General features: G+C 47.9%; 2 protein-coding genes, 2 long non-coding RNA genes and 2 pseudogenes across 18 annotated transcripts; 3 read left to right on the forward strand and 3 right to left on the reverse strand.

Annotated features, from left to right (window-relative positions):
* Positions 1-3,127: 3,127 nt before the first annotated feature.
* On the reverse strand, positions 3,128-68,849 carry DYNC1H1 (dynein cytoplasmic 1 heavy chain 1). The gene is made up of 78 exons (XM_033850603.2): positions 68,461-68,849; positions 60,971-61,058; positions 58,815-58,988; positions 58,322-58,577; positions 57,599-57,785; positions 55,603-55,874; positions 55,284-55,511; positions 51,194-52,270; positions 50,316-50,495; positions 48,764-48,913; positions 46,974-47,120; positions 44,360-44,500; positions 43,833-44,009; positions 43,589-43,699; positions 43,386-43,505; positions 42,734-42,973; positions 40,977-41,132; positions 40,733-40,846; positions 40,387-40,497; positions 40,099-40,308; positions 39,786-39,932; positions 39,269-39,435; positions 38,993-39,166; positions 38,119-38,284; positions 37,848-38,036; positions 37,560-37,754; positions 36,596-36,878; positions 35,986-36,086; positions 35,234-35,393; positions 33,973-34,216; positions 33,614-33,797; positions 33,131-33,343; positions 32,137-32,375; positions 31,797-31,953; positions 29,927-30,154; positions 29,199-29,429; positions 28,910-29,050; positions 28,493-28,726; positions 28,200-28,406; positions 27,989-28,110; positions 27,355-27,520; positions 26,114-26,277; positions 23,661-23,790; positions 22,096-22,229; positions 21,320-21,434; positions 21,073-21,234; positions 20,777-20,991; positions 20,488-20,692; positions 19,000-19,173; positions 18,769-18,888; positions 18,358-18,478; positions 16,980-17,175; positions 16,381-16,498; positions 16,083-16,298; positions 15,136-15,348; positions 14,877-15,004; positions 12,569-12,722; positions 11,777-11,923; positions 11,530-11,680; positions 11,124-11,377; positions 10,913-11,047; positions 10,716-10,810; positions 10,367-10,541; positions 10,140-10,215; positions 9,277-9,437; positions 9,035-9,146; positions 8,872-8,932; positions 8,654-8,777; positions 8,401-8,514; positions 7,789-7,959; positions 7,484-7,701; positions 7,292-7,395; positions 5,571-5,782; positions 4,991-5,144; positions 4,290-4,432; positions 3,990-4,158; positions 3,655-3,782; positions 3,128-3,486 (listed from the first exon to the last, which is right to left on the reverse strand). Exons 1-78 carry the CDS (start codon positions 68,711-68,713, stop codon positions 3,358-3,360), a joined length of 13,938 nt encoding a protein of 4,645 aa, XP_033706494.1. The 5' UTR covers positions 68,714-68,849; the 3' UTR covers positions 3,128-3,357.
* A 10,065-nt stretch (positions 68,850-78,914) lies between these two features.
* LOC117311298 (U6 spliceosomal RNA) lies at positions 78,915-79,011 on the forward strand (annotated as a pseudogene).
* A 4,121-nt stretch (positions 79,012-83,132) lies between these two features.
* On the reverse strand, positions 83,133-86,088 carry LOC109552940 (uncharacterized). Its single transcript, XR_002179861.3, has 2 exons — positions 84,711-86,088; positions 83,133-84,380 (listed from the first exon to the last, which is right to left on the reverse strand). It is a non-coding gene; the product is annotated as an uncharacterized lncRNA (long non-coding RNA).
* A 9,734-nt stretch (positions 86,089-95,822) lies between these two features.
* PPP2R5C (protein phosphatase 2 regulatory subunit B'gamma) lies at positions 95,823-227,618 on the reverse strand. Of its 12 annotated transcripts, none has more exons than XM_073800037.1 (17): positions 227,362-227,618; positions 226,860-226,947; positions 226,354-226,419; positions 213,363-213,525; positions 148,443-148,642; positions 128,536-128,646; positions 127,446-127,538; positions 127,227-127,357; positions 122,701-122,760; positions 120,801-120,909; positions 119,349-119,402; positions 113,339-113,509; positions 111,810-111,937; positions 111,031-111,132; positions 108,976-109,048; positions 103,578-103,694; positions 95,823-98,285 (listed from the first exon to the last, which is right to left on the reverse strand). In XM_073800037.1, the coding sequence occupies exons 2-17, from the start codon at positions 226,863-226,865 to the stop codon at positions 98,154-98,156; spliced, it is 1,716 nt and encodes a 571-aa protein (XP_073656138.1). In that variant the 5' UTR covers positions 226,866-226,947; positions 227,362-227,618; the 3' UTR covers positions 95,823-98,153. The 12 variants fall into 12 exon arrangements, with proteins under 12 accessions (XP_073656138.1, XP_033706495.1, XP_073656137.1 ...); XM_073800038.1 differs by lacking the exon at positions 226,860-226,947 and adding an exon at positions 100,571-100,656 and having other exon boundaries at positions 98,053-98,285; positions 227,353-227,618; XM_033850604.2 differs by lacking the exon at positions 226,860-226,947.
* Positions 189,551-222,017, forward strand: LOC109552952 (uncharacterized). 4 transcript variants are annotated; one of them, XR_012329828.1, is made up of 6 exons: positions 189,551-189,646; positions 212,462-212,608; positions 214,735-214,983; positions 215,663-215,861; positions 220,035-221,005; positions 221,223-222,017. It is a non-coding gene; the product is annotated as an uncharacterized lncRNA (long non-coding RNA). The 4 variants fall into 4 exon arrangements; XR_012329827.1 differs by having other exon boundaries at positions 220,035-220,450; XR_012329825.1 differs by having other exon boundaries at positions 220,035-222,017.
* LOC101327294 (ATP synthase F(0) complex subunit g, mitochondrial pseudogene) lies at positions 216,614-218,893 on the forward strand (annotated as a pseudogene).
* Positions 227,619-288,358: the final 60,740 nt, after the last annotated feature.

A 288,358-nucleotide genomic window follows, 5' to 3' on the forward strand; every position in this document is an offset into this window, starting at 1 on the left:
TGCGGGGAGAGCGTTTGGTTTGGGACGTACAGAGCGAGAGGTCTCTGGAGCCCACGTGCATGATTCATCCAGGAAAATTCACTGAGTGCCGCTGCGTGCTCCTTGCCGGGCCAGGCTTGGGGGACACAGCTGTGGACACAGCAGCAAAAAGCCCAGGTGATGGAGCGCGAGCGGGTTGAAGGGGCTGCAGATCCCGGAGACAGAGGAGGAGGATACAGAGGATGTTAGAGAGAGATGAGCGCCAGGGAGAAAAGCGCAGCCTGTGTGTGTGAGAGAGAGAGAATGGCAGCTGAGGGCGGGGAAGGTTAGCACACGGGAGACACGGGGCCTCTAGGATGGCCTCACGCACACTCTGGTGTGTGTACCGGCCAGACGCTGGGCGGGCAGGGGGCACTCAGGGGTAGAGCTTAACGGACACGACTGGCAGGTAGCAATTTGGTGGCTCTCGGGACAGAGTGGTGACTTCTAAACTCTTCCATAGGAAACGTGCAAACAATACGACTTCTAACATCTCCAGCTTCTGAGCAGAAGCCTTTGTAGTCACACGTGCGGCCCACCTGGAGTTGTCACCTGGGTTAGGCTGTGGCCTCGGCAGAGGGCCCCGAACTGCGAAGGGTGGTGGAAACTGCGGAGGGTGGTGGACGGGGAGAGAGCAGCGCAGCACCGTGGGGTAAACGAGCGGGGACGGGGCGCTGCAAAGAGCCAGAGGAGAGAAGGTACAAGGTCACCCGGCTGAGACGGGCTGGGAGATCCTGGGGCTGAGAGCCACCTTCCGGGGGTGGAGGGGAGGGCGTGGTGTAGGGTGAGGAAGGGGCTGGGGGCCTCCCAAAGGCCCACTTTGACCTTGGCTAGGAAGTGTCCAGGAGAGGCCAGGAAGAATTACTGTGTTTGTGTAACCTGGTGGCTTCGAGCTTGGTTTCAGAGAATTCTCCAGTAAATCTGCATGATAAGGGATTTTTTTTTTTGCCGTATGCGGGCCTCTCACCGTTGTGGCCTCTGCCGTTGCAGGCTCAGCGGCCATGGCTTATGGGCTCAGCTGCTCCGCGGCATGTGGGATCTTCTCGGACCGGGGCACGAACCCGTGTCCCCTGCATCGGCAGGCGGACTCTCAACCACTGCGCCACCAGGGAAGCCCCTTTATGTCTTTTTTTAAGATTTAAACAATAGAAATGTATTGTCACAGTTTCGGGATCTAATAGTCCGAGACGAAGGTGTTTGTTAGTAGTTTACGTCCTAAATAATGTCTCTGGGCCCCACTACTTCGCCTACAACTAGGTTTCCAGTTCAGGAAAGGCCCCGCCTCCCTTGAATCCCAGAGAATTTCCTTACTTTTGCTAAACATTTATGTATTTTTTAAACCTTGACCTGGGGAGGAAGGGGCCCACTGCTCTCTGGCTGACGTGTCTCCCGTTGGGCCCTTACGCCCCCAGAGCTCTTCACACGCAGCCGCCCTCGGGGAGCTCGGGCTCTCGGGATATTGGGATTGATGACAGAGTTTCGTCAGGATAGTGAAAGCAGATGGGCCCCTGCCCCTGGCCTGAGAAGACTCCCTCTGCCCCGTCCCCTCTCCCGAGCAGGGTGTCCTGATGGGGTAACATCTGAAAGAACAGGTGGCGGAGGCTCGTTCCTTTTTCTCACTGAGCCTCTGTTTTTTTGTTTTTTTTGTTTTTATTATTTCTTTGGCTGCGTCGGGTCTTTGTTGCTGTGCGCGGGCTTTCTCTAGTTGCAGCAAGTGGGGGCTACACTTCGTTGCGGTGCGCGGCCTTCTCATTGTGGTGGCTTCTCTTGTTGCAGAGCACAGGCTCTAGGCGCACGGGCTTCAGTAGTTGTGACACGTGGGCTCAGTAGTTGTGGCTCGCAGGCTCTAGAGCGCAGGCTCAGTAGTTGTGGAACACGGGCTTAGTTGCTCCGTGGCATGTGGGATCTTCCCGGAGCAGGGAGGACTCTGTGTCCCCTGCATTGGCACGTGGATTCTTAACCAATGTGTCACCAGGGAAGCCCCTGGTCCCCCTTTCTGCCGGCTCTGCCCACGGTCTAGCCTGAACCCCTGATGGCAGGTGAGGGGTAGTCTGATGTGGGGTCCCTCCTCGGGCCCCACGGACAGAACTTCCACGGGGGTGAGGCTGGGGGGCAGGAAGTAGGGGCTCAGGGTACTCCTTGTGGGGTCCACGGGGAACCCTGACGGGGAGCCTCAGTCCTGGGCCTGCAGTGCCCTGTCCCCAGCCCCAGGACACATGGGGACGAGGGTCTGGCAGTGGGAGTGGCTCCTGCCCTGCATTCCCCACCCCCGCCAGGCCTTCAGGGCTTCTAGGATGGCATTCCTTCCCCTGTGCCCTGGAATCCCTGCCCGGCACCACCCAGCACCTGTGCTCAAGACCCTTCCCCGTAAATGGGGTGGAGGGGGGCGAAGAAGGCTCAGGCGGGGCCAGGCACCCACGGTGGGCCTCCCGGGGCTCTCCCGGCCATTAGCAGCGCTTGGGCGAGAGCCTGCGGCACCGTTAAATACTCCCGGTGACTGAAGAAAAGCTAAAAGGCCTTATTGGTTCAGAGAAAACCATGTAAAATGGGCCCCAACCTTCAGTCCGATACCGCTCTGGACTTCCTCAGGCCCCCCAGGGACCCCAGAGGGCCCGTCCGGAGCTGGGTGGGAGGCGGCTCCGGCTCTGAGGCCCCCGGCCGCTCCGCGGAGGCCGCTGGGGCTGGGAGGGTGTGGGCAGGGCCAGGGCGTCCAGTCAGGCCTCAGGCCGTCACCGCGCTGGGCCGAGCTTGGCTCACAGGCAGCCCGTGGCAGGACGGCCGGGGTCATGGCGGGGCCCGCGCTGATGCCTGGGCCGGCGCCCCGGCGCCCCAGGAGCTCTCGCGAGGCCCCGCACAGGCCAGAAACCTGCTTCGCAGGACAGCATGCCCGTCACTTCCAGCCACCACCCTAGGGTCGTGGGAACGAAGGCGCCAGAGAGGAGGCGGGACGAGGGCGTCCACCTGGGCCACGGGTTCCCGGTGACGGACACGGCGCCAGCCCCACGCCCCGGGAGCGCCAGCGCTCTCCTAGGAACGGGGCTGCCTCTGTGTTGTGAAGGGTCCAGGGTGTCCACAGGAGCCAGAGCTGAGACAAGAGGCCGGAGCCGGCTCATGCTTAGTGTTTTATTTCATAAAACAAGCCATGCTTCGGCCCTCAAAACCACGTCCCTGTATCCCTCCCGTTTCCACCTCCCAGCCGTCTGGCTTCTTTCGGCTTCTTCTAGCCTCACACCAACAACTTTCCTTTGACAAGTCCGTACCTTCCACACATCCTAATAACGAATAAACGTTAAATATTAATTTTACTGTTACAGAAAGGGGCGCTAGAAAAGGCGAGTCTCACTCGGTGCAGAGAACGGCAACGCCGCGCTCGTAGAAGCTGCGCGGGTCCTCCTTGGTCGCGATTTCAAAGTCCACGGTGAAGATGAGGTCTGCTCGGGTGAAGTTCAGGTAGACGGGAAGGGTCACCTGCGAGGAAAGGGGGCTCTGGGGCAGGGGCTTCACGCGAGAGGGAACGGACGGTTCCTCCTGTGACGCAGGGACTCGCGGCCGGGAGAGGGCGGGGACGTCGCCCTGGCGCCCGGTGGGCGTCCTCAGAGCCTCCCTGACCACAGAGGACGGGAAGGAGCCACTCACCACGTTGGCCTTTTTCTCTGCGCTTGTCTGCTTGACCCAGCGCAGCTGCGTCAGGGGGAGGACGGTGGAGATGGCGTTGGAGAGCGAGAGCTTGTTGTTGCTGCACGTGGCCCCCTGGAGCTTCAACCCTGTGGGGGGGGGGCGGGCGGTCAGGACCCTCCGAGGGGAGCACGAGCTGTGCGGCCACGGGCCTGGGCTCTAACTTAACGCGTTCGCGTGGGAACCACCAGCAGGCGGCCCGCGAGGGGGCGATGGCTGAGCTGCAGGCCCGGGGACAGGGGAGGGGAACCTGAGAGAGAAGAGAAGCCCGGCCGGCCGGAGTGGCCCCCACTCACCCGTGACCCCAAAGCTGCAGGCGTCCAGCGTGGTGCTCTGCGAGGTGGTGACGTTCACCTCCAGGCAGAGCTCCTCCAGGGACCAGCTGTTGGCCTGGGCCACGTACTGCCTGGTGGCAGTGATGTACGCCTCGGGCACAAACAGGCCGCCCAGGCACACGTGGATGTTCTGTGGGAAGAAGCAGCCCCAGCTGAGAGCCGGCCCCACCGGGCCCGAGAGCCAGCACCCGGGCCAGCTGCCGACCCTCCCCGGGGACCCTCCCGGGGACCCTCCCCCAGCTCCTCAGGAGTGGCCACCACCTTTAGCTCCTTGGCGCCACCAGAGGCAGCCGCCAGTGAGATGTTCTGCAGCTGTTTGATCCTCTCACTGAAGTCGGAGACCCACTGGATGACAGTCATGCCGGCGGGCACCGTGTAGTGGGACCAGCTCCGGGGCAGAATTCCTGCAAGCGAGGAGCCCCGGCCTGGCATCAGTGCCGACAGTTCCCCCGGCGCAGGTGGGCGCACAGCTGAGCGCTGGCAGGTCTGCCCCCGCTTGCAGGCTCTGCTGCTTCCCCTCCCTGGTGCACCTCACGCCCTGCATGGGCCACCATCCCCACCGCACGTGCTCCACGCCCAGTCCGGGTGACCCACGGGACGCGTCTGGAGGAGCACAACCGCTCCGAGGAACCACAGCTACAAACCCCCGCCACGGGCGGCTCGGCGGTACTGCCAATGGAGGCTCTCAGAGCCGATGGAAACCCCGGGGGTCCCTGTGCCTTTGGACTCCAGCACCCTACCCTAGTCCTCCCTAAAGACTGCAGAAGTGAGTAAAGATTCTGTTCAGTGCTCAGTGAACCAGCATAAAACAGATACAAATTCTCGGGCGTTTCTAAGTCTGCTCCCAGGTGCGGGCATCGAGCTGCCCTGAGGGAAGTCTGGGCGAGGCCCGGCTGGGACCTGCCGCCACTCTGAGGGGCTCCCGGGAGAACCCCTGCACCCCAGCGGCACCACGGGCGCACCTTTCACCAGCTCGTTGATTAGTGTGCGCAGGTAGTTGGTCTGCTTCTTCTTGCCCTCGCACACCTGCACAACGTCAGCAAGATCCTGGCGGACGTCCTGGAGTAACTTGGCGCCCATCTTCACCTCTCTCTCGAAGAATCTGAACAGAGGATCCTACAGGTGTTGGGAAAGAAGGCCAGAGTGAAGGAGGGGAGGGAGTCTGGGAAGAGGTCTTTTCTCCAGCAGAAAAGACAACCAGAAGTAACTCAGCCTCAGGGAGCCCCGGTTTCATAGCCCTCCCCGTATTATTCACAGTGTCACCCCAGCTCGACCCTGCACTAGACCTCGCACGAAGCTGCGGGCCTGCCTGACCGATGGCAGCTCTGGGCAATTCTGTAGAGGAGAACGGCTGCCGCCGCTTCCTTGGGAGTCATTCACCTCCTTGTGGAAGACGCACCACCTTCATCCTAGGGACTTCCCTCCAGCCCGGCCCAGGCACGCGTGCGCTCCGAGACAACACTGAGGTCGGCTCGACCCGCCCGGTCCCACTTGCTAGGACCCCCCCAAGCCCCAGGACTCGGCGGGGGAAGGGCCAGCCACCTTGATGTTCTCCACCGTGCGTTTGAGGTGGCTCAGCGTCTGAGGAATGAGGTGCAGCCAGTTGGACGCGGTGGTGTGCAGCGTCCGCATCCAGGCGGGGCGCCCGTCGGACGTGGCATCCGGCCTCGTCTTCTTCTCCGTCTCTGCGTAGGCCAGGTCGTCCTCGTCCTCCAGCATCTGCATCTTCAGCATTTTACTGATCATGTCCACGCCTGGGCCGCAGGGAGAGAGTGCACAGCAGGAGAGCAGAGAGAAAGGGACTTGAAGGTAAAGGCCGCACACTGCGTTTGTTTCACAGGTGTAACTGTGTGCCCTGCAAGGTACCACGTGGGTACCTGTCCTAAAGCACGGAGGACGGCCTGACCAGAAAGGTAAGGCGGCAACGACAGAAGAAACAGCGCCACCAGGTCAAGTCCTGACTGCTGGGCTGCTCCAGTGGCCGAGTGCAAACCCCAGAGGCCTCTGCTAGGCTCGCGCATCCACTGTCGTCAGGGGGTGGGCTCTGGGGCGCGCCAGCGCCAGGCAGGGAGGCCACCTGGGCTGCTAACGCGTGACCACTTCCGGCTAAGACTGCGCGGAGCCGTGTGGCGGCCTCCCGCGGGCTCTGGACTCTGCCTCTGCCTGCGGGTCCCTGACCCGAGTGGGGTGCTCCAAGTCCAGTTCCTGAGCGGCACTCTCACCTGGAGGCTGGGCTGGAGGACAGGGCTCAGCCTCCCCAAGCCAGGCCCCTGTGGCTCATACCTCACGGCCTCCACGTGGGCCACACCACCTGGGGCACCATCAGCTCTGGCGTGACATGGGGCTCAGATAACACTCACTACAGTGTTGAGCGGGACCCAGCGCCGGTCCCAGCAGGCAGCACGGTATTAACTCGCTAAGTGATCTCAGTACACGCTGCTGTATGAAACAAGGCCCAGCGCCCCCCCCACCCCCACCCCCGGCCGAGACCTGCCCAGCACCCAGGCCTCAAGCCTTCCTCTGCTTCCCTGCTGGCCAGCCCGGCCTCCCATTTGGTCACCTGTGGGGCCTGCCACCCCCCACCTCCCCCAGCGAGAGGCACGCGTTCAAGGTCGTCGTCAGTCAGAAAGCAGGCCCCATGGCTAGGGGTTCTTCTCATTACAGAGCTGAATCGCGGGCCTGAGGTGAACTGTTGGGGTCTGTCCTATCAACCAGGGTATGAGTTTGGGCAAATCACCCGTCTTCTGGGCCTGTTTCCCATAAAGAGAAGCCTGGCTCAGATGAGCAGTTCTCAAACCTGAGTGTCTCAGCGACCGGGGGGTTTATCAAAACAGACGCCAGGCCCCAGCAAGTCCAGTTCTGATTCCCCGGCGTGGGGCCCGAGGACCTGCCTGTCTAAATTTGCAGGGGAGGCTGAAGCTGTGGTCTGGGGACCACACTTCGAGAACCACTGGGTTAGATGATTTCTTGAATAGTCCTGAAGTTCCAAAAAAGCGTATTCCAAAAAGAGACTAAAAGATTTAAAACGTCACTTAACCCAAGAGTTTAAGAAAACTGAACAAGAGAAAAAGTGAAATTTCTTCTGAATCTAAGACAAAAAACCTAAATGCAATTTCCCGACTCCATGTAAGCAGCTATCGAGCCTTTTCCCCAGGACGGAGCCTGTACCGCAGGAAAGACACCAGCGGGAGCAGATCGTTTTCCCTGCCCCCCGGAGTGGAGGGAGGAAGGTGCGGTCTGGGGGAGGACAGCTGGGTACCCACCCTGCGTGGTGAGCAGGACCTTCTCAGCGTTGTTGGGCAAGCCCAGCCAGGAGGGGGTCTGCGTGTCCGGGAGCAGCTCCACCCACTGCACGAACTCCTCTCGCCTGGAAAGGCGGCACGCTGTTAGTGCCGTTACACGCGGGCCGGAAGCGCGCGGTGCCTCCCCTGTGGGTCCCGGGGGCGGACGCATACCTGATGCCGTCTGGCATTTGGATGTCTTTGTGCCCGTCGACCTTGCAGGCCAGCTTAAATTCACTGTCGAAACTCCTGGTGGTGAAGAGACGCTCCAGGAAAGTGTTGAGCAGGCGCTGGTCGAACTCATTGTCCACCCGGCCGCCGTAGATGGACTGGGCCATCAAGGTCTTGAGCGCCGCCCAGGGGATCTTGTCTGGAGAGATGTTCTGCCTTCCCTGGGGGGTGGGGGAGGCTGGTCACGCCCACGGCAGGCGGCCACCTGTACGCGAGTCCCCCCCGCCACAGGCACAGCCCACGCTTGCCTTGGCCGTGTCGTCCAGCCACGTGTCCACTGTGTCGCAGGCCGACCGCAGGTCAGACTCCCCGAATTCATACTTCTTCGACCACCCCAGGGGTGCGTATCGTAAGCGCTCTTGGATGATGGCGTGGAACCAGGCCAGCAGGAAGTACAAGCGAGCACGCTCGTTGGGAGACTAGGTGGGGAAGTTAGCAAGGAGAGAATCACCAGAACGCAGCCCCCTTTCTAGCTAAGAAAATAGTGCAGATCCTGTCGGAATCAAAGTCTTAAAAAGAGCTTTCCAGGTACTAACGTTGGAACCACTGTGATCTTAGTAATTAACACGAATATTGTTGTTAGGAGAAAACTATGCCAATTTTCATATTAATAAAGGTGTACTCCCAACTACGCTGTGTAACCAGAAAGTTACATAGAAGAGAACAAGTTTCTAAAAATGGTAGAAAAGGTGGATTAAGGCACAAAAGGAAACAGCACTTAAGAAACACAGAACCGACACACCGATGCACCACTCCTGCCACAACGCTCCCCTGCCCGCGAGCCGGGCCCCGGCCTCCTCTCGGCGCCCGGACGTCCGCGTGGCCGCCGCACCCAGCTCGACTCTGAGCCCCGTGCTCACCTTGCATATCCGAGACACGGGGATGCTGCTGAAGGTCCTCAGCATGTTGGCCTTCACGCCCGGCGGCGGCTCGAACACGAAGATGCGGCCCGCTCGGAGCAGATTCACGGGCACCTGAGCAAGACACGGCACCCGTGACCGCGGTTTCCACGTGTGTTTCAGCTCACACACACGTGCACACGGACACACAGGTGCCAAACCAGCGCCTCGCGCACCGCCTCGCGCACCGCCTCGCGCCCTCCGTGCCGCCCACCTTGGGGTTGATCTCCATGGTGAGGAAGAGCCTGAAGCAGGCGTGCGGCTGCAGCGAGTGCAGCTTCTTCTCCAGCTGCATCAGCCAGCCCGGGGCCAGGTGCACGTTCTTCAGCATTACCCACCTGCAGGGCAGGGACAAGGCCGCAGCCACACCTCACTTTCCGGCCTGAGTTCTTGGGCACTCGGGCCTGGTAAAGCAAAACCCAACAAGCCTACCTGCCCGACTTCACGGCTGTATTTATTGCCTTATCTGCTTGGTTAAAGCCTTCTGCCGAGCCTGGTACCAGAAAGCTTAGTGTCAGCACATGGACTTGGACTTCAACGCCCACCCACACTGAAGTCTGGGGTGCCCCCCGTGGAACTGACCAAGCACCCTTACCAATGGCAATGGACGTGATCTGTGTGTTCTGCTCAGCTGCGAGGTCCTCCACGTGCCCGCTGGCATCGTAACCAGGCACAGAGCACATTAGGACAGGGGTGTTTGGCTTTACCTGCAGATCAGGAAGTCGGAATTGGGTGAGAGAGCATCCCACCCGACAGCGCACCTGTCGAGGGAGGAGAGCCCTGCGGAGGGGCTCGTGAAAACGGGCTGGGTTCAGAGTCTGCGAGGCCAGAGCGTACCTCTGTGTCCACGATGTGGGTCAGGTCGAGCGGCTGCTCCATGATGGACATGAAGGAATCCCCGAGGTTTGTGGAGACAAACATGTGAGCCATGGCCAGCAGGCGGTCGGGGCGGAAGGCCTGAATCAAGAGCAGCCGGTGGATGGCTTGCCCGATGGGAGCTGAAACGAGGCCGTGAGAAGGGCTGGGGGTTGGTGACAGCACAGACTTTGAGATGTTCTCCCGCCTGGACTGCTCTTGCCACCAGCTCTCGCTCTGCAAACACTCATTGTCCGAGACTCAGCTCAAACACCCCAGACACCACGACGCCCGCTCTGTCCTCTCTGCCTGAGAACTCCACCACCTCCACGCTGTCACTGAGCCCTCTGGGAAGAGCTGTGACAAGACCTACGCCTGGGTCTGTGGGTGATGAGCGGTGACTGATTCTAAATGGCTAACTACATCGTACCCATTTGTGGAGAACGCTGAAGATTCTCAGGAACGTCTAAGATCACAGATACCCTACAGCCCACGACTGAGCTGCAGCTATGCTGGACATCACCCTTTTCTTCCTCCCCATCGTGGGGCCTGTCTGGTCCAGAACCTCGCGTAACACGCTCGAAACCAGCCGGTTTCCCCCCGATGTCGGGCAAGGACCTTCCGATCTATTTCTCTTTTGGTCTTTAAGCATGAGTTGCAACAGGAATTGGGAGTTTTTCGCTTTCTTACGCCTAAGCTGTCTCCTAAGTTTTAACACCGAAATACTTATCTCAGGAATCAATGGCTTTTTATCTTTGGGGAGCGTCCCTGCATTCAAGCAGCAAAGCCCAACTGTACACTCTGGTCCAGAATGAAAACAACGGGGGAGGCCTCGTGGGGCTTACTTGCAGGGCTTTCCTCGCTCCAGAGGTACGGCACCGTCTGCTCTGGGGAGCTGCTGTCCAGCCAGATGCCAAATTGCTGTGGGGGCAACAGCGGAAGTGAGGTTGGGACCAACGTGTCGATGTTTGACGTGAGAAAACACCGCACAACGTCCTGGGTGTTACACGACACGCGCGACTCCCTGGGAGTAAGGCCAGCTTCCCCCCGGGAGCGTTCACAAGACACTTACCTCGTCTGCTTGAACCTTCGCAATCAGATCCCTAAACGCGGGCAGGCAGCTCAGCCGCACCGCCGCCTCGGCCTGCTCCACCGTCAGACCCTGGATCTTGGGCGTCGAGCCAGCGTTCAGGACGATCTCCTTCCCCCTCAGGAAGTGCTGGAACTCGGCATCGTAGGTGGGCTCCCTGGGAAGGGGGCAACAGTCAGCTGGGGTCTCCCAGATTCACTTCTACTGTCACTAAAAGAGCAATAATGGCTTTAAGAAGAAAAAAAAGCTCATCCCATCAGAAAATGCTAGCAGGCAGGCTGCAAAATGACGATGTTCTCTGGTGGAAAGTGAGGCGGGGCAGCCGACTTACCCGATGGTGCCCTTCAGTTTGATTCTCGCCAGCAGCATGGCGAAGGTGATGTGGTCCTGGTGCAGCATGCCTCGAGCTACCCGGTTAAACGCCACCTGGAGCCAAATGCAGGAAGCACTGCCGACCCTGAAGCACTACTCCCGAGCCCCCCACTGCACACACGCGTGCACCCCGGGACAGCCGGGCGTGCGCCGTACCTGGAAGAGGTCCTTGGTGATGATGGAGAGGCGCTGCGTGTGGTCGGTGACGCCCTTCAGGTTCGGGTTCTCGTACAGGACGTTGTGGTAGATGTCCAGGAAGAACTGCAGGGAGTACTGGTACAGGAAGTGTATCTGGAAGTGGCGAAGGCGGCTGTTAGCGCCTGTGCAGGCGGGGCGGGAGCCCCCGGCTGGGCGCGGCCCCGCTCACCTGCTTCAGGGACTCCATGGTGAAGTAGATGCTGCTGCAGGCGGTGGACAGCGGCAGGTACTGCTGGGACACAGTCTCCACCTCCTGCATCACAATGTCCGTCTCCTCGACTTTCCTCGTCACCTCGGCGGCCTCTTTCTTGAGGTTCTCCAGGGTCGTTATGATTGTGTCATCATCCAAAATGCGCCCTTTCACCTCATTCAGAGCTTGTAGCAGAGACTTTTCCAGCTGACGCAAGCGCAGCTGAAATTCCCCTTAAATGATGAGAACACCCAGAGCTCGCTACAGGACTTAGTTCTTTCCACGGAGTGCTCCGTGATGCGTCCGACACAAGCCCGGCGCACCCTCGTCCTGTGAAAGTTCAGGCCCCCGACCTGCACCGAGAACTACGGATCCAGAGACATACCTTGGAGTTTAAGAAGATCGGAACGTTTTTCATCCACGTCAGGTCTTTCTGCCTTGAGAACTTCATTGAGACACTGGCTCTGCAAACTGCTACGGGTGACGGTGAAGTTGACGAAAGTAACCCGGGAACAGAGATCAGGTGGGAACTCGACCTGCCAAAAGGGGCGACAGACCAGGCAGCTTTGCTACACATCCGCGGCCTCACCTAACGCCGCCCCGTCTTCACGGAGGAGGGCCCCGTCCCTTACCGTGGGATCCCGGGTGGACAGGAAGATGACAAAGGATGGCGACAGGTCTATGTCCTGGTCACCGAGGGTGATCAGCACTCTCCCCCCTGTTCGCCGGACTTCACGGTTCAAAACTGGATTCAGAACTGGATCATAGCTCTCCACGTCCTACGTGTGTATATGTGAGGTGTCATTGACAGGGAGAGTTTTACAGTGTTTATTTTCACCCATATAACTGACTTCCTACTCCAGATAAACACATCTCCCCAGAAGCCACCCAGCTATTTAGACCTGCGCTGCCCAATACGTGGCCATTAGGCACACGTGGCTACTTAGACAAAATTGAAAGTTCAGTTCCTTGTCACGCTGGCCCGTGAAGTGCTCAACAGTGGGGCCGCCATGCAGTTCAGCACAAGCTAAAGAACGTTTCCGTCGCTGTCCCGGTGGATGGTGACGATCTAGACCAACTAGAATTTTAAGTGCAAACACTGCTTCTGTTGGATTTTTTATAGATCTCAGAGCTTTAGCTTTGCCTTTTTAAAACTTTTTTGGCCACGCCGCTCGGCTTGTGAGATCTTAGTTCCCCGACCAGATGTTGAACCCGGACCCTCAGCAGTGAAAGTGCGGAGTCCTAACCACTGGACCATCGGGTAATCCCCTAACCTTGCTTTCATATCAGATGACGTCTTGCAAAGTTCAAAAAGTAGCACGTATTATGTGATTCACATCAACTGCATTTGCAAAAACCTAAATGCAGCCCTAAAGGCCATCCCTGTGGGAAGCAGAGTCTGCAGAGCTGAGATGCACACGAACCTGGACCAGAAGGGGGTTGCCGAACCTCAGCGCACTCTCCAGGTTCTTCCTGAAGGCGTCGTCCAGGAAGCTGGTCCGTGTGATCTTGCGGTCCTTGTACTCATTCATGATGAACTCTGTGGCCTGTCCTGAGGGGTCGATGATCAGTGGATACCTGAGGACGGGCCCCAGAGAAGGAGGTTAGAGGTCCACAGGAAGCACAAGGACGTGGCAGGCAGAGCCCGACAAGATGACAGGAAGGCTGTCCCACGCTCAGCTGTGGGTTCCAGGTGTATCAGCAGAGACCAACGTGACCTAAGGCTTAATACTAAAATCATCTTTTTGAAGAACTTCTATGACGGGGAGGTAACTAAACCACAGACTCTGCTAAGAAGGGCTGTAGTCAAAGCTTTTCTTTCTGGGACACACAGTGCTTCTCTAAGAAGTCCGAGCATACTGCACTAGGATGACTGTTCTCTGTAGAATCTACTGCTGCCCCTCTCAGGGCCAACTCCTGCAGGGCAGGTATCAACACCACTGCTGCTGCAGCCCCGCGAGCTGACGGCTGGGAAGGGTTTACGCTGCCCAGGACCCTCCTTCACTCAATGCTCACGACAACCCTACAAGATAGGTGTTATCCTCACGTCCATTTCACAAAGGAGGAAAAAGGGGCACAGAAAGGCGAACATCATTTGTCCAGGGTCACACAGCTGCTTAACAAAAAAATGTTAAAAACATAGTACACACACGTGATTGTACAAAATTCAAGAGCTACGAAAGGGCAAGTGGTGAGAACCGCCCCTCCCCCTCCTCCCTGGTCACCGGTTTCTGGTCCATGTACACAAAGGAGGTTTATGTGTTCACAGACACACGTGTGTCCCCGGGGGAGCACACCACCCCACACTGTGGCCTGCCGGAAGCACCCTCACACGCAGGCTCTGGACGAAGGGCCAGGTCTGCAAGGGCCCCCGGCCTCCCACTGGGGGGACGCACGGTGACCTGTTCACTAGCCCCAACGAGGGGCGTCAGAGGCATTTCCGGGCCTCTGGTAGGACACACTCTGTCCTGTGAATGTTCTGAGATGCATCATTCTTCACGAGTGCCGGGCTTTGGGACACCCGGAAGCATGCATTTCCACGTAAGACAAATGCAGCCCCCCACACAGACCCCTCATAGACGCCACAATGGATGGACATTCCCGCCAGCGGCCCCTGGCGAGACCCCGCGCCACTTGTGAGACCTGAGGGTTGGCTCCTCTTTGTGCCCTGGGGACAGTGGCATATACAGCAAGGGCTCAAAGGTTCCAAGATGTGCAGATATGGTTAAATAGGACTCTGGGAATCAGTTTTTTGAAAGAGAAAGAAAACCCAGGGTGGCTGGGTTTGGGAGCTGCCACAGAGGAGGGGGTCAGTCCTTGAACTGCTCTGTGAGCCCCCCTCAGCTGCAGGCCCGTTCCTCCTCTTACTCTGGCCCCCTCCTTAAACCAAAATCAGGGAGCCGCTTCCCTTAACTCTCTCTCTAGCTAAACACTTCCAATTCTTGTAATATTTTAAGAGACAGTCTGTTTTTTGTTTTTGTTTTTTGGCCGCACTGCATGGCTTGGGGGATCTTAGTTCCCCAACCAGGGATCGAACCCACACCCCTGGCAGTGAAAGCACCGAGTCCCAACCACTGGACCGCCGGGGAATTCCCGAGAGGGTCTGTTTTGATCTTCGCCCAATACACAGCCATGCTCATCAATTTCAGAAGGTTACATGAGGCTTCCCTGGTGGCGCAGTGGTTAAGAATCCACCTGCCAATGCAGGGGACACAGGTTTGAGCCCTGGTCCGGGAAGATCCCACATGCCACGGAGCAACTAAGCCCGTGCGCCACAACTACTGAGCCTGCACTCTAAAGCCCGTGTGCCACAACTACTGAGCCAGCATGCCACAACTACTGAGGCCCGTGCGCCTAGAGCCTGTGCTCCGCAACAAGAGAAGCCACTGCAATGAGAAGCCCACGTGCCGCAACAAGGAGTGGCCCCCGCTCGCCGCAACTAGAGGAAGCCTGCGGGCAGCAACGCAGACCCCATGCAGCCGAAAATAAATAAATAAATAATTTTTTTTTTTTAAAAAAAGGTTACATGAGATCCACTCATTGTAGGACAGTTTGGACAGTCACAACGAAAGAAAAAGGGAACCGTGCCCAGCCCACCATCAGAGGTGAGCACGCGGACCCTCCCAATGTCCTATTCCCCTCTTCTAAAGGTGTGTTTTGAAAAAAAATGAAAAGGGGAGCACTGCACACGAAGACTTCTAACCCGTGCCCTTGCTGCGCACAAGCACTTACCTATTGAAGCGTTTCAGCATGATGGCGTTCTCCGTGCACAGGTCGTCTGCAGGTAGGGAGCTGGCTTGCCAGCGGAGACGCTCGTCAGCGTTGGACAGATACTCCGTCCTCGCGATATCTGTGCGGAACTGAGAGGGACAGCAGTTACGGATCCTTTTCTTCAGGACGCAGACAGGCACAGCTTCCCAGTGGAGATGGTGACAGCTTACTGACCCTCATTTTGGCTCCCACCTTTTTGAAATTCCCTGCGGACGGTTACCTGGATGTTGGCTTGCTGTAAGTGATGGGACCAGGTGGTAAACAAGTTCTGGCGCATCTGCTGGTCAAAGTAACCCGCATAAGCAATAAATGCAGCTGACAGGAGACAGTCCCCGGCGATGGTGGACATCTGGTTCTTGAAAGTTTCACTTGTTTTTTCCCATCGTTCCCGTTCAGCAGACAAGCTCTTCAGAAGAGCGGTGCTCCGGTTTACCTAAAAAGAAAACCAAACAGGCTTTATGCTGAAAAGTGCACATCCGTTCCTGCCCACGGTGGGCAGGGTCTGGGAGGGCTGCAGAGACAAGCACACTCATGGTTCAGATCCCGAAGGAGGTTGGGACCCAGATCACCCACAACTGAGGACGACACAAGCCTCAGAATCTGAGGGCATAAGATGAGTGTAGAGAATTAAGTGTCAGCCTTGAGACTTGTGTGTGAGCAGGTATGCGGGCAGGAAGCAGGTGGAAGGAGCCTCCAGGGGAAGGTTGACCTGGAGGGAAGAGGCGCCAGAGGCGGGAGGCCAAAGCGCCCATTTTGAGGACACAGGAATGGGGGCAAGAGCGACAGGGACCACAGCAGAAGGGACAAGCAGAGGGACGGGAAAGCCTGACAAGGAGGCCCTCGGTGATGCCACTTCTGAAGCCCAAGGCGGGAGAACAAATGGGTTTGGAGCTGGCCGCGGGGGAGAGGGATTCCCCGGCTTCAGAGTGCCCGGCTGCCATCCACCTAACACCACTCAGTAAACGCACAGGAAACAGTCACCAGGACCCCCGTGGACGTGAAAGAGCTAATCCCCCGGGATGACCGCGGTCCGTGCGGCCCGTGTTGTCGTCTGTTACTCTCAGCGCTTCCCCCGGCGAGGCGAGCGAGCACGGCACGGTGAAGGACACCGAAAGGCAGCGTTTCAGGGGAGCGGCAGAAAGAGTGCGCGCGTGACGACCACCTTACTTTGGCTTCGACGGCAGCCAGGTCCGCTTTGATGGCCTGGGCCTCCGAGATGAGGACCGCGTACTCCTCCTTGTAGCGGGCGATGCTGGCCTCCAGCTCGCGGATCATCCGCTCCACCTCGTTGGCTTTCTGCTGGTTGTCCTTGGCGTCGTCCTCCAGCTTCTGCAGCTCGTTGCGTAGGGGCTCCACTCGCTTTAACATGTCGGCGTAGTTAAGCTGCGGAGGGCAGATCGACTGTTTGCAAAAGGGACGGGACACTAGGCCCCCTCGCATGGGGATTCCCAGCCAGGCTGATTACCTGTGCGATGGCCCACTTAACCATAGGCCCGCAGGCCAGGGAGGCCCGATTGACGATTTCGTAATTGTAACTAGGATTGGACATGTAGTTCTTCTTCATCTTCTCCCTTATGGCATCACTGCAAAAGAGGAATTGTATTTCTAAGCATGTGCAGGGCAAAAAGTAAAGAAGAATTTTCAGGGAATCAAAATGCAAAGACTAGAGCCAGCTCCCATCTGTTGCTCCAGTGAGCACCAAGGATGAGCCAGCCCGACCCTAGTTCTCAGGTGGCGAGGCCACTGCTGCTGAGAAGGACTCTCACCTTCCCGCCCCTCCCCTGTTCCCCGACAGGAGACAAGCTCAGGGCCAGCGCTGTGCTCGTAGCCACTCGTGGGGACGGAGCAGCATGCGGCTCACAGAGGTAAAGGGGTCAGGGAACTACTGTCAGGAGTGGGGAGAGGAAATCTGACTAGTTTGCGTGGAAATGGCCTGGAAAGGTGTTTGTGCAACTGCTGAGCTGACATTACCTTCTGTGTGCGCTAAGCCAGAGACACGAGGCCACAAGCAAACACGAGAACCTCAGGCCACCAGATCAGTTTCCCCCACCGGGTGCCACCCACCTGATCTCCTCGGCAGAGAAGTTCACGATGGTGGGGATGAAGTTCTCCCTCATGATGATGGAGCGAATCTGCTTCCAGTCCGTCGTGCTCTCCCCGAGCAACAGGCAGATGGACTCGAGCGCCAGCTTCACGGCGGCAGGGGGGTTGGCCATGGACCGCACCTCCACCAGGTGCTGCTTCTTTATGGACTTCACAGCTGGGCGTGGCGGGAGCACAAGAGGGTGGGGTGGAAAGGACGTGGTGAGAAGGGGACCAGAGCACAGCCAGACGCTTTGACTCTCACCAGAAAAGGGACAAGTGCGCAGAAGATCCAAGTGAACGTGGGATGTTCTGTCTTAAAACCCTCTGGAATAGCTGAAGTGGCCAAAATAATGACAGAGATCTTGCTGTACTAAGTGTAAATCGCAACATTCTGTAAGAAGGACAGCATCTTTAAAAATGTCTCACAAATCCTCATCAATTCCTTTACCTCTGTGAAGATTTAAGTATTAAAAAAAAAAAAGCAAAATTGTTCATTTGTTTTACACCAATTGAACAAAGACCTTTTCAGTCTGCCACAATTTAGAAGTTGTCTTTACCGGCTGGGGTGAAGATGTGGAATTAACAGTTCTAAAAAAAAATGGCCAACACTTTCCATAAACTGAAATGCACATTTTCCTAACCTGAACTTTTATTAAAGCACTTTTTTAAAGTAATTCTTTGGCAGGTGAGAGCTAAATTAAATCCTCATCAAAGCACAACTCTCAGTGAAAATCTATGGTGAATTTTAATTCCTCTTGTGGTGTAATGTGAAAACTACAAGCAATTGGGTTATTTGAAGTAAGTTAAAGGCTGATGGGCAGGAAGGGGCCCAGGGTTAAGGCCACGCCTAGGTACCGGGCAGACTGCAGACTAAGACGGGACGCCGGGTCACTGCGCTCCCTCCTGCAGCATTTCCCAGGTACATGGGGTGGAAAAGGAAGGATGGGGGACTGCTACCAATAATTAAATTAGTCATCGCTGGCCACGATCAGGACACTCTAATAATTATAAATAAGATAGCAACACTGCCTACTTTATGACATTTCTGGATGAAATTCAAGCCAGAGATTTGCAAATAGCATATTTATATCACCAAATTTTAAAAAACGTACCGACAAAAAACTGATTTTGTCCATTTTCTCTTATGAAAAGGGCTTCACTATGGTGAAACAGACTAGCTTTACGGAAACTTTGCTTTAAGAGGTGAAGACAGTCTTTAAGTATTTAGAAAAGGCTTCAGAGACTTGAGACTTATCAATGACGCTGTGGAAACGTACATAACCGGGACCTCTGGGGGAAGGCCCCCTAATCTGTCCACCCTCCCCAGAGAGCCAGACCTCTGACAGTGTGCACACACCATTCTGGGCCTCGATGACGGCCGGCTCCACCTTGTCAAGATCTTCCTTGACGCTCATCTGTTTGTCTGCGATGACCTCCTGCTGCTTGTGCAGCTGTTCCTGAATTTCTTGGCTCATGACCTAGAAAGGAAGGACGGCTCGGCTCTGGGGTAAGCAGTGGTTAATTCGCTGAGTCCTAAAGTGGCACTCCTCATGCCGCCCGGGACAGACACACACAGACACAGACACACACACAGACACACACACACACACAGACACACACACACACACACAGACACACACACACACCCTGCCCCCACTACAGACCTGTTCAACCCTAAAACCCATCTCGGACTAAACTCCCTACTCCCTCATGAGACACAGAGATCGCCCGGCCCACACAGGCCACGGTTCCCAAAACACAGAAGCACCTTTTTCTTCTCCGCCTCCTGCTGGTCCTTCACCATCTTCTTCAGCTTGTCGTTGGCCGCCGCGTTCTTCACCTCCAGCTCTTGGCTCTTTATCCTGAGGTCCCGACGCAGCTCTTCCACCTGAGGAACAAAACCACGTCAGGGAAATGGAAAACACGCGGCAATTACCTTCAAATTAAGAGGCCCTCCCCTAGCGCAGCCCCAGAAAACGCTGCTCAGGCCGCGACCTACCTGGTCAACCGTCTCTTTGATCTTCCTCAGCCCGACGTTCAGGTGCATCTGCTGCTCCTCCAGCTCGCTCCGCTTCTCGTGGAACAGGTCGGCGTAGTGATTGATGAAGTCGAGGTAGTGGCGGGGCGTGATGGCCATGGTTCTGCCTCCCCGCTTCGCTAGCCGAGCATTAGCCTTTTGGAAAAAAGTCAAATCTCTTCACTCTTCGGGACGGTCGTCCTCCGCGGCTTAGCCTCAGAAGATAACTGTTGCGCTGGTGGGGCGCGACGGCACAGCCCCAGCCCACGGGAATTGCATCGCTCGAGACGGAGTCTAGCTCAGGCGCCCACGGGACCGCAAGGAGCCCTCACACCTCTGAGCTTCTCCTCCGACTTCTAGGGGTAGGGAAGGGCCAACAGGACACCCACAGGCTCAGAGTGGTCTTCACAGAGCCTTCCAGAGGGGAGCAGACTGGACTCTTCTAACAAAAAGAGTCTAAAGGAGGGGCAGCAAACCACAGCCAGCCCGTCAAACCCTGCAGCGCAGACTCTGCATGCGGAGTGTCAGCCCCACGGCCATGCTTGCTCATGGCAACGCTGTTCTCACGCCACAGTGGCAGAGCTGGGTAGCCGTGCAGGAGCCCAGCTGGCACCTGGCCCTTTGCAGAGAGAGTGCGTGACCCCTGCTCTGGGGGAAGAACACAGGCCTGGCCAGAGGGGCAGCGAGAGAAGCAAATGGAATCAGTGTGGGCAGGGAAGGGGCCAGACGGCTCCGGAACACACAGCCGGGCGACAGGCGGGGTGAGACGTCATTGACAGAGGTAGGAAAACAGGTGAGAAACGGGCATCTCTTTTGTGGGTGATGGTACAGCGTCAAATCCAAAGCACCTGGGGGTCTGCCTTTACATCGGTTTAGCTTTACGTTAGTACAGCAGTTAGTTTTGCTTTTGCCATGATCTCAAAACTGAACCCACACTCAGCCATAAAAAGAAACGAAATTGACTTATTTGTAGTGAGGTGGATGGACCTAGAGACTGTCATACAGAGTGAGGTAAAGTCAGAAACAGAAAAACAAATACCATATCCTAACACATATATACAGAATCTAAAAAAATACGGTTCTGATGAACCTAGGGGCTGGACAGGAATAAAGACACAGACGTAGAGAATGGACTTGAGGACACGGGGAGGGGGAGGGGGAAGGGTAAGCTGGGATGAAGTGAGAGAGTGGCATGGACATATATACACTACCAAATGTAAGACAGACAGCTAGTGGGAAGCAGCCGCATAGCGCAGGGAGATCAGCTCGATGCTTTGTGACCACCTAGAGGGGTGGGATAGGGAGGGTGGGAGGGAGACGCAAGAGGCAGGGGATATGGGGACATACGTATATGTATAGCTGATCCACTTTGTTGTACAGCGGAAACTAACACACCATTGTAAAGCAATTATACTCCAATCAAGATGTTAAAAAAACAAAAAACAAACTCCCCCAAAAAACTGAACCCACCTGGTGGAGAGTCTGATGAACGAACACACAGCTGTTCACGATGGCTTCCCGGTGTGACGGCGGCTGCGGCAGCTTGTCATACACGACTGGCATGTAATCAGGCACGATGTAATTCGGCTTCTCCAGGTCCATCTTACTAGTGAATTCTTTGCCGACCTGATACAGAGCTTCAGTGGACCAGTCCCCAAACCAGTTCAACACACACCTGAAAGAGATGCCCACATCTCAAAACAGCTCCCGAGAGCAGGGTCTGCCCCGCGGAAAGCAGAGCTGAGTGGGATCGGCGTACCTGTTGAACAGAGCGGGGGAGGTGGCCGCGCGGTCCTTGAGCCCCTCTGAGGATGGGTTCATGGTGAAGACGACGTGGAGGTTGCGGATGACCTGGCTGGTGAACCACTTGTACAGCTCCTCGTGCGAGTCCAGCATCAAGCCCTCCTTCTGGGCCCCCTCCTTACACTGGGTCATCAGGGTGGCATACTCATCTCCTTCGAAGAGGCCGGGAACCTAGGAAATAAGACGGCACCGTGGCTGGCCGGTCCTCGGAAGCTGGCGCCACGTAACACGATGAGGCGTGTCATTGATTACCTCTCCGTTGGCCAGAAGGGTATTCATCCGCTCCAGGAATCCAGAATCTAACACGTTGGACTCGTCCATTATAAAAGCTATCTTTTCGTTTTTACAGCCAGAACGTCTCAACACCGTGCGGAGATCCTCATCGAAGTCCTCCCCCGTGTACTTCCTGTGGACCTACAGAGGCGGGGCAGGTCAGCTCCTCTCTTGCTCAAGGAGCTGCGTGCATGAATAGGGGTTGACAGGCTGTGGCCAGACCCACCTTAATCTGGTACACGCTCAAACCGTTCATCCAGGCCACGAAACGGGACAAGGTGGTTTTGCCCGCTCCACTGACCCCGATCAAAAGCAGGTGGCCTTGAGGCTGACGGAATATTCTGAAACATTATCAGAAAGAAGAAAGAGTCAGGCTTTTATGCTCCATTCCCCTTTTGACACTCAAGTCCTAAACCTTCTCAAGATTAGTCTGCAACATTTGGAACGCCTTTTTTTTTTTTGCAGTATGCGGGCCCCTCACTGTTGTGGCCTCTCCCGTTGCGGAGCACAGGCTCCGGACGGGCAGGCTCAGCGGCCATGGCTCACGGGCCCAGCCGCTCCGCGGCATGTGGGATCTTCCTGGACTGGGGCACAAACCCGCGTCCCCTGCATCGGCAGGTGGACTCTCAACCACCGCGCCACCAGGGAAGCCCTGGAACGTGTTTTAACTTGAATTTGTACACTAAACATTCGTACAGCAATTGTTATTTGCCAGGTCTGGTGAGGCGGCAAAGATCAAAAAGACATGGCGCCGCCCCCGGACACCCTGATGACTCGAGGGAGACAGGCCGATTCTAGCAGGAGGGTGAAGGGCTGTAGTCGCAGCCGGTGGTAAGCTCCGCTCAGCAGAGCTGGACTAAGAAGCGGGAGTCGCTTGGCAGACGAAGGTAGGGGCGTGGGAGGCCCGTCAAGGGGACAGCACGAGGCCTGGCCTGACCCCCGCCCCCATCAGATCGAGAGCAGCTCGGGTGAGTGGTGAGGCTGCAGCAACAAAAAGCCCACCGGTCAATCCTGAGCACGTGGTCCAACACCTCATTAAACAGGACCAGAGGAACATCGAGCTCTTCTTCATAGAAGACTTTCAGCCTGGCTTTGACATAATCTCTTAACTCTTCTTGGTCTACTGGGATGTAATCCTGTAGGAAAAAAGGTAGATCCAATCACGAAGAAGAAATCATCTTAGTTCTTATAGCAAAGTGGATTATGTTTCCATATACCAAGAAACTGTCAAAAAATGAGACGAGAGCAGGTAGTTATAACATAGGAACAAAAGTATAAGTAAACTAGGATGAGACATGGAAAGACATGGAAAATTTTTACAGAGAAAACTGAACTTCACTGAAAGGCATCACAGAACATCTAAGTAAATGAAGAGATACACCATGATCATGGAGAGAAGAACACACAACTAAAATGTCAGTTCCACCCAGCTGACACACAGATTCAATGTAATCCAGTCCGAATCTCAGTGGTGGGTGGTGCAACTTGGCAAGCCAATTCTGAATTTCGTTTGGAAGGGGAAGAGCCCAAGACTGGAAAGACGACCCACCCCTTTAAGAACCAGGTGCTCTGGACAGGGACTGTCCTATCTGGTGGACTTAGAACTGTGATCAGGACCACGTGGTTTCAGCACAGGAAGCAGCAAATGGACCAGTGGACAGGACAGAGCTCTGTAGCAGACTCACGCGCACAGGGAAACCCATGTGACAGTGCGACACTGCAGAGTCCCAGTGCTGGGACCGTGGACATGCACAAAAGAAAAACTGAAAATGAACCCACAGCTCACCCCATACACTAACTCAATTCAGATGGATTAAGGGTTTAAACGATATTCCGTTACGAATGTTTGTTCTTCAAAAGACGCTATAAAGAGAGTGAAAAGACAAGCCACTGGGAGAAGATGGTGCCCATAAATGAAACAGGATTAGTATCTAGAGTCTAGAAATAAATAGGAAATTCTAGAAACACTGAGCAAATCTCTCTTGTTCGTCTTGCTTCTGTGCCTTTGCTCCTATCAGGCCCTGTGCCTGCCATGCCCTTGCCGACACTCAGATGAAGGCCTATGGACACTTGCCTAAGCCCCTATGTCAGGGTCAGCCCTCCCAAGGTGGGGCCATCCACCCTATGAGACGGAGCTCCTAAAGGAAGGCTGTCCTCATTCCTACATCAGCATCGCCTACCAAAGGACATGCACATCAAGACTGTCCTTTCCTACGATGTCGGATGTCGGCTCTCTTTTTCAGAGAAAATGGCAGCTCACAGCTATTCTGGAAATGTCACTCTGTTCAGCATCCTAGTATACGAAACATTTTCACACAAGTTATCCCTCACTGCCCTGATTTCACTGAAGTCCCGTCTCCTGCTGGTTGGATCCACAGCTCTTGGAGTGGTCCTGGGATTCTCTGCCCTGAATTATCAACGGCTGCAAATACATGGCCCATCATGCCTATAGCTGCGGCTTCCTTTATAGTGCCCTTCAAGGAAAAGACGTTTCTGACGAGAAGGGAATTCTAACTAGAAGGACAGGAGCAAAGAAAAGTATTCCTAACGTGATGTAGATGCGTTACCTTTGACAACCAGTTGCTGTACAGGATGGGCCGGCTCATCGCCTTCTCCTTGTCTATGTTGGGGAAGTGCTTCAGAGCAACCATGTCAATATTTTCGTCGGTCCAACGCCTCTCCTCATCTTCTACAAGTCTGTTGGAAGAGAAGACAGAGGCCATGATGAGAAAACACCTGGTTTTGTGGGTGCTGTGGGCTACTCCAAGGGCTGGCATTAGTCTTCTACCAGAAATTTTCATTTTCTACAAATGGAAGAACCTAAGACTCTGAACTCGAGATGACTTAAGTAGTCCGAAACATAGATATTAAACACGAAAATCTTAAAAAAAAAACTCCTCTAAAAATGTTTAATTACATTGATTTACAAAATGAAAACTTCATTTTAGTTTCTAAGCTTGCTTAATATAAATGTTTCAAGTATCAAGGAGCATTATGGGAACAGAAATAGAGAACTACAAGGTGTACAGTTTTGGAAACACAAGGTTTACAGAGGAAACCACAGAGCAAGCAGGTGAGACTCTAACTGTCCCTATAGGTGTGGGAGGTCCTTCTGAGCAGCTGAATACATGATAACTTAGGCTACGAGGTGAAGGTCCAATGAGCATGTCACGTACTTACCGTAGCCAACCAGAATTTAGAAGCACAACTGCTATTGCGATATTTCAATCTAAACAAAATTATATCTCTGGTATGTTAAGAAATATAAAAATGATACTGTAGCCCAATTATTTTTTTTAATTAAAGAAGGGAGAATGAAGGTAGCGCACGTAACATAAAAAGGACCGCCTTTTAAAGTGGCAGAGCCGCAATACGAGAGCTCAAAGCTGGGCTGCCAGGGCTCGTGTGCCCCCGCTCTGCCTCGGTTAGCTCATCTCTCTCCCTGGCTCTCTGCAGGGCAGCTCTGTGGGAAATGAGAACTCCAAGGAGGCTGGCGTGGAGCCCAGTCATCTACAACAACGCAATATTCCAAGACTCCTCGAAAGCATGGGTGAGAAAAGCTGCCTGAAGGCAAGAATAACTGGTCCAGACGTGTGGCTGCCAAAGGCTTAAGTATTTCTTAGCCTGGAGGGAACCATCTGCCTTGCGTTCTGCCAGGGGAGTAACCACTAACCGACTCCTACGACTACCCACACCTGAGGCCATGAGTGGTCAGAGGAGCTTGTCCTGCTGGGACCGTGTCCTCTACGGATGGGCCACCTCGGGCGACCTCACACGTAGCCCGGGCCCGAGGGGTCCTGCCCTCCTGCTCCTACTCTGCAGCCCCTCTTGCTCTGTTCCGAGTAACCTGTTCACGGGCAGAACATTTCCCCAAATAGTTTGCAACAGGAAATCGTGGTGCTGCACTAAATAGTAAATCAGTTAAGATTTGTTGTTTGTTAGAAGTTTAGAGTTAAAGCAACACAAGTCTAACTTTTTCTCACTAATCAAAAATGAGCCTAAAAGGCTATGAAGGACTGCAGTGCTGAGATACATAAAATTAACAATATAAGAAAAATCAATAAAAACGACAGAGCAGGAACTAGGAAAACTAAGAACCTACTATAAGACAAAGATCGTACACAACTATAAACAAAGAATACAAGAAAAAGATTCTGATTTAAAAAGGTCAATAGGGACTTCCCTGGTGGCGCAGTGGTTAAGAATCCGCCTGCCAATGTAGGGGACGTGGGTTCAAGCCCTGGTCCAGGAAGATCCCACATGCCACGGAGCAACTAAGCCCGTGCGCCACAACTACTGAGCCCTCGTGCCTAGAGTCCTTGCTCCGCAACAAGAGAAGCCACCACAGTGAGAAGCCCGCTCACCGCAACGAAGAGCAGCCCCCTGCTCGCCCAGACTAGAGAAAGCCTGTGCACAGCAACGAAGACCCAACACAGCCAAAAATAAAAAAAGGTCAATAACTTTCAAGATGCCTTAAGAGAGAAAACGACTCGACTTTTTACTGAGACTTACAATGTTCAAACCACAAAACCTTCCACAATCCAAGCTGACCACTACAGCCGCTAGCAAGTCTCTCCCTTCAGTACTGGTCACTTAACTAGAAAAAGTCAAAACTTGCAAGACTTGAAATAAGTGGCCAACAGGTAAAAAGAGAAAACTAAAGTCCCAGAGATACAGCTGCAAATCCTCTGATGAGAGCAAAGACTGAGGGTGAGGAAGGGGTGGTGGTTACGGAACTGCACCCCAGGCTGCTGTTAGAAGGAACTGAAATTCACCTGTGACCTCTGTGCCCTGACCTTGTGTGGGGCCCACCCGACAGTGAAAGAGGTGAGTTAAAGTGCCTTGCCCGAGGTTACCGGTAACCAGCAGGGCCGTCGGGGTCTCGTACATAGGGGTGGCCGTGATCAACTCCCAGATGCAAGGCTGCCCTCGCCACCTCACTCCTGTCCATCACCAGCTCAGCCTGCCTCATGCAGACCCTAACTCGGGGGGTCGGAAGGGTCAACATCCTTGGTTTTACCTGTCCTGGAAGAGACGGAGGGCTTCATGTGCCCAAATCCGAATGAGGCCTTCCACAGGCAGAGTCTCCAGGGGTCTCAGTGCCTCGAAGATACCTCGCACCCACCGGGTCATTTCACGGGGCGAGTAGATATAGTGGGGCTGTGTGTCCTGAGTGAACCTCTCCTGCAGGAATCGAAAAGATGCAAGTTACATGTAAATGTCCTAAGACACGGAAAGTAGTTAAAAAGTCAAATGCAGTATAACATTTTTATATTGAGAATAAAGACTCTAGACCCTGGAATATTTGAGAATGAATTGGTAAATAATGTTGGGACTACTGTTCAGTAGATCCAAGTTGCTCGCTTTATGTTGCAATTAATTATATTTAAAGATTTATACGTAAAAAAAAAAAATAGGGCTTCCCTGGTGGCACAGTGGTTGAGAGTCCGCCTGCTGATGCAGGGGTCGTGGGCTCGTGCCCCGGTCCGGGAGGGTCCCATGTGCCGCGGAGCGGCTGGGCCCGTGGGCCATGGCCGCTGGGGCTGCGCGTCCAGAACCGGTGCTCCACAGCGGGAGAGGTCGTGGCAGTGAGAGGCCCACGTACCGCAAAAAAAAAAAAAAAATGTTTGTCTCAGGGGAAAGTCGGCAGTTCTCTTGCAAGGGCCCTTGTCAGAGGCTGACAAAGAAACGCAAGCCAAAACCGTGAGAGCCACTTCTCATCTGGTGGGCAAAGATCTTTTTTTTTTTTGGCAGTACCCCGCAGCACGTGGGATCTTAGCTCCCCAACCAGGGATCGAACCCGCGCCCCCTGCATTGGAGGGATGGAGTCTTAACCACCGGACTGCCTGGGAAGTCCCAGTGGGCAAAGACCTTTTCAATAAATATTTTTTCAAGGCTGAAAGAGGCATTGTGGTGGAACTGTAACCGGTCCAGCCCCGACAGGTTTGGCCACATGCAGTCACCACAAACACTGCAGAAGAACAAGTACAAACAGGCACATGTTGGTGCTGTTAAAACAGAAGTGGCCACGTCCTTTTAGAAACGGCACAGCACGGTCTCGGTTTCGTAAGGGGAATGAATACATGTACATGTGCCAGACGAGGACGGCAAGAACAAGAGGATATTCGCGGTTGCAGAACCTGCCGGAAGCATCACCTGTTGAGACCCTGGAGCAAGTCTCCCGGCTCAGCCGGAGCTCCAGGTGAAGCTCAGTCTCTCAACAGAGCCTTTCGGTCACGACGGGGCAAAGACGCCACACACCTGGGACATGGTGTAGAATTCCACCATCGCCGCGGTGAGAGGCTCTGCGTATGTGCGCAGGGACGGGATGAGGCGCAGCATGGCCCGGTTGAAGGTACCGTAGATCTGCGTCAGGGAGGCGGGTCCCGGGTAATCCACATACACCACAGGCACGTGACGCAGGAACCTACACAAAGACAGCCCGGCTCAGCCTCGTATGGGGTGAGGGGCAGCATGCCTGGGAGGGCTGCCTCCCTGTCCCAGGCCTACCCGGGGCTTCCTGACCCGCCCCCACGGCTTCGCGCCACAGCTGACTGAGGTCTCACTCAAACTACTTGGGCCTGGGTCTGACACGTAACTGTAGATGCAAAAAACCGAAAAAGAACCGAGCAAAGGTGGGAAAACGATTCAGGCTTATTTCAGCCTCATCCTGGCCCTACAGGCAGGTCTGGGGCAGCTCACTACTGCCCAGCAAGTCGTCGCTTTCATTTTGAGTGTGTTCCCAGCACAGTGACATAACCCCAGAGGAACCCCACGACGAGCAGTATTTTGTTACCTTTTTATAATGACAACTACAGTTTCGTCATGCTACATTTAAAGCAAACCCGGAACCGGTGTGTGTGAGATCAGGGAAGTCTACGGGGCTGTGTGTTACCTGTGAGAGAGGGGCTTCCTTCCAGGATCAGTGGGCGGGTTACAAGCCCCGACAAACTGGATCCTCTCCAGCTTCACCCAAGTTTGATCTGAGGTTCGGTAAAAGCCTCCGTGCTCCACCATCTGAGGGCAAGGGGGAGTGAGACACGTTAGGGGCACATGTGAACAGGACACGTTGTGGAGGAGAGGGCACCTCGTGGACGTAAACACACCTGTCTGATGAAGGATATGACCCTCTGCGTCCCGTATTTATCCATGTCTGGCAGGTTGATTTCATCACAGAACAACACCAGCCACTTCCCAAGCTGAACAGGGGCCAGGACGACCCCGTTTGGCGTGCGTCTGTACTCGCAGTAGTGGTCAAAAGTCTTTAGCAGGAGCTCTGGAGTAGTAGCGCTGGAGAAGTTAAGACCCACGACCTGGAGAAGGGAAGAAACAAGTGAGGTGCTGGAAGGCTGACCCCGTGCTGGAGCCCCAGGCCCACTGCCCACTCCAGCCTCCTTACCTCCATGTCGGGCAGGGCCCGGAGGGCGCTGAAGAGCGTCATGGTCTTGCCAGACCCAGGAGGGCCGCACAAGACCAGCGGCTTGTGCTCGGCCAGCCAGGTGTACAAGAGGGCCTCGTGGCGGACGGTGTCCAGCGTTGGCACGACGACATCAGGGGCGGCCACCTTGTGCGTCTCCACTTCAATCTGAGGCACCTTGGCCTGCCACGGCGACCATTCTCCGCTGATGGACACCTGCACACACGGGCGGGCGCCGGTCACCCTGGGACCCACGTACCTGCTCACCTACAAGACTTGCTCGCTTTCATGCAAGTCAGAACCTCCAAGTCAACCTGCATCCCTTGTGCCACAGAAAACTAAAAGGACAAAACCCTCCTACGAAAGAAAAGACGACATCCAGTCGAGGCGCGCACTCACTTCGTAGTCGATGATGGGGATGTTGGGAGCAGCGGGCAGTGGCACCGTCGTGATCCTTCTGATGTATTCACCCAGCTCTGCTCTCATTTTCAGCCGACTGTCTCCAGACAAGGACCAAAGGATGGCGTAAACCAGATACCGCTATTGGAATAGGAAGTGGGTCCCGTTTTGAATGGAATTTCAACAATAAAGGAAAGACATTTACAACGATGTTACCCTGAAACAGTGGTGCCCAGAGATGCTGCCGGCACCTCCCCCAGCACCTGGCCACAGCTGGACCCCTCCTGACCTGGATATAGCGCTCCAGCTGCTCGATCTGCATGGGGAAGTCGGGGTGGTTGGCGTTGTACTGGGCCACGTTGCGGCAGGCCTGGTGCAGCATGGAGAAGAGCGAGCCCAGGCAGCGCAGGCGTGTCAGGTCCATGATGTGCTCCAGCTTGAAGGCGTGCTCCAGGGCCTTGGTGACCAGGCCGTTGGACGTGAAGTACGGCTGCATGATCGTTGCTGCGTCCCTCTGGATCTACAGGAGGGAGTGAGTGATGCTTAGCTACCATCTCAAAAAGCAGGGAGGTTTTCATCTCCTCTAACCTAGGCCCAGGAGAGGATCACGCAACTGTGAAAAGTAGTTTTATGGGTTGAAAAAATGAGGAATGAAGCTTCAACGACCAACCCTTTATTCCTTCATCTTGGTGGTTCTCAAAAAAAAAAAATCACGCTTCCTAGGAACATTGGTCTTCACCAACGAAATGCAAAAGGTCCACCTTTCATCAATTGGCAAAGAAAACTGAAAGAATTCTTTAAATTTTCCGTGCACGGCTACGCTTTTGCAGCAGCGACTGCACTGATTATGCAAACCTCCAGCGAGTGGCCGGCTTCAGCAGCGGAGCAGTGACCATCGTGAAAAGCACGCCGCCTTCCAGATGCTCAGGGTGGGACACCCGGCTCGCTCTGCGCCGCGGCCCAGCACCCTCAGGTGCCAGCTGGCTGCACTCGGCGGAGCGGCGCTGGCCCGCGTACCTGCAGCATCGGGGAGGCGGCCTCCTCGCCCTCGTCCTCCTTGCCCTTGCGCCGGCGCTGGGCCTCGTCCTCCCCCTCGTCCAGAGGGATGCTGCGCAGCCTGGCCAGGAAGTTGTTGAATATCATGTCCGTGCTGAGCACGTCCTCGCTGAACCAGACCATGCCGCAGCGAGACACCGTGGCCAGGGTGGCGTACTTCAGGTCCTGCACTTCAAACATTATGCGCACCTTGAAAGAAGAGAACACCGAGCACGGTTAATGACATGGGTTTGGTACAGACCCGAGTACTAATACTTTACCTATATGCCCACTGAAAGAGCAATTTAAATCCAATCTCACTGCACTTGGTTTAGAAGTAAAAATGTCTACGGTTTGCCTCATCGCAACATCCACCAACGCTCTCTCCCTGAGAATCTGGGCGGGAAAAAACCTGTGTGTGGTGGGGAGGAGAGGAGAGGAGAGGAGCTCTGGTGGGACGGAGCCAACAGCTCCCTGGGTGGCAGGGTCAGCAGTGAGGTGCTGTGGCCAGGTTCCTGGCCTCGAACCCGCCGGCAGGCTGGCCAGCAGGGTCCCCTTTCGCACGTGGGGTTGGCAGCCTCGCCGAGTCCCACTGCTAGTCGCCAGTGGGGCTGAGATTCAAACTGGACCATCTGATCCCAGAGCCTTAACATCACTGCTAACACGCCTCACAAGGAGATCAATCTTTCTGACAACAGTTAGAATCTACTGGGTAGTGAGCTGTAAGAAAAGAACCCAACAAGTCAAATCAAGACACGAGTCTGCATACGTGCATGTTCCCAGACCCGCGGCTTGGTTTCTGAAGCGGCGATAACCACCGATGCTGACCCTGCGTCGCAGGAAAGGCTCCTGCTCCCCAGCGGCTCAGGAGTGCGGCCGGACTCCTCCCTTCCCTTCCACCCACCTCCAGCCCGTCAGGCGACCCCACTGGCACAAGCTTGAACTCACACCCACAGCCCAGCTACTTCTCAGCACCTCCACGGTTGTGCCTGGGGTGCCGTGGCCTCCCAGCTCACCTAGCGCGCAAGCTCCAGTCCTCAGTGACCCCGGGCCTGACCTCATCTCGCCTGTTCCCCCTTGGGTCCCGCCCCAACTTCTCTCCACATCAGCCAACTGCCCCGCTCTCCTCGCACACGCCGGGCACAGCCAGACGCTCCTCCCCCGCCATCCGCCCCTCCACCTGGAACGCCCGGAAGCCACAGGAGCCGCCCCCTCGTGCCCTCAGCTTCCCCGGGGAGCCTCGGCGCCGCCCCTTCTGCCAGTGCAAGCTCCACCCCTGGGCACCGGCGGCTGCTCTCCTCCAGTTTACTTTCTCCGTAGCCCCATCACCACTTATCCTGTCTGTCTCCCACCTCAGGCTGTGAGCCCTGGGAGAGCAGGGGTTTTGTCTGTGTTGCTTACAGCTACATTTTCAGCATCTAGAACAAGGCCCGGCACACGACGGAACTCCAGAAAAGTGGGGTCAAAGTATGAACGCACGCCCAGGCCAGGCCTGCCCATGTTTACCGCTGTCAGGGGGCGTGGTCAGGACCTGGATCAAGGGCTCATTTCCAAGGGACGACCCTGAAAGTGTCCATGTGTAAATCCCTTGTTCTGCCATTTCCCAGGAACCCTAACTACAGCCCCAGCTCACGGAGTCGTAGGAAAGGCTACCCAGGAATTACTGAGTAGGCTTAATACTCAGCAAGTAGTGGAAAGTCATGAATGAACGCTTTGAAAACATTTCTCACCAGCCACAGGAATGGAAAGAATGTAGCACAGAGAGGCCCCGACACTGACTGCTGCCACAGAGGCTGGAGCCGCTCCCCCGGCTGCGCGCCAGGCAGTCAGGGTGGGATACTTAGCCTCGTACGTTGGGCGGAAGGCTGAGGCGCTCTCCGTTGGGCAGGGTCAGCAGCTTGTTGTCATCCAGCACCGAGTTCAAGTTCTCCACCCACTCGGGATCCACGTCGCCATCGAAGACGATCCACTGGCGCTTCTGCAGCTCGCCCCTCACGTTGTCTATGATCCTGGTGGGAGGATTTTACAGCAGCGCGTGACTGAGGCTGAAAACGCTCAGCCTGTAACGGTTTCTAAAGTGACTTTGATTTGTCCAGAGCGTGGTAAGAAGAATAACGTACGCTGTTACCACGAGGACAGAGTGCCTAGGTCCCAGTTCTCCGGAGTGCGGACACCCACCCAAGTGCACTTACTTTCTCAGAACATGTGTGAACAGCCCATCTGTCCATTCCCTGGTGTTGGGGTCCAGGGTTCCGTACAGGTGGTCTTTGCTGATGGCTTTAGGGTCGATGATATGGGCCACGCCCTCCACACCCTCGAGCCTCTCCAGAGCCTTCAGAAGAACGCGCCAGGCCATGCTCTTCCCGCTGCCCGAGGGCCCCACCATCATCAGGCCGTGGTTGATCTGGGTGATCTGATAGAGCTGGAGAACCTGAGGGCCAGACCGACCAGCACCATAAGCACTCCAGAGAAAGAAGGTGGAAGGTTCCTCACCACTTCTCCCGCCGCCAAGCAAGAGACGTGTGCTGTGACTCTTCCAAGGCAAGTACTGGGACTTTCTAACCAGAGAGACCTTCAACTGGCCACAGCACAGCAAACACAGAGGGTTTTTACTGAACTGTGGAGCTGTCTGACTGAGTCAGGAGATGCTCACCGAGCTGCTTCAGGAGAGACCCCTGAGGTGCCCTGCCGGGAGGACAGAGACCGGATGAACGAGCCGCCTTGTCTAACCCAGGACCGCAGCGGAGGGTCAGCACGCACAGCTTGTGCACGTGACACGCTTTTTCTTAAGTGAATCTCACAGAGGAGATAAAGGAAAGAAGTCGATACAGAATGTAAACTCTACTGATTACACATTTATGTTGTTAATCGTGGTACTGGGAAGTCTTGTAAGCAGATCATTTACTGCCATAGACGGTTTTCATCGTGATCCCCTTTTAGCCAGCATTTTCAGAGAACAAACTGTACCACATAATTGAAAATTTCAGGTAAGTTTCCCTATCACTACTCTCAAGTTAAGAAAAAATCCTAACAGGACTTGGGGCAAATCTCCACAAACCAGACGACGCCCCTGGTGGACAAAGCCCGGTAAGACGCGGCTTCTCCACCAAGTCCACGGCCATCGTTACCGCTCGTGGCCACCTGCGGGGTCTGTGAGGCGCCAGCCAACACCACGATCCCAGCTACCTTTTCAACCCACATCCCGCCGACTTCTTCTCCGTCTCCGTATGTCAGGTACATCTCCTGGCACACTTTCTTGAGCTCCTCCCTCAGCGCTGTCATCTCGCCCCGGTGATACTGGACCCCAGGGAACACGTCCGACAAGAGGCTGAAAAGCAGCGGGATGTCTTCTGCCACCAGCTTTGGCACCATCGTCTCACAGACGCTCTGGATCAGGATCTGCGTGGGGTGAAGGGGATGAGCTCTGCGGGGGGGCGGCTCCACGTCTACTGCCCTGTCCCCGGAGGACCCACGGCACAGCTGTCCCGTGAGCAAGCAGTGAGGCCCAGCGCCCCGCCCCCACCCCCAGGCCTCCCGTCAAATGCGGGTCCCCTCCGTTCACCCCGGGGCACGCGAGCCACAGTGAGAGCCCTCCAGGCACGACTTCAGGGTGGCAAAGGGTAATACAAGCAGAGCCTGGGCCTGAGCGGTTAGGGGCGCCCCGCCCACCTCTTGCTCGGGAAGATTCTCCGCGATTTCTCCTTCGTCCACCGCCTCCCCGCGCTCCGCCTTCTCCCTCTTGATCTTCTGGATCCGCTCCCGCTTCACGTTTCCGGCGCTCACCAGCACGCTCTTCAAGGCTCGGAGACCAAAGTCGTAGTGGCTTTGAGAAGAGAGCTGCTCGTCGCATAGTCTAAAAGAGAAAGGGTTTTCTTAAGAAACAGTACACTTTGAGCACCAAGAGCATCGAACATCAAGAAATCAGAGACGGATACGTGGAAGGTAGTGTTGCAACTACACAGGTAAACTTTAAACGGCACACTTGACACATGCCAGAAACACGATCCGGAATAACTCAAGTGACTCACTTGAAGAACGGGACGATCTTGTTGGCAAGGACCTCGGCGGTGCGGAAGCCCTGTGAGTACAGCATGACCTGGGCGATGAGCTGCCGGTCGGGCTTGGTCATGGCCAAGCTCCGGAACAGCTTCTTCAAGTTGTCTGGAAGGTTCGACCGGCCCGCGTAGCCGGGGTTCATGGTGATGAAGATGGCCATGTCTGGGCTCACCTTGACTTGTTTGTTCAGCAGCTCACAAGTAATGGGGGCAGAGGCTGAAAATCGGAGGATGGTGTTAAGACTCATGATAGTCAAAAATCTACTCCAAAATCTCTCTAAAACTGCAGAGCAAGCGCCCGTCTCCCTGCCGGCCCAGGACTGCAGGGGAGCTGGAGGCGCTCACCAGACACGATGCCCACCGGCCCAGGCAGGCCCATCTTCACCCACTTCACCCACACAAAAGCCGTCCGAACGTGTAACGGATCAAGTCCCAGAGGCAGGAAGCCCACTATTTGTGCATTACTGAGCGTCACAAGGTCAATGCAAGAATAGAAACACAGCCCAACCACAGTTGCAGAAATAAAAAACAATCCATGTTGTGACAAAACTGACCGGCTGAAGTCACGAGAATGACCCTCTCGTAGGGTCATCAAAGGAAAACACAAAATAAACAGCCCCCCTGCCCCCCATCCCTGGACTACTTAGGGATCAGACTTCCTCCATAGGAGAACACGGAACATGGAGTACACAGGTACTGATTTGACACTCCTTTTGTTTTATTTAGGAGGTCTGGTAAGATGAGTTACCGTTATTATGGGAAAAAAGGGAACTTTAAAAGGTAAACTCTCCAACGTGGATGTATTTATTTACGTCCTCCAGCTCACGAGCCCAGGCTGTGTGCGCAACAAGCTCCCGGGGCCCTCCGAGCAGGCACTCCCACCGTGACGAGGGCTCGTTCCCAACACTCTGGCCAGGAGGCTTGGCTCTGTGGGATGCAGGGAGGGGGAGGGGAATGCGGGGGGCCCAGAGCGGCTCAAACCTGTGTTGTGTGCAGACGCCGGGGGAGGGAGCACAGGGACTCTGCTACAGGGGAAGGACTGATGGCTCCGCGGGGCTGCTCTGGGACGAGGGTGCAGCGTTACCCTGGGCCCTACCGCCTGTCTTCCCTCAGGATGCACTGCCCCGCCTGCAGCAGCGAGTCCTGGAGCTATGTTAAAGTCTCGCTTATTTCTGATCAAAGAGGCGACCCCCTCTGCGCCCTCCAGGCAACTGTAAGGAGAAGCCGGTCTCACTCTTATCGTAGCTGGGGCTGGAGTGCTCGCGCAGCGCCTCCTGGATGCACTGCACCTGCTGGGACACGGCCGACAGCATCCGTTCCTCCAGGCGGTTGAACTCGTCAAAGCAGCCCCACGCGCCCACCTGGCAAAGCCCCACAAAGATCCGTCCCATCGCCTGAAACGAGAAGAAGGGAAGGGAGCTGAAACCACGGCCATGGTGCTGGCTGTATGGGGCTCCGATTCTGGCTTGGGTGACTGGTCCCACCCTGGGCAAATCACATCTTGAAACCCTTGTCTGCTCATCTTTGAAATGGGAACAATATCGTCTTCCTCCCAGGGTGGGGGGTGGTGGGAGGGGCTGTGAAGGTGGCATCAGCTTCACACGTGAGGCAAGGAGCCCAGCCCCACAGGTCAAGTGCCTCATGAACAGTGGTACAGGTGTAACGTATCATTCTCCTCCCGTGCCAATAAAGTTCCAATGACAAGGTTAACACGTTGTTTAAAAAACCTTCCCCATAGTATTTGTTTATTCCCAGGCATAGACACCAGGAAGACATGTTGCACTGACGAGTTTGAAGAATTTGAAGACGTGAAGCTCAAGTCGGTGTCAAGCACGTGCTGGGAACCTCCAACAGCTCAAGTAACCCTGTCCCCAGAGGACCACGCTGTGCTGTAAGGCCAACACAGCTCGAAGAGGTGCCGCCTGCTACTCCCCACCCAGCCCTCTCAGGCCCTTAACTCTAGGTGGTTCCCACAGAGCTTCTCACCTGGAAGTCAAAGGTTTCATCACAGTTGAAAACTAAAACAAAGCGTCCAAGCTGATGGCCGAGAGCTTTGACAGACTCGGTCTTCCCAGTCCCAGCAGGCCCTATTGTTTGAAGAAAAGGAATTGAGAACTCAAGTGAGAACACACCTTTAGTTTTAAGAACTGTAAAAAGCAATTCATTTTAAAAAACCGAAGTACAATCATCCCTCGGTCTCCATGTGGACTGGTCCAGGACCCCTGCGTCTACCCAAATCCATGGACCCTCGGGTCCAATAGTTGGCCCTCCGTAGCCACAGGTTCTGCACCCCTGGATTCAACCAACCTCGGACGGAAACTTTAATCCACGGTTGGGTCAATCTGAGGCTGTGAAACCGGTGAGCAGGAAGGGCCGACTGCCTATCTATTAAAACAACTCTGCGTCTAAGTGGACTCACACAGTTCAAATCAGCGTCCTTCAAGGGTCAAGTATAAATGCGATAGCCGCCAACGGATTTAAAGTTTTAGAAGGTACCAGCCACGCAGTTAAGAAGTACGTTTAGATCATTTGCTTAATCTTGGAAAAGTACGTTTCCTATCTGACTCCACCTGTCCAGGTGTGGGGAGGGACTCACCGAAGGGGGACCCGCCCAACCTGGCCTCCAAGGCCTGTGTCATCGTCAGGTAGCAGCGGTCGGTGAGGGGGGTCTGGACCAGCTTGTCCTGGACACCCAGGTACTCAAAGCCATAGTTAAACTTGGCATTTGCCATTTGAATCGACAACTGCTGCAACACATCGGTTTGCTTAGGGTCAAAGTAAAACCGCATCTGGCTGAGCCACTCGAAAGACTTGGCGTTGTCAATCTTGCTCTTCATCAGGGACCTGGTGACGTCTCTCTGGTGAACCAACTCTGTGATCTGAAGAAAGAGTCACTTTAAAGAGCTTATCAGAAAGTACATTTCATGAGCTGAAGCATGTAAACTAAAGTACGTAAGCGTATCCTCGGGGTGCAGGGGTTATTCAGTAGACTTTTAAATTGAGATTCTAGGTCCAGTTACAGTGTAAACATTCACTTTTAAAAACAACAGAACTGTTGTTCACTTTTAAAAACAATAAAACTGTTATTCACACAATGGAATTACACAGAATCAAGAGCTGCAGCAAAAACAAAGAAACAACAAACAAAAACTCTGCTAGTTGCAACTAGCATAAAACGTGATGGGAGAAGAGCTGTCTCTATCCTAACAGTCCATCTGCTGCACACGGCAGTGCAAAGGCCAGCAGCAAGCACTCGGGCTCAGAGACACGCTGGCTGGTCCGCCACGGGGCGTGTTCTCTGCGAAGGACAGGACGAGAGTGTGAAAGACCCAGAGGCACGAGTGTCACCCCTTTGTGTCGGGAGGTCGTGTGTGTTAACTCCTGTCCCCCAAGATTGCCTTTCAACAGTACCAGAGAGTCAAGTACACACCCCAGCATTTGTCAACAGGCCATCCACTTGTTTTTCTCCCTGACACCAATTAGGATGTTTTTCAAGCGTGAGTTCTTTCAACTGTCCGAGGCGAAGCCCCAGGAGCCTGGCTGGGAGGAATGGGACTAACCAAGTGCTCCAGCTTGCGTCTCCGGAGCGGTGGCTGCTCCATGAGGACCGAGTCGGCCAGCACGTTGAGGGTGACCTCCACGTTGCTGAGCACGGAGTGCAGGGGGGCCGTGTCGCCGCTCCCGCCGACGCTGCTCAGCGCCGTCTCCACGTTCTCAGACCAGGCAATCTGGGCTGACAGGACCACGAGCTGGGCCTGCGAGACACGGCACACAAGACCCAAAAGGATGGTTTTAAAGATCAGCCAGTGCCCTCACCTTCAGACTGTCCCCCTTCTACTGGACAGTACCTGGTATTTGTCAATCCAGGTGATGTAGGTATTTGGGTCAATTGAAGTTGCTTTACCAAAAATCTCAACTTCTGTAACAGACTCAGCAAGGAGTTTGGCCAGCGTGACTCTCATCTCCTTCTCTACTAGGGTGAGCCACTCGTTGATTTTGGGATGTTCAGTAATTGACACGGGAGTTTTAAACATAACCTGAAATAAAGAAACTCTAAGAATTAAAGTGCGCAAAGATGGGAGTGAAGTGTTCTAAGTTACAATCAATGAATGTAACTACCTCCTCTCCTTCACGGGATGAGATGCCCAGGACGACAGAGTTGTCTTCATTTAGGATGATGCTCGAAACACCAGCAAACATTTTCTTGAAATGTTTCTGTAACTTAGCTACATTCTTACTGTTTCCAATGATTTCAAGCAAATCTTCATCACCCACAAAATAAAACCTAAAATTAAAATAGCATGTAAGTTGCTAAAACGTTACATATACACAAATAAGGGGAATCAAGGCAAAACTTCAAACTGTATAGGAAAGGAAGGTGGGTATGGAATGTGACGGACCACCTCCAGCCTGAATTCAGATCACATCCAGATTTCTTCCAGCCCTCAGCAAAAGATACACACTCACCTAACAGATCCTGAAGAGAAGTTCAATGGGTTTCATGTAATTCACTGCACCTTAGGAATTTTTTAAAAACCTGCTCTATTTATATTAAGCAAACTATTCAGAAAGAAAAGAATGCCACTTAGAAAATAAAATACAACTTCCCTGGTGGTCCAGTGGTTAAGACTCCGTGCTTCCACCACAGGGGACATGGGTTCGATCCCTGGTCAGGGAAGTTCCGCATGCCACACAGTGTGGCCAAAAAAAAAAAAGAATCACAGCTAAATTTTTAAGAGATGCTAGCTGCCTGGGAGGGTGAATAATAGTTTAAATGAAGCTTAGTAAATGAACCCACGGTAGAAAATTAAGGATTATTTGTTATAATTAGGAAGCAATGGATGAAGGAGAAACGGTATTCACTGAATCGGTTACTGGTAACAAAACCCTTGACGCCAGAGTGACCAACACACAGGCCAGGAGGGAGGGAGGGGCGGGAAGGAGGCGCCGGAGCGGACCTTCCCTTCAGTCCCCGTAAAAACCACCCTCTCACCTGGGGAAAGATGAGCGCTCTCTTTCCAGGTACTCTCCCAGGGCTTTCTGGATCTTTCCTAGCAGGTCTGCTAATCTCTCCAGCGACCTCTGTACCCCCTGGATGTTCAGAACATCCATGACCAGGGGAGACTTGGATACTTTTTTCATGAGAGCCAAGAATTCCGTGCTGATACTACAAATCAAATTAAAAGCGAGGTTAACGTCAACCTTCGTGCAAAGGGTGGTCACCAGCCAAGCCTACCCTTCAGCCCTCCGTCCCGGCTCGAGGCTGTACCTCTGGAACCGCTGGGTTTCGACTGGCAGCAGGTGTTTGATGTCTGCGCTGCCCGTGAAGATGCCCTCCAGGTAGACCCAGCGCCTCTGCACGTCGATCCACACGTCGAAGAGAGCCATGATCCGGTTCAGTTTGTCTTCCCAGCTCAGGGCATCCTCTTCAAACACCTAGCGGGTGGATGGAAGGCAGAGCTCAACTGCTGAACTCTCCACTCTCAGATACACCAGGACTCATGCCAATATGCAGATAAAGATCCTGTCAACTTACGTGACTCACATTTTCTACCAGAGGCACCTGGGAACTGTGAGTCTGGCCATTTTTATTTTTTAATTATTTAAAAAGAATCTATTTTGGCCACACAGCATGCTGGATCTTAGTTCCCCTACAGGGATCGAACCCGTGCCCCCTGCAGTGGAAGCGCGGAGTCTTAATCGCTGGACCACCTGGGAAGGCCCTGACTGTAAGTCTGAAGGTACAACGGTGGATGTGCGGGAGGGACACCTCCCCACAGCGGTACCTTATAATACGGAGAGAGCTTCATGGCGGACACGCTGTTGATGTGCTCTTTGACCTTGTTGAAGAGGTCGTCCCAGCCTCGGATCAGGCGACACTTGTTCTGATAGTTAACCAAGTCTAACTCGTAAGTATTCCACACTTCTCTTATCTGAATGAAACCGAAAGAGGCACGTCATCAGTATGTGGGCGTTCGCCAGCCACACAAGTGACCGAGTGTAATGGAGACAAAAGGGACCACATGTTAGGCTCAGTCTACGTCAGTCTATGTCACAGCCTGAAACAAGATCTGGAATGCCCATCAGCCTATTACCTACCTGCTTCAAAAATTCCTCCAAAGCCATCTCCCCCTGCGCTACAAGCAGCACATCCTTGACAACCGCCTCGTTTTTCTGCAAGTCAACGTCCCAGATCTGGCCGAGGGTCAGCTCAGAAACAACCCAGTTTACGTGAAGCCGTTTCATCAGCTGTTTCCAGTGGCGATCTTTAAGTGCTTCAGATTTCAGTTCAATCACCAGCATGTTTATCTGTGGAGAGAGGGAGCCGTGTTACCTGTGTGGCGTGTTTCTAGCGGACATCTGTGACCGCAGCTCTGAGTCACCGACCTTGAGGTAACCTTTCAGAAGCCTCTGGACAAACTCGTAGGACGCGTACTGCCGTAATCGTGCGGGGAAGTTTTTCAGCTGGTTCAAGAGGCCATCTAAATTTTGCCGAAGCTGTCAAGAGAAACACAAGATGGTATTTAGTTTGCCAACATTCCTTTAAACGATGGAATATTTTTAAAATGGTTTCAGGAGAAATTTTACATTAATCTGGATGAGTAATGTAAACGACCATCAAGTGACGTTTTGTGAACTCTAACAGTTCCTTGCTTGCCGAGTTTCTAGGTGACGCCTACAACTTTCAGTGCGTGAAGGCGCGTACATAACAGCTACCGGTAGCTCCACGTACCTTCCGAGGCTGCACTGAAACCCACGGCTGCTCCTTCATCTGATCGATCTGCTCCCAGACCTTAGAGAGTTCTGACCAAACGCCTTTGAGGTCCTGTAGCTCCTCTAAGGCCACCTGCGATGAAGCAGAGTAAAGCAGCTGAACTTGGAAGCAGAACCACCCCACGGCTCTCGAGACACTGTGGGCCAGAGGCAGCGTGAGCACGAGGGGCCCGGCCCCAGCTGCCCGCTGGAGCGGTTCGTACCTGGACGCGCTCTTCGCTGCCACCGAGAAGTCCCGTATCTGTCAGTTCCAGCGCCTCCTTGGCCTTCGCACACTTCTCCCTGTCGTCCTTCAGCCTGCCGAACTTTCCTTCATATATGGTGAGCGCCTGAAGCGCCTCCTCCGGGCGAAGGTTGCCCTGAAGCAGAGTCAAGGCCAGAGGATCAGAGCCGGGGCTCAGGACACACGAGCTCCGGCTCCGAAACGGTGGAGGGGGCCTGCTGGGCTTCTAGAATATGTGACTCCTTGAACACGTCTACGTGCGTAAACATCCAAAAGCTGTACACTGATGACGCACGTCCATTACTGGATGAACTTTTACCTCCAGGGTTGACACGGGGAAGGCGGAGCACCTCTCGACTCAGCCATCCCCTCACTAAGTGCCGAGGGAGACGGAAGAGAAGAGTCAGGACAGACCTGGGCCTGGAGCAGGACGCTCCTGACCGAGGGGACAGGGTGCTTGGGGCTGCCAGCCACGCCCTCCCTGAGGTGCGGAGTCGTTTATCAGTTACCGAGAGAAGAACGAAAAGGAAAGCACTGTTCTCACTGGAGGAGACCCTGCTTCAGCCTTAACACTGTTTACACACTTCCTTTCCATTCTGATAACCTTTGAGGATGACTACACAAAATATCGAAGTTTTCACTCTAACACATTACTAGCAAGGTGAGGCAACAAAAGATATTCGAATTCAGGTGATCACACTCTTTGCCTAGTGATCAGTACTCACTCCCTGCAGAGCCTGGAAGCTCTGGCGTTAGCAAAAGCACGAGCCTGCTGAACAGCGGGGCCCCTCGGCCAAAATGAAACACAAGGCAGGACCTTGGGCCCAGCAGCACAGAGGCCAACCCAGTAGACGTGGGGCGGCCAAATCAGCCCCCAGCACTGGTGCGGAGAACCTCCATCCACACTGCAAAGCCAGACTGACGTTCAGAGCATTTCGAAACCCTTCCGCTTCTATGCGTACGTGTATGTCTAAGTTTGAATTCCACCCAGTGAGCCAGACAGACCGTGACCTACGTGCCTGAGCCCCACACTGGCCGTCCCCCTGCCTGGACGCCCCCTCGGCCACGGCACGCTTGCCAGCCCCTCCCTCAGCCTCCACATGTCAACCCCCTGCAGAGCAGGAAAGCACCAACACTCCTTTCCCGCGGCACGTATCACCATCTGACTTAAAATACCTGTTCTTCCCGTTCACTCTTTACCCTCCGTGCCCCAGTGGAGCGTTAACTCCATGCAGGTAGGGCTCCTTTCTGGTCACCACTGTATCTCTGCTGCCCAGAATATAGTCGGTGCTCAATAAATACTTGAATGAACCCAGAGACCAGGGTGTGGCAGGTCCTGGTACAGAAAGCCTAACGACCGCGACAATGACGTCAGAGTTCAGGGCTGCCCCCCACTGCACAGACCTAGCAGCGGCGGCAGCGGGATGCTTGGCCTGTGTCCACGAGAGAGGAAATTCTAACTTCTGACTATGCCTAAGTAAGAGGATAACTTACAAACAGAAAAACGTTAGTCTTTAAAACAATTCCCTGACTTAAGTGACTGTCACGAGGAGGTCTACGTCGGCTTTTGTGTTTCCAAATCCACTACCTGCAAGTACTGCTCCTTTTAATTACAGGGAAAAGTCTTCATTCTGGAAATCTAAGCCATGGCAGGGCCTTTTAAGTCTCCGAAAGCAGAGACGCCAGGTCACCTGCTGCCGGCTTGGGAGAAGCTGCGGCGCCGGGGGCGAGACTCACCGTGACAGGCTTGGTCTTCTCCCAGTCGGTCAGCAGGTCGGAGGTGCGGCTCTCCACAGCGCGGTCCTCCTGGACGATCTTCATCTGCAGGTTTGCCACCTGCTGCTGGATGGCAGAGTCCTTCCGCCGCATGATGTCGTTGAAGGCCCCCCACTCTCCCTCGATGTTGTCAATGTAAAGCCAGGAAGGCGGGAACTGGAACCTTTGCTTTTCCAGCAAGCGCTGGCCGTTGCGGTAGAGCTTTGAGGGTTACAGAATAAACTTAGCACTTTCCTTCAAAAGGGCAGCAGAGACTGCCGTCAGGTTCCCACGGACGGGAAGGCACCCCGCGGCTACGGAGCACACGTGCTCCCCTCCCGACGGCGCCGTGGCCAGTCCCGCGACTGCTCCTGGCTGCACCGGGCGGCCCCGAGCAGGGTCTAAGCGTGCTAGAGCTGGGCGTCACACCCTCCTTCCAAACTATGAGAAGGTAATACAAGTTTGAGGACCTGAAGGTCCACAACTACAGCAAAAGATTTTAAAAGACAGGAGCCTGTGGTTCTCAAACGCTGAAGTGCCTAAGAATCACCTGCCCACCCTTACAAGCACGGCAGGGGCACGACAGAGACGCGCCGTAGACCCCATCTGAGACACAGTGAGGGACAGAGCTCACCTCCACTTGCTTTTCAAACTGCTTGATCTTCCGTTTCAGAGACTGCACGTAGGTGATGAAGGTCACAGCGTCGGAGGTGCTGGCCGTGTCCACGGAGTGCTGCTCCAGCTCCTGGCGAGACTGTCCGGAGAGAGCAGAGCGTTTAACGGAGAGCCGAGGGGCACCAGGGGGTTCATCACACCGGCAGGACCCTGCCTCCTCACCTTGGAGATCTGGGAGTGGAACTCTGTCATGTTTGAGCCAAGCATCTGCCCAAATTTGCTGAGGACCTCCTTGTGCCAAGAGTCGTACTTCAGGTTCACCTTAGACTGGACCTGCAGGTGAAGGAGCACACGACAGCGGATGAGCAAGTCTTTCACGCTGGAGTGTTTATGCCTCAACTTCATTTTAGTCAGATGTTGCCGTCCCAGCTCCCTGGACACCTTTCAGTGAGACAGCAGAGCTCACCTTGCCGTAATCTATGACTATTGGTCCGAACTCCTTCTTGGTCTCTGCATTGTCAAAGGTTCCTCGGGCCTTCCTTATCTGCACCAAGAGCGCCTGCCACTTGTTGAGATCCTCCCCGAGTCTGTTATAGATGTTCTCAGCTTGCATGTCCCACAAACACTGATACTGAAGCCAGACCTGCAAGTGAAGAAGAACAGAGTTAAACACTACAGTTTGACTTTTCATTTTGTAAAATATTAACATATATTTTCATATTCTGTTAAAAGTCTCATGTTCTTTCATCGCCGTTAGGAAAACTCTCACTTCCAATCCTCAGAATTTTCCTATCAAAAGAGAATAGTTTCCTGTTCTCCAAAATGATTAATATCCCACAAGGTTTGCCCTATTGTTCACTCCTTGTTTTAAGACAGCAAATATCACCTCATCGTTTACATTACACATAGTCAAGGCCTTTTAGCTCCATATTCATTAAACCTCATACTCCTAAGTGTGTAAGACAACATACTTGAATGTAATTAGCTTCTCACCTTGACATACTGCTCGACTTCAGTTACGATGCCCATGACTGCAGAATAGGATTCCTCCAGGGCAACGGGGCCATCTGGCATCCGTGTTAGAGCATTCCGGTAGAATTTCTCTTCTTCGGTCAGTTCATAGTGGACACCCACCTAACCAAACAAAGCCAGAAATGAACACAGGTAGTGCGCACAAAAATGTGAATCTCAGAGTCACTTTCACTTAATTAAAATAAACCGAAAGAAACTGTATTTAAGGGATAACATTCACTTATCCCAGTCACAGGTAACCAGAAGCCTACTTATAATAGAACTCCTCAAACCAACGAAAGGAACATCAACCACAAGCCAAAAGATGTGGCGTCACTACTGGCACAAGGCAAAAACGGTTAGAGAGCAGGCGCCCCAGAGCAGGGCCCTGCAAGACCTGAGCCTCTCATCCAAGGAGGCAGGACCGAAGGTGGCGCCTACGAGAGCGTGAGGTGACCACGACCAAGTGTTAACACCAACGTGGATGCTGGAACCCGCGACACAGTCATTCCTTTGTTTCAACCACTTGTGGGCTGTCACGTGCCAGGCACTATTGTAGGTACAACAAACAGACAAAAACCTCTGCTCACATAGATTTACATTCTGTGGGAGGAGAGAGACAACTAAGGGAAAAGCAAAATACGCAGTATGTCACAGGGTGAGCAGTGCCATGGAGGAAGGAGGGAAGAGGGGGCGAGGGGACGTGGGAGCAGGGAGGATGTATTTTGAGCAGGGGAGCCAGGGAAGGCCTCACTGAGGAGGTAACGCATGGGCAGGGACCAGGAGGTGGAGGGAGGGAGCCTGGTGAGTACTTGCTCCCAGGGCTTCCGAGCAAGTGCAAAGGCTCAGGGGCAAGAGTGCACCTGGCACGTGTGAGGATGAGCAAGAGCCCAGCGCTGGCTGCAGCAGAGCCGTGAGGGGAGGAGCAGATCAGGGAGGCGGCGTGTCACGTGGGGCCCAGCAAGGTGCCGTGGTGGGTGAGACAGGAAGCCGTTAACGGGCTCCGAAAAGAGAAACGTCAGGGCAAACACACAGTTTTAAGACGCACTCTGGCTGCTGTGTTGACGACAGATTGTAGGGGGCAAAAGCAGACACAGAGAGACCAGTCAAGAGGGGGCTTAAATAATCCGACTGAGGGATTATGGTACCTTGGACGGTGGTAGCGCTGGATGTGGTAAGAAACAGATAAGGGTTATTTTTTTTTTCAATTTTTAAATTAATTAATTAACTTATTTATTTTTGGCTGCGTCAGGTCTTTGTTGCTGCCCGCGGGCTTTCTCTAGTTGCGGCAAGCAGGGGCTACTCTTTGTTGCGGTGCGCGGGCTTCTCATTGTGGTGGCTTCTCTTGCTGTGGAGCACGGGCTCTAGGCGCATGCAGGCTTCAGTAGTTGTAGTGTGTGGGCTCAGTAGTTGTGGCTCGCGGGCTCTAGGGCGCAGGCTCAGTAGTTGTGTGGCACGGGCTTAGTTGCTCCGTGGCATGTAGGATCTTCCCCGACCAGGGATCGAACCCGTGTCCCCTGCATTGGCAGGCAGATTCTTAACCACTGCACCACCAGGGAAGTCCCGATTAGGGTTAATTTTGAAGATAACGACAGTGGGTGTCCAGAAGCAGGTTGGAGGATGGGAAAGAAAAGACTGGGGGAGGAGCAAATCTGAGGGAGGGGTCTGAGAGACAAGTCCAGTTTGACACGTCCATCAGGTGGTCACATGGAGACGCCAAGGAGGCAAAGGGACAGGCAGTCTGGAGTTCAGGAAAAGGCCTGGCTGGAGACAGGAACACGGAGTTGTGGCACTGGTATTTAAAGCCAACCCGCTGGATGAGACAGAGAGAGTGGGGTGGAGACGGCGCTGCACACGTAGAGCCAGTGAAGCAGACAGGCCAGCAAGGTGGAGGAAAGCCAGGAGAGCCGGCAAAAAGAGTGTGGCAAGGAGGGGGCAGGACAAAGAGAACTGAGCTTACGTCCACAGTCAAGGAAAGAGACACGCCTCCGGATAGGATCACTGTCTTCCAGAAAAGTCGGTTACAGCAGAGATCGTGGAATATGTTTATTTGAAAACCACTGGTCCTGTTTAGAAGTACTATTGCCTAGAGACCAGGGACTGAATGCAACGGTCTCTTGAGTTTTCCTTTTGCTCTAGGAGTGTCCTACTAAGAGCATACTATATCTGGGATTTGCTTTAAAATAATCTGCTGCTGGGGGGTGGGGAAGGGAATATAATGAAACAAAATTGGCCACATGTTGATAAATAAAGCGGAGCTTTACTTATGAGCTCACATGATTCCCTCTGCTTTTGGGTATGTTTGCAAATTCCCATAATAAAAATGCAAGTGGGAGGGTGGGCAGGGAAAAGCAGGAATTAAAATTCCCACAGAAGTTCACGGAGGGAATTTCTAAGAGACCACTGACACCAGACCTCCGAACCCGACTGTGTGGAAAAGTAACTACTGGGAAGAACGTCAGGTCACACAAAGCTTCCTCCAGCTTTCCCTCAGAGTGCCGAGCTGAGGTCTGGAGTTTGAAAAGACGCGTCAGGAGCTCTTTAAAGAGGCGCGTGGAGGTGGAGTCCCAGAGCGAGAGGGAGACGCGGAGCTCACCTGGTACCTCTGACTCTGGATCCTGGGGAGAGACAGTACCACCATCTTCCAGGCGAACATCTCCTGGTACAGCTTGTACCTGCACTCCTCGATTGGCGGGTTCAAATAGATGACCTGGTTGGTTATTCTCAGCTCATGGACGACATTCTATGAAGCAAAGATTTCATTTTTACTCAGCAATCTATTTCAGTAAAATGGCTTTGATGAAGAACACTTTCTCTCTCTAATTATTAAACTACTTCCGTCTGAACCACAAAGTCTGTTACTTTATCAACAGACTCGGTCTTCCCTGACTTCATGTTTGTGGTCTGTGCCCCCGCCAAGGAAGAGGAGGTCAAGGGCAGGCCCCACTTGGGTCCTTCCTGGGTCCCCCAGTGCCTGGGTGTCATACACACAACAGGTGCTCCGTGAAGCACCATCGGATATGACGTGTGTGATGATATCTGGACACGAGGACCTTGCGACCTGAGAAACCAGTGACACGAGGCTGATTTTACTGATGTATGTTTACAAGTCGGGGTCAGTCTGTGCCACCTGCCAGTGCTTTAAGCTAATGGAGAATTCCAGCTCAGTCTCCACTAGATACTGTATCCACTCAGACACACTCACTGGCTTTTCTGCATCTCAGTATTTTAAAAAGTACACTCTGGGGATGAATATCTGTAATATTCCAAAGTGAAAACATTTTTCAAGCATAAAAGCGGAAAAAAAAAGAAAAGGTATAAAGTCTGCGTAGAAAAAAAACGCCAATTGTTTCTCCCAGATCAAAGTTTTTACTTGCCCAGCTCTTCCAGGCTTCTGTTTTGTGAGACCTTTTTATTGGTAAATATAACACACATACTGTAAACTACATAAAACTAACACATGGCTTAATGAATCAGTGTGAGGTGGACAGCTTTATAGCCACCACCCACGACAGGAGACAGGGACCTACTTGCAGAGTCTGAACAGAACTTTCTGGAAAGCTTGCTAGGCCCCAGTTGACCACTCCGTCACACGAATGGGCAACAGCTGGCTTGGAGACAGACTGCTGTCCTGTGCGCTACTGCATTCTCTCACAAGAATTCGACTCAGATTTTTGTGAAAACAGTGACATTTTAGGGTCATAGTCTGAACACCTGCTTGTAGCAGATTATCATGTTCAGTTCTGGAAATGATTTCTTACACATCATACATGCTTAGAAAGCAGAGATTTTTTTTCCCCAGTGTAAATTTATTTCTAAATATTATTTTCTATTAAAAAAAACTTCTATTTTTGAAACTATTTTAGACTTACAGGAGAGTTCTAAGGCAAGTATGAAGAGCTTCCATACACCCTCACCAGCTTCCTCTAACGTGGTGTAATTACCAAAACAAAGACGTCAGCACTGATATAATACTATGAACTGAAACACTGACTTCAGTCAGATTCCCAGGATCTAACAAGGACACACATCACAGTTAGTTGTCACAGCTCCTCACTCCCTTCCAGTCTGTGACATTTTCTCAGCTTTTCCTGTCTCTCTCTCTCATGACCGTGGCATTCTGGTGTCCTGTGAGATGGCCCTCCACCTGGGTTCGCCTGACGTTTTCCTCATAGTTACTGGGGGGAAGACCATAGGGGTGAAGAGCCCTTCTCATCTCACCACAGGTGACAGCATACATCTCCCCTGGGATGCTGACTTGGGTCAGCTGAGCGTGGTGGCACCTGTCAGGTTTCTCCACTGTAAAGTGACCTTTTCCCTGGTAGTTTTTAAGGGGAGAACCTTGTTTAATTTACTATCGAATCGGCTGCCCTGGGAAATACTGACCTTGATCTTTGGCTCTCCTCCAGGTTTGTGACTAACTTGAGGTGCGTCCGTATCCATGTCAACCTCTGCTTTATCCTCAGCTTGTCCAAGAAGCACCTGGGTCCAAGCTCTCAGGCCAGCTTGCAGGCGGACGCCCAGTATTCTTTCAATCTGCAGAGAAAACACGTCCAAGAACACTGTTTCTTCCAAACGTTAGCTCAGAGCACGTTAACGGAAAGCTGATGCTTTAGGTCCAGGATGGACTGCTTCTGACTGCAAGCCTTCGCCCCTGCTTCTCAGCCTCATTTCCTCCCCTTCCAGCCTCAGATCACCGTCTGCTAGGCTGACTGTGCTTTCCACTTGCAGGATCCCCACTTATAAGGGATAAAGATACCAACACAAACGCAGCAGATGTAGCGAAGGTCTGGATATTTGTTCGGTATGATAGACAATTTACAGAACAAAAGCATTTTCCTGGTAGCCTCAGAGATAAAACTAGAAAACTATAATTTGGAGATTAAACAATTTTCTTTTTCTTTTCAAAACGGAGGCATAAGTGACATGTAACATTATTATTAGTTCTGGACATACGACATAATGATTCAATATTGGTATATACTGCAAAAGGATCACCACAGTAAGTCTAGTTAACAGCCGCCACCAAACAGTGACCATTTTCTTTCAACAAGTAAAGAAGAAAGCCAGAATTCTCTTCTGATCTGTAACGAGACAAACAGATTGACAAATACATTTCCTATGACTAGGATGTCTGTATGTCTTGTTTAGCGTCTGGCCACACAACCATCCTGGGAATGCTGCGAGGGCGGCTTGAGATAAACTGGGACTTGCAGTCGATTCAGAAGAGGGGGGCCTGTGAACTTTCACTGTTTGGGTCCCACTGGTGGATACACTGCAACTTCTGTATCCATTTTAAAGGAGAAAACCTGTGACCCACACACAACAACTTCAGAACTGACCAACTACCATCTGTCCACTGAGTGACCTCCGCCATAAAACATCCTCCTTCTAGAGACTTCACAGCTGCACTCTGACATACACTGACAAGAAAGCAACATGGGGTGGCAAGTATGCTTCAAACACACACACACACACACACACACACACACACACACACACACACCCCTATACGCATGAGCCAAGATCCTCTCCACCAGGAATAAGAGGTTCTTGGATGCTGGGTGGGATGGTGGAGGGGGACAAGGTGGTCAGAGAAGGGTGCCAGGAGAAGAGGGCCAGGAAGAACCACCTAAATTATCAGCAGAGCAGGGAAGGGCAAGTAGGAGGTTGTCAAATATCCAGAAAACAGAGAGAACTCTTTCTCCTCCCCCACAGCTCCCTGCTTCCAACTTACAAAGAAGGTTACTACGGCCAATACCACAGTTCAGCTCTATCATTAGCTACACGGGATTTCTCGAGAGAACTGGACTGTCACTGTTAACTTCTATGGAAACGTGCTTCTCAGTGACAAACTAATCAGCTATGGAACAGGGCCCACCGCTACGCAGACAGCAGACAAGTGGGCAGCACTGTGTGGAACAGGCCCCATACCCACCTCCATGTCCAGCTTGTTGACCCAGATGGGCAGGTTGGAGTAGGAGTGCAGGTTGAGGTCGTCCACAGCCTTCTGCACTCTGTTCAGGATCTCGGAGAAAGTCTTATGATCATACATGCAAGTCTCCAGGGACCGGACTTCCAGGTCTATTTTTTCCTCAATAATCAGCAGATCATCCACCTAAAGGAAGGTATACTTAGTATTTAAAACAGCCACTCACTCTATTTCTTTATCTTACGTATATTCTTCTCAATTAATAAATGTCCGAGGCAGAGAAGTTCTTCCACAAATCGCTAACCCTACGTGTTGGCGTGAGAACACACCTGTGTCTCTGTGGAGGAAGGGAAATGTATGGAAACGAGCAGCTTCCCCCCTTGCCTGCCCCTGCTCCCGGGAAGGGAGACCTCCGACTGTCAGTTTGGGAGGAGGATACCAACGCGCTCCGCTCAGCACTTTCCCTCGCTGGGAGCCGGCCGCGCACCAGACCAGTGGACTCTGTCCTGCCCGCAGTGGCAGCTGGGCAGCTGGGCGAGGGTCTGGGGTGGAAGTCCAGGTCTGGGGCAGACTGACCGCAAGCACCACGACTGCAGATCGAGAGCCCATTCTCCACGCAGCTTTACCAGTAATAAAGCTCTCGTGCCCTTCACCTCTCTACTGGTTTCCGACCTGAACTCGGGCTGTCACTTAACGGCTTCCCTAAAGCCGCAACACCATCCAGCAGCCCGGTGAGTGAAAGGCTGCTTTCTCCCTCTCAGCGGACTCGGCCCTAAGCTGTAGGGATCACGCGTGCCCTCTGCGGGGGAGCTAATGTATTAACGGATTAGCCATCGCTGGGTTTAGCTCATTCCCCGGATGTGGAGGATGAAAGCAGAACACACCTTTTCTTGGAAGTTGAAGACAGTCTCCGCTAAGCGCTGCACGTAGGGGTCGAGCTTGTAGGACTCCCACACCAAGGCGATGCCCTCCGCGATCAGAGCCTGCACCTCCTTTTTCAAGCCCGCGACCAGCAGGGAGATGGTGTTGCGCTCCTCCACCTTCTCACACGTGCGTTCGTAAGTCCGAACGCTCTCGATCAGCGAGATGGCAAACGGGTAGAGCTGGTTTGCTTGGTGAGCCTTGTTTACAATCGCCAGTGGGACTCGGAAGCCGAGCCACTTGAGGTTTCGAACTTCTTTGGAGAGCGTGATAATCTCGGGGAGAAAGTTAACCTTCAGCTTGAGGACGTTTCCGGACCGGCCCCGGACGCGCGTGCTCTCGATGGTGAAGATGCGGCCTGAGACGCCCAGGTTGCGCTGCTGCACCTTGCGGGCCCAGTCGTCAAAGATCTCCTGCGTGTTGAGCTTCATGCGGAAGCTGTCTCCGTCCTGCTTCAGCTTCTGCCCCTCCACGTGGTTCTCCCAGCCCTTGCCCAGCACGTCCTCCACACGCTTCATGTAGGCCGTCAGCTGTCGGTCGATCTGCTTCGCCCAAATGATGGACCCCGACACCGGTGGCAGGTCGCGCACGTGGCTCATCTTACACGCCTGGCTCTGCGGGTACTGGACCTTGAACTTGTCGTGCAGAGACTCGATGTCGTCCTTCACGCGCTGGATCAGCTGGGTCTGGTACTCGCGGATGGCCCCACGGATGTGAGGCCTGACAAACAGCGCGTTGAACCTGGAGAAAATCCTGAACATCTCATTGGCGTTCTTGGCCGTGCCGAGCTGATCTCGAAGGCGAGCGGTGATCCGGGTCTCCACCCTGTCGATCCTCTCGTCGTATCTCTTCATCGCAGCCTCCCAGGCCTCCGTGCCCTCTTTGGAGACGTCGAGCCCGTCCACCTCCTTGACATTCTCGTAAGCGAGGTTGACCTCCTCTATGGCGTTTGCGTCAGCAGCATCAAAGAGAACCTCGGCTACTTTCATGTCTTGGGGTTCGGGCACCTCTCCTTGGTTCTGCTGTGCCACTGCTGTGACCTGGAAGGAGAGGATTCGTAACGAAAACGTCTGCCAAGTGAAGACTCATCCCGTCGCGCACAAGCAGCACACGCCACACAAGACGACCCGTCCACCACGCAGGTTCAACGTTTAGTCAAACGTTTTATAACTACAACTCAACGAGACCATGTAAGACATTACATGGTATGTTTTAACTCTGTGCTGGAAAGATCTTCTGACAATGTAGTTTTGTTGCTTAAGCTAAAAGAACATGTCTTAAAACCTGGGTTTGGGGTTCTTCCCTCTTCAGTGTTTAGACTATGATTAAAATTGCATTGGAAAGCTCAGGAATTCACAGGAGTGCTACGTACAAACTTAGTATCCAACATGCTTTTCCTTTTTCTTTTCTTTTTTTTAAACTTTAAATTATAATCCATCGGTCCATACCACAGTAGAGGGACAGATAAAGTGCTACGGTAACTGAGAAGAGTCCATTCAGTTCCCTTCATGCTACTGGAGAGACAGCAGAGTACACACAGGATCTTTGCCTCAGGAAATGTTAAGACTTCCAGGCATATCTCAGGCCCACACTCTCACAGAATTATAACACTAGGCAGGGGTCTTGATCTGGGGTCCACAGATGCCTCGAATGAAACTCAGACAGTCTGTGAATTTGTTTGGGGAAAATCATTATTTTCACTAACTCCCTAATTAAATTTAGCATTTCCTTCAATTACGAATGTGGGCTACAGCCACCGCTGTTCACAGTTCTGACTCTGTCATCAATAACTCCTTCCTCATCACATCACAGCTGTACACATCCTACGATCATGTTTATGCTCACTACTTCAAACTTATGGTATTAGGCCTGTCACTAGGTCTTGCTCATTTACGTGTTCATGGAGAAGCACACAGATGACTAGATCACAATTTCAAAACTGCTGACAACTGTTTATTTGTAAACCTGTGCGTTTTAGTTTATGTATTTAAAAACATTCTGAGGACTCTGGGTGATGACAGTGTAGGAGCAAAAACTGGGCACGGTGATTAAGCAGCCATTTCAAGACAGCGGAAAACAAGCAATGGCGGTCAGCACCTTGAGCTATGTTTGTATCAGGTAAGAGCAGTGAGCTGATGGCCGTCCTGCCTGGAGGGGCTCCCATCCGCCAGCTCAGGCAGGAAAACCCGCAGCTTTGCAGGTGGGAGGACAACAGCAATAAGCATAAAGGGGAGATTCTGGAAAAGACAGCCTGACGAGGGCCGAGGTACTAAATTACACGGACACACAGGAGACCCTGGGGAGTCCTGCAAGAATGAAAAGTCTGGGCAGATTTACAACTTGCTGTCAACCAAGAATTCTATAACTGGTCAAACTATCCTTCAAATATGAGAGTGAAATATTTTTCCCAATAAACGAGAAATGAGGGAAACTGTTGCCAGCAAACCTATGGAACAAGAAATACTAAAGCAAGTCCTTTAGGCTAAAGAGATAAGACAGCAGAGAGTAACTGAGGCCATAGGAAGGAATGAAGAGAACTGGAAACTATAAATCGGGGACAAACGTAAAAGACTGTATTATTATTTTTCTTTTCTTCTCCTGATTTTTCTAAGATATATATGACTGTTTAAAACAAAACTTGTAACACTGTATTGCTGGGTTTACAATACATGTAATAGGTATGTAATATACATGTATGGAAAGAACAGTGTTATTTCCACTGTTATAAGTACGACAAGCAGGAGGAGACAGGGCTACACCGGTTATGAGGTTCAGTCAGTACTGAGCACATCACGATAAATTAAAGATCTAGAGTAATCCCTAAAAAAGAAAATTCAAAGAAATACAGTACAAGTCTATAGAGGAATTAAAATGATATACTAAAAATAACACAAAAGAAGGCAGTACAGGAACAGAGAAACAACAAAAATGAGACAAATGGAAAACAAATAGCAAATGGCAGGTCTAAATCCAACCATATCAATAATTATCTTACGTGTGAACAGACTAAGTAGTCCAAAAGACCGTTCTGAGAATGTATGTCTGCACACCTGAGTTTATTATACATCTTACAAATGTAAAGGACGTACATATTCCATATGGTTTACAAACAAAAAGAAAGCAGACAATGATCTTTTGAAACAATGATATCTGGGAAGAGGGACGTGGCAAAAAAGGGTCCAGACACCCTAGGCCAGAACGCATCAGCCCCAGTCTCAAGTCTCTCATGGACACAATGAAGGGTTAACATTTAAACCAACACACGCACACGTGTACATATAAATTAGTGCCGCACTAAGTAAGAAGATGCCGAGGATGCGTTACTAACAATCTGCTCCACCCCGAATAGCAGGCACTCCCATCGGAGAATGAACCCTTCTAGATGGCATAAGTTCTAGACTGGATCCCCCCAACCCAACTAACAGCTTATTACAAAATTTTCAAACTACAGGAGGGTAGAAAGAATTCTAGACTGAATACCCATATACCGCCACCTAGAGCCTATAATTAACATTGGCTCTGTACTGGCTTTATCCTATATCTATCCACTTACCAACGCTTCTACCTATAAGTATTTCTGGACTGGGTTTTTTAAAGGGAGAAAGGCATTGGTGAAGAAGAGTGGTGGACTGAGAAGAGATAAAAAAAGCACGAACAAAGAAAAGGAGTCATTTAATTCTTTTAAAAAATCTGAGGCAAATGCAATTATTATCCACATTTTAGAGATAAGGGGTCTGGGGAAAAGGTTAAATAACATGCCCCAGGCACATGGCTAGTTCAACGGTGGGATTAGGATTTAAACCCACGAAGTCTGGCTCTGGGGTCCATGCAATTTGGAGATGGGGATGTGAATCGATGGAGAATGTGAAAGATTTGAACTGAAACACCAGGATTCAGAATCACTAGATCTTAAAAGATTACAGTGACAGGTAAAAACGGAGCTAAGGAAGTACTTCACAGTATAAAACAGAAACAAGTAGTTAAATCTAAACAAAAAAAGAGAGAGGGTCATTCAAACAATGCACATACGGATTTCTAGAATGTGAATCACACCTGTGGCCTCAGGACCCTGACAATGACAGCTCTCAGCTGCTCGTGCTGGCGTCTAAACTTCCTCATCTGGTCCAGGCGAGCCTGAAGCTTCCTGTGGGCAGGGTTGATGCGCCACACCATCTTCAGGTTTTCCTCCCTTTTCCTTTTGACAATGTCTCTCAACAACACCTGGAGTTTCTCATATTCATCATCCCAAGTCTGAAAGACTTCAAAGCACGCGACCATAACCTGGTATATAATTTAAGAAAGGAAGTTTATTATTAAAGCGGATTTTCATCTCAGTGCCCCCAGGTTGGTTTTCTGATATATTACAACTCACTTTTTCAAATTCTTCATAAGCAACATGCATCAGTTTTCTAGTGCCCAGCACTTTGAGTAACTGAGAACTCAAGTCTCTTGAGATCGCCTCCACCAAACGCAGTGCCCTCTGAATGGGGTATTTTGTGTTTCGGATCTTTCTCAGATGGGTGAAAATTGCAACAAGTGCCTGCCTTATCTTGTCCAGCTCAGTGGCAGACAGCAAGTCATTCAGAGGAAAATCTTTCATCAGAGGATTGTAGTCATTCACAGTTTCCAAAGCCTGTTTCAGACCTAGATTAACATAGAAACAGTTAATGGTTTTCACATGAAGTGAGACAGCTATAATGTTGTTATGTGTCAGTTATACCACAATGAAAAAAAAAAGCAAAAAGATATTTCTTTTAGGTTTAAATACTGGTTAAGTAAATGAAAGTATATCCTCACAACAGAGCATTTTGATGTTGCAAAAGATTTAGCGACACAGAAATTGTGCTATTTGAAAGAAAAGAGTGTTATTAACAAGATAATCCCAGTGTGGTCTCATTATTGCTTTTTTAAGAATATCAGTCAATTCAGACAACTCATATGCACTCCAAAGGCCATGAGTGGTAGCCCCAAAGGTTTCATCTTTTTTTTTGCTTTCTATATTATCTAAACATTCTAGTAATACCACCTTAGTATTTTTTTTTAACATCCTTATTGAAGTATAATTGCTTTACAATGGTGTGTCAGTTTCTGCTTTATAACAAAGTGAATCAGCTATACATATACATATATGCTCATATCTCTTCCCTCTTGCATCTCCCACTACTTTAGTTGTTTTGTTTTGTTTTGTTTTTTTGCGGTACGTGGGCCTCTCACTGTTGTGGCCTCTCCCGTTGTGGAGCATAGGCTCCGGATGCGCAGGCCCAGCAGCCATGGCTCACGGGCCCAGCCACTCCACGGTATGTGGGAATCTTCCTGGACCGGGGCACGAACCCATGTCCCCTGCATCGGCAGGCGGACTCTCAACCACTGTGCCACCAGGGAAGCCCTACTTAATTTTAAAAAACTAGAATTTTATCATCCTTAAGAACAGTAAAATTTAAATTTTATACCCATGGCTCAAGTTAGGGGAATGTATTATGGACATGGAATCACAGAAAAGCCTGGCTCCTGGTCTGTTTTTTTTTTTTTTTTTACTTCCTCTGGCATAAGATTTACAAAAGAAATGTATTAGGAAAGAAATAAAGGTTTCAGAGGTATTAAAAAATTCAAGGTATACACTTCAGTACTAGTGAGTGCCCATATCCCAGTGAACGTATGCAGTATGACCAAAATAACTGGAAGGTTTCCACCCGGAATTCCCTCTAACATGTAACATGTGGGCACCACAACCTTTTTTGGAGGCGAAGAAAAGAACATGACAACTGCTGCAGTCCTGATGACTTGTTCTAACACGTCTCTGGTGGGCACAGAGTGGTAGAGCAATGTCCACCCATGGCCAGTCATTCCACATTTGTGTGCCTGGTACATGCTCATTCAACATCACTCCCCCTGCTGCCTGTTCAGAAAATAACTTTATCTTGACTACTTTTCAGAACAGGGAGGAGGGCAGAGAACAGAGTAAAGGGGCAGGTAAATAGCGGAAGAGAAAGTACTGACCAGCTCTCCTTCCACAGCCCTGTGGGCAAAGAACTTCTGCTTAACATAAACTGTGTTTCTGCTTGGATTGTCAAAAGCACACTTGACTTTACACTCAAAAAGTACAGCCTACTCAAGGAAACAAGTAACTGAGAAAACAGGAGGGAAGCTCCCAGCGTCCCCTGTACTCATGCCTAGAAACTGGCTTATGTTCTTAAAACCCTGGAAGGGAAAGGGAGGTATGTGAGAGAATCATTTTCATTACCTAGAGCTGGGGGAAAGATGAGATAAGTTGCCAAGTAAACAGTCAGAAAAGATGGTGCATCTATTCATTTTCATCACAAAACCCAGGTCAACAGCTTATTGATCAGACTATCAGCTCTAGTTCTTACCTGTGTCAGTGTCGAAGCTGACGGTGGCATGGAAACGCTTGCCGTGTTTCAAGATATCCAGCGTCAGGAGAACTTCTGGGCTCTCTCGTTTCTCCTGGATGCGGTATAACGCACGTTCCAAGTTTAGCCAAAAACTGATTTCCTGTAAGGCAGTTCCTGAGGCAGGATCTCGATCAAGTTTGGTCACCTTAAATATAAAATAACATTCAAGAGTATTCAGCATTTAAACAAAGGTAAAAAACGTACCGTTAACTAAGAACATGCATTATAATTTAGTTTTTACATTTCAAGCAGATTTCCTTCCTTGTATTATAAGCGGTTTAGTTTGAAATCAAAGGTCTGGACTTCCCCGGAGGTCCAGTGGTTAAGACTCCACGTTCCCACTGCAGGGGGTGCGGGTTCGATCCCTGGTTGGGGAACTAAAATGCTACATGCCACAAAGCACAAGCAAAAAAAAAAAAAAAAAGAAATCAAAGGTCTGAGACAGCTGAGATTAGCGCTCTCTCAGGGATGGTATTGAACCCATGTCACATGGTACCCTTGACCACTCCACTCCACCCCTGGGCCGACATTAATCCTCCACTGAGCATTCCCAGGACCAGTGGGAGGTACTGCTAACAGTCATCACAGAATTCACCTCGTTGACAAGAACTCGGACCAGTTTTCTCACAGATATTAAAGAGTACAGCGTTTTACATGACATTTTCAATACTGTGCTCTTACTTTTTGAATTTCTCGGATCCAGCGGTTAACTCCAGATTGCAACTGATTGAGAAAAGTTGGGTCTTCAACCTTATCTCCAAAGTCTGTAACTTTCGGCTTTTCTCCACGCTCATAACACTGTTTTGCAACATTTGTAATAATTGGATGAATGGGCAGGCTGATCTCCGGAATTTCAATATTCTGCTGCAGGTGAAGGAGTCCCATTTCAAGTTCTGCAATCTTTTTTTCAACTGAAGGAGCCATTTTATCACCATCCCTAAAAAGACAGGAAATGCCTCAAACTTTAGTGCGCTATTGGTCTCCAAAGAGATTCTATTATCTCAGGTCTGTCAAATGTTAATAATACACATTTTCTTAATGCAACAGATTTACACCCTCTTGGTTTACTAGCTTTTCCCTCCCGATTTCTGAATTTTACATCATCTTCCACAGCGTGTTGTGAACGTTAAGTAAAACACGGCATTCAAACTAACAAAGGAAAAATGGTTTTTACCTGTCTGCCTTGCCAGACTCTCTGATATAGGACTTAAAAAAAGGAGCCACCGCATTGCTAATGAAAGAGTGCAAGGTTTCATACGGCGAGTCTTCACTGAGTGTGAGGACGCGGAGCTGGGACGACACTGGCTTGTCTGCATCAATCACTGGAGTCCGTTTAATGAATGCCAGGCTGAAAGAACGGAAAAGAAGAAATTAGAACAAAGAGTCTCATTCTTCATCAGTTTTAGTAACTGCAGCCTTCTTTGTGTTGCATGCAAACTAAAAATTCATTTGAATGTTTTAATTTTTAAATCATATTAGGAATAGACTAAATTGTTGCTTTTCTAATAGTGAAATACATTGCTTCTCTTTCTTTACTCACCTATGTGAGAACTAGCGAATCAAGGTTAAGGTTATAACATGTGACCATGAAAGCAGACCAAGTTAGTTTATCTCACATGGGGGTTGAGTTCATAACCTTGCCCTCAGGAAAACTAACCTCCCTAGCAATTGCAAGTTACTAAGCCCCGATTAACTTAAATCCGATCTCATAATAATTTGTCCCATTCATTTACGGCATTGAATCACATGTCAACTTGACTAAACAAAAGGCACCTGCAGGTTGAAGTGACGAGAGGACACTCCAGGCCCCTGCAGCCTGGCCTAAACCAACCCTTCCAGTTTCATCTCCTGCTACGCACCCCCTACCCCACCTGAGACACCCTTTAAACTACATGGCCCATTCTCTAAACTTCATGTGCTTTTGTGTAGTTGCTTAAGAAACCTATATTCATCTGCTGAAATTCCAAGTAACCCCCAAAACCCAACTCCAGCATCACCTCTCCCGTGGGGCCATCCCTAAGCAGGAGCAGTTCCCCAGCCTTCATGTTTCATGGTACTCTACACCTCTGAGACTTGGCCCAGTATTACAGCTAGTTGTGTACCTGCCATCCTTTCTCCCAAAAGACCATAAACTTCTTGGGAAAAGGAGCTATGTTTTATTCCTTTGCACACCTACTGCTGTATCTTACACATAACAGGTGCTCAAAGGTGGTTGAATTAACAGCTTCAACAGAAGCAATATTTGAATTTTCCAGTTCTCATATTACGTATATGTACTTTATACATAATACTTCACATTATTCTAAAAAGTCAGTGAAGCTTCCTGATGTGACACGCTGAGAAGGAACACAGTCACAGTAGTATTCCTGCTGAAAATGTGCAACTTGACTGTAACCATGGAGAAACATCAGACAGATCCAACGGAGGGGCAGTCCGTCAAACTACTGGCCTGCACTTATCAACAATGGCAATGTCATCAAAGACGCAGAAAGAAAGACACAGAATTGGATTCTGGATCATGGGAGAAATATTGTAGGGGACATTATTGAGAAAATATGAATATGTACTATACCTAGAGTAATACTGTACCAAAATTTGTGGAATTTGAAAATTGTACTGAGGCTGTGAACAAGAATGTTTTTGTTCTTAGGAAATGCTGCGAAGTATTTAGGGATAAAGGGGCAGGTTGTCTATAACTCTCAAATGGTTCAGGAAAAAAAATGATGATGCAAACGTGGCAAATGTTAACTGACATCTGGGAGTTCTACATGCTACCCATGCAACACTTGTAAGCTTGAAATTATTCAAAGTAAAAAGTTTTAAAAAGCCAAGGCAAGATAAACATTTACGCGCTTGAATTTGAATATGTCTACTGGAGTATAAACTGGCACAACCTTTTTAAAAGGTGGGAGATCTGGTAACACACATTAAAGATTTCAATGATGCATCACATCTGAACCAGTAATGCTATCTTTAGGGATTTATCCTAAAAAGAATCAGACCGGTGTACCTATGAATGTTTACTACTTACTTGTAATAATGAAAACCCAGGTGTACTCTGAGAGCATTATTAGATATGCTAAGTACATTATGGCTCAAACCTAGAATGGATGATGCCATGATATGGCAATTAAAATAAAAATACTTTAGATTTTATACTGACTTGGAAATCCTCTTAATTTGAATAAATAAAATCAAAGATAAGAAACTGAATTAAAGAGCAGAAATCTTTTGAGTGTTTTCTTAGCATCTTTGTCTGAGTCGATCAGGATTTACATTTAATCCTCACAAGTTTATAGTCCAAAATAATGGTATATTCATACTACTCACCTATTGGACTTAACTCCATAATGAATGTCTATGTTGATGTTATAGGAAATAAATTCTTTTTCTTCTTCTCCTTCATCACCAACATCCTCTACAAATCATAATAAATATTCTATCAAATTCATGTCAGTATTCCAATTTTTAATTTATCAACTGTTCAGAGCACGACTAGCCTCACCCCAACCCCAGCCTGACGTTTAAACCCCTACGTGACTCGGCTCTACCGAATTCTCCCTTCTACCCATTTTTTCTGACTGCTGACCCAGGCACTTATTTGCTGTGGGATCTTGGGCAAGGTTCTTAACTTCTTGGCATCTCCGTTTCCTTGTTTGTAAACTGGGGACGCACTGGCATGCCTGGGTCGTTGAATGACTGACTGAGCCGCTGCCTAGAGTGGGCCCCGGCCCCAGGGCGGTGCTAGGTGGTGTCCGATAAGGCCAAGTTCTCCCCACCGCATCCCAGCAGTCAGTCTCATCCCCTGTGCTCCAGTCACAGAGGTCGCTTCCCACCCCCAGCCCCAGGGTATTCTGCTCAGGTGTCTACTCAGCACTTGCTATGCGACAGGCATTACTTTAGGCGCATCGCACATCTACCCCTCAACGACACTATGGGGCTTGGCATGACTATTATTATTATTATTTTCCAAGCAAGGAATGTAAGTAAATTGCCCTCAGACATGTGACTGGAAAGGGACAGAGTGAAAATTCAGAAGTCTGATTCCAAACCCAGGCTCCTCAACAGCCTGCCCTCTTCCCTCTTTAAGGCCCCTCCAGGGAAGCCCCCAGCAAGAAGCATCCCCAGGTCACCAAGGGGGCATTCACCTGGCTGTCCCCTCTGCTCTTACGGCGCTTTCACAGCCTGCTCTGGGGTCAATTTAGGAATACAGCAGTGATTTGAAAAAGCTTACTGGAATTTAATGCTAAGATAACTCAAGACACATGCGAATAAAATTTCTAGATAAAAATGAAAATTGAAAAATTAATATAAAAATCATAAAAATGGGAAGTAATACAAACCTCTGGATCTAGTACTGATCAGCTAGATGGGTACACCCTCTAGCTGAATCATCTTTGGGACGACATACTGTATGGAATAACTGCATTAGCAAAAATTAATATCGAAGGATTAATCTAACTTGATATGTACGATTCACCTTCACTTCTACGTCATGGTGTAATAACAAAGGCAGTAGACTTAACTAAGTGATCTCTGGAAAGTCATTTTTCTTCCTGTCAGCTTCAAATTCGTAAAACGTAAAAGGGGCAACAGAGGAGGGGGTGGGATATGAAATTAGGTGGTCTAAAAGGTTTCTATAAATGCTAAAAACTACGCACAAAAGCTATTTGCTTCTTTCGTTTTAAGATGAGACAAATACAAAATTCACACTAAAAGAATATAAAGTATTAGTATATTTATTTACATATATATATATATATATATATATATATATTCATCAAGACAATTACTCTTCCAAAATGTTGTTTTTAGTATAATTTTAGGAAGGAGAGGAGGAGTGAGTGGCGGAACATTTTCGTATGCCAGTGACTTCCTAGCTGTTTTTTGTTTTTTTTTTTTGCCGTACGCGGGCCTCTCACTGTTGTGGCCTCTCCCGTTGCGGAGCACAGGCTCCAGACGCGCAGGCTCAGCGGCCATGGCTCATGGGCCCAGCCGCTCCGCGGCATGTGGGATCCCCCCGGACCGGGGCACGAACCCGTGTCCCCTGCGTCGGCAGGCGGACTCTCAACCACTGCGCCACCAGGGAAGCCCCCTAGCTGTTTTTTAAAATTACTAACTACCTGAAAAAAACCCCAAACCAACCAACTGAGTTTTTCTAACTACTGAAATGTGGACATACCACAAGATAAGATAAATCATACTGCTTGAAACCAATCAAACATATAATTGCAATCTGTAAAACACAAAGACAAAGAGTATAAGGAAATACCCCCAACCTAAAATAGTTGTCAGGGTGGTGGGATTATGAAATATTGTTTCCCTTGATTTTTGGGACTTTCAATAATGCTCTTCTATGACTTATATAAAATATGTCATTAAGATAACACCCAAACAATAAACAGACAATAAAAGTAACATTCTACAATCACCAAAGGAAATTACTAAGTAAAAAATATGCTGTAACCTTGAATCATATCTTCCCCCCGGACAGAGCGGCATCCTCTATACAAATAAAATCATACAGAAAACATGCCAACTGGACACAACATCTAACCACATCCCCAGCACATCCTAATGCGAACAGGGTTACAGGAACTGGCAGCAGGCCAAGTGATGAGTCACGGCTGTCTGGGGACCACTGTGAACGCCCAGCCCAGCCCAGCCCGCGCTAGGAATAACACTGCAATGCAGCAGGAGACGGCTGGGCTCGGGAATGCACACAGGATGACATAATCCTCAGACACGGGTATGCAAAATACGTGTCCTCTACTGCTCTGTAAAAGTCTAACTTCCTTTGATGACAGTAATTTATGCAAGTCATTATTAATATCAGCCACAAACTACATTTTGGATTAGTTATTTAATGCTCTTCCCCATAAATACGAAGATCCTATGAAGTCTGAGGATGTCTGATTCCCGTTATAAAGAACACATGACACTGTTTTATAAACTGCCGAACAATTTAAACTTTCCTGCCTCTTTATAAATTATTGTATTTTCCAAATAACAATAATTCTATTTCTGCAGAAACTTTAAAAAAAATTGTTTAAAGGAGGAGAGAAAGACACTTATTAGTTGATTCCCAACAAAGAGGGTATTAATCCTGCTATATACGAACACCATCTGCACGTTTATCAGGTAATACCACTTTCGGTAAAGTCTGAACCAGTTTCCTAATGATGCTAAAGTTACTGGTTAATACACAACAGACTAATACTGTGCTGCCTACTGACACATTCAGGGAACTAAAATACCAGCGCAGACAGGCTGCGCCCGACCCTCGAGTTCCTGTGCTGCAAGGCATACTGATACATCTTACAGCGCCCTGCGGACATTTCTTTGGTTAACTTCTGAGAGTTCATCAAATTCCTAGAGATGTTCAAAATGTCATTTAGCACTATTCTGCATATGCTTCTACTGAAAGATGAATGTATTTCAAAGTACAAGTGATTTGTATCATTACCTTGTGAATTAGGTAAGCAATGTGCCTCATTTAACGAAATACAAACAGATGCACATTCAATTACCTTAAGACTCATACCACCTCTCCTAGGTAGATGGGTATGTGTCCGCAGACTGGTGAACAGGCAACTGGAAAGGGGTGAGGGGAGGCTGCGGGCTCCCCTGCCCTCGGTCATCCCCTCCCTCCCTCTCCCCTCCCAACGTTCTCCAGCCACAGGGCAAGCCTCCTCTCAAGCTACCAAACGAAGCCAGTCATTTTCTTTGGCCAGATGACGTGTTACGTGTTCCTGGCTCTCTTTATCTTTCCTTTTCTTTTCCCTTTAAAATCCAAACAGACTCCTAATACCACATTACTTTGGGCGATTCGCTGTCGTACACTCCCTCCTGGTACGCGCCCTCCTGGTAGCTCTCCGCTTTCCCATCCCTGGTACTTCCTCCAGCCACCTTGACGTCCACCCGCCCTTCTGTCCTCCTTCTGAGGCCGTGACTTCTTTGCATCCACTCCCTGCCCCGCACAAGGCTAAGAGTGTGGTGAGCGTCTTGAGTCTTCTCCTCCATCAAAACATTGTTGGGAATTTGAAAGGAGGGTTGAACCCCATGTAATCCTTGTACACAAGGTAAAACTGGGGCTCCTCTTGACATTTCCAGAAAAAAAGAGAAGGAAGTGAAAAAAACTAAGTCAGTGATGCCTAAAGGATTTAAGACTTCATGCTTTTTAAGGCTAACACTAATTCAAAAGAAATAATTGCTATGAAGTAAATGAAAACAAACACTCCTATTTAATGGATACCAAGGAATTCAACAGAGAAATTAGTTCTTAGGTTTCAGAATCCTTCTTAAAACATCCTTTTCCTAACTGGGTCTTAAAATCCTGCGGTTTTGGTTTCCTCACTCATGACAGAGGCGCTGGACTAAATCTCTCCCTCCGTTCCCAGCCATGATGCTGAGAGTCGAAATTTCCATCTGTCTTTACTTTTTAAAAAGAAGTAATGACTGCTTTCCCTTTCCTGTACATGAATTCCACTCACTACGAAACACCTCACTTTAAAAAGCATCTCGCTGCAGACTGCTTTGTCCTACAGAGGGTGGGGGCCCACCTACGGCGTGACAGCGCAGGACAGCAAGAACTCAGGCGGACGGACTCCTGGCCCAGCGCTCCAAGACAGTGCCACGTCACAGCAAGTGTTTCCTACTGATTTATTAATCATTTTATTAACCATTTTGGGGTCTAAGCCAGAAATGAGTACTTTTTACTCATCCATCTACTACATTTCTTCTCTTTTTAGGGAAATTAAGTCCTCAGAAAAATAATGTTTAAAACTCCACAAAAACATACCTCTCCGTACGCCACCGCGTCTCTAGGAAGCTGAGTCCTGCAAGGAGCAACGGCTTTCTTCCAGACTCCAGTCATCTCTGCACTAATGAAGAGCGTAAAACCCCCTGCCTGGTCCCAGACAAGCCCTGGAACCACCACTCCAGCAGCTGCAAACCGCAGCATCCTTACCAGTCCCTACCTTCACCACCCAACCTTTCACGGGACAGAACACACCCCAAAATGCACTTCAGGTAAAAAGCGCTACAAAAGTGTCCTTAACATCGTCATATGCCTATCACGTAGGGATCACCCACCTGGTCATACTTTTAGAAGTACGCTATGAGGAGAACAATTTTCTATAGGCCAGGAATTACAGGAAGGAGATTTCTCTTTTTAAAACGGGGAGCTACAATTTGACATTCCCTTTCACCAACTCTTCACTATCAAAATTAACTGTTAGGGGGCCTTCCCCGGTGGTCCAGTGGTTAAGACTCCGCGCTTCCCCTGCAGGGGGCACGGGTTAGATTCGATCACTGGATGGGGGACTACGAGCTCGCACGCCTCGCGGTGTGGCCAAAAAAAAAAAAAAGATCAAGTGTTACAGTCACTACCTTTATTCTACACTTTAAAGGCGGCTTTACTTTAACAAAAAAACTTTAAAGCTAGCTGGAGTACTTAAAAAAACATATAGAGATATACCTTCATATAAAAAAAAGCTTCTATATACAATTACATGTGTTTGGAAAATTCTTTCCATAAAAAAGGGGGGAAGTGGGGGGAAGATAAAGTAAAAGTAACTTCTCCTGTTCATTAAATAAGTTATATGACTTCATTGTTGGTGGCGGTCTTTATTCAGTTCAAACCATTCAGATTTATTCTCCACATCATAATGCAAGCCTGCCTTTTCACTGTAAGTAACTACTGGATGTTCGTATTTGATTAAATGTGCAACTGGCAACGCTACTCATAAAAACCAGCCGTCCTTCTAAGTGACCTGGGTTAACACTTATGTCTAAATTATGCTAGTGTAGCCAGGATGCTAATAAGACTGATGGGACGACATAGTTTTTCCTCAGATTTTTGCAAGCGAAAAATAAGTTAAGACAGGTTGAATTACTAGAAATACTTCCAGGACTTTTATAAATCCAGGAATGAGATAGGATTTCAACTGCAGACAGTCTCATTACCTAGTCAACATTCAAAAGTGCAAGTCATTATGGAGCCAAGATTTGGATCCCTGGATACTCGCTCTGCTGAAAGGAGAAAATGGACCCATCAAGAAAACAGAGGTGATTTGCACCAGAAAGCATTCAACAGAAATAGGGTCCCCCTCCAATAATTTTAGCAAAGTTCAATTCTAAGTTGTTTGAGAAAAGTGAATCACTGAGGAGCACTCTAGAAGCAAAGAACAAAACCTACCATTTTTTTCTGTAAAAAAGAAACGGAGACCTAAGGTAGAAATCACTGATTTCAAAACAAAAACTGTGCAATGAAAATATGATCAAGAATCAGCCAAGGTAAAGCTACTCAAAATACAATAACAATGCAGATTAAAATGTATTTTAATAAAATAATGTATATTCATTAAAAAACGACCAGAAAGACAGATATCAAAATGCTGACAGTGGTCATATCCAGGTCGAAGGATTTCAGGTGGCTTTAATTTTATCTGTATACTTTAATTTTCTATTGTGACTATATACTTTTTTTGAAAGAAAACAGATGAGTCAAAAAAAAAATTTTTTTTAAACAGTAGCAGTTTCCATGCAGGAAAACAACCCCAAACACTCGCTGGGTCACACTCGCTGACCCTCCTGCAGAGGTCAATGCTACAATGAAGCATCTCCTGAGTAGGAAAAACCTTTGAAAGAAACAAACTATCTGCAAGGAACTAAGTGTGTGTAGGGGAGCGGTGAGGCAGAGAGTTGAGATTCTCTTACTGACAGAACCATACAGCCTTTGAGATTATAAGAAGCTTGTCTCCGAACACTTTCAGACAATGCCCAATCCTTGGTGCTAAGCTAGCATTTACCTGGACATCATCCTCGGCTTCCCGGATGGACGGTGCCACACCCAGACATGTGCTGTCAAATAAGCTCGCCATTGGCTACAAAATGGTCTGAAAGCATCAAGGGGAAACCCTCCCTGAAGGCAAGCTCCACTCTCAAGAGGAACCTAGGCTTGCTTTTGGGAGGTCACTATTTGAGGAGACTGCTGGAATATGCAAACCTTTTGTCCCGTCCCTCCACTAGGTGCCTAACCTAAGTCTCTCTCCTTTTAAGATCTGTAAAATAGATTCAAAGACCACGGGGCCATCATTAGGATCATCTAAGCATCACACAAATACAAGGCATGATGAAGGAAAACAAGCAGTGGGCTGGACACTGAGATGCTGAGTCTAGCCTAGGGAGTAGGATTAGCTGGTGTGACCTTGGGGCAGTCACTTCGACTGAGCCTCAGTTTTCTCGCGTCTGAAGTGGGCAGATGCACCCACTCAACAGGGACAGCATTAAGTCCAAGAGGGAGACCTGCGTGCGCTATCCACCTAGAACAGTGATGCCCCGCTCGCAGCCGGGGCCGTCACTGTCACTCCTCGGGCCTCGGCATCTGGGTCCGCACAAGGCAGAGGCTGGGATGCCCGCCGGTCAGGGCTCCCCCAGCTCCGGCTCGCCAGTATCTCCCCCTACACCCGGACGATCGAAGGACCACAATCCAGGCTGCCCCCGGCGCCACCCCTGACACATCCCTCCCGAGGCCGGCCTTGGCCTGGACGCAAATCGAAACCGAAAAGCCCATGTGACATTGGAGGCCGGGATGCGGCCTCCGCCCGCGCTCAGCCCGGGAGACGCTGTCTCCACCCAACTCGGCCATCTTGAGGCCGAGCTGACAAAGCGATCCCATTGTTGCGGGTGACGGCGAGGCTGGGCGACCTCCTCCGTCCTCGCGACCCGGAAGGGGGCACCCTGAGGCCCCGGCGTTAAGGGGTGTGGCGGGAGCGAGGCGGGGCGCCGGGGGACCCACCGCAGCCCCGGCCCCGCACCTTTGAGCGTGGAGCGCTCCACCAGGACCGTGTGCACCTGCGGGTCCGAGAGGAACTTGCGCATCTGCTCCAGGGCGCTCTTCTCCTCCAGCGCCGCCTCGAGCGCGGCCGGGGCCTCGCCGCCATCCTCCAGCAGCAGCGGCACCAGCTTGCGCAGGTGCTTCTGCAGCACCGACACGTCGGCCACGTTCTGCACTGCCGACACCTCCAGGCCGGCCGAGCCGTCCTCGCCACCGCCCCCGGGCTCCGACATGGCGCCGCGCTCGGGACCCGCAGGCAGCGCTGAGAAGGCGGCCGCGACTCGGCGCGAGAGCGAGCGGGCGGACGCACGAGAGAAACGAGCAGCACAAGCCGACCGCCCGCTAGCCCACTGCCGACTGAGGAGAAGGAGCGCCGGCTCCTCCCTAAAGGCCGCCGCCCGCCGGCCCCGCCCCGCCGCCGCCGCCGCCCGCCTCCCGTCGCCCGCGGCCGGCGCCCGCCGCAGCCACTGGGCCCCCTCACGGTACCGACGTCACGACGTCGCGCTCAGGCGGCCCGGGTGACTCCGCCGCGCAGCCTTCTGGGACTCGTAGTTACAGTGTTGGGCGGGGCTCCGCAGTACCGACACCTCAAGCCCTAACGGTGGGAACTTGCGGGGGGCGGTGAGAGGTGGTCAGGGACTACGTCTGTCCTGTTCACTGCTGTGGACTCAGCGAACAGCACAGAGCCTGAGACACTGCACTAATACTGAATGAATGAATGGTGTTAACGAGCTAACGTGTTTTGAGCATTTAGCCTGTGCCTGACATTGTTCTAAGCACTTAACCTGTGTAGTTTCTTTGAACGAATGAATGACTACGATGTGTTGAGCTAGAATATAGTCATCTGTGTTATTAAATATACATAGGGAGACTGAGGATCTTTTTCAGAGGGAGAGGAGATGAGGGAAGTGTCACATTGCTAGGCTGGAAAGAGGGAGGTTGGGAGGGGACGTTCCCAGAGCAGGAAGCAGCTTCTGCAAAAGCAGAGAGGCCTGACTGTAGGAGCGATGTACGGGAAAGGCAGGAGGTGACACTTGAACGGTGGGGTGAAGCCTGGCTGTTGTAGGTTCTGCTTGCTAATGGCAAAATAATTCCCCCCGGAATGCCGTGAGGACCACGGGGGAGACCTACAAGCATCCACCTAGAACAGCAGCCGGGGCTGACGCTGTCATTCCGATGGCCTCAGCATCTGGGTCCACACAAGGCAGGGACTGCCGTGCCTGCCCAATAAGTTTCCCCCCAGCTCCCATTTGCCTGGACCTCCTCCAGTACACCGAGATGACATAAGGGCCAGAATGGAGGCTGCCCACATTCTTGGTTTAGAAATGACAGTTATTATAAGGAGCAGTAATTGGCTTTTGAAAGTTCAAACTCATCACTCGCTTCTTAAGTTGGGTGGAGGAAGGGAAGCCAAAGGTGCTATTTTTATATCAAAGTGCACAGTCAGAGAGCTGAATTCTGATTGGTAGAATGATGATGGGATGATTTGATTTCCCCAAATCATCTTTGGAAAACTGCAAAACACGCAGTATGCCTATTCTTGTTCAGTTACCCAGTGCCAAGCCCCAGGAACTGCTGGAACATGAAGACTAATGAGACGATTCTTGTCTTTAAGAAGCTCATGGCAGAGGGGACAGATTAATATCCCATCCTCCTCCTGCCTTCCATCAGTCCACTCTTCTTTTTCTGTGGAATTTTTAAAATTGAAGTATAGTTAATGTACAATGTTGTGTTAGTTTCAAGTGTACAGCAAAGTGATATATATATATATATCTGTTTCAGATTCTTTTCCGTTATAGGTTAAGATTTTTTAAAATTAATTAATTAATTTATTTTTGGTTGCGTTGGGTCTTCGTTGCGGTGTGCAGGCTTCTCATTGCAGTGGCTTCTCTTGCTGCGGAGCATGGGCTCTAGGCGCGTAGGCTCAGTAGTTGTGGCACATGGACTCAGTAGTTGTGGTTTGCAGGCTCTAGAGTGCAGGCTCAGCAGTTGTGGTGCACGGGCTTAGTTGCTCCGCGGCATGTGGGATCTTCCCCGACCAGGGCTCAAACCTGTGTCCCCTGCATTGGCAGGCGGATTCTTAACCACTGCACCACCAGGGAAATCCCTATTATAAGATATTGAGTGTAGTTCCCTGTGCTATACAATAGGTCCTTGTTGCTTACCATTAGTTTGTTTTCTGTCTGTGAGTCTATTTCTGTTTTGTAAATAAGTTCATTTGTATCATTTTTGAAGATTCCACATATAAGTGATATCATATGATATTTGTCTTTCTCTGTCTGACTTATTTCACACTAGTCCAGTCTTATATCATATGCCCGAGCAGATCTAAATAAACTTCCTGGAAAAATACAAAGCACTGCAATGAGTTTGTGCTATGACCATAATGGTAATGAATAATAGTAACTCCACCAACAACTAACACTGAGAGCTCACTCAATACCAGGCACTCTGCTAAGGGCTGCCCCCTGCCCCATGTCCTTTGGGGTAGGAACAGGGATGGAAGAAAATCTGTTAGGTGCAGGTTAGTGAACTCTGAATTGACCACACACCATTGGAGCCCCAGAAACCCAGCAGCAAACTAGCAGATGGAGAGAGGCTGCTTGCAGCCTGCACCGTGAGTCAGCACCACCCAGGAGACGCAGCCGTTTGGGCATCCAAGGGACTCAAACATCTGCAATCTGGCTCCGAGCCAGGGCAACAGGGCAGCAGGCTCCGGAGGTGCAGCCCTATATGTGAGATAGGCTCAAAATCAGAAGTGTTTGTTGTTTCTAAGAGAATGGAAATCAGAGGAACCTGAACCATCGGTCTACAAGGATCCGTACATTGATCAAATGTGCCTGCATTTCTGTTTTCTAAAGATGTTTGCTGTGTGGAATAAATACATCGTGAGAAGAATGGTCTATGTTGACTGACGGCTTACAGAGGGTGCCCAGTACTCTAAATTCCTTATCCTGGGGGCTGGCTAGACTGCCCCCAGCTGACAGGGAAGGGGATATTTTTGTGAGATGCTCCCCTGGCCTCCTGGGGCAGGACTCTGCCCCGAGCTGACTCTGTGTGTGTTGGGGGGGGGGACCCTCCACCCAAACCTGGCCTCTCCCACCGCAAACTCTGTTTGGCATCTCCGCTTTCTCTTGTTCATAGTAGAGGCTGCTTTCAGTTGGCAGTAGGCAGTGGGTGCTGGCGAGAGAGAATTCTTTCTAAGTTGATGGGGGATGGTAGTGGCTGCTGGGCCACATGTATTTTATCAGAAGTTGGTGATGAACTGTCCACATGTCCATTCCCCGCCCTTCTCCTTCAAGTACTGCACTGGATGGCCCCTCAAATCCAAGCTGAGGGCTCCTTCTCATCCCCATCTTCCCTCTCCCTCTCCCTCTCCCAGCCCTGGGCCACACTGAGCCCTCAGCGGAAGTCCGGCTGGCCCAGCACGTTCAGGCTCTGCGTCTGGCATTCCCCTCTCCCCCCTCGAAATTCCACATTGGGTTCGCCCATTCACTCACTCATTCATTCATTCATTCATTCCATGGGCTCATTCCCAGCACCAGCAGGGCCTGGCGCAACGTGGGTGCTTGGTTAATGGCTGTGAAAGCAACGCCTCACGTCCCGGGAACGCGGTGCCGGGTGGCAGCGGCGGCCGGTCCACAGAGCATATTTTGGATTTTGACCTTCCCAGCTGCTCGAAACCAGGCAGCGTCATTCCGTCGCCAGCGCGGGACTCCACCCACCTATCGCTCACCGGGCTACAGGACACTTTTTGATGAAGCTCGTCCTGGCATCCCCCCCTTTTCTGTCTCGGTTCCTTGTCTGATGAGCCTCTGGGTGAGTCTGGAATCACCCCGGGCTCCTGGCGACTTTGAGCCGGGCTGGACGCGGCTGGGGGGCGGGCGGGTGGGGGTGGGAAGCGCCGCTAAGGAACAGAGCGGTCGCTTGGCGCCCTCTAGTGGCGCCGCGGAGGACGCGCACCCCGGAATCTTTTCCTGCCGCTCCTAGGCCTCCTCCCAGCCTGCTGCCCCATCCGTCCCGGGGACGCCTCCAGGCTCACCTTCCCAAGGTCACCCGGGTGACTCGTCCAGGGTCGCAGAGCGAGCAATGGCGGTGACCAGAGGGAAATGCCAGCCCGTGGTCCAGCCTGCATCCCACCGCCCAATGATAAAGTTAGAGGAGATTGCCTCTACTGCAGACAGTTCAGTCTCTCTCCTGCGCGCAAGCCCCCCGGGACGCCTGCCGCTGCCCTGGCCGCTCCTCTGGAGGTACCCAGCCTCTTCTCTTACCTGAGAACTGTCTATGTCCCCAGCCACGGCCACCGCTCCCTGGGGACGCTGGGCCCCACCACCTCTCATGGACATCGTCTCTGAAATCCTGCCCTCGCCCTCAAACGTTCCCTCTCTCCCTCCTGGGTTCTTCCCGGCCACGTCCAAGCTGCTCCAATGCATCCCTTCTTTCGAGAAACCCCTGCCACACCTTCCTGCCAGCACTTCTCATGCTTTGCTGACTTCTTCAGGAAAACTCCTTGAAAATGAGCATAGGTGGGGACTGCCTCTCACCCAGCCCAACCCCCCCCCCCCGCAAGTGCTGTTGTCAAGGTCACCAATGGCCTCCACGTGGCCAAATCCAGTGACCAGTTCTGGGCCCTTCTCTTGCTCGACCCTTGGACGCCATTGACACTGCGCGGCTTGTGTGTACTGTCAGCACTCCCTCCCAGCCCTGTGACACTCAGTACGTCTGCACACCGATGAGTCCCAACCTTATAAGTCACATCTGCTGTTGTTGGGTGGAGTGTTCTAGAAAATGCCAATCAGGCCAACTTGGCTGAAAGTGTTAAGACCTATATCCGTGCTACTTGTTCTACCTATTGAAAGAGGCGTTGAACTTTTGGCTTATAACTGTGCAATTGTCTCTCTCCACGCAGTTCAGTCTGTTTTTGCTTCCTGTATTTTGAAGCTCTATTATTAGATACATAAAGCATTGTCGTGTCCTTTTCATGAATCGACCCCTGGATCACAGTGAAACGCCCCACTTTATTCCTGGTAGCATTATTTGCTCTGAAATTTACTTCATCTGATATGAGCACGGTCTCTCTGGCTTTCTCTGGATCAGTGTTAGTGTGATGTCTTTTCCATCCTTCGCTTTTACCCCATCTGTGCCTTTATACTGGGTTGCCCAAAATGTTCGTTCGGTTTTTTCCGTAAGCTGGCTCTAGTAGCACTTAGTTGTCTTTAACTTCATTCGAAACAATTTTGTTAGATTGTACGTGACAGCTGTCACATCAGCGTGCATTTAAAAAAAAGTATCAAAATTGGTGAATTTCTGTGCAGCCATTTTAATATGGAAGAAAAAAAAGCAACATTTTCAGCATATTATGCTTTATTATTTCAGGAAAGGTAAAAATGCAACTGAAATGCAAAAAAAAGATTTGTGCAGTGTATGGAGAAGGTGCTATGACTGATCCAACGTGTCAAAAGTGGTTTTCGAAGGTTTGTGCTGGAGATTTCTCGCTGGACGATGCTCCACGGTCAGGTAGACCAGTTGAAGTTGATAGCGATCAAATGAAGACATTAATTGAGAACAACCAACGTTATACGTGGCTGACATACTCAAAATATCCAAGTCAAGCACTGAAAATCATTTGCACCAGCTTGGTTATGTTCATCGCTTTGACGTTTGGGTTCCACATAAGTTAAGCGAAAAAAACCTTCTTGACCATATTTCCCCATGCGATTCTCTACTGAAACGTAAGGAAAATGTTCCGTTTTTAAAACAAATTGTGACGGGTGGTGAAAAGTGGATACGGTACAATAATGTGGAACAGAAGAGATCGTGGGGCAAGCGAAATGAACCACCACCAACCACACCAAAGGCCGGTCTTCATCCAAAGAAGGTGATGTTGTGTACATGGTGGGATTGGAAGGGAGTCCTCTATTGTGAGCTTCTTCCAGAAAACCAAACGATTAATTCCAACAAGCAGTGCTCCCAGTTAGACCAACTGAAAGCGGCACTTGACGAGAAACGTCCAGAATTAGTCAACAGAGAACGCATAATCTTCCATCAGGATAACACAAGACCGCATGTTTCTTTGATGACCAGGCAAAAACTGTTACAGCTTGGCTGGGAAGTTCTGATTCATCCGCCGTATTCACCAGACATTGCACCTTCAGATTTCCATTTATTTCGGTCTTTACAAAATTCTCTTAATGGAAAAAAATTTCAATTCCCTGGAAGACTGTAAAAGGTACTCGGAACAGTACCTTTTATCAAGAAGATAAAAAGTTTGGGGAAGATGGAATTATGAAGTTGCCTGAAAAATGGCAGAAGGCAGTGGAACAAAAGTGTGACTACTTTGTTCAATAAAGTTCTTGGTGAAAATGAAAGACGTGTCTTCTATTTTTACTTAAAAACCGAAGGCACTTTTTGGCCAACCCAATATTTTAAGTGGGTTTCTTATAGTTGGCTCTTGCTTTAAAAAAATCCTATCTGACAATCTCTGCCCTTTATTTGCGGGGTGGTGTGGGGTTAGAGATATGGCTGGGTGAAGTCACCATCTTGCTATTTGTTTTCTATTTGTCCCACCTGTTCTTTGCCCAGAAGTGAACCCTTGATTCCCCTCCCCGACACCCCCAGAGCTCCCCATCTCAGGAAACACTGCCTGCCTCAGCCAGGTGCTCAGGGTGTTCCTTGGTGTCTCTGAAAAAACTCCCAGCCCCTCACATCTCCGTCTGGTCCAGCAGCAAACCCTGCCACTCTCCCCGGACGCCTCCCAAATCGGGCATCTCTTCTCCACCTGCACTGCCAGTCCCAGCCTAAGGGTCTTCCCCTCTTTCTAAAATGCTCTTCCTAACAGAAAGACTCACAGACATAGAAAACAAACTTATGGTTACCAGTAGGGAAAGGGGGGTGGGGGGAGGGATAAGATAGGAGTTTGGGATTAACCGATACACGCTACTTTATATAAAATAGATAAACAACAAGGTCTTACTGTATAACACGAGAAACTATATTCAATATCTTGTAATAACCTATAATGGAAAAGAATCTGAAAAAAAAATGAATCACTTTGCTGTACACCTGAAACTAACACAACACTGTAAATCAGCTATATTTCAATAAATTTTTTTTTTTTTTTTTTTTGCGGTACGCAGGCCTCTCACTGTTGTGGCCTCTCCTGTTGCGGAGCACAGGCTCCGGACGCGCAGGCTCAGCGGCCGTGGCTCACGGGCCCAGCCGCTCCGCGGCACGTGGGATCTTCCCGGACCAGGGCACGAACCCGTGTCCCCTGCGTCGGCAGGCGGACTCTCAACCAGTGCGCCACCGGGGAAGCCCAATAAAAATTTAAAAAAAATAAAAAGAATGCTCTCCCTCCAGGGTCCTAAGGAGCTTGCTCCTTCTCTGCGCCAGACCTCTGCTCAAGCGTGACCCTTCAGAGGGGCCTTCAAAATAACACCACCACTGCTTACCCCTTTGTTTATTGCTTCATTTTCCTCCAGAGCACGTTTCCCTGCATGACACATATTTGTGCTTCTTGCTTAGGGTCTGAGTCCCCACCTAGAATGTGATTCCATGAGGTCCAGGCCTTGCTCTGGTTAACACTGAACCTTAGAGTGGGCCAGTGGCTGGAACTGCGTCTTTGCTCACTGTGGGTGAGGAGGGAATCTTTGAGGCCTGAGGAAATAAACAGAGTAATTCTGTTCCCTTCAGGTGAATTACAGGCTGATTCTAAAAGAACAGAAGTTAAAAAAAGAAAAAAAAGTGGGACTTCTCTGGCAGTCCAGCGGTTAAGACTCTGCGCTTCCAATGCAGGGGGCATGGGTTTGATCCCTGGTCGGGGAACTAAGATCCTTCATGCCACACAGCACAGCCAAAAAAAAAAAAAAAAAAAAAAAAACAACCAGTATTACTCAGCAGGTGTTAGCTACAAACACATCAAAGCCGATTTGTAAAGACACGGTCACAGCTTATTTCTATGATGTCCCTCACGTCACACGCACGTGTTGATCGCCGCTCTAAGTCATCCCAGGTGTTTGGAGCTCATCTCCTTCCAAACCCACAATGCATTCCTTCATTTCCTCAAGACTTTGGGAAGAGGCGACACAAATATAAAGTTCTCAATGCGTCTTCATGAAGAGTTACTTGATGGGATATCTGGGGATTTGAGAGGTTGGATTATGTTCCCCAGAAGACACGTTGAAGTCCTGACCCCTGGAACCTGTGAATGTGACCTTACGTGGAAATAGGGTCTTTGCAGATGCAATTAAGATGAGGTCATTTTGGATTAGCATGGGCCCTAAATCCAATGACTGGTGTCCTTATAAGAAAAAGGGAAATTTGGACCCAGACACACAGACACACACAGGACGAACAATGTGTGACAACAGAGGCAGAGATTGGAGCGATTCGTCCACAAGCCAAGGGTTGTCAGCCGCCACCAGGAGCCGGTAGAGAGGCCTGGAGCAGATCTTCCCTCAGAGTCTCCAGAAGGAGCCAGCCCTACCAACACCTGGATTGTGGATGTCCAGCCTTCAGAACTGCGTGAGAGCAAATTTCTACTGTTCTAACCACCCAGCGTGTGGTAATTTATTACAGCAGCCCTAGGGAATGAATGCACCACTGTTCCAGAGACAGCTTAATAATTTGACCGGCACACCGAATCCTGCCTCATGGAAGCTTTAAGACTATGGGACGGAAGGCAGCTAGGTCTCCTTCTGCAGAAAACGAAGTTGTCTGAGACTTCTTGTGGCTGTGGGATAGATCACCCCACCGCAAGTCTGTCACTGTGTCCTCCGCAAAATAGAATGGGCGAAAGACCTGTGTGTCTGATGGGGCACAAAGATATGAGCTTTGGGCAAACCTTTTATGAGTGCCATTGCGACATGCTGCTTTCAGTGTCCTCATGCAGCATTCCAGGATTCACTCTGATATTGACATGGAATACCGTCTGGTCATTAAATGTGAGGGACCGGCAGAGCGAGCTTCATCTTCTGGGACCTCTGACACCTACAGCAGAAATTGCAGGTGCAGGTGGTAAGATTTCGCTTTCTGCCCCTCACGAAGAATCTGCTGGACCGCAAGCTGAGGGACGTCTAGCGCAAGGCTAGCTCTTTTGTTGGTTTCCTGGGACTTCCTGAATGGTGATTTGTGCTCCCTCAAACATAAGTTTCTGCTCCGTGCCCTCTCTTTCTGTTCCATCTGTTTGTATCAGCAAGAAACATTATGACCAGGTGGAGGCTTTGGGGGTTTTTTGTTTTTAAAGAATTTTATATTATATTGGCATATAGTTGATTTACAATGTTGTGTTAGTTTCAGGTGTACAGCAAAGTGATTCACTTATATATATACATATACATATATCCATTGTTTTTCAGATTCTTTTCCCATATAGGTTATTACAGAATACTGAGTAGAGTTCCCTGTGCCTTACAGTAGGTCTTTGTTGATTATCTATTTTATATATAGTAGTGTGTATGTGTTAATCCCAAACTCCTAATTTATCCCTCCCGCTACCCCCCTTTCCCTCTGGTAACCATAAGTTTGTTTTCTATGTCTGTGAGTCTGTTTCCATTTTGTAAATAAGTTCATTCGTATCAATTTTTAAGATTCCACATATAAGTGATATCATATGATATTTCCCTTTCCCTGTCTGACTTACTTCACTTAATATGATAATCTCTAGGTCCATCCATGTTGCTGCAAATGGCATTATTTCATTCTTTTTATGGCTGAGTAGTATCCCATTGTATATATGTACCACGTCTTCTTTATCCATTCACCTGTCGATGGACATTTAGGTTGCTTCCATGTTTTGGCTATTGTGAATAGTGCTGCTATGAACATAGGGGTGCATGTATCTTTTCAAAGTATGTTTTTCTCTGGATATATGCCCAGGAGTGGGATTGCTGGATCATATGGTAGCTCTATTTTTAGTTTTTTTTTAGAGAACCCGGGGGAAGGTTTTTGAAGTGATCTCTGCACTTGTAGTCACAGAACCCAGTAGAGCAAACTCCAACATACAACCTCAGGGAAAGTAAGGGTAACTGTATCAATCATGAGAGGCTGGGTTATACTGCAGGGACAAATGACAGTCAAACCTCAGTGGCTAGAACATTTCTTGCCCCAGCTCCATGTCTATCCGGGGTTGGCTGTGACTTTGCTGCATGTGCTCTTATTCTGAGACCCGGGCAGATGGGACAGCTTCTATCTGGAGCACTGTCTGTTGGGCACTCTAGAGCCCAAGAGCCACAACTACTGAGCCCACGTGCTACAACTACTGAGCCTGCGCTCTAGAGCCTGTGAGCCACAAGTACTGAAGCCCGCGTACCTAGAGCCCGTGTTCTGCAACAAGAGAAGCCACCGCAACGAGAAGCCTGCGCACAACGAAGAGTAGCCCCCACTTGGCGCAACTAGAGAAAGCCTGTGCGCAGCAACGAAGACCCAATGCAGCCAAAAATAAATTTATTTTTTAAAAATTGGAAGGATACAGAGAAGGTGAGCACGATCCTGCACAAGGGGGACACAAATTCATGAAGCGCTCTGAATTTTTACAACAGTGTGAGTGTGCTCAATACCACAGAACTGTACACTTGGAAGTGGACGGGGTGGCAGATTTTATAGTACGTGTATTTAACCACAATTTTAAGAAAAAAACTGATCAGGAGTAGTTTGGGCAGTGCTTGCCTTCTTCTCATTGTATAACTTAGGATATGGAATGAGCATCTTTCCTCTGCCATGGTGAACCGTCATCGTCTTTTCTAGGTCTGGACCAGCCTCCAACGTGACCTTTGCAGGTTGAGTGATTTGACACGTCTCTGAGTTCCTTTACCGCGAAGGTTTTTGCCAGCACCACTTCCTCGGCATCTTCCTCCTTCTTGTCCCTCCCCAGGTCCCTCAGCCACACACCTCCAGCCCTGGAGCAGCGGCAGAGCCTGCACCCCAACCCTCCCCTGTCCTCCTTTCCTTCTAGGACCGTCACCCTTCACTCCAGTTGCACTGCCAGCTTTATTAGTGTTTTTGGCACCCTTCCCGCACTTCCACCTTTTGGCCAATTCCCTGTGTCAATGATGCATTTTTGTAAGACATTAAGTGGGTTTATCACAGAAGGCAACACAACTACACACTTTGCTGGCTGTGTAGGAACTGAGTAGCAGGTGTGTGGTGACCAACAACTTTTATTTTTTAAATTTTTATTTATTTATTTTTTAATTTTTTGGCCGTGTTGGGTCTTCGTTGTTGTGTGCAGGCTTTCTGTAGTTGCGAGTAGGCAAATAGAGTAGGCAAGTGGGGGCCTACTCTTTACTGTGGTGCATGGGCTTCTCATTGCAGTGGCTTCTCTTGTTGCAGAGCACGGGCTCTAGGCTCGTGGGCTTCAGTAGTTGTGGCACGTGGGCTCAGTAGTTGTGGCTCACGGGCTCTAGAGCGCAGACTCAGGAGCTGTGGCGCACAGGCTTAGTTGCTCTGCGGCATGTGGGATCTTTCTGGACCAGGGCTTGAACCCATGCCCCTACATTGGCAAGCGGATTCTTAACCACTGCGCCACCAGGGAAGCCCTGACCGACTTTGAAAGTAGCGCCATGATGGGTTGTGGGTCTGAGGCGCACCTGCTGGTGATTTGCAGACGGAATAGCTTGCAGCACAGTTAGTACTTGACGCAGTTACTCACGTTAACGCATCGAGGTAACTGATATTTGACTATATTATTAACTATATTATATTAGTTTTATTATATATTATTATAATATATTATATATAATTATTATATAAATAATATATAAAATAAATAATATATTATATATTAATATTTATAATATTATATAGTTATATTATAACTATATAATATATTAGTTTTATTATATTATATTATAATTATTATATATAATTATAATATAATATAATACTTATATTATAATTATAATATATATATTAGTTTTATTATAATTATAATATATACTATATATATTAGTTTTATTATATATTATTATATTATATATATCATTATATAATATATAATTATTATATAAATAATATATATAATAAATAATTATATATATTATTAATATTTACAATATTATATAGTTATAACTATATAATATTATCTATATTAACTATAACTGATATTTGGCGTTATTTAACTAGACCACAGTAATTAAAATCTGTGCACATCGGAACTGTGCAAAGTAGGGACCACCTACACTGCCACTTTCCCTCTGTCTTCCTGCGCCTTCTCCCCCTGCAAGCAGGAGCTGGCCTGGGTCCCTTGCCGTAGGATTAAAAGCAGAAGGTGTCTGTGGGTCTTTCAGACTTTGATTTTTCCCAGAAGTCCTAGCCCCTAGGAAAACAAGGATGTAAGGAAAAGGAAAGAACTGGAGTCTCCCTTGTGGGCAAAGTGTCCTGGAGAAGTAGGGGGCGATGAGGTATCCTGGGCCGTGGGAAGATTCCCTGGGCTGCAGTGGGAAGGCAGGTGACAAGGTCCCGGGCCTGCTGCCCACCAGCCCCCAGAGAGCAATGCAGGCTGTGCACCCAGGTGGTAGGACCCCAGGCAGGCTGGCCAAAGTGGTCCTCGAGGCTGGGGACAGCATTGCGGCATGGGACCCGGAGCCTGCAGTACCGGTGTGGATAAATGATGAGTGGCCAACAGGTCCCCACTCGCCCCTCCCCAGGCCCTGTCCCTGTGGGAGTCCTGACTTAGGAAGGGGCAGAACTCTGGAACTGACTTCTGTGATGCGCCAGCCCGTGGAATCGTGGAATGGGAACTGGGGTCAGAAATTAGGCTGTTATAGAAAACGGAGCCAGTGGAACTTCCTGCACACACGTTTGTGGCCGGAGGGTCATGCTTGCGATAATCACGGCTGTGCTACCACCACGAGCTGGCCCGATCTAACGGCTTTATCCGACACCCACAATGTTAACAAGGTAGCTTATTATCACCGCAGTTTGAAGACGGGGTAATAGAGCCGAAGGCAGAAGTAACCTGCTTAAGGTCTCACAGGTAGCAAGAGGCAGAGGAGGAGTTCAGACTCAGAGACTGCTTGTGTCTAGAGGCTTCTAACCACCAGGAGCGCGTGGACTGTCTTTTTTCCAGTCTCCACTGTGGCACCAAGCACAGGGGGGCTGCCGATGCTCCCTCCCTCTCCCAAGTGTCCCCTGGCGCCCACCTCCACTTTCCATCTGTAAAACAGTGATCACTGGCCTAGAGCAACTGCATAGCCATCCAAAACTCTGCTCACAGGGTTAAGCATCTGAGTGTTCACTTTGAAGAAAGAATCTCCTTCTTTACTCCAAAGGATGGAAACGTTTGATGGGGTGCTCCCACATTTTCAGTGGAATTCCCTATCTGGTGAGGTGTAAAGCACAGGGCAGTGTCCTGCTAGGTTGGGACTTTGCTGAACCTCAGTGCAATGATCCCTTTTCACCATGGGGGCAGAGGGGGGACACTTCCATGATTTTATTGACAAGACAAAACCCCCATTTTGCCCTGAAAGTGGTAGGATCTAAAGGGTTTCATCAGAAAACATGTACTATTTCCCTGATCCCAGTAGATGCTGGAATCCCCCTGCACTGCCAGTCAGCCTTCTTGTGAGTTTGACAACTGCTGTTTCTGTAACCTAAACAATTTCATATTTACTTTCTAAGTTGAGCAAGGAGGGGCCGTGGTTAAGCCATTTAACCTCCTTGCACGTCTGCTCCTCTTCCACGAAGTGAAGATGTGAGACCCCTTGCTTAGAAGCAGCACATTTCCCAGTATCGCCCGGGCAGCTGTGCACGGCAACCTGGAGGCTGGGGGCTTGTCGTGCATTGAAAATGGGCCTCTGGGGTCAAATAAGGTTGGGAATCACTACGTTAGACAAAGCTTAACGAGTTTCTTCTGGACAGGACTTTTCAGAGCCTCTAGAAGGCCTTGTGAGTCTCTGCGGGGCAGGGGAGGTGTAGTTTCTTAAATTCCTTGGCTATGGAATTCTTTTGGTGCAACGTCAAAACCCAGCCAGTGTGGGGCTGGAGATTTACAGGTGATACCTGGAGAACACTGCTGCAGAACACAGACCCATGTGTTTAATAACCAAGGGTCACCACTGCAGCTTTTTGAAAAAGCAGGCAACCAGCGCTTCCCACCAATAGTTAATTAGTCCTCACTTTGACCAGACAGAGGATTCCGCAGTCACCCACCAGCCTCACTTGGAGGCCTGTTGAGGGACACCTTTCTCCTGTTACTAAGCTGGCTTTGGAGGGGTTTGGAATGCTTGGCTGGCACGGCAGTGGGTGGTGAGAAAGTCCTGGTTCTGGTAGGATCCTGGCGCTGCCACTACCAGCTGTGTGACCTTGGGTGAGTCTCTTAACCTCTCTGTGCCAAGTTCTCCTTATTTAAATGAGGCTAATGAGTGCAACTGCCCCTGGAGCTATGAGAGGAATACATGAGACAAAGTGGCCAGCACAGCTAGCCACTCACAGGAAGCTCTTTTTTTTTTTGCGGTACGCGGGCCTCTCACTGTTGTGGTCTCTCCCACTGCGGAGCACAGGCTTCGGACGCAAAGGCTCAGCGGCCATGGCTCACGGGCCCAGACGCTCCGCGGCATGTGGGATCCTCCCGGACCGGGGCATGAGCCCGCGTCCCCCGCATCGGCAGGCGGGCTCCCAACCACTGCGCCACCAGGGAAGCCCAAAACTTAAGCATTGTAAAGTGTACAATCAGTGGTATTAAGCAAATTTGTGTAACCGTCACCACTATCCATGTCTAGAATGTTTTCATCACCCCAAACAGAAATTTTCAATCCTCTAAACATAACTTCCCATCACCCCAACCCGAGGGGCCGCTCTGAGAAGGGTCGCTCTGGAGGGAAGCCCCTCCTCAGGGCCCCGCCCTCCCCCAAGACCCAGTGCCCCACTTGGCTGGCACCCGCCAGACACAACACCAAAACGCAGCCCCCAGCAGCAGCCTCTTCCCTAGCATTTTCTCAGACTTAAAGCCAAGAACAAGTTAAGCAATTACGTGCTTCTTTAACCTCTCTCAATACTGCACCTTCAGAATGAGAAAGTGAGGTGGACAATTACATGTGACACAGTATCCTTGATGGGATTCTGACACAGAAGAAACACACTGGGGAAAAACTAAGAAACTCTGAACAAACTATGGACTCTAGTTAATAATAATGTATCAATATCATCTCATCAATTGTAGCAAATGTACAACTAATGCAAGATGTTAACAATAAAGGAAATGGTGTGTGTGCCCGTCTATGTGTGTATGTGGGAGGCTGTAATAAGGGCACTCCCTACTCTTAACTTTTCAGTAAATCTAAAACTGATTGATTGATTGACACGTTGCGGGGCATGCGGGATCTTCGTTCCCCGACCAGGGATCGAACCTGTGCCCCTGCAGTGGAAGCTCGGAGTCTTAATCACTGGACTGTCAGGAAGTCCCTTTTCTTTTTCTTAATATAGTCTAATAACTGAAAGTGAAGCAGGGTCCGTTGTGATGATCTCATGTGTCAGAAAGCCCCTCCTCTTGAGGGCTAGACATCCTAAAGGGCGGTGGGTGCCTTTGGTTCTGGGGAAAAGGATCCCGATGTGGCCATGCCTAGACTGCTCAGGGGCAGGCCCCATCCTGCACAGTGAAACTTGCAACTCTGGGCCGTGGCTCCAGCATCCTAATTATGCTCCCAGAACACCGCAGGCCTGTAAAGGTTTTCCAGACACTGAGGCTGATGATGGAAGCAGAGGGGACACGAGTGACAGGTGGGTCTCACGGACGAGGGCCGAGTCCCTTCTGGAGGCGCTGCACAGGCCCCCTCGGGGTGCAGGAGCCACTGCTGGAAGGCCTGCGGGTTGAGCAGTTGATGCCTGGGTCCAACCCTGGCTCCTTCACTCCAGGCTGTGCGGCCTCGGCAAAGTCTCCCCATCTACGACACTGACCCCGCACCGCTGTTGGAAAGATCTAGTTAAGACAACAAAGTCAAGTGGTTCGCACCTAGAGGGTGCAGGCCCGCCACATACCCACTGTCTACGACTGGTCCCTGAAGCCATTCGAGGACATGGGGCGCTGCTCGGCTCAACACGTGATCCACGGCCAGCTTTCTGGGCAGATGAACAGGGTGCCCGTTTCCCCGGGCCGCTGCGTCCAGCCAGGACTTCGCCCCGCTTCTTACTTGGCAGGCATTCCACTCACCCCGCCTCACCTAGACCTGAGGCAACCCTGTTCTCCCGGCAACACTGTACCCATGTCACAGGCGAGGGAACTGAGGGCCAGATCACCTTTAAGGCGGGTTCTTTATTCAGCAAGTGTTCGAACTCGACTTGCCCACGGCCGCGTGCGGAGGCCGAGACCGGCCGGTAGCCCGCGAGCTTCTGACTCTAGGTCTCTCCGGCCCTTCACCCCTGTACAAAGACACCGTCGCCGCCTCGGTCAAGTGCCCGGGACTCGGCTCGGTCCAGCGCCCCATGGCCCACTTAACCATGTGAGCCCTCGGACCAATCCGCAGGGCCAGGAGCGGGAGGCCTTGGGATTGGCCCATCCCAGCCGGGGGGCGGGACTCTTGTTCGGAGAGTAGAAGCCTCGCCTTTCCTCCCCACCCAATCTCTGTCATCCGCGTGAATCTCGCTCGCTCGCGAGACCTGTATCCGGTTGGTGCCTTTAACCCCACCACAATGCACCGGCGGGGGCGGGGCAGTCGTATTTTGGCAGGTACTCGCGCGCTGCTTGCGTCATCTTTCCGAGCCGGAGATTAGGACCCTTCTGGGCGCGGGAAGTTTGCCCGGATCCCAGTTTCTGGATAATAGGATAAGTTTCTTAAAATGGGTCCAAGGGCCTTCCATCGCTGTTCCTTCCCTGGCCCTAAGGCCTTGTCCCCGCAACCGTCTCCGAAGCGCTGGGTTCCGTCCTCACTGCTGTCTTGGCGTGGCTCGCGCTCCAAGCACTCATTTGATTTTTCTCGTTCCCCCTAGAGTAGGGATACTTAAGCTGTGGTCCTTGACTGGGGTTCCGGAGGCTGTGATCCGCTTCCAGGTACATGCAGAATAGGCTGTGTAGGAGCCCCTGGGGATTGGTGGGGGCGGAGGGGCTTTCATCAGACTTAGGTGCTGAGAACCCTCACAGGACTAACAGGGCCCCACTTAGTTCGTCTGTGGGCTCTTTGTCAGCACGGGGCCTGGCACAGATGTCCTCAGATGCTTATTAGAGGGAAGAGAATATTCTAACTTTATTTCTCCCAATTACCCTCCGCACACTCCTCAGTCTACTTCACAGGAACGCTTGGTATCACCGCGCACAGCTCTTGCTTGCACACCTCCCTGGTGGGATCAGGCTCTTCCCTCTGCCGGATCGTTCATTCATTCATCCTTCCATCAAACCATGACGGAGCCTGTGAACTAGCGAGTGGAGGGGTGGAGCACAGCGCCAGACACTGGAGACACAGTGGTGAACAAGACAGGCCCAGGCACTGTTCCCGCTGAGCTCATGGTCTCCGGGAGACACAGGGAGGTTGGGGCTGAGGGAAAAGCCGTGAGCGCCTCCGGATTGGTCACCAGGGAGAGCTGAGACTGAAGGATAAATAGCTAATAACCGAGTCAGGGTGAGGGGGGAACGGCACGGGTAAGATTCCAGCCTGTCACAGGAGAAGAGGAGAGAAGAGAAGGCGTAGGGCCAGCGTTTTGACCCTTGGAGGGTTGCTAGGAAGGTGTGGACTGATGAGATGCGTGTTTTTGGAAGATGCAAAACCAGGGGTGCTCTCACATGAAGAGCTGGCTGGCTGTTTATGTGAGGGATGCAAGAGCAGGAGGGAGTTGGGCAGATGGAGGCGGGAAAGGGAACGGCTGAGCAAGGGCTGGATGTAGAATCCGACATGTGCAGGAGCCTTCCTGGGCCTCAGTTTGCCCATCTGTAAAGTGTGAGGGCTGGACTCCACCTTTAAGGTCCTCCCACCTGTGATTCGAATTTAGCAACACTTCAGGGAGGTGAGGGTTTGTAAGTGATTACAGCAGGGAGAGAGAAGGAAGGGAGGCGGGAGAGAGTGACACAAACACAAAAGGGAAACTGGGAAGAGCAGGACCCAGGGGCCTGCCCAGGTCAGAGCCATCCTTAGATTCAGACCCTCAGTTGTCCTGCTGTGGGACCTTGGGCAGTTCACTCCAGCTCCCAAGGGCTCAGGTTTTGTCTTTGTGATATGGGGATAGTTAGTAATATAGGTGACACTGTCTCTGGGTTTTCGGGGATACCGTAGCCAGGGAACTGCAATTCAGAAAAAACCAACTACAACATTGATTTGCATACATATAAAATAATCTCTGGAAAAACAAGCAAGTTTGCCTCCAGGGAGTGGAACTGGGTGAGTGGATGGTGTAGGGCAGAGAGGGCAGAGAGGAGAGGAAGGAAAGTTGTTTTTTTTTTTTTTTTACTGTTTTTCTTTTTGAATTTTGAACCACATGGCAAGTCAGAGAGCAATGCCAGGCCTTCGTGTTTCTGCACTGGTCACAGCCGGGCGCATACCAAACTTGAAGGCAGAGGGCACATTAGCAAGGGCACGTTCTGGGTATCTGGACACCTGAGTTCTGATTGAGGTCTCCCACCAACACACCCTGGATTTATTTTCTTCACTCATAAATTTGGAGACAAGTGGGGGCTTTATAGGGGGTAAAGCAAAATCTTAGGACCCTGCTGGCTTGCAGGGATTCAGATTCTACCAGTGACTAGCTGGTGAGCTTGGGTAAATCACTTAATCCCTCAGAATCTCAGGGTTCTCATCTGAAAAATGGGGATTAATGCCACCAACCTAATCGTTGTGAGAATTTGATAAGATGCTGTGTGCAGCAGCGGGACAGTCCAGCGTATGGTAGGTGCTCAGCAAGAATTACTTCCGGGTGGGGGAGGGACGGACCGGGAGTTTGGGATTCGCAAATGCAAACTATTACATACAGAATGGAGAAACAACAAGGGCCTACTGTATAGCACAGGGAACTGTATTCAATATCCTGAGATAAACCATAATGGAAAAGAATATAAAAAAGAAGGTATGTATATGTATAACCGAATCACTTTGCTGTAGAGCAGAAACGAGCACAACATTGTAAATCAACTGCACTTCAATCAAAACAAAAATTACTTTCATTCTTTCTCCTATTCTAGCTTTGAAGAACCCATGACTGTTAGGCTGGAGAAACATAACCGAGTTAATGTTTGTTTTTCCCATTTAAAGGCTTTCAGAATGTGTGATGCAGGGAGAACGCGTCAAGAAGCACAGAGTGTCCAGTTTACAGTACAATCTGACCAGCGATTATGTAAAAATACCTGAGCGTGAGGAGGCTCAAGGCAGGCCTCTCATATGCTGGGAGGCGGCGGTGCGATCCGGCGGGTGCTCCTGGCGGCCCTCTGGTGGTGAGGAGGGAGACTGCGTGTCAGTGTAACGGCCTGAGCGTCTCGCATCAGGACCTGGCTGATTCCAAGTGTTGCAACCTGGAACAGGAATGTACACTTGTAAAATGTACACTTGTAAAATTAGTGCACATATTCCAGAAATATATAAGCTCTTGAAATATTTATTTTTTGCACATACTGACATTATATATAGTATATGATATATTCTGTTTGGGGATATTATATATGTGTATGCATAGAATATGATTCTGTTAAGCAAACTGTTTTGGAACTTGCTTGTTTCATCTAAACATATATTTTGAATAACTTTCCATGTAAGAACATATAGTTTTAATACAGTCTCCATTTTTAAAAAAAATTTATTTATTTTTGGCTGTGCTGGGTCTTCCTTGCTGTGCACAGGTTTTCTCTAGTTGTGGCAAGCGGGGGCTACTCTTCGTTGCAGTGCGCCGGCTTCTCATTGCGGTGGTTTCTCTTGTTGCGGAGCACGGGCTCTAGGCACACGGGCTTCAGTAGTTGTGGCTCACAGGCTCTAGAGCGCAGGCTCAGTAGTTGTGGCACGCGGGTTTAGTTGCTCCGTGGCATGTGGGATCTTCCTGGACCAGGGCTGGAACCCGTGTCCCCTGCATTGGCAGGCAGATTCCTAACCACTGCGCCACCAGGGAAGCCCCACAGTCTCCATTTTTTAAAACTTTTATGGAACAGTTGAAAGCATAAAATATACTAATCTTAAGTCTGTGGCTCAATACATTTTTATATATGTATACACCCATAATGCATTCTTTTTCCCAACAGATAAAAAATGTTAATCTCCATAATAATAGTTAATACATTTAATGTGTTCCAGGCACTACTCTTAAGTGCTTCTCCACATAGAACCTTCTTTTTTTTTTTTAAATATTTATTTATTTGGCTGCCCTGGGTCTTAGTTGCAGCACTTGGGATCCTCACTGACGCATGCAGGATCTTTAGTTGCGGCATGCAGGATCTAGTTCCTGGGTCCTCTGCATTGAGAGCGCAGAGTCTTAACCACTGGACCACCAGGGAAGTCCCCACGTAAAACCTTCTTTAAAGTTTACGTACTATTCCATTCTATGGATGGTCGAAGATAAATATAGACAACATTAGTTAAAGTGGTGAAAATAGATATTATTCAGTCATTACAGGCAGCAGGGGAAAGAGCTGAGTTCTGTTCTGATTTGTGCAGAGGTGACCAGTGTTTAATAGAGTATAGTTGATTTATGCCCATTTTTATTAAAAAAAATTTTTTATTGCATATATTTTTTTTGGCCATGCTGCGTGGCTTACAGGATCTTAGTTCCCCGACCATGGATCTAACCCGGGCCCCTGGCAGTGAGACCGCTGCGTCCTAACGACTGGACCGCCGGGGAAGTCCCTCAGAGGTGACTGGTGTTTTAAAGGGAGGATGAGGGAGTAGGGAGGGGTGTGGGCAGTGGCGCTCAAGTGAAAAATCACCAATGGTGGGTCAATGTAGATGAGACTGGGCTGGCTGTGTCTGCTAGCCGATAATTACCTGTCAGAATTCTACCCTCCATAAAAGCCCTATGCTTCCTGATGAGTCCATTTCAAGGGAGTGGCTTTCAGGTCGTTGAGAAAGACACCCCTGAGCTGTGGAAGGTACACATACACCTCAAAAGGGACCGAGCAAGGTTCATAACTGTAAGCCCTTCTTCGTAAATGCTCTGAGGAAGGCAGGTCCGGGCCTGTGGTCAGGGGTTGGCTGGAACAAATGGGAAATTCTCCTGGCAGCCTTGGGCTTTCTCAGGCAGGCATTTTAATGGGGGGCTGGGGTCATCCTAGGGACACAGCCTCCTGCTGCTAGAACCAGGCTAGAGTTTGATCGTCTCAGTGCCGGGGTTTGGATGGAGCCATTATGTGCCAGGAGCTCTAAGTTCTCAGGATGCACCTGTATTTATTTAATACATTCTCTGGCTTCTACCACTTTTCACTATGGAGAATAAGGCTACCATGAACAGTCTCAGTGGCTAAATTCCTAGAAGCAGATTTGCAGTGTCAAAGGCATGACATTTAAAATAGTTTTAATATTTAATATTTTAAACATTACCCAACTGCCCTTCTAAAGAGTTGTACAAGTTTGCATAGCCATCACAATAAACATAAATGCTATTTCCTCCCAGCCTCCCCACTGCGGTGTGAATTTCCTTCTTGGTCCATGGTGACCAGCTCCTCCCACCAGGGTGGCTGACTTTTCTGTGGATGAGCCCCCCCCCCCGCCCATTCCCTCGGGAGCCCTTGTTTTCTCACTGTGAAACGGGGTGAGGACACATAACAATAACAATTACAGCAGGTGCCGTCTGCTGAGCTTCCTCTGCCCACTTTATTTTTTGTTTATTTATTTTTTTGCAGTACGTGGGCCTCTCACTGTTGTGGCCTCTCCCGTTGCGGAGCACAGGCTCCGGATGCGCAGGCCCAGCGGCCATGGCTCACAGGCCCAGCTGCTCTGCGGCATGCGGGATCCTCCCGGACCGGGGCACGAACCTGTGTCCCCTGCATTGGCAGGCAGACTCTCAACCACTGCGCCACCAGGGAAGCCCCCTCTGCCCACTTTAAATGATCATTTCTTTAATCCTCCCAAACACCTACAAGGACTGAATCGTTATCTGCATTTCACAGATGAGAGCACAGAGGGGGATGGAGCTGGAATCGCAGCCCAGTGTGAAGGCTACAAGTCGCCTTCCTCCCTGGAGCCCAGCTTTGGAGGGTGAGCTAGAAAGCTGCCATGAGTGGATGGGGCCCTCTGGCATCTGTCCCAGCTGCCCTCGGGGGGCATTACGGGGTAATCACCTGTTTGATGTCTCTTCAAAGCTTAGGGGGATGCAACCCCAGGGAGGCACCGTCAGAGGAAACAGATTCTTTTTCCTCCTTTATAGTGAGAGAAAGGCCAGCTACCTCTTGTGAATTCTGGGTCATCACCTGTAGCGTCCTCGCAAGAGCCGGTTTCAGGGAGAATTAATGGTAAATCGCAAAACCTCATCCTGGAGGAGGGGCGAGCAGGTGGTGGGAGGTGGAACGTCTGCCGCCCTACCCCGGGCCTCCCATGTGGCCAGAGAGAATCACACCACCGGTTTCACTTTCAGTACAGCCTCATTTGGACATTCAGAATTCACTGAACATTGAGGGGATCAGAGGGCAACTCGCTCATCTACCCGCCGCAAATCTATGCATCTACATGAATTCCTCCCTCCCTGCCTTCCTTCTGTTACAATGGATAATCTGTCCTTGTTCCTGTTGAAGACCAACCCCTGCACTTGTGCTCTGGGTTCCAGGCCCCTGTCGCCTTCACAGACCCCACGATGGGCTTATTCCCTTTGATGCACAAACACACTTGAGCAGCCCCCCTGCAGCAGGTCCTGTTTTCTGGTTTCCTAAACCCCGAAGTGTCTCCACCAAGATGCTGAGACGTCCCCTGTCCACGTCCTCACCTTCCGTCCTGCTTCCCACCACGCCCAGCGGTTCTCTCTCCGAGGTCAGCAGCCTCCCCCGATGGCCAGGCCCTCCGGAGACCCTTCCCGACCCCACCTGCCTCCGCGCCCCAGGCAGCTGGGCTAGTTAGTTACGTCTTCAATTCATTCTCTTCTGCCCAAGGGGAGGTGCTCGAGGATAGCGCCATCCTGCTCAGAATACAACAAAGAACGTGTGTGGAGGGAATGGACCAAATGCGTGAGGTCGAATGGCATCACCATTCAGCGCCACCCAACTGAGCTCGGGGTCACCTTGCTGCTTCTCTTTCCTGTGTGCCTCCTGCGTCTGGTCAAGGGTGTGGGCGGGCAGAGGTGGGTGAAGGATGAGAGCAGTGTTTGGATCCCCGCCACCCGGGTGAGGCACGAGCTTTGCTCCTGCTAAGAACAGGGCAGGCCACGCATCCTCTGAGTCTCTGTCCCCGTGCTGCCCCCTAGCTTGGCGCTGGGAGAGCACGTGGACACCCCGTCCACCCTCTGTGCAGAGGGACCCTGCACAGCCTTCTCCGGCCACCAGCCTTCCTTCCCTTGCCATCGCGGCCCGACTCCTTGACACGCGGGCGTTGGGAACGCAGGGGCTTTACGCCTGGTCCCCACGGCCAGACGCCCCGAGTCCCAGCGGTAGCAGAAACTTCGCACCCTGAGGCGGCTCTGGCTCCTCCCGACCGGTCCTCGCTCTTCTGCACGGGACCCCCACTCTCCCCAGCTCATTCAATTTGAGGGGCTTACGTGCCCCCCCACCTTCCCACCCCCCACCTATCGGCTAAGGTCCACATTCCGCAGCGAGCTGGCCCTTGCCGACGTCTGCAGCCTCATTCCTCGGCCGCTTTCCCTGGTCCCTCTGGTGACGGTGTAGAGCCAGCAAAACTTCAGGCCTCCCCCATCGCTGGGTCTCTGTACACATCCCTTTGCTTGGAACATTCTCCACCCTCACTGAGCGGAGCCCAATGAGACGTCCCCTGCAGCGCCCCGCCCTCTGCCTGTCGTGATCCTGACTTGTTGGGCATCTCTCCGTAGAAGCAGGATGTCTGTGAAGCTCATCACCACCATTACTGTCCGGCACATCCCGTAAACCCCGTGACGGGATGAGCAGTGAGCGAGACTCCGCAACGGCCTGCCTCTTTCAGGGGTCCAGTCCCTCCCCGGCGGGCATCCCAGCATTTTGCACCTTCATTCACCTGACAAAGTGAGCAAAGTCTGCACCCGGGGCAGAGCTGGGCACTGGGGACACACGATGCAAAAGCAGATGAGGTCCCTGTCTGACGGTGGAGGCACCTAAGAAACAAATAGAATTACAAATTGTATCGGGGCTCTGCAGGAGAGGGGTGGGCTGAGGGTAATGGGGGTGTCCAACTTGATAGGGTGGTCAGAGAAGGACTCTTTCAGAGAAAACATTGCCGTTTAGACTGGTGGGATAAAAAGAAGCCAGCCAGGCCACTTTGGGGGATGGGATGGGCATGACAGCCTGTGCAAAGGCCCTGCAGTGGGAAAGAGGTCATCGGGTGAGACATGGAGGCCACTGATGGAACACATTGAACACGGGTTGCAGAGGTCAGCAGGAGTCAGATCAGAGATTCTTACCTCCATGGCGAGGAGTTCAGGCTTTATTTAGTGTCATGTGAAGGCACTCAAGTGTTTTAAGCAAGAGGGTGACATGATCACCGTTTAAGATGCTCTGGAGAGAAAGCCGTCACACTGTCTGGGGGATGCTGGAAGCCGGGGCAAGGCAGATGGACAGAGATGTACCTGGGAGGCGCGGTCTCTGGGATTTAAGAATCCCGATTTAAGAATCCCTAGTGGAGGGAGAATCCAGGCTGTGTTCCGGGTTTGACCAGCAGGGGTGACAGCACCAATCCCTGGGATGAAGAAGAGTGCAGGGTCGTGGCTGGGAGGTGGCAGGCAGGTGTGGCCCGTCCTGCCAGCACCGGCCCCTCTATGTGTGGGTGTCAAGACCGTCCCAGGCACCCTGAGGGCCCAGCGCCCACATGCGCACAGACATCTGTTGATTGGAATTCTCTCCACTATCTTCACCTGGGTCAAGTCTTCACTCTAGGGGGCCTGTGTTTGATTTTAATTTATTATACTCAAGTTTTGCAAGAGCAACAGGTGAAAAATAAAGGTACTTTTTTTTTTCAAATAGAAAATGTGTGGTTATAAATGACTGAGCATTTCTGGTACATCCTGTACAATGCACGGATGACTCCAAAAAGCTTTCCTCAAATGTTCTGAGAAACTTGGATTTTAATATGGCATTTTTTTCTATTCAGGAAATACCTAAATTTTTACTTGTTAAAGTAAAAACATTTCCATATGAAGCTTGTTGCCTATCTCAAGTAAATCTTTCATTTTCCTAGAGATATTTAAAAAATTCACAACCTAGAAAGAATGCAAGTGGCAGGCAACATAAAGGACGACCCACAAGCACCCAACTCTGAGATTCCATTAAATATGTACGATGGACCGGGTGCCAACGCCCACTAGTTCCGGGCTTTCCTGTCTCTGGGTCTATTTCATTTTCTGTAAAACAAGGGTTTTGAACTAGACCAGGGGTTCCCAGAATTCCAGATTCCACAGGTCAGGAGGCTGATATGCACTGTTGCCATATTATTTTTTCCGGGGGGTGGAGGGTGGCCCACGGTACTGCCAACTGTTTTCAAGTAGGGAATTACTAAGAAACTGCTATTTATGTTTGCCATTTAAAATTTTTTTTAATTTTAAAATTAATTAATTTTATTTAGTTTTGGCCGCGCTGGGTCTTTGTTACTGCGGCTGCGTTTTCTCTAGTTGCAGCGAGCGGGGGCTGCTCTTCGTTGTGGTGCGCAGGCTTCTCACTGCGGTGGCTTCTCTTGTTGCGGAGCACAGGCTCTAGGCGCGCGGGCTTCAGTAGTTGTGGCTCACGGGCTCTAGAGCCCAGGCTCAGTAGTCGTGGCACACGGGTTTAGTTGCTCCGCGGCATGTGGGACCTTCCCGGACCAGGGATCGAACCCGTGTCCCGTGTTGGCAGGCGGATTCTTTACCACGGCGCCAGCAGGGAAATCCTGTGTTTGCCACTTCCTGAAGGTTTAATGCCAAGAGTGGAGGAAAAGCATGTCAGTGAAAGGATAGATAGTGCTTTAATGGAAGGGAACCGGCTCGTTGCCCTTTCGTCTTGAGTACGGGGGAGCCCTTTATCATGGCCGGCACTGGTGTGTGCAGACTGGCGGCGGGAACCCGTGCACAGCCATCAGAGATCCGACACGGTCCCAGCATCACCTTAGGTGGAGAAGATCTGGGGTCTCAAATCATGTCGGCATACGCTCGCTGAGCCTCCAGGGACCTGGGTCTCATCACCCATGAAGCAACTTGCTATGGTATGAAGTCATGCCGGTCTCCAGGCTGGAGAAGAAAGCTCGTGAGGGACGTAGATTAAGTTACGGTTACTGGATTGCTTCTTGGTTTGGGCAGGGGGCCTGTTCATCGTGTTATGAACGAGTGAGTGAAGTCAGGAAGTCTCTTTTGCCAGAGAATCCCACCCTGGAGACTTTGCCTGGGCCCTTACCTTGCCAGACTGATAACTGAGACGACTGGTTACCTAGACACCTCCCCTTCCTAGACACCCCAGCTCCAAGGGCGACTTCTGCACTTCTGTCCTGGGGTGGGGGGAGTCACAGGGACCGTTTGGCAGATAAAGGAACTGAGGGGCTTGGGTCACAGCCCACCTGCTGGGAGGCCGAGGTCATTGCAGTGACGGGACTGGGCCTACCCCCAGCGACCTTTCGGTAACAGCACCGGTGAGGACAGCAAGGCCCCCAGTAAGAAGCGGGTGGATCAGCTAGGATCCCAAACTCATATTCTTAGCCACACGACTCTGTTCTCCAGACTTCAGTGTCTCTTCAAGAATAATTTTAAACATCATGGTTAGGGCTCAAATAATTCCATTTCTATAAACAGCATTCTGATTCACATTTGCCTACTCACAAAACAAGAGGTGGTCGTTAAAAGGTCATCTCTACCTTTTCCCATTAGAAAAGTAGAAAAATGACCTTACAGAAGGCTCAGCAAAGACGTGGCTGTGATGGACGGCAGCGTGGGCGCCCAGCCAGTGTTGAGCGAGGGACTCCAGCTGGTATCCCTGGCGGGGCTGCCCTGCCCCTAACTGTCGCCGGACAGAGATCGGAACCGGCTTGCCCAACACCATGGCTAAATTTAGCGTCATGATGAGCAGTAAAATTCACATGTTCTTTATTTAGTCCATATAATACACCATTTGTAGAGTTTTTTTTAAAATTAGATAAAAGAGCATATTAAATGGCAAGTGTATGAAGTTTCTCTTCATAAACAATGTCAAAACAAAAAGTTTTGAATTACAAAATGTTAAAAAATATGTAGGTACTTAACATTTCACTAAAGCATAAAGTTACAGATATTTTCTAAAGAAAAATAATTGTGCCACTTACCTATTTTTGCTGTTTCTATGAACTTTTTTTATTCTGTACATAGGACATTTTGTACAAAATATGAAGTCTACATTTTTATTACTCATTACCATAAAACAAAGGTACAATGTATGTACAATATTAAAAGGAAGCCATACTAAAGCTGCACTAAAAAGACACTCGGAATAGTGACATTTCTGATGTACAGATACATTTCAGAAAGAGTGAAGATGCCAAACGCAGAACTTTATGAAGAAAAACAGTCACCAGTTTATTTTCAATGTAGTACTTCTGAAATCAGTTTGGTACAGAATAAACAGTGTATCTATGTAATAATATGTCAGTTGAACAATTAGCACAGGGAATCTGAGTACTAACTAGGAAAACTTTCATAGGCCAAAATATTAAATAATACTCTTGTCAAAGAAAATTAGTTTCTCTCAAAACTTTTTTTTTTTCTCCCTTTTTGGTGAATGTTTGTCTTCAATAAAGAGCAGAAGTAAAACCTAGACAAAAAGATGTTCTTATCCGTTGAGCTTTCCACATCACCCAAACACTGGTATTCTGCTTTTTCCCTAGGGCAAGAGGAGAGGCTTCCCAGAAACCTCTGTCACAAACATAACTGAGAACATCCAAACCAAGTATATCTGAGAATCTATCAGCTAAAGACGGAAGTTCAAACAATGGTTTATCAAAATACATAAGACGCTGCTTTATACAATAAAAAGCACCCTTTTTCCCTCAAAAGGAGAAGGCATCTAAACTTTTTTTAAAGGATAAATTTCATCATGGTGAAGTGGATGGATACTTCCTGCTCACAAAGAGGGCTTCTCCCCTTTCAGCCGGGGCAGCTTCTAATTTAGCACTTGCTTGGAACACCAGAAATCCCCTCCCTCCAAATGATTTTCCTACAGGAAACAAGGAAATAAACATCATCAAAGGGTTTAAGTGAAACCAACGGGCAGCAGGTACCACAGCTGCACAGGGAACCACGTCTGCTTCTCACAACGTCTGAGTGGATTCCCAAGACCTCAACTGAAAAACAGATCCTGAAAGAAGCCACGTTTTACCTTTGATGTATCAAGACATTTAACATCAAGTTATAGAATCTTATGCCAGAGACAGAAGAAACTAGAATCACTGGTTTAGAGCAGCAGTACGCATCTCAGATAGCTTTCAAGCAGGATAAGTAAGTCAAAATACTGGCCACCCGGAAAGAAATAAAGAACAAAGCGTTAAGTTTAAAGATTTTTCTCCTCGTGCTGTTCCATGACAAACAAAAAGCTGAATCCATGCAAGGAAGCCTGAAATATTCAGCAGCACTGAAGACCGAGGAAAACTCAAGACGCTGTATTTTCCTTATGAGGCGTCTATTACGTGCGCTCTTTTCAACAGAAAGAGACTCCTTGGAAGCCATCGCTGCTGCCGCCTCCACGAAGCCCTCAGGGCCACACTGCGGGGAGGGGGGTGCCTGCCCACGGCGCTGTTCCTGCTACTTTTGCCCAAAGGCAGCGGTGGCCTGCATCAGGCCCGAGAGCTGGCCTCACTCAAAATGATCTCGTCCTAATTTTCTACAAAATGTGGAATTCTCAGAGAATATAATTTTATTAATTGAAGAGCCTTGTTCAAAGGCAACAACGTGTAAGCAGAGAGAAATCATTCTGCAAAGAGTAAAACACGAACACATCACTTTAAAATTCCAATTCCAGTCAAGAGAAAGCTCTTTTTAAAGCAAATTTCTCCTACGTGCTCACTCCCGGATCCTGGTCCTGGACCGCAGACTTGGAAATATGGCTTTAGCGATATGCAGCAGCCGCAGGACGTGGCACGCGTGGCATTGGTCAAAGTAAAGCAGGACCTTAGGAAAAGACAGCGGCCGGGGACTGTCGTGTCACTTTCCCAGTTGAGCGGTGTTGGAACGATGACAGCAAGGAACCACTTCAATGAGATTAAAAGACAAAAACAACCCAAAAAACCCCAGAAAGAAACTGCTGGCATTAACAATCACGTGGAAACACTCTCAAGGGTTGTAAAGTCTTAAAAAGTAGGTAATACTTTTTTAAAGTGCTCCTTTGATTTGAAAAACACTGATATTATCATTGGACCACCTATCTTAAATGATCGCAAATTCCATTTGGGGAGAACGTGAAGATGATGACTAGGGTGCTTTCCTTAGCTCTGATTTTGGAAAACCGGCTTACTTGGGACCGTGCAGGGGACACCATGGGCGGCATGTGGCCCTGGGTGGTCACCATTGTTTGAACTCCTAGTCTCGAGCTGAGGCGGAAGGATGTTATTGCCTACGGAACGGGGTTGGAGAAAGCTTTGACTTGAGTGTAACTGATTTGCATGGCACACAGAGCGTGTACTTTCTACAGACCGGAGCGGGGCTGGCGCGCGCACGGCGTCGGGGCTAGCGCCCGTCCTGGGGGACCAGCTCGTCAGCACGGCCGTGGGCCTCCAGGGCGCTCTTGGTGTGCAGGTCCTGGGGCAGCTCGGACTTGCGGCGCACCAGGGGCCGGTCCTTCTTCAGGTCCTTCTGTGCCTGGAATAAAAACGCACGGCGTTGGCTACAGACCCAGCGACCCGGAAGTGTGCTCGCTCTGCACTGAGCCAGCGGTGTCCACACTCAGAGCCTCCCCGGGGATTTGGAGCACACAAAGGGCGGGATGTCTCTTATCACCCTCATTAACCAAGAACGCCTCATTTATTAAAAGTAACCCAAGGACGGCGTGCATAATATTGGCATTGTGGTCTTCTAAAATGAGTAGTTTTGTACAGAGCATCGAGTACCGCTATTTTGCAAATTCACCAGTTTTAGTAAATCCCGTAAATGGTAAAATCTTCCTATTTCACAAAATGTTACCGAAGTCAGTTTATGGCTATGTCCCTTCCAGAAGCATTTCAGGAAGTTGAAATTTCCCTTGGAGGTAAATAAAAAGAAAGAATGAATAACATACTTAAACTGGACTCGAAGCCAATAAATAACAGGTCTAAAACTTCTATCAAATTTGAAAAAAAGATACTTAAAATGAGAGGTATTAAACGGGTCATGTAGGGGGAAAAACCCTCTAGAATTCAGAAAAACTGTATTTAATGATTTGTATAAAATTTCCTAATAAGGGTAAGATATAAGACTCCCACTCCATTCCATTTTTTTCCTAAAGTTAGGACATTTTGGTTTTACTCAACAAAACAAAACAAAAACAAACACCCCAAAACAAAAAGCCCTACATGAATCCCTTTTTGCATGGGGATTTAGAGATCTGTGTCTGCAAAGAAAGGCGGGGGGGGGGCCCTGATATGGGGCGTTTATACACCGAAAGTGTCCATTTCCAGGCATAATAGTTAAACAAGTTATTCGGTTTTGGAGTAGGGCCATTGCAGCAATAGCAGTATCTTTGAAACAAAACAACGAGCCACCTATATCACCTAGACACAGCGTCCAGGAAGCTGCCAGCACATGAGGAACTTTAACCAGAACCCCGTCTTCCTTTCTGTTTAGTGTCTCCAGCAAAGGGGAGATTATATTTAATGAGAAGAAGTTACGTTTGTGGTGGTGGTCAAACTCCTACCAGAAGAAAACCTGTATTAAGTCAATCACTTGACAACAGAAAGAACGTATCCCTAACCACTCCTCACAGCACCCAGCTTGCCAACGTCGGTGGTACGACATGCAGAGTGTAATTCTCTTTGCGTTAATGAAATAGCCAAGGCCTTGCAGACGCCATGTATGAAAAGTGCACACTTTTGCAGAGCTAATGTTTCTTAGGGTTCTTTGCAAACTTGTATCTGACAACCTCAATAATATCAAGGTTTGTAAGGAATTTTCCATGACATCATTTTAGGATTATTTCTAGAACTGTTATTTGAATATTAACGTTCATTTATGGCAAAGGCAGGAATTCTGGTATTTTTCTCCTGGGAACTAATGTAAGATGCCTTCAGGACAACCCCGCATGTCAGGAGACTGTGGAGGCCCCTCCGTCCCTGAGGGGCTGCCTGTCACGGTCACAGTCCTTGTAAGAGTGGTCTCATCTGTGGAGCGTGTTTGCCTTCGACCAATGCAAAACTCAGAGGGAAATTCTATCCTGAATTTTATGTCCATTCCAGGTGGAGCTGTAAAACAAAGCGAAGCGAAGCAAAACAAAATCAGGCCTTTCCCATACTTGAAATATTTAATAAATGCTGCAACAGGCATTCCAAAGAGAAGAAACATTTTGACAGAAAATGCCTGGAACCAATAAATGCAAGTTGAGAAGGCAAACATGACCCCGGAAGCTTCTGGAAGGACAGAGTGTGATGGACCCATCTGAGCCTTTCTGCATAGCCATTTAAAACCAGTGTGTAAAGCAGAGAGCAATTTCACAAGCGACAAGGCGGGAAAAAAAAAATCAGAAAAAGGGGAGGCAGGAGAGTGGGACATCATGCAGACGGTCCCTCTAGACGAGTGACACTGGTGGAGGGATGTGTGGGCCGAGCATGCTGTTGACGGTGGGCAGACAAGACAGACGGACACGCTGCCCCAGACGCCCCTACGGAGGTGCGAGCCGGAGAGAAACGGCCTCTGTCTGCAGCAAAATGGCAACGCTGAAAGGCTAAATCTATACAGTAAATGGGAAAACGACATCGGGGTGGGTCATACAGAAGAGCGCACGTTTTACTACTGAATTTAGGACAGAACTCATCAAAAATCTCTCGAGGGACCAGATTTCTTTGTCTTCACCATCACAAGCTGGAATGACAGGGAAAAAAGGGAAAATACTTCATGTACATAACATTGTCAGTGATTTTCCTAAATATAAAAGCCTTAAATACACTTCTACGTACTGAGTAAGGAATACCTTCACTTCCCACCTTCCGTCTTTCTACACCTTCCTTAACTGCATGGTTGACACTGCTTTCCTCCCGACCGACTGTTAAAAATGAGAATTGTAAAACATTTTAAATGTCTCTGATATAAATGTCATTCACATGAACGTTACTAGTTTATTTTGGAGGTTCTATATAGGGTTACACAATCTTCTCAAAAGAAACCCAAATCATGGTTCCGACAGGTAAATAGGTAATTGAATTCCTCCACAAGATTCCAACCAAGTACATTCCATTAGCATTAGGGTCTCCTCTCCCGGTTCTCCGGCAACACTGTCGTTTCCCTCACATGCATCCCGAGCCCACATTCGAATCATTTCAAAGAAATGCGGGATTATTTTGATATTTGGGGGAAATTCAATTGACCAATAGAAATCTACAGTAAGTCTTGAAATTGGGTCGTGTTAGTCTTCCAACTTTATTATTTTTTCAGAGTTATTTCGGCTATTCTAGGTCCTTTGCATTTCCATGTGAATTTCAGAATTAACTGGTCTATGTCTTTCAAAAAAAGAAAAGTGCCTGTTGGGATTCTGACTGGATTGCGTTAATTTTGGGGGAGAACTGACGTCTTAATAGCATGGAGTCTTCCAACCCAGGAATGTGATCTGTAGAGATCTAAAGGTTATGGGTAGGGGGATGATTTTTGTAAGAATGTCAATTACACAGAAAACTCAGTCATACAGTCTAATTTCAAAAGTCATGAAAACAAACCAGCAAACTGAAAGAGCTCTCCAAGCAATGTCCTGTCTACACGTGGTGTCTCACAACTAATGAGGAGATGACTACAGAGGCTGCTTCCTTCATAACTCCTGCAGGGAAGGAGGGAGACACGCCCTCCTCCAAGGGCCGCTGGAAGATCGGCCACCACGGAGATACTAGAGCTGACTTTCAAAGGCAGTCTTACTCAAGATGAGAAAGCTATTTTAATTTGCGTTCCTTCATCTCCTAGAGTAGGCCCTAAATCAGAAACCACAGGTCCATAGATTACGTAATTATGTAATACGTTCATTACATTTTGGGCATAGTTTATTCTTTTCCTAGCTTTAATTATCAAGTCCAAGGATGCACCTACCAAAAAGAAAAATCCTCCAACCCTAAAAATATTTAATGTTTAAAGACTGGCTTGCTAGACATCAGTTTCCTTTTCTACGTTGTACGGCCCGAGTGACCTAAAGACTAGTATGTGGTCACAAACCCACAGGCAGGCTTGCTGGTAGCAGGGACCCTGATTTTGATTTCCTCTGACCGCCTTCAGTAACGAGGCCAGTGTTCACGTCTTTTAACCCACCTGAAGCCAAAACATCAAAATGGTAATCAAAGAGGTGGCCTCAAATTCCTTTCCAAGTTTAAAAAAAAATTAAGAAGTAGGAAAACTAACACCCCAGAGAGAGAGGGAAAGATAAGGATTTTCACGTTTTTTATTCAATCTGTTCACTGCTAAGAATATTGCGAGGAAATTATGGAATCCAACTGGATGAAGTAAAAAACGAGTTACTGCTGTTCTTGCACTGTATGTTTCGTGTTTGCGTCCACCTGCTTTTATCTTAACCTAAGGCCAAGAACTAGCCGGGCAGGAAGGGGCAAGGACGGGCCAGTGCAGGTGCTTTACTCTGGAAGCACCAAGGGAAAGGCATCTGGCCTGGCGCTGCCTGGTCGGAAGACGATGCCGGCCACATATGGAATCCCAGATTTCCTAGTAGCCACATCGAAAACGTGAAAAGCAACTGATGAAATTTATTTTAATAATATTTTAAAAATTTAACCCAGTAGATCCAAAATACTATCATTTCAACATGTTGTCAGTAACAGAAAATTATGAAGGGGATGTTTCAAGGTCCTTCCCTCACACTAAGCCTGGGAGCTCCCGGGTGTGTTTTGGGCTGCAGCATGGCTCAGTGCAGACGGCCACATGTCACGTGTGCCTCAGGGCTGCCGTGTTGGGCAGTGCAGTCTGCATGGTCTAGAGCCTGTGCTCTTGGTGATGCCTGATCCTGTCTGATCAGGTGGGGAATACGATTTACTTGAGTTAAAAACAAGTAGGTTAAAAAAAAAACCCCTCTCTGTCTGAGCTCAGAATGACACTATCATCTAGAAACCATCTGCATTCAGTATGCAGTATAATTTTAGCCTAACTTGTTACTTTTCAGAATTGTAGTGCTGGATGTCTTTAGGAATTCTTAGCTCAAAGGGGATTAAAGTTTCAGAGTCAGAAAGGGCCATATCCCCATATCCCCATATCCCCAAATCCAGTTAGCACTTTATCAACTGCAAGGATTGAGAACAGGAGGTACAATCAGAGACCTACAGCAACTGCGAGGCTCCTTATACGTGGGAACTCCACCCACTACCCTCTTTAAAGCCTAGATCGCAAAGGTTCCCCATTTAGCGATAGGGGCCTTTCTTTGGATCGGTGGTGATCTAAATATGCGTCTCCACAAAGTGGAAACAAAACCACTTGAGTGTGGGTATTGCATGAGGGTCCTGACAGAGCCCTGACCCTGGCACAGGCCTGCGAGGCAGCGTGACCCTGCTGTTGAGAGGATGAGGGCTCTGCCTGATGTCCTGGGGCCCGGGGGCCGGCAGTAACTGTGGAGAAGTAAGAGGGGCGCCTCTGGGCCAGAGCAGAAGTCGCACGGGGGCAGAGGGCGCAGAGGGGGAAGACATCACCGCAAACCTTTGAGTCTTTGCTCTCGTTAACATCTGACTGCAGTGAAGAATTGGGATTATTACTGTTAAAGTAAATGAAGAAAGACATTTCAGGCACACACTTAATCCTTAAAAACTGTTTCTACTAATTTGATCTCAGATATATGGATGAAAGGTTTCCTGTAAGATTACCACCATGGCATTTTTCACTTTAGCTTATACACAGGAGGCAGTGCTGTCTATCACATCACTAAGATCACAGGCACGTCTTAAGCAAGTCTCTAAGGAGCGCACGCAGCTCAGCTCTGTGCACTTTTACCTGGCGAGCCTCTTCGTTCACTGTCTTTCTCAGCATCTGCACATCTTCAAATAAAGGCCCATCTGTCTCCACTGCCACCGGAAGGCTCATGGTGCTCGCTTGACTACACACTGCGTACTGCAATGCAAAGCGCGGAGTCACTCTCGGTCAGGTCAGCGCTCAGGGCTCAGCTCCAGGGCTCCTGGCCCAGGCCACCCCCCGCGGCCCCTCCTGAAGGGAGCCCACGTGCAGGGAAGTGCTCCCTGCCCGGCCTACACCTGCAGCGCCTGGGCCCCGGGCGTCGCCTCACTCCAGACTGTCCCAGCCCCTTGCTGGGCAACGCCCCACCCTGGAGCCTCCAGCCTGCTGACTCCCCGTGAGCCTGGATCTGGTCACGGGAAGCTTCCCGTGGAAACCTCCACCTCCAGCCCCCAACCTCTGGGCACAGCCTTGCCCTCCTCTATCTGCCCATCTCGGCATTTTCCAGACTCGCCTAAACCCCATTACCGATCACACCCTTTTACTCACAGCCTCTCTGCTCTCCTCCCAAACAACACAACCCCAATCGGTCCCACAGCTTGCACCTCACTCTGCAACTCCGTGGCCGGCCCTGCGGGAGGCCTGGTACGCCCACGTGTCAGTGGGGTCCCCTTGGCTCCGCTCCTGTTCCCCACGGGGCGCCCTGGGACTCCACTCTCTTCGGGGTCTGGGCCAAGTCAGGCCCTGCTGTGAGCAGGACGGGTTTCTGACTTTGTTTCTGTGAGTGGGACGTGGGTATGAGATCACTTTGGAGGTGGCTGTGACGGCGCGGGTGAGCTAAGGCACACGGAAGGCCCTGACTGTCCTCAGCATTTGGCGGCCACTCTCTGTGCGTCTGCCGCGAGCTGGGCGCTATTCCAAGCACAGCCTGTAAAGTGTCTGCTATGATCCCACTTGGCTGACGGGAACGCTGAGGTACCTACGCTAACCGCGGGGCCCCAGGCCAGTGAAGGGGGAGCTGGGGTTCCGAGCCACAGCCTCGCACCCCTTCCCCCACGCCCTGTGCCCAGCTCGTGCCCTCCTGGCCACAGCGAGCCCCTCTGCCTGGGCTGGGGACCCGGCACCCACCCCTACGACCCGCCTGGCCCACCACCTCCCTCCTGCCAGGCGTGTGAGCGACCAAGAGGGCCGCTCATCTCTCAGCAGCCCCTCCTGCCCCCGACCCCTCGGCTCACCCTCGCGGCTCTGGGCCTCGCCTCTCCGACGGGACGCCGCGCACCAGGCTGTGGGTGACCGCTCTGCGGCCACGCGGGGGCCACAGTCATCCCTGAAGCTGCCCCTCCCTGCCTGTGGTGCCGGCCGCCCCCCGCTCCTCTGTCACTGCTGGGAAGACAGTCTGTACCCCTCCTCACGCCCCGAGGGTCTCGCTGACCCTTGCCCGCGCCCCCCCGACCCCCCCACCGGCCCCCGTGGCTGCCTGGCCCAGCCTCTCCACCACCCTGGGAAATGCGCCGCTTCCTCGCGGGAGCCACACCCTTGGCTCTGTTTCCTCCACCCGATGGGCACCCAGGCCCCCGCGGCGCGCTATGCCTGCCGCCCCCCCGTCAGCCCCGTCCAGCAGCGGCATCTCCACATGTTTCCCCAGGAGCCCCCGAGTGTCCGGAAGAGCTTCCTGAGCGCAAGCGTGCCGAGGCCACTAGCTCTGGATGACGCTGTGACACCTGCACACTGTTTTGGGCATAAAACCCACGGGTCCTGCCCCCTCTCCAGCTCTGTCCCTGACACAGATCACACCCACCCTCCCCCATGAGTGACGCTCCGTCTATGAGCAGCTCGGTTTCCCAGTCGCCCCTTCCCCTGCCTTGAGTCCCCGGCTGGTTAAGCCCCTTAGGTGAGCCTCTAAGAGGCTGGCTCCGCCTCCAGGGCGCCCAGCACTCTTGGGGGCTAAGGTCCTGGTGCCGCGGGGACGCCTCGCCGTGGCCACCCTACCCTCCAGCCTTCCTTTACGTGTCTCTAAAGGCGCGACCAGGCCTCTCGCCAGCATTGCCGGCACAACCCCCAGCGTGTGCTATCATCCGACCGCCCGGACTGGATTCTCTTTGCTTCCATCCTGGCTCCCCTCCTTAACACCTGGGGCCGTGTCTCATTCTCAGTTTTGTTTCCTGGGAAAGCGCATTTGGGACACGCAGCTGGCACCCATCTGCCCAGAGAGGTGGTGACCTGCTGGGCGCAGGGAGCTGGGGTCTGCATGGCGCCTTGCCCCCTGGGGCTCAGCTGGGCGGGGCAGACAGAGCAGAGACACTGCAGTGCTCGGGCGGTGGTGCGGGATCTTCAGCTTCGGCCGCACCAAGAGGACACCAGCGCTCTACACGGACCCTGCCAGCGGCCGTGCCTAGAGCAGTGCGGGCTCCGAGGCCCTGCTGGGGCTCAGGGCAAGGAAGAGTACGCACAAGGATGCTACAAAATCGGTGTCACTAGCAGGCTCGGGGGCAGAGGATTCTCACTAGGAATAAAAACCTTCCCGAGGCTGAAGGTCTTGACAGGTGAAATAAGGAAGGCCCGTTTCCCCAGAGAGGCTCATCTCCCAAAGGAAAGGCAGGCAGCCAGACTCTGTGCCCTGGGCCTCCTATGGCGTCGTCTTGTCATTGCAAAGGGGCAGAAACACTGAGCCAGAGCCACACTTAAAATTCACAGAAGTGCCTTGTCTTCATTTCACATGATCCCCACAAAAGGGAGACAGGAGCGAAACTGTGACATGGCCTCTTTTGGTGGACTAGGAAAAGCATATTTATGTTAGAAATCTTCACTACGTTAGAAATCTTCACTATTAAAATCTTCACTTTAAAAACATTAAATCACATTAAACATTAAATAAAAAAATTAAATCCCATTTTTTAATCCCATGAAAAAATTAAACCGCCACAACTGCTAAAACAGACACAACTCAAATCCTGAAGGACCACAGCTTTCCAAATCCCAACCGGCCTAAACAGGGACCTGCTTTCACATCTCCAAGCAGACGAAAGACTTAGCCTGTGAAAACACAAGGGTCAGCATCAGGAAGACTTCTAGGTACACGCCAGTGAACAGAGTGAGGGATTGGGAACCCACCTAAAATAAGGAAGCTATTAAATCATTTCTCAAAACGGCAGATTTGAGATGGGGAATCGGGCTTCAAAAACCCACCTACGTGTTTTCGTTACGGAAGTGGCACGCAAGCTCTATTACCCACAACACGATTTACTTTTTGCTGCTGTTGTAAATGGCAAGCAACGACTACCATTTAGAAAGGACTCGAGAGAGGGTGAACAGCGGGTACCAAGGCCCTCGTTTCCACTTGGAGACATTAGTCCACGAAGTACTTTCCGTTTCAGACACTGCTCGGTGGACTGGAGCATGCGGACAGGACCTGCTGGGGTGTGGTCACAGACGGTTTTCACAAGCAGACGCGAGCAGGACGGCGCTCAGGTCAGAGCGCCACAGCACAATGCAGGGGTGAGCGCAGGCAAAGCCCACCGCACTCAGGCTGTGGCCCGAGACATTTTAAAACAGAGCAGCCAAAGGAATAAAAATGTGATGTAAGAACACTTAGGAAAAGTTCAGAAAAAGAGAAATGAGGACAATATATATTTTGGAAGGAACATCTGTTACAGCACAGCAGTGAAACCAGGCCACCTTTGCTAATACAACCACAGCCAGCTCTTCGCTTGTAATGCAAGGCTTTATGCGACTTTCTATGAGATTATTCCTATTTTCCAGGTAAAATAAATAACATCAGACCCTCTGATCTGTATATAGTTTACATGTTTTTCAAGGGTGTTGATTTCAAGGGTGTGTGTGACGGGGTCCTTGACGACCCTGATTGGGACCCGTCTGCCCTTGGCACGGGGCCGTCTGGACAAAGCAAGACGGCCTGGGCCCCGTCGGGCAGGGTCCATCCACCCACACTGCCCCAGACGTATGCTTTTACTGTGTCTTACAACAAACGTCAGTCAGTATTTTAACCTCACGTTCAACATAAATTCTATTCTTAAAAGTACATACCCAGGGGCTTCCCTGGTGGCGCAGTGGTTGAGAGTCCGCCTGCCGATGCAAGGGGACACGGGTTCATGCCCCGTTCCGGGAAGATCCCACATGCCGCGGAGCGGCTGGGCCCGTGAGCCAGGGCCGCTGAGCCTGCACGTCTGGAGCCTGTGCTCCGCAACCGGAGAGGCCACAACAGTGAGAGGCCCGCGTACCGCAAAAAAAAAAAAAAAAAAAAAAGAAGTACATACCCATAGCTATCTACCTAAATTAGCTACTACACAGTTTCACATGCTATTTTCACATAAAATAGCATTTCTGTGTAAGAGCATGGAATAAAAATGGTTAGAAAAACGCCAGTTACTTGTTTCAGGTGGCATCAAGGACATACACTTAAGGATGTCATTCAATTTTCCTGTGGTTTGTGTCTTGGTTATAGTTTTATCAGAGGGAATACAAGTCAGTATGTTGTCATATAGGTATTAACTCTGTATTCATGTATCACTTTTTATTAAACATCAGAGAGATTGAAAACCCACATAGCAACTGAGATAATAATGATTTATGCATACCTCTCACCAAATAAAATAAATAGCCTGTAATCTGGTTCACTGTATTGAACCTTTCAGGATTTTAGGGGTAGCCGAGTAGCTTTCCTCAGGAAGTAAAGTCTTTTCTGGGGAGCTAAGGACAGCCTGAGAATTCTTAGTGTGGCAAATGATTTTCAGTGATAATCGGACAGGCACATAGCATCAGAAAGAACGTCTGTCGGGACAGGGCTCCAACGCCCAGCCCCCGGGGGTCAGCCCGAGGTAATGCATCAGGGGACACTGCTTCAGTGCTGGCAGTTCCAGAAGACACGTCATTGGCGCCCACCTGCCAGGCAGGGCGTGCTGGGATGGGAGAAAGGATTAGCGGCTGAGATGACGGAAGTCGGTCACCTTTTAACAAGAAAGGCTCAGCCTGCAGAAACCTCATTTTAGGAAAGAGGACATTGACTTCATACTTAATCTATTTCAAATCTAATTTCTTTTCCTTTAGAATTAATTTGATATTAAAAAGAAAGGAAAATATTGTTTGAACTACAGCATCTATGACATTTGAGAAAGCAAATTACAATCTTGGCCCAAAACAGAGCTTGTATCCTGACTTTCTTTTTACCACAGTGTATTCATAAGGTTCATATCTTATTTTAAAAGCATAATAATAAAAAAAATGTCAATTCTGTGGTAAAAACCTTTGTGGGGCAAAATAAGTACTTGTACAAAGTTGAAAAGTATTTTTATTGCAGATATTTTCATATACAGTGTTAGTGAAATTGATTTCCCTCCCCTCTCACCATGAATCCACACTCCTATCTCACAAAAACATTCAAGTTACACCCTAGACGTTTTCAGGTTACTCTCTTTTTTAGTACCTGGGGGTTTGCTTTGGCTAGGTTTTCTATTTTAACCCACGCTTCTTCTCGTTCTTTCATTTTTAGCTTCTCTCTGAAAAATAGTAAAATGTCATTGGTGTTAGAGAAAAGAATCAAATTCAAGAGAGAAAACGTTAAGGGGGAACGTGGCCAGCAACACAACACCTATTCCCCTTTGTCACTGTCTGGTATTATTCCACATACGTCACAGTGGTGACCACAAGGTACATAACGGGAAAAAAAAAGAAACTGGGCTTAGAGGAAAAGAGTTAAAAATATAAATACACCAAAATTTTAACATGTCTAAGAATTTAAGCTCTTAGAAACACTTGCACAAGCACATCTATGTCTCCTTCCTTCCCCTTGTTTTGTCGCTTCATCACAGGACATGTATGATTTTGGTGAGAAGCTTACATACCCATGAAAAGTGAGACCACACCTTAGTGTGAAGGAACCAGGTGAAGACGTCCTTACAGAGGCGCAGCCTGTACATCCGTACCAACAAGGCACATGACCTTCAGCACATGACTTATCATGGGACCAACTCTTTTTTTTTTTAATCTAGTAAATGTGCTACATGATCTTTAAGGTCCCTTTCAGAAATGGGATGTTCCACGAAAGAGGATGCGCCGTTAGAAAAGCCCCGACGTTCACGTATTTCACACCTGAACACTGCGTTCAGCTGAGGCAGGAAATGGGCCGGGCAGCCTGAAGGCTTAAAGAGCCCACAGCCGGTTCCCTGTGCCCCTTCCTGCTTCATTTGTCACTGTCCCTCACACACTATGTCTTACTCATTTGTATTCTGCTGTCTTTCTCTTTCCACACCACCCAGAATGTAAACTCCGTAAGGGCAGAGGTTTTTGTTTGTCTTATTCGCTGCTGTGTTGCCAGAACCCGTAACAGGGCCTTGCACACAGGTAAACGCATACTGTCTAAGGAAAGAACGTGGCACTTTGTTATATGTGTACTGTAATTTGAATTACATCCATTCAAAGTCTATCTACCTCGGCTCCAAGTGACAAAGAATCAGATCTGCTCACAGTCCACACCTGACTCTGAAGATGTGATTTTGATAATTAATGAATCATACTGTTCCGAGCATAGCCTAGGGACAGAGTCATCTAGCACAGCGGTCCCCAACATTTTCGGCACCAGGGACCGGATTCGTGGAAGACAATTTTCCCATGGACTTGGGGGTGGGGGAGGGGATCGTTCAGCTGGGAATGTGAGCGATTGGGAGCAGTGGGGAGCGATCGGGAGCGGTGGGGAGCCGTGGGGAGAGATGGGGAGCGGCTGGGAGCGGCAGGGAGTGGCAGAGGAAGCTCCTCTCGCCCTCTGCTCACCTCCTGCTGTGCGGCCTGGTTCCTAACCGGGGTTGGGGACCCCTGTTCTAGCCTGTCCCCGGACAGATGTGGGTTCTGAAGTCCTCACAGCATGAGAGCAGGGCCCTGATTTTGTGACTCTGGCACTAGATTCCAGAGAACACCCGAATTTATGGAGATCAACAAATTAGAATAAAGCTATGCTGGATGAAGATTCCTGCTCTTTCATATAAACCTTACAGGATACAGTTCAAATTCCTGCCTGACAAACATGAAAAATGACTACACGTTATTGCCTTTAAGTGTCCCCTGAGAAAAGCAAAGACCCTGAAAGTTAAATTCGTGACTATACATGCACTTTCTGCAATGATTAAACTAGTAGTGTAACGGAGAGAGCCGCTAACATTTTTTTTTTTTTTTTCCTGGCTGCACTGTGTGGCTTGCAGGGTCTTAGTTCTCCGACCAGAGATTGAACCTGGGGCCACTGCAGTGAAAGTGCTGAGTCCTAACCACTGGACTGCCACGGAATTCCCAGAGAGTAGCTAACTTTAAACATGTTTTCTTTGAAAATAAGTTATCATAACAAAGTTTTAATTTGCTTTTCAAGTACAAAAGGGCTGATTTTGCTTTAAAGTGAAGAATACCTTTGTAGGACAAACTAATGGGAGAGGTTTTTTAGGATTAAGGAAAAAAAAAATCCTTGAAAGAATAACTTCTGAAAGGAGCAACTTACTTCAGTTTCTCTGCTTTAAACTGCTGGGTGCAGTCATCAAATAGTTTTTGGTTCATCTCCATGAAGAGTTTCAGCGCGTTGTATATCAAGCCATGTATCGTCCTGTAACGAAAGCTTCGTGTTGAAACTCAGAATGCTTCATCTCTTTTGATCTGTCTCCCTTCCGTCCTCCACCACAGACCATTTCCTCTCCCGACTTATCAGCCCATTTCAGTGGCCCACATTTCACAAGTACCAGTTCAGCAGAGACAATGACATGGCGTCCATACTGACTGCTAAGGTCTCGGGAGATGACCACTGAGTAAATCAGTCTGTTCATCCTCAGCAGGCGAGAGAACAAAGGAGAGAAGCAGGGGCAGATGTCAAGATTCCTAGTGGTGTTTAGGTTACCTGCTCTTCTCTCTGGCTCCCCAGGGTGAGTGCCAGCAGGGCTCTGGGGCCCCCGCGTGTGGGGTGGCCACGGTGCCCCTGCAGGGACTGAGCCCTGAGGTTGTGACAATCTTTAACTGTTCCGGAGGGAACTTAAGAGGCGGCCCGGAAGATGCTGCTCCCGACCCCACCCGGGATGAGATGGGGGGTGGGGACTGAGGCAATACGCCCTACGTGGGCTCGGCACGGGGATAAGGACGTGAACGGAAGGCCAAGACACAGCCCACAAAGAAGTCAGCATCTTTGTTTTTAACTGATAGTCAGACTTGGATTCAATCACGATTGAAGTATCAGCAAAATATGCAAACTTTAAAAATGGCCCGATCTGACGGCAGCCAGCTCTCTCTTACTTGTTCCAGTGGGTCTTTGAGTTGCGGTACAAGGATGGAAACATGATGGGCAGAATCTTGGCTGCATTGTCACTGATGAGACTCATGATGTACTCGTTATTCCAGTAATACAGCGCTCGCTCTGCCACCTGAAACACGGAGGGCATGACTGCTGTTTTTGATGATCAAAGTGCTCTATTATATATGTAAAGAGCAGAATGAATTATACTGGATTGGAAAATTATTATTTCTACAAATTAAAATACTCCACAGACTGTAATCCTGAAGAGCCTTCAACAGAGAGGCAGACGATTTCCTGGCTGTCAAGATCACTGTCACTCATTTTTTCATGAGTCCAATGAACATTTCTGCTAGACATGGGCTAGGTGCCGAGGAGACAAGTCAAACGAGTTCATTTTACCTATCCGTCAGCCATCCACCGCCCATCTATTACGCGTCTACACCACGGGCAGTGCCGTCTGGCACTGAGGATTCTGCAGTGAACCAGGTGAGGCAGAAATCCTTGCTTTCTTGGAGCTTACGTTCTATGGGGGTAAACAAACGATGGGCGAACTGTCTGACTTGCTAGAAGTGTTAAGTCGTGTGGTGAACAGCAGCAGGGGACGGGAGGGAGTGCTGGCGTGTGTGCGGAAACATGGCTTCCGCTTAAAATGGGTGGTGGCGGAGCCTGTCCCTGCAGAGGCACTTGAGGGAGGGGATGTGAGATGACAGCAGGGAGGGCAGCGAGGGAACACGGGAGGGGCGGAGGCCACCAAGGCGGCCAGTTCTGAAACCGCCGGCAATGCAGACATGGATGTCAGCTGTGCGGACACATCTCCCCTCTCCCGCTGGGCAGCCGACTCCCTGGTGACTGTGAGGTTTTGCTCCTTTTGCGCCTAGATTTCTACCCTGTTCACGATGAGTTCACAACAAATACCGTCTCAACGATACAAAAGGATGGGGTCCCCAATATGTTAAAAGAAGGCAGACAGGCTGGAAAAGCCACTGGGGATGATGACCTTTGAAAGGGGCTTGGAAGGTGTGAGGAGGAAATCAGGAAAAGTGGGAAGTGGCATGACCGAGGCACCTCTCACACAGGAATGTGGAAGGTACAAAAATCAGAACCATTACTGTTTTTTAAAGCGTAAAGGGACACAAACTCGTATATGTCAGAAATGAAGAGCTCATGGAGGGAGGGAACGCAAAGCTAAACAGTTTTATCTTCTCCATGAGCATCGACCACTCAAGTTGTGGAGAATAATGTTGTGTGCGTTTGGGAACCCAGTGAACAGAGAGCCAGAGGTCGTTTACAGAGAAGCTGTCTTTAATTACTCTTATGGAGAAACACGTTTTCAGTGACAAGGGGGGACGAGGTGCTAGAGTGTATGTTGTAGAGCTGAAGTCTCAGGATCTTACTCTGAAATTCATTGAAGCAAAAGCTTGAATATTACCTTCAAATTACCCGAGAAGCAAAACATGACCAGCTCCACACCGCGACCTACCAGCTCCAAAGGGAAGTGACACGAGCCCACCGTCTCCGGGCCGCATACCTGAAAGTGGGGACTGGAGACACACTTGGCTAACTGCCGGAAGAGAGGCTCCATGATCTTCACAAACTCTGACGGTTCAATGACATCTAGAATCTCCTCTAGTTCATTTAGGAACATGACTTCTTTTGGGCTGTGAGTCTTTGGCCAGTACTTGAGGAGTGCCATCACCACCTAAGGAAGAGACACACACAGTGTGACGCCCTGTTTCCTCAGTAAGGCGCCCCCTCTGCAAAGCCACAAGACGAGGTGGCGCTTTTTTCCTTGTAGAAGGAACAGTGATTCAGTAAATCAGAATGTCGGTTTTTTATAATTAGAGAGGTAGGTCTAATTTTATATACTTCAGAATCACAGTTTTAATTTATGTGAACCACTCTGATTAACTACCATCTCAGTAAGACTCAGATCCTTAAAAAAAAAAAAAAGAGGCAGGTAGGAGAGTTCAGAGAGAACAAGACCAGCAGAGAAACACAGAGCATGTGAATTCATATATATATCTTAGTGTGGAGACATATACACAGAGGCACAGTCGGCTTCTCTCTCAAATTAACTGACTGTTCATATATATTTGTACACAGACATACATACACAGTGTGCGTACACAGTGTTTTCAGTCATGCTAAAACGCATCGGAAAGAGAGATGTCAAGCACTGATGCTAGCAAGCCCTCTGTGTGTGGCCACGGGCGGGTGCCCACCCCTCGGTGCCCCACAGCCCTCATCAAAGTCTGGGGGCACGAGAACCCTCGCCCTGGGGCTGCTGAGAAGACTTTATTACTAGACCCACGCACGTGCCTGAGAAGTTGCTGCCGCAGTGAATGGGCGGCAGCCTGGCCTTGGCTGGGGCCCCACCCAGAGCAGGCCCGTGAAGCCGCTCCCTGCGAGGCACGTCCCGTCGGGCGGCAGCAGCCTCCCGGTTGGTGAGTGCTGGGCACTGTGTTCCGTGCCCATCAGACAGGCAGCTTCTGCCGGGCAACCTTTCTGTTATCGTGTTCCTGCAGTTCCCAAATTTCCTACCAGGAAAGGTTCTTCACCCAAAATATCAGACTTGGAATGCAGATTAACAATACCCCTGAGAGTTTAGCTACCTAAAATAGCACAGTGATCCAAGACACTTTGTTCGTATATGTAAAGCACACACACATACTTGCACACCTAACTGCACAACTGCAACCGGTTACTTCAAGCAGCCGTTTAGCCTTATCACAGCGATCTCTGGACGCGTCATCCCGGCCCCCCGGCCTCAGGACTGCTGTGAACATCACTGCAAATGCTCATGCTCCCAGATTGGTGGTGGTTTCCATGCACTAGTCATTTCTGGCTCTGCAGATCATGCCAGCTGTGCTCACAGGCCAGCCTGAGTCCTCACCGCGGTTAAAAACAAGGGGCTTTTCAACAACATTCATTTAGGACGATTCTATCTTATGCTTTTGACCTTCAGGCTCCTGGATAATCTTTTACATTTTTACACTTTATAAAACTCCAAAATTTACTCTAAAAGTGCTCCTAGTTTTGAAGTCTGACGTAAAAATTTATGACACAACTGTCTTTAAAGAGAGATTATTGGACTTCCCTGGTGGCGCAGTGGTTAAGAATCCGCCTGCCAAAGCAGGGGACACGGGTTCGAGCCCTGGTCCGGGAAGATCCCACATGCCGCGGAGCAACTAAGCCCGTGTGCCACAGCTACTGAGCCTGCGCTCTAAAGCCCGCGAGCCACAACTACTGAGCCCGCGTGCTGCAACTACTGAAGTCCACGTGCTTAGAGCCTGTGCTCTGCAACAAGAGAAGCCACCGCCATGAGAAGCCTGCGCACCGCAACGCAGAGTAGCCTCCGCTCAGCGTGACTAGAGAAAGCCCACGAGCAGCAACGAAGACCCAACACAGCCAAAAAATAAATTAATTAATTAAAAAAAATAGAGATTATTTTTAAAAATGCATCATTTAATGATTTTCCTACTTTTTGTTCAAAACCATTTAACAGGTGTTTGGGTACCTACTAGACTCTGTGTATTGGCATCACTTTTAAGAACACAGCAGATGCAAATCACGTCACAAATCCACCATTCCTCGTCATTTGGCAAATGGAATTTTATTAGGAGAAATACATTAAGCTGTGAACTACAGGACACAATTGATTTAGCTGTTTGATGTCTCTGGAAAAGGTATTATTTCTGGAATCAGAGGTATATGCTGGGCTTACTTTTCACACTATTCGGAATGACCTATGACCAATACCCAACGTTTCAGCTGCTTCCGAGGGTGCCTGCATTTTGCAGAGCGGGAGTCCGCTCGAGGAATGCTACTCTGAGCCAACAATGGCTGCTTGGGGCTGGGCGCACTTCAGGATTGAGCTTTCCTGGGGAAACCCAATGGGCGGCCTGCTCCCGGGGCGGGGGGGAGGGGGTGGCTAGGGAAGGCAGGCGAGCCTGGCGTCCCAAGGAGCCCCTCTCCTGTCCTGCAACACCAGGGAAAAAGGCCACAGAGTAAAACTCAATCAGCCTCAAGAGACAGGTGGGTGGAAAAGTGTTCGACGTGCCCAGAAAGCTCTTGGGCACTGTACAACGTTTACAAATAAAAATAGTAGTTACAGGTTACAGACAGGAGCAACAAACGTCTTTTAAACGGATCAGACTTTAAAAATTCCTGAGCCTGGACACACACAGACTTCGGGGTGCCACAGGTGCAGGACCACGAGACGCACACGTATGCCGACTGCCCTTCCCAGCACCTTCGCAAGAGTTTACACCTTCATCTAATTACCTACATGCTTTCGATGCTGAAGTAAGACAAAACGGGCTTTGTGTTGTCATAATACATGAAGTTTCAAAGGAAGGAATTTACCGAGGCGAGGCTCTGAACATTTTTAACGTGCAGAAAATTCATCTGCCTTCTGTAATCCAGAGAGCAATTATGTTACCTCTGCTGCAGGAGATCAAGAGATGAAGTGGTTCTGGGTGGAAATATTGGGGACTGGGCGTAGGGGGCTTGAGGTGGCTTTGTGCTCGTGCCGAGTCAGGGTTTTCTATCTACCATTGAAGATGGAAGGACCCCACCGAAGCCAGCACATCGTCTCCTGCCTTGTAGCCAAGCGCAGTTAAAAGCCCTCACTCCTGCGAAGCTGTATTAGCGTTATTCGTGGGAATTTATAAACGTTATCGGCTTTCACATTACTTTCGGGTGGAAGACAGAAGAGGGTGGGATGCGCACACTGAGTCTTGCTGGAGCAGGATTAGGACCAGGCTCTGAGAGACGGGGCCAGGGGACCGGGACCTGCAGGGAGTGGGCTCGGGGGGGGGGACCCTGAGGCCGTGAGAAATGTGGGGTAACACTCGGTGAATTCTTTCGCCACTAGAGAGTATGAGAAACATGCACCAAGAGAAATCATCGCAGAAAACCGCACACTCTTTCTCTCCTTATTTTTGAAATCGGAAAAGGGCACAGTATGTGTTAGGGTTTCTTCACATGGTACTTTAGTTTGGAGAAGACCATCGAACACAGATAGGAATAAGGATGTGTCACCACTGAAGAAAAATATTAAAGAGGGCTTTTTAAATTATCAGGGCCATCTCATTTTTCTTTCCCTATCTGCACATGTCTTCAGTTTAGTAGGAGCATAAAATAACACATCCTCACCCTAAGTTGGAGTAAATACTTTGTGTGATACTGAAGTCTGATAAGATTTGGTACATTTTCTTGGGGGCTTCCAGAATGTTGGACAGAGTTGAGGCAGAGGCGCGAGGAGACCCCAGGGATGGGGTACGGGGATGGGTCACTCTGAGAGGGGCTGCAGAGCAGGGCAGCCTCCATCACCTCCACAGGCAGCAGCTGAGGGATATGACCAGGGGCTTTTCCTGAATTTTGGGGTGCGATGGGGGAGGCTACACAGAATTTAAAAGCTTAAAAAGAGAGGAGAGATCAGAAGCAGTTTAATTCAAGAATACAGTATTAAGAATTTCTATTTTTTTTAACTATAAAAATTAAAATTTCACAAGAAACCTGTGCAAGACCACTAAAGGGACAGGAAAGACTCAGGAATTACAATATTTACCTTTTCTGGTCCAATAGTGACTTTTAAAAGAATGTTCAAATGTTTAAACTAGCATCTAATACTTCTTGCTTTGTTACTCAATAGTAAAAACAACCCAATTAAAAAATGGGCAATGAATTTAAAGATATTTCTCCAAAGAAGAAACACAAATGGCCAACACACATGTGTAAAGATGCCCAAGGTCACTAGTCATTGGGGAAATGCAAATCAAAAAATGCTCACTAGGATGGTTATAATAAAAAAGAATGGAAAATAACAAGTGTTGGCGAGGATGTGGATTAACTGGAAGCCTTGTGTACCGCGGATGGGAATGCAAAATGGTGCAGCTGCTGTGGAAAGTGGTATGCCATTTCCTCAAAAAGCTAACCACACAGAATTACCATATGATTCAGCAATCCCACTACTGGGTATATACCCAAAGTGACTGAAAGCAGGGATTTGCACACACATGTTCATAGTAGTATTATTCACAACAGCCAAAATGTGGAAACAACTCAAATTTCCATTGACAGATAAATGAATAAACAAAATGTGGTCTAGCCATACAGTGGAATACTATTCAGCCACAACAAGGAGTGAATTTCTGGCACACGCAACCATATAGGTGAACCTTGAGCAAATTACGCTGAGTGAAATAAGCCAGTTACAGAAGGACAAATCCTGTATGACTCCACTTACGTAAGGTATCTAGAGCAGTCAAATGCACAGAAAGTAGACTCGAGGTCATCAGGGGGAGGGTGGAGGGTAAGTGGGGAGTTACTATTTAATGAAGACAGAGTTTCTGTTTGGGGCAATGATAAAGTTTTAGAGACAGTGGTGACAGGTGCACAACAGCGTGAATGTCATTAATGCCACTGAACGGCACGCTTACAACAGAAAGTTTTGTTATATAGAATATTTTACCACAATTGAAAAAATTAATCACCTAGTATATCAAAAACCATTGAATCGTACATTTTTTTTTTAAGTACAGCAAGTTATTAAACAAATACCTTTGATTTTTCTGATTTTTGTCCTGGAACAGGAAGAAACACCAAAAACATTTTAATGCTGAGGACTAAAACTCCAAATTGCAAGGTGCAAGATGGTTGGTGAGAAGTAAACAAAAGCAATTGTACACCATCATATGAAAAGCAGGTCACATACAGAACAAAATTTGTTCCTGTACTATATCTACTAATTTAAATCATGATGCTAATAATTATCAAATTACTACTAAGTATTTTCTAAGGATATATTATGTGTATAGGACTATATTCTAGGCTATATCCTAATTCCTGATTGGGTCCACAAGAAATATAAAACGTAGGTCTACCATATGAATCATACATTTTAAGTGGGTGAGCTGTATGGCATGTGAATTACATCTCAGTAAAGCTGATAAAAAAGTGTATTCATATGCTTCAACTGGCACCTGACACACCGGACTTTGTGAATCTTGGCTACAATAGCCTTTTTATTTTTAATAAAGATAAAATGCCAAGAAACTTAGAAATCTAAACACTGACCAGTAGCAATCTAATGTTCATTTATGATCCAATGACCATAAAATAGTGACACCATAACTTGGAAAGAATTTTCAAGACAGTAAAATCTCTTTAGTATAAATAAGCATGTTGAACCCTTGCTACAATGCCTCTGGCTGAAGTCAGTGACCTATGCTGTTCAACCAAGCGACGTGGGAGTATTAAACCGCACATGACTTAGCAGGACGCCGTTCAGAGTAAAACGCAATGAGGGAGAAGACGGCCATCTTCTTACAGGAACAATCACTTCGACAAGGGAACTTGTAATTAAAATCACTACAGTTTGAAAACTTGTAACACAGGAATGAAATCAGTTTGTGTTCACTAGTGTTATAACTTAAGATGAAGAAGCTGTCTTGGGGAAGCAGCCAGACTGCGATACTGACACTTAAGACACACACACTATATCACAAGGCCCTGAGCAGAGAGGGTGTACTTACCGGTTCAGTGAGGGTGCTGTCCTTTTCTAAAAACTGCACTACACAGTATGCCAGCTACAGTAAGAGGAGAAAAAGTATTAATATTCCATTTTAACATGGAAATGCTGTACCACCGTTAGACATCTTCCTGTGGGGAGACAGGGCTGGATGTGATCAGTGCTGTCCCCTGCCCGCAATGTCCCCCACAGCCCTTCTCCTGGGTGGACACAGGCTCCGTCCAGTGGCCCCGCTGGAGGCTCTGGGAGGGGCTCTGAGGGAGGGACCCCAGGATCAGTGTGCAACACAGATCAACTGCAAAAGGAACATCAGAAAACTAAAATAAACCAGGAGACAGTCTTTTAAACCAACACCGACAAGCCAGGCCAGGTTTGGTGGGAGTTTTCTGGTGCCCTTTTTGGAGACTGTAATGGACAAGTAATCTAACTGCTGGGAAAAAGCAAATTAAAATCTGTTTCCATCTTAAATTCCTAAACTATTAATTTCTAATACAGGACAACTAACACGGTAACAAACTGGCTGGATGTAAAGATATTACCAGGCAATAGGAATCAGAGGAAAAAACTCTAAGTGAAAGATTTCCCAGGAAGCCAGTGTCATTAGAACCGTCTAAGGATACATCTTCTGATGCCATGAGGCAAACTCCCCGAGGGAGGTCCCGCAGAATGGGGGTTCTTGGTCCTTGGACCCAGACGTGGGGACCACCCACCCTGCACCCACAGTGACGGCGGGCGTCTCCCCAGAACCTTCTGCGCTGCAGTCAGTGTAGCTTACATTCTGTCTGCACGGAACTTAGAATAGGAAGAGTGAAGGAAAACATAGACTTCCTGGGGAAATGCAGCTGACCAACCAGATAGAAACCACTCATGGATCAGGTTTTCAGTTTTCAAAGTTATAAAAACCCCACAGTTTTTTAAAAAAACCCTTTTCTTTCTTTCTTTTTAGAAATATATACTTTTTTTTGGCCACGCTGCACAGGATGCAGGATCTCAGCTCCCTGACCAGGGATCGAACCCATGCCCCCTGCAGTGGAAGCACGGAGCCCTAACCACTGGACCGCCAGGAAGTCCCCAAACCACTTTTTCTTAAGCCATTTTACTGGCCGTGGACAGAGAGGCGTTGTCTTTGAGGTGCTAGGTTTCAATCCCACCACAGGAAGCCTTCCGGAGAGGTCTTCCTTGACCCCTTCCTCGCGTGAGCCACTCCCTTCTCAGTGCTTACAACCAATTTTGAAATTCTCCTTTCCTGAGGTTTTTCTGATTTTCTCAAAAGCAATCTCTCTTTACTCCCTTATCCTTTCGCTCATCACCAGCACCCTGACACCCAAGTCAACGCTGTGATATACGAGACAAAACACTCCCAGTTAGAGGCTGGGGCTCAGTATCCCGAGTTCACTGATGTCCAAGCAGAGACGGACGAGCTCCGGGCCCACCAACGTCACGGAGGAGCCCTTACCTGAGGATGGTAGACGCTCAGAGACTTCACTTTGTGCAAAGGTAATAACACCTTCAATAAGAAAATCTTGTGCTCTTCTTTCAGTGGTAAGGCAAATCCATTAATTATACTGTGAAAACAGAATTTATCCAAAGTTTGAATATTTACAAGTTCCAGATTGAAAAACATAATCTTTCTGTTTTTCTTTCAGTTTTTGTTTTCAGCATGAAAACCAGCAAGCCAACCATGTGTGCCGGAAAAAAGGAGGGAGGAGAGTAGCAGAAATTAAAAGATCATTAAACACCTTCAGGGAAGCACAGTCACTTTTATCTTGTAACTACAGGACAATTTAAAAATTCTGAGTGTACAGGGAGCTACCCAGAAGAGCAGGGGTCTCTGGGGGCAAAACCTCCTTCCTTAGGCAGGGCATGAAGACCGGGTAGTAGCTCAGGTGGAACACCGGCACCTTCCTCCGGCCTTCACCATCTTCAGGAATTCACACTTTCCCAGAGAGACCCTGCCTCACGCGAGTGCTGGCAGAACAGGGTCTGAGTGTGCAAACTGGCGTTGTTTCAAAACCAACGAGAAAGCTGTCCCCTTTCGCAAGGAAAGGGGGTCCCCTGCTCTCAACCTCCAAGCTGAAGCTTTTGTTTGTGACATCAAGTATTTTATCTATTTGGCATTATAACGCGGTATAAGTTCCTGCGAGCTGTCGAAGCAGTTCAAGCGATTTCTAAATTGGTCCCTCCTTCATGAGCCTGGGGCACATGGGAGCTGCAGGCAGGGTTAACCGGAAGTGGCCTCCAGGATGGTGTGTGCGTTCAAATGAGGGAACAAGAGAGGACCTCTGAGGCCCTTGCGTGCGGTGTGGCAGGCTCTCTGGACACTTTACTCAGTTCACCCCAGCCCTGCAACAACCTCAGACGTGAATATGAGTATATTGCCATTTTATAGACAAGGAAACGGGAGGCGAGAGTGGTTAAGTAAGGCCGGACAGCTAGTAAGGGCACCCACTCAAGCACTCACTACACTCTGCTGGGAGAGAGAATCCCAGGAATATGTCAGTGTAGAGTTCTCCACGAGAACCGTCATTTGTTTTACATTATATCTGAAACAGCGAGGAGAGTTGTTTTCAGAAGGGCTGGACCATAGATCTACCAGATGACAACAGTGTTCCTTTGAAAAGCTTACTGTGTTCAGATAGTTCTGGGAATCGCTAGATGAAGCACGAGTACAGCTTCTCCCCTGCAGGACTCCTCAAAACCTTTAGCTGCTAACATACACTGAATCCCCAAGTAAGGTGCTGCGGAAGAAGCACTTCCAAGCTTATTCAGCCGTGGAACCCTGAGGAACTCTGTCTGGGAATCAGTGAGTTAGGAGGTCTGACAGAAAACCTATAGGTCATTGATTAAAAAAAAAAAAAAAAAAGGTAGCAAGCAAGAACTCTACCTGGATTAAGACGATGAAATTTTGAAATGTTAATTATTTTATAAGTATACATATGAAAAATTTATAAAATCAAAGCGACACGTTAGCATTTACTCGATACCCCAAATGTATAATAAATGACCTATTTTTCTTCTAAGTGTCAAATATAAACCTTCTTAATGTAACTATTTTTAACACTGCTCTTGAGGAAATAATTGAAATTGTGTTCCCATAGCGATGCTCCTGAGGTACATGAAACAGAATCTACGTGTGGAACCATAGGGATGGGAGAGGTTTGTCATTTAGTGTCATTCAGTTCTGATCCAAGAGCTCACCAGCCCCGGCCATTAAGTGAGGCTTCTTTACGTCCTTTTAGAGAACGGTTTAAATTGCCTTGCCTTGGGGAGGGGGCTGTGGAATGCAATGAACTGGATCATTTCGGCATAAATCCCATCTAAGGCCTTTCGCTACCGACAACAAAGAGACAACTTACCTTCCCAGTATTTCCAGTAATTCTGCTATGCCATTGTGATGCTCTGTTTCATAAATAAATCTAGAAAAAGCAATTTGTCATTTAGAATTAGACACTGAAATAATGGCTGGAAAAGACTAAAATCCTCTGAATACGAAAACAATGCTTTTAGGAAGAAAACCACGTAGCCAGGCAACAATAAGCAAATCTATTTGTGAAAACCGTTCCGGGGGCTCTGCTAAGTGTTACCAGAGAGACTCCGCAAAGCCTGAACATGCAGACACTTGGAGGGCAGAGGGCATGGGCTTGCTCAAATGTCTCCCTAACGTTTCATTTTGAAAGTTTCAGACATAAAGTGAAAAGATGTTTACAGTGATCACCTGTATTTCAACCACCCAGATTTGACAGCGAACAACTTGCTGTTTGCTTTATCACACATACATCTCTATCCATCGCTTAATCCATTTTATTTTTTGCTGCATTTCAGCCTAAGTTGACATCTTACTCAATTTAAAGCCTCCAATATTTAGCACAGTCTCTGCAAAGGGTACAAGTTACTTCCTCACCACTGGGGTCGTCTCCCCTACTTCCTCACTGACACGTCACACTTTCCCTGTGCTGCTTCAAGTGCCGTCTTCTGAAACACCCATCTGAGTAGCCCGACTCACCTGCCCCAAGAAAGCACTCCCTGGGGCCCCCGCGCACGCTCCCTGGGGCTCCCAGCAGCTCCTGCACCCTGTGCCAGCCTGAGGATGGGGACGACGACTTATCGTTACCGTGTCGCCCCTGGTGCTATAGGGCCGAGCCTGGTATCTGACCGGTGCTTGAAACACGACTGCTGAATAAACTGGGCCCAGGGAGAGGGAACAGGGACAGGAAGCAGGAAAGCATCTTCTCTCTCCAAGGACTCCTCAGAAACAAGCTGCTCCTGCCCCACAGCCTGGCGCACCTGGAGTCAGGCTAAACCAACACACAGCGAATTCCGCCTGAAGCGAGAGGTGTCTGGGGTCTGAGAAAGGTTCCTGCCTATCAGACAAAAACTACTAGTTTAGAGCCAGCTCTAGGCCGAAAATAAGTGTTTGTGATGATTAAAATTTTTCACTGTCCCTGTTTGAAACAAACGGAAGAGTGACCTTAAGGTCCAGAACAGGTCAAACGCCCACAACGTGTGACGTACTCCTGAGGAGCGGGTCTAACGTCTCTGGTTTTTGACAGATCTTTCAAAGGGGGGGCACGGAGCGAGGAGAGAGCCCGTTTGGCTAGAACAAAGGTGGGCGACGGGCGGGCAAGGCAGGCACACGGAGGCTCAGACACCAGCTTAGACAGATTGGAGTTGAGACCACAGGGACCGGGGTCAGAACCAGTGAGCAGCAAAACACAGTGACACGGAAACAAATGCGGCCACAGCACGGAGCCGAGGCGGGAAAGTACCCGTGACGGACCCCGGCAGCCCGGCTGGTCAGATCAAGGGCAGCAGGGGACAGGCTGCGCTGCGCGTGGGGCACCTGTGTCAGCCTCAGACACGTCGGCCCCGCCACTGCCCCTGCCCTGAGGTGGGAAGCCGGCCTCATGGGAGCCCCAGCCTCCCTGGGCATCTCCACGGGGAGGTGCTTTAGTTTGTTTGTGAAACTCCACCTGAGGCTCCCTTCACTTCACCTGTTTTATTTGAAATACTTAAAACAGTTTAGATGTACAAAGTACTAGTGCAACCACCCAACTTCAGTCCCTCTTCCTCTGTTTACACCTGGAGGGCTGTGCAGGCAGCAGGTGGGCGAGGCTCCTGAAGCCTGGGTGCTCGGCATGTGGAGGTGGCCGAGCCCCTGGGCACCACTTGTGATCTGTCTCCAGCAGTACTAACATTTAAATAAGGGCAGCCTTTAGCCAAAAGCCATTTTGTTTTCCTAGATCAACATTGCTATATTCTCATCGGTAAATTCTTCATTCCCGACTATTTTGTAGATTTGGAGTAGGTACAGGAAAGAGAATGTAAGTGTAGCTCCCCTTCTTTCTTTTCCAGAGGGAAACAAGAAAGTGGGGTGCAAAACAGGAGGGAAGCCCTAAGGGCCCATGCAGAGCAGGCTACAGTATGCCTCCCTCTTTCAGCCAAAAGGAACTAGGACTCTCCCCAAACTGAGCTGGAACCTGCCTGTGAAGGACAGTCTCGCCATCTATTCCTCTCCCTCCTGGAGGACGTGTTCTGTGCCGCACACGCAGAGGTGGAAGTCACTCCCCCTTGAAGCTGGGCTGTCCTCAATTCCCTAAGTGGCTCTGACCGGTACAAAGGGACGAGGCCGGTGCGCACCAGGCCCCGGCCAAGCCCTGAGGAGCACGGGCAGCCACTGCAGAACTCGGTCCCGGGGCTGCCCGCTCACGTTCACGGAGCCCCGCCCGGGCAGGTCACAGAATGAGAGCAATGGCAAACGCTGATTTAAGCTCCCAAGCCGCGGGGGTTTGTTCGGCAGCGAGAGAACTGAAGCCCGGGCTCCACCTGCCACCCAACCTTCAGGCTCCACTGTGTGCCAAGCAGGCACGATCCCTCACCCAGAGCTGCGCTTAACGCACCTGTGAAGATGCTGACTGGAGTGAGAACCCACAGAAGTAAGTAGGAACCTCACACTAACACTTCCAGGAAGGTCAACCAAACACGCCTGAAATACTGTCTAACCAGCCGCAGCTACACCCCGTGGGACGCAGATGAGCGGAATACAGCTCTCGAGATCATCTGCAATTTTTCTCACATGGAATGAGGAGGGGGCGGTGCTGAAGGTGGAGAGTCAGGCCGGCTGTGGGATCCACAGGACTTGCTTCCTCCTGATCGGACGCATCAGGAACGGTTTTTACAGAAAAGACTCCCGAAAACAAAACGAGGACACCACACACTCCAGCACTGAGTGCTCAGCGAGAGTCGAGCTGCACTCCGTAACTTCTGAACAACAGCCTAGTTAGGTAGTTCAGTTACTAAGTCGGGGTTCCTTAAGGTATGAATGAGGCAGGCACTGACTGGTGATTCTGCACAGAACCTATGTGAGCAGGGAAGAAACCTTCAGGCAGAGCTTCCATTTTAGCCTAAAAGACTGGAACTGAAATCCTACCTGTCTGCTGTTGATTAAATAGTGTATGCTACGTTTTGATAGATAAGTACGTCGGCCAAGGAACAGTCTTGTTAAAAAGGAAACACGACACCAAGAAATACAAAATAGGAATATAACATTTAGGAAACACGATGCCACCACCTAAGCCGGTGTGTCCAGCCTGGGCTCCATCATATAAACGGGCTGTGGGGAGCTTGGAGGGAGTCTGAAGGGAAGCCACATGCAAGCTGGAGGTTCCGACACCCAAAGGCCACATCACGTGCGAAGATAAGGAGGGCGCTGGACCTCGCGACCGCAGGCAGGCACAGCGAGGGACAGCAGGGGCTGGCCGCCCGTCACCGCCAGGACTCCTCACTGCCTGCGGCATCCTGGAGTGCGGGGCACGTGGGGTAAGCTGTCCCCTAAAAACTCATGGAGTCAACTGCTCGTGCAGTGAGCATTCCAGGGACAGAGAAGAAACCACACTGACGGTTTCATCCATCAACGTTCACCTGGAGCCCCCAGAAGCCAGGTAGGAAGCTGGGGCTGGGGCTGTGAGATAAGCGCTGGCTCGATGCCTGCCCTCCCAGGAGGCCGGACCGTCCGCCAAGCTGCGAGCCTCCCTGGCGCAGGGATGCCTCCGGAAGCCTGGGCGGGTGAGGAGAAGGGCTGGTGGAAGAGAACGTGAGAACGTTCCAGGAGGATCAGGCGAGGCTGCGAGGCCCTGGTGTGGAAGGAGCCCGGAGCCTGAGGGGCACCCGAGGGCTCGCCCAGGACCTACACCCGCTTGTCCAAGGAGCGTGTCGGCATAGGAGCCGGCAGATGGAGGGGCGCTAAGACTCTGCGACTCAGAGGGGTGGCGACAGGGAGGCTGTGTGAGGGGTCACGGGGTCAGGCTGAACACTGAGCTGGACTGTCAGAACATTCCTCCAGGAGCCCTGGGGCAGGGTCCTCCCCACTGAAACAGAGCCAGGCCTCTGTGGTCCTGCAGGCCTGGGGAGGCTGCGACCGCTGAACACGGCGCTGCCTCAGCCACTGCTTCCAGCAGTGCACGGCAGGAGTCTCCAAAGATTCCCCACTTCACTCCTCACTCCTTCCCTCTTTCACTGAGACTCAGCGGGGACGAACGAGCACCACACAGGTGCGAGGAAACCGCTGGCTCTGGAGGGAGCGATTCATCCACACAGAAGGAACCACGTTCAGGGTGACCGGGCCTAACGGTAAAAGCCGGAACAAACACCGGGTGTGTGGGGGGGGCGGGCGGAAGGAGGGAAGCAGGCACAGAGGGAAGGCGGCCCTGCCCAGCGCAGAGGCGGAGGTATAGATGGGGCCCACCTGCCAACGACGAGCCCGCTGCTCAGGAACGGCCGCTCCTGCTGCCCAGCCACTTTGCTACAGCCAACGACGAGGTGGGACATCGAGTGTGAACAGGAGCGTCACATGCAAAAGGGAAATGTCACCCCCACACTGACTTACCTATAAAATATATTATTTATCTGTTTTCTGATGTAAGCTCTTAAGCCTAAGAATTTTCCATAGATTCGGTGAAGGGTAGTTTTAAGAAAATCTCTCTCGCGAGGATCTTCACTGTCAAAGAGCTCTAAAAGCTTCAAGAAGAAAAAGACACTCAGTGATGCGGTATTCTCTCTAACGGTGGATTACAGCGTTTGTAGTTTCAGCTAACTTGCACCTTACCTGCAATACAAACTTCTGATCAATATATTTCTTCGCTATATTAGGTTGGAAATCTGGAGACTCTAAAAATCTTAAGAAAAATTCATAAACAAGCTAGGAGGAAAGAAAAACCACAGTGAGTCAAATAACATGGGATTTTATTAAATGGAGATTAAAAATACACCATGAGTTGAATCTTTGTCTGCAAGTATCAGCCTTAAAAAAAAGGGCACATGCCTAAAGGATTTATGTCAAATCACATGGCTTAATTATAACGGGTGACGGTAATTGTTTTAGTTATTAGCTAAGAACCACAGACCACATCCTTAAATGGCATTTCCACAAATGATTTCCATGGCTGTTGTCACCAATGCTCAGAGACCACAGTGCACAGCAGCCATAAGCCGGGCTGTGACCAAATCCCAGGTGGGGTTTGCAGCCTGTCACCTCCAAGTGTCCCAGCAGAAAGCCAGGTGGACAGGAAGCTGGGAGTGTTAGGTGAGCAGGTCACAGACACAGTCACCCGGGGCCGGGACGTTCCTCCCCCTTCACGAATGGTTACACATGACACTGTGGGAGGGGACGTTCTGCTACCGAGATGGCCTTTCCTGTCTGTTCTCCATCGAGCTCCTTCCCAGGTTTTTCACCTCCCCATCTCCCCTCCTTCAGCTGACCCAGACCTCCCGATCTAGCTCGGGGCAGGGGGGCATGCGCCCTGCCCAATCGATCTTTCTCCTTAAAAACGTGTTAGAAAAAAGGCGTCAGCCAAGCAGATGGGCCTCGGGGCGCACAGCGGGCACACACACTGAGGAATGTTCGCGTAAGACCTCCGCCCTCAATCCCACGGTCACTGGCACTGAAAATATACTGGCAATTCTGTCACTTTGTAGTTTCTGCCGAGCGTCCAAACAAAGAGCCATTAAATGTTCTCTCTTTTGCTAAAATACTTCTCTCACACGTACAGGTCTGCAGGGTCTATGACACCGAAGTGCAGAGGCCCATCTGCGACCAGCTGGAGAGGCCCAGGCCCAGGGCTCCTGCTTCGGAGAACCCCCCGACCCCACGCTGACCCCCGCCCTTCTGTGTCTGGTGCACCCCCAGAATCCAGTACCTGCAGGTGAGGCCAGGCTGCTTCTAACGTTGGCTCGTCTTCCTCTGGGTCAAATTCTGCTCCCGTAGGGTTGGAGGAAGGTGGTAATGTTCGAAACATGTTAACTGCAAACTAAAATCCACATATCCTATAATTATAACCAGGACATTAAAAATATTTACAGAGAACATTGAAAACAATCTTAAGGAATTCTAATGATAACTGCTTCCAATGGTTATCTGGCTCGTCCTTATTCTCAAAATTCGGAAATGGTGTGGGTCCTGAGAGCCTGGGTCAAAGCCACAGCTAGACCCACGGCCGTGGACAGCCAGCCACCAAGGTTCCTGCCTGACCTTTCAGATAACCAGTGCCAACAGATGCTGATGGGCAGGGATGACACCTAAGGCCTTTGTTATATCCAGTAAGTGCAGAGCAAGGAGAAAAGTTCAAAGCGCTAGTAAGAAAAGGGTGAGATTACGAAAGAAACAGCAGAGATCAAAGAAGTGAAAACGGTGAGAAAATGGCAGAGGCCGCTTCACACCGGAGGTCGTGAACAGCTTCCCTGCCAAAGTCCTCTGCAGTGACAGTGATGAGAGCGGCAAGTCAAGACAGAGTAACTCCCAGGTGGGTGGCTAGAGGATCGTTTCCAGGGAAAGGGCCGCAATGTTAGCAAGGAGAGGAGTCATCATGTCATGGGACAGCCTGGTCCGTGTGCCCAGGGACTGGACGGGACACACAAAGTCTGGACGATTCCCTTGCATGCCTCATGGCCCTCTGCTCTGCTCTCCACCCTGTACTGTCCCTCACCACTCTCCCACACCCCAGGCTCCAGTCAATCTCCATTTCATAAAAATCAGCGTGTTTTATTTACAACAGATGTTTTCTACACAAAATCCACAGTTCTTTGGGGCACAGGTACATTTTACTGCCTGTATGGTTAATATGAATAAAGCACAACATATATTGACAGGTTCCTGATATCAATGTAGAAGTCTAGTTTTTCACTATCACCAATTTATAACCTATGTTTCTTTCGGAGTCAGTTTAAATATGTTACCTCACCGAATCTCTGAACACGCCATATGCCGGTTACAGAGCTCGACTCTAGTGATCAAAAAAAGCCCTCCGTCCTTCCAAGCCCAGAAGCACAGAATCAAAACACCTGACCCACAAGATAGAATCCGACTCCACTACAACAGCGAGGGCCTCTACGGAGGGTTCAGAGCAAACCTGGCTGTTCGGATAACAGTGTTGTAAAGACCAAGCTAAAACTCCACGGCACCCGTTTTGTTTTATCCTGTCTTCCTGCAACACCATTTTCCATGAAGAAAAACACACACTCCCCAAGTCCTGGGCTCTAGAAGCGCCGAGCATCAAATGTTTGCTCTCTGCATCGTGCGAGAGGAGCAGACGCAGACAGTCCAGGAATGGGAGCAACAGAGAATGGCTGGAACGAGTAACTAAAAGCCAGAAACAAGGAATGAAAGAAATCTTTTAATAGAAATATGAGTAATGCTCCTCTGACGTAAGTAAAGAGAGGAGGAGGAGGTCTGGAACCGGTGAATGGGGTGTGTGCACACGGCCCAGCAAGAGGCCTCCCAAACCACAGTGACCGGTGAACACAGGCTGGGACAGATGTTGTCAGGTAGAAGGGGCGCATCCTCCACCGCTGGTCCCCAGGCCCCCCGATCCCAAAGCCCACAGAACAGAAGAAGGGGACACTGGGAGCCCAGCCACCGTCTCCTCCGGGCCTGCGGCGTGGGGATGGGGGCAGCAGAACCAGCCCTGTCACCCCTGGCTGTGGAGTGCGGAGAGGACAGGGTCAGAAAGGAGCCCAAGGCCTCTGTGGGGTGCGGCACTCCTAGGGGGGCGCAGCACTCCTGGGGGCGCTTCCCAATCCTCTCCCTCAAAGCCAGTGATCGGGGGCTCCAAGAGTCACCCAGAGACCAGGGTGGGGACGGTGGATCCAGGCCGCGTCCCTGGGGGCAGAGGTGTCTGTGGGCACCGCCGTGCTGCCTCTCTGGGAGACTTGCCCGAGTGCCCGTGACATCGTGGCACAGGGCACTTAGAGGGGAGCACACACACGGGCCACCTCGGAGGCTGCACGTGAGGGCCGCAGGGGTCAGGGGGGAGAGAGCAGTGGTCAGCTCGCCCGGGCAGGGGCTGGAGGCTGGGGCACAAAGGGGGACGGCTGCCCCTCAGGGAGGGTCTTTCAGGAAGCCCAACGCTCTCCAGAGCACAGATGCCCCCTGGGAGGGGCCGCCGCCCGGGCAGAGGCCAGGCTGCCGCAGGACATCAGGCACAGGCGCTGTGGCCCTCGGCCCCTCCTCTCCCGCTTTAGGTCCCTCGCCGGCCAGGCTGCCCAAGGGGAAGGTGGGGACAGATGAGGTTCTGAGTTGGGGACTGAAGCGATAAACTAGGTGCGACAGCTGGAACCAGAGGGGCAGGGAAGGGAGATATAACAGATTGTGATTAAAGGCGATGGCTAAAAAAAATAAAACGTACCCGTGTGACACCTTAGAGTACCCATTATTCAACCAGACAGCAATCTGAGTGTCACTGTGTTGGCGTTTAGTAACTGTGGTCACATCTAGATCAGCTGACTTTAAGTAAAGGAGAACGTGGGTGGGCCTCAACCAATCAGTTGAAAAGTCTTCTAAGAGCAAAACTGGTTTCCCTGAGGAAGAAGTAATTCCACTGTGGATGGCCGCGTCTGAGCCTGCCTCACGGAGTTCAGATTTGCCCCGTCTGACTCCACAAGGCATAAGACAGTTCCTCAAAAATCCACCCACCCGCCCACCCATCCAGCCACCCATCCATCCCTCTTTCTGTCTCTCTCTGTCTGTCTCCATCCTGCTGGTTCTGTTTCTCTGGAAGGACTCTGACTGATCCACCCGGTCAGCTGAGATTCCTGAGTGACCTGCTGTAGTACAGCTAATGATTCCGCCTAAAGTTGAAGTCCCACTGCACAGTGTTCAGTCAGCTACAGCCCGTCCGCAACACCTACACATTCACCGAATCCCAGGTGCTGAGTCAGGGGCCTGCAAGGGGCCATAGACCAACTTGCTTTGAATGCAAAAGTCCCCTTTTCATGTCCTGGGAGGATGACCACCCTCGAACCAGGCAGTTTTATTACTGGCCAACTCTAATGGATAAAAAGTTCTATCTTTCACACAACAACAAAAACCTCACACTGTAATTTCTACCCTCTTTTCCTACCACGTTAATTTAATGCTCACCTCTAGAGAAGGCTAAAGATACTAAAAGCTAATATGTAGATTAGAGAGCAGAAGGCAAAAATCAGGCCACCTTGAGCTGTCCATGGGTTTCTAACCCTCCACCTTTTCTTAGCACAGCAGCTTCAGGGGTCAAGTTAGTGGAGTGCCATGGTGTTGACATCTGCACGCTGTCTGCACGCGTGGAGCGTAGTCTGAGAGCCACAGAAGGCGATCGTTGTCAGCATCACGCCATGGAAACCAGAGGGAATCTGTTTCTACCGTAGGTCTAGAAGTCTTAGATCTGATGCAGACTGCGCAGATCCGTCACCACCTCTCGGCTGAGACACACCGATTCGGAGTGCACCGTGATCCCTGGACACAGAGCTAGAATCAGCTCTTGCACAGAGAGAGGCAGTGTGGCCTCAGGGCACAGCCTCACCAGGCCCTCTTCTCACTCAGACCAGGACCCGAGACTGAGAAGCCTGCTCAAGCTTTGGTTTCCTCACCTGTTGAAAGAGGGTAAAGCCTCTCTTTGCACTGGGCGCATGGGAAACAGACACGTCACACGCGTGCACGTGTGTGGCCCGTGCAGCCCCCGCGTGTGGTGTGGACTGACCGTGGTGGTAGGAAGCCCCTGCGTTTACAGCTTTCTTGACATTTTCTACTTTCAGTATTTAACTGATCCTGCAGATGTTCTTCTCCCAGTTGCTAAATTTATTGAATAAACGCAAACCAAAATTGCTCAAGAAGTGTTTATGCAAAGTTCTCACAATTCAATAACACGCAGCCTTTCTATACCTGTAATATTCATCACCAGTGGGCGAAGTAATAAAATATTCACGCTGTGACACAACTGCAGTACAGTGGAACATATGAAGGTTTAAGACAGGAAGGGATATGCTCCAAAAAGAAACACTGATAATCTAATTTCAGAGACAGCAAGGAAAGAAAGGTTGATTATTCAGTTCTCTGTTTAAATGTGTTTTTTTTTTGGCGGTACGTGGGCCTCCCACTGCTGTGGCCTCTCCCGTTGCGGAGCACAGGCTCCGGATATGCAGGCTCAGCGGCCATGGCTCACGGGCCCAGCCGCTCCACGGCATGTGGGATGTTCCCGGCCCGGGGCACGAACCCGTGTCCCTTGCATCGGCAGGCGGACTCTCAACCACTGTGCCACCAGGGAAGCCCCAGTTCTCTGTTTAAAACCACAAAGGTTTTCTTTTTGGGGGGTGGGTGGGGCCGTGTTGGGTCTTCGTTGCTGTGCGCGGGCTTTCTCTAGTTGCGGCGAGCGGGGTCTCCTCTTCATTGCGGTGAGCGGGCTTCTCATTGCAGTGGCTCCTCTTGTTGCAGAGCACGGGCTCTAGGCGCGCAGGCTTCAGTAGTTGCAACATGAGGGTTCAGTAGTTGCGGCTTGTGGGCTCTAGAGCGCAGGTTCAGTAATTGTGGCACACGGGCTTAGCTGCTCCGCGGCATGTGGGATCTTCCCAGACCAGGGATTGAAACTGTGCCCCCTGCACTGGCAGGCAGATTCTTAACCACTGCACCACCAGGGACGCCCCAAGGGTTTTCTACTATGCTTTTGATTTTGTTTTATTCATGTGATAGGGTTTATAAAGGTGAGTCCACCAAAGGCCAAATTACAGCTCTTCCTCCTATAACAGGAATGCCAGGTTCTGAGGGTCATATTGCTAAGAGATACATTTTGGAGGTGGGGAGGTAGGGAGTCCTTCCACATTATATTTTAAATAGAAAGCCGTCATTTGGTTGCAAATGATATAACTGGAAAAACCAGCAGAGACAACAGTCAGACCATCACAGCTGGGCCACCCATACAAAAACCCAAAACCCCAACCTAACAGCAACATCTTCTCCACCAACAACAGGCAACGAGGAAACATAACCGATAGGAGGACCCCAGGTACTAGGCCACAAAAATGACCAAGGGCCTAGGGACTCACAACCCCCTTGTAACCCAGTTACAAGGCTTCAATGAGAGCATGAAAACCCTAAGAAAGGCACTGAAGGATACCCGAACGAATGAGGACCCTTCCCTTCTCCAGTGTGAGATGACATTGCATCACAAAGATGTAACTTCTCCACAAAGCAATTTATACTTTAAAAGCAATCTTACATATAACTCTAACTCGTTTTTTACGTGGATGGTAAAAATCCTAGTAGCAATCTTAAAGGGAAGAACTGTCCCCTTCCTCACTTGTAGAATTAGTTCAATCTGGTTTCACAGCAGAATTCATGTATCATCCTGGGGAATGTTCGCTTGACGATTCACTCACTGCTGACCCTCCATCACCTGCCGTAGCGCCCGGCAACTAGTAGATCCTCAAAGACCTGCTGAGAGCAAGCGGATCCTTTGGGAAAAGCACCTATCAGTCACCTTATTAACTGTAACACCAAGTAATTACCTAAAAACTTCCCGATTAAACCTTAGCTCTCAGCTGCAGTGTACTTTCGTCAGGGGAGCCTCCCCCGACCCAAGGCCCGGTTGGGTCCCTGATTTCAAGCTCTTCTATCATCCTGCCCCTTTCCTTTGCGATCTTTGTCTCAAATATAACCGGATGGTCGGGTAATTCTTGGCCTAATGTCTTCCCTCCTGGTACCACCTCCCAAGGTCCATGGTACCGCCTGGCACAGAGCAAGCACTCGCACGAGAGGTGAGTGAAGCTGGCTCTCCTCCTCCACGAATCCACACCGCCACTTTCTCTAAGGCAAGAGCTGCTTTCAAAGAATGCAGCTTTACCTCCAAATAGATGCCCGAAGAAAAGAACTACAAGCTAAACCCTTACTTTGAACAGCCTGCTATTTTTACAATCACTAAAATATGCTCTCAATCAAAGTTAAAGATCTAGAAATAAATACCTACAAATCTTTGTAGAATACTTAATAAAGGAAATTTACTCTCAAGTTTTCAACAGTGGACTTTTAAATTTTATGACCATTTCACAACTAAGTGTATAACAGCATCTTCTTCAAATGAAAATATGCTAGTCATTTATAATTATGCATAGGAGTTTATTTTTTACTTTTATTTGTGAGTTTAAGAATAGAAAATTTACCTGCAAAAGATAACCACTCATCTGTAATACTTATAATTCAATTGGTGCTATTTAAACACAACATTGGAACTGCAAGTTTTTCTTAAGTTGTTTACTCTGGTCCAAAGGTGAGTTTTACATAAGGCTTCTGAATGATTTATTCCCTAATATCTTGTTATGAAAAACCTCAAGGCAAAACAGTTGAATTTTATAGTGACTAACGATATAGCCACCAACTAGACTTTACCATCAACGTTCTTCCCTGGTGGTCCGGTGGTTAAGACTCTGTGCTCCCAATGCAGGGAGCCCCGGTTAGATCCCTGGTCAGGGAATTAGATCCTGCATGCCGCAACTAAAAGATACCACACGCTGCAACTAAGACCCGGCACAGCCAAATAAGTATAAAAAATAAAATAAAATTTAAAAAACAAAACAAAACTACACATTCTGCATTCTACACGATAGAAATGAACTGAAAAGGGAAGGGAAGCTTCAGAGCTAAAGTACTTATTTCCTAGTCGTATATGTAGACCCAACTGTTTTCTTGCTGTGGGCCCCCCACCACTGACCAGATGCATACAGTTACAAAATTATAAATTATGCAAATAACCTTCGGTTAGTATGTTTTTTAGAATCGTTGTTGGATCACCTGTGTGGATGGAATTAAGTACTGATCGAGTATCTATTATAAACGAAGCAGAGACTTATACTTCTGGACAAGACAGAGTAACAGGAATGGGATTTGCCCTACTTCCTGAAACAACCAAAAAACCCAAGGAAAAACACATGGAATTCTGGTTTGCAAGACACGGATTTCAGATAGTGCAAGACAGAGAGAGATTTCTGAGAGATGGGGAACAAATGTCCCGCTTTCTCCTTTGATAGAATTTCCAAGTTGCAGCACAGGGAGAAAGAACCCGGGTGAAGTCCAGCAGACACAGGTGGTTAGAATCTGCAAGGCAAAGTCCCAGAGAGAAGAGAGCTGCAGAGAGAGAACTCCAGAGATTGCAGAGGTCCTCCTGAACTATTCAGAAGTGGACTGAACAGCCCACTGGGGTGAGAAAACTACTGGAGGCTGCAAAAAGAACCACCTGAAAAGACCAGAGAGACCCAGTATTCACCCAGGGCCGGAGCAGTTCCTGTTCCCATCAACGAGACTGGAAAAATCCATTAATTCACAGAGGACTGGGCTCATAATCAGAAGGGTCTTGTCTCAGTCGTGGGGGATAATTAGCCATAGAGTGATCATGACTATAGTCCTTCCTAACACATCTTAAAAGCAAGAACCAAAAGGATCAAACTGTTTGCAAGTAACTGCATCCCAAACAAATCCCCAGATATTACTAGAAACATATCAGTACGCAGTACTCATCAAGGCAAAACCCACATGGTCAGACGTCCAATAAAAAAATGACCAGACACGCAAAGCAGCATGAAAAATGTCATTTATAACAAGAAGGAAAACCAATCGACTGAACTGACCTGGAATTGACACAATGGTAGAATTAACAGATAAGGCTAAGATAGTATTCTAGGTGTTCAAAAAGTTAGGTGGAGACATGAAGATATGGAAAAGACATAAACTACATGAGATGAAGACTACAATGTGAGAAGAAAAATTTATGGAGGGAAATTAACAAAAGCTGAGACATTGCAGAAAAGGTTACTGAACTTGAAGACAGCAAAGGGAATCACCAAACGAAATACACAAAGAAAAAAAAGACTTTAGAAAAAAAGAGCATAAGTCAGCTGTGGAACAACTCTATGAGGCCTAAGACACATTTCACTGGAACCTCTAAAGGACAAGGTGTGGGAGACAGAAAAAAATATTTGAAGAGATAAAAGGGCCAAATACTTTCCTAAATTTCATAAAAACTATCAATGAACTCCAAAGACAAGAAAAAGAAGGAAACTACACCAAGGCACATCATAATCAAGTTGCTTGCTTAAAAAGAACAACAGAAAAAATCTTAAAAAGTAGCCAGAGGAGAAAAAGATACATTATGTCCAGAGGAACAGAGATAGGAATGGCAGCAGATTGCTTACCAGAAATAATGCAAGCGAGAAGAGAGTGGAGCAAAATTTTTAAAGGATTAAACTTTGACCTGTTGTTCTATACCCACCAGAGGTATTGTGGGTTCAGCTCCAGACCACTGCAATAAAGTGAATGTCAGAAAAAAGTTAGTCACACAAAGTTTTTGATTTCCCAGTGCTTATAAAAGTTATATTTAAACTATACTGTAGTCTATTAAGTGTGCAGTAGCATTATGTCCAAAAAAAAAAGTGCATACCCTAGTTAAAAAAATACTTTATTGCTAAAAAATGCTAACCATTATCTGAGCCTTCAGAGAGTCAATCTTTTGCTGTTGGAGGGTTTGAAATATTTTGAGGATTACCAAAATGTGACACAGAGACAGGAAGTGAGCAAATGATTTTGGAAAAACAGTGCCAACAGACTGGCTTGATGCAGGGTTGCCACAAACCTTTAATTTGTGAAAAACACAAAAGGTGCGAAGTGCAATGAAGTGAAGCATGATAAAATGAGGTATGCCTGCGTATCTGCCAAAGTCAAAGGCAACCCTTCGACAGATGAATGGATAAAGATGAGCACATATATACAATGGAATATTACTCAGCCATAAAAAGAAACGAAATTGAGCTATTTGTAGTGAGGTGGATGGACCTAGAGTCTGTCACACAGAGTGAACTAAGTCATAAAGAGAAAAACAAATACCGTATGCTAACACACATATATGGAAACAAAAAAAAAAAAAAAAAAGTGGTACTGATGAACCTAGCTGCAGGGCAGGGATAAAGAGGTAGACATAGAGAATGGACTTGAGGACATGGGGTGGGAGGGGGAAGCTGGGACGAAGTAAGAGTAGCATCAGCATACATACACTACCGAATGTAAACTAGGTGGCTGGTGGGAAGCAGCCGCATAGCACAGGGAGATCGGCTCGGTGCTTTGCGATGACCTAGAGGGGTGGGATAGGGAGGGTGGAAGGGAGGCTCAAGAGGGAGGGGATATGGGGACGCGTGTATGCATATGGCTGATTCACTTTGTTGTGCAACAGAAACTAACACAGTGTTGTGCAGCAATTATACACCAATAAAAATCTGTTAAAAAAAAAAACAAAGGCAAAAGAAAGACTTTTCCAGATGAACAAATGCTAAAAGAATGAATCACCGGTAGATCTGTGCTACAAGAGAAATCAAAGAAAGTCCTTCAAGCAGAAGGAAAGTGATATCAGATGGATATCGAATGAAGAACACTGAAAATGATAACTATCTGGTTAAGTATAAAAGAGTTTAAAAAATTATTTAAATCTCTTTAAAATAGAACTGTTTTCTAAAAATAATATACGGTGGGGTTTATAACATATGAAGAAGTAAAATGACAATAGCAGGAAGACTCGTGGAGAAGAAATAGAAGTACACTGCTGTAAACTGATATTTACATGGTGTATTGTCACTTGAAGGCTGACTGTGACAAGTTAAAGATGCATTCTAGAAAAGCTAAATAATTGAGATCAAACAATAAAGAGTGATAGTCAAAAAGCCAACAAAAGAAACTGTAATTATAAAAGTATTCAATTGATCCAAAAGAAAACAGAAAAAGAGGAAAAGGGAACAAAAAACAGATGGGATAAACAGAGAAAAAATACAGCAAGATGGTAGATTTAAACCCAACATCAGTACTTAACAATGCAAGTTAATGGTTTGAGTACCTCAACCAAAAGGCAGAGATTGTTTGATTAAGGAACAAGACTTGGGCTTCCCTGGTGGCACAGTGGTTGAGAGTCTGCCTGCCAACGCAGGGGACGCGGGTTCGTGCCCCGGTCCGGGAAGATCCCACATGCCACGGAGCGGCTGGTCTTGTGAGCCATGGCCACTGAGCCTGCGAGTCCGGAGCCTGTGCTCCGCAATGGGAGAGGCCACAACAGTGAGAGGCCCGCGTACCGCAAAAAAAAAAAAAAAAAGGAGCAAGACTCAACTATATGCTGTCTACAATAAGCCCACTTTAAATATAAAGATACGAATTGGTCAAAAATAAAAGGAAGGAAAATTATACACATTAGCACTAGTCAAGAGAGTGCTGGAGTGGCTATATTAATAGCATACAAAGCACGTTTTGGAGAAAATAATATTACCAATGATAAAAGGATCATTTTATAGTTACAAAGGAGTCAATTCAACTAATAATACTAATATTTATGCACTGAATAGTATGAAGCACCTTATACAACTGCAAGAAACAATTAGAGATAGAAAATAAAAAACCCCAATTACAGTAGCACCCAAAAATAAAAGACTTACTTATGAGTCTAAAAACATACATAGGGGATCTACATGTTGAAAACTATAAACAAAGATGATCAAAATGGGGATATATACTGTGTTCACGGATTGAAAGGTTCAATATTGTTAAGACAGCAATTCTCTCCAAATGTATATATTCAATACAATTCCAATTAAAACCCCTGAAGGCTATTTTGTAGATAACGACAAGCTGATTCTAAAATTTATTTGGAAAGATAAAATAACTAGAAAAGCCAAACAATTTGAAAAAGAATAAAAAGGTTGGAACGTTCATATTATTTGATCTCAACATTTACTATAAAGTGACAATAATGAAGACGGTATGGCATAAGCAAGAGGATCCCTAGATCAATGGAACAGAATACAGAGTCCAGAAACAGACTCACGAATATGGTGAATTAATTTTTGATTAAGGTGGAAAGGCAATTCAATGGAGTATGGTTAGTCTTTTCAACAAATGGTTTTCAACAAACACTTGGACATCCATAGGCCAAGAAACGAAACTGACAAAATGGATCATAGATTTAAATGTAAAACTAGAAAATCTTGAGGAGAAAATTTTTTTGAGTTTGGGCTAGGCAAAGACTTCTTATATATGACACCAAAAGCACTAGCCATGAAGGAAACAAATGAAAAATTAGACTTCATCTAAATGAAAAACTCTGTAAAAGACACTGTTAAAGTAAAAAGACAAGGCACACACTGAAATATTTGCAAATCACTTATCTGTCAAAGCATTTGTATCCAGAATATGTAAACAAGGCTCAAACTCAATAAGAAAACAACCCAATTAAAAAACAGGCCAATGATCTGAACAGACACTTCCCCAAGGAAGATACACAAACGAACACAGGAAGAAATGCTCGGCATCATTAATCAAGGAAATGCAAGTTAAAGTCAAAATGAGATAAAAGGACTCAAGACACCAAACGTTGACAAGGATTGGAGCAACTAGAACTATTGCACGTGGCTGGCGGGAGTGCAAAAAATGGCACATCTACTTTGGAAAACAGTCTGGCAGTTTCTTAGAAAGTTAAATGAATACTTAATCATACGACCCAGCAATCCCACGCCTATGTGCTCGCCCAAGTCAAAAAAAAAAACAAACAAAAATCTATGTCCAAAACTTGTACATGAATATTTATAGCAGCGTTACTGCTAAAAACTGGAAACAATTCAAATATTCCTCAACTGGGGAGTGGACAAATCATGATACCTCTATATAATGAGATACTACTGAGAAAAAGGAACAAACCACTAATACATCAACAACATGGAGGAATATCAAACAGATTATGCTAAGTTAAAGAAGCTAGACTCAAAAGGCTACACACTCTCTGAGTCCATTTATATGACATTCTGGAAGAGGCAAAATGACAGAGCTAGAGGACGGATTAGTGGTAGCCAGAGATAATGGATAAGGGGAAGGTCTGAGTTCAAAGGAGTAGCAGGAAGAACTTTTCTGGAGGGTCATAAAACTGTTTTATATCGACTGTGGCGGCGGTGGTTACATGACTACACGTATTTATCAAATCTCAAGAGAACTCCTCACTAAAAACGTAATCTTGCCGAATGTAAATTTAAAAATAATTTAAAACGTTACAGAAAGATAGTAAATATTTTCTAGGCTCTAAGTTCTCAAACCTTCTTGATTCACAATGCCCTTAATATCTTAGTAATTTCTTCACTGTGCCCCTAGACCAACAGAAATACCTATCAATTTAGGAGCTTAAAAAACCCCAGCTTTAGTGAGGTATAACCTTACTGTATGTAAAGTGTACAGTTCGATACATTTAACATTTACATACATCTGTGAAACCATTACACAATCAAGACGATAAATATACCCATCATCCCCAAAAGTTTCTTAGTAACCTTTTTTTTTTTTTTTTAGGCCACACCGTGTAGCATACGGGATCTTAGTTCCCCAACCAGAGATTGAACCTGTGCCCCCTGCATTGGGAGTGTGCAGTCTTAACCACTGGACCACTGGGGAAGATCGCTTACTAGCCCTTTGGAAAAAAAAGTACATATAAATTAAGTCGGTGGCGGTTGGAGGTGGGGGTGGGTTTAGGTAGAATTGGCGAGGGGTGGAGTACGGAAAAAGATTAACTTTTTTTTCTCTTTTTATATTTATTTCACTTATTTAAAATAAGCACACACTTAATAAAAACATCAAACAAAACAAAGGGTAATTCTCTCAAAATAAGAACAAATCTCCAAGAAACGGCTCACGGGGTATCTGAAGTAGAAAAATCATTCGCTGGATTTCAAAAAGCACTTTATGCCTGAATCTCCCCTTAGCTCATCGATGATGGCAGTGCTTCTTCACCCCACGTTACTGTGACTTTGGCAAAACAAAAACAACTAAGCAAAAAGAGGAACGCGTGATTTAAATCATTACCTGAAAGAAATCTGTAGACTATCGGAAGCTTCACTGGTTAATATACTACCTCCTTGAATTCAAAACATCCTTTCCTCTCTCATTTCCAAACTATCTTCACCCTTACAACAAGTAATACTTTCCAGTACACACTGTAAACATCAGATATAAAAACAGTAGGAGACTGTCCAACATCAATCCTTAAATGAAACACGAGACAATCATCCTGGCGATCTGGGCATGATACCTCCCACAGGACCCAAGAAAAACTCCTCTGACCTTAACAGAAAATGTTGACTTGAACCCTAAGCATGAAAGAAAACTTGTAAGGTACTATCTAGTCATTTACAAGCAGTACGCATTAAAATACCGTGATGAACTCATTTTCCCTGGAAACCCAACATGAGTCCTGATAAGGACAGTACTGCTATTACACTATACACGACAAGGTTTTTTTTTTTTTTTTAAAGAAAAACGCATTTATTGATTTTTGATAATGGCAAATGTGATACATGATCATCATGAAAATTTTTTAAAATTATAAAGATTTACTCATAAAAGGGGAAAATCCACATAATCACACTATCTAAAGGCAGCTACTATTAACAGTTTGCTCTCTATTCCTCTAGAACACAGTCTCCCGGAAAGGTAAGGGTAGACTGCGTAAGGGCACATTCTGCATCTTTTTTTTTTTAATTGATTAATTAATTAATTTTTGGCTGCATTGGGTCTTCATTGCTGCACGCGGGCTTTCTCTAGTTGTGGCGAGCAGGGGCTACTCTTTGTTGCAGTGCACGGGCTTCTCACTGCGGTGGTTTCTCTTGTTGTGGAGCACAGGCTCTAGGTGCGTGGGCTTCAGTAGTTGTGGCACGTGGGCTCCAGTAGCTGTGGCTCGCGGGCTCTAGCGCGCAGGCTCAGTAGTTGTGGCGCACGGGCTTAGTTGCTCCACGGCATGTGGGATCTTCCTGGTCCAGGGCTCGAACCCATGTCCTTGCATTGTCAGGCGGATTCTTAACCACTGCACGACCAGGGAAGCCCCACACCCCACATCTTATTCACTGACTGCTACAGAGTAATCCAGCACCAAAGATGTGGGTAATTCTAGAGAGGTCCATCTTGACGTGAAGCACTTTTGAGCCATCCACTTCATTCAACCATTGATCTAACCGATTCCTTTTCTGACCTGCAGGTGGTTTCATCTGTGACTAAGACTAGTCTTAGTGCCCTTGTCCAGGCAGGAGACTCTAGAGTGAGCATTACTGACCCTCTGACATCCCAAACCTTTCTCTCTGGAAACTGACAGCCCAGGGGGAGTTAAGAGTTGTCACAGGTAGTATGTGAGGGCTTAACCTCAGGGGGCAAGGCAGGGAGGCCATTCAGAATGACCTGGAGAACACGTGTAAGCAAAGCGCTGCGACCCAGGAAACGCCGTTTCTGACCTGCTCCCAGGTGGCGCTGGTGCTGCGGCCTTGGGGCAGCGCTCTTTGAGAAGAGTGGTTCGCACACTTTTTGGCCTCAGGACCCCTTTAAACTCCTAAAAATGATTGAGGATCCCAAAGAACTTCTGTTGATGAAAGTTATATCTATGGATATGGACTGCAGTAGAAATTAAAGCAGAGGAATTTTAAAAATATTCATTCATTAAAAAATAGCAAACCCATTATGTCAGTATAAATATAAATTTATAAAAAATAAATTTTTCATAACATTTGCTATTTCATAAAACAACTCATATTAAATAAAAGTATTTCCCAAAACAAATTCAGTGAGAAGAGTGGCACTGTTTCACATCTCTGCAAATCTCTTTACTGTCTGGTTTAATAAAAAACAGCTGGATTCTTACATCTGCTTCTATGTTCAGAATGTTAATTTGGTTGAAATATAGGAAGACTGTCTCCAGCAGATATGTAGTTGGAAAAGGGAGGGGTATTTAATAGCCCTTTTAGATATTGTGGACTTCTTTGATACTACACCAAAACTTGATAAGTGGTAGTTTACTAAAGGTTAGCTATTCTGTGGAATCATAAATCTTATCAATGAGGGGGTCTCTAATTCACGAAAATCCACTGGTGTGTCTTGCATTCTGAACGGCTCTCCGGCCGATGAATGATTTGGGATCATCAGTTTTGGTCATTCAGAAAATACTGGCCTCACTGAATTATGTGTATTCATATATTTTAAATATATTGCCTATCGGACTGGACTGCTATGCTTTTTAAAAACAGAGTTATTGAGAGATAATTCACATATAACACAATCCGCCCCTTTAAAGTGTACAATTCAATTGTTTTTCGTATACCCACAGGACTGTGCAGGCATCACCATGCCTCACTCCTTCTGTCGTGTGTATTAAAGATCTAATTCATTCATAACGACACCAATCTCAGCAGGAGAGCTTGCAGCACCCGGAAGCTGAAGCTTGCACTGGTGGATACAAATCTTTCAAAATCCAAAATTTTGCCTGAAAGCTCAAATTTTATCTTTGGCAACAAACACTGTCAATTATTTTCCTTAAAGTGACATTCTTATTTTATTTTGTGAGAAAATGCTCCCTAAATATCCAAGTCTGAATAACCTGTTTGTCAATCTTCAAGTAAAAATGGTGTTCTGTGAAAAAAGTGGCTACACTATTAGCTTGATTTCGCTATCAGTGTTTTCACTACGAGAAAAATGCCAATGCCTGAAAAACAGATTAGCCAATTGAAAAAAAACAAAAACAGATGGCTGACTATATTTTAAAAATGAGTGAAATTAAGAGATAATGGAGTTTATGTAATTTAGGCCTGAGAATTTAGATGCCAGGAGTTTCCCTTCCTGAGTAATTCTCCTTTTCATCCTCATCTCCCTGAACCTAAGTTTTTGAAATCTGGAAAATAAAAGTCAGGCTAGAGGATCTATAAGGTTCCGTTAATTTCTAGGACCACAGTCTATGATGTATAAAAATACACAGCACACGTGAAAAGATGCTGACCATCATTAGCCAAGAGGGAAACGTAAATCAAAACCACAGTGAGGTCCTACCTCACGCCTACTAGGATGGCTACCGTCAAAAAGACAGATAGTAACAAGTATTGAAAATGCGGAGAAACTGGAACCCTCATACCCTGCTGGTGGGAATAAATGGTGCAGCCACTTTGGAAAGCAGTCTGGCAGCTCTCCAAAACGCTAAACACACAGTGTTAACACGTCACCAGTAATTCCCCTCCTAGGTAAACACTCAAGAGAAATGAAAACATATATGCACAAAAATCTTGTACATGAATGGTCACAGTAGCATTATTCATAACTGCTAAGTAGCAGAAATAACCCAAAGGTCCATCCACGGATGAATAGATAAATAAAACGTGGTATATATTCATATAATGGAACATTATTTATTTATTATTTTTAAAATTTATTTATTTATTTATGGCTGCGTTGGGTCTTCGTTGCTGTGGGCAGGCTTTCTCTAGTTGCGGCGAGCGGGGGCTACTCTTCGTTGTGGTGCGCGGGCTTCTCGTTGCGGTGGCTTCTCTTGTTGTGGAGCACGGGGTCTAGGCGCGCGGGCTGCAGTAGTTGTGGCACACGGGCTCAGTAGTTGTGGCTCATGGGCTCTAGGGCGCAGGCTCAGTAGTTGTGGCGCACGGGCTTAGTTGCTCTGTGGCATGTGGGATCTTCCTGGACCAGGGATCGAACCCATGTCCCCTGCATTGGCAGGCGGATTCTTAACCACTGTGCCACCAGGGACGTCCCTGGAATAGTATTTATCAATAAAAAGAAGTTCTGACACATGCTACAACATGGATGAAACTTGAAAACCTTATGCTAAATGAAAGAAGGCCACATAGTGTATAATGCCATTTCTAAGAAAGATCCAGGTTAGGCAAATCTATAGAGACATAAAGTAGATGAGTAGTTACCAGGGGTGGGGAGTGGGGAGTGGGGAGTGAGGGAGGAATGGCAGTAATGGTTAATGGGTACGGGATTTCTTTCAGGGGGATGAAAATGTTACAAAATTAGATGTGATGATGCCTGCACAGTCCTGTGAATACACTAAAGACAACTGACTTGTACATTTTAAAGGGGTAGATTGTATATGTGAATTACCTCTCAACAACTCTGTTAAAAAACATACAGCAGCACAGTCTAATAGGCAACATATTTAAAAGAAGTAAGCGTAAGAAGTATAACATCTGTTGAGCTTTGGATTCTTCACAGTAAGTGGGCATTAATGTCTTTAAAAATACTACGACAGGGACTTTCCTGGTGGTCGAGTGGTTAAGACTCCACATTTCCACTGCAGGGGGCATGGGTTCGATCCCTGGTTGGGGAGCTAAGATCCTGCATGCCGCATGACGCGGCTGAAAAAACCAAAACAAAACGAAACAAAAAACAACTATGACAAAACAAAAATACACACACACACACACACACACACACACCAGGCAATCCTTCAAGCAAGTTGGCTGAGTGCCACTTCAGTGGTACGCACACCAGGGGCGTCCAGAGGGAACTACAAAGGGGCCCCCATTTTTTCCACCTGCCCTGCTGGGTCCAGGCACTGCTTGGGGTGGAGGCCTTCCGCTGGCTGCTTGAAATCTGCACCCACTCGCTACTCCTGAGAGGGTTAGAAACCACTGCCAAGTACCATCCCCACCACACGCCTTCTTCATCATCATATCTGTCATCAGTGCCTTCTGTCTTTATAGAAAACAAAACAACAGCAAACAAAACACAAATCCTCTCTGCCCCACACCACTCATTCAAGCTCGAGGTAAGGGAACGGCTGTGCTCTCTCCTGCCCTCGCTCCAGTCAGAGGACAGAATGGATGGTCTGTCCCCTGTTCTCTCAAGTGACGCGGAAAAGCGCCTCTTGTGCACATACCTTCATGGGACAGTGTAACTCATCTTGTACCAGATTTCTCTCTGCACCTTCTTCCCGCCTCATGGGCAGTCCTGTAACTCTACCTACTTCCCCCGTTTCACCTTCTTCACTGCCTTCCCTTAACCTAAAATGACACATGACTGGTCAGAGCCTTGGGAGGGCAGAAGCCTTGGTCACCACTCTACTTCCTCATCTGAAAAAGTGCTCAGTGGATGCCCGGGAAGTGTCTGCTATGTGCTTTAGGGGCAAAATAAAGTGGCCAGTACTCTGAAGATGGCTTGAATTTCCGGGTGGGGAACAAAGCTAAGACGGCAGGAGGAGAACCTGGCTATTGGGACATGGTTTTAACAGGGAGACGAGGAGTAATGATTATTTAATCTAAAAAAAGTCTCAAGGGCTTCCGGTCTCCTAGGTGGTTCTGGTAATGCGCACCGCCTCTGTGAAACGCACGGGAGAGACTGATTCAAGCAGGCAGGCCTGACGTGGTGCAAGGGCAGGCCTCTGACCCCAACCCGCCAAGCCTCGCCTCACTGGGCTCCGCAGACTCCTCCCTCCTGGGTTAAGAGTGGGACTCAGGGACTGCAGGCAGCCGAGGCTCTGTCGAAACTGAAAAACCTTCCATACGTGTCATTTAATATAGAATAAATTTACGTGTTTATAAATTTAATAGATGACATATTAGTACATGTAATTCAAAAAGAGAATGAATTTAATATATAATAAAGCAGCATTTAAAATCGACGGAGAAAATGGAATGTTCAACACACAATGTAGGGACTAATGATTTTTCAATCATTTTATAAGACAAAGTTATATCCCTACCCTGAGCCATTGAAAAAAAAAGTTCCAGGAGGATTACAAAATGTACTGTGAACAACAGAATTATGAGAGTGTTAGGAGAAAGTATTAGAGATTTTTCTTTGTGATTCTGGGGTTTGGGAGGCCCTCCAGAGTAATTGAGAGTTGAAACCGAGAGGGAAAAAAAGACATTCCGCAATTTTCCTTAGTCTGAATGGGTGAGGTTTTTGAGGATTTACTGCTCAGTATATGCTTGTGACGGTTCTTCTGGTGGGAGTCTGGTGGAGGAACCCAAACGGCTCTCACAGTCCTAGGCTGACTACATGCTGGTAAATTCTGAACTGTAAGAGTTAACAGTAATAAATTAATCAGGTTGATCTCAACTTTGGATACAACAGATTGTGAATGCAAAAAGAACACGACTTTCTTTTTCCAAAGCAAACATACTAACGTAAGAAAGAAACATATTTTAGGTCAACAAGTCTAGTCAATTTTGAAATATATAGCTTTGGGGAAAAAGTCAGAAACTTAAGTTGTTCAATGGAAATCAGCATTTAAAATTTTATGTTAAGCCACGAGGATTCCCTAGTAACTGGGGAGTACTATTTCAAAAGCAGACAAAACACCAACAATTCAAAAAAACTCAAGAGAAAACTGGAGTTCAGTGTCAAACGTAAGAGTTTTAGTAATGGTATCACATGATATGTTTCCAGGCGGTAGTGACTGAGGTCACAATGGGACCTGCAAAGGACGGGAACAGGAGACTGAGATTTTGGGGCTGAATGAAACCAACGATGAACTAACTGCAGGATGACAAGAGCTGGGTGCACCTCAGCTCATCAGGGTGGACTGTCCTGACACCAGCTTGGTCCCACCCCTGTCTTAACTCCTCCCCATCATTAGAATTTTCCTGTACATGTATGGACAACATGCTTACTTCTAAATTATATATGAGCACTATTACATTAATGTTATATATCTTAAAAAAAATTTAAAGAGGGTAAGGCAGTAAGTACAAATGAAAGTTCTAACATTTCTGCCCCACAGGGTAGTTGTGAGGATTAAACGAGTTAACACATGTAGGGCACTTTCGTCCCTAGAAGGTCCCTCACTGTAATCCAGGACATATTACAAAGATTTTCGTTCTTCGAGGTACAAGTACAAATTTTTGAACAGCAGGATTTTTTCGTGGCAAGTGTCATGTTAGGCTCAAATGTCTTAGCACAGTCTAAGAATATCAGAGTCCTGTTTGTAACTCAGGTTTGGGACACGCTGGTTAAACCGTAATCACTTACCATATGGACTACTTCTGGGTAAATAGGCTCTGTGATCACATTCCGATTATGGGTGATATATTCTACCATTTCACTTAAAGCAGCTCGTTTTACTTCCTTCCACTTTAGGTCACTTAGTGGATCGGAAACAAAGTCAAAGAGGACACAACACTGACGTAACTTCTGGATAAAAAGCTTCTCTTGATCAGCAGGAGGAACATCTGAAAAGGAGAAAGCAAAGTATATTGACTGCAGAAATGCTTAACCCAGAATTATTGTGAAATACTTTTAAGCTTTCTACTATTTTTATTTCTAATTAATAGAGATTCAAGAAACAAGAGATGGGGCTTCCCTGGTGGCACAGTGGTTGAGAGTCCGCCTGCCGATGCAGGGGACACGGGATCATGTCCCGGTCCGGGAAGATCCCACATGCTGCGGAGTGGCTGGGCCTGTGAGTCATGGCCGCTGAGCCTGCGTGTCCGGAGCCTGTGCCCCGCAACGGGAGAGGCCACAATGGTGAGAGGCCTGCGTACAGCTAGTCACTGCTCAGATCATATGCTTCGTATGATAAAGTTTCTATACTTTTTAACTCTCTGAAGCCACGTCCAGAGTTACTGTTCAAAATAAATTCCTTCTAAATGCATTCATTCAACAAACATAACCTAGCACCAATGATCACATGCTGGCACTGTGCTGGGCAGTGGAACAAGAGGCAAAAACCACAGCCCCGGTGTGGGGTGAGGGGCACGGACACCCACACCGCGTGACAGCTGCAACAGGTACAGGCAAGGTAAGAAAAGGTCACAGGAAAGATGCTCCCTCAGGTCTGCTGTTGCTCTGGACTTCCAGGGGAAGGGCACGGTGGCCGTCCATCGGCCAGCTGGCAAACAACAAGTGGCATCAGTGTGGAGCTTCCCAGACGAGCTGTCACACACACGCTGTGAGGGTCTCCACCCTGGTGCCCCACACAAAGCACATCTCCTCCTCCATGCGGGCTATGGTCAATGCACATTACACACGATGTCAACAATGTAGAAAGAGCGCAAATGATAATATTACTGAGCGAGTGCTTACCAGGGCCAGGTGCCATATTAAAAGCTTTATACATATTTATAAAACGTAATCTTTGCAATGACATAACAGAGACGAGATACAGGCATAGAGGGTCAGTGCAGGGCTGGAAAGTGATGGAGCTCTGTGTGACTTTCTAGAATTCTGGGAGGTCTGGAAAACTCCAATCTGCCAGTGTGAGCTTGACAGCTTTTTTCAGTGAAAATGAGATCAGTGGTGATATTAACTAATAGGGTTTATAGACACATTGACTGAAATGTGTCCAAGATCTGCAAAATGGCTCCAAAGATCTCCATGACTCAGTGAACCAGTATTTTCCACGTGATCAATAAATGGTGTTACAGTATCAGTCAAGGGCAAAAGAGCCATTCAAAGGGCAAGAGAGTCCACTGGTTTTTGTTTTTTAAAATTAATTAATTTATTTATGGCTGTGTTTTGGGTCTTTGTTGCTGCGCGTGGGCTTTATCTAGTTGCAGTGAGCAGGGGCTACCCTTCGTTGCAGTGCGCGGGCTTCTCACTGCGGTGGCTTCTCTTGTTGCGGAGCACCAGCTCCAAGCACGCGGGCTTCAGTAGTTATGGCACGTGGGCTCAGCAGTTGTGGCGCACGGGCTTAGTTGCTCCGTGGCATGTGGGATCTTCCTGGACCAGGGCTCGAACCCGTGTCCCCTGCATTGGCAGGCGGATTCTTAACCACTGCGCCACCAGGGAAGTCCCAGTCCACTGGGTTTTAATGTAATAAAGTGTATAGAGAGTTTATTCACATGGTTTCAGATTCCACATTGCAGATTCGTTCAAGAAACTTCTCGTTTGTTAAGTTTTGGTGTAGTAAAGAAAGAAAATGTCCACAACTATCTGAAAAGCCTATTAAAATACTCCTCCTTTTCCCAATCAGTGTCTTCCTACATTGTTTCAACCAAAACATGTGGCAACAGACTGAATGCAGAGGCACACAGGAGAATCCAGCTCTCTCCTATTAAGCCAGACATTAAAAAGATTTGCAAAAAAGAAAATGATGCCACCCTCTCACTAAACTTGTCTTTGTTTTAGGAAATATGGCTATTTTCATAAAAGTGTGATATTTCTGTTAACATGTAATAAGGTTTATTATTTTTAATGAATTAATAAACACACATTTTTTCTGGTTTAATTTCTAGCGTGGTCAGTATCGGTAGCCAAATCCGCATAAACAAAAGCTCTCTGGGTCCTACATAGCTTTTAGGAGCGTGAAGGGGTCCTGAGATCAAAGCTGCTGAGTGCCTTCCCCACAACAGCCGGCACCCCAGTGGGCGCCTGGGGGCGGGGCCTGGCCCTCCTGCTTCCCCCCCCCCCGCCCCCCTCTCTGCCTCAGAGCCCGCCCCACCCACCCTGCTTTCCTTTCCTGCCCTAACCGCCCCCTCCTGTTCGGGGTTCTTGCTCAGGCCTCCCTCCCTGCCTGGTCAGAGGGGACGTACTCCTGGGCTGTCTTTAAGCTCCTACTGCCTTGAACAGGCAGCTGCCTTGCTGGGCACTTCTTCCCCATCTAGCTGCTGTCTGCAGACAGGTCCCAGGTGATTGTTTCCTGGTTCTCGGTACCCCCTAATGCCCAGTGTGGAGTCCTGCAAACAGCAGGCACTCAGCACAGACACCGGAATGGCCCATTTCCTGGGGAGCTCCCCTGGTTCCCACACTGCACGCAGAGGTCAGCAGTGCACAGCCGGTCCAAGGGGTGAGGACATGCTGCCTGAAGGGTACTCAGGGGACCATGGGAACCGAACTGTGATCCAGAAACATTCTGAGTCCAGGTGACTGGAATCACTTAAATGAGTAACAGTCACTATAATGTTTGGGTATCTGTACATGCAGATATCCAGCCCTTTTCAATGAAAAGCTCCGTGCTTGACTTCAGTCCTCACTCAATTCTACACCTCTGCTCACCCTCCACTTTGCCAGGATCATCTTAAATGAGAGCATTTTGTAGCCACAGCTTGTATACGTGGAACCTTCTGGCTTTCTCATGTCCTTGGTGCCGCAGAGAACTGAGAAGCCCACATTTACCCCTAAGAGCTACCTGATGATGACTTAGCTGTCACCAAAACACTAAAACAAACCTATTATGATAAGAAGGAAGAGCAGAGTAAAATCTTTTCCTTTTTTCATAGAATTTCTATCTAAAATTCTTCTAAAAAGCAAGGAAATCTCAACTTTCTGGAAATTGTCAATTCTCCCAGGGTTCCAGACAGTTAAGGTGTTACTATACTATTTTCGTTTATAGTTTATAAAAAAAAAGTTTGTGAGCATAATCTCATGAACTCTTTTATTATTATTATCATTATTATTATTTTTGTTTGTTTTTTTGCGGTACGCGGGCCTCTCAGTGCTGCGGCCCCTCCCGTCGCAGAGCACAGGCTCCGGACGCGCAGGCTCAGCGGCCATGGCTCATGGGCCCAGCCGCTCCGCGTCATGCAGGATCCTCCCGGACCGGGGCACGAACCCGTGTCCCCTGCATCGGCAGGCGGACTCCCAACCGCTGCGCCACCAGGGAAGCCCTCTTTTATTTTTTAACACCTCATTTGGTTACATTTACAACTGCACTGTTTAAAAAAAAGTATATTATACCAATCAAGTTGAATATAGTTGTAAAAATATTGCATCCATAGCCCCTATCAAATATTTCCATATGGTTTTTGAATGCAAGTTAATTTAGCTTCTTATTGGTCACCATATTTTAGAAATCTTTACTTTCCGCTGCGTTAACAGGACTGTACCACTGGGAATAAAAATGAGTGGAGGTGGCAGAAGAATATGCTTTTTTACCTTTATGTATTCTGATTCTTTAACAGTGTGAGTTATTTTTGTAATAATTAAAAAATAAGCTCTTTAAAAACTATTAAGTTAGCACTGCTAATCTTGAAAGAAGAAAAAAGGTATGACAGAATACAACCTGTATCTGACTTTACTGTTCTGATTATCATGTAATGTGAACCAAATGATAAAAACTAACTGGGATTGACACTGTTGGTATATTACACTTCAGTGTTTGGTATTCAAGAGTGCCTGACTCTTAGGTAATAAACCATGACCCTGGATTTGACCCAATTCTTACAATTACTCCTATGAAGCAGAATTTTAAAAAAAAGAATGGATTTTGAATTCTGCCCATGAGTGACACTGGCTTACTTTAATTTCAAACTGTACACGGACTAATAACACCAACATTCTTGTTTCAGGACATATTAATGAGCAGTCTTAAGCCCGGAAGAGAATACCAACTAAATAGCATAATATGAGACAAAATTCTGTAGCCTGTGGGCACTGTCAGGAACCCCGTGACAGGGCTCTGTAACTAGAAAGGGGTGTGAAGAGGACAGCTGCCCAGGACAAGTCCCAGGACACCACCCAGAGGCCCAACACCATATTGAGTCTCTGACCTAAGAGAAAGAGGAACACGGAAGAGGCAATCACCGTTTTGGCTGGAGAACACTGTTAACGTTAATTAATATATCCTTTTATTATTATTTTTCACGTTAAGCGCTGTAACATTCTTCTACACAAATAATATCACAAGTACCTTACGTTTGTATAAATCTTTTCGCTCCCTCCCCCCTTCCCCAAACTATTTTCACTGATTTGTTAATGTGAACTTGGGATACTTCCCAATTATTTCAAGGTAAATACTTGATGACACCAGGAGCAAACCACATGGACATACTCATGCAAAACCTGCAGGGGGCGAGGAGCAGAGAAAAGACTCCAACCCATGGCACCTGAAGGTGAGAACGGATCATCCTTCTAAAAACATACTTACTAAAGGGAAGCCTGTAATTAATAAATGACGCAAAGGGATGTTTAATGAAGTTACCTAGAGTGGGGGGCAGCCATTTCTGGCTTTGTGAGTCTTCCTGCTCCCACGGTGGAGGAGGGCAGCGTTCTCACATCAGTGGCACGCCAGACCAAGCTATTAGGAGTGGACACTTCCACTGACCCCTGACCTCCAAAGTGGAGGTGAGCCCTGGGGGCTACCCAAGGTGATGACAGTAGAACTTCTACTTATATTTTCTTCTGCAAAGAATAACGAAGTAAGATGTACTGATATTTAATATAGGAATTGAGCACTGGAGGTGTGTGCTTGAGACTACTCTACTGCCAGGTAAGTCTGATCGAGGGTCTGGAGGCCACTGCTGGGCAGTGGGCAGGCCTTCCCAAGTGAATCCTAAATGACTGAGCATGTCACAGCTGACTCCACAGGTGTTTTGAGCATTTGGGCACCTCAGTTACTGAAGGGACCGATGGACGTGACAATAAATTTTAACCACCAAATTGTAGGATAGGACATGATAAGGCTGCATCACTAAACTATCACTGTATGTGAAGAGGCATCATGTGAACTCTATTTGTGAGTAGAAAAACTATGGAAAAAAAAAAAAAGCCAAGCCCACTTCCACATGACACGTCTTGGTGGTGAGGAGAAACATTCCAAGATACAAAAAGGACCAACTTTCAGTAGGACACTCACAGAAAGACAGGCCTTTCTAGCACGGAGATGACGGCTTTTCTCAAATAAACATAACCCCAATGAGACAAAAAGCCAGAGCTGCGCAAACCACAGGCCCAGAGAACATCACCTGGAGAGATGCCCTCAGAGGCACGCCCGTAAGGGTGGGAACCGCTTCGCGCTCGCTCATGTACTCCTCTGCTAAGCAGCTAAGGCAGATTGACTTTCAGAGACCCCCGTGCGTCCACCGCTCCCCGCCCCCCGCCCTCCCAGCACTTGTGCCACCTTCCTGACAGTATGGGGCCACGAGTCTACGAACATGTGCCTGTCCTGAGCCTGCAGACAAGAGACACCACACAAAACTGAAACCAGCGTGCAAACTCTCCAAAAGGACAGAGCCAATCCTTCAGCTCTGGGGTCCTCTTGTCTTTCCAATGTATTTATTCTTAGTACAAAGTGAGCAGGAATAAAGTTGAATCCAATTACTAACAATTTGGAGTAAATTTGGGATTCGTCATTAATATGCACTAATCCACTTAGTTCTATTTCGCATACGAGAACACTTAGCAGATGGCAAGTTTCCCCCACCGAGAACAGTTCGGCGGTATTACTTTGTTTTTGAAAGTAAAATTCATGCACCATTTTTGAAATGACCATTTCCCCACGGCCTCCTGCGTCTCCTCTGTCCTGGATCAAGTGTCTGTGGACACGAGAGCCCTTCTGCTGCACCATCGCTTCTCTGGGCACCAACACCACGGACTCTCAGAGCCTTACAACGGGCCTTACTATGTGTGAGACTAAGTTCCTTCCCCTTGCTCTGCTTCATGTCTTGACTATTCACGGCTCTTCAAATTTCCCCTATCAATATGGGGAGAACAGCAGTCGCTGCAATATTGAATCTTTCAATCCATGAACATGGAATATTTCTCCAATTACTTTTTTCCTTAAGTGTCTTTCAATAAAATTTTACAATTTTCTCCTAAAAACGTAAATCTAAAAAATAAATCATTTTAAGATTTATTCTTAGGTATTTATTAAGTTCTGATGCTACTGTAAATTGTACCTTTAAAAAGACTGAAGAATTTTCTAACTGCTGCTGCGATCTAGAAAAGAACAGATTTGGGGTATTACTTTTGTATCTAGCTACCTCGACTCTTACTAATCCTACCGGCGTATCTGCAACTCCCTTAGGTTTTCTGTGTATGCCACCCTCTCACTTGGAAATGCCCACACTGTTCTCTTCCCTGCCTGAGCAACGCGCTGCAAGGAAGCGGCGAGAGCGGCTCCCTCGTCTCCGTGCCCTCTCAGAGGGAAGCTCTTGCTAGCTCCCCACCCATAGCTCCCCACCCAGTTCGATGCTTACCCCCAGACTCTCTAGATAACGCTTCCCAGATTAAGGAGCTGACCTGTAGGCTCAGTGCCACCCCAATCCACATCCAACAGAGAATTCGGTGAAGTGCTAAGTGACTTCTAAAAGGTATTACGTGGAAAAGCAAAGGGTCAACACCAACCAAGACCCTTGGAGAAGAACGGCAGGGTGGGGGGACTTGCTGTTCCAGAAATCTAGACTCACCGGGGAAGCTTCATAAATGACAATGGCCCAGCCCTGTACTGCCACAGAGAACAGAGCCCAGAACAGGCCTGTACAGACGTGGATAACTGATTTAGGACAGACTGGATTACAGAACAGTGACGAAAGATCAGTCTTTGAAAATATGGTGCTGGGACAGAAAGGAAGGAAGAAAGGAGAAAGAAAAGAAGAAGAAATCGGACCACATTATATGCAAAAATAAAAAATAAGTTCCTGGAGGGTTAGGACTTCAATCTGAAAGACAAAACTCTAATGCTTTTAGAAAATAATACAAAAGAATATCTCATAGAGAGAAAGAAGTAGAGGACTTCTTACTAAGAACTGTAATCATTACAAGACTGATATATTGAACTATACAAAATCAAACATTTTTCTTCATCGAGACACCACAAAGAATGAACAGACAAGCCACAGAGTGGGGGAACTATTTGAATACATATAGCCAATGAATTAATGTCCAGAATATGTAAGCATTTCCAATAAATCAGTAAGAAATATTCAGAGTACCAACAGAAAAGTAGGCAAACGTCTTAACCAAGCACTTCATGAATATACCCCAAAGCCTAATCACTCGTGAAAGGCTGTCACTCATTTATGGCCAGAGGAATGCAAATTAAAACCACAACGAGAGGGACTTCCCTGGTGGCGCAGTGGTTAAGAATCCGCCTGCCAATGCAGGGCACATGGTTTGATCCCTGGCCAGGAAGATCCCACGTGCCGCGGAGCAACTAAGCCCGTGCGCCACAACTACTGAGCCTGCGCTCTAGAGCCCATGTGCCACAGCTACTGAAGCCCGCGTGCCTAGAGCCTGTGTTCCGCAACAAGAGATGCCACCATGGGCTTCCCTGGTGGCGCAGTGGTTGAGAATCCGCCTGCTGAAGGAGGGGACACGGGTTCGTGCCCCAGTCCGGGAGGATCCCACATGCCGCGGAGCGGCTGGGCCCGTGAGCCATGCCGCTGGGCCTGCGCGTCCGGAGCCTGTGCCCCGCAACGGGAGAGGCCACAACAGTGAGAGGCCCGTGTACCGCAAAAAAAAAAAAAAAAAAAAAGAGAAGCCACCGCAATGAGAAGCCCACGCACCTCAACGAAGAGTAGCCCCCACTCGCTGCAACTAGAGAAAGCCTGCGTGCAGCAACTCAGACCCAACACAGCCAAAAATAAAAATATAAAATAAATTAAAAAAAAACCCACAATGAGATATCACAAGACACCCAAAAGAATGGCAAAAAGTCTGAGGAAAACAAGTGTTGGGAGGAGCTGTGCTCGGCTGGAGTTCTCACACGGCTGGGCAGGGCTGTGGGGTCTGGCGTCACCAAGGACAGAGGCAGACAAATGTGCCTGTGAGCTGGGAATACAGGACCTTCCGGGAGCTGCAGGGGTGCCTGGTAGGGGTGCTGGTTACAGAAATATTCGCTTTGTAATTATTCATGACACTCTTTAGTTGTTCTATACGTGCTGTGAGTCACATTACAAATTAAAAAGGCCCAGGATCCGTGTCTACGGCAAAAGGTCCTCAAGAACACACAGTGAGACACGAGCCTCCTTCCTCCACAGCCACCCTCTGCCTCCGACTCTCCTCCCAAGAGGCAAGCGCGGCAGCCGGCGCCTGGGTCTCCCAGAGCCGCCCAGCACGCACACTCCAGGCACAGGTATCTGTGGCGTGTCCTCCATGACAGCTTTAGGGGAACAGACACCGACAATCTCCAAACTAACCTCCATCTACTTGGGACACGGACACACACGATCCCAGCACATTTCCTAACGGCCCTATGCGGTATTTGTGTGGAAGAATTTCAGCTCTGGATATCTTTTTTTTTAATTGAAAAATTTCCCAGTCCAGATGAAATCTAAGTGATCTCTAACTTTTCTAATTATATAAAGTTTCTCCCTCTTCCTCTGAGAGAAAAGATCAGCAATTATGACTCCAGATGTATAATATAAAAATTGTGGTATGACTTATCAGATCTAAAGCATCTGGTATGAAGCAGAGCAGAGCAGGCACCAGCCTTGAACACGTGGAGCCTGTATCGTAAGGAATTAATTAAAAAATTTATCCGACATACACATGCCAGGCACTGTACCAGGCATGACAACACAGAGATAAATTTAAACATGATACTTGATCTAAAAGAAAATAACAACTAAAACATATGAGAAGTGTACTGATGTGTGAGGTGTGATGGGGCCTGGGGGGGCAGGGTGCAGGTGCAGGAAAGGGTTTCCTGGGGTGCACTTGAGCTTGGCCTTGGAGGGAGGGCAGGAGCCACATCAGTTCAGGGAGGCTGAGGCTCACTGTGGAGGGACCGGGGCCACGCTCAGCTGCAAAGACTTTATCTACAGGTGCCCACTTCTCAAATCGGAGGGCCTTGAAGTTACAGGGCAAATTCTCCTGGAAAACCAATTTTCCTCAAAAAGACAGAGGCTTAAATGAGAATAACAGATTACATTTTACAAACCCTAAATTAATCACACTGGATCTTTAGTCAAACATTTTTCATAGAGGAGGAACTCTGTCTTGTTCATTACTTTGTCCTCAGTATCTAGAACTGGTCAAGCACATACTGGGACCTCAAATATGTGCTCAAAATAAAAAAGGCGATCTGAAAGAAGGAAATTCAGGTAATTTAACTGAGCGGTACCGTAACTCAAACCATATTTATATTAAAATAATGACACATGTGTCAGAGTAGAATGCAAAGTCCATATAAACTTAGGACAAAATCAAGTTCTTCCAAGAAACTTGGAGGCTTGTGACAGGCATTTCAGCACTCTGGACTCTCAGAGGTTTGCATTTTGATAGAATAATCTGAGAAGTACTGTGAGTAGATAGCGTTGATCACAGAGGGTTTTTAAGCAGATGAGTGAGTGACACAACGTGACCTGGGAAAAAGATCTCTTCAGAAGTGACACGGGGACTGAAATGAGGATGACAGAAGTAGGAAGATCTACTTCAAAGGAGAAGGCAACAGTCTGGGAACCAATTTCTCAGCCTTCTCGCGAGGCAGTCATGACACCAAGCACGGTTCCTCAGGGTGCTGGCCTAGCAGGGATCACTTTTGGTAACAATTGTCTCTTACTCCATAAATCCAAACTTCTACAACTTGAAAGCATGATAAACATACTGAATGAAACACTCACTTCATGTAGATGATGTGATGAAACGAATTCTACCCTGATCCTTGGCACCTACATAATTCCAAAATGGAGTTAATCTCCTCAAACAGTTCCTAACTTGGTTGATGATGTTCAAAATTACAATAAATCTTTCTCAATGTCACAACGCCAAGTTATCACAGTTCAACCATTCTAATGTTTACACTTTCTACGTTAACCTCCCACAGATCAAGTTCCTCTTTCCCTTGCTGTTTTCTCTTTCTTTCTTGGTGGTTCTTAAAACTAGGTCTGACCTACAATCCAGTGTCTTAGATCTGATGGGACTTCACCACACATACTGAGCCTCTGGTCAGGTTTCTCGATGGATGTTATTCCATTCAAATACAGCCCACGTGCTCCCCACGTCATGCTCTGTACTACCTAACGCAAGGAGCTAGTAACCAGCTGGTACCGCAAAGGGGCCAGAGCGCTCGTCTGGCTAAGCGTGTCGAGCACTGTCTACCTGCTGTTCGGAGAGAAATAACCAAGAGCACCAAGCCCTCCCTCCCTCCTGCCCTCGCTTGCGCTGGAGTCGCCCTTCTCTAGTCCTCACGGGTGGCATCCCAGTGCGCGGGCAAAGCGGAAGCACTGCCTGCTCTATTCATCTGGACGTAAATCTGGCGACGCAAGACTGCCCAGCAGCTTCTACATCGCCACTTTCACTTTAAACAAGTTTTGCTGGTGAAAACCATAGCTTGAAATCCACTGTGAACGTTCCCTCTGCAAATCCCAATTCTGTAGGTTACCAGCTTTGGTGCACTCGTTCACTAAGCTTACATCCTCCCTCCCACGGGAAAAGACCTACGACCCCCGGGCCGAGTCTGCGGTGGAAGTCTACCCAGGACAAGCCGATCTCGTGTAAATCCCACAGCCGACTGGCTTCCCCACAAACCTGGGCACTCCTCCCTCCAGCCTTTGAGACCTTCCCTCCCTTCTGGTTTTCCTGCCATTCTTCAGCCTGCCTTTATCTGCAGAGAAAGCGGTAATATTCACTTTGCTCGCGACTTTCCACCACTGACCCCCAGCCCAACATCCCTTTTTACACTGTGAAACTACAGCGTAAATCTATAAGGCAGATTGTTTCATTTCAGAAAGCGGTGTCTGAAGCCAAGGTCTAGTTCGCTCCTGTTCTCTGCACCTGAGAACCGGCAGTTTCACCGGGGACGGCGTGGGGGAGGCATGTGGGGCGAGGAGAGCCGGAAGCAGCGGGTCAGACTGAGGCGAGATAAAGGCCAGGAGAGACTGGTTTCCTCAGAGAAGCTCTTAATTACAGCAAGTGAACTTCTCAGTGAGGGCAGTCACATGGAAGAAACATACTGATTTCTAGCCTAGACCCCACCATAAAGAACATGGTGAAGTCAGGACAGGACTCTCAGCCTCAGGTTCCTTAAGCTGTAAGACAGTGGACACACATGGACATTCAGGACTGTGTCCCCACCTCCTGGCACAGGCGACGCACAGGAGGAACTCCACAGATGTCTGCTGAATTAAAGCCTTGGCTCTCTGACAGTTAAAGATTAAGACAGCTCGAATTCCTAGGAGCACAGAGATACAGCGCCAGCAGCGTTGACAAAGGCCCTATTTCCTGCTTAAGAACCTAGTTCTAGAATGCCTGTTGGGAACAAATTAGACAGACCCTCACCACTAGTACAAATCAGTAAACGTCCAGCACCTCTGGTTGTATCGCCTCATCCTTCACTTAGGCTGGCATTCCTGCTGAAGCGTCACACCCCACCACTGCGCCTGCCGACCGACAGCTCTGGCAATGGAGAAGCTCTTGCCTAAAGTGCAAGGGCGGGCGTCATTCCAGGAAAACTGCTTTCACTACATTTCGCAAATAAGAGATGGCCAAAGGCAGGCTGCAGAACGTTTAATATGCTTACCAGCAGATAGAAGAGTGTGGAGTTGTGAGAAGGATATCCTGAAAAAATACATAGAGTCTTTTCAGTTTTTATTTGTGTTCTCTACTTCCTTTCTCTGTGTCTCAAATAGATATGAGCGGTTCTTTCTGGAAACAAGTTCTCTTAGGATGGATTCTGGGCTCTTCACGTATGTCTGGCTCAGGGCTGCAGCAAGCAATAAGCCTTGAAGGCCCGTGTGCCAGGTCCTGTGGAGAACGAGCCCGGATATCAGGGCTCTAAAGTGATACAGGCACCAGGACGCTGGGAACCACGAAATCAGGGGCCGTGTGCGCGTGTGTTGTGTGCCCACCCTCTGGGGAGGTGAAGCAGATAAAGAGCGGTGCTGGACGCCTCCCTCCCCCTCGCAGGAGCCGCCAGCCTCCTCACCTCCTCACATGCCCACCACCCCATCCCTCCAGGTCTAGTGTTAATTAATTAGTGCTGATGTTTACCTGTGCTGGGTTCCAGTCTTCAGCTCACCCGCCCATCAACTAATCCCTGCTCAGAGGCCAGTCATGGTAAGGTTACCGGCCAGTGACGAAGAACGATACCCCCTGCCCCCGCCCCGTCTCCAAGGCTCAGCGCACTCTGAAGGCGGGGGTGGCCCACGCCCCTCCAGGGACATGGAGCGGAAGCCCTCCCCAGGGGCTTTCTGATGTCTGGCACTGAACTTGGCCTCATCTGGGGAGGACCATGTTGATAAAGACGGGCACAGCATCCTCCACCTCCGCGGTACGCTCAGCACACAACAGGCGCTCGATGAATGTGCCACGAAAACTAACGACGGGACAAAGACACAACCGCAGGTGCTCCTGAGCAGTGATTCGACACCCCTGCGCAGGGCGTTCTTCTCAGATTAAAGCCTAATACGTTTAGTGCGTCATCCAAGGCGTTGACCGAAAGGTTCACTTGCCCTTGGAGAAAAACATGCCACCTAAGTATGTGACTTTTTTATTATTAGTTAAAACAAGAAACAGTCTTGTGTTCTGTGTTGAAAGACATTTAGCTGATCCTTTTCTGCATAGCTGATCCCAACTTACATGGCAAATCGAGATGCTGCTGCTACTTGGTTCCTATCTTCTTGACATGCAGGGTTTGGCGAGGGGGAGAACCTGTTGGCCTAAGGAGGGCTCCGCTTGGTTACCGCGTGAGATGCTCCTGAACCTGGGAAGAGGAGCCCGACCCGCCTGTGGGGACGGCGAGGGGCAGAGCTGCAGGCGGTGGCAGGGGCGACACGGGGAGCTCGAACAGGCAGCTGCAGCCTCCGTGTCTCGGGGCAGGACAGGCATGGCCGGGTGGGGAGGATGAGGTGCCCCTCCTTTCAGCCAGGACGCCAGCTCTCGGTCCTTTGCCCGCCTGGGCATCTGCTCCCTGTCTGCCTGTCGGCCTTGCCTGGTCCCCCCTGGCAGGCCCTTCCCTCTCTCGACCCTGAGAAACCTCTATTCTTGACTGCTTTCTATATTTTAAACCAGAAGGACTTTATTAGAAAGGAGCACACCATAACGTACCCCCGGGGAAGCGCCTGTCTGGACACCGAGGGCACTCGCCCGACCTGGGGCAGGACGTGGCCTTTGGACAAGCCGTCCCTGTCCTCCAATGTTGGAGCCACAGTTGAATTTGGTGATCTGAGCTGGTGCCATTTGGGAAAACAAGGTACTTCCAAAGACTAGTTCTTTATGGTCCAAGTTTTATAGTTAAATCAAGACAACGGCTGCTCGGGGTACCTTGAGGTCATCACTAGGCACAGCTGCCCCCTTAGTTTCTAACTTTGAATCCTCCACTTAGCAGATATTTATTAAGCCCCCGAGACACCAGGCAGCAGTAGAACAAAGGCATTAAGAACTGGGGTGGAAAGTGAGAATACGTGGGCTGGAATTCCAGCTCCACCGGTAACTACCTTAGTGACCTTGGGCAGAATACTTGATCCCTCTGGGCCTTGGTTTCCTCAACTGGGAAATGGGGTAACTACCCAGTGGGGTGGCTGTGAATTAGCAGACGTGACGTGCTAGAGCGACGCCTGAGATGGAGTGCGTCCTCAGTAAACGGTGCTGGTTTCTGGTTTCTGCTCATCAGATGCACTGACTTGTTAGCTTCTATCATTCAATCTTGTTTATGCTCCTACCCTTAAAAAATGTCTGTTACGGAAGCAACGTTTTTCATCCTCTCCAGGCATCTCCAAGCAGGCCACTAATGCACTGCACTCAGCAACTAGATCTGCACCTAACAAAGGACGACTCTCAGGCTGACGGTGTCTGGTTGTGCGTAACGCGATTACACGGATGTTCTGGCGAACAGGGCACCGCGGCCGTGCCCTGCTGCTCTGGTTCTCAGAACAGTGTTGGCGCAAGGGCAGCTACTTAACTGTTGGCCGAGAGGGGCTGAATGGACCCCAAATCCAATTATGACCCATGTGCCTGCTGGGTCATGGAGGAGCCAATCTCCCTGATGAGTTCATGGACGTTTTAGACTATCAATTTGTGGCGTAACGGAGTTTGAGTGGAAAAATATCCTTAAAATTTGGAAGGTTTATAAAGGATTACGGTGGAGCTGGGGTTTTCTGAGGGGCAGGGGTGCTACTTGAAGCTTACACGCGTAAGGAGGCAAGTTAAACTGGAAAGCGGCAAGCAGACCGGGGCAGCAGGAGACACTGCTGTGCCCCGTTTGGGACCAGCTGCTTGGCATTTCTGGGCCACAGTTTCTGCCTCTGAAAAATAAGGTTCTTTCTGGCTCTGTAAGACTATGGGAGAGTGCTTCTCTCAAAGACCAGGGTGCTGGCAGCAGTTCCCAGAGGGCGGAAAGATGAAAATACAACAGGTCTCTAGAATGGGCCACGTATAAGCGGGCACCATAGGGAGGAACATATAAGAAACCAAGGGCCTGAACTTACACGTGAAACCTTTCTGCATACAGCCGACCACTGGTCAACATGTATTACACATTTCGGAAGAATTCTGGTTTCAGAAAAATAACACACGTTCACCGTAGGATAAATAAAATCCAAACAACACAAGGAAGGCAAGCTCAGCGAGCAGCACTGTGGGCATTCTGGCGCACACCTGCCGGGGCGGGGGGTGCTCTCCACGCACACAGATGTGCTGACGTGAATGACTGAGCTACTGAAGACCATGCTTCATTCGCTCCTGTTTTTACCTTACTCAACCCTCTGTCAAGAATGTCCTGTAGATCAATAAATAGACCAACATATCTTTAATTGTTTGGAATTTCACTGTCCACGTGTACTACAATTTAACAAATCGAACCTTCTAATAAGAATAAATCTTCTCATGGTGTTTTTTTTTTTTTTAAATAACGTGACCAAAAATGCTTTATGATTAATGATGGAACACATTTACCTAGTTCTACTTCCTTCTAAAACCTCACTAAAAGTTCAGTAAAGGGCTTCCCTGGTGGCACAGTGGTTGAGAGTCCGCCCGCCGATGCAGGGGACACGGGTTCGTGCCCTGGTCCGGGAAGTTCCCACATGCCGCGGAGCGGCTGGGCCCCGTGAGCCATGGCCGCTGAGCCTGCGCGTCCGGAGCCTGTGCTCCGCAACGGGAGAGGCCGCAACAGTGAGAGGCCCGCGTAAACCAAAAAAAAAAAAAAAAAAAAAAGCCGTTTAAAAGCAACAATGGGGGCCCGGTGGTTAAGAATCCGCCTGCCAATGCAGGGGACACGGGTTCAAGCCCTGGTCCGGGAAGATCCCACATGCTGCGGAGCAACTAAGCCCGTGCGCCGCAACTACTGAGCCTGCGCTCTAGGGCCCGCGAGCCACAACTACTGAGCCCGTGTGTCACAACTACTGAAGCCCGTGCGCCTAGAGCCCGCGCTCCACAACAAGAGAAGCCACCACAGTGAGAAGCCCGCGCACCACAAGGAATAGTAGCCCCTGCTAGCCGCAACTAGAGAAAGCCCGCGCACAGCAACGAAGACCCAACGCAGCCAAAAATAAATGAAAATTTAAAAATATGTATATATATACATATATATAAAAGGCATCAACAAGCTCACAAAATAGTGAGGATTTATAGGATCAACAAGAAAAGATAACAGAAACCAAAGAGATGAGCCCTGCACCAGAGGTCGCCTCCTGGGGGAGCAAGGCAAAACCGGACCCAGGGCCCAGAAGGAGGGGAGGGGCTGGTGAGACTCCCCCACCCCAGGTCACTGAATATAAATATATACACGTGAGAGAAACGGCAGAGCAAATGTGGCAAAATGTTGACAAATGAGTGAAACTTGATAAAGAAAATTCTTTGTGCCATTCTTCAACTTGTAAACTTGAAATTATTTCAAAAAGTTAAAATAAGAGCAAACAAAACGACAAATCGGGAACGAAAGTTGAATTTTACAGAATGCCGTCTTCACGTTTATTGAGATGTTCCCATTTGTTTTCCTTGGCCTGTTAACATCACGATTCTCTCCTTCCCACCAGGCTGGCTAGAAGCATCTCTCCGCTCTCCTTTCTCCTTTCGTTGCTATGGCCCTCCTTCCAAAACCAGCTCTTGGGTTTCATTCCTTTTCCCCCAGTTTCCTGATTCATTTGTTTCTGCTTCTGTCTTTAGAGAAGACAGTAATTCTTTAATTTATCTTGGTCCTTTTCTTTCTAAGCGTTTAAGTGATTTCCTCTCATCCTTACTTAATAATCGTGTCACACATCAACTCCGTAAGCCATCACCTTGTTTCATTCAGTCACTCACTGGAGGCACCGTGGCTCTGGTGGGAGAGCCCAGGCCCGAGACAGCTGGCCTGGCCAACCCTGTCCTTCATTCCTGGGCAGTGTGTCGAGCCTGTGCTTCGCCCTCCCAAGAGTACAGCGAGGATGATGACAGTGCCGATGACAGACAATAGACGGGATGCGCTTATAAACAGTCCTTGTAGCGCGGCTGTTGCCTTTACCGACTTGTTCATTTGAGGATGAAGCTTTCAAAAGGCAGGGAAGGGCCTGCTTTGACGGGTTTCACTCAAGTGAGGGAGACAAGCAAGTAAAACCAAGATCTCAACACCTCATAAACAAAATGAGTTTAGGAAAGAAGAAGCCCTAGTGATGGGTTAGATGAGGCGGGGGAGGCCTGTCCATGGAGACAACTCGGGGCTTAAATGCGGACGCTAAGGAGCAGCCAGTGGTGCTGAGATCCAGACAGGGCCACGCCAGCAGCAACAAACGCCCTCTCTGCCCTGAGGCCTGGTTTCTACCTTTGCATTTATCCCCATTTTTATTGCATTGTGATGAGAGAATATGGTTTCTACTTATTTCAACTTGTTGAAAATTGCAGAGGTGTTTTTTTGTTGTTTTGTTTTAAATATTTATATATTTATTTACTTAGGCTGCGCCGGGTCTTAGGTTAGGTTGCGGCATGCAGGATCTAGTTCCCTGACCAGGGACTGAACCCAGGCCCCTTGCATTGGGAGCGCGGAGTCTTACCCACTGGACGACCAGGAAAGTCCCTGCAGAGGTTTTCTCTGCGAACTATTATTTGTTAAATGTATAAACCTTGTGAGCACTTGTTTTCTGAAGTCTCCCTGGTTCACCATGATAATCTGTAGTCACCACCTGATCTGGGACAGGTAGGGCCATCCAGGCACATCCCACCCCCGCTGCCCCAACCCCGGCCTTATCAGTTTTTGTTTGTTTTTTTGGGGGTACGCGGGCCTCTCACTGTTGTGGCCTCTCCCATTGCGGAACACAGGCTCAGCGGCCATGGCTCACGGGCCCAGCCGCTCCGCGGCATGTGGGATCCCCCCGGACCGGGGCACGAACCCGCGTCCCCTGCATCGGCAGGCGGACTCTCAACCACTGCGCCACCAGGGAAGCCCCTTATCAGTTTTGTCTTGCAGTCCTTCTAGCTCTGGACACAGAACCACCTGGGTAAATCGCGTATGTTCACGGTCGCTCTGCCATCCTGCGCACTGTGCACTTTGGGGTGGTGAAGTAATCCTGTCTCACTGAACCTTATTTTGCCTTGATTTCAACTTTGCCCACTATTAATGTTATGACTTGGGTTTTTTTGCATCTGCCTAACATATCTTTACATCCTATTTCTTTTTAATACCCTTTTATGTATGACCCATCTCACTGTAGGATTTAAAGAAGTTAGAAGAACCATGTTTGTTCAATTTGTTATATACAGTAGTATACATATAAGGGTAAATGTAACTTTAAAAATTATGGAAATAATCCTTAAATTTTGCTAGTCTAGAAAAATGTATGCAATATCCTAGCCAGACATTTAACATTGGATTATATTTAAATAAATTTATTCAGTTTAAATAGTATTTTGGAAAAGAACTACCTTCAGACCCTTGACATATAATCCTTGAAGTATAACTTTCCCAAATAACAGAATGACATGTTTACAGTAATGATAAAACCAGCTGTAAGCGTGTGCATGATCCTAGAAGCTGCGATTCTGGTCTCAAGCTGGCAGGTCGGCAGCCCAGAAGGGAAGGCTTTGCCTGTGGCCGCAGTCAGGCCTGGCTGCCACTCTCTCCACGGGCAGGTCAGGGGACTTCCATCCCCAGCTCTCCGCCCACAGTTCAGCTGAAATCCTGTCCAGCTTCCTGGCCTCAACTGCGTGGAGCATTCTAGATGCTTTTTTGCTGGGAGTCTAATCCTATTTATTTTTGCTTGGGGACTGAAAAATGTCCTTAAACACTTTTGAAAATCTAATTTCCTACTGTATTTTATCTTGCTAATTTTCCATACTATCTTCACTTTTAACTCTTTTAAGGAATACCAATAGCTTACCATTACTGAGTACTTACTATGTGCCAGGTATTATTATAACTCCTCTAAGCCCACGAATCCTGTTACACAAATGAGGAAACAGATCCGCACAGAGGTTAAGGGTGACAAGGCTCAGAAGCGACAGGGCTGGTGTCGGAGCCCAGGCAGTGTGGCTTCAGAGCCTCTCAGAGGCCTGTGGGAACAAGGAGCATGCCTGTGAGGGGACACTTCTGTCCATACTGGCACCATGCAGTTGGCCAGGAGCCCTTTCAAATATCCCAGGCTGGTCCCTACATGCTGCCTGCTCCTTACAGGAAGAATCAAGGCCTTGATGTTCCTGGTCAAGATAAAGACTGTGTCTGTCACCCAGGCTCTGCAAACCTTAACAAAATATTATTTCTAAGACCTTAAAAACTCCTCAAAAAAAAACCCTGTGAATTAAAATCAGTGGTGCCTAATATAAATAACTTTGACATAGGCCAAGTTCCCCATTAGCCCATATCCTAGACGAGAGGGTGGGATGTACAAAGGAACCCTTTAAACAAGTCGTCGGATGTCTGGGATTCTGCCTTAACTCCAAGTCTGACCTAATAACATTACCACCAACTAAACATCCAGAGCATCCACTCCTCCTCCTACCGCATTCTCCTGAATACTCAGCCACCTGCAAAATGTGCCCCAAGCTGCAAGTCACTCCCTCAAGGGTTCCCTGGTGTAATTAGCCCACCAGCTCTCAGCCAGTGCCCGCCCCTGAGGCCCCCCACCCCACCCCCTTCTTCCCACTCGCGGCCACAGAACACCGCTGTCACAGCACCTGCCAGTCTTCCTCAGATGGCCCCGGCCAAGGAGCTGTGCTCGCCGCATCAAAAGCAACAGCGCTGGGGCCATCAATCCGGCTGCAATCACAGACCCCAAACCCTGAAGACAGAGGCTGCATTTTCCGCTTACTGTGAATGTGCTTTGAACACACTCCTAAAAGTAAAATCCTTCTCCAGGACTCTGGCAAGAAAGGCAAGCAAAATAGAAAACCCTGCCAGACTTTCTAATCTTCCTCTGAGGCTTTTTTATCATGTGCTCACAAGTGAGCTGTATTTAAGAAAGTGAATTTCCAAAATTTGAGGACTTTTTCTCATGGCTTTTTGGGAGAGGAGAGGGTATTAGAGGGTTAATTTCTGATTTTTCCCAGCATATAATAAAGAGTCACTGCTCTAATCTCCAACCAGATTCCCGATAAGACCAAATTGGTATCTTAATGCATAAATCCTTTGTATAAATGCCCCTAAGCAACTTGACAGCAGCTTGGGCATTAAGCATGCATTATATGACCTCACAGTTTTAAGAGACCTGGATGCCAGGACGGGCAATGGGGCTCTGAAGTTTCACCTACGAGACAGTGAGTCTGGGAAAAGAATTTCTACTAGAACCACCACCTCAACTTGAGAGGGAAATACTTTCTCAGATTAATTACTGGTGGCCTGTGGGACGTCAACAGCCGCACTTAGATGCCTAATCAAGTGACATTTAACTTAATGTCATGATCTTTCTTCTTCTCCTTTTTTGAGAAGACTATTTTGGGCCCAGATTGGAAAGACCACTTCCTCCTGAAACTGGCCTCAGTACCTCTGTCACCGTTTCTAACCTCACACACAACCTCCACGGCCTGAGCACAGAGATGAGGAAGGCTGGACGGAGACAAGGGCTTTCCCGTCCCACAGACAGGCTTCTGGGGGCTGTGTCAGTCGCTGCACTCTGGCCAGGCGGACAAGGTGACCCTTTGCATGTGACACAACCGTCCTGACTGGACCATATTTGGTCAATCAGAGGAACAGACCATTTTAAACTTTGGATTCGATGCAGATGGGAAGTCAAAACCAAAGCACTCTGAGCCACATTAGAGAGAAAATTCAAAACAAAAACGTATTTATAGTACTTTGATGTTTCCAACAGTGTATTTACAAACATCTTGCTGCGTGACCCCTATGGCAATTTGGTGAGAAATCCGTTTTGGAAGAGTCAGTCGCCCTGATGGTTAGCTAGGAGAGATGGAACTCAAACTCAGGTCCTCTCACTCCATCACACTGTGTCCTCTCAAAATAAACCAAATGAACATAAGGGAGGGGTCCCTTGGGCTAGATGATCAGAGCCAGGAATGAACGCAAAATTTAAGATTAGTTACCCACGGTGGTAGTTTCTGAAGGATTATCACGCCACATAATTAAATTAGTCTTTTTAGGCAGCTTTCTGATCCTGTAACAACTTGTGCCAAACTTCGAGAGTCCAGGAATCTCCTCGCTGACCTGCAGTAACCCCATCTTCTTAAAACATCTGCTCCAGTCAGACCAAGCTGGCCAAGACTCCTCGGCGCCAGCAGGGCTGAGTGCCTCTCCGGCTAATGAAGACCCCAGCGCAGGCCCACTGTCGGCCACAGGGGCAGACCCAGGCTGCAGGTTTCTCTAACACCCAGACCCCACTCCCAGGCAGCCTGGGCCAAGAGTAAACAACTTGATCCCAGGGAAACGTTTTGGCCAAGTCAAAGCTCTTCCCCTGAAAAGTGAAGTACCAATAATCAGCTTTCAGTAGTTGGGATATGAATTTGGAAACAAGGGAAGAACCGGGCAGAACTACTCACCGTGGCTGCTAACACGACGGGGTTTAGTACGTTCCAGACTCTGTGCCAGGCGCTCACACCCTCTTCTCATTGAGTACCCACAACTATCCCACCACTGAGAAATGTTACTATTCCCAATTTTCAAATGAGGAAAGTTACTCAGGAGGTTAAGTAACTCACTTGAGCTATACCACTGAGCAAAGGCTTAGAGAGATGCAGAGAAATTACCCGGTGAATGAGGGCACAAAGAGGCAGTGACAGTGAGGCTAGGAGGTGGAGGAAGAGGGCAGGGAAGGCCGGAGTGCGGCCGGAAGTGGACAGACAGCTGTGAGCTGTGCCGCTGTGCCCTTCCCCGAGGGCTGCCGGAACCCAGACCTTTCAGGCTCCAAGTCCAGCTCCACTGGGGCTGCTGTGTTTGGAACCAAACGGGAGACTGGGGGGCTCTTTGGAACAGTCTTCTTGGAATGAACTCGGTGGGCCCATCCCAGGGTTTCTGTGCTTCAGGCGTTCACAAACACCTCCTCAATACCTGCCACATGCGTGCACAGTCGTGCTACCGTTTACTTGGTGTTTTTATTTAAATGGACACACCCTTTTTTCTAAGCCCTGTCCTAAGCAACAATAATCCAAGAAATTGTGGCTCTGACATGCTAATTACATATTTTTATATTCATCAATGTATAACTTTTAAAATAATGTTCACTCAAAATCGTCTCTTGTGCCACCAGCAGTGCATACCGACCATACTTGGAGGCATCCTGGGCTACCCACCGCATGAAGAACAACACAGAAACCCTCTCTCGGCTGGCTCACAGTCTTCTATGCTGACTCTTAGCACCCAGCAAGATGCATGCTTTGGAGTCACCCTCTACGGTCCTGAATGAGAAGCAAGATCATTCAAGCCCTATCATACATTCTTACCGAGGGATCAGTTCCTCTCAGCCTCTGCTGACCCCCTTCCAGTCTTTGGTTCTATAAATAAAAGACTTATTTAGGAACCCGGTGTTAGAATCTCTCCATCTATCCCAGGCAATCAATGAGTTCTTTTAGGTTTTGCCTTCAAATCTACATCATAATATTGCTGCTAAAATAAGAATGTCTTCAGACAAATTAAACCCAACTTTAACCAGGGTAAGTAACAGACGAATTCTTCTATTTATTTAAGGAAATGACTACAATAAGGTGGGTATGTCCCACCTCACAAATCAAACAGGAAGGTAAGCACCTTCCTTTGTGCATTTTGCATTGGTTTTAGCAACACAAACTAGAAGGAAGCTTAAAAAGATGCTATCGGGGCTTCCCTGGTGGCGCAGTGGTTGAGAGTCTGCCTGCCGATGCAGGGGACACTGGTTCGTGCCCCGGTCCAGGAGGATCCCGCATGCCGCGGAGCGGCTGGGCCCGTGAGCCATGGTCGCTGAGCCTGCGTGTCCGGAGCCTGTGCTCCGCAACAGGAGAGGCCGCAACAGTGAGAGGCCCGCGTACCACAAAAAAAAAAAAAAAAAAAAAAAGATGCTATGCCCATTGGGCCATCAGTAGCATAAATTTTTTTCTGAAACTGTTACATAGCTCCATTCAAAGGTTGAACTGGCCCTCCAAACTGTCTTTTAATAACTTTTTTTCTTTAATATACTATTGCACATGTTCTAATGTTTTAGGCCTTATCAAATTCTTCTTTGGAAGTAGCCAAAATTTAAACAATAAAATGTCTTATATAAACATGCAAGCACGTCTTATACATTAACCTATCATAGACACCAACAAGAAGGCTCCTATTTCATTTGTGGTAAAACAAACAAGACAAACACCACCAAAGCTGAGCAAGGTGCCCTTCCTGCGGGCTGCTCACACCCTGGAGAGCTGCCACTACCGCCCTACCACAGGGCTTTGCAGTTGTATGCACCTGGATCGTTTACCTTTATATTCCTCACCTGGTATGACAGGTATGACACAAAAGTGCTCAGAAACGTGTGCTGGGCGAACACATTTACAAGAAGGCCCCAGTACAGCTACGTGTCCAACCCAGACCCCTGCACCTGCACCCCTGCATTTCTTCACCTTCCCGCGCTTTGCTCTGCCAGGTCGCCCTCACACTCCCAGCCCATCCCGGCTGCGGAAAGCCCAGCCGGCTGGCAGATGCACCCTTGGCACCTCATCATCCTCTCTTCCTGCAGCCCCATGCAGCTCTAGGGCTGCTTTCATTTGCGCTTCCCCAGCAGATGTTTACTTCTAATTATGCTCAGACCACAAACTCCCTGAGGGCAGAGCCTCTTGCTTATCTTTGTGTTCCTTGCTTTATGGACTTGAATTACCCATTTATACCTTTAAACTCAAGTATCTGATAGAAGAGCTATAATTTGACCTAACTCGACAGAAAACGTGTGTCTCTTTTAATAGAATAATAGAGTTATGTTAAACTTCAACTAAGTACCTTTTGCTAGAAGTGATCCATTTCATCGGACATAGGCTTCGCACACACAGAGCCTGCACAGCATTCCCTTCAGGGGCGTCCCATCAGAAGCCCGAGCTCCGGTGACTTTTTGGCTGCTCTGATTTACGCTGATCTGGGCTAACCCTCAGCTGTCGTCAGCCTCAAAGCAGGACCAAATCAGGTCAGAACCTTCAAAGTCACAACTGAGAATTTGTTTACAGTTCTGAGGTAGATCGCCCTTCGTTAGTTTCAGTGAAACCCTGCTCTCATTTTGAGGAAGCAATGTACAGCTCATAAATCCTATGCAGCTCCACTTGTGACAACTGAAGATTTCACTGGTGTAAAATGTTACAGGCGTGGTAGAATATGAGTTGGTAACACGAACCTGAATTAATGGATTTAGACATTTTCTCTCTCCTATGGACAACACCCTTCGGAGCCTTGGAGAATGAGTGGAAGAGCAGCTGGCATTTTTAGGGGTCACACTTCAGGTTTCCATTGAGTCAGGACGCTATCTAATTAAGATCTTCTGCCTTGGCGATAGGCCTGCACAAAGCAGATGTTTTCATTACAAAAATGCTACTCTTTTTACAAAATGATACTCACAGAATCTGAGGTTTAGATAACACCATGCATGCCCTAATTTCAGTTCTAGTTCTTACGAGGCCAGAACGCTGAGCGATCAGCTGTGGCAGCAGAGGACAAAACAGCAACGGCTTCCGAAACTTCTCTTTTTCGTCACCATGGACGCTACATCAGTGTTCAGTTTCAATTACAATTTCAATGCCGCAAAGCAAAAAACAACACCGACGACAACCGCCAAGCAACAAAGTGGGACTGAGCGGCTAGCAGCTCGTGGGGAAACACAACTGGAAGGCAACATGAAAGGGTGACAGGGTGGGGGGCTGGCGGTGACGGTGGTGGAGCCATGTGTGAATTCCTCCTCCATGTGACCAGCGTGCTTGGGACTGTCCCTCTGCGGTCAGGGTTGACGCACGGAAAACCATTTAAACACCGACAAAACTCAAAACATTTACAAACATAAAGTCAAAGTTAGGTGGAAAATCGCCTTCCTTAAAACAAATCCACCTTCGTGGACTATTTATTATGAGATCTTGAAACTGTTAAAAGTAAAGCACAATCAGTATTTTAAATGAAGGCAAGGTGACAAGCTCAATTACTTCAGGAAACTAAGGAACCTGAACAGTGGTGAGCGTTCAGATTGCCCCAGAACCCCTAGTCCAGGCGGGGCCCTAACCCAGAGTTTCCCTCCTGTGCGTTTCCTTCTGGAACGATCAAGGAGAGAAAGTCTAAAAAACAACAACAACTACTACGCTGTACTCAGAATTTATAATAAGGGTTCTTCTCACTTAAAAATAATGTAGGGTCTTTCCCTTCCCTCCATTCTCTTTTGGGGGCAGGGGAGGACAAATCACGGTCCCCTCTCAAGGGTTACAGGACAGAACACTGCCAACTGCCTCCAGCCTGGTGGCTGGCGTCCCAGTAAACACTAAGACAGAGCCACCAGACAGAGCATCAAGAGGAACTTTATTCCAATTTCTCCTGAAGGTGATTTCAAAACTTCAACTTTCCAGGGTGAAAGGTTGCAAAAAGCTGGAGAATGTGGATCGTTTGTGAGGTGAGAATAAAGAACACCTTCGCGTTTCAGTGGAGTATCAACACGAACCTTTCTGCTGTCCCAAAGCAGAAAGTCTGTCTACCTAGTGAGCTTCTAATGATTATGCTTAGAGATACCAATTAATAATATATACCTGTGTGTGTAAGCATATATCCTGTGCTCACCCGGATTCATATAACCGGATACACCCCCCTCCCACCTTCCGGCTCATATATAATTACAACATTGAATAAAATGGCTTTAAAAAAGTTGAGGAGAAATTCACACAAAACCTACAATTAACAATGTTAAAGTGCATAGTTCAGTAGCATTTAGTGCGTTCACAGTGTTGTGCAATTAACCCCTTTCTCTAGTTTCAAGACTTTTTCATCACCCTAGAAGAACACACGCGCCCTTTAAATAGTCCCCCCCCAGTCTCTCTTCCCCCGGCCCCTGGCAACCACCAATCTGCTTTCCGTCTCTACGGATCTGCCTGTTCTGGACATTTCATATAAGGGAAATAGAAAATGGACTTTTAAGTTACATAAATTGTCTGAATTATTCTGTGGTAATTCCAAATGTAAACAAGGTACAAATCTGGGATTTGTGGCTTAAAATGATGTTCTGGGGTTCAGATTTCACAGACCAGTAAAATTTCACAAGGAATCTTACAAGACTGACATTGGCTTACCACCCTAACTGACAAATAGGAACATTTAAACAAATCATAAAAGATATTTTAATACCAAAAAAGACAATCCTAGAATAGATAGACCTGTAAGTTGAATAAACTTAGCTTTATGAGAGACACACACTATATCATCTTTATTTCTGCCTGGACAGGTAAAAGCCTTGCCCCAGAGCAGCGCAGGCATTTGGAAATGACTGATCCTGGGCTGTCACCTTCGGCACATCTGAACCTAGATAAACTACGTAGTGCACTCCTGGCCAAGAACTTGATCTTCCAAAAAATGATAACTTAGGGAATGAAACGGGTTTCATCCTGTGGGAATCTTTTTGATGGCCAAGACTGACCAGGTCTAAATCCACCTCAAGAATCAACAGAAAAGGATGGCAGCTTTGCAAGAGACACCGACACACTGACAATCAGGTAATTCCACTTCACCCAGGTGGACGGATGCCAGCCTGGGGTCTGGGTCTGGCGAGGTTAGACAGCAGACGGTCAAAGAAACAACCTTTACAAACACAAAAGCTCTAATGGGCGGGTTTCCCCCAACTCGGCCTTTTAAACTGGGGCATGCGGTCTGGGCATGTGCGAGGGGGGCGGTGCATGTTTATTACGGGGTAGACACGATACCCTTCCTGGAATATCAGTTTTACAAAGCAATTAAATCATGTTAAACATCTTTAAATTAAACAGTATTAATTATGAAACAGAATACAAAATTCAAATAGCTTTCTGTGACAAAACCCAAGACTTCAGAAACTTAAACATTTTGGGGGTTCTTACTAGACCATATCAGGCCCATGGCCCCAGACTTCCAACAACAGCCGGTTCTCCCTCAGTCAGAGGAACTGCCAGGCAGAGTGTGAACTGCACTGTCCTGATCTAACCGATTCTAGCCCAGACAAGGCTACTGAGAGAGGCCAGGAGCGCTGACAAACTGTCCTAAAATTTACATGGAAATGCAAGGAATCCTGAACACAAAACAATTTTGAAAAAGAAGAACAAAGCTGGAGGACTCCCACTTCCTGATTTTAAAACTTCCAATGAAGCTACAGTAATCAAGACTGTGGTACAGACATACAGACCAATGGAACAGAATAGAGCCCAGAAATAAACCCTCACATTTACGGTCCATTGATTTTCAACAAGCACGCCAAGTCCATTCAATGGGGAAAGAACAGTCTTTTCAACAAATGGTGCTGGGAAAACTGAATAGCCACATTCAAAAGAATAAAGGTGGACCCTTACCTAACAGCATATACAAAAACTAACTCAAAATAGATCAGAGACCAAATGTAAGAGCTAAGATAAGATGATAAAACCCTTAGAAGAAAACATAGCAAATCTTTGGATTAGGCAATGATTTCTTAAATAAGAGACCAAAAAACACAAGCAACAAAAGACAAATTAGATAAACTGGACTTCATCCAAGTTAAAAACTCTTTTGCTGCAAACAGTACCATCAAGAAAGTGAAAAGACAACCCACAGACTTGGAAAAAGTGTTTGCAAAGCATATCTCTACTAAGGGATCATGATCACGATTGCCACCTTTGACTGCGCCCTGCAGGCCGCAGCACACTTCACCAGTCCGGTCAGCTCCCTCTCACCCTTCACACGTCCCAGGTCACCGCTGCCCCTCAACCTTCTGCAGAGGCCTCCACTTGTGCCACCAGGAAACCCAAAGCCATTCGGCCTCACCTTCCCCAACTTCCTTCTTAAATTCCCCCTCCTGCCCTGGAAATTTCTGAAAACACACCCTGCTGAAGACGACGCTGAAATTCGGGTCTGCAGCAGATCTGGCTTTGGCAGCCTTACCATTCACACACAAGAAAGAAAGAGGGCTGACTGCAGAGTGACAATACCTGAAGCACAGCAAAACTGGTTCATTCAACAAAATGAAACACAACAATGAAAGGTCAGTTCAATCAGAACCAGATGATCTGAGTGAGGCCCTGGTTGGGGTGTGGAGGGTGACTGAGTTGCCCGATCCTCCTGCATTCCATGCTCTGCTGCCCTCACGAGTGAGGGTGTGCACGTAAACAGGCTGGGCAAGGACCGGCAAAGGTAACCTCTGGTCACGTCTCAAATCCAAATCCATGATCGTGGCCTTTCCATACTGTGTTCTAGCCAGTTAACTAAGAGCACAGCACAGAAACATAGAAAGACAGTACCCTCTGATTCTGACCGTGAAGATCAATAATCACATATGCTCTCTACTCTTAATGCTCTGCCTCTCTTTTACGTTTTTGAATAGGTATTATGTTTACGGGGTTCAAATACACACGCGCGCACGCACACACACACGCGCACCGTGAAAACCCTGGCGTCCCCCCAACAAAGGTATCACTTTTAGTTTCCCGCCTGTCTTTGAGGTTCACCGTGGAGCCGTAACAGAAGTAGCCTGGCCCTCCCTCCCTGCGCGAGGACCAGCGGGGGCGGCACACTCTGCAGTGGCCTCCTCATCCACTGCTCGCTGACGCGTACTCCACTCATCAGTCCACAAAGAGACGCTACTTACTTGACATAAACCCTTTCCCAGCATTTCTCTCACCACATTGCCACACTCCATTCACAACACACTCCCCAGTGCGCTGAACCGGGGACCACCAGTGAGCTTATCAAGTATTGCTTCTCTTGGGAGGCCTGCCCCCGCCCCCAGGCCCGCTCCCTCCTCCTTGGTGCCAGTCTGAAGGTGCACAGACATCACCTTCAGCGCCCAGCACAGTGCCAACCACCAAGGTGGTGATTTACAAATATTTGTCAAGGGAATGAGACAAAGCTTTAGGTGGCCGTAAGGCAAAAGGTCAAAGCTAAATTTTGTTCTCCTTTCTGTTAGGTATATTCCATAAAGTTTTCCTTCCCTTTGAAGCAAACTCAGTTAACTAAAAATTTTGGTCTTACTTTTAACCTTATGCGGCACAACGAAGGATGCAGCGCGGCTATGCCACCAACACTGAAGTCAACAAGAGCACACACACGGAGTATCGTAGGGCTTTATGAAAACCAGGAACATGAGTTCACAGGCTTTTTATAAACTACAATGTAAACATCCCCTCAGTTGTATACATCATCAAGAAGTAGTTGTCTTTACTACTGTCTCCCCTCGGACAAATGCCTAAACTAAAACAGCCAGTTTTCAGATAAAGAATGTCTCTCCTCCTTACAGCCCAAAAGCTCCAAATTCTATTACTACCAATAGAACAATATATCTCACTTTGTTCTAAATTCAAAGAATTACTCATGAGGAATCTTTACCAGTACTAAGTTTATGTTCAGCACTGAAATACTCATTAGCTATGCTGAAAATGCAGCTTCAATGTAAATCTTTCAGGATGTACAAGTTCCTTAAACGAAGTGGAAAGCAGTCCCCGAGTCCATGTTTCTTCAACGGGAGTTTCCAGGCTACGCTAAGGGGCAAGTGGGTGCACTTTTAGGCCCCACTGACTTAATTTCATCCGTACCCACAAACCCCCAAGGTACAGCCTTACCTTCATGACCCAGAATCTGCATCTCCTGTTTTTCTAGATGACACCATAAGATCAACTAACCTGGTTTCAGCTGCACTGCACTCTACACCGCTGTGAAAAACTGAGAGCAGAAAGTACTGCGTGGCTAGATCTCTGTGATAAAGGAGCCTGTGAGAGCAGCCCTGTGCACATCCAGAGAGGTGTGAGCCCGGAGTTGTGAGTCAGAAAACCCAAGAGCTCTTCCTTCTGACCTTAGGCAAGTCCGGGAACCTCTCTGCCTTGGCTTCCACAGCCGTAAAAATAGGACTAATAATACCTGTTTGCTGTCTCATAGGAAATAGGATGGTTAATGAACACCTGCAAGGAGGTCTGAAGATGAAAAAGGTTCCTGGGCGCTAATGACAGACAAGCGTCTCCACCCTCCTTTGGCTATTCGGCCATGCTGCAGACGGGGAGGACCAAACTGCTCCGAGGAAACCGGTCTTCCTAAACAATCTCTCTTAAGGCCACACAATTTTGAAAAACTCTGGAAGAAATGCATTACGGTAATGCTTGGTGTACCAGACAGTATGCAAGGAAGCACACGGGGATGGCAGGCGCCTGAGCTGCATTGGCTCTTGGGCTGCTGTGCCTCATTTCTGCACACTCCTAACTGGTATAAATATTTACCTGGGCAGCGTGTTTTCAGTTACTTTGGATGTCACAGTCAAGGCTATTAACTGGCTGATAAGTCCCTGTTTCCTGACGAAGAACACTTTACCAAATATGCTTCTTAAACTCCCCTTTATATTTTTAACATGATGTACAGTTTTAAAAATTATTTTAGGGGCTCCAAGTTTAGCTTACATTTCACTTAAAGGCTCTCCTTTTTTAAAATAGAGGAAAGGCTCAAATAAGCAAAGGATTAAGCCTATATACTAAACAACAAGACTGGAGATTGAACTGTTTTTTATAAGTTGGTATTTGGCTTTACAGAAACACATGTGCGTGCACATGCACACGCATACCCCCCAAAAGATATTTTCCTAATCTACGTAGGCAGGGCAGTCTACGTTTATTTAATTGGATACTGATAATTGCAACGCATACCAAATTAAACACAAAAATTCAAGGTTAAAATTTTGAAAGTTTACATTGAACTGATGCACAACACTTAGAAGTGAAAAATCCAGAATTCATATGCACTGATACTGTACTATTTGAATAAGAAAAGTCAACCCAAGAAAGTTTACATGCCTTAGAAAAGGTCAGTTTAAATATCTGATGGCCTCCTCTGGAGAATAAATGAGACAAAATAAGAAAGGAGTGCTTAAGGGGAAGAAGTAGGCAGAGAGGAAGAAGACAAGCAAAACATTTCAGGACATCACAAGTTTAACTTTGGCTTGAAGTGTAAACTTAAGTTAACCTTTGTTTAAGATTAATAACACCTCTTCAATATAATGTCATTTGTGACTTTATTGCAAAGAAAAAAAGTATCTGAATTTATTAAAGTCTTAAAAAAAACCCTCACTCATTGGACAGTCACTCAAGTTTTCTACCAGCATAGCATTTCTCTTAACTAAGGATAAGAGAAAAGGAGGAATCTGCTCATTCTTATCCTGTACTTTTGTCCTCAGGGACAGCAGGCTGGAATTTGAATCTAAGCTCCTTTCTTTCAATTCCCTTGAAAATAAGTAATTTAATCAAACGCATTTTAAAATATAATGCATTCGCAGACTCAGGAAGGTATGGAGACAGTCAAGGACACCAGTGACCCGGTAAGCGACACTGTTAGGCCTTCGCCTTGAGTCCGCTAGCTCGATTCTGGTACGATTAGATCTAATTTGGGAAGGGGAGGGGGGGGGTCGCTAAATTGACAAAATCCCAATGTTTTCAAAGTCTAGTAAAATATTCTAAACAGCAGGGAAGAAGGGTCATCCATGTTCTCTGAAGTGAGATGTCTCCCCGGGACCAGGCCTCAAGCACACAGAACTGTCCACATGTCCTGCAGCTTGGTGTGGCAGAAGTGGTCCAAGTTCTAGTCAAACAGTGCACGGTTTCTTCAGGCCTTGTCGCTCACTATCTGGTCAGGTCTGCTCGTGGACATTCGTTTTTGATGTCTGTAGAACGAGCACAGAGCTTCTTTCCCATCCGGCTGTGGGCATTAAGTGTCTGCGATGGTCCCTGGGATGGTCCAGGCACGGAGCAGGTGCTCCTCTAGTTCCTGCCTCCTCCCAGATGTCCACCAAGAGAGTTTAAAGCAAATTAGCAGGAAGACGCGGAAGACCACACTTAAGAGTTTATGTAATGTATGTATACATAGTACCAATTCAGGATAATACAACGTAACACTAGCTCTGAACATCATCAATTATTTTAGAAAACTATCAAGATGCTAAGACCTTGTAAGAAGTTTAGTTTTCTAAAACTGCTATCATGTCAACTTTTTTTCTTAAGAAATAAAAAACCAGGGAATTCCCTGGCGGTCCAGTGGTTAGGACTCTGTGCTTTCACTGCCGAGGGCCTGGATTCAATCCCTGGTCCGGGAACACTGCGTGTCAAAAAAAAAAAAAGGAAAAAAAAATACTGTATACTTTCAGTGAATAAATAAATCCATATTTACATTATTTAATGTGAAAATACGCACACACAGACAGAGATGTGGAATGATATACAGCAAACTCCAAACAATTTGCTCTGAGATGCCAGGAAAGGTAGGAGGCTGATTCTGGGGATAAAGCTAGGGAGAATTTTAGTTTTATTCGTAATTAAAAAAAATTTTCAAAGTGGCTATATTCACATATGGATTTTTTTAAAAGATTAAAAAGATAAATGGAAGCTGACTAAGGCCAAAAGAGAGGCCCCGGGTCCTGGGGTGACTCCACTGCCCACACGCTGGGTGGAGTTATCACCTCCCACTGTGGCCTGAGAGACCTGTTTACATTACTAGCTGACTAGTTAATCTGGGAAGTTTTTTTTTGAGGTAGGAAGAGAAAAAATACAGAGGCTTGGTAAAAAACAGGGTCAGGGTCACATCCCGCTCATGCTAGAGAGCTCTCCTAGGCCAAGGGTCTTCAGTTTTTTTGGTGTCAGGATCATGTCCTCTAAAAAAGTCTGGAGGACCCTGAAGAGCTTAGGTCACGTGGGTTCTACCTACTGATAATGACCAGATTAGAGAATGTTTAAAACATTTACTTATTAATTCATTTAAGATGAGAGGAATGGACTCATTTCGTGCTAACATAAATATCATTTTGAGGATAACTTCATTAAAAAAACAGCAGGAAGAATGACACTGTTTTACATTTCTGCCTATTTCTTTAAAGCCTTGCTTAAAAGACAGGTAGACCTGCATTTCTGCTTCTGTATTCAATCTGTTTGATATGGTATTTTGCTTGAAGTATATGAAAAGAAGCCCAGCCTTCACAGACATGTTTAGTTGAAAACGGGAGGTATTTCAATGGCTTTTAAAAAAAATTGTCGATATTCTTCTTTGAGTCTATGCTAACATTCAATAAGTGGTAGTTTCTTAAAGATTAGTTGCACCATGGAATCTGGAACCATATTGATGGATGTTTCAGTGGCCTCAAACCCTGAGATGTGTCCTGCAATTTCAATGTGTCTCCTGCCCATGCATGTTTGCAGCATTACTGAATGTGATGGCATGCAGTCATGCAGATCTTCCACCGTTCACATCAAGAAGCCCTGTTTGTTAATATCACCAGGAGCCGTCGGCACCAGGAGCTGTCAGGTTCACGCTGGCGGATACAAGTTTTCCAAAATTCAAATTTTTGCTTGCAAGTCTGAATTTTATCATAGGCAACAAATAGTGTCACTGCTGTTTCCCCTGAATTGACAGGCTGCCTTCATTCCTTTTCGAGAAAGCAAACGTCAAATATTCAGGTCTTACTAACCCAATCTGTCTGTCTTTTGTTCTTTCAAGTATTGAATAAAAATGATGTTCCTGAAGAAAGTGGCTAGTTCAGCCTGCAACTCACACGACCGTGCAGTGCTCCTAGAGACTGCCACCGTACTGCAGTGTGCCCGAGGGCTCTGTGTGAACTTTGCACATCATCCACAAAATGTTATTAAAAGGTGTGTTTGCAAGGGCTGAGATTTACCAACCCTAACGTTTCATGCTTCATCAAGGATGGTCTTAGGTCCGACTGGTGTGGCGTGGTGGAGCACACGCTGGTTTCTAGCTGGACACCACTGCGTACTCCAAGCAAGGAGCTCTTCTACCCACCACTGGCTTTGCACCATCAGGGCGAACGGCCACACGGTGAAAGAGGCAAAAAAGGCCTTCGCAGTCTTGGAAAGACAGTTTTGACCTTGCAGATCCCTTGGAAGTATCTCAGGGACTCCAGGGGCCCAATGACCGCACCTACAAACACTGCCCTATGGAAATGCTGAGGATATCGTCACAGCTTCAGAGTTGTGAAAACAAGGTTATCATATACCACCCCTAGAGAAGCCTGGCCTACTACCTGAAGGTGAAAAAAACAACTTCTAGTTGTATATGTATCAAAATGATCTACAAATGCAAACATACACAGACCACCCCCGCCCCATTTCTTCCTCCTTGAAGTCTACCAAGAATAAAGGACCAGCAATTTAGGAAAACTAGGCTTGCTCCCTAGAGTGAAACATTACTATTTTCATAACTTTATAAGTCAAAATACCATAATTAGAACACATTGCTGGTGAATAACACAACCAGCAGATAAAAATCCAAATGTAATACACGAAGTTCACACACATCAACGACAAAGCAGAGACTGAAAAACCTAATCAAACAGGTGAAACAGCTCAAGCTCTATTAAAAATACCACAATATTAAAACTTGAAGCAATAAGGTATAAGGTTATAGTCTGGATCCCACTTAGTTCAAATACTATCTTTTTTTTTTTTGGCCACACCGTGCAGCATGTGGGAGCTTAGTTCCCTGACCAGGGATCAAACCCGTGCCCCCTGCATTGGAAGCGCAGAGCCTTAACCACTGGACCGCCGGGGAAGTCCCACCAAATAATATCTTCATTTAAAAATCCCAACACAAAAAAGGAATTCAGGAGTTTAATGTAGTGGGATTTGACAATTTGACAGTAAACTTTTGGAAGTCCAGTTGCTAAAGCATCAGAAAGCAACATCTGCATTTAAATACAACTAAGGGGAAATGACAAGTGAAGTCACCCGATGTGGGACTAATCACAGATAAAATCTCTAACTTCTAAAAGCAGAATTCCTTATGAATCTTATGCTAAAACACTTTTCTTCAAAAGAGTTAAAAATGGGGTGAGGAGAGGAATGTATTAAATGCTGATTTCTTATTAACAGACTAGATCCCTGAGAGTGAAAAGTCTGAAAGGGGGTCAGTAAGTACACTCTGACTAGAGAGACTTTGGATCACCTTACTAGGTAATTTTACACACAGTCTACAAGCAGAACACAGTGCACACTCCAGGATCATCAATGATACTGATTTCTTCCAGGTGGTGAAATGACAAGCAAATTGCAAGAAGAGAGGCTTGGTAAATGGGAGAGGGAGAGAACAGACAGAGACAGAGACAGATAAGCTTCAAGATGAACAAATACAGGTAATACAGCAGCGGAAAAATAAAATAAGTTGTGGTTAAGATGCTGGGCTCTGAATTACCACAGTGACCTAGAAAAGAGACGATAACCACAGCAACCACTAACACTTCCCATAGTCTTACAACACTCCGGCACCATTTTAAGCGTCTTGTGTGTATGCACTCATTTAACCAACCCTCATAAAAATACAGAGAGGTGGGTCCTTTTATCCCCATTTCATTCCCATTTCCAAGCAGAGAAGTGAGTTAGCCTGCCCAAGACAGCTCAGCTAACCAGTGGTGGGGTGGGAGCAGGGATCCGACCCCAGCCTTGTGGCTTCAGACCCCCCGCCCTTAACCACTAAGCACCCTGCCTCTCAAGTTCAGAGGGAACCTTGCTTTTACCTAAGAGCGTGCCGTTAAACTGTTATGCTTTAAAAGTCCAATAAAAATGCCAATAAACATCAAAAAAAGGTGTATGTCCCCAAAACACCGTTCGGTAAGATGGTGCAGCTGTCTGTGCAGCCACTACAAGTTAGCAACAAGGGGACCGTGCTGGCTGCAGGAGGCCACCAATAAGGCACTGGGCTACAGGGTCTCAACCTCACCCCACCTGGGATGACCAAGCCCCCGCCTGATTATTTCACCACCTGATTATTTCACTGGCCACTAATTTGTCAGCAATGGAGTAAAAGGAAAAACACAGGAAAAGCCAAAACTTGAATATAAAAGACCACTGCTCACTATTTAGGAAACAATTTCTAAGTAATTACATGTCCTTTGCACATTTTTTCTAAAGCAGAACATTTTGAAGACATTTCTCCCAAACATTATGGAAAAGTTTAAACCTACACAGAAGCTGAATACTTGTATTCAACGTGTACACCTGTATAACCACTTCCCCAGATTCACCAATTGTTCACATATTAGCATATTTGCTTTACATTTATTTTTCTCCTTGTTATTTGAAATAAGTTGCAGAGATCATGATACTTCACCCCTAAATACCTCCATCTGCAATTCCTAAGAATGAGGACAGTGCCTACAGATCACAATCCCTTTAAAACTAACAGTAATTCCATAGCGTCCCACATCGCTCTGCACTCGGCCAATGTCTTCTGCAGGCTTGATTTTACTTTGTTTTGTTTTTAGAACAAAGATCTGATACAGATTCACTCACTATATTTGACTGTTACATCTCTTTAGCTTTTCTTTTTAACTAGAGGGGTTTTTGATTTATGAATAATTCAAGGGCCTGAAACAAAACCAGACTTTTCTTGCTGTAGTAGTTTGTCCTTGTGCACTTTAGCCACGTCTTTCCAAGATTAATAAGAAAGATTTTTCCTTGAGTACATTAGTGAGAGAAACTACCCCAGTTTTGGAGTTCTCCGCATCCTTGGTGGTACTTTTCCCATCTGACAGGGAAGAGGAGGTGAGGTGGGCCTTGTCTGGAAGCAGATGTGGGTGACAGAGGTCTTGCCTGCACCGGCCCCTTGCTCCGGCCTCTGGTCTGGGATGCTCTGCATGGCCAGGAGCTGGGCTGACAGAAGGGTGCTTTGTCTCATCTTATCACCTGGAAATCCAGAGCCTCCCCAAAGACTGCAGGCCAGCTTTAGCTGGGTCTCCAAAAAAGGTCAAAAAGATAATACCAGAAGATGACATATGTGGCTGCCTTTCCTTCTGGGACGGCCACCAGCAGCGGCTTGGGGACATGTAGCTGACACAGGGGCAGGGGCCCTGGACTTGGCCTTACAGCCTGGTAACCTTGGGGAGGAGTGACTAGGATGCGTCCGGCCGACCTCCCGGGCAAGAATGCTGGGAGGAACAAGTCGGGCAGTGTTCACAAAAGCGCATCACATCTGGCAGGCCGCCGTCGGATAGGAGGAGAACCACCCTGCAGTGCTACCTGATGTGTGGAAATGGAGCAGGGTGTACCCCAAACCTCTGTGCCTTCGAAGACACGGTCCTTCCCTAGATTCAAAAACACACACCCTTTTCTTGACTACTAACCTTGCTTCTTTACTTTTGTCTCATTCTTCCACACAATTAACATCTTTTAATGAAAAAATTCTAGGAGTTTAGCTTTTGCTGCAAGGCAGGAGTCATGATCAGTTCCGGGAAGACTAATTAACAAAAGTTGTGCAGGCTTTAACACAGACATGCACCCCCCAGAGAGTTATTTGTTACTCTGGTTTCCTTCCTCACTGGCAGGAATGACAAGAGAAAACAACTTCACACAGGCTCATTCCAGGGAGCTTTAAAGGTGTACTTCTAAAAAGCCGCCTCATAGACAGTGACAGCCACACAACACACAGATGTTAGTGCAGCAAACACCTGGAGTTGGACTGATACACTATTCGGAGAGAAAGCATCACTGGTTTGAGCTCTTGAGGGGTCTTTGTTTTTGGTCGTCAATGACATTTTTCCTTCCTAGTTCTGGGAATGAGGACAGTGCTAGGCATCCATCCTCACAACATTCACTGACTTTAATCACGCAGGAGTGTCCCACACCTGGGAACCCGCGTGCAAGTGCACGTGCATGTGCACAGGTGTGCTTAGCAGCGCTGGCTAAGTCATCAGATGGGCTGCAGCGGGAAAGGAAGCCTTCGGGTTTGACACCCTACACTGCCCCCTGCTCGTTCTTTTCTAAATTTTTTTGGAAAGGTAAAGACTTTCATTGAATTGGTGACTCAGGAATACTTGTGAGAAAACAAACTCTTCTATAATCAGACTTCCATTCCCCAGGAAAAATGGGTTTACACAGAGAATAGTTTGCTCTCCAGCTCCCCACCAGGCCGAGGTTACTCCTCAGTCTTTCAGAGACAGGACTCACCAACCGACTACAAGATCGGAGCAGTTAACAACTTGCTTGAGGCCAGAGTAAAAGCCAGCTGGCACAGGATGGAGGTCGCTCTCTTCCTCTCTGGCCATTAACATCTTTTTTGGCTTGGCTATTCTTGCCTTAAACCTGGCTCTGGAAGTGAAATATATTTTACTATACTTAACAGGCAATTACAATTCAAGGAATAGTCTAGAACAGGGGTGGGCAAACTATGTCCCACGGGCCAAATCTGGCCAGCCACCTGCTTTTGTAAATAAAGCTCTACTGGAACACAGTCATGCCTATCTATGGCTGCTTTCTCAGCCAAAAATATTTACTTTCCAGCCTTTTCTGAAAAAGTCTCTCGATCCCAGTCTAGAACTGTGCTGTCCAATACAGCAGCCACTAGACACATGTCTATTTAAATTTAAAATAACTAAAATGAAGTAAAATTAAAAATTCAGTTTCTCAGTTGCAGTAGCCACGTTTTAAGGGCTCAACAGTCACATGTGACCAGGGGCCACTGTAGTGGACAGCACAGAGGACATTCCACCATCGCAGACAGTTCTCTCGGACAGCCCTGGAAGTACAGGATTTAAGTCATCAAGCTAAATTTACAGCCATCAAGTTCCTCCAGGTGACGCCTTCTCCTTCTACAGACAGAAAAGTTTAGACTTTTCAGCAACATGTTCCTGTCACACTTGGACTTTTTAGGATATGCTAATTCACTATATTAACTGCAAACTCTAGACTATGTAATAGGAGACAAATATCAAACCGACTGGGACTACTCATCAGTTTAGTGATCGTATTGATTGATTTGTTCACTTGACTGCCCCACCACCCAGGGGACTGTAAACTCTGAAAGCTGGGCCACAGGGCTTGCTTCATATTCCGAATTAGGTTCCTGCTTGGCACGTGGTGGTAGCGACTTGACAAATATTTGTAAAATGAATGAAGAAATGGACCCTAGGCACAAAAACTGTCATATACCAGAGGCCACTGAAACGCACGGATGTTGATAAGACACTGGGGAAAAACCCGCTATTGTAATCCTGTGGCAAAAGGTTCTACAAACAGCCAACATTTCTATTTTTAAAATAAAACAAAAAAAAATTTTTTTTAAAAGATTCTAAACAAAACAAAACAACTGCCTTGGTTTGTGTAACTGCCTTGGTTTGGACTCTGGCCCTACCACTTACAGGCTGAGTGACCTTGGGCTGGTGACTTTACCTCTGTGCGGAAGACCCTTCTTCTCTAAATGCACCCTGAGTTGGTGGTAAGCCTCAGTGTTGCCCCCTCCCCTTCCCAGCATCACGATTACATCAGCCCCTGCTCTCTGTCCTAGCACCTGCCCAGAGTCAGCTCTTCCTGTGCCCCTCCTGCACCAGGGCCCCTGTGTGGGTCTCCCACTAAACCATCCATTCCTCTGGGGTGGGGACTCTCAGCACTGGACATACAGAGGAGATGCATAGTGGATATTAAATTGATCAAGACTCTAAAAGCCAATACAAACAAAATAAATTTTGCTAAACCACACATTAACATGCTTGCTCTAAAAAGTCCTGATGAGTAAATCAAGCGTTCAAGTTTTAGCTAGTTCACTGTTTGACCCAGAAGTTAGTTTTAGGCCCTAAAGGTTACCCCTTCTTAAAATCTCAAGTCTCTTTTAGGTTAATACGCTTCACTACTTTTTCCCTTCACAATTAGACAGCAACCAACCACTCAACCAACAGCAAAAAAATTCAAAGTGGTCACAGTAAAGTCTTGGAATTAAAAACAACAAAAACAATGTGGTATAAGATATAAAATCAAACAATTCCATTTCAGAATAAAGTTCAAAAAATGACTAGTACATTAAATGTTTAATGAAATCAGAAAACTCAAACTAAAACAATCTGTTATTTATAAGAAGATACCTTAAAAGTATCAAAATACACATTTTATATGCTATAAAGTTTTCTTTTTGCTAGTCAGTCACCATTTAAGAACTTATATCGAAACACAATTACATTTTGTTTTTGCCCATTTGGCTCCTGCAACTAAAATACCTGAGTGCCATCTGTGGTCAACATTTGCTCTTTCCTGGGTGCACTACAAAACAATGTGATCTACAGGTTGGTCATTGTGGACATTAATTTCCACCAGCTTCTTTCAAGAGGGTTTGGAGAGAAAAGCAACACCCATTTTATTCCAACAGACTGGGTATTCATGTGGTTTTATTTCCTTTATCTGCAAACACCCTAGGATCTGAAAAATCTTGTCTGGTATTTTAGTCATACAGACTATTAGTCACCTAGAGATCCTGCCCCCACCCTTCCTTGACATGGGTCCTTAAAGGAGATTCTGACAGAACTGTTCTGTTAGGGACAGAGCTGTGATACTGTATAAATTTTAAAGTGGTATGATGAAGCTTAACATCCATTTTCTACTTCACCCAATTATGAACAAAAAATTTGTATAACAAATACTTTTAAATGCTAAGAAAAAGTATATGATTATCCTGATACCTATATTTTAATATAATTATTAATTACTATGCTAATTGTGTTTTAAGCTAAATTCTGAACTCCAATTCCGTATAAACTACAAGTGGCAAACTGTAATTATTAAAAGTGATCTATACACTCATCGAAAACTTGTTGCCATTTAAAATTTTAAAGGCAAATGTCAATACAAAGCCTATTTAAGTGCAAAGTATCTCCTACTATTCAATAAAAACGCTAACAGCTCAGAAATTATGACCCACGACGGATTCCAATATTTCAAAGCACGAGTCTATTTCTCTTTTAGGCTCCAGGGCAAGAACGAAAACAATCCTTTCAAAGAAGTTCTTTTCTAATCATTTCTGCATATTTTCTGACTGCAATTCATCGTTAATTCAGACGTGTGTCCCGGTGAAACCTTCAGGGTGTTAAGCAACACAGATGTAACAGAAACTCTGCGCACGGACAACTTGGCCAGGCGTGCCGCCCGCCTCTCCTTCCTACCCCCCGCCCAATGCCTTCCCCGGGCAGTGACTTCACATCCTTTGACATCAGCACGGCTCTGAAAGGGGGATGGGAGAGCGAGCAGAAAGCAGAAAAACCAGCTTTGAACTATGCATGCAAGGCCTCTCTCAAGACTCAAATTCTGTAAGTAGTTCGTAAAATGCCAAATTGCAGTGACACACCCAGCCTCCTCTGGTTAGGTCTGCCGCAAAACGGGGTGAATTCTACTAGAAAGGACTTCCTGCTTTTCTTATCTGAAGCACAATAGCCATTTATTAACTAACCACAGAAGGTTCCGTTTCAGTGAAACACACAATAACTTACCTCGAATATGGAGAAGGGCCACGGGCTGGAAAGGCCCATTGGAGTTGGCCGCATCCACCACCATCCTGCTGCCCGCTTTATTACATGTCAACATCTAGACTTCAGCGGGAAAGGCAATGTACTCCTTAAGGCAAGAAACCAGCCTCCATTTTAGTTTAAAAAAAAAAGACAAACTGAAGCTCTCTGCAGCTGGAGGGAACTGGCTGGTTCGTGATGTCAGCAGGCACGGGGCTCGCTGATTGGCCGGAAGCTGCAACTTAAAATGACACTAAAAAAACTGCAAATGGAAAGAGCATTCTGTTTGGCTGTCAGTGTGCATGGAAAGCCTGGACATTTTTTGGCTTTCTGCAGTCTTCATTTCTCAATAACTTTTAGGCAAAGATCCCATTTCTTAAGGGGCAGGACTGAGGCCACAACCCTGGCCAGACTATAAACACATGATTCTGAGAGAGCTACCACAAAAAAAAAAAAAAAAAGTGTGCATGTGTGTCTGCATGAACTTTAAATTTTAGCATTTCTCTAACTGGTACCCCAAATTCACTGGTACCTTATACCCGCCTGGCCACCTCCTATTTTCTATTCTAATTACTTTAAATATCTGTATCATATTTAGTATTTTGGCAACCTAGTTTTGTTTTTTTTTAAAGCAAATTGGCTATCCAAATATTACACAATCCCAATTCATCAGTTTGGACTCTTGTTCAACCTTTCCTACTACCAAGTTACGAATTAATAATCTTCAAACACCTTTTTCGGGATCTAATTTTTTTATTGGAAAAATTCAGTTAAAAAATTATATGAAAAATGAAAGCTTCTTTAAATTTAATAGGTAGAAAGTGCTGTAAGTTAAAGTTATTTATACCACCTGGCTGTGAAAGTTAAAGTCATAAAATAGAATGCAAGTGTTTATTTTTGTACCTTAAAGATGTCAACATACCACTTTTATTTAATTTTTTACGTTTTGTTTAAATTAAATTTTTTAATTAAAAAAAGATATTTCACTTTTTTTTAAAATGGGTCTAGTATTAAAAGCTATTATTCAGATCTTAATTTCCTATCTTCAAAAAAGGTTAATGTGAAAAGCTGAAGAAGAAGGACATCATTTCTGAATTGGAGTATCCTGGCCTGGGGAGGGGGTATACGTGTGTGCTGGAGAGATGATTCCCTACAAAAAGAAGTGCTATTACTAGCTCCAAATGAAAATGAATAAGCTATGAGAAAAACCTCTTTGCCAGGCAGAACTGAAAAAAATTACTCACTCCTTCACACACACACACACACACACACACACACACACAACTAAGTTTGTCCAAACCATGTCTTCTCTTTCTATAAATTCTCACACAACGCCCCTCGCACCCCCCCCCCCACCCCTTTCCCAGCTTGTGAACACGAACCAAAAAGCCCTTTGGTTTCTAAACATAATACACAACAGTAAGAAACACCTGAAATGGACCGGGGTTAGCAGTACATCTGTGGGCTGGCACTCCACACATTTCAATGAGCAAATGAAGTGCTACAATTGTTTGGGAGTGCTTATTAAGTTCCCCTACGTTAGTAAGAAGGTAGGTTTTACTATGTGTATCAATAGCCATTAAGAAAATAAATGAAAGCAAACCAAATCCTACCCCTGCCCCCGTCCGCAGAGCTGAAGGAAGCTGCTGGATTCCAAAGCTGGCCATGAATTAAATGATAACAAGCAATGGGGAGTGGGTGTCATGTGATGGGCCTCCCACCTGCCTGGCTCCTCTGCTGTCCGCACAGCCTGTGCTCCCAGTCAGGTATTGTGAATTGAGATTCTGGCTGCTGACCCTCTGGGTGCATCAGATGCGCAAGGATGGCTCTCCCAGAACTATCACCTCCTCACGCAGGAAATGGTGCCAGATGAACTCAGCATTAAGGATCGAGGCTTGCAGGGGGCTCTGTGAGGGGTCAGGAAGCAGATGCTTACTGTAGATCTTACTTTAAAAACAGAGGGACCTGTTCTCAAACAGTTTAATACTTCATATGAGATGAGATGGGGAAATGTGCCTGTCCTAAGATTGTGCTGTTGAGTGGAATGCAGAAATAACATGGAAAGACTCCTAGACTCTTTGTATAAAATATACAGGTTAAAGTCAAAGAAAAAGTGAAGACACTTGTTGATGTATTTTCCCTAATGATCTCAGATCAAAGGATCTCAACTTTATTAGTGATTTTCCCCCATGCTGTTTTGCAGCCTTATGCATATAAAGTAGTCCTTTAAAGGACTCAAAGTCTGTGATCTGGAAATCACTGATGAAACATACTCTAAAATATAAATAAGCAAACAAGCAGATAAATAATATGGAGGAAAAAAAAAAAGACTTGCACAAATAAAGATACGGTGTGTTTCGGGACTGGAAGCATACATACTATAAATAAGCTGATGTTAACACTTCCCCAAATTGATTTATAGTTTTAAAGCAATTCCATTCAAAATTCAGAGGAGTCTCCTTATTTTTCTGGGTATCTGACAAAATAATTCTCAAGTTCACTTGGAAAAATTAAAAGCATGAAGAATGAGAACATTTCTCATGAGAAAGGCTGGTCCTACCAACTATAAAGCTTATGAACGAAGGACAGTGTGATGTGGGCTTAAGAGACAGGGCTTGGAACAGACAGCAACAGCTCCCAAAACAGTGAGTGTAGTTGTACAAATGTAATATTCGGATAAGGAAGGAAGCTCAAATCCACGGAAAGGGGAAGATTATTCAGACAACTGGTTGGCTATATGTGGGCAGAAGTCAATTTAAGTCTTACCAAAATAAAATCTGAGACGGGTTAAATAAAAAAACAAACACAGTTAAATTTTTAAAAAGTCAAATCATACCCCCCACAAATCCCCACAGCTTTGAGAAGAAAAGGGAAGTGAGTATATCAATTCTCAAGCCAGAAAAGGATGATTAAAAAACACTGGACAAACCTTGAGGGGATATTCCTCACATTAAAAAATTTACAAATTTCTGTGTGTTCCCTCCAAAAATCAAAAGGAAGTATAAATGCTATAACTACAAGAGGTTAATAATATACTGCGATTAATTAGAAAAACACTGAGACCTCAGTGTTCAAATGATTCAGTTTACAAAAGAACTATAACCGCTCAATAATTATATGAAAAAAGTATTTCTTCACCTATCAAATCAGCAATAATTTTAAAAATTATAATTAATACTGGTAAAGGCATGTTGTAACCTCGCCAACAAATCTATAAATTATTTTGATCCTTTTGGAAAATAATTTGGCAATATGTAAAGATCCTTTGTTTATGTAATTTAACTTTTGGGAGTCCATTCCAAAAATGCAGTAGCCATGAGTGAGCATCACATTTTAAAAGATATTTATTTAAAAAACTGTGCTGAGACTTCCCTGGTGGCGCAGTGGTTAAGAATCCGCCCGCCAATGCAGGGGACACGGGTTCGAGCCCTTGTCTGGGAAGATCCCACATGCCGCAGAGCAACTAAGCCCGTGTGCCACAACTACTGAGCCTGTGCTCTAGAGCCCGCGAGCCACAACTACTGAGCCCGCGTGCCACAACTACTGAGCCCGTGCGCCTAGAGCCCCTGCTCCACAACAAGAGAAGCCACCGCAATGAGAAGCCTGCACACCGCAACGAAGAGTAGCCCCCGCTCGCTGCAAGTAGAGAAAGCCCACGCGCAGCAATGAAGACCCAAACGCAGCCAAAAATAAATAAATAAATTTTTTAAAAAACTGTGCTAAAGTATACATAATATAAAATTTACCATCTTAATCATTTTTAAGTGTACAGCTCTAAGTGGCATAAGTACATTCACATTGTTGTGCTACCATGACCACCATCCCTCCTCAGAACTCGCTTCATCTTGCCAAGCAGGCAATCTGTCCCCATTAAACACTTCCTCCCCATCCTCTTCCTCTCAGCCCCTGGCCACCATCGTTCTACTTTCTGTCTCTATGAATGTGACTACTCTGGGTACCCGATATAAATGGCATCATGCAGTTTTTGTCCTTCCGTGACTGAATTACTTCACTCAGCGTAAGTGTCCTTAAGGTTCGGCCATGTAGTAGCATGTGTCAGAATTTCTTCCCTTTTCAAGACTGGATAATCTATTATAGGGGTATGCCACGTTTTGTTCTATCCATGCCTTGATAGACACTTGGGCTATTTCTGCCTTTTGGCTATTGTGAATAATGCTGCTGTAATATGAATATATAAATACCTATTTAAGTCTCTGCTTCCAGTTCTTTTGGGTATATTCCCAAAAGTGCAAAGTATGGTAATTCTATTTTTAGTTTTTTGAGGAACTGCCATGCTGTTTTCCATAGTGGCAGCATCATTTTACATTCCCACCAGCAGTGCACAAGGGTTCCAATTTCTCCATATCCTCACCAACACTTGCTATTTTCTGTTTTTTGATAGTAGTCATCCTAGTGGGTGTTAAGTGGTATCTCACTGTGGTTTTGATTTGCATTTTCCTAATGATTAGTGATGTTAATCATGTTTTCATGTGCTTACTGTCCATTTGTATATCTTCTTTGGAGAAATGTCTATTCAAGTCCTTGCACTTTTTTTTTTTTTTTTTTTGGCTGCGTTGGGCCTTTGTTGCTATACGCGGGCTTTCTCTAGTTGCGGCGAGCAGGGGCTACTCTTCGTTGCGGTGCACGGGCTTCTCATTGCGGTGGCTTCTCTTGTTGTGGAGCACAGGCTCTACGTGCGTGGGCTTCAGCAGTTGCAGCACGCGGGCTCAGGAGTTGTGGCTCATGGGCTTAGTTGCTCTGTGGCATGTGGGATCTTCCCAGACCAGGGATCAAATCCGTGTCCCCTGCACTGGCAGGCGGATTATTATTGTTTTTAATTAATTATTTTTTGGCTGCGTTGGGTCTTCATTGCTGCCTGCGGGCTTTCTCTAGTTGCGGCGAGCAGGGGCTACTCTTCATTGAGGTGCGCCGGCTTCTCACTGTGGTGGCTTCTCTTGCTGCGGAGCACAGGCTCTAGGCACGCGGGCTCGGTAGTTGCGGCTTGCGGGCTCTAGAGCGCAGGCTCAGTAGTTGTGGCGCACAGGCTTAGTTGCTCCGTGGCATGTGGGATCTTCCCGGACCAGGGCTCAAACCCGTGTCCCCTGCATTGGCAGGTGGATTTGGCAGGCGGATTCTTAAACACTGCGCCACCAGGGAAGTTACCCTTTGCACATTTTTTTAAACGGCTTGTTTTCTTGTTGAGCTGTAGGAGTCCTTTATAAATTCTGGACGTTAATCCCTTATCAGATAGATGATCTCCGAATAGTTCTTCCCATTTTGTGGGTTGCCTTTTCACTTTGTTGATTGTGTCCCTTGCTGCACAGAAGTTTTAAATTTTGATGTGGTCGAATTTATCTACTTTTGCTTTTTGTGCCTGGGCTTTGGTGTCATAGCTAAAAAATCATTGATAAATCTAACATCATGAAGCTTTTCCTCTATGTTTTCCTATAAGGTCTTTGATCCACTTTGAGTTAATTTTTGTGTTTGGTGTAAAATAAGGGTCCAAGTTCATTCTTTTGCATGTGGATATCCACTTTTTCCAGCGCCATTTGTTGAACAGACTGTCCTTTTCCCAGAGTGGGTGGCACCCTTGTTGAAAACCTTTTGACCATACCTGTGACGGTTTATTTCTTGGCTCTCTTCTACTCTATTGGTGTATGTGTTTGTCTTTATGCCGGTACCACACTGATTCGATTACTGCAGCTTTGCAGTAAGTTTTGAAATCAGGAAATGTAAGAATTTTGTTCTTCATTTCCAAGATTGCTTTGGTTATCCAGGGTCCCTGGAGATTCCATGTGAATTTTAGGATGAATTTTTCTATCTCCGTAAAAAAACACTGTTAGGATTTTGACAGAGATTGTATTGAATCTGAAGATCTCTTTGGGCAGTACTGATGTTTTAACGATATTAAGTCTTCCAATCCATGAACACACATTGGCTTTCCATTTACTGGTGTCTTCTTTAATGTCTTTCAGCAATGTTTTGTAGTTTTCAGCATACAAGTCTTTCACCTCCTATGTTAATTCTAAGTATTTTATTCTTTTTGACAGCATCACATTTTTATTTAGGATTCTGAAATACCAGAAACAACCTTAATGTCAAAGGGATTATCCCACACAGTGAACTATTACACATCCATCAAAAATATTTATGAATGTGTAACGTAAAAATATACGTGAGAAGGGCAGTGTATAATTTTTCAGAAATAGTATGATCATAAAAAGGAACACTCTCAAAATATCAACAGTAGTCACCGTGGAGTGTTTTGGTTATGGGTAGTTCTTCTTTCTGAAACTTCTCTATATTGTTCAGTATTGCTAAAATAAGCACACAATACTTTGATGAAAATTAAAAGTAACAATTTTAAAAAGACATGTAGATTAAGTTACAGCAGGGAGAATCCCTTAGTGAGTGCTGCCTCTCAGGCACAGGCTAAGAACAGAGAAAGGGCTGTGATGGGAACCCAGGAAATATGATGCAAAAATTTATGGTGATGCATAAATGAGATCAAGTATGTAAAAACACACAAACCAAAATTAGCCTCAACTAGGCCTGACAAACTGAACCAACAAATTACAGGATGTTGACTCCCCGTCTTGAAGAATCCATTACGGACTCCTTAAATTTTTACTGCAAGTTTGCACTGAATCAATAGGCTCATCTAAGCTCTCGAGGTTCAATTAGCCGCCAGAGTACTTTCCTCACGGATGAAACAAGGACTCAGCAAACACACTGGAGAAGGCTCACGTGCAGCCCCATCACCGGCTCGGGCATAAGTCTTCACTGCCTACTCAGGGAGAGGCCGCCCGCCCTCAGTAACTCCAGGCTGGTTCTTCTTTCCTCGCCTGTAAAGGGGCTGTCTGTGATCACCCCACCGCCAGGGCTTTTAGAAGGCACAAACGTCACCGATGGAGCGGGGGGCTCAGGAGGGGGCAGCTGCCACTGAAGGAGGATCCCACCGCACGTTGCTCCAGCCATTATAGGGAAGGTGCTGGAAGCAGTGGACACTGTAGCACTTGAAGAACAGGGTCTCGACCCTGGGGCTGCAGTGTGAGGGTGCCGCAGAGCCACTGACGGGGTCTCTGCTTGGACTAACCCCTCTGGGAAGTCTTCCTCTCCCTCTCTGGGCCACAGGTCTCTTCCCCGTCAGCCTCAGGACAGTGCCTGGCACACAGCAGGCGTTCCATCAAACTGACTGAATGAAGGGCCGAATCAAGCAGTAACACCCAGTTCTGATCCTGCAAAACTCCCTCACCACTCTTTATGCCTCGTCCCCGTGGCGCGTAACCAAGAGGGGTACGCCATCTAACCACCTGGAGAACGACACGTCCCACCCCCTGCATGCAAAGCCCCCATCCAGGCTCCCACCCACCCTCCACTGCTGTCTGTGCCCAGCCCTCATGCCCCCCATGGCACCCTCCAGCCACGCTTCTGGACGCTCCCATGAGAACCTTCCTGCCGCTCTGAAGGGCTTGAGCTGACTCGGAGGAAAGGCACCCTTCTGGGCTCAGTGCAGAGCTCCTTCCAGAACCGAAAGTGGGCAGACAGACCACAGCTCTCAGTGCGTCCACCTGTCAAGGACGCAAACACAAGCATCTCTGTACTGCACAAAGATGAAGGTTGAAAAGGAGTTACTCTTTATTCTCTGCTTCCTCTGTCACTTTATTTGGGCTTTTATTTTAAAACAAACTGCCATTTGTAGTAGCATTTCTGAATAAAACTTTCACATTTTCATTTCTAAATTCGGCTGAAGGTTTTAATTTTCATCTACCCGGGCAATTTTACGGGCAAATTAAGTATGCTCATATTTTAGTGAAGAAGGTTTACAGTTTCTTTCATTAAAAGAAGGTTGTGTCTTGGGGGCTTCCCTGGTGGCGCAGTGGTTGAGGGTCCGCCTGCCGATGCGGGGGACACGGGTTCGTGCCCCGGTCCGGGAAGATCCCACATGCCGCGGAGCGGCTGGGCCCGTGAGCCATGGCCGCTGAGCCTGCGCGTCCGGAGCCTGTGCTCTGCGGCGGGAGAGGCCACAGCAGTGGGAGGCCCGCGTACCGCAAACAAACAAACAAACAAACAAACAAAAGAAGGTTGTGTCTTGAGCCCAGAGAGTTGTGGTGTCATAACTGCAAGGCACTGACACTGCTGGCAGAGCAGACACTTAACCGGAAACTACACGGGCATGGGTGATGTACATTTTGTTGGGTAGGATATCTAACCTAAAAAATTTGGCTTCGCTTACAGTTTAAAATAGACTTCTTCCTTAGGCAGATCAAAGATACCTAGCATTCAGCTGTGTTCAAAGGTTGCCAGGGCACTTCTGCTTGCCAACAGCAAGGTCAAAGGGACAGGCGCCTGCTGCCCTGTTGATCTGAGTGAGTCCTGCGAGTGGTTTAAAAGGGTGGACAAGCTTATCCCAGGAAAGGCCAGCGGAGGCGAGCGGAGTAGACGGTGTAAAATCTGCCCCGAACGCGCTGTTGGGAGACCTTTGCTTATTTTTGTTCTTGCCACAGTTAGGCTGGAAAACCTTTAAAGCCAAAGCAAGTCCTCACCCCCTTCCTTGTTCTGAGAAGGTAGGAAACCCACACAAAGTACACAGAGCACACGTGACACGCCAAAGTGCTTTCGTGTTGACTATTAGCAACAAACCTCACTTCACAAAGAAGAACCTAAGGCGCAGGGAGCCGTGAGCCTGGGAGGGGTTCCAGCCCCATAACAGTTCTGAGAAAATGGAAGGATGTGGGAAGGACAGGCAGACGGGCCCAGAGGGCTTTTCATTCCTTCAGCAAACCTGTGTCTCGGGGATCCGTGGCAGATGCTAGACTGGGCACCAAAACAGCCTCTGCCCTCAGTGACACTTTAGACAGAGCAGCGTGTGGTGTGTTCTGCAACCCCAGTGTCCACCATGATGAACAGATAAAAGGTGCTCCACCCACACGATGGAATGTTATGCAGCCTTAAAAATGAGGAAGAAAGTTCTGTATGATTCCACTCGTAGGAGGTCCCTAGAGGAGTCAAAGTCACAGAGACAGGAAGTAGAATGGTAGGTGCCAGGGCTGGGGGAGGGGAAGAGGGAGGTATTAACAGGCACAGAGCTTTTGTTGGGGACGATGAATAGACAGTGGTGATGGGCACACGGAATGTGAATCTATTTAATGCCACTGAATGGTACACTTGCGAATGGTTGAAGTGATAAATGCTATGCTATGTATATTTTACCACCATTTAGGAAAAAAGATAAGGCAGGCCTGAGCCAGGGTGGCTCAGGAAACACTGGAGGAGGCAGAGCCAGCAGGGCGTGGGCAAGGGCACGCAAGCAAAGTGTGTGCGTCTGTGCGTGATGTAAGGTGCCGGGAGAAATCCAGGTGAGGTCTGGGGAAGGCCTGAGCTAGACATGAAACGTAAGATTACAGCTGCCAGTTGAAACCAACTCCCTGGGTTCTTCCCAGAAGGGGCTTGCAGGGTATGACAGGCAGAGGCTTGAGACCAACCCTGGAGTAAAAGCCACGCCTGTGGCCTGACGAGAGCGGACAGGAGGGCGCCCTAGGCCCAGGCTGTGGCTCGAGGCTGGGCTCAGGCTGACATGAGACCAGCTCTCAGTTGTTCACGAGAGCAGCATCCGTGGCACCTCTGCTCCCCAGCTACCGCCAGAACAAGGGTCTGGGTCTGCGGCCTCCCTCAGAGCAAGAGCCACCTCTGGTCACTGTCACTGTCTTGACCACCTCCCCACGCTCCAGACAGCCCAGGTGGTCAGTAAATATCTGCTGTGAACTGGCACGTGCCTCACCAAGATGAAAGTTTCCTTCCATTATTGTGGGCAGTCAAGAGAAGACACAGAATCAAACGTGGCACAAACAAGACTGATGAAAGCTGAGTTTCTGAAGCCATGAGAATTAGAACAGGCACTATGGTAACTTCTCACATTCCATTTTTATTCTTCAATTAATGGGCAAGAGGTAAAGTTCCTCTAAACAGATGCTAATTCATTTTTAAGCAGTAAAAAATGATCCCTTGTATGGCGAGACTTTCAATTGTATCAGAAAATAAACTGCTTTGAATGAGGTTGAAGTATTGTATTTGCACAAAAGGAGGGCAAGACATATAAATTTTTAACTGCCACTCAAAAGCCAATTTTTAAAAATTCAGTTAAGTTCTCCGAACAATAATGTAACAAGTTCTTTCCCAAATGGCCTAACACTTAGCATTTCTAAATTTCTGCCCCAGGGTCTCCAGTTAACGTTAGGCCCTAGTTGTTTCATTGTAACTTTGACTTCTCCCTAGGCCTTTGTTTCCTAAAACAAGGAGAACGGCCTCAAGAAACAAAGTTCATGATTCATTAGTCACCTAAAAAAACTGGTCTCTTCATTTAACACTTCTACCTTCCAGACCGAAAATATTAAAAGAAAGGACTAACTCAGAGAAATCTTTGAACGAACAGGGCCTGAAGACTACGTTCAGCCTCAACGTTAAAAAAATAAAAACAGGAAATACTATTTTCCACTTAACGAATGACTTAAGCATTTAAATGGCCTCAGTACTAGAAAGGGGCAATGGGACAGACAGGCACCTCCTGCGCCCTGGGCAGACGTGTTCATGGTGCAACCTCTCTGGACAGCACATCTAAAGGGTTCTTGAAAACGCGTGGCCTTTGATCAGTACTTCCCTTCCTTGATTCCAGCTTAAGGAAAGGTTCAAAAGTGTGAACAACAAAAGATTTACATTAAAGTACGGTTTACAGCAGCTGAAAACCATGGGAATAATAAACGGTGTTTAAATCATGCTCCTATTTCCATTAAAGCATTAGACACCACTTGATAATCCTTGCCTGAGTCAATAGTTTCTCTAGAGATTTCAACGTTTAATCTGGCACTCTTCTAAAAGCAGAGCTATTTCTTGCCAAATAGAACTATTTGGTTATCTTGACATACAGCTCCTACTGGAAAGTGAGGGTAAGCTTAATTCTTTGCCTTTCAGTTACAAGTTTCCCTCAAATGGTGAAAACTAAATTTTTTTTGGCTTTCTCTTTTTTGAATATCATTATGTGTTTCATTGATGTCAGTGTGTTTTAATCTACTAAAATCATACTTTCTTCTCTTTTTTTAAAGATTTTATTTATTTATTTATGGCTGCGCTGGGCCTTCATTGCTGCACGTGGGCTTTCCCTAGTTGTGGCGAGCGGGCGCTGCTCTTCGTTGTGGTGCGCGGGCTTCTCATTGCGGTGGCTTCTCTTGTTGCGGAGCACGGGCTCTAGGTGCACGGGCTTCAGTAGTTGTGGCACGCAGGCTCAGTAGTTGTGGGTCACGGGCTCTAGAGTGCAGGCTCAGTAGTTGTGGTCCATGGGCTTAGTTGCTCTACAGCACTCGGTATCTTCCTGGACCAGGGCTTGAACCCATGTCCCCTGCATCGGCAGGCGGGTTCTTAACCACTGCGCCACCATGGAAGCCCCCATACTCTTTTTTATGTTCAGGTGCATAATTTTAACCATTGTGTGATACTTGGACTAGCTGCTGTGTATTTTTTGGCATGGCCTCATTTATTTTTGTTTCCTTGATTTGTGACACAGTAAGATGTCCCCCCAGGCTTGTTTGTACCTTCCCTGCCCCAGACTTGGAATCAGCCGTTTTTCAACGAACCCTGATTCCTTTCAGTGGGGAATGATATTAGAGACCAAAATCAGGGTACTAGTGGGTGGTCGTTGCTACTGGACTGCTGTTGCTTTTAGGTACTTTCAGTGGAGGGAGCTAGAACATAAACATATATTCTAGAATATATATATATATATATATATATTTTAGTTGTGCATTCATAACATTGTAGTGTTTTCACTTGTTTCTTGAATTTTCATAGTTTTATCTTTATCTTACACTGAAAATCTTTATTTCTAATTTCATTGATGTAATTATTGCTATATCATATTAAAATGATTGACAACAATAATGATATTATTACAAACAGTAGGAACTTTGAGTTGGCTCATTTCATTGCAAAAAAAAGCTGTTGGTATATATTTGTTGTGATTCCATTAAATTTTTAAAATGTCCAGAGAGGACTGGCATCTTTAGGATGTTCAAGTCCCCTTTCTAAGAGTGTAGTGTGTAGTTGTTCAAGGCCACTTTCATTTCCTTTAGGGGTGTTTTTAAGTTTCCCTCATGTGGGTTTTGCACATTTCTTAGCAAGTGTGTGCCCAGATATTTCATTATTGGTGCTATTATTGTAAATGGGATCTCCTCTTCCATTATGTCTTCTAAATAATTGTTAATTGTTTATTTGGAGGTTGTTGATTTCTGCATCTTGCTTTCACCTCCTGCTTCCTTCCTGAATTATCTTATAGTTTGCACTAGTTTTTCAGCTGATTTTTTTGGATGTTTTCAGGTATCTAATGAGCTCTGCATGTAAAAGCAATCTCACCTCTTTGTTTCTAAATCTTATACCTTTAGTGTCTTTCTCCTGAGTTGACTGAAAGCATTAATGGAAATAGGATTTCCATTGGTTGATGGGGAACAGACACTGGCAGGGTGCCACAATATACCTTGTAGATTATCACTGGTACTTCTGAATTGCAAAGGGAAATACTGTACAATGGAGAGATCAATCGGTCACCACCTTACTGTAATACAGCGGTAAAATCTAGCATCACTTTTGCTAGTCATCAGACAGTATGCATCTCTCACAATAAAGAAACTGTCTCCTGAGTTACACAGCGCCACCCCTGGTATATTCTATCCACAGAAGGTTTCCATTTTCAGGAACTACAGGGAATAAGGGGGACACTTTACAGGACAATCATCTTGGCTAATTTAACAAGTCACACACTAGTGCTGCGGTTGATGGCACTCTCAGGCTGGTAGTGACCCCAGCTGTCTGGCAGAAGCAAAAACAAATCCCTGCTGAAGAAGACACTTTTATCCTAGGTTTCAATTTATTCCAGACATTTGAGTACAGTGACCAGCATACACTAAAAGGGAGTCAGGTATACAGGAAATAAGACGTCATGAGCAAAATGTGACAAGGACTTCAGATGTTGGTAATATCTCACACAGACTATAAAGCAGCTGTGCTGACTAAAAGAAATGACAAATTTGATGGTTTCTGCAAGGCAATAGGAAAATACTTTTAAAAAGTCACACAGCAGATTAAAAATAGAACTTCCATAAATGAAAAAAGAATATCTGAAATTTAAAACTTTGTGGCTGTATTTTATATTCCATTTTTCTAGTAACTTATTTTTACTCTATTTTATGAAAGTACTAGTCCATGGTGGGTTGAAAATTAAAAAGAAAACTGGTCCTTCACCATGGATAACGTGAAACTCTGATCAAGAATACAGCACGTGTAGTGAGGTGGATGGACCTAGAGTCTGTCATACAGAGTGAAGTAAGTCAGAAAGAGAAAAACAAATACTGTATGCTAACGCATATATATGGAATCTAAAACAACGGCACTGCTAAACCTAGTGGCAGGGCAGGAATAAAGACACAGATGTAGAGAACGGACTTGAGGACGTGAGGTGGGGGGAAGGGGAAGCTGGGAAGAAGTGAGAGTAGCACTGATGTATACACACTACCAAATGTAAAATGGATGGCTAGTGGGAAGCTGCTGCATAGCACAGGGAGATCAGCTCGATGCTTTGTGACCACCTAGAGGGGTGGGATAGGGAGGGTAGGAGGGAGGTTCAAGAGGGAGGAGGTATAGGGGTATATGTATACATATAGCTGAGTCACTTTGTTGTACAGCAGAAACTAACACAACATTGTAAAGAGATTATACTCCAATAAAGATGTAAAAAAAAAAGAGGGGACTTCCCTGGTGGCGCAGTGGTTAAGAATCCGCCTGCCAATGCAGGGGACACGAGTTCGAGCCCTGCTCCAGGAAGATCCCACATGTCACAGAGCAACTAAGCCTGTGTGCCACGACTACTGAGCCTGTGCTCTAGAGGCCACAAGCCATAACTACTGAGCCCACGTGCCACAACTACTGAAGCCCGTGCACCTAGAGCCCATGCTCCGCAATGAGAAGCCACCGCAATGAGAAACCCGTGCACTGCAACGAAGAGTAGCCTCTGCTCGCCGCAACTAGAGAAAGCCCACCTGCAGCAATGAAGACCCAATGCAACCAAGAAAAAAAAAAAGATGTTAAAAAATAAAAAAAGAATATAGCACGGTAAGTCACAAAAAGGTTGAAAAATACAATCTTAAAGATAGCAAACGAAAGATTCCAATACACATCTGATTAGAGCCAAAGGGGGAAAATAAAGGAAACTAATACAGAGATAACAACTGAAGAAATAATAGCTGAGAACTTTCTACAACTGAGGAAATATAACAATCCACAGACTCAAAGTGAATGGCAAAAAAGACTGATAAAAAAGAGATCTATACTTGGACCCCTGGCAATGGAATCACTGGAAAAAAATCAATGTCATAGTCAAAATCAGAAAAGTGGCCAGAAATTACAAACAATACTTTCAAAAAGAATGAATTTGGGGACTTCCCTGGTGGCACAGTGGTTAAGAATCCACCTGCCAGTGCAGAGGACACGGGTTCAAGCCCTGGTCCGGGAAGATCCCACATGCTGCAGAGCAACTAAGCCCGTGTGCCACAACTACTGAGCCTGCGCTCTAGAGCCCGCGAGCCACAACTACTGAGCCCGCGCGCCACAACTATTGCAGCCCACGTGCCTGGAGCCCGTGCTCTGCAACAAGAGAAGCCACTGCAACGAGAAGCCCGCGCACCAAACTAAGTGTAGCCCCAGCTCGCCGCAACTAGAGGAAAGCCCGTGCGCAGCAATGAAGACCCAACACAGCCAAAAATAAATAACTAAAATAAATTTTTAAAAAAAGAATAAGAATGAATTTGGCTTCTCAATACTAATGCAAGTCAAAAGGCAATGAAATACTTATCTTCAATGTACTGAAGGAACACAAAAATCTACGATTAGATATTCAGTGATTATCTTTCAAGAATGAGGGCAAATGAAGACATTTTCCAGATAAACAGTTTGCCACCAGCAGACTCTTATTAAAGAAAATTCTAAATGATGTATTCAAACAAGGTTTTGACCTCCGATGGAAAGTCTGAGATGCAAAAAGGAATGAAGAATAAAATGATAAATACGTAGATAAATCTAAATGGTCATCAACAGAATAAAACAGTAATACTGTATGGAGGGCTTAAAAAGATTGGGATTCAGACACTCAACGATGGAGGAGCCTGAAGACATGGCAGTGGCAGCCTTCCTTTTCTGAGGTACGATTGACATAAAACATTATATAAGTTTCAGGTGTACAAGATAATGATTTGATATTTGTATATACTGCAAAATGATCACCACAATAAGTCTAGTTAACAGTTAATATCCATCACCATACACAGTTACAACATTTTTTTTTCTTGTGATGGGAACTTTGAATATCTACTCTCGTAGCGGCTTTCAAATATTCAATACATTATTATTAACCATAGTCACCATGCTGTGCATTACGTCCCCATGACTTACTTATTTTAACTGCAAGTCTGTGCCATTTGACTTCCTTCAGCCATTTCGCCTACCTCCCCACCCCCTGCCTCTGGCAGCCATTTTTAAAATTAATAGACTTTAATTATTGGGTTTACAGAAAAGCTGAATGTAAAGTACAGAGTTCCCATACCCCTCTCCACCCTCCCCTAGTTCCTCCTATTATTAACATCTTGCAATAATGTGGCACATTTCTTACAACTGGTGAGCCAATATTGATACGTTACTATTAACTAAAGACCACAGTTTACGTTACGGTTCGCTTTGTGCATTCTGTGGGTTTTGACAAATGTAAAATGCCGTGCATTCACCATTACGGTAACATATGGCGAGTTCCACTGTCCTAAAAATCTCCTGTGCTCTGTCTATTCATCCCCCCATTCTCCCAACCACTGGCAACCACTGATCTTTTTATTGTCTCCACTGCCTTTTCCAGAATGTCATGTAGTTAGAATCATACAGGATGCAGCCTTTTCAGATTGGCTTTTTTCATTTAGTAATGTGCATTTAAGGTCTTTTCATGGCCCGGTAGCTCATTTCTTTTTATTGCTGAATAATATGCCATATTTTGGATGTATCATGGTTTGTTTATCCATTCACCTACTGAAGGACATCCTGGTTGCTTCCAAGTTTTAGATATTTTGAAAAAATTGTGGCAGAGTTTTTTTAACCACCCCAAATTCTTGCATAAAATCATACAGTGCAACCAAGCAGGCAAAATCAAATACCCACAGCCAACATCTACAACAAAATTAGGTGAAAATGTGTCCCCACAGACACGTGAGCATATAGGAGAGCCCACCAGCAGCCACAGGCTCGTGTGCTATCAGTGTCTGGGGGAAGACGGCAGAGAGGAACGATGGGCGTCCTCTGGAGCTGAGAACTCTGAGATAACCAGAGAGCCCGGTGAACCCACCTGAGAACAGCGGCTGAAAGCAGAAGGGGTCTGTACCCCACAATGGATGAGGGCAAGGAGCCCGCAGCCAAGACTGAAGGGGCCCTTGGAACCCTCAACATTCAGCAGCCGTAGCTTTCTTCCAGAACTAGGTCACACTGGTGAGAAACTGCTGGGAAGAGAATCCAGACTGAACAGCAGAGGGGCAGGAGAGGAAATGGAAAAAGAAGGTCCAAATATTAGCAGGGGAAGAGAACCAAATCAGGGCACTCAGGAGGTAAGCCACCACATTTTAGAAAGTTTCACAAAAATAACCGAAGCTAGAGCTCTAGAGCCCAAGCTCCTCTTCTCTAATTTCACACACACACACACACACACGAGCATGAGGAGGGATCAAAGTCAAGTCCTACACGGAGTTCTCATAAGGAGAAAGCGAAAAGGAACTAAACGACACCTATGCAGCAGTAAAAGGATGACAGGGAGGCGTCCCACAACGACATTAAAAACTACAGCCTAACAGTTCAGGATGAGACAAAAGACATTAAAGGAATAGCGTAATGTCAAAGGACTACATGAATATTAACAGAAAAACTCAGGAATAGGTAATAACTCTGTAAAGAATTAAAAAACGGAAAAAATAATTTCGGAAATGAAGATTAACTGAAAAGAATACAAGAGCAAATAAGCACAACATAAAATGCCCTACAGGGAATAGTACATGAAAAAGAGAAAAAAATTAAATCAAAAAGGAATGATAAAAACCCAGAGGGAGACAACAAACATAAAAACAGGCAAAGAAGATTCAATATTTATACAATAGGAGTCTCCACAGGAGTAAACGAAAGTGAGGGAACAGAACAAATCCTCAAAATAATAATCCAAGAAAAAGAGATTTGGTAGTACACATTTAAAGAACATAGCACGTATGTGGGAAAGTCGACCCAGAATGATATATTCCGAAATTACTGGACTTTAAAGAAGAGAAAAACCTGTTTAGGCATCAAAGCAAACAGACCAAGTAACTTGTAAGATAAGGAAAATTAAACTGACATCAGAGTCTGACAGCAATGCTTTATTACAGACGGAAGTGGAGGAACATCCTTAAGATACTCATGAAAAGAAAACATGAACCGAGGACTTTCTATCCAGACATTCTTTGAAGTCTGAAATAAAAGTGTCCTAGAGAGGACGCTTCACACCAAAATAATGAGGGGTATCAGCACAGAGACTGGAGGTGAGCGCCCGCTGTATATTCCCGTGGAGAACAAGTGTAAACAGGGACGGGAGGGAGAGAATACAGTTTGTCACGACTATGTGCTCTGAGAATGAAGGCAGTTAAACTATAAAAAAGGCGGAGGGGGAAGGAAATGAAAAGATGCAAAAATTTTAACCTTTCAGTCGTCACACTGGTCACAATGTTGGTATCATTTTTCTGAAAATACACTGTGTATAATGTGGGACAAAGTAAATGAATAATTATCTGGTACTTAAGACAGAAGTTAAATAAATGCCTGCAAACCTGCATTTGAGCGGAAAGTATCAGTATGAACTCCTGATGTGCTATATCCTGAAGAAACCCTATTTTCTAATTTGGTCTACTACAAAGTCCTGTGAACAGTGACCATTCCAATAGCAACGAGAATCCTAGCACCCAGACTGTGGTCTTGAAATACCATTCCCCACTAAAAGGCAGGACTTCTTGGACAAATGACTGATTCTAAAACCTATACAGAAATGAAAAGAGCCAAGGCAATTCTGAAGAAAAAGCTGAAGGACTTACACTGCCAGATACCAAGACCTCCTAGGGTGTGTCAGTGGTTCTCCCGACATGGCTCAGGCAGCCAGGGGAACAAAACAGAGCCCAGAAACGGGTCCGCACAGTGATGGTACTTTATTTACAACAAAGATAACACCACAGTGAGTGAAGGGTGACCTTTTCGACAAGGGTGCTGTGCCAGACGGAGAGCCACACAGGAAAGGAATTGTGACCTCTAGCATCACAGCAGAAACAAAACTTAACTCTACATAGACTGTACAGTCCAGTGCGAAAGGTCAAAGAAAGTTTTAGGAAAACAGACATAAGATAACATCTTCACTACTCTGTGGAAAGCAAAGATATATTAAACAGATCAAAGTACTCTCAAAGTGCTAACACCTTTGAGAGTGAAAATTCAAGACACAAGAGTAGAAGAAAATGTGCAATTCCCATATCTACAAAGGACCTACATCTGAACTCCTACAAATCTATTTTTTATAAAATCTTACAACCTAGTAGAAAGAAGGGCCCAAAGACTTAAACCAGAACTTCACAAAATAATATATCTGAGCAGACGATAAACCTACGAAGAGATGCTTAACTTCACTCATCATCAGTTAACTTTGAAACCAGCTCACCAGAATGGCTAAAATGAAAGCCAAACTATAGTGGAACAAAGTATTTGCAACACATATATAACCAACAGAGAGTTCATATCCAGAATAAAAACTCTTTAAAAAAAATTAAGAAAATGGCAGTCCAATGGAAAAGGGCCAATAAACATTTGTAAAAGCCCCCGACCTCATAACAGAAGCGCAAATTGAAACAACAGTGAGATACCACAATGAGATAGCGTGGTACTGGCATAAAACAGGCATATAGATTGATGTGATAACACTGAGAGTCCAGAAATTAAACTTTGCATTTGTGGTCAATTGTTTTTTGATAAGGATACCAAGGCAACTCCATGAAAAAACAGCTTCTGCAACAAAAGGTGCTGGGACAGCTGGATATTCATGTGCAAAAAGATGAATTTAGACTTCTACCTCACATTACACAAAAAATTAACTTGAAATGGATCGCAGACCTAAATATAAGAACTAAAACTAGAAAACTTCTAGAAGAAAACACAGGAAAAAAAACTTTGTGACCTTCAGTTAGGCAAAGAGTTCTTGGATACAACATCAAAAGCAAGATCTATAAAAGAAAAATGGAATAAATTGGACCTCATCAAAATTAAAAATTTGGGGGCTTCAAAGACGCTATTAAAGAGTGTAAAAATTCGAGACACAAACTGGGAGAAAATATTTGTAAATAATATACCTGATAAAGGACTCATATCCAGATTACATAAAGAATTGGCATAATTCAGCAATAAGAAGATAGGCAATTTAAAAACAGGCAAAAGATCTGATAGACATTGCATCAAAAAAGATATACAGGGACTTCCCTGGTGGTCCAGTGGTTAAGACTCCACGCTTCCACCGCAGGGGGCACGGGTTCGATCTCTGGCTGGGGAACTTGGATCCCGCACGCCACGCAGCACAGCCAAAAAAACCCCCACAACGTATACAAATGGCTAACAGGTACATGAAAAGATGCTTAATATCTGTAGCCAGTAGGGAAATGCAAATTAAAACCATAAGGAGATAGATACCAGTACACACCCATAAGAAAGACTATAATCAAAAAGACAGACGATGACAAGTGTTAGCAAGAATGTGGGTATATCGGAACCCCATACATTGCTGGTGGGAACTTACAATGGTCTGGAAGACAGTTCAGCAGTTTTTTTAAAAAGCTAAACCTAAACTTACCACACAAGCCAGCAGTTCCCCTCCTGGGTATCTACCCAAGAAAGATGAAAATATATGTTCAAACAAAGACTTGTATTCAAATGTTCAGAGCAGCGTTATACGTAATAGCTAAAAAAACAACTCAAATATCCATCAATTGTTGAATGGATAAATAAAATGTAGGATATTCATATAATAGAGAATATTATTCAGCATTAGAAAGAAACCACTCAAAGTAGAGGAACCTCAAACACATTATATTAAGAGTCAAATGTAAAAGAGTACATATTGCCGACTTCATTTATGTGCAGTGTCCAGAAAAGGCAAATTTAGAGGCAGAAAACAGATGAGTGGTTGCCTGGAGCTGGGGATAGGAGTGGGGATTGATGGCAAATGGGCATAAGGTGATTTTTTTGATGGGTGATGGAAATATTCTAAAACTGTATTGTGGTAATGGTTGCACAACTCTACATGTTTACTGAAATAATCAAAATTTCCAATTACAGTTAGTGAATTTTTCAGTATGTAAATTATGCCTCAATAAAACTCTTAAAAAAAGGCTATGATTTGAAAAAAAAAAAGAAAAGAAAATCTATGGATAGAGCTGAAGTTATACTCAGAGGAATACACGGCTTTAAGTGAACTGTGTATTTAACTTAATAAATGAGGAAAACAATAAAATAAAACAAAACAGGGTAAGTAATTAAGATAAAAGTGGAAGTGAAATATATTGAAAACAAAATAATCAAAAGAATAAATGAACTCATAAGGAGACATCACCACCACAGAGGTAAAAGAAATTAAAAGATTCATTAAAGAACACAATGTACCACTCAATACGTGACCTACTCTAAACTGACCTAACGTGGAAGGAATCTGCAGATTTATCACTGAGCAAAGCACTAGGCCCAGCTGAGTTCTAAAGCAACCTTTTCACCCTATGTCATGTACTGTAAGATGCATCTGTTATTCCACATTTGGTTTTTGCTAAAATCGGGTGCATTTTACAATCCCTGTCATCGGATGGCAGCATGAGAGAGTGGCATAAAAACGGACAGACCATCCTCAGGAACGATCACGAAGTGCCAGGATCAACACATTTTAGATCTGACAAAATACAGTAGTACAAAAAAGGAAGAAAACTCTGGCCCAGCTTCACACAGTAGATATGAAAGCAGATTAACGAAAATTAATAAACTGAACCCAGCACGTAGAAAAGTTATAACATACTGCGACAACATTGAGGTTTATCTCAGTAATGCAAGAATAGCTCAAAACCAGAAAATCTATCAACACAGCAATTATTAAATTAACATCTTAAGGAGAAAAACCATACGGCACCTGATAAAATTCAGCAGCAGTGCTAGCTGAAGACCAACCAGCCAGGGTGGTGCTGGTAAGAGCCATGCAAATGTGAACCATGGAGCAGGAGCAGGCTGGGTGAAGGCGATTCACCAGAAACCAAGGGCCATTTTCACATGAAACGAGGAAACGCGGAAGCCTTTCACCAAAATGGGAGGTAACAGGGAGGCCTGCTCTCACCTCTGTTATCTCTGTGTTACTGGTCCTAGCTAACGGCATAATAAAATTAAAACCACCAGTATGTGTTGGTATAAATATTGGAAGAGAGAGAAAAGTATCTAGTTACAAATGACAAGACTATATGTGCAGATGCTAGTAAAAAATTACTAAGATCAATAAGAAAATTTGATAAGGTGACAGAATAAGAAAATATTTAAAAAACCAACAGCATGTCATTAGATTGGTAAGAACTAACTAGAAGTATAAATGAAAAAAATATAACCCCATCACAAGAGTGACAAAAACTATAAAGCACTTAGGAATAAATTTAATGCAAAGGTAAAGAATCCCAAGAAGATCATAAAACCTTCTAAAAAGTCAGAAAACAAGACCCGAAAAATGGAGGTGATGCACCAGGTTCCTAGATGGAAAAAGAGTATCATAAAAACATGAATCTTCCCCCAGTTAATATACCTTTAATGTAATTCCAATCAGTTCCTTTCTTGTCTGAGCCAGACAAAATCACGTTAACATGCATAGAGATGCACCAGACAAGGCCAGTGAGGGGCACGCCTTGACCAGTGGGAAATTCTGGATATGTGGGTGTGCTCCTTCCGGGCACAGTGTAAGTACAGGCTCTGCCTGGCAGAGCACATCCCTGATGGGCACTAGGGACAGGGCCTGGACCCTGGAGGCTCAGCAATAGCTATGGGAAGCCTTTTCCACCGCAGACATTTGAGTGCTGCGGCTGGGCCTCCTCAGGGCACTGGGGAGGGGTGACAGCAGGCCAGTGGGCGAGGGTGCTGGCCCCAGCAGAGCAGGCTCTTGGTCCCCCCGAACCGAGAGCAGGGCCGGTTTCCAGGTGTTCCACACAGTATCTGATGAATGAATGAACAGCATCAGAAAGGTATGGACTATCTGGGAGGGGAGACTCCTCAAAAATGACCTATATGCATGCCATCTACTACAAAGCTAAACCAAATATACGCCAGATACAAGCTCTGTAAAATGCAGCGAGAGGAGAGCCTGGATTCCTAGCAAGTGAGGGGCCAGAAATGCATCCGTGAATCCATAAATCCCTCCCTCTATCCACTACTCCATCCCTCCACCTCTTCCTCTCTCCATCTACCCCTCCCCCTGTCCAGCAATCCCGGACACCTGCACTGAGCTCTGGCTCTCTGCCCTGCAGTGCGGAAGGCGCTGGAATACACCTGTAGAGATGACAAGCTTCCTGCTCCAATTTCATACGTGATGAAAATTGACTGCAGAAGACCCACCGCTATGAATTTAAGGTATGAAAATTGTCTGATGTTTCATTACACTAGGCTTATATTTTAGTAAACGTGAAAGTGTTCAGAGGTTCACATTTGACTTTGGGGCCCTTACCCTATTTCCGCAATAAGGTTTTATGTACTTCAAGATCTCCTAGAGGAGCACTTTTAGGGGTTGAACACCCTCAGACGGAAAGGGGTGGCTGTGCTGTTTGGGGGGACGTTTGAAGCAAAGAGCACTGTTCCCTGACTAGTCTCAAGTAGGAAACCCTGGGTAGAGGTACTCCCCAAATGACTCACAAGGAGCAAGTCCATAGGGGACTATCGTTACAGCCCTCACTTCCCCAACACCAGAATAATGAGGAGCTTCTACCACAGTTTTTACAATTACTCTACTTGTAGTTACTCCTTTCTGAATTTCTGGAGCTCTAAGACAAATGAAAGAGGAGAATTACGTAAAAGAAAATTGGCTAGCTTAATTACAATTAACAGGAAAAGATTTAAAGTCTTTCCACTGCGTGTGTGTGTTTTTTTTAAGTGTTTTGTACCTGTAATGTACTCATGATTACATTTTTATCTTAAATGGCTCTGGAATTTGAAATATTAGTTGGTTAAGTTAGTGACATTCAATCTAAAAAAACTGAATAAAGAAAAAATAACCCTACAGAATTTAAACACAGCAAAGGTACAAGAAACTAGCAAACTATCAAAAGGTTACTCTTTCCCCCTAAATGGGGAAACTTTTAACTTTTGAAAGACGAATAATAAAAATTACCTTTTAAAGATGGTAGTTTTTGAAGTTCTCTATTATTGCTGGCGCTAAACCTGGAAGAATTTTGCCGTTTGTCTTTCGTCACTACGGGCTGAGGGGCTGGCACTTTTACTTTACTAGATACTGCAGACGGGGCAGCAACAAGGCTGTTTTTCCTGCTGGGAATCTGTTTCCAAAATGAAAACAAAAACAAATGAGTACGTCAAATGGTTGTATTTTATAGCACAATTAGCACAGGCAAAAAATACACATAAAAATGCAAGTTTTGGACTTCCCTGGTGGCACTGTGGTTCAGAGTCCGCCTGCCAACGCAGGGTACACGGATTCCAGCCCTGGTCCAGGAAGATCCCACATGCCGCAGAGCAACTAAGCCCACGAGCCACGACTACGGAGCCCATGTGCCACAACCACTGAAAGCCCGCGCGCCTAGAGCCCATGCTCCGCAACAAGAGAAGCCACCGCAATGAGAAGCCCGAGTACCGCAACGAAGAGCAGCCCCCGCTCGCCGTAACTAAAGAAAGCTCGCACGCAGCAACGAAGACCCAACGCAGCCATAAATAAATAAATAAATAAAATAAATAAAAATTTTTAAAAATGCAAGTTTTGCTCTGGGATAGTCTCCTTCACGCTACTGTAAACAACTCAAGCCCTTATAGTTGCTGGAGTTTGAGGCTACATCCCACCCCTACCAATGCTACATTTCAAGAGACTTCACAGATATACCTAATTTCCCATATCTTCTCTCAAACTTCTTCCTTATAGGTTGATGATAGTGACCCTCCAAAGATGTTCACATTCTAATTCCTGGGTCCTATGAATATGTTTCCTTACTTGGCAAAAGGGACTTGGCAGGTGTGATGATGTTAAGGATCCTGGGATGGCAGATGATCCTGGGTCATCAGGAAGGGCCCCACGTAATCACACAGGTCTTTGCGAGACAAGAGAAGGCAAGGAGGCCACGAAGCAGAGGTCAGAGGATGGAAGATGCTACGCTGCTGGCTTTGATGACAGAGGAAGGGGCCCTGAGCCAAGGAGTGCAGGTGGCCTCTAGAAGCTGGAAAAGCCCAGGAAACGATTCTCCTCTAGAGCCTCCAGAAAGGACTGGCCAGGCTGACACCTTAATTTCAGCCCATTTCAGACTTCTGACCTCCAGAACTCTAAGATAATGAGCTTGTGTTCTTTTAAGCCATTAAGCTTGTGGTCATTTGTACAGCACCGACAAGAAACTAGTATAGTTGAATACCTTATAAATGACAGCTTTCCCTGTTTGCTCACATTCAGCCCTCAAAAACCAGTAAAGGCTACCGAAAGGCGCTTTCCTCTTGAGCAACAGGAAATGCCCTTGTTTCTAGCCTTTCCTTGCATTCGTCTCCAGGCTCCAGATTCTGTGTGCTCATCTCCAGCCTGCTCCGTGACAACTAGGCTGTCCCACGACGTGCAGTTGACATGCAAGGTGAGGAGCATTGCCAGCACTCAAGCAGAGGCGGTGGATGAGTGTGAGGGCACACGCAGCAGAGCCAGGGGTCCCCTGTCATCCGTGCAGGCTAACGGGTCGAGCTTGCCCAGGAGCCCTGTGGAGCTTGGCTGTGCTCGGCCCCAGCAGTGACGGCTGACAGCCACAGAGGTGAGTGTCCGCTGTCAAGATTCTTTGTGCAACACACTCCCTCCTCCCACACCCTCCTGTCTGCTCAAGGATGGACTCTGTATGTGCACACAGGCTCTTTTAAAAAGCCCATCAAACTCGTCTTAGAAACACGACCCTGCCAATCCCCTTCCGATTACAGAGCGCCAAAGAGACACACTGACTTGAGCCCCCAACTATATGCTCTCATCCTTGAATGGGATTTTTACTAAGAAGTGAGAGCTGCTTTATTTTTTAATAAGGTGCTCAAGGATATTTGGAAAGACTTTTCCAAGAAGCCATACTGCCACGCCAAACAGAACTCTGAACCGTGAGCCAGGGCCTGGGTTCCCTTTTCTCCTACAGCCAACAGTTCCTTCCTCGAAATGTGCTTCCTTGGGCTCTGACCACGATGTCTGTCGTTCTTTCCACCTAATCATGAAAGCATGGGTCTTTCTTCCTTACAAACACCGTCCATAACTCTCCTGCTCCATGGAATTCCCCAAGTTAAAACCATCCTGCACAGCTTTCTCTAGATGCCCCCAGAAAGCCCTAGCGGTTACTCCACAGTCTCAAACAGCCCCTCCTAGGAGACGTACTCGTTTCCAATGTTGTTACAGACACACACGTCCTGCACACTAAAGTCCGTTTCCTTTTTATTCTCCTGTAATGCCGAACCCAGTGCTATACACATAATGACCGTGACAAACAGCTGGGTACAGACATGAGCAAAAACAACACCGCTGCTCCTACCCAGACAGGAGAGTGGACTGTGCGTCTTACCGAACGGAGCTTTTTGCACTAGGACTGGGTGATCCGGCCAATACACGGAGCAGACCGAGGCCAGGGGTATCGACAGCCACCACAGGGCGCACGCTGAGGTAAGGCTTCCAACGTCCGGGACAACACAGTTACCGGAACACCTGCCGCCTCTCCCTCTGGCCTCCCTCCAGAGCGCTCTCCTCGGGACGGGACGGGCAGAGTGAGTGTCTAGCAAAGAAAACCTGGCTCCATCACCCCCTCCAGCTTAAGGGCTGTCTCCAAACTCCCGCAACCGCGGTCACCACCTCCCTGCTCGGGCTGGGCCTGGCGGCCCGGTCTCCACGCTCAGGTCCTGGCGAGGCCCTCCCCGCTGCCCAGGCGTCGCTCCTGGCCCCCTCGGCTGTAACTCCGTCCCTCTGCCAACCCCGAGGGGACGCCCCCGCACAGGGACCCGTAGCTGAGGCGCCTGCGAGGTCTGAGGGTTGCTCTGAGGACGTGCGAAGACCCGAAGGGGAGGAGCTCTACGTGTGGGTGTGCGCGCGCGCGCACGTGTATGTGCGTGTGCGTGCGTGCGCGCGCGGCACTAAGAGCCCGCGTGCAGCCGGCGCGAGGCCGAGGCCGACGCGGCCCCAGGCGCCCAGTCTAAGGAGCCCCCCCCTTTATCTGAAGGAGCTGGAAGCCATGGAGAGCGTTCGGGCTGGGCGATGACACAAAAAGCTTTCCCTTTTTAAAAGGCCCTCAGGCTCAGGTGTGGAAGCCGAAGGGCCCACAAGAAGGCTTTTCTGGTTGTCTAGACAGGAAGTCAAGACCCGGAAGCAGAGGCGCGTGGGCGGGGGTTGTCTCTGGGAACCCGGGCTCCCGCAGATGGCGGATGGTGGGACGAGTCACCGATGTGGCAGGGAAAACAACTAGAAATAAGCCCAACTGTGAAGGGGCTGCGGCGCCCAGGTGGCGATTCCACACGAACGAGGCGAGGAGTCGGAACTCAACGCATCTCCCGCTCCCTCCACGGCTGCTTTATCTGTATCACACTAACCAGTAGCTGAAACCCCATAGCGGCACGCCTTTCCATCAAAGCAGTGTGGTACTGGCGTAAGGACAGACATGCAGATAGATGGATGGAACAGAATTAAGAGCCAAGACCACTCAGTGGGAAAAGAACAGTCTCTTCAACCAATGACGCTGGGACAGCTGGGTAACCACGTGCAAAAGAATGAAATGGGGGGGGGGAATCCCTACCTCACACATAAACAAAAATTATAAACAAAAATTAACTCAAAACAGATCAATGACCAGTCATATTCACGACCTAAATTTAAGAGCTAAAACCATAAAACTCTTAAGAGAATACAGAGGTAAATCTTCATGACCTTGGATTTGACAGTCGGTTCTTAGATATAACGCCAGAACCACAAGCAACAAAAGAAAAAACATAAATTGGACTTAATACAAATTTAAAACTTTTGTGCATCAAAGACACACACACACACACACACACAAAAAGACACTTTTTATTAAGAAAGTGAAAAGACAATCCATGGAATGGGAGAAAATATCTGTGACTTTTGTAATAAGGGTCTAGTACCCAGAATGTACAGGCAATATCAGAGATACTGGAGGAATTCCAGGTCCTGCTCCAGACCACGGCAATAAAGCAAACATCACAATGAAGCAGTCACGTGAAGCATTTGGTTTCCTAGGGCATATAAAAGTCATGTTTACACTATACTGTAGTCTATTAAGTGTGCAATAGCATTACGTCTAAAACAATGTACACACCTTAATTAAAAATACTTTATTGCTAAAAAATGCCAACCATCATCTGACAGCACAGGGTTGTCACAAACCTTCAATTTATAAAAACAACAGTATCTGCAAAGTACAACAAAGTGAAGTGCAATAAAACAAGGTATGCCTGCGTTAAGAACTCCAACAACAGAAAGACAAACACCCATTTAAAAAACTGGCAAAGGGGGCTTTCCTGGTGGCGCAGTGGTTAAGAATCCGCCTGCCAATGCAGGGTACACAGGTTTGAGCCCTGGTGCGGGAAGATCCCACATGCCGTGGAGCAACTAAGCCTGTGTGCCACAACTACTGAGCCTGCGCTCTAGAGCCGGCGGGCCACAACTACTGAAGCCCGCGCGCCTAGAGCCCATGCTCCGCAACAAGAGAAGCCACTGCAATGAGAAGCCCATGCACTGCAACGAAGTGTAGCCCCCACTTGCCACAACTAGAGAAAGCCCGTGCGCAGCACCAAAGACCCAGTGCATCCGGGGAAAAAAAAACCTGGCAAAGAACTTGAACAGACGTTTCTCTGAAGATATACAAATGGCCAATAAGCACATGAAAAGATGCTCAAGATCTTTAGCCATTAGGCAAAATGCAAATGAAAACCACGATGGCATAACACTTCACACCCACTAGGGTGGCTATAATTTTAAAAAAAAGAGAAAAAGGAAAACAAGTGTTAGGGAGGATGTGGAGAAGTTGGAAACACGAGTGCACACAGCACTCACCGAAAGCAAACTGCTTGAGGGCAGGGGCCCTGCTGTGTCCCGTGCTGAATCCCCAGCACCTGCGATGGCGCTCAGCACATAGTACGACCTCAGAACGTACCTGCTGGATGACTATGAGTGAGTGAATCTACTGAAGGGAAGCCTGCAACGTGAAAGAGAATGACCATTCAACTGGCCAGTCGGGGCGACGGACTTTCTGTCCTAGAACCACAGCCCAGTTTGTCCATAACCTCGCGGAGAAGGCCCCAGCGCAGATTGACACTGCTGTGACTTACTTGAAGCCTCAATTGGCCATACTTTGGCACTATGCCAAGGTTGAGCTGGTCCCTCCAACCCCTGCTGAGATCCCTACAGCTATTCAGAGCTTGAAAAAAATTGTCAGTGGTGCTCAAACCGGTAGCTTCAAACAGCTCACAGTTAAGGAAGCTCTGCTGAATGGTTTGGTGGCCACTGAGGTGTGGACGTGGTTTCATGCCGGAGAGATCACAGGCATGTGTGGCATCATTGGCTATGATGTTTGAAGACCAATCTTTCACATGTGATTATATTTGCTTTATTATTTCGGTGTTCTTGGACCATGTATGAGCAGACTGTTTTTTGAATAAAATAAGGCAATGTGTCAAAAAAAAAAAAAAGGAAGGAAGGAAGGAGGGAGGGAATGAAGTCAGGGAGGGAGGGAGGAAAGAAAGAAAGGAAGGAAGGAAGGAAGGGAGGGAGGGAGGGAGGGAGGGAGGGAGAAGGAGAAAGGCCAGATGAAGGGAGGAAGATGACTCTGGGAGAGAGAATGTTCCCTCCCACTACAGAGCCCATCCTCTCCCTCTGACCACACCGTACTGCTTCCGGTGCGATCCGGAGCAAACCAGAACAGTCCAGAGAGGTTTGCTCTGTGATGCAGGGCTCAGAGTGGATCAAGTGAAATGGGAAAGTACAGACTTCGCACTACTTTCTTTTTTAAACCATGTGTGTTCTGACCCCCGCACCCCGCCGCCGCCGTAAAGACAGATGTCTAAAAAGAAAGACGAAGACGAGAAGCAGACAAGGTGGCTGTCTCCCTGGGGCCTCTCTGGGTCCACTCCTGTGGGGACTGGCGTGGCCTCCTCTGTGTTTCCGGTGGGGTCTTTAGAACGTAGGCGGGTCCTGGACCAAGTGGTAAGCAGGGCCTCCTTCCCACCTCACCACCAAAGCCCCTTCTCACCTGTTTCTTTCCCCTATTTTACCCATTTCCTTCTCTTTTGCCAATTTATGTCTTTTCTCTTAAATTAAATCTTAAATTTGATATTTCATATTAAGAAGAGCGATAGTTAACAAAGTTAAGTTCAGTGCGTTCACATTAGAGTTATTTTGGAAGCTACTGCTAGGGTCTAAGGCAGCTGTGTCCAGTAGAACTTTCTGTGAAGTGGGAAATGCTCCCTATCTACTGTCCAGCAGGGAAGCCATTGGCCACGTGTGGCCACTGGGCACTTGAAATGTGGCTAGTGTGACCAAGGAACTGAATTTCTCAATCTAATGTATTTTTCATTAACTTAGACAGCCACGTGTGGCTAAAGGCTAACTAACCTCTTGGATAGCACAGGTCCAGCACTTCAGAGCCACCAGGTACCCACTGCGCAAAACCAGCTTTAGGTTGGAGCTAACGCCCCTTTAGAGCCATGCTCAAGTTCATGTTTAAAAAACACTTATGATAAAGGAAAACGCACAGTCTTCCAACTAACAAAGATTTTCTTCCTCCCACCCTTGGAGAGTTAAATTTCTAGGCCGGTTCTCTCACTCCCCCAGGTGGAGAAGACGAAGATGACACTGTCGCCGGCGTCTGGGAAGCAGCCCTTCCCAGCATCAGCTGTTCTCAAACCTGAGGGAGAAGCACGGCCCGGGGAGTCTCCGCTCCACATGACAGACTGACAGCAAGACGCAAGGCTGTTACCAAAATGCTGGGCCAAACCAGATGGCATCACTCCCTGACCTGGGCAGGTGCCCAACATTCAAGGAAACACTGAAGACTTTCTCGAGTTGCGATCTGTCAGAGGAATTTTCCCTGTGACTTAGGAAAATGTCCCCATGACATGCTGGTGCAGACTGACTCTCCCAGCTCCCCACACGCAGGTGGAAACCTCGCCACCACTGTGGGGCAGGGCTCAAGGCTTGCATTCGCTCGGAGCTGCTTCCACGAACTGGAACACTTTACATGATTTCACGTAAGTCGCTTGAAGGACTCTTTCTAGAATTACACATCATGTAACGGAGCTTTTATTTAAGAGGGACAGGGAGGCTGACTGATCTTATCTGCCAGCTTACCTGCTACACACACGCCACATCCAACACGCACTCAGGAACTCCACAATTTAATGGCGATCCTGTGTTTGCTTAGATGCTTTCAGACATCTGAGTTCCACACTCAAAGCTCCAGGTGCCTCTTTACAAGAATGTGCTCCATCTTGTCCCATCTATTCAGCGGCTGCACGTGTGACTGACTGCGGGGGCGGGCAAGTTACTCCCAAGTCTCCTGAATGTCCAAGCTCAACAGATGTGACACTTCACAAGTAACAGAAAACAGTGCTTCACGAGTAAGGACAATAGCATACTCTTCATCTTACCAGTGCTTGCACAGGACGAGAGACGCTCAAAACAAACCTTTCTCTCTCTCTCACAGGGAAATAAAAGTTGTCCAAGGCACTATACATAATAAATAGTTGGTGCAGCAAATGACTGCTATTCAAACTGAAAATATGGAAAAAATACGCTCCAAGATGGTGAGAAAAACCTGCCTTTAAATTTTAGAAAAAATGAACTTGAGTTGGAGCTAAAAAGATGAAAGGATTCAGATAAGCAAGAAAGAGGATGGGAAAAAGTATTCTACAACAGTTCTCAAAGTGGGGTCCCTTAGGCCCCTTCTGGGATCTACTATTTTTATGATAACACCAAGACACGCTTTGCCTTTATAACCTTTGTTATGTTGATTTTTCACAGGCTACCAGAGATGTGGTATCAGAACAGACTGAATGCAGGCGCAGACTTGAGAGGCCAGCTGTCTTTTATTAAGCCAGACATTAAAGAGATTTGCAAAAATATAGAGCAATGCCATTTTTTCCGTGAACTTTTGTGAATAGTTTTCTCATAAAAAGACTCTAGGGCTTCCCTGGTGGCGCAGTGGTTGAGAGTCCGCCTGCCAATGCAGGGGACGCGGGTTCTTGCCCCGGTCCGGGAGGATCCCACATGCCGCGGAGCGGCTGGGCCCGTGAGCCATGGCCGCTGGGCCTGTGCGTCCGGAGCCTGTGCTCCGCGACGGGAGAGGCCGCAGCAGTGAGCGCGTACCGAAAAAAAAAAAAAAGACTCTATTTATGTTAACATGTAATGGGTGTGTTATTAGATGAATTAATGCATATTTAAAATTTTTCAATTTTAGTTTCTAATATGAAAAACACCTGAAAGCTACAGCCCACCTAGATCAGAGCTCTTTGGGACCCTCATGAATTTTGATGTCCCTTTTGTTTCAGCAGCACTGCTCTTCTCACGAACACGTGCCAGGCATGATTTGCAAGCAAATGCACATGCTCTGTGGAGGGATCTTTCTAGAGCAGTGGTTGCAACACGGGGCCATTTTGCCCTTCAGGAGACACTGGGCAACGTCGAGAGGCACTTTTGGTTGTCACCACTGGAGGGGACGGGGAGCTACTGGCATCCAGTGGGGCTGACCAAGGATGCTGGGGAACATGCACAGGACCACAGGGCGGCCCCACAGGGAACACCTGGCCATGGTGCTGAGGGTGGGCTGCCGCTCAAGGGCAGCGGTGTCACCCGTGGGAGACACTCAGGGCCTACCAAGCGTCCAGCTTGTAGCGCAGGGCAGGAGTGGGCGCCAAAGAGGGGGCGGCTCAGGGAAGCCTCACTCCCCCGAGGACAGTGAGCTCACGGCACCTCCGGACCCCAAGTCCTTCCAGTCAGCAGCGGACTGTCCTCTCTGCAGAGCCATCCTTCCTGAACACCGTGGCTCTAAGCAAATATGATGCGGACTGATTGGAAGAATGGCAATTAAAAGCAGGGAACTCCCATTTCCTATAAAATAATTACGTAAGAATTTCAAAAAAGTTTTTTTTTTTTTTTGGCTGCGTGGCATGTGGGATTAGTTCCCCGACCAAGGATCGAACCTGTACCCCCCACAGTGGAAGTGCAGAGTGAACCACTGGACCGCCAGGGAAGTCCCACCACAAAAGTTCTTAAAGTACTATTCCTTTGAGTCCTCTCTGTGTTTCACTGGAGTCCAGTTCAGGGTTGTACTGGAAAAAGTCGGGAAGAGAACGATGGAAAAAGCGGCATGGGAGGCCCCCAGTGAGAGCCTGAGCTCAGAATTCAGCCTCCAGACAGAGGCTCTTGGTGTTTGGGGACAGGAGTCGGGGACTCTCTTCTCGGGAGGGGACAGTCACGGCCGCCTCCCCAGAAAACCCACACAGCAACACAACCACTTCCTCGTCCTCCTCCAACTCACTCAGCTTAAGACGCCTGCTACAGAGTCACATGACTGGAGAGTCAAAAAATGTTTCATGGAAAGGTGTCTTTCATAAAAACGTTATTCCCATTAACATGTAACGGGTGTTACTGTTATTACTAGATGAATTAGTAAATATTTCTAAAATTTCAGTTTAAATTTCTAAGACACAACTCCACCACCAACACCGATGAGACCCCAGCAAGACTTGGCTCCCTGTCTCCGGAACCCTGGGGGCAAGGGGCCAGGGGAATGTAAACGGATAGGTCATAAAGAGAAAGCAAAGTTATCACTAAAGGTGGAAGGGGTCAAAATAAGCTAACAAGTTGGAGAGAGGATTGTTCAGCTTTCCTTTCAGCAACAGATATTACATAAGAGTTGCTGTAGAGACTTTCAAACAAAACTGAGCTGAAGCAGGATAAGTAAGATACACAACTGGAGAACAACACACAACGACCTTTAATGTGCTTACAACGAATCACTTTACAAAAAGCGCGAACACTTTTTAAAACGTAACTTCGGACACAGTACACAAATTAAAATAACGGTATCAAAACCCACGGCTGCATGGTCTGATCCCCTAAAATGGACTTTAGGACTCTCTGAGCAATTTACTAGGATTCTAAGTGTGCATCCAATGAGCCTAGCTATGTTTCTACAGACTTGAGTGTTGTACGGAGAACAGCTGCTCAAAGATGAGTTCCCTCTGTCCATCTCCACAGTTTTCCAAGGTCAAGTTACCTGTGAGCCCATTTGCATCCTCACTCCTTAAAAGTGTCTTATGAAATAAACCAGCAGGATGTACTGGGCGGAAACAGATTCCCAGGACACGTATGGATAAGCAAATCAAACATTAGACATTCTATTGGAAAGAGAAAAAAAGCAAAGAAAGATGTTCCAATACACATCGTTCAAGGAATAGGAGTTTCTACCAAAAGACAAAAGTTGCGCAGCAGCAGTTACGACTCTTAATGGTATTCTGTTACATGGGAAGACATATCCTGCCAGATATCTTGCAGGGAAAACTTTCAAGAGAGGTCACGCCTAATCTATCCCATAAACTTAAAAATGGCCAAACCTGAAACTCACCAAGTCGTTTTAGGGAAGAGGAAACAGGGCCACAGAAGTTAGGTGCCATCGTTTATGGCCATCAGGAGTCAGCATTTTATTCACTAAGCCCCTGGCTGAAGCACTCTATCCTTTACTGCAGGACTTCTTGCTAAAAACCCATGCCATCAAATGTCCCCCTGTTCTAACCACAAAGTGGTCTGCAATGTTAGCCACCTGCTCCTTTGTTTTCCTTGAGGCCAGATTACCACCGGCCAGGACTTCTGTGTAAGGACCTTCCCCACATTTGAAGGGGTGTATTATTTAAGTCAACCGCAGGCCAAGTTCTTTAACGTTTTCTCTGTTGGGATTACTTCTCTGCCCCGGATGAGCACCTACTCTGCACCTTTCGGGCTGGGCAGCCCTGGATGTGCTAACTGTCCTAACAGAGGGGTGTCCACAGGGTAACCTGAACCAACGCTGACTGTGAAGGTGACGCGACATCAGAAAGGTTTGAAAAGCAGCGTGGGAACTGCAGACGTATGTGAACGGTTCAGGTTAAAATATTCGAGTTCAGAGTAGTATCAGCAGACAGGAGAGGAAGCGAGTGTGTGTAATGGTCTAATTCACCTGCGTGAGTCCATCACACTTGGTAAGGGGGTGGGACTAGAAATGAAGAACAGAGAGGAACACTGAAGTGAGAGAGACAATGGAAAAGCAATGGTCAACTCCAAGTTCAAAGGAACGGAAGTGCCTCAATTTGTGCGCCTGCGAAATATACTCAGTGATCTGCCAACTGTCATGTTAATATGTTGCCTCTGGGATCCTTAGGAGGAAGTAGTGAAGGGCCCAACATTTCAGTATTTTTCAGTGGTAATTTCAAGCTCTGTAGCTCCAGCTCTTAGACAGTAGCGCTAGAAAAGATACAAAAAGACAAGTGGGGCATCACACTCAAGACACTGCAGGCCACACCTCAAGAATCTTAAGCAACTGACCATCTAAGAACCCAATCCACCTTAAACACACATTTTACTTATCATTGGCTTTGGTATCTTTGAGTTACTGAGAGGTTTTCTTCAGATTCAAACTTAACATTTTCCCATCCTTACAGCCAGGTTCTTTCCACTAAAACAGGAATAAATGAAACATACACGCTGATTTGTGTGTGTGTGACACGAACAGTGAGAGACAGGTATGTGAGCAAGAAAGGTTCGGGGGAGCACTAGGAAGTCTAAGCAGTTTTAATGCAAGATCAATAAACCAAAAAAGGGAAAAGGAAAGGCATACACCCTTGCGCAGCAACTAAATTTCATTTAAATCAATTTAGTCAAAAGAGTGACAGGGAAGTAATCAAGTCAAATGCAAGAATGCCACAGTAAAGCTTGACTGCCTGCTATAAAGAAAGGGCAGGGAAAGACTGGCACAAAAATATTGATAATTAAGGAACCTTTCGGATTTCTGTTTTTTGCTTTGGGGAGGGCAACAGATTTGCTGGAATAAACCACCTCCTGAAGAGGAGGGAGGCTTAGAATGTACCAAATGATAAGGAAAAGATAACCTGGGGCTTAAAAAAAAAAAAAGAAAAAAAGGCTACTGCAGATAATGGTCTTATCTGCCAGACAGAACTGAACTCTACTCTAATTTGGCTTATAGGAAAGGGTCTGACACTTGTAAATTACTGTCATCTGTGATAAGAGGAAGGACTTCAACAATCCAGCTCTGGAGAACTATGACACCAAATTAAGCAGCTTCTCTGCTACCAGTGATTCAAAAGGGCCTATTAGCTCTGCCTGGGTCCATGCAGCTCCTAGACCCGTAGCCCAAGGTCCTCCAGTTCAACAACTAGTCACAAGGAAGAAAAGGCAAAGCCAAGTGCTGGCTCTGCAAATGCTATCAAAGCCCAATCCCACCAGGTAGACACAATCCTCATGGAGCATCCCAGCTGTTTCCTCAATGAGCCCAAAGGCAAGAAGCAAAAGTGGTCAGAATTGGCCACTACAAAGGAAAAAATGTGAAAGATGATAGAAGATTGCACAAAAATAGCAAAACTAGATAAGCCAAAATATACCAACATTGTTGGGGAAAGAGGCTAAGGGGAACAGACATCAACAGAGAAAAGCACAGGGCACGAGCAGCAGAGACTGCATCCAGGAAAGCAAGGGTGACAGGAGAAAGAGGCTGAGCTGCTGAGAGACAGATCCGGCCCCTTGTAAAGGAAGTGGGAGGATGGGAAAACTAATAGGAACTTGAACAACTCCAGTATGAGAGAGCCCCTGAAACCAGTCTCCACAGGAGGGCTGCTAGATTTGAGATTTGGGGGGTGGGGGATGAACTTACAAATACTAGCAGCACAGATACGCACAACTTTCATTAAAACATTTATATTTCCCCAAAGGCGAATAATACAAACCCAAATAACTAAAATGGAGGATTATGAAAGACACTAGAAAAAAATCTCATACAGGGAAACATTTTAGAAGACCCTAGGTTTTCTCACCCTCATTTTTTCTACCCTAAGTTAAAAGGTGTTCATGAAAAAATGTAAAGTGAATATTTAAGAATAGTTACCTCTGATTCTATTATGTCTTGTCCTTCTTTTGAACTTTTTCCACTTTTCCCTGCTTTTGGCGATTCCTGGGAAACATAAAGCAGAATCAATTAAGCTTCTCAATTTTTAGACTGCTAAACATCAGATAAACCAAAATGCAGTTTTACAAATAGTTATACAATTTAACAATGACTTTTGATAGTTTTAATCAATACCATCAAGAAATTCTACATCGTATGGTTTAGAGATACAATATTGTGAGGCGACACCCACCCACCCAAATTCAGATTCTCCTTGTTTTCTTCGTCTGCATTATGTGGCACTGACAACTTTAAGCAGAAACAGGTAAACCCACATTTATACAGCGCTCTCAGCATCTTGAAAGATCCACACCACATCCCTTTTTTTCCTTCCCACCCTAAACCCTGCGAGCGAGGATTTCTGGGGTGATTCTGAAACGCTACAGAGCTCCACCTGAAGCAAAAACATACCCCCCCCCCCGCAAATGCAAACGCAGCACACTCACATGCATCGCCGCCGCCGCCACCCAGGATAATAATAGTATTTCAGAGCCCCAGAGCGTCCCTCCGGAAGGCAGACGATTCTTCCTAAGCCTTAAGCGGAGTCCGTTCGCTGCCCATCTCCCCGGCCGGGGGTCCCTGATAGGCGCCTGCACCCTCACCCCTGGAGCCCCTGCCCAGGCGTCTGCGAGGCTGGGTCAACCACCTGCGCGGCCCCACCTGCCCCCTCACGCCCACCGCGCGCGCTGCCCCGAGGCGGGCACCCACGCCGCCCCCCACCTTGGCCGCCACCAGGGCCATCAGGACCCCCGTCCCGGCCTGGGCTCCGCGGCCCCGGCGCGACCCGCCGCCCCCGGCCCCCACCCCGGGAGGGGGCAGAGAGCGCCCCCGCTCTCGCAGCACCCCTGAGCCCCGCCGGGCCCCGCTCCCGGGCAGTTCCCCGCCGCCCTCCGCGCGGTTCCTTGCCCTCCCCGCCCGGCCAGTCCAGCGGCGCGGTACCTGACTCACTTTCTCCTTCTTGTTTTTATTCGGCATGGCTGGTGCGGACCACCGCCGCCGCTCCCGCCACCTGCCCCCCGCAGCAGCAGCTCCCCCGCCCCGGCCGTCGCGCCTCCCCGGCCGCCGCCGCCGCCGCCGCCCGGGGACTGAATCGTTCGCTCGCTCACGGTTCTCCTTTCCCAGGCTCGCGGCGGCGGCGGCGGCGGCGGCGGCGGCGGCGGCGGCGGCGGCGGCGGCGGCGGCGGCGGCGGCGGCGGCGGCGGCGGCGGCGGCGGCGGCGGCGGCGGCGGCGTCTCTCCGCCCCTCCCCCGGCCCAGCCCGGCCCGGCCCGGCCCTCCTCTCCCCCTCCCCCTTCGCTCCCCAGCCCTCTGCCGCGCCCCGCCCCTAGTCCGCGGTCCCGCCCCTGCACCTCCTGCACCGCCCGCACCGCCCCCGCGCCGGCCCCGCCCCACCGCCCTCCAGACACCCCGCCATTGGCCGAGGCACCCTCACGTGCCCTAACGCTCTCCTGTATCCCCGCCCCTGCGCGGCCTCGATGTCCCCCGCCGCGCTCCGGCTGGAGTCGGTCTCAGGTGGAGCGGCGGGGGCGGTGGCGGCTGGGTGAGCCGAGCCGAGTTGGGGGAGGGAACCTGGAGCTGCAAACTGAGGCGACAGACCGGGGACCGCTGTGGAGGTTCGGGACGGAGAGAGCAGGGGGCAAGTGAGGCGTGGAACAGGCACGTTTGAAACGGATGGCTACAACTTCTGCAGCCGGCGGGGTGCGAACGCCGACCTCTGGCCTCGTACCCTCGCCGCCGCGGCGCTTGCCGAGCTCGAAAGTGCCCGGTAGCGGCTGAAGAGGCCAGTCAGCCACGCGAGCGGCGATTTCACGGGCTCCCGCTAGGCCCTACCTACTGAGGCTGCCCCGCCTACTCCTCCGTCGGCCCCGCCCCCGATGTCCAGCCCGCCCTCCGAGGCCCGCCTCCTCCTTGTTGGCCCCGCCCCGCAGATCAGGCTCCAGCTTCGCCAATGGGATTTTATTTTCTTCTTTATTTTGGTTTGATCATAAACCATGTGAGGAAACCTCTGCATCATGACCAGGAGTCACGTGATTTCCTTCGCCTCGCTCATAGCTCTGGGGAGATGAGTTTTCCAAGGAAAGAAGGCTAACTGTTGGATACACTACTTCCACAGTCTGTCTAGTGCAGAAATACATTAGGTGTTAAGGCTCCCAACAGTGAGCGGATTTCACATGCGGGAAGCATTGGTGTCTCACCTGTGATGATTAGGTGCTGAGTCTTACTGGGCACTTAGAAACCACTGTGTTCTCTTAGGCCCCAGTTTTCACTCCTGAAAGGCGCCAGGCAAAGCAGTTTGATTATTCTGTGTGGCTCTGCCATGGGAAAGCTAAAAGAAGAAAAAAAAGATCTAAAGTGAGTAGTGTCGTGTGAGGTCCTGAAAGTGAGTTGTGCCTGCAGGTGTCTGAATGTGTGCTTTTAGAAGAATATCCTCAGGTAAACTGCACAGGCTCAAACAGCTGTTTGTGCAGAAGAAACGGTTTTTGATTAGTCTTTTAAGTGGGTTAATAGTTTCTCCAAAACAAATAGTGAAAAATAGTGGGGGGCGGGGGGGTAGAGCAATGCCTCTAGTAGTTAATAACATTTCTTTTTTTTTTTTTTGCGGTACGCGGGCCCCTCACTGCTGTGGCCTCTCCCGTTGCGGAGCACAGGCTCCGGACGCGCAGGCCCAGCGGCCATGGCTCACGGGCCCAGCCGCTCCGCGGCATGTGGGATCTTCCCGGACCGGGGCACGAACCCGCGTCCCCTGCATCGGCAGGCGGACTCTCAACCACTGCGCCACCAGGGAAGTCCAACCTTTCATTTTTAAAATAAAATATATGCTGACAATTTAATAAACCCAGTATAAGTCTGTATCAAAAAGGGTAATTCTGAAACTATTAGTTTATGACCATGGAGCTCTAAGGGGGCTCAGGGGCTTCCCTGAGACAAGTTTATGCCACCAGTATCCATTCATTCAACAAACATTTGTTGGATGCCCACTGTGTGCAAAGCCCAGTGCAAGGGATTCTGTGGGGAGACAAGGCACGACCCTTGTCCTCAAGCACTCCACGTCCTTGGGGTGGAAACAAGAAAGTCAGCAATCGCGAGGCGTGACGTGCGACATGACAAGTCTACAAGGTCTGGAGTGAGAGTGGTCTGGCTCATAAGCGTGAAAGAACACAGGAGTATTCTGTTATGGCCGGAGTTGAGAGTGAAGGAGCGAAGACTTCCGATTAAGACTCGTACTCCTTGGCGAGAAATTGGACTTTGTTTTCGCCTCTGGTTCGGGGTCACTGGAGGCAACTAAGCTGGGGAGTGACTTGCGCATTGTGCTTTAGAAGACACTGTGGCAGGAATGTTGGGGGAGGGGAACAACCAGGATCTAATTATGGTCCAGATGCCTGCCAGCGAGGCATCTCTGTGGCAATAACAGGAGGAAGGATCAGAAATACACTGGAGGCCGACTTGCTCAGGTGGGAGAGCCAGAATCAAGGATAAAAGGCTGATGCTCGAGTTTGTAGTTTGGGCAACATCGTGACGAGGAAGGGCCACGAGTGGAAAGCAGGCTTTTGAGGGAATGTGATTTCAGTTTGGGGACATGTTGAGTTTGAGTTGCATCTGCAACATGCCAGCAGGGGTGTCTTAGTTGGCAAATGGAGATGCAGATCTGACACTCAGAGTGTCCGTGCATGTCAGGGTACGTATTTATCAGGTCGGTTTGAGTTTGAGGGAAAGTATAGGACAAGATACCAGAAAAGCTGCCTAGTTACCACCCGATGACCTTGACGCCGTAGCTACCAGAGAAATTGGAATCAACACCATCACCTGGCACATGTGTTCCTTAATGGCCACTGAACTGGTTTTCGTTTGTCCACATTAGAGAGGGCCATCCCATAGCCAGTGTTAGCCAATAGTTAGTTATAGCATGTTCACGGGGGCTCCTGGGTACCGTGCAGTGTCCTGGCTGCTGTGGCGTTTACAGGAACGCTAAAGGCAGATGCAGCTCCTGCTCTCAAAAGAAGGGGTTCGAAGTAGGCCGTCAAAGGGCCGTAGAGATGCTGTGCACACGTTCCTACTCAGCATTTGTGCATGTGTGTCGTGAGTGTGTGCACGTGTGCCTGAAGGTTACCTCTCCTGAGATGCCCCACCTGCCGCATTCATAAAGACACTGCCCATACTCCACAGAACCCCTTTTCTTCAGACACCCCCGGCCCTTCTGGAACACTTCTCTGAGATGGCCCCTGGTAACCTAGAGATGCTTTTTCCACATCCGGCTTCTCTGTACAGTGGATGGCTTCATTTGTGTCCCTGAGGTCTCTCTCAGGCTCAGAGAGGTCCCAGAGGACTTAGGTCTTTGGCTGCACTGCAGTCGTCAGCCATAGGACCGCAGAGTCCTTCTGCCTCACTCGGGGGGGGGGGGGGGGGGCGGGTAGGCTGGTGCAGAAAAGCAGGGCAGAGAGAAGATGGCTCCGACCTGGGATCGGCCGTGGTGCCCCTTTGTGCGTTCACCCTCAGGAGTGCTTCCCACTCTCTCACCTTCAGAGTCGTCTGTGACGCAGGGGCCTCACCCCCATCATCTCCTCTGAGGCTGGCCCTGCCTTGGTCCTGCCTGCCATGCTGCTGCTTTGGCCTCTCTGACCCAGAGCTCCCTCTGTCGGCTCTCTGGACATCAGCCCGAGTTTCTCATGTCCTTGCCCCTCTGGGCTCTCTGGGCGTTGAGGCGGTCTCGCATACTTGGGCTTTCAGCTGAGCTTCCTGGGGGAGTGATCACGTCACAGGCATTCTGTGTTTCCCAGGCTCTAGTGTTTGTTGAGGAGACTGATTCCCCTGCTTCTGTGGTTCGGCTCATGGTCTCAGACTGTTGTACAACCTCCCACCGCCTCTCTTCGCGTGTTGTGTCCCCCCCAGCCTGGGGTGTGCTTACAGGCCCTCTACTCTGCCCACTAGGCTCCCAGCCTGTGCTCCTCCCCTCTCCTGGCAAGGGCTGCCCATGGCCTGGACTGGACAGTAACTTCAAGGCTACCCCTCAGGCCTTCCCCACCCTAGGAGTTCAACTCATTTACTCCCGTACCGTTTCCTCCCTTCATTTCCAGAGAACTGTCATTAAACACTCATTTCTTGTTGCATTTGGATCTATTTATTCACGCACTACAAGTTTGCCTGCAGATTTGGGGTTGAGGGGCGGGGAATCAATTTCAGTCAGATTACAATAAAATGAAGTATCTGTGTGGAGTGCTGACCACAGAGCCTGGCACATAACGAGCACTCCGTTTGGTTGCCACCAAGGGGACCATGATTTGATATGAGGTGCTATTCAGTTCTGAGGATCCAAGGAAGCCCCCCAAAGTCACCAACTTAAGACCCAAGGGCACCCAGAGTATTCCGTTAGACTAAGAAAAGCCTCTTACTTAGCCCCTGAAGAGCTTTGATAAGTGCCATGGGCCAGTTGGTCCCACCAGCTGGGAATAAATACCACCCAATTCTGCAGGGCATGCCTGGAGTACTTTCCCCATGGAAGCCAAAAGGTGAGATATTTATGAAGATTTTAAAAACTTAAAGTTTTGTAGATTGCTCTAAAACAATCTATGAAAGTCATAAAAAGTTCTAAAAATATTTTAATAAATTTCATAACTGGTATCGAAGAAAAATGGGCAAACAACACAAAATATTTCATTTTCATGTAAATACAATCCCTTTCTTTTTTCCTCCTAAGTCCCTAAGTCCAGTGGAGGAGATAAGACAGGACAGAAATAACCAGAGGTGGAGAGAGGAGAACACGGTAAGAGCATTAGAGACCCAGGATTAGGAGGTTTCAGAGAGAGGAGGGGTGACGGGCACAGAACGCTTGCAGGAAGGCAAGGCGTTGGTGAGTAGCTGCAGCGTGCTCAGTGCTGAATTTGAGCTCTTGTCCTAAGTTTGGGGTTACTGGCTTTAACAGGGAGGAAAGAGATGGCCCTGTCAAGAAGGTCTAACTAGAAGTAAATGAATGAAGGATCTGTGTATTGAGGCAGGCAGGGGCCAAGCAAAGGACTGAGAGAGAGCAAAGCACGGCTGGGGTGATGGCTTGGGAGCCGCCCCCATTCCTATGCCTGCCTGGGCAGAGGGAGGCCGTGGTGCTCCCAGAGCCTGCCAGAGTCACTGTCAGAGCCCTGTGTGCAGGGAGGGAGGCCGGGAGAGGGCCAGGGAACCAGTGATGTGTTCCTTGGATGTCCCGTTCCAGGGCATGGAGCAGGGCAAAGAAGGGTGTGTGTGTGTGCTTGGGGGGCTGGTGCTCTGGAGGGGCCTTAAGTGGACAAACCTTGTATTGCAGAGGAATGGGAGACTTGGAATCACAAGACTCCGGTTTACGTGTAGACTCCATGTGATCTTAGCTCAGACCCTCTAAACCAATGGTTCTCAAAAGGGGGTGATTCTGCCCCCCAGGGGACATCTGGCAATGTCTGTAGACAGTTCTGGTTGTCACACTGGGTGGGGGGTGGGTGCTACTGGCATCTAGTGGTTAGAAGTCAGGGATGCTGCTAAACATCCCACAGTGAGCAGGGCAGCCCCACAAAAAAGAATCCTCCTGCCCCAAACGTCAACACTGCCAAGATGGAGAACCCACGGTCTACACCCACGTAGGATGGATATGCAACCTGCCCTGCTCCCTCCATGGTTACTGTGAGCACCATAGGAGATAATGGGCCGGAACTGTGTCTACAGACTTCGTTTAAGAAGAAATTCTCCATCTGAACAGAACTCTACAGTTTGCTGAATGTACTTACACACACACACACGCACACGCACACACACACACGTTGTTGCCATCTTTCTGCCCTTTACACAGAGAAAGAGAAAACCTCAACTGTGCCTTAGAGAGATGAGAGCAACACCTTGTCTAGTGAGCAAAATTCCCTTCTAGGTAATGACTCTGTCCTGGGAGACCTGAAAAGACTGCTTTTCTGCACAAACCGTGGTAATTCCCTCACAGGCAATGACTCCGTCTTGGGAGACCTGAAAAGACTGCCTTTCTGAACGAACCATGATCCAAGTTTTAACTGAGAGGTAATGAGACTGACTTTCAAAACAATTTTTTTAATTGTAAAATACACATAACATAAAATTTACTGTGTTAACCGTTTTAAAATTACCGTTCAGTACTCTTAAGTATACTCACATCCAGAGTTTTTTCACCTTGCAAAACTGAAACAACTTCCCATTTTTCCCTCCCCCCGGTCCCTGGCAAGCACCGTTCTACTTTCTGTTTCTATGAATTTGGCTACTGTGGTTACCTCATATAAGTGTAATCACACAGTAGTTGTCCTTTCGTGACTGGCTCATTTTATGCATAACATCCTCAAGGTTCATCCATGTTGTAGTATGTGCCGGAACTTCCTTCCTTTTTAAAGCTGAATAATAGTTCACTGTGTGGATATACCACGTTTTGTTTATTCATTTATCCCTTGATGGGCACTTGGATTGCTTCCACCTCTTGGCTATTGTGAATAAGGCTCTTATGAACATGGGTGTGTAAATATTTCTTTGAGACCCTGCTTTCAATTCTTTTGGGTATATACCCAGATGTGGACTTTCTGGATTATATGGTAATTCTACTTTTAATGTTTTGAGGAACTGCCATACTTTTACCATAGAGGCTGCACCATCTTATATTCCCACCAACGGTGCACAAGGGCTCCAATTTTTCCACATCTTCACCAGCACTTGTTTTTTTCCTTTTTGATAGTAGGCAACCTAACTGGTGTGAGGTGATATCTCACTGTGGTTTTGATTTGAATTTCCCTAATTATTAGTGATGCTCAGCATCTTTTCATATGCTTATTGGCTATTTGTGTATCCACTTTGGAAAAATATCTAGTCAAGGGCATTTTTCAATCGGGTTGTTTGTTTTCTTGTTGTTGAGTTGTAGAAGTTCCTTATATATTCTGGATATGAACCCCTTATGGATATGATTTGAAAATATTTTCTCCCATTCTATAGGTTGCCTTTTCACTCTGTTGTGTCATTTGATGCACAGAAATTTTAAATTTTGATGTAATCCAATTTATCCATTTTTTGTTGTTGTTATTGCCTTGTTTTTGGTGTCATGTTCAAGGGATTATTGACAAATCCAGTGTCATGAAGCTTTTCTCGTATGTTTCATTCTGAGAGCTTTATAGTTTTAGCTCTCTTATGTTTAGATCTTTGATCCGTTTTGAGTTAATTTTTGTATATGGTGTAAGGTAAGTGTCCAACTGCATTCTTTTGCATGTGGATATCCAGTTTTCCCACAACCATTTCTTGAAGAGATTGTCCTTCCCCCATGAATGGTCTTGGCACTCTTGTTGAAAATCATTTGACCATATATGTGAGGGGTTATTTCTGGGTTTTCTATTCTATCCCGTTGTTCAATATGTTTGTCTTTATGCCAGTACCATAATGTTTTGATTACTGTAGCTTTGTACTATGTTTTGAAATTAGGACATGTGAGACCTCCAACTTTGTTCTCCTTTTTCAAGATTGCTTTGGATTGCTCAGGATTTCTTAAGATTCCATATGTATTTTAAGGTGGATTTTTGTATTTCTTCAAAATATGCCATTGGGATTTTGATAGGGATTGCATTAAGTCTGCAGATTGCTTTGGGTAGTTTTGATGTCTTCACACTATTATGCATTCCAATTCATGAACACAGGATGTCTTTCAATATATTTGTATCTTATTTCTTTCAACAATGTTTTGTAGTTTCTACTGTATAAGTCTTTTACCTCCTTGATTAAGTTTATTCTAAAGTATTTTATTCTTTTTGATGCTATTGTAAATGGAATAGTTTTCATAATTTCCTTTTTGGATTGTTCATTGTTAGTCTATAGAAATGCAACTGATTTTTGTGTGTTGATTTTTGTATCCTGCAACTGCTGAATTCAGTGATTAGTTCTAACAGTTTTTTTTTTTAAGGGAATTGTTAGGGTTTTCTACATATAAGATCATGTTATCTACAAACAAAGGTAATTTTACTTCGTCCTTTCCAATTTTGATGCCTTTTTTTCTTACTTACTTGCTCTGGCTAGGACTTCAAGTACTATGTTGAATAGAAGTGGTGAAAGTAGACATTCTTGTCTTGTTCCTGATCTTAGAGGAAAACCTTTCAGTTTTTCACCATTGAGTATAATGTCAGCTGTTGGCTTTTTATACATAGCCATTATTATTGTGAGGTAGTTTCCTTCCATTCTTAGCTTGTTGAGTATTTTTATCATGATGGGGTGTTAAATTTTGTCAAATGCTTTTTCTTTGTCAGTTGAGATCATCAGGTGTTTTTTCCCCAATATTCTGTTAAGTGGTGTATTACATCAATTGATTTTCACATGTTGAGCCATCTTTGTAATCCAGGAATAAATCCCAGTTGGTTGTGGTGTATATGGTCTTTTAATGTACTATTGAATTCCTTTTGCTGGTAGTTGGTTGAGGATTGTTGCATCGATATTCATCAAAGATAATGGTCTATTGCTTTCTTTCATTATAATGTATTTGTCTAGTTTGGTATCATGCTGATTTCATACAATGAGTTTGGAAGTGTTCTGTTCTCTTCAATTTTTTGGAAGAGTTTGAGGAGAACTGGTGTTAATTCTTCTTTAAGTGTTTGGTGGAATTCACCAGTGAAGCCATCTGGCCCTAGGCTTTTCTTTGTTGAGAGGTTTTGGTTACCGATTCAGTGAGACTGCCTTTTAGAATGAATGCTATAATTTTTACATCCCCCCAATTTCCCCTTCAGAAGAATAGTCCTTCACTTTGGAGGAATATGTACCTTTTATAGCTATGTACTTTTCTCAGATTTTTAAAACATCTTTTTTGGAATAATGAACTCTAGAGACTTTACTTTTTTTTTTTTTTTTTGCCATTGTTTGTTTTCTTCTTAAAGAGGGAAAAAAAAAAAAAAAAAAAAAAAGAAGCAAACCCAGACATTACTCTCAACTTCACCACATTTGACATAAAATGACTTTTGGCGTTTCCAGATACCAAATCCACACTCAGAAGGTAAAGAGAATTTGCCACCCTTTCAGGTATTTAATAGAAGGTGCTGCAGGCTTATAAAAGTATGAGTTCTGACTCACAGTAAATTAAATTTAGGACTCATGACAGATGGGTCCCTCACATGGTTAGCTCCCAGGTTGAGGTGTCTACAGCTGTGAATTGCTGGACAGGACGGAGAATCCATGCAGAGGGTCCTGCATGAATCCCAGTTCTGCCACTTGCTGTCTGTGTACCTTGAGCAAGTTCACTCATTTTCCATTCACTCCTTACTGAGCCGCACCAGCTATGTCTTGTTCGCTTAATCACCCCGGGGCTCAGCTTCCTCATCAACTGAGTGGAGATAAAGATGCCCCACCCCCCAAAGGGCTTTGTAAAATAAAGTTCCAAGACAGAGTCTGGTCAGGGCTTCACAGGCCTGCGACCTGTGCGGTTGGGCTGGGCCCAAATGCAGAAGGCCGCAGGCTTTGTTTGATGCTCAGATATTATCTTCTTGAAATTATTAATATTTTTGAACAAGGGGCCCTGCGTGTTCATTTTGCACCGGGCTTCACGAATCATGCTGCGGTCCTGTGTCTGCTGCATGGTGGGAGCTGCTGTGGTGGTGGAGGAGGTGGTCGTCCTGCCCTCTCTGTACCACCCAGTTCCCGCCGGTCCTCTCCCACCCCTCCCCTTGGAGCCCTCTGAGTCCTGAGAGGCTTCCTGGGAGGCACCTGCACTCCGAGCCACGGCATATACACACCAGGTGTCAGATGCCCGTGGGGTCCCGGAGCCCTCGTCCTGCCTGGGGTGGGGAGGACTCAGACCCTCTCTTTTCATTGCTCTGCTTCCCAGTTTCAGAGCGGGGCTGCCTCTCTGCCTGGGGCTCTTGGGGTCTCACAAAGGTTTTAGGGAAGAAGAGTTTCTGACTGTTACTTTCCTCAGGCCACGGGCATGAGTCCGTGGGAGCACATCTGGACCGTGGCATGACAGTGGCTTATACTGAAGTTGGGCCTCCTATGTACACGCAAAATGGAAACGATCATAGCCATTCCTCTAGACTGTTGTGGAGCTTAAATGATATATGAACATGCCTGGCATGGGGTTAGGAGGTGCTTAAAGAACTCCGCAACAATGCCAATACGATCAGCTGCCGTTTAACCAATTGTGTGTGTGTGTGTGTGTGTGTGTGTGTGTGTGTGTGTGTGTGTGTGAATCAGTGACTTCCATTGGAAGCAAGATACAAATATTAAAAGCAAGCTATATTTTAATCCATCAAAGCCATTCTATAACCATTTCAACAGCTTTTTCCTTTAAATATGTATTTGTAAATATTTTCTAAATTATAAAAAGTTGAAAAAATAAAAATGGTATAAAGAACATCCACATGCCCTATACTCAGATTTACTTATTGTTAGTATTCCACCCCATTTGTTCTATCTATCTATCTATCTATCTATCTATCTATCATCTATCTACCTATCTACAGACATAATTTTTGTCTGAGCCATTTGAGAGTAAGTTGCCAAGATTATGGTCTTTCTCCCTAATACTAGAGTTTATATTTCCTAAAAACAAGGGTATTCTCTTACATAAGCACAATGCATAAATTTACATTGATACAGTATTGTAATCTACTTCCCTTATTCCAGTTTCGTTGGTTGACCTAATTATACCTTCTAGAGCATTTTTTCCCCCTCCACTATAGGATCCAACCCAAGGTCAGGTATTGCATTAAATTGTCATGTCTTGGGGCTTCCCTGGTGGCACAGTGGTTAAGAATCCACCTGCCAGAGCAGGGGACATGGGTTCGAGCCCTGGTCTGGGAAGATCCCACATGCCACGGAGCAACTAAGCCCGCGAGCCACAACTACTGAGCCTGTGAGCCACAACTACTGAAGCCCGAGTGCCTAGAGCCTGTGCTCCGCAACAAGAGAAGCCACTGCAATGAGAAGCCCGCACACCGCAACGAAGAGTAGCCCCGCTCGCCACAACTAGAGAAAGCCCACGTGCAGCAACGAAGACCCAATGCAGCCAAAAATAAATAAATAAATAAATAAAATAAATTGAAACAAAACAAACAAACAACAAAAAAATTGTCATGTCTCTTTAGCCTTCTTCAATCTGGAATATTCAATCTAGAATATTTCTACAGCCCTTTCTTTCTTTCTTTTTTTCTTTTTTTTTTTTTTCCTGTATGTGGGCCACTCACTGTCGTGGCCTCTCCCGCTGCAGAACACAGGCTCCGGACGTGCAGGCCCAGTGGCCATGGCTCACGGGCCCAGCCGCTCCACGGCATGTGGGATCCTCCCGGACCGGGGCACGAACCTGTGTCCCCTGAATCGGCAGGTGGACTCTCAACCACTGTGCCACCAGGGAAGCCCATCTTTCTTTTTTTTTCTTTTTTTGATATTGACATTTTTAAAGAGTACAACTCCCCCTTCCCTTTTTAAAAATGGTACATTCCTCATTTTTGTTGTTTGATTTGCTTGAGGTTGTGCATTTGATTTGTTTGAGGTTGTGCATTCTCGTGTCTGTCTTGGAGTAACACACTGGAAGACAGCAGTACCATCAGCTTTTTTTTTTTAATAGGATACTACTTTATTTATTTTATTTTTGGCCACGCTGTGCGACATCTTGTTTCCCCGACCAGGGATCGAACCCCTGCCCCCTGCATTGGGAGTGCAGAGTCTTAACTACTGGACCACCAGGGAAGTCCCAGTACCCTCAGCTTTTAAGTGATGACTCCAGATGCTGGTCTGAGTCAAACTGAGGAAGCAAGAGGAAGTTTTCTCTGGGTGAGCCTAATCTCCCTCTGTGCCTTTCTTTCCTACTTAAATAACCCTAACGCAAACCTGATCTATGAGAAGACTTTCTAACCATTCACACCAAGATAGAAATAAGACCATTTAAAACCCTCTGTGTGCTTTGCCTCTTTCATCCCTGATGAGCTCTGTCCCAAGCACGCTCACAATATTGATTCCTTGGTTCCAACCAACAGGAGGCACTCCACGCTAACTTGAGCGAAATACGGAGGTTTATTGGCAGGGTCCTGGGGGACACAAACACGAAACGAGGGTGGCCTGGGTCCCCACAGCAGGAGCCCTGGGCAGTCTCTTGGGTGCCGGATGCAGCACCCAGAGCGTCAGTCTCTGCGGGACGCAGCTCTGGCTCCTCCACCGGGGTGCTCCTTTTTGGGGTGCAGACTCTCTAGAGAGCTGCGGGAGAAGGGAATGGGAACTGTGTTCGACAGGCAGCCCGTAGTCCCCTGAGTTACATGGAACTAGGGAAGGAGGGTTCCGCAAAGGAGAAGATTCAGGACAAATGGAAGAACGGCAGATAGCCAGTGGCCAGCACTCCACCGTTTTCTTGGCCTTTTGAACCCCCGTTGCTTCTCTCCTCGTGAAGGCGCCAGCAAAGCCTCTGCGCTGCGACCCGTGAGTGCTGGGCCCTTCGTGGGGCTGCCTTGCTCTCAGGCACGTTTGCTGCCACATTATCCTGTAGCCACAGCGAATCGGCCCAGATGTAGGGGACTCAGATGAGGGGGGCCAATCTGTGGTCTGGGCGACAATTTGGGGTGTGTTTTGATGTGAGAAGGTTTGCTGGGCCATCTGATCTAAGAAATTCAGAGAGAATGCAGCAAAAAGTCAAAGGGGCTGAGGCTGGAACATCAGGAAGGACGGGGAGCTGGGGAGGCTGTTTTGGCCACATTTAAGCCAAACTTACCAGAGACAGAAGGAAGAGGAAAGATACAGAGATTAGAGGCCAAGGAGGCCAGCTGCTAAAGGGAATGGAAAACCCTAGGCACGCTGGAAGCAGTCAGGACTGCAGAGGTCAGAGCCACCCTGGAGCTACACCTGTCCTCTAGCCCCGGTTCTCGGAGGCCAGGCCCCGTCAGAGCCTCTGTCCTTGGCTTTCCATGTGAGTCTGTCCTCTGTGTAGCTTGCCGTGGACTATTCTTCAGGCTAGTCTGACTGAGTTTCTGTCCTGGCAGCCAAAAGCCCTAATGGTAGTGCTATGACTGAATATTTGTATCCCCCTCAAATTCATATGCGGAGGCTCTAATTCCCAGCATAACGGTGCCTGGAAATGGGGTCGTTGAGAGGTAACTAGGTCCTGAGAGTGGAGCCCCCATGATGGTCTTGGTGCCCTTATAAGAGATGCAAGAAAGCTTGTTTCCCCTCTCTCTGTCTCTTCCTGTCTCTGAGGACTCGATGAACCAGGAAGCAGGCTCTCACCAGACACCAGATCTCCTGGGGCCTTGATCTTGCACTTACTTCCCAGCTTCCAAACCGTAAGAAATAAGCATTTGTTGCTTAAGCCACCCAATCTATGGGATTCTATTACAGCAGCCCAAACTGCTACAAAAATAATACAGGTAGATTGCATTACTGGTCCTAATTCTTCACTCCTCCCTGTACCCAAACCCTCTACCATGTAATACAGGCAGATTGCATTAATGGTCCTAATTCTTCACTCCTCCCTGTACCCAAACCCTCTACCATGTAATACAGGCAGATTGCATTACTGGTCCTAATTCTTCCCTCCTCCCTGTACCTAAACCCTCTACCATGTAATACAGGCAGATTGCATTACTGGTCCTAATTCTTCACTCCTCCCTGTATCCAAACCCTCTACCATGTAATACAGGCAGATTGCATTACTGGTCCTAATTCTTCACTCCTCCCTGTACCCAAACCCTCTACCATGTAATACAGGCAGATTGCATTACTGGTCCTAATTCTTCCCTCCTCCCTGTACCTAAACCCTCTACCATGTAATACAGGCAGATTGCATTACTGGTCCTAATTCTTCACTCCTCCCTGTATCCAAACCCTCTGCCGTGTAATACAGGCAGATTGCATTAATGGTCCTAATTCTTCACTCCTCCCTGTATCCAAACCCTCTACCGTGTAATACAGGCAGATTGCATTACTGGTCCTAATTCTTCACTCCTCCCTGTACCCAAACCCTCTACCGTGTAATACAGGCAGATTGCATTACTGGTCCTAATTCTTCACTCCTCCCTGTACCCAAACCCTCTACCATGTGACTGTTGCAGGGCCCTCCCATTGTGGGTGGGGCGTGCTTCCCTGCCTTGTGACTTTGGGTTCGACCATGGATTTGCATCGGCCCGTAGGATGAGGCAGAAGTGAAGGTGTTTCAGTTCCAAGCCTAATCTTCAGCAAGCCTGAGTGCTCCCCTTAGCCTCTGTGCTTCTGCCATTGCCATGGGGAGAAGGTGCCCAGGCCAGCTTCCGGTTCTTGGAGGTGCATGGTCCTTGCAAACTCCACCTGCATTATCCACCCCAAGCAGCCACAGATGTGGGAGTGATCTCCACCAAGCCCATCATGGATCAGCTCACCGTCCTGTAACCCTCAGGTAACCCATAGATCTATGAGATGAAATGATGTCTGTTTAAGTCACTAGGTTTTGGGGTGTTTTTGTTATGCAGCATATGGGTCAATAGCTGTACAATACAAGATCTAACCGAACTATCAAAGTAAAGATAATAAACTTCAAAGTCCACCTTTTCTCCTATTATAGTGCATCATTTATGGCACTCCTACTCTGTGTATCTGGAGTTGGGATTATAACAGTGAAGAGGATAAACAAGCCCCTTCCCTTATAGAACCTACATCCTAATGGGGGAAGACATACAATGAATATGTAGACAAACAGGTGAGTGAGGTCATTTCGGTTACTGATAGGGTATGAAGAAAACCAAAACCAAAACAAAGTGAGTAATGCTTTAGCCTATGTGGTCCAATACAGTAGCCACTAGCCACATGGACATTTATATTTAAATTAAAATGAAATAAAATTTAAAATTCAACTATTTAGCCACACTAGGCATATTTCAAGTGTGCAGTAGCCACATATCTCTAGTGACTACCACGTTGGACAGCATAGATACAGAACGTTCCCATCATCCCAGAAAGTTCTATGGACAGTGCTAGCTAGGTTAGACTCCATCAAGCGCCCGGTTAGGGGTGGGTGGTGGCTACTTTCGCTGCAATGATCACGGAAGGCTTCTCTGAGAAGGTAGAATTTGAACTTAGACCCGATGAGGGAGTCAGCCATGTAAGACACTGGGAAAGAGCTTTGCAGCCTAAGGACCACCTGGTGCAAAGGCCCTAAGGCATGAGTAGACATTGGCAATGCAATCTGACTTAGACCCTGGAAGGATTGCTCCAGCCGATGGATGAGGGTGGATAGAGGCATGGGTTGGGGTGGGCAAAGGAAGCCAGAATGCTCGTTGGCCGCTTTCACAGTGGTCCTGGCTGGATGTACATTTGACTTGGGCTGTTTTCTCCATCATTAATTACAGCTTGTACTGATCTGGATAATCTCATGTTCTCATTATCTTTGGGCCGTTCTGCTACTGACACGACACCGACCAGCAAGATAACACTGCGTTTCACAGAGTGCTGTTGACTCAGCTTTGACAAGGTGGGGTAGGCCTGGTTACAGGGGTCTGCATGGTGGGGTAGACCTGGTTACAGGGGTCTGCCTTTTCTCCATGTTTTGAAAATCAAACTCACTCCAAAAGTAAAACATTTGCTGCACAGATTTTAGCAGATACTGATAAATAAGAGAAAGAAGAGTTAAAACAAATTATAATCCCATCTTCTAAAGGCAGTCGTTGTTCATGCTTTGTGTATATGTTTCCATTTTTTCTGTGCATATGCATATATTTTATATACATATATATGTATTTTTTTTCATTGACACAAATGGGAACAATGAAACCTGCAGCTTTATAACTGAATTTCTTGGTACCTTACCTTGCTCCTATGCATAGCTCTGTGGGTGGTCCTACCCAGGAAATTGGTCCTTCTGTTTAATCTCCCTTCCTGGTGTCAGCGTCACTGCCACCCTCTTCACACCCCTCCCTCCTTTGAGTCCCTATTCTCTCTCTCTCCTGGACTCCTGGTTGCACCACTGTTGCCAAGGACAAGTAAACACAAGGCAGAGACCTTCCACCCTCATGTGGGGTTCTTGTCCAGGGTGGTCTCCCAGCTCTGCCTGTCTTCTGGCTCTGCCCAGGGTCTCCTCCTTTTGTCTTTGGACGGTTAGATGTGGATTCCTTGACTCACTCTTGATCCCTGTTAGCCTTGCCTTGGACCCTTCCTCTGGATCTTACCACCACTGGCTGCCTTGGGTGGACATCTGCCATCTTTCTGGCCCCGGGGGCCTAGCCCCAGCCTCCCTGGGTCAGTGTCCTGGTTTGGTCATCTACTCCCCATAAGAAGGTGTTGGAGCAACAGTAGCCTTTTAAATGGCCCCCAGATGTCCAACTATTTCTGACTTGATCAATTCTGCTCACCGTTGGTGACCTTCCTCAAATACGGGCTGGATCAGGTCACGTTCCTCCTTACAGACTTTCCACGGCACCAGCAAGACAGATCTGACTCCTCAGCATGCCAGCAGGGCCCTCTGAGCTCTGCCCCTGCCTCTGCTTCCTCTGCCTCCCTCGTGTCTTCCCGGCACCCCCTCTCCATACAGTCCTGCCTCTGCTCTAGCCCGCGCCTGCTCTGCGCTTCCCCGACCTCCTTGCCTAGTAAAGTCCTCCTCGATTTGCAAACTCAGCTCAAAGTCCACCCCAGCCCTGGTGCCTCTCCCAGTCTCCCTGCTGGAGTCACTCCCTCCTCTGGGTTCCAAGGACGCCGTCTCAGCACCCCTAGAGAAACATTTTCTTTGTCCTCTTCTTTTTTAAAGATTTTTTGATGTGGACCATTTTTAAAGTCCTTATTGAATTTGTTACAATATTGCTTCTGTTTTATGCTTTGTTTTTTTGGCCCCCGGGCATGTGGGATCTTAGCTCCCCGACCAGGGATTGAACCCGCACCCCCTGCATTGGAAGGCGAAGTCTTAACCCCTGGACCGCCAGGGAAGTCCCCTCTTGTGCATTTTTGGTGGCTGCTCACCTGTGTATCCCGCTCATCTCTCACCTGGGATCTCTCGTGTCTCTTCTGCTGGGATTACCATTTAGCCTGGTGCAGAGAGCAAGGCTAGGTCCACACTCCTTCTCCACTTCCAACCCCCGTTGCAGGGAAGCCACTGAACTCTATGCCACAGTTGCCCCATCTGTAAAATGGGCGTAGTAATTGTGCCTCCTTTATCGATTGCTATGAGACTGAAAGAGAAAATAGTGACTCTTTATGAGTTGCTCTCCCCCATAAATCTATAGTTTCCTTAGGGGCAGGAATCATGGCACATCTATCTTGATGTCTCCACCCCTCCCCCCCCAGCCCCAGCTGAGCACAGTGCCTGGTATACAGTAATCACTCAATAAACGATCATGGAACTGGACTGTCAGGCAAGATTGTACACCCCTTTTGTGAAGGACCCTTCCTGTATTCCCACGGGACCTAGCACATTTTAGGCAATCAGTAAATGCGTTTTAGATTGAACTTGAAAACATGTCCTCATTTATTTCTCATGGGTCAGGATGCTGTGGCCAGCTGCTAATTCATGCTGGTTTCTTTGGACCCTGGAGGAGCAAAGAAAAGTGGCACGAAGGAAAAAGGGGCCATATGCCCAGCAGATTTTCCCTGAGACACTTGGCATCTATAATTATTCACTCTTTGAAGGGAAAAGGTGGCATTCTAATTTATGCGCTTGGCATTCTCCTAGTCGTGCGGAAAACCCTTCTGCCCAGCATCACTCGATGTCCACACGCTGCAGAGGCTGCTTTCACCCCAGATGTGTTGCTCGCCTTTCCCGTTCCCTTCCTTCCTTCCTTCGGCCAGTTTTAAATGACCTACAGGGTTATTAGAATTAAAATTCTGTGCGATGCGTCGCATGAAATGCCTTTTGCCTATAGTCGGCTATACCCAGAAAAGGTAACCTCGTTTCAAAACACCCTCCAAAGCCATGATCTGTAGCCATGCAAGGTGAGATGAGGCCATGAAAGCAAAGGAGATGCTGCCCCTTCGGGCTCAGATGCCACGCCCCACAGAACAAGGCAGGCCTGTCGTGGTGAGAAATCAATGAGGCTATTTTGGACCTAAACTATGATTAGTTGTTCTGGATGTCGCTGAAGGCCATGAACTATTCAGCATGCCCACACACAGACTTGTACATTAAATAATTTGCAGGGCTTCCCTGGTGGCGCAGTGGTTGGGAGTCTGCCTACTAATGCAGGGTACACAGGTTCGTGCCCTGGTCCGGGAAGATCCCACATGCCGCGAGCAACTAGGCCCGTGGGCCACAACTACTGAGCCTGCGCGTCTGGAGCCTGTGCTCCGCAACAAGAGAGGCCGCAATAGTGAGAGGCCCGCGCACAGCGATGAAGAGCGGCCCCCGCTTGCCACAACTAGAGAAAGCCCTCACACAGAAACGAAGACCTAACACAGCAAAAATAAATAAATTAATTAATAAACTCCTACCCCCAACATCTTCCTTAAAAAAAAAATAATAATAATTTGCAGCTATTACACATCCATAGCTGAATCAATTCGATAGGCATTTATGAGGTGCCTACTGTGTGCTTAATGGTTAACTAGGAGCTGTGAGGACTGTAAGAGTCTGAGACTGATTCCACTTAAAAGGGGGCTGCTCATGTAAAGAAGCAAACGAAGACCTGAGAAGAGTTGGTCACGCAGACCCCTGGCACTCAGGCGTGGCTCCCGGCACACCGTAGGCGCTCAATGATTGCTCATGGTTTCAATGAGTCAGCGACACTTCACGCAGGACCTCCGTGTGTTACCTCGCTTTGGGAAGTCAACCGGGCAGGTGTGTTAGTGTCCGTCCTAGGACCACACACCAGGATGCTGAAGCAACAGAGTTATTGCCTCACAGGTCTGGAGGCTACAAGTCTGAAAGATGTCTTAAGACGTCAGCAGCAGGAATTTCCCTGGTGGTCCAGTGGTTAAGACTTCGCCTTCCAATGCAGGGTGTGCGGGTTCGATTCCCTGGCGGGGGAGCTAAGATCCCATGCCTCGCGGCCCAAAAACCGAAACGTAAGACAGAAGCAATATTGTAACAAATTCAGTAAAGACTTTAAAAATGGTCCACATCAAAAAGATCTTTAAAAAAACAACAACAACAAAGATGTCAGCAGGGTTGCTTCCTCTGAGGGCCACGAGGGAAGGAAGCCAGGCCTCCCTCCTTGGCCCGTAGACGGTTATCCTCTCCCTGTGTCTTCATGTTGTGTTCCCTGTGTGTGTGTGCGTGTGTGTATGTGTCCCATACATGGGACACATGTGGAATTAGGGGCCACCCCGACCACCTCACTTTAACTTGAGGACCTCGGCAAAGGCCTGATCTCCAAATAGGTCACGCTCTCAGGTCCTGGGGCTTAGGACTCCAACATGGCTTTCTTGGGGGGGAAACAGTTCAACCTCTAACAACAGGAGCGGCTACCCTGTGAGCAGGGGCGGGGTCGGGGGGCGCAAAGAGAGTGAGGAGCTTGCCCAGGTCACATGACAAGGATGAGCCCACATCAGAGCCTTTCGCTTCAGGACCCCATGCTTTCCCCACTGTCCCCCAAATCCCCCTCCACGCAGACTAGGTAGAGGGACAGTCAGGGCTGTGGAAATGCAGAGCAGAGAGAAGGGTGGGCCTGGAGGGAACATGACCTCACGGAGAGGAGGCCCAGCCGTGGGGTCCACATGGAATTCCCTGCCTTACTTTGGGACAAGCTCACGCTGAAATCGAGATTGTTGGGGTGACCTGGCTCGGGTTCTAAAATGTGTGACCGTGGGGGGTTGGGCGGGAGGAACGGGGCTGTTACAATAAAAGGGGAGAGAAGGTGGGGAGGGATTGACTAGGAGGCCACAGGTGGAGGTGGTGTGGCTTATGAGAGAAAGGGTCACTCCCTGAATCCCATGTGCTGCAGGGCTCAAGGAGTTCAAAGTCGCAGACCCGGATTGTGGAGAGAGGTTTTCTGGAGGTGACAAGTGGGGTGCAGAAAGGACTTTTCCTGTGTGATGAGAGTGCTGGGAGGCCTGAACTGTGAGTCATCCCTCCAGGAAGGGCAGCCTCAGCTCAGCAAGCCGGGGGTGCCCAGCGTGCAGAGGAGCATCCAGGCCTCTTGGGAGAGGCCTCCTGCCCGCTGCTGCCCAGACAGCCTTCCTTGTCCACGTCTGCTGCAGCCCAAGCAGAATGGCCTTGGGGCCACAGAGCACCTGTAGGCCCTCCTACATTTTTTCTTTTTCTTTTGGCCTCACCACGTGGCTTGCGGGATCTTAGTTCCCCAACCAGGGATCAAACCCGGGCCCACGGCAGTGAAAGCACTGAGTCCTAACCACTGGGCCACCAGGGAATTCCCCACACCTCTGCTGATTTGACTGTCAAATAGGCGAAGGCCCAAGGCTGCTGTAGCTGAATCCCAGTTGTGTACTGTTTCCCATGCTTCCACAGAGACGTGCCCCAGCTAGCAGTAACCTGTATGATTGGAGAAAGGCCTTATGTGGAGCAAATCTACCAGCCTCAGGAGCAGCAACAGCTACCCAGGGCTGGGGGGTGGGGATGGTGGTAAACATGCCCTGCTCTCCCTGGGAAACGTGGGAAGAAGATAAATTTGAACAGTGCAGAGTCAGAATTATAGATTATTATCATTCAAAGAAATGCATGCTCATTAGCTGTGGTTGTAAGTTCCTTATATAGACAGCGATGACAACCAGATTCACAAAGAATCATCTAGCAGGCCTCCCTAGAGTCTAAATTGAAGGAAAATGTAATGATTTACTGTTTGTACTCGGAAGGCTTGTGTGGCAGATTACACATTCCAGCGTGGTCCCAACAAGGTTTCCCTTTTTCACAATGTGACGGTGACATTCCTCCCATCCAGACGTGGGACTTATGTTCCATCCCCTTGAAACTGGGTGGGTCTGTGACTATGGTGGGGGTAATGCTGGGTGACCACCGAGGCTAGGTCATAAAAGACTTTCTCTCGGACTTCCCTGGTGGTGCAGTGGTTAAGAATCCACCTGCCGATGCAGGGGACACGGGTTCGATCCCTTGTCCGGGAAGATCCTACATGCAGCGGAGAAACTAAGCCCATGCGCCACAACTACTGAGCCTGCGCTCTAGAGCCCGCAAGCCCAACTACTGAAGCCCGTGTGCCTAGAGCCCGTGCTCCGCAACAAGAGAAGCCACCACAATGAGAAGCCAGCGTACACCACAACAAAGAGTAGCCCCCGCTCACTGCAACTAGAGAAAGCCCACACACAGCAACGAAGACCCAACGCAGCCAAAAATAAATAAATAAATATTAAAAAAAAAAAGGACTTTCTCTCAGGACATTGCATTATACTTAGCACCCAGCTGCCATGCTAGAAGGAAGCCCAGTGCACATGTGGAGGCTGTGTGTGGGTGTCCTGGCAGCACCCTCAGCTGAGATCCCAGCTGACAGGCAGCACCAAGCCCAACTGTGTCAGTGAGGAAGCCGTCAGATGGCTCTACCCCAAGATGCCAACTGCAACTCACCAGCAAGAACACTAGCTGAGCCCAGTCAGCCACCAGAACCGGGGGAGATGATGATACAATACTCATTGAAAATGCTTATTGTTGTCTTAAGCCGCTAAGTTCTGGGGGTGATTCATTTCGCGGCAATAAGTAACTGGAAGAGATATGAACGATGCTTACGGGAGGCAACTGACCGAATGAACACAGTTGATTTCACCCCGTTGTTTGCCCATAACGTGCTTGAATATGCACACGTACTACTGCCTATTAGAGGCATAATTACATCCGCCCACTTAATTATCAACGAAGCGCTCTGAGATGGGTCGGGGTGGGGTGCTGTAGACATGCAGAGCATCGGCGGAGCCCGAGGCCCCAAAGACAATGCAGTGTTCATTAATTAGTTAAGCAGATATTATTAGTTGTGTTTACCTGAGAGGAACAACTGTGAAATAATAAATCTGCTGATTTCTATCCTCCTCCTTTTGCAGACTGAGTTTTTATTACTTTAATCCCAACACCAATCAGAGAACTGCAGTGTCTAAATATTGAAATTCTGTGCTTCCAAACGCTGCTAAGATGTACTGGCAACATGATTTTCTCTCCAGAGCCCTAAGTTTTAGAGAGAAATCCAAATGACTCAGGTCCTTGTGGTCAGGGGTGATGCAATGTGCTCTGTAATGACACCAGGCACCAGCGCTCCAGTGCCTTCTGGGTGCACAGCCGTTGCTCACAACCTCATTAAATCCCTAGGACAACCCTGCAAGATGGTAATGATTATCCCCATGCCCTAGACCTGGGCACCTCTCAGGGGTGGGTCCAGTTTTATGAGTCCTAAAACTTTTAAATTAGGGTGGTTCCTTGAAGGGAAAGAATACATTTTAGAATACAAAGTGAGGTCCAGGGCCTTGGGAGCCAGGGACCCCAAAGGTAAACTGTTTAGCTTCCCCTTAAATGGACCTTTGAGCCTGTAAATGATAACACTGGAATTTGAACTCCTGTCCAATGCAAAGTCCAAGGTATTCCTGTGACACGCCAGTCTTCCTGTCTGATGGGGAACAGCAGGCCAAGTCTAAACTAGGGATGCGGCACTTTCCAAGGAGTTGCGTCTGCAGGACGGGCAGAGCGAGCTGGCCTCGGCTCTCAGCGTGCCTGCTGCAGGGTGGCCGGCTGCTGACAGCATCGCAGTATCTCCAGGGCACCTGCCCCATCATGGGGATCCTCTGGCAGGTCGCTGCCTCTTGGGGACGGCTCCATCCTACTCCCCTGATATCCCTCCCAGGCTGCTGTCTTTTGCTTTCGCAGGCGGGCAAAGGGTATTCCTTCCTGCCTCTAGTTCCCTCCTCTTACCCCTTGAAATCATTTAAGTGAGAAAGGCAGGGAAAACGTTATTGGCAGGTTCTGCTATTGACAGGGGGCCTTCTTTTCCTTCTGAAAGTAGAAACAGGATCCATCTGGTCTGGCCGTGGCTGTCTGGTCCCCGCAGGGCACCACTGGCGCCGGGAAGCCTATCTTCCTCCCACGCTTCCCTGGCCACACCCCTGGTCCGTGATTCCTGCCTCCATGAAAAGCAATTCTTTCTTTTCTTGCTGGACATTTGCCCTCCTCTGGCTCCTCCACTGAGCCACCTCCGCGGGAGAATTCGGGGAAGTGGAGCGTATTTCCACACTGCGCGCAGGGAGAATACTGTGATCACTATTTGTCACCCAGGCCCTATGCAAGGGGTTGGCAAACAGTTGTGGGTGTTAGAATCTTTCGGGGGGTCTTGTTAAAACAGAAATTCCTGAGTCTGCTCTGGAGCTTTTTATTCAACAGCTGCCCCCGCCACCCCACCTTCAAGGCAGACGTGCACCAAAGTCTGAGAACCCCTGACCTGAACCATTGCTCAGAGCATCGAGGACTAGGCTTGGGCTCTTTTGCACGGACACCAAAAGCACTGTCTGGGAGGAAGTGCAAAGCCATCAGGAGCTCCAGAATGAAAAGGCACAGGGAGTGAGGAGAAAAGGGCGCGTCTCCAAGCACGGCAGCCTCCCACTTGGGGCCTCTTAGAAATAAGTAACTCTGGGTTTTTTTTTTTTTTTTTTTTTTTGCGGTACACAGGCCTCTCACTGTTGTGGCCTCTTCCGTTGCAGAGCACAGGCTCCGGACGCGCAGGCTCAGCGGCCATGGCTCACGGGCCCAGCCGCTCCGCGGCATGTGGGATCCTCCCGGACCGGAGCACGAACCCGTGTCCCCTGCATCGGCAGGTGGACTCCCAACCACTGCGCCACCAGGGAAGCCCAACTCTGGCTTATTAAACCAAATTGCAGCTGGGCCCCGTGTGCTCCCCAGCTCCAACCCCCATCTTTCTGGAAACTCTGAACTTCTCAGAAGGCAGGCATCCCGGGGGTGGGAGGGAGCCGTGGGGCATGGTGCAGGTGTCTCAGTATCTGCCTGTCCAGTGCTTCATCGTTCAAGAGCAGATAGTCAGGAAGCAGGTTTTGGACAAGAGAAGAGCAACTTCTCATGTGTGGGATTCTTCATCTTATTTTTACAACAGCTTTACTGAGGTTTAATCGACTACGTTAACTGCACATAATTGAAGTGTACAATAAGTTTTGACATAGACACTCACCTGTGAAATCTTCACCACAATCCAGATAAGACAGACCCGGCACCCTCAGAGTTTTCTGTGTCTGTTCGGAGCCCTCCCTCCCGCTTCCCTGGTGCCCACACCCCCAGGCAACCACTGATCTTTTTTCTGTTACTATGCATTACATAGCATGTCCTAGAATTGCATACAAATGGAATCATGCAGTGTGTATGTATTTGACGTCTGCTTTCTTTCACTCAGCATCATGATTTTGAGATTCATCCAACTTTCAGCATCCTGTTTGTACGTCGTTGGTTCCATTTGCTACAATTTTGTTTGAATTTTTGTGTTCATATGCCTGAGAAGTAATGGTCCGTCCTTTTCTTCCTTCTTCCCTCCTTTCTTTCTTCTTTTCTTCCTTTTTTTTTTTTTTTTTAAATATCTTAATCTTAGTATCAAGGTAATACTTGTCTCATATAAGTTGGGAAATATTCTTTTTCAATTTTCTGGAAGAGTTGGTAGAATGAATATTGTTCCTTTCTTAAATGTTTGGTAGAATTCACCAGTGAAGACATCTGGGCCTGGAGTTTCCCCTGAGGGAAGGTTTGCCACTATAAATGTATTTCTTTAATAGATGAAGGTAATGAAGAGATAATAGATAGATAATAGACAAATCTATTCAGGTTATCTATTTCTTTTTGAGACTTTTTTTTTAGGATGTTTAATCTTTTATTTCTTGGAACCATCCGGTGTCTAAGTAGACGGTATTAAATAAATATTGAGGGACTGATCCAAGTCATCCAACAACAAAAAATATTCCTTTATGGGACAGAAATATTTGCATTTATATTATCGAAGTTTTTCAATAGACAGCATTCAAATAAAGGGATTTCTAGTTAATTCTAAATTGAATGAATCCTATCCTAAACAACTTTGATAGTTTGTGTCAATCAAGAAATTTGTGCATTTAATCTCAATTGTCTAATTTATGGGTATAAGTTGTTCATAACGTTCCCTTTTTATCCTTTTAATATTTGTGGAGTCTTTGGTGATATCGCCTCTCTCATTCCTGATTTTGGTAATTTGTGTCTTCTTTCTTTTTTTTTCCTGATCAGTCTGGTGAGAGGTTTATTCATTTTATTGATCTTCCCAAAGAACAGCTTTTGGTGTCATTGACTTTTTTTTTTTTTTTTTTTTTTTCTGTACGCGGGCCTCTCACTGTTGTGGCCTCTCCCATTGCGGACGGAGCACAGGCTCCGAACGCGCAGGCTCAGCGGCCATGGCTCACGGGCCCAGCCGCTCCGCGGCATGTGGGATCTTCCCGGACCGGGGCACGAACCCATGTCCCCTGCATCGGCAGGCGGACTCCCAACCACTGCGCCACCAGGGAAGCCCTGTCATCGATTTTATCTATGGTTTTTTTCTGTTTTCTATTTCAATGATTTCCATTTTAACCATATGGTTTCCTTTCTTTCAAGTTAAATTTGCTCTTCTTTCTTTGGTTATTAAAGTGGATGCTGAAGTCATCAATTTAAAATTGTTCTTCTTTTCCAGTCTAGGCATCGAATGTTATACATTTCCCCCGAAGTACTGTTTTAAGGGTATATTAATCTGCTCAGGCTGCCATAACAATATACCACAGATTGGGTGGCTTAAAAACAGAAATTTATTTTCTCACAGTTCTGGAAGCTGGATACTCAAGATCAAGGTGCCATTAGGGTTGGTTTCTGCTTTTATAATTCCATTTTAATTCCTCGGTTGATTTTTTGGCTACAAGCCTTTGTTTTGTTATTTTAGTGGCTGTTTTTGGCTTACAGTGTACATATTTAACTTATCACCATTTACCTTCATGTGGTGTTATATCATGTATATTATAAGAAACATAATATATCCCTATATCTCCCCTCATGGCCTTTACGTTGTCATACATTTTATTTGTACATATGTTATAAAATCCTACAACACATCATTTTGATTTTGTTTAGATAATAAATTATATTTTTTAAAAATTTAAATAATACAAAAAAACTTAATTATGAACCCATGTAGTTAACATTTGTGCTCTTCCTTCCTTTCCGTAGATCCATATTTTTACCTGATATCATTTTCCTTCTGCATAAATGACATCCTTTTACATGTCCTATAGTGCACATCTGCTAGTAAATTCTTTAAGCTTGTGTGTATGTCTGAAATTATCTTTATTTTTCTTTCATTAAAAATCTAATTTTTCTGGGTGTAGACTTCTAGATTGGCAGTTCTTTCTTTCAGTTCTTTAAAGATGTTGCTCTACTGTCTTCTTGCCTGAATTATCTCTGGCAAGAAGTCTGCTGCCATTCTTACTTTTGTTCCTCTGTACATGATGTATTTGTTTTCCTCTGGTTGCTTTTAAGATTTTCTCCTTATTACTGGTCTTGACCAGTAATTTGATTATGATGTGTCTTGATAGAGTTTTCATCATGTTCTTTGAACTTCAGATTTGTTGAGATTTCTGGATTTCTGGGTTATAGTTACCATGAAATTTGGAAGATTTGGGGCCATTTAAATATTTTTCTGAACTCGTCTTTTGGGGACTTTAATTATATGTATGTTAGGTCACTAGAAGTTGTCCCATAGGTCACTGATGCTCTTTTCATTAAAATTTTTTTTTTCTCTGTGTTTTATTTTGGATAGTTTCTATTGTTATGTCTTTGAATGAACTAATCTTTCTTTTTTAAGGTCGATCTGCTGTTAATTTCACCCAATGTTCTTTTCATTTCATGCATTATAGTTTTCATCTCTAAAAAGTTGATTGAGTCTTTTTTATGTCTTTCATGCCTCTGTATAACATATGGAATACAGTTTTAATAACTGTTTTAATTGTCTGCTAATTCTAACATCTTTCTCAGTTCTGAGTTGATTTTGATTAATTGAGTATTCTCCTCTTTATGGTTTCTGGCTTTTTTGCATGTCTGGAAATTTTTGATTGCATGCCAGATGTTGTCCATTTTATCTTGTTGGGTGCTAGATATCGTGTATTGCTACAAATATTGTTGAACTTTCTTTTGGAATACAGTTAAGTTGCTTAGACACAGTTTGATCCTTTCTGGGCTTGCTTTTATGATATGTTAAGGGGTTCCATGGTAGCTTTTATTTTAGGACTAATTATTGCCCAAGGAGGGAAAGTCCTTCCTGAGTACTTTACCCAATGTCGCATGAATTGTAAGTTTCCAGTCTGGCTGGTTGGAACAGACACTATTCCTAGCCCTATGTGAGTGCCAGGCACTGTCACCACTAATCCTTTCAGATGGCTTTTCCCCCAGCCTTGGGTTGTTTTCTCAGAGGCAAGTCCTGATAAAATTCCCTGCGGAATGCTTGAGGGGGACTCTGCAGATCTCTGGCTTCTGTCTCTGTGCAGCTCTCTCTTCTCTCAAACTCTGTCCTGAGAATTCTAGCCGTCTTAGTCTCCCTGGACTCTCAACTCTGTTTTCTCAACTCAACAAGAATGCCAAGTTCCACCTGGGTACCCCTTTCTGTGCCATGGCCTGGGAACCCTCTAGAGGAAATAAGCTAGGGTAATTGTGGGGTTCACTTCATTTGTTTTCACATTCTCAAGGATTATTGTGTTTTATTGCCTGAAATCCAGTGAGTTTAGAACTCTTATTTCTTATATTTGGTCCAGTTTATTTTGGTTGTTTCAAGCAGGAGGGTAAATCCAGTTTCTAGTTCTCAATCTCGTTTGGGAGTGAAAGTTTCCACCTTCTTTTAAAGTTGAAAATACTCTTCCAGTTATAAAATGAGTTCACACTCATTGAAAAATAAATCAGAAAATAAGAAAAATGTAAAGAAGAAAATAAAAATCACTCCTCATGTCATCATTCATCCGTAACCCCTGTTAATGTTTTGGTCTGTATTCTGTCATCTTTTTTCTGTGCATATGTGTGCGTGTAGCAGGGTCACAAGACCACTCACAATACATCAGATGTGCAAAGAAAACAGAGCTTCTTTATTTTCCCACTGAATTGATCTGAGCTTTCCTCAGAGGTACCATCTGCTGGGTAATAAGAGGCGGGGAAAACAGGAGTCCATTCTAATAACATTAGTCTCACAATAATTTAAACAATTCTTTGAGAAATTCATCATTCTTAGGCTGAAGTGCTTGACCACTCAGATCTCTTACTGCTCCCATCCTTGACTCCTCTATTCGGGATTGTAGCTGGTGTTTGAGGGGAGGGCTGTAGGATGTCTGGGTCCTCTTGGTAGCCAGGAAGAAGGGGTCCTCTGGTCTACACCTATTCTCCAGGTTCTCCCTGGTTTGGACTGCAGAATAGTTGCCCTGCCGGCTCCGTGGAATGGTGGCTGCTGAGGGGCCACGATAATAGGAGACCAGCTCACGTAGGGATCATGAAGGGTCTTGTGGGCCATTGTAGGGACCTTAGCTTTTATCCCAGGTGAAATAGAGGCGCCACTGGAGCGTTTCTCTGCGGTGGTAAGAGATAAAATCCTGATTGAAATGGATTCAAGAGAAAATGGGAGAAAAGGAATTGGAAACAGTAAAAATGGATACTTTCAAAGAGTCTTACTGAAAAGAGGAGGGAAGTGGAATGAGGAATCAAGAGTTTTTTTGTTTTGTTTTAATGGGAAATAATGGGAGTTATCCAATAGAGAGGGCAATGAGGGCTGGTGGAAAGTTGCTGAAGTGCGGGTAGCTGGTACGTAAGTGGGGGGTTGGGCTTAGGGCACAGCCAGGGTATGGTAGGACAGGCAGCTGGCTAGATGTTCTCCTTGGATGGCTTCCCTTTCTCACTGAAATAGGAAATAAGTTCATCAGCTGAGTGCACAGTCTTGAAAGGGGGAAGGAGGTGTTGGGGTTTTGGGGGGAACAGAGTGGACATGTAGTGGGATTGCCAGTCTGCACTGAGGGCATACTTGAGTGAGACCAGCCGCAATGTTTGCAAGTTTTCCTTCATCCTCATTCAACTTAACAGGTGCTGCCATGATGTTATACTTAACCAAGTTCAAGGTTTTCCCAGGCAAATACAGTAAAGTGAGAGGGAGGAGAGGGATCTGAAGATCTGCATGAGACAGGAGCTGCAATGGTGGCCCATTGAGTGCCAGCTGGGGAGGAAGGGGAGTGAGGGTATGAGGGGAAGGGAGGAGGGGAAGTTAAAAAGTGGGGAGAACAACTAATGACTTGTAGAGCTCAGTGGATATGAAAGTTGTTGGCATGCGTTGTTGGTGGGAACATAAATTGGTATGGCCACTGTAGAAAATGGTATGAAGGTTCCTCAAAAAATTAAGAATAGGGCTTCCCTGGTGGCGCAGTGGTTGAGAATCCGCCTGCCGATGCAGGGGACACGGGTTCGTGCCGCGGTCCGGGAAGATCCCACATGCCGCAGAGCAGCTGGGCCTGTGAGCCACGGCCGCTGAGCTTGCGCGTCCGGAGCCTGTGCTCCGCAACAGGAGAGGCCACAACAGTGAGAGGCCCGTGTACCGCAAAAAAAAAAAAAAAAAAAAAAAAAAAAAAAATTAAGAATAGAGCTATCATGTGATCCAGCAATCTCACTTCTGGGTATATATTTAAATGTAATGAAATCAGTATCTCAAAGAGATATCTGTATTTCCATGTTCATTGCAGCATTATTCACAATAGCCAAGATGTGGAATCAATGTAAGTGTCCATCAAAGGACAAATGGATAGAGAAAATGTGACATACATATATATATACATATGTTTATGTATATATATATGTATGTATATAAAATTCAACCATATAAAGAAGGAAATCCTGTCATTTGTGATAACATGGATGTACCTGGAATACATTACGCTAAGTGCAATAAGCCAGGCATAGAAAGACAAATACTGCAAGATATCACTTATATGTGGAATCTAAGAAAGTCAAACTCATAGAAGCAGAGAGCAAAGGGTGCTTATCAGGGGTTGTGGAATGGGGCAAATGGGGAGATGTTGGTTGAAGGGTACAAAGTTTTGGTTATGCATGATGAATAAGTCTGATTTAGTTAATAATACTATATTGTGTACCTGAAATTTGCCAAGAGAGTAGATTTTAAATGTTCTCATCACACACACACACACACACACACACACACCCCCAAACCCCCGAAATTTATGTGGAGTGGTGGATGTGTTAATTAGTTTGATTTTAGTAACAATTTCACAATGTGTACATATATCAAAACATCCCCTTGTACACTGTATGTATATATATATATGTAATTCTTATTTGTCAGTTATACTTCAATAAAGGTGGAAAAAATTTTTAAAATCTGAGACTAATTGAGCCTTCAAAAAATTACTAGTGAGAAAATAAAAACAAAAATAAACAAATGGGGGGCTCCCCTGCTGGTGCAGTGGTTGAGAGTCCGCCTGCTGATGCAGGGGACACGGGTTCGTGCCCCGGTCTGGGAAGATCCCACATGCCGCGGAGCGGCTGGGTCCGTGAGTCATGGCCACTGGGCCTGCGCATCCGGAGCCAACGGGAGAGGCCACAACAGTGAGAGGCCCGCGTACCGCCAAAATAAAAAATAAAAAATAAACAAATGGGACCTAATGAAACTTAAAAGCTTTTGCACAGCAAAGGAAAACATAAACAAGACAAAAAGACAACCCTCAGAATAGGAGAAAATATTTGCAAATGAAGCAACTGACAAAGGATTAATCTCCAAAATATACAAGCAGCTCATGCAGCTCAATGTCAAAAAAAACAAACAACCCAATCCAAAAATGGGCAGAAGACCTAAGTAGACATTTCTCCAAGGAAGATATACAGATGGCCCACAAACATATGAAAGGATGCTCAACGTCACTAATCATCAGAGAAGTGAAAATCAAAGCTACAATGAGGTATCACCTCACAACAGTCAGAATGACCATCATCAAAAAATCTACAAACAATATGTGCTGGAGAGGGTGTGGAGAAAAGGGAGCCCTCTTGCACTGTTGGTGGGAATGTAAATTGATACAGCCACTATGGAGAACAGTATGGAGGTTCCTTAAGAAACTAAAAATAGAACTACCATATGACCCAGCAGTCCCACTACTGGGCATATACCCTGAGGAAACCATAATTCAAAAAGAGTCATGTGCCACAATGCTCATTGCAGCTCTATTTACAATAGCCAGGACATGGAAGCAACCTAAGTGTCCATCGACAGATGAACGGACAAAGAAGATGTGGCACATATATACAATGGAATATTACTCAGCCATAAAAAGAAACAAAATTGAGTTATTTGTAGTGAGGTGGATGGACCTAGAGTCTGTCATACAGAGTGAAGTAAGTCAGAAGGAGAAAAGCAAATACCGTATGCTAACACATATGTATGGAATCTAAAAACAAAAATAGGTTCTGAAAATCCTAGGGGCAGGACAGGAATAAAGACGCAGACGTAGAGAATGGACTTGAGGACACGGGGAGGGGGAAGGGTAAGCTGGGACCAAGTGAGAGAGTGGCACGGACATATATACACTACCAAATGTAAAACAGCTAGCTAGTGGGAAGCAGCCGCATAGCACAGGGAGAGCAGCTCAGTGCTTTGTGACCACCTAGAGGGGTGGGATAGGGAAGGTGGGAGGGAGATGCAAGAGGGAGGAGATATGGGGATATATGTATATGTATAGCTGATTCACTTTGTTATACAGCAGAAACTAACACACCATTGTAAAGCAATTGTACTCCAATAAAGATGTTAAAAAAATTATTAGTGAGATATTTTACATTTTTTTCTGTACTAAGTCTTTGAAATCTTTGTATCTGGATGTGTATCTGGTGTGTATGTCACACTGACAGCACATCTCATTTTGGACCAGCAGTGTTTCAGGTGGTTGCGGCCACTGCCTTGGACAGAGAGAATGACCATGGGTGGGAGAGGTCAAGGAAGAGTGGGAGATGAGATCGTCGGAGGAGCGGAGGCCAAGCAAGGGAGACACCATCTCTGTGGATTTCAGATCACCAAGAATTAGGACAGGAGAGGCTTAGAGCGGCTGAAAATGAACCATGAGTGAAAATCTCTCAGACAAGTAAGAGGGACCAGGGATTTGCAGATAAGCACAGGCAGGACCTGGAGTGTTTGGGGAAGGTGGGAGGGATAATCTGAAAGTAAACATGAAGAACGAGGAGGACACTACTGAGAGCTGGTCTGTCTGGACACAGACCACGAAGATGGGGAGAACTTGCACAGGAGAGATGCTCCCATAAGGCTGTGCTCATCTCCTAATCCAGCCCCATCTCCCCAAGAGATGACCCAGGAGTCCTGGGCTTCTTTGGTGGATGAGGAGAACAGGGATGAAAACACTGTCTTTTGGCTTGATTTGTAGCATTTGCCCGTTTCTGTGGTGTAAATACTCTCACCATGGCTTGTTTCAAATTACCAATGGTTTAACAACCGGCTTGCAGAATGCCTGCCCCAAAACTGAACAATCGGCTCTTGTAAGCTGGTACGAACCGGTTCTGGCAGCAGATCACTGGATACAGGGTCTGGTGGTCTCCAAAGCACACAGGATAGATCCTGGTGGTCTCCAAAGCAGAAGGCATGGAAGGATGTGACAGCAGAGGCTGGAGGTGGGGGGTGGGAGGCATGGAGGTCTTACAAGAATGATGGAGAACTCGAGCTGCCTTTGAAACTCTCTCATGGAGTTTGGAGAAGCGGGTTGCATCTTTCACTGATTTTTAATACGCATTTTACTGTATCTTTGGGATGAGTCACCCAGATCCCTCTTCCTGGAAGGACCTTCACCCCAGCTGCTGGGAATGCCTTCAGCTCAGTCCTGCAGGGATTGCTCAGCTGTAGAGCCACCTTGCCCAAAGTCCCGACCCTTCTCGGGGCAGCCTTATGCAATGACACATCAGCATGGGATTATAACGTCAGCCAACTCCACTCACCTCAGGACGACTCTCCAGGGACCATTCCAGATCGCGCATACCCTGTGGGAGCCGCCACTGGGTCTGCTTTGCCATTTCCCTCTCCCCGAGCCCTGAGCTTCCCTCCCCTCCCATCCACAGGTATCTATCCCAAGCCCAGTCCCTAATAAGCATCCCATCTCAGACTCTGCTTTCCAAAGAACCCTCCTGGCCATGCTCACCCCATAGAGACGAGTTCAAAAGAGCCAGTTTGGGCTTTCCTGGTGGCGCAGTGGTTGAGAGTCCGCCTGCCGATGCAGGGGACACGGGTGCGTGCTCCGGTCCGGGCGGATCCCACATGCCGCGAAGCGGCTGGGCTCGTGAGCCATGGCCGCTGAACCTGCGCGTCTGGAGCCTGTGCTCCGCAACGGGAGAGGCCACAACAGGGAGAGGCCCGCGTACCGCAAAAAAAATAAAAAGAGCCCGTTTGATAGGGTGGAGAGGTGCCTCGTATGAATTTGCCACTTTGATCACTGGGGGGTTGAGTCTTTTTAAAAAGGCATTGGCTGAATTACTTCTTTTGCGGATTGCCTTTTTGAATTATTACTTCATTTGCCTGTTTTTCTATTAAGGTGTTTGTCTCTTTTTTAGGGGTGAGAGTGCCTACGTGTGTTACTGCCGTAAAGATACGCATCTTTGCTTTCTGTATGTGCTTCCCGTAATGTTCTCAGCCTTCCCAGTCTGCGGTGTGTGCTGCTTCTGCGGTTAAGAGCACAGACTTGGTCACCGTGACCTACCACTTCCTAACTGTGTAACTTTGGGTACATTCCTTTACATACCAGAGCCTTTGTTTTTACATCTATAATTGGAGATGATATTAATACTCCTTAGGTTTGTTTTAGGGATTGAATGAGTTAATAACGTCCTTATAACAGTGCCTGGAATACAATGTATATAATTATTTGCTTTTTTATTAGTATCTATATTATTTTTTTCTTATTGGCCATACAGAGATCACATTTTATGGAGTAAAAGCTATCGTTTATGGGTTTTGCCTTTGAAGTGATATTCAGGAAAAGCTTCTTTATTTTAAGATTATATAAATATTTACCACCATTTTCTATTAGCTGCACTTTATGGTTTCATTTAAAATCTTATGCCCATCCAGAATCCAGAGTGTATTCTGATGTGAGGTTTAAGATTGTGTGTAGGTACATAGCTCCTGGGCGCCCAGCGTTTCTTTAAGGAACTGGATTAGCATTCTCCAGAGAATTGGCCCCAATAGGATATTTATGTACATGAAAGGGGATTTACTATGAGGACTTGGCTCACCCAGTTTTGGAGGCTGGGGAGTCCCACAGTCTGCTGGAGAGCTGGTGGTGCAATTCAGTCCGAGTCTAAACACCTGAGAACCAGGGAGCTGACAGTGTAAATCCCAGTCTGAGGGCAGGAGGAGATGGCAAGGGATGTCCCAGCTCAACAGTGAGCCAGGCAAAGAAAAGGGAGAAATACCTCCCTCACCCACCTTTTGTTCTATTCAGGCCCTCAATGGGCTGGATGATGACCCTCCACATTATAGAGGGCAAATTTCTTTACCGAGTCCACTGATTCAAATACTAATTTCTTCCAGAAACACCCTCACAGACACCATTGGAAATAATGTTTAATCCGGGCCAGTCAAGTTGACACAGAATTAGCCATCACAAGTTCATTCTTTGTCAACCAGGCACCACACAGACCTCCTAAAACCATACTTTATCTCCAAATAAATAATAACAAGGTCATAATTCTGCCTAACACAATATAACTATCCTGTATACAACAGAAAAACCAACTCCTTCCCCAGAAGAGGAGGTAAAGTCCTTGAGTGATGTTTACTCTTCTCCTTGATATCCTGTAACTTACATACTATGATGTAAAATGAACAATACTTCACTACTGTGATACCAAGTCAATACATCTTATAATATATGATAAGGGAATAAGAGAGGAAAGAAAACCCACACACATATTCACAGCAAAATAAGGAGAAAATACTCATGACAGTAACAGTCCTTGTTTTTGTAACTGGTCACATGATCACAGCTGGTATTTATAATGACTTACTTCCGTTACCCGTTCTGTATTCTCTTTGCCTTCAGTAAGCCCCTTAGCTGGTCATGGTTCTTTATATGGTGGGGTGACCCAAACCTTCATTCCTGAAGGGTCTGGGCCGTTGGTAGTCCTGCTTGGATGGGGTTGTTGCAGTTTTCCATGAACACTAATCACAGAGACCCCCCTAAGGGATCCCCTGTGTTCCAGACATACCCTTGCCCGCCTCCACTGTGGAGTGGGAGTCTAATTTCCCCTTGAGGTCAGGATCAATCCCCCAGCCAGCACCACAACTCCCTTCTTTGCCTGTTGGTTCAGAGGCAGGAGGGGCCCAAAAAGGCTGGGTGACAGTCTTAACTTCCAGTTCAGTGGCATCATTATTGTGCCTCCTGGTGGAAGCACTCCTCCCTCTGGAAGTAAGACCTTTAGGCCAGCAGGTCACAAAGTTGTGGGATCAGGAAACAAAATTTTGCTAGTGGCTCACTAGGGGTATAGTGGGAGATGCCATTCCCATTTCCACACCCTCATTCCTGGACTTGTGAATCCTGGCTACCGGAGAAAGAGCTCTGCATATTAGATGCTGACCCAGAGCATGTACAGCCTTGTGGAAGACCTTGCACCAGCCCCGTAAAATACTGCTACCTAACTGCACCGTGATTAAGTCTTTAAAGGGCCATTCCACTCCACTATCAAGCCAGCTGTCTTAGGATGGCAGGAAACATGGTAAGAGCAGTGAATCCTATAAGCTTGGGCCCACGGCTGCACTTCTCTGCTGTGAAGTGAGTTCCTCGATCAGAAGCGATGCTGTGTGGAGGCTTTCTGTGAGTCCATCAGTGGTAGTTTTGGCAGAACCATTGCATGCAAAGAAGGCAATTCCATATCCAGAGTAAGCGTCTATTCAAGTAAGAACAAAGCACTGCCCCTTCCCCAGCGACAGTGAGTCAACGTAGTCAACCTGCCACAGGTAGCCGCTGGCTGATCGCCCCAGGGAACGCTGCCACATCAGGGGATCGGTGTTGGTCTCTGCTGCTGGCGGACTGGGCACTCTGCCAGACTGTCGCCCGATTGGCTGTGCTGAGTGAACTCCATGTTGCTGGGCCCACGCAGAGCTTGCATTCCTGCCACCATGGCCACTCTGTTCATGAGCCTGTTGGGTGATGACAGGGGTGGCTGGGGAAAGAGACCACCATTGGATTATTAAAATATAGTCACCTGATTATTAAACTTCTCCTTTGCTGAAGTCATCCTTTGGTGAGATTCACAGGAAGCACAAATATTTGCATGCTTTTTGCCCATTCAAAGAGGACTACACTTATACCTCCTCCCCGAATTGGTCGCCAATTTTCCAATCATATTCCTCCCAAGTCTCTGACCATCAGCCAAGCCACTGGCCACAGCCCGTGAACTGGTGTATAATCACACACCCGGACATCTCTCCTTCCAAACCAAGTGCACGGCCATGTGCTCTGCCAGAAGTTCTGCCCACTGAAAGGATTTCCCTTTGCCCGGTCCTGCAGGGGCGTCCCAGAGAGGGGCTGCAGGGCTGCAGCTGCCCACTTTCTGATGGTGTCTGCATCTCGTGCAGACCCATCTGTAAACCAGGCTGGATTCTCCTCTCCTGTCAACTGGTGGTAGGGAACTCCCCGTGGGGCCACAGGGGCGGGCTGGGAAGAGAAGGCAGTGTAGCAGGAGTGGGGGCTGTGGGTATTCGGGCCACTTCTTCATGTCACTTTCTTGTGTCTTGGGGGCCTGCTCAGACCCGATCACCTATACAACCTTTCCATTTGGTGATGGCGTGTTGCTACGCAGGCCCAGTTTTATGGCTTGGTGGGTCACCCAGTTCATGATGGGCTGCTCGAAAGACACGGTAACTTGGTGACCCATGGTCAAGCATTCGGTATCCACTAGGACACAGCAGGCCAAGAGCTGTCTCTCAAAAGGAGAGTGGTTATCTGCGGAGGATAGCAGGACCTTGCTCCAAAGTCCTAAAGGCCTGCGCAGCAATTCACCTACAGGGCCTGCTAAAGGCACCGAACAGCATCACCTTTTGGCACTTGAGGTGCACCTGGGTCTGCTGGATCATGTGGCCCAGGGGCAGAGCAACCCGGATGGCAGCCTGGACCCGCTGCAGAGCCTTCTTTTGTCCTGGGTCCCACTCAGAGCTAGAGTCCAGGTCACTAGGTGAATCAGCCAGAGCAGTACATCCAGATGAGGACCACATGGCCTTCAAAATCCCAAGAGGCCCACAGGCATTGTGCCTCTTTCTTGCTTGCAGGAGGGGTTGGATGCAACCATTGGTCCTTCACCTTAGAAGGGATATCTCAGCATGTCCCATCGCACTGGACCCCTAGAGATTTCACTGAGGTAGAAGGCCCCGAGTTTTATTTGGAATGACTTCCCACCCTCTGACATGCACATGTCTTACCAATAAGTCTAGAGAAGTGGCTATTTCTTGCTCACCAGGTCCAATCAGCATAACGTCAGCAATATAATGGACCAGTGTGATGTCCTGTGGAAGGAAAAGCAGGCAATGTCCCTGTGAACTAAATTACGACCCAGGTGGGAGATCTGATCCACCCCTGAGGTCGGGCAGTGCAGGCGTGTGCATGCCCTCGCCGGCTGAGAGCATCTGGCTTCCGCTAGACCTCAGGGACAGGAATGGAGGAAAAGGCATTTGCCAGGTCCACAGCTGCACACCAGGTGCCCGGGGATGTGTTAATTTGCTCAAGCAATGAAACCACATCTGGTGCAGCAGCTGCGACTGAGTCACTACCCGGCTAAGCCAACGGCAATCCACGGTTGTTCTCAAGATCCATCTGTCCTGGGGCTTCCCTGGTGGTGCAGTGGTTAAGAATCCGCCTGCCAATGCAGGGGACACGGGTTCGAGCCCTGGTCCGGGAAGATCCCACATGCCGCGGAGCAACAAAGCCCGTGCGCCACAACTACTGAGCCCATGTGCCACAACTACTGAAGCCTGCGCCTAGGGCCCGTGCTCTACAACAAGAGAAGCCACTTTAATGAGAAGCCTGTGCACTGCAACAAAGAGGAGCCCATGTTCGCTGCAACTAGAGAAAGCCTGTGTGCAGCAACGAAGATCCAATGCAGCCAAGAGAAATAAATTTATATCTATATAAAAAGATTCACCTGTCTTCTCACAGGCCAAATAGGTGAGCTGGATGGGATGTGGTGGGAATCACCACCCAGCATGTTTCAAATCTTTGATGATGGCATCGATCTCCGCATCCCTCCAGGGATGTGTGGTGGTTTGGGTTCACTGTTTTCCTGGGTAGAGGGGGTTCTGGTGTCTTCCGCTTGGCCTTTCCCACCCTCATAGCCCACACTCCACAGGCCAGGGAACCTACATGGGGATTCTGCCTGCTGCTCAGTGTGTCTTTTCCAATTACGCATGGCCTTGGAAGTTAACCACAGGATGGGCTTGGAGACCCGCTGTGAGACAGACTTGAGCTAAAGGTCCATTGACCACCAGATCTCTGCAAGCCCCTCCTCTGATGGAAGGGTGACATTTGGGGTCTCCTGGAATCAGTCCAGAACCAGTGTCCAGTAGTCCTCAAAAGGTCTGATTACTCCCTTCTCCCAGTGTGTATTTACCTGGGGGAAGGCTGGGAGAAAGCCTAACGTGCTACATTTCAGTAGTGCACAGCGTCCTTCCTCACGGGGATATGGCCTCCCCTTCATTCAGGGGGTCCTGGGTCTGTAAACTGCCTCAAGTCTGGGAATCCATTTAGGGGCCATAACTCTGCTTTTATGATTGTGGTCAGACGTGTGTTCACTTGACCTGGAAATGTTTTATTTATTCATTCATTCATTCATTCATTCGTTTATTGGTTGCCCAAGGTCTTAGTTGCTGCACACAGGGTCTTCGTTGCGGCACATGGGATCTTTAGTTGTAGCATGCCTGTGCGATCTATTTCCCTGACCAGGGATCGAACCCGTGCCCCCTGTATTGGGACCGCTGAGTCTTAACCACCGGACCACCAGGGAAGTACTGACCCAGAAATGTTCTGCTGATAGAGACCAAGTAAGAACCGAGAGCTTCCTGGCTGTTTCCCTTCTAGGAACATCACGATCTCTGCACCAGCCTATAGGTCTTGCGAGTCAGACCATTCTCACCGTGGCTTTGGCTCTGCGTCCACTGTGGTCCCCATGCCCCCCTTGCCAGTGGCTGGTGAGTGCCGCCATTGGCCCCTGGCAACCCTGGGTCCAACACTTCCCATTGCATTTAGATTTCCCAACTTAGTGACCCCAGTTCCCAGGGAGGTCTGGTCTACAGAGAAGGACAATCACAGAGCCCTGCAAGGATGGTGGGGCTCCTGTCACCCATTGATTCTTCACAGTCTCGGTGAAAGCTGTCTTCTGACCCTCCCATGTGGGTGAGTATATCTTAAATGATAAAGCCACTCTAACCTCCCAGTCTGCCTAGGCCTTTGAGTCCCTTTCTGTACATTCAAGCAAAGAATAGTTTAACTCCCTCAGGTTTGGGCTACCTTTTGGTCCGTGTTGGAGCCATTAGAGCCCTTTCTAACATTCTAAGCTGCTACATAAATGCGGAATGTCTGCGTAGTGAGTCCACATCAAAAAATTCAGCCTGAACAACCTTATATTCCTTCCCCCATAGCCCACACCCTTAGTATCGATTCCCACACGTGCTCCTGGTTTCTGTCTATAAATTAGGAAACTCACGTAGTTCTCTTGGAACGCAGCTCACCCCCTCATGAGTCACACTTTGTACCCCATCTTTAGGGTCCCATTGGGACTAGAGTCTAGTTATAGGTCTAGAAGCAAAGAGGGGTGATGGGGTGGGTCCTGAGGGGAATCAGGCAGCTGGTAGTTTCCTAGGCATGTAGGCTTCATCCCCTCAGATGGAGGTGGAAAATCTGCTACCTCTAGCCTGGAGAGTCTAATACCCCTACAAGGTGGGCAGACCCTGCCACTGGTAGAGAAGACTCAAAAGAATTTGGGGGTTCAGTTTTCCTAGTTCATCAGGGTCTCTCCACACGTCCTCATGCTCCCCCAGTCAACGCCCTCACTTTATTTTTTTTGAAAGCATTTAAGAATGTATCTTTATTTAAATAAAGACTGCACAATATCCAAATATATTAACATTGTTATAGAACGATTTTCAATTGTTGTCTAAGACAATTATGTAAATCAACCTCTACATTCAATATTAACAAACCTTCGTGGTTTTTCTGTTTCTTTTTTTTTAACTTTTTAATTTTATATTGGAGTATAGTTGATTAACAATGTTGTGTCAGTTTCAAGTGTACAGCAAAGTGATAACGCCCTCGCTTTAACAGAAAGGAGACGCCCTGTGAGGCTGGGAGTTCAATTTGCTTTGTAATTCCACCAACCACAGGATGAACTGCTGTTTGAGTTTCAGCAGTTCCAGCCCTGCAGCTCCGGAACATGACCATCTCCTTCAGGGCACACGTGGAGACTCTTAGGTCATTTTTGCGGATTGGGTGATGCCCAACCCTCATCGGGGAGGGAACTCTGCTTGACCGAGTCCACTGATTCAAGTGGTAATCTCATCCAGAAACACCCTCCCAGACACACCGGAAAGAACGTTTAATCAGGACACCTCCTGGCCAGTCAGGGTGACACAGAAAATTAACCATCACAGAACCCGACTGGTCCCCATTTTATTGAAACTTTTAAATAAACCTTTTATTTGAGGATAGTTCTACAGTTACAGGATTATTAAAAAGATCGTCCAGAGAGTTCTTGTAAACTCCACATGGTGTCTCTTATTCTTGACATCTTATATCAGCATGGTACATTTGTCACAATTATTGAGCTTATATTGACATATTGTTATTAACCAAATTCCATAGTTTATTCACATTCCCTTAGTTTTCCCCTAATGTCCTTTTCCCATTCCAAGATCCCTCCCAGGACATTACATTACATTCGGTTGTCATGGCTACCTAGGTTCCTCTTGGCTGTGACAGTTTCTTAGACTTTCCTTGTTTTTATGACCTTGACATTTGAGGATGGCTGGCTATTTTGTAAGAGCTTAGACAGCATCTTCTCAGGGACTTGTTCAAAGAAGCCTGAAGGAAATGGGGTGCGAGACTACGGTGAGGCTGTGCTGAGGACAGCTGTTCCCTCTCCCCAGCCCTGCACCTCTCCCCGCTCATTTGACGCTCTAGGTGGCAGGAAGGGCCACCCCACACGTGATGGAAGCTTCTGGCAAACACTTGCTGAGTCTCTTCTAAGCCCCAGCTTCTGCTCCCCTGTGAACCCCCCAGCTGTCACCCCTCACCAGAGAGAGAAGTGTCTCCCATCTGACCCTGGACACCACGCTCAGAGTGGCTTTCATTCTACTTGGTTCCTTCATCCATTCATCCCTCCCCCTCTTCCTCCCTTCCTTTCTTCCTTCTGGAAACGTCAAGTGAGCTCCCAAAGGCAGGGGGATGCAGCAGTGCAGGAAATGCTCAAAAGGGCATGGAGGGGGATGGCGGCAACAAGAGAAACGAGGGATGTCATTTCACGAAGGGGAGGGGGGCGTGAAACCTGGGATCGAGGAGGGGTGTTAAAATTCTCCATGGCCTGGCCAGGTCAGCCTCACGGGGAGGAGAATTTCAATCAAAGACCTTTCCCTTTCCCCCTGCATCACAGACAGACCAGTGTGGGTGGCTGCCTGCCCACCAGATGATCAGCCTGGGCTCCCAGGGCAGGCAGGGGCCAGGCCACTACGTCTTCCCAGTGGAGCCAGAGGATGGACGGGCAGCCCTGGGGAACATGGGATTCCAGGCCTATCAGTCCGGAAGAGGCAGGCTGGGGAGGTCAGGGCCCCTGGGCATCCCTCTGAGGCAGGTCATGGAGACGCCAGCAAGAGCCAGCGGGGCATCTCCTGGGTGCTGGGAGCCTGCTTTTCCTCCTTTGCCAGTGGACATCCGGAGCACCGGGCCGACTGGCCTCCAACGCAGCTTCCTGGGGGATGTGAGAGTCCGGCTTCCTTTGAGTCACTGGCATCTTTTTGGTTGGCTGCACACACATTTTAAAAATTTGTTTTCTTTTACACCCATCCTGGGGGCCCAGGGGCGGGTTCTGATGATATTTCCATCCAGTGACTGGATGACCCATTATGAGGCAGCAGCAGCTGACCTGCGGGGGCGGGGAGGTCCTATCCCAGCCTCACTCCTGGTGTCTCAACCTGGGCAGTGACCGCAGGTAGGCCCAGGATGTGACTCCAGGTTCTTGGTGCTCAAAATAATATAATGCAATACAATAAGACATAACATGAAATAAAATAGAATGTAAAATTAAACAAAATAGAACGTAAAATGACAAATAATTAGAGGAAACCAGGCCTCCCAGACAGACAGCCTGTGCCTGGGGAGGAACGCGCAGGAAAACCACATGAAGAACCGGCCCCACGTGGGAGACTGACAAGGGTGCTACTCCAGAGCCCTGTGTCCTCTCTGAACCTCGGTCTCCTCTTCTGCACAGTGATGACACTGGCCTCTCAGCGCGTTTGAAGGATTGAGTGGGCTCCCGGTGTTCTCGCGGGCGTGCCCCCCTACTGGTCCCAGTGAGGTAAAGGTTAAGCAGGTGGGCTCTGAGCCCCCGACCCTTTCAGCCAGAGCAGCTCTGCTTCTGTCTCTTGTGTGTGGGTCCCGCCTGAGGTGTTTCGGTTGGGGTTGGAGCGGGGGGTGAGGGAGCTCTGAGCCTACCGCCTACCCAGTGCGTCCCATGGGGGCACAAATTCGGATTGCACTGGCGGAGGTGGGCGGCTGGTGGCGCCGCGGTTCGCGGTGGGCGTGGTCGGTGGGCGTGGTCAGCAGTCCAGTCATTGCATAAAAGGCCCCAAGTCTTCTCCACCCGCTTGATACTGTGCTGACAGGTGGAAGAGACGCAGGTCCCCGAGAGCTGGCCTGGCCTTTCCCACGTGTCAGCTCCGTCTGGGTTGCTGTCCCTCCCAAGGGCTATCGGCAGGCCCTAGGTGGCCGGGCCACTTCACCTGTGGGAACTGGGGCAGATCTTCGTTTCCCTCCCACTCAGCCCTCTGCTGCAGCCTCAGGTGGTCGAGCAAAGACTGTCAGCGGGGACCCACGTCACATCATGGGGTCAGGGAGACCCCATTCGAATACACGCAGAACTCAGGTGCGGGCTGTTTGGTGAGTGGGAACGCTTGTATTTGTATTCCCACACCCCTTTCTCCGCCAGGACTGTGGTCTGTGGCACCCAAGATTTGGGGCTTTTGGAATCCAAGTGCAGATGGCACAAGATTGGCCCCCCCCCAGTTAAGTCCTCCCTTCTGTTTGGTGCACATCTCCAGCCAGGGATCGAGCTGTGTCCCCAGCACGCACTTTCAGCTTCTTCTCCCCATCCTCACTCCCTGTCTTTATCTACACTCACCCCTTGGAGGTCTCATCCACATGCCGACACCTCCCGGATTTGCACCTCCCGCCCACCCCCAGCTGTTGCTCAGGGTAGCTGATGAGGCGGCAAACATCTCAGCCCCAGACTCAGCTCTGTCTTCTGCCCCCACCTCTGTGACAGTGAAGGGCAATGGATGGCAGCCCCACCCTTCCACGTGCTCAGGCCCAAACCCCGAGTCACCCCTCTCTATTTACACATCGTTTGTGGAAGCCACCAGGAAGCCCACTGGACTCACCTTCAAAATAGATCCAGAATCTGACCACGACTCGCCGCCCCTGCAGCAACATCTCTGGGGTCCTGGCCTCTGCCTTTGCCCCTCTACACTCACTCTCAACAGTGGTGGTGTGTGTTTAATGACCAGGTAAAGGGAAAGGACAGCTTTGACCCTTCATCTTCGTGTTCAGCTGAGCCTGAGGACCATCTCAGGAGATAAGAAGGGAGTTCAAAAGGCCTAGAGCTGGAACCCGTGGGCTCTGGATCAGGTGCACCAAGAGGTGGGGGGTGGGGGGTGGGTAGAATGGCGGGTGGAGAAGCTAAGTAAGAAGGGGAGAGGCCTCAAAAGGTGCTTGTCCCTGGGAGTAGGACATCAACCTTGGGGGACCTGGTCTAAGTTTAAAAACAGGAGTTGGTCCTGCAGGCAAAGCAGGGATGGGGAACAGAGGGATGAGACCTCATCTGTCCACCCTGCAAGCACAGGGGCAGAAGGAGACCTGGTGAGCAGTGAACCCCAGGGGCCTGGGGACAGAGGGTGAGGAACACCAGGGAAGCCCAGGTTTGCAGGAAGAAGAGGGGGCTGGAGGGAGGAGGCTTCAGCTGCCCTTGGGAGATTCAAGGGAAGTTCAGGAGCAGAGGACCCACCAGGCTGTGGGGCCTGGCCAGTACACAGAGGGTCCCTTCCCAACTGGGATGAGCTTGGGGAGCTGAGAGAACCCTGCCTGGGAGCAGCCTCATCCACTAAGGAATATTCTAGAAGAGGAGATGGCAACAAATAGCTCCAGGCCCAGGGCAGAGCGGGGTCAGAGCAGGGACCGTGAGGTCTAGAACTTTCCTTGGAGACTTTCCCACTGTGGGCATATACGTATGTGACACACTGTGTGTGGGGCAGGGGGTGTCAAAGGGGAAATAAAAGCAAAGAATTCTTAAACGCCCAGGACTCTAAGTGGAAGAAGGCTTCATTAGTTGTAGGATGTGCAGAAAATCTGACTCAGCCTTGCTTAAGTGAAAAGGGAATCAATCTATCAGTTCACAAAAGCAGGAAAAGTCTAGATCCGGCTTCAGGTGCAACATGACTGGAGCTCCAGGAGGTCAGTGGGATTCTCAGGCTCTTACAAACTGAAGCCCAGGGTCCTGTGCCCCTTCTCCTCCCGAGCCAACAGAGTGTTCTGGGTTGTCATCCCTGCATCATCACCGCCTTGTACTCTGGGGGTGGCCTCACAGCTGACATGGCTGAGAGGGGCGTTCCTCCAGGGAAAGTGGGGTCCACGTGCTGGGAGGATGGACCCTGGGGCACGAAAGCAGCAGACACCCCCAGCCAGAGGACTTGAGGTAAACCTGGGCATGAGGTACCACTCCATCGTGGTGAGGAATGTATCGAATCCTGCTTTCCGGGACAAACAGCCATAGGAAGGAGGCTCCTCTGACAATCTGTGAAGCAGAGAGAGGCCCACAGGGAGATTTTTTCTGAGTTTCAGCTTAAGCTGTAAACTAAGAACAACCAGCATCTTGGTGCCGAGGAGCCCAGGAATTCCCTCCTCCTGGCTCCCTGCTTCCGCCCAAGTGTGCCCAGTCCCTCCCCTGCTCTGGGGGTGGGGGGAGGTGAGCAGAGGGGAGACTCAGTCTTTGTGGGGGCTGATCTGGGGTATGGGGGCCTGCCCTTATCATCCTGGCCACTTTGGGGACCTGTGGGGAGCGTGTGACTCTCGAGGCTGGATTAATTCCTCCTGTGGAAGTGATGCTGGGGACCCACCTGATTAGTGAAGGATAACCCCCCCCCAGCCCCCCACTGGCCTCACCACACTTGGAGCCTGACCGTTGAGTCTGCCGGCTTGCGGGGCGGGAGATGGGGTGCTTTCATTCCATTGGAACTTTACTTTCTGTGGGGGATTTTTGTTTTTCAGCTTCTTTATGGTAACTGACTAATGGGAGGGGCTTCGCAGGGGTTCATCTTGCATAATGTTGGCACTGGAACCCTATGGGTTGGGCTGTCCCTTGACTCTCCCAGCAGCTTGCCTGGCCCCAGGGCTAAGCATCATTCAAATGGGAAATAGAATGGGGGCGTTAAGCCTGGGTACAGCCACTGGTGTGGCTTAGAGGTAAGATAAGGGTTCCCTTATTTTGATCCATTTCAGAGGCTTTGGAGTGGGCTCATCTCATTGGTTCCAGAAGTATACCAAGGAATTTGGGTAAATATGGGAGGCGGTATGGATAGGAAGGTGGAGTCCTTTTCCTTTTTTTTTTTGGCCACATGGGGCAGCATGCGGGACCTTAGTTCCTCAAGCAGGGATTGAACCCCAGCCATGGCAGGGAAAACCTGGAATCCTAACCACTAGGCTACCAGGGGCTCCCCAAAATTATCCTTCTAAAGTGAAGGAGAAGGAAGGGCTTTCTCAGACAAGCAAAACTGAGGGAATTTGTTGCTGTAGGCCTGCCTTGCAAGAAATGTAAAAAGAAGCTCTTTAGAGAGAAGGACAATAATGTAGGTCAGAAACTGGATCTACATAAAGAAAGGAAGAGCATAGGAGAAGGAAAAGTGAAGGTAAAATAAAAACCTTTTATTTTTCTTAATCAACCTAATTCTTAATTCATCTTACTTGATACATAATGTGTACTTATGTATAAACAAAATAAATGACAGTAATGGTACATGGGATGGGAAGGAGGAATTATGATTATTTTGTTATTATAGGTACTTGCACTACCTGTGAAATGGTACAGTGTTATCTGAAAGTGGACTTGGATTAGTTGTAAACATATATTGCATATGTTAGGACAACCACAAAAAATAGTTTTAAAAGAGTACAACTGATACACTAAGTGAGGAGAGAAAATAGAATCATATAAAATGCTCAAATAAACAACAACAAAAAGACAGAAAAGAGTAGAGAGACAAAAATAGGAACAAAGAATAAGGGCACAAATGGAAAATAGTAACAAACATAGTAGATATCAGTCCAACCACATCTGTAATCACTTTGAATGTCAATGGTCTAAATGAACCAATTAAAAGACAGAGATTGTCAGAGTGGCTTCAAAAACAAAACCCAACCATGTGTTGTCTACAAGAAATCCACTTTAAATATAAAGACACATAGGGATTAAAAGTAGATGGATGGGGGCTTCCCTGGTGGCTCAGTGGTTGAGAGTCCGCCTGCTGGTGCAGGGGACACGGGTTCGTGCCCCGGTCCGGGAAGATCCTACATGCTGCGGAGCGGCTGGGCCCGTGAGCCATGGCCACTGAGCCTGCGCGTCCGGAGCCTGTGCTCCCCAACGGGAGAGGCCACAAAAGCGAGAGACCCGTGTACCGCAAAAAAAAAAAAAAAAGTAAATGGATGGAGAAAGATATCCCATGGTGAAAATAATCAAAAGAAAGCAGCAGTAGTTATATTAATATCAGATAGAGTAAACTTCAGAGCAAGGGAACTTATCAGGGATAAAGAGGGGCATTATATAACAATAAAGGAATCAATTCTCCAAGAAGACATAACAATCCTTAATGTGTATGTGCCTAACGATAGAGTGTCAAAATATGTGAGGCAAAACTGATAGGATTACAAGGAGAAATAGATGAATACACTATTATAGTTGGAGACTTCGACACCCTTCCATCAGAAATGGACAGATTCAGCAGGCAAAAAATCAATAAGGACGTAGTTGAATTCAACCACAATCAATTGCCTGGATATAATGAACACCTATAGACTGCTTCATCCAACAACAGAAAAATACACATCCTTCTCAAGCTCACATGGAATATTCACCAAGAAAGACCACATTCTGGGCCATAAAATGCATCTTAACAAATGTATAATAATAGAAATCATACAAGGTCCGATCTTGGACCACAGTGGAATTGAATTAGAAATAAATAACAGAAAGAGAGCTGTAACATCCCCAAATACTTGGAGATTAAACAACACAATTCTAAATAACACATGGGTCAAAGAAAGAATCTCAAGGTAAGTTAAAAATATTTTGAACTAAATGAAAATGAAAGCACAACTTATCAAAATGTGTAGGATGCAGTGAAAGCAGCGCTTGGAGGGAAATAGACAGCACTGGATGCATATATTAGAAAGTAAGAAAGCGCTAAAGTCAGTCATCTAAACTTCCACCTTAGTAAACTAGAAAAGGCGAAGCAAATTAAATCCAAAGTAAGCAGAAGAAAACAAATAATAAACATTAGGGCAGAAATCAATGAAATTGAAAACAGGAAATCAATAGAGAAAATCAATGAAATCAAAAGCTGGTTCATTGAAAAGATCAATGCAATTGCTCAGCCTCTACTCAGGCTAACTAAGAAAAAAAGAGAGGGGATACAAGTTACTAATATCAGAAAGGAATGAGGAGACATCACTACAGATCCCATGGACATTAAGAAGATAACAAAGGAATACTATGAACCATGAATTTGATAACCTAGATGAAATAGATACATTTCTTGAAAGACACAGTCTGCCAAAACTCACACAAGAAAAATAGACATTCTGAATAAGACTATACCTATTAAAGTAATTGAATCAATAATTAATAACCTTCCAAAACAGAAAACACCAAACTCAGATGGGTTCACTGGTGACTCCTACCAAATATTAAGGAAAAAATTACACCAATTCTCTACAACTCTTTCAGAAGATAGAAGCAGAGGGAATACTTCCTGTCCCATTCCATGAGGACAGCATTACCCTAATACCCAAACCAGACAAAGGCATTACAAGAAAAGAAAACTACAGACCAATATTTCTCGTAAACATAGATGCAAAAATTCTTAACCAAATATTAGCAAATTGAATCCAACAATGTACAAAAAGAATTATAGACCACAACCAAGTGGGATTTATCACAGATATGGAAGCCTGGTTCAACATTTGAAAATCAATTAAAATAACCCATCACATCAACAGGTTAAAGAAGAAAAATCACATGACCATTTCAGTGTTTGCAGAAAAATCATTGGACAAAATCTAACACACATTCATGATAAAAACTCTTAGTAGTAACTAGGAACAGAGGGATAACTTCCTCCACTTGATAGAGAATACCTACAAAAACCTAGAGCCAATATAATACTTCATAGTGAGAAACTTGAAGCTCTCCCACTAACATAAGGAACAAGTAAGAATGTCTCTTCTCACCACTCCTTTTCAATTTGTACTGGAAGTCCTAGCTAATGCTGCAATAAGACAAGAAGAGGAAGTGAAGGGTATATAGATTGGGACGAAAGAAATAAAAATGTCTTTGCAGATGACATGACTATCTATGTAGAATATATGAAAGAATTGACCAAAAATGGAATAAATGATTATAACAAGGTTGTAGGATACAAGGTTAATATACAAAAGTCACTCACTTTCCTATACACCAGCAATGAACAAGTTTGAAATTAAAAACACAATACTGTTTACATTAGCACCCTACCAAAATGAAATACTTAGGTTTATAATTAACAAAATATGTACAAGATCTATATGAGGAAAACTACAAAACTCTGATAAAAGAAATCAAAGAAGTAAATAAATGGGGAGATATTCCATGTTCATGGATAGGAAGACTCGATATTGCAAGACGTCAATTCTTCCCAACTTGATTTATGAAAATCAAGGATTTAAAGATTCAATGAAAGCCCAATTAAAATCCCAGCAGACTATCTTGTGGATATTAAAAAACAAATTTTAAAGTTTATATGGAGAGGCAAAAAACAAAAAACCCCAGAATACTCAACACAATATTGAAAAAGAAGAATAAGTTAGAGGACTGACACTACCCAACTTCGAGACTTTCTATAAAGTTACAGTAATCAAGACAGTGTGGTATTAATTAAAGAATAGATAAATAGATCAAAGAACAGAACACAGAGCCCAGAAGTAGACCCATATAAATACAGTCAGCTGATCTTTGACAGAGGAGCAAAGGCAATACAATGGGTCAAAGATAGTCTTTTTGACAAATGGTGCTGGAACTACTGGACATTCACATGCAAAAAAATGAATCTAGATACAGACCTTACGTTCCTCACAAAAATTAACTCAAAATGGATCATGAACCTAAATGTAGAATGCAAAACTATAAAAATCCTAGACGATAACACATGAGAAAATCTAGATGAACTTGAGTTTGGTGATGACTTTTTAGATAAAACACCAAGGGTTGATCCATAAAAGAAATAATTGATAAGTTGGACTTCATTAAAATTAAAAAATACAGCATCAAGAAATATACATGCACCCAAATGTTCAAAGCAGCATTATTTACAATAGCTAGATTTGGAAGTTACCCAAGTGCCTGTCAACAGACGAATAGACAAAGATGTCATATGTATATGTGTACACACACACACACACACACACACACACACACACACAGGAATATTACTCATCCATAAAAAAGAATGAAATTCTGCCATTTGCAGCAACGTGGATGGACCTAGAAAGTATTATGCTTAGTAAAATAAGTCAGAGAGGCAAATACTGTATGGTATCGCTTATATGTGGAATCAAAAAAATAATACAAATGAAGTATATGCAAAACAGAAACCTACCCACAGATACAGAAAATAACTAGTGGTTACCAGTGGGTAGAGGAAAGGCAGAAAGGGCAAATTAAGGGTATGGGATTAAGAGATACAAACTACTATGTATAAAATAGATAAGCAACAAGGACATATTGTATAGTACAGGGAATTATAGTCATTGTTCTGTAATAACTTTTAATGGAATATAATCTGTAAAAATACTGAATCACAATTCTATACACCTGAAACTAGTACAAAATTGCAAAGCAAATATACTTCACACACACAAATGGACATTTTCAAGAGAATGAAAATATAAGTCACAGACCTGGTAGAAAGATTTACAAAAGATATACATGGTAAAGGACTATTATCCAAAATATACAAAGAACTCTTAAAACTCAAAATAAGAAAACAAACAACCCAATTAAAAATGGGCCAGGAACTTCCCTGGTGGCGCAGTGGTTAGGACCCCACGGTCCCAATGCAGGGGGCCCAGGTTCAATCCCTGGTCAGGGAACTAGATCCCACACGCATGCCGCAGCTAAGAGTTTGCATGCCACAACTAAGGAGCCTGCCGGCCGCAGCTAAGATCCAGTGCAACTAACTAACTAAAATAAATATTAAAAATAAATAAAAATGGGCCAAAGATCTTAACAGACACCTTGTCAAAGAAGATATACAGATGGCAAATAAGCTTATGAAAAGTTGCTTTATATCATATGTTATCAGGGAAATACAAATTTAAATAATAAGATACCACCGCACACCTCGTAGAACGGCCAAAATCCAGAACACTGACCACACCCAGCGCCGGTGCGGGTTCGGGGCGACAGGAACTCTCGCTCGCTGCTGGAGGGACTGCAAAACAGTGCCGCCGCTTTGGAAGAGTTTGATGGTTTCTCACAAAATGAAACATACTCTCATCATATGATGCAGCAATTGCGCTCCTTGGTTTTTACCCAAAGGAGTTGAAAACTCACGTCCACACAAAAACCTGCACACGGATATTTACAATAGCTTTATTCATAATTGCCAAAACTCGGAAGCAGCCAAGTCTGTCCGTTCACTTTCAGGAGGTGAATGGACGAATAAACTGTGGTCCATCCAGACAATGGAATATTATTCAGCGCTAAAAAGAAATGATCTATGAAGCCACGAAAACACACGGAGGAACTTGATTTTATCTTATTAAGTGAAAGAAGCCAGTCGGAAAAGGCTGCGTCCCGTATGATTCTAACTATAGGACATTCTGGAAAAGAAAAAAACTATAGAGAAAGTAAAAACATCTGTGGTTGCCATGGGTTGGGGTAGGGAGAAAGGGGTGCACAGGCGAGCACAGAGGATCTTCAGGGCAGTGAAAATTCTCTGGATGATATTATAATGGTGGGTACATATCATTATAAACTTTCCAAACCAATAGAATGTACACCACCAAGAGTGAGCCCTGATGTAAACAACAGATTTGGGGTGATTATGAGGTATGGGTGTAGGTTCGTTAACTGTAACAAACATGCCACTCTGGGGGGGGATGTTGATAATGGGGGAAGCCGTGTGGGGAGGGGGTGGGGGGCGTATGGGAAATCTCTGTACCTTCTGCTCAATTTTGCTGTGAACCTAAAACTGCTGTAGAAAATAAAGTCTATTTTTAAAAAAGGGGCAAATGTTGGGGCGTTGCTGCCCTGTCCACATCTCTGCTCTTCCCTTAAGAGGGTCATGTCCAGCCCTGGTGACTGCCCTCTCTGGCTGCTGCGAGTCTCCACGGGGCAGTGGACAAGGGGACTCTGACTGCCCCCTACTGCCTGCCTGCACCCCAGAAATACCCCAGAGTGTCCCAGTCATTCCCTCAGCTCCACACAACGGCCATCTGCAGATTTCAGGCCAGTGGTGTTCCCCAGCTCAGCTGTCCCAGAGGCCCTGCTGGACACTGACCAAGGGCTCTCTGTGTCCTGTTTGTCCACTGTTCCCAAGGGTGTCTTCCCAGAAAGGCCAAAGGTGATTGAGGGAGCAGGACCAAAGCATAACGGGGTCCCCCAGGCAGACACCACCAAATGCCACCCGACGCATCTCAGATACCCTGGTAACGTCTTCTGGCAAGAAAAATAACCCTTAAAAACGACACTCTTCCCATTTTACAGAGTAGGAAACTGAAGCTGAGAGAGGAGTCACACCACAGCCAAGAGGCAGAAGTGGAGCTAGAGGTCCAGCGCCCAGCCTCCCCACGGGATGCGGGACGGGGGTGGGGGTGGGGAGGGGGTGGAGGAGGGGTGGAGTGACCCCACCCTTGCTCCAGCTCCCCTCTGGGCTGTCCTGGCCCAGGGGGGTGGGGACTCCGTTCAGGTCTCACCCAGTCCGAGTGTGGGCACCTGGCAGGTGTCCTTGCGCAACGGAGACCTTGGCTTCTGTCTGTAACTGCTGACCAGCACAGCTGCCCACATCTGGGCAGGGGAAGGAAGCGGTCACGGCCCTCAGTGCTCTCTCCCCAGACGAACGCGCTGCTGCCTGCACCGCCTAGAGCGCCCTCCCCAGGCCGCATTTGAAGCAGCAGATGGACCACGGAGCAGGTGGGGCGGTAACTTCCCCTTGCCGCTGGGGGGTTTAAAGCTCCAACCAGGGGCTTCCCTGGTAGCACAGTAGTTAAGAATCCGCCTGCCAATGCAGGGGACACGGGTTCGACCCCTGGTCTGGGAAGATCCCACATGCCGTGGAGCGCCTAAGCCCGTGCGCCACAACTACCGAGCCCGCGAGCCACAACTACTGAAGCCGGCGTGCCTAGAGCCCGTGATCTGCAACAAGAGAAGCCCCCGCTTGTCACAACTAGAGAAAAGCCCACGCGCAGCTACGAAGACCTAATGCAGCCAAAAATAAATACATAAATAAAATTTAAAACAGCAACAAAACTCCAACCAGTTGTCTGAACTATCTCCTTGGAGCCCAGCCAGAGGACCCGATTTGGGGTGGCTTAATCTCCCGTGTCTGGACGTCAGCCAGTGGCTCTCAGAAAGTACTTGGGACTTCAAATGTGTCCGGGTCCCACTTGCTGAGCTGCGCATCCTTTTGTTGCTGCGCTCGCTGTTTGCACGTTGTCTCTTGTTCTCCTGACCTCAAGATCTCTGCAAAGTGCAGCTCTTACCACGCTGTGCCCTTCGCTACAGGCAGGGGTTCACTGTGTGTAAATGTGTAACAACTGACTCTCTGGGTAAAAAGCCCTGATTTGTAACGCTGGCCAATTTCACTGGCGTAAATACACTCACCGTGGCCAATTTCAAACCACCGGCCTGAAGTTATTCAACTGGGTTGGGGAAGAGACTCACAGTAGTAAATTGTTGTACGCTGTCTCCACTCTACCGATAAACAGAAGTGACCTCGAGAGCAGAGACCAGAGCGAAGTTTAGTAAAATAACAAGGTGACGTTTTGAATATTTGTCTTTAATATAATTTAGTTGTAAGTTATATAACTTACTTTTTAACAATGTGTGTGTAACAATCGGTCTTAGAAATTCCTGAAAATGCAATAGTCAGCTCTTGTCAAGAGCCAGGATAACCACTCCGCGGCTGCAGGGAAAACCTCAAACTCCCATAGCTTCCCCCTGCGGCCCCTTGCCGGCCACAGATCGACCTTCTTCAGCTCTTGCCATGCCCCAGGCCAGCTCCTTGGAACCACATGTCGGTCCCCAAATGGACCTTGCTGTGTTTGTTCCTGCTGCCCTCTGTGTGACTCACACCGCCTCTGTTCCTCGATCTCCACAGGTCTCCTTCCTGCAATCAGGAACCTGCAAGACTGCTGGGGAAGAGGGAGCCTGGAGGGTTCTGTGTGCCCTGTGGCACAATGGACCTTCCTTTGTGTTGCCCCTAACATTTCAAGTTAAAATTTGACATCTCAGGGAGAGAATTTCCTAGACCGTGAACTTGAATGCATGAAAAATCATACAGGGCAAATGGGAAACAGTATAGTGGGTGCAGAGTGCAGACGCTGGAAACAAGGCCTGGGTTTATCCCACATCTGTGAGTCACTGCTGTGTGACCTCTGGCAGGTTACTCAATCTCTCTGAGTCTTGGATGCGTCATCTGTAAAATGGCTACAGTACTTCATAGGGTGGTTGTGAAGACTGAGTTAATAAAGAAACGCACTTGCATAGTGCCTTGCACGTGCTGAATGATCAGTAAGTGTAAACCTTTCTTTTCTGCTGCTGTATAAGTAAGTGGTAATTTTTGCGATACTAAAAGCAAAGATGATCATTGCCCGCCCTCTGGTGGTCAAAGTCTATCATTACACCCTATATTATGCACAGGTGGGTAATTTTTCACTTGCGGCCTGTGGACCCACCAGCAGCTGCTGGTCATTGGCCTTCCTTCATCCATTTCGACCCCTTGGACCCTGCAAGAGGCAGCCTCCTCAGGGATTTGACTGGACAGGCCTCTTCTCTCCCACCCTGTCCTGGACTCTGGAGAACTAACTCCTGTCCCTGATGCCTTGGTGAGGTCCTCACAGGGCTGATTAACAAAGCAGGTCCCTATAGCAGCTGGGCTGGGACTGCAGGTGGTTAAGGAGCCTTAGAGACGGTTCCACCCCCCCCCCCGTGTGTGTGTGTGTGTGTGTGTGCGCGCGCGTGTGTGTGCGTGTGCGTGTGTATGTGTGTGTGTGTGTGTGTGAGAGAGAGATCCAGCCTCAGGTCTCCGGGATGGCCCTCGTTCCAGATCTTTCTAAACCCAGCTGTTGCTACCCCTGTGGGTTCCCGACCCCCCGTCCCTGTCCTGGGCAACAGTCCTACTGTGTGCCAGGCCCTGCGCTGGGTGCTGGGGGGAGAGCGGGGGGCGTGGGGCTTAGTTTCTGGAGGGAAGATGGATGGCGCTTGGGGGGCCTGGGGCTGCCAGAGCCCTGATGCATGTGTCTCTCTGGACGGTGATGGCCTGGGTCTCTGCCCTGCACCGGGCCTTCCATGGGGGTTGGAGTGCTGGGCACAGGCGCGGGAGCCCTCGGTTGGGGTCCCAGAGGGTGGGTGCCAGGGTCCCACTCCCTTCCACCATCCTGTCCGTGTCCACCGGACTGACGATGAGGCCTGAACCCTTGTGCCACATTCCCTGTGGCTGTCATATGGTAACAGCCAACATTTCCCTGCTCTTGTCCGCGTGCCTTCCGTCACAGGTGCTTCCTCGTGTCTCACGAGGACCCTGGGGCCTCAGGACCTACAGACGGCACCGTCCCTCGATTCTGTGCTGAGGCTATTGGACCAGAGAGGTCAGGTTCACCCGGGTGTGCGCCTCCACTGGGCTCCGGCTCCTGTGCTGTGACTCCCCCCCCCCCCCCCCCCCCCCCCCCCCCCGCCCACCGCCGAGGGCTGCACTTAAGCTGATTCGTGATCTTGGAAGACTCGGCACCTGTGTTTTGCAAGGGACGTTTGTGAGGAGGTGGGATGGAGACTATATGCCGTCACCGCCAGGAAGGTCACTGAGGGTGGAGACAGTGTCTTTGCTCTGACCTTTGTATCCAGCGTGGCCTGGGGGCTGCGGTGGGGCTAGATGGGTATTTATGTCGAGGTTCAGACTCTGGAAAGACTTTTAGTTGGTTTGGTTACTGTTTTTAAACTCTACAGACCACATACCCTCTTCCTGCTCCCAGGGGGGCCAGGTGGGCAGATCATTCTTGAAGCCCCACCCACGTTGGGCCCTGGAGCGGTGGGCGACCTGGTCCATCACCCACCTCCATGCTCTGTGGTCCTGCACAGGCCAAACTGTCCTCCTTGGCAAAACGGGGCAGTGACCCACTAAGTGTCATCAGGAGGACCTGTTACAGCAACGCAGAGGAAGCCCTTTGCCTGGTGCCTGGCAAACAACAGCAACAGCAATAATAATAATGGCTAAATCACTCCCATCCTGTGAGGGCTGACCAGGTGCCACCTCCTCCAGGACGACCTCCTTGATCTTCCTAGAGGGCAGCCCTCCTCTGGGCCTTCTGACCTCAAGGAAAGTCTGAGTTCCGGTCTGTCCCTCCCCGTTGAGGGCACTCTCTACCCCTGTGTCCCCAGCACCCAGCCCAGGGCCTGGCACCCAGGAGCTGTCAGTGAACATTTGCTGAGTGAGTGGGGTCCTTATTGGTCGCAGACTCACAATTACCCCAGGTACCCAGATATCCCTCCCTCTAGTCTGTCCTGCCCCTCCTCCCTCCCTCACGATCCCTCCCCGTCTGCTGCAGCCACATTTCCACATGGATCCCAGGCCCATAGGGTCCCTCTGGTCCTACGAGGACACCCCTGGACTGATGGGGGCCAGGATTCCATTCCCGACCTCCAGATCCTGCCCGTGGGACAGGGGTCTGACCCTGGAGCAGGGGAGGTCTAGGCTGAATTGTAGGGTCCCAGGGAGTCAGGCAAGGGCCACTCCAATGGTCTGGAAGGAGAGAGAAAGCCCTGGGATTGGGGTGGGGCAGAGAAGAACATGGAGGGTCTGGGCTGGAGGACTGACGGGGAGCAGAGAGAGAGCGGCCGAGGGTGACAGTCAGTCCTGGGTCAGGGCTGTGACCCCACAAGCGGGCTGGAGGTCGCCCCTCGTTGACGCCCATTCCTCAGTGGTTGACATGCCCCCCTTCTGCCCAGGGGCTGGCGGCCACGATGCTGAGAGAGATGGCTGCCTGGGATGGTAGCTGTCCCCCGGGGCAGCTGGGGCCCTTCAGCATCTGCCCCCTTGTCCAGAGCTTGCTTTGAGTCCCAGGGCAAGATCCCAACGGCCCTTCTTCTGGGTACCCATGGTAAGGGCAGGGGCAACACATGCTTTTGGCTTTCCCCTGGGGGGGGTATCTGGGACCATCTTCCTGGGGTCCACCTTCCCCAACCCCAAGCCACCCTTGGGGCCCAAATCCCAGTGCCTAGAAACCTGACCGTGGCCCCAAATCCCACCAGCCTTCTCCTGCCCGGGGACCAGCGACCACCTGGAAACCCACCCCAGCAAGGCCCTGACTTCCCGAAGTCCCCCTGGGGGGCGTGTCCTGCTTTGTTTCCTGCCCCCAACTTTGCAAACGGCAGCCTGAATGTGTGGCCACCCCCAAGGAGAGCTGCGTTTTAAAGGGGTGGAGAATTTCACACAAGGAAGGACTGTCTAAGGCAGGGGTCCCCGACCGCCAGGCCGCGGACCGGTACTGGTCCTCGGCCCTATAGGAGTCGAGTCGCAGAGCAGGAGGTGATCGACGGGAGAGAGAGAAGCGCCCTCTGCCGCTCCCCAACACTCCCCATCGCCGCGTTACCGCCTGAATCGTCACCCACACTGCCACGTCCGCGGAAAAATTGTCTTCCCCCGAAAGGCTGGGGACCGCTGGTCTAAGGGGAGAAATTGCAGGCTGTGGGTGTGTGTGTGTGGGTGTGTGTGTGTGTGTGTGTGTGTGTGTGTGTGTGTGTGTGTGTGGTTTCCTAGTGGGGCTGCCACACAGGTCACTCCACCGACGGTGCCCCTGAACCTGGAGCAGGCACCCGGCTGTGCTGTGCTGTATGTAGGTGCCAGGTGGGCCCCAAAGTCTCCATGCTGCTGGGAAGCAGTGTGAGGTCACTGACCCGAGGAGTGCCCTCGGCCACTTCCTAGAGAGCAGTCAAGAGGAGGTGGGGTGCCCCGGGGCCGAGCGCAGGGGCTAGGCCGGCCCGCTGCAGACTGCCAGGCTGAGCGGCCGGGCCTTCTCCCGGGACGATGGGAGCCACTGATGGATTCAGAGCTGGGGAGGGAGGGGCTCACAGGGACATTCCCTTGGGCAGCCTGAAGCAGGTCAGCCTGGAAGGGATGGGTGCAGAGGCCAGGGACCCACCAGGAGGCAGGGCTCTGGGGGACTGAACTGGGCAGAGGCAGTGGAGGGGGGAAGGGCACAGGCAGGGCCAGGCTGGCCCACAGCCGCTGGGTCCCCACCCTGGGAGGCCGTTCAGGGATGGGCTTCCCGATGTCTCAGCCTGACGTGTGGGATCCCTGTGGGGATCCCCACAGCCCAGGGGCCAGGGGCTAGGTGGGCAGGAGGTCAGGGAAGGAGCCTGAGACCTGCCCCCGAGCCCCACCACACACGCCTGGGCCCACGGGGCTGCAGAGCCCCTGGGCAGGATCAGGTGGTACCCAACTGCCACCCCACTCCCCAGGCCAAGGAGAACCCAAACTGTACAGTGTGGCTGGGTTCCTCAAACCCTGAGGTACGCGGGGATCCACTGGCCCCGGGCGTTGTGGTAAAATGCCAATTCTGATTCAAGCGGTCTGGCAGGGGCCTGAGAGTCTGTACTTCCCATTCTGAGTAGCAGGAGTCTAGCGTATCTTGCTTGGGGAAAAATAAAATTTAAAAGTGAATCCTAACAAGTTCCCACTATGACGACGTGTCTGGATGTCCATTATCAAGCCAGCGTCAGGGCACTGGGCAGTGTTTCCAGGGTGGCCAGAGATGGGCCAGGCCTTGGGGTGTGTCAGGATGTGGGCAAGCTTGTTCCCCACACATTATCCAGCACCCTGGGCCTCCCTCACCCCTCCTCCCTCCCGGGCACCTTCCCATGCCACCAACTTTTATTTAGCAACTACTATGTTTTAGGCGCCAGAGTTACAGGACCACCAAGACTGACACAGTCCTGCCCTCTTGGAGTTTGTATTTTAGCAGGGGTTATATCTGTTAGAACTCTCTGTTGTGATAGAAAACCACCTCAAACGGACTCAAACAATAAAAGGACTCCACTGGTTCAGGCACTGCCTTCAGCTGAGGCTTGATTCAGCATTCAAGTGCATGTCCGCGTCCTGGTTTCTTCCTCTCCCTCTGGCTCTCATGGCAGACAGGCTCCCCCACTGCCCCATAGATGCCACACGGCTGCCAGTAGCTCTTTCCTTATTCACCACGAGGTCCACCCTCCCTGCGATCTGAGACTTTATTTTCCAGGCCATTGGGAAGACTAGTTAGCCAGAGAGCTGGATCCACGACATTTTTTTTTAATTTTTAAAATTTAAAAAAATTTTGGCTGCGTTGGGTCTTCGTTGCTGCACGCGGGCTTTCTCTAGTTGCTGCAAGTGGGAGCTACTCTTCATTGCGGTGCGTGGGCTTCTCATTGTGGTGGCTTCTCGTGTTGTTGAACATGGGACCTAGGTGTGCGGCCTTCAGTAGTTGTGGCACGCGGGCTCAGTAGTTGTGGTTTGCGGGCTCTAGAGCGCAGGCTCAGTAGTTGTGGCACATGGGCGTAGTTGCTCCGTTGCATGTGGGATCTTCCCGGACCAGGGCTCAAACCCGTGTCCCCTGCATTGGCAGGCAGATTCCTAACCACTGTGCCACCAGGGAAGTCCCATGACATTTTTAGACATGGAGTCAACTCTGCTGGCTGATGAGGGTGTGGATGGTGGGTTTGGACGGGGGAAGATGGGCTGAAGGAATGATGCTGTTCCCAGAGGGGAGGGACTGGGGCTGAGCCAGGGTGGAGGCAGAGGTGGATGGGGTGACACTAGGTGGAGCTCCTGGGCCCTCCAGTTCTCTGGTTATGACCCCCAAAACCTTACCTGTCGTTAACCTCACCAACTCCATCTTGCCCTCTCAGTCCGTGGTCCACCATGCGGCTGGTGGGAGGGGAGGGGTCCTTTCTTAAAAAAATTTCACTTAACATGAATTCTACCTCAGTAACACATTTTCTTTAACCATTCATCTGTCAATGGTCATTTAGATTGTTTCCATATCTTGGCTATTGAGAATAATGCTGCAAATGAACTTGGAAATGCAGATGTCTCTGAGATACTGATTTCAGTTCTTTTAGATATATGCCCAGAAATGAGATTGCTGGATAATACAGTAGTTCTGTTTCTAATTTTTTTAGTTCTGTTTTCCATAGCAGCGACACCATTTTACATTCCCAACGGAGTACAAGGCTTGGAATTTCTCAACTTGCCAACACTTACCTTTTTTTAAAATTTGATAATAGCCTTTCGAATGGGTCTGAAATGATATCTCATTGTGGTTTTGATTTGCATTTCTCTGATGATTAGTGATGTCGAGCATCTTTTCATGCACCTGTTACCCATTTGTATGTCTTCTTTTGAGAAATGTCTATTCAAGTCTTTTACCCATTCTTTAATCAGGTTACTTGTTTCTTTGCTATTGAGTTGTAGGAGTTCCTTATATATTTTGAATATTAACCCCTTATCAGATACATAGTTTGCAAATATTTTCTCCTATTCTGTAGTTTGCCTTTTCACTCTGTTGATAGTTTCCTTTTCTGTTCAGAAGCTTTTTACTTTTTAGTTTGATGTAGTCCTATTTTTGCTTTTGTTTCTTGTGGTTTTGGTGTCATATCCACGAGATCATTGCCAGACCAATGTCATGAAGCTTTCCCCCTATGTTTCCTTCTAGGAGTTTTACAGTTTCAGGTCTTATATTTAACTCTTTACTTTGAGTTGATTTTTGTCTATGGTGTAAGATAAGTGTCACAATATCATTCTTTTGCATGAGGATATCCAATATTCCCAATATCATTTGTTGAAGAGACTATTCTTTCCCCATTGTGTATCCTTGGCACCCTTATTGAAGATCAGTTGACTGTATATGTATCGGTTTTTTTCTGGACTCTCTATTCCGATCCATTGGTCTCTATGTCTGGATTTATATCAGTACCATCTTGTTTTAATTACTGTAGCTTTGTAGTATATTTTGAAATCAGGATGTGTCATGCCTTCAGCTTTGTTTTCTCCTGAAGGTTGCTTTGGCTATTCAGGGACTTTTGTGGTTCCATATAAATTTTAGAATTGTTTTTTCTATTTCATTAAAAAATGTCATTGGGATTTTGTCATTGGGATTTTAGCTTTGGGTAATATGGATGTTTTAACAATACTAAATCTTCTAATCCATGAACATGAGATATCTTTCCTATCTTTTGTGTCCTCTTTAATGTTTTTCATCAAAGTCTTGTAATTTTCAGTGTACAAGTCTTTCACCTCCTTGGTTAAGTTTAT

The sequence above is a fragment of the Tursiops truncatus genome, chromosome 2 (genome assembly GCF_011762595.2).
Source record: "Tursiops truncatus isolate mTurTru1 chromosome 2, mTurTru1.mat.Y, whole genome shotgun sequence".
Classification (NCBI taxonomy): domain Eukaryota; kingdom Metazoa; phylum Chordata; class Mammalia; order Artiodactyla; family Delphinidae; genus Tursiops; species Tursiops truncatus.

Excerpts from the sequence above, each read along its gene's own strand:
- DYNC1H1 (XM_033850603.2), bottom strand. The coding sequence starts at position 68,713 with ATGTCGGAGCCCGGGGGCGGTGGCGAGGACGGCTCGGCCGGCCTGGAG. Across the intron at positions 55,875-57,598 it reads CAGCTTCGACACTGACACAG|GTCTGAAACAGGCTTTGGAA; the intron begins GTAAGAACTAGA and ends ATGTTAATCTAG. Across the intron at positions 40,309-40,386 it reads TTCTGAAAGGTTACCTCAAG|ATAAACATGCTGGTGATTGA; the intron begins GTCGGTGACTCA and ends CTCTCTCCACAG.
- PPP2R5C (XM_073800036.1), bottom strand. The coding sequence starts at position 227,388 with ATGCCGAATAAAAACAAGAAGGAGAAAGTGAGTCAG. Across the intron at positions 213,526-226,353 it reads AAGACATAATAGAATCAGAG|ATTCCCAGCAGGAAAAACAG; the intron begins GTAACTATTCTT and ends TTTTGGAAACAG. Across the intron at positions 119,403-120,800 it reads TGAGCGTCTACCATCCTCAG|CTGGCATACTGTGTAGTGCA; the intron begins GTAAGGGCTCCT and ends CTCTTACTGTAG.